Source organism: Thunnus albacares, chromosome 13 (genome assembly GCF_914725855.1).
Source record: "Thunnus albacares chromosome 13, fThuAlb1.1, whole genome shotgun sequence".
Classification (NCBI taxonomy): domain Eukaryota; kingdom Metazoa; phylum Chordata; class Actinopteri; order Scombriformes; family Scombridae; genus Thunnus; species Thunnus albacares.
This window is the reverse complement of record NC_058118.1, coordinates 15,852,988-16,139,828: the sequence shown is the minus strand read 5'-3', so window position 1 is coordinate 16,139,828 and position 286,841 is coordinate 15,852,988. Positions and strand designations below refer to the sequence as shown.

Genomic DNA, 286,841 nt, shown 5'->3' with positions numbered 1-286,841 from the left:
AGAAGATAAGGGTTCCACATGACTGTAAACTCTGCTGAGGAGGTTCATGGGTTTTCAGAGATGAGGGTGGGCTCCTGTTGAGCAGGGACAATAAAATCTTGATCACAGCTGGAACCCCTGAGGCATCTGCTAGTTAGACATCACCAGTATCTGTAGGGCAGCCAATCCAACAGACATGAATGCGCGCAGAAAGTCAAGGTCACGGCAAAAACTTTGAGAGGCAGCTGGTGAAATGAGCTGAGGAGACGTATAACGGTGAACCCAAAAAGGCATCACGGGGCTGGTTCTTACTGATTATTGCAGTGATAAGGTTGCTGCAGGTCCAGGGGCAAAAAGACACAGTGATGGAATTAAACTGAGGTCAACTTTGAGTGACAGAATATGGCAATATCACAGGTTACTCCAAGACTTTGTTTTACTGTACATACACATACTGTATGTGATCTAACAGTCAGTCAGTGACTGAAGTACAGTCTGTAGACACACTGACAATGAATTCTTAAATTCAAATGAACTTGATATACAGTAGTAATTCCACACCACCACTCAGATCCTTAGAAAATCATGAACCCATAAAATCTTGTCCTCTAATGAGCTACTGTATATCAAGAAAACGTCAGGGAAAGTCTTCCTACAGTGGGAGAGTCACTGATGCAGCTTAAAATCTGCATAGAGCCAGAGATAACATTGCTTGCACAGACATAAAGTCTTACAGCAAACAGTAGGAGATGTTCACTAATGCAGAATGTAATGTGATCTGAGAGATACAGTATTTGAACGTGAAAAACATTCCCCTCTAAACACCTTAATGAAAGACTGCTGATATGAAAAGGCCCACATTTCTCAAACTTTGAATTTTTACCACAAAGGTATATCATCAATCAGCTCAGGTTCCAAGTGTTTGTGTTTACACTCCACATGTCCCTGACAAAGTCTGCTCAGCTCGAGATCCAAAATAACACATGCTGTTCATTCTGTTTTCGGAGTTATTTCTGTTTGTTTGCTTGCTTGTTCTTCATTTTTGTAAACTAAGCTACTTCTATATCAGCCAGGAGTCCCTGTAGAAAATGTGAATGCAGATTCAAAAGGAGTAACAGTAAACTAAATATCGTGAAGAAGGGAGGGCTACAGTCAACAGGACAGAGAAATGAGAAACTGAGGGAAAAAAAGAAGCTGGAGATAAAGAGCACAGCCAAGATGAATGAGTCTGCAGACATCTCCCTGTTGCTCCAGTATCACATCACAGGTTTCTTTTTCCTTTTTTTTTAACTGTCCAGTGCCATTTGAGGCCATTTACAGAGGCTGTGATCATGGGCTTATCAGATGTCTTGCTATACATAATGCAATCAAAATTGGCCAGACCACAAACAAAAAGCTGTTGCGTTTGTCCTGCGTCAATATCTGTAACACAGACCGACAGAGTTACTAACAGCTGAGTCAGCCTGACTTAATTCGTCTCCTGTAAGCCGCTGGTCATCACCATTACAACCACCCCCACATGAATTATACACACAGCTGTAACCATAACAATGAACTCTGACCGTCAGTCAGAAGGTGTGGCTGGAACGGTAAAGATGAAAGAAAATACCAACTGGCACATTTTAAACACTTGCTAGCACCAGCAGTAATAATAGTAAAGTCACCAGCTGTCTCTATCACAATTTGGAAAACAGCAAGTAGCTAAACCTTGATCTATACAGAAATTGAGTAAATTATGTAAAATGCAACAAAATGTATGATAACAAACCAAGCTGCATTAACACCAATTTGAAACTATTAAAACTGTTAAAAACAGCTAAATATTTGAGAGTAAAGAAACTGGATTTACGTCACAGTTTAAAAGGTTATTTCAGTAATTTGCACAGTCATTAAGTTGGGTTTAAAAAGAGAAAAGTCAAAATTGATGCAGCAGATATCCTGATTTTTAGTCTCCAACATGGGTCGAGCTCCAAAAAGGACAGTTTCCACATTTTTCATGATAGTTCAATAGCTTTTTAGCCATGCTAGTGGAGTTTCTATGGATTGCAATGTCGGTCAGGTGGTCTATCCACCCCTTTGGTCCAGATATACCTAAACAACTATTAGATTAATTGTCATGAAATTTGGATGAATTATAATAACCTTTGCGAGCTCTTAACTTTTAATCTAGTGCCATCATCAGGTCAAATTTTTAATTTGTCTATGATTATATACCAATGACATTCCTGCAGCCTCAGCTGTACTTTGTGTTTACTGCTGAATACCAAATGTTAGCTGACTTTCTTTGAGTTTTTCTCTTTTTTTTTTTTGCTTTGGAGTTTAGTTTTACAGGCATAAATGTCAATTTGTCTGACCAATATGAACAAATTCCCAATACTTAAAAACACTGCCCCTTGATCATTTGTCCAAGAAACACAAAGGTCAAGCTCAAAAACAACCAATAAGACAGCCCAAAACTAAAAGGCAAGCAATTCAGTCACGCTCGAACCTGTTCACCTTTATGCTTTCTCGTGTTTTTACAGCTTTAAAAGTTGTGAGTTGCTGTTCTAGTTTTTTGGTTTGTAATTTAATTTCTTTGCATTTGGGTACTTTCACCACTCTTCCATCAACCTGCACCTTGAATTCTCCCATGCTGACCCCTTTGGAGGGTCTCATCTTTTTTAGACAATATATCCCTCTTGCTGCCTACAGCACACGAACCCCTCACTCCTCACTCTGAGAGCTCGGACCCCCTCTAGCTCTCCGATGTCTGCATCTTGCCTTTAAGTGGATTTGTTCCTTCAGTCAGTTTCTTCCGATGCTCTATCTTTCAGCCCCTCTCCCCACAGCCGAGGACATCTGATACATGATGCAGACTATGGTAATGTGGCTGGTGCTCATGTAAAAATAAAATCCTCATCACTCTCTCACACTGGCAAGGTTATTACCAACTATTATGGAAATGGCTGACAGTAAATCATAGTCACTCAAGACTGAATGTGAAATGCAACGATGCATTTTAAAACAGACGACAATTTGTTCTAAATTTCAGAGCAAAAAATAGAAACATTCATTAGTTTTTACTCGCACTTGGAGAATATAGTTCCAACATCCAAATCATTATTGGAAAGAGAGAGAAAAGGCTTGTAAGAATGAGAATCACGATCTATGTGTTTGAGGGCTGGTGTAATTTCGGCTGCAGACAGTGAGGCTTACTAAATTTGGCACATGTGTATGAGAGGTGTGTACACCACTGGACAAGGTGAGGGTCAGCTGGGCTGGCAGACCCACTGGCAATCACTCTGCTAAAACAGTCTGTTCACCTTGCTGGAACACAGTCACACGCCTATGACTAAGCAGCTCAAACCATGCAAGGTTGGAGTTTGATTAATCCAGCTTTTTTTTTCCCCTTTGTTTTTGAGTTTGAGAAGTAAAGTTTGACCCGGTTTTTGTCATTTAAATCTTCGACGAGGCTTGTATTTACATGAGTGGAGTTTTTATTTAGCATAATTTTAGTGTCAGTCTTATCACATTATCTTCCACAATGAGAGGAGTTGCTGTTGACAAAATCTACAGAGGAATGCTTCATCCCGTCCCCTAAATAGTGTCTGCTTTCTTGTTATGATGTTCCCAGATATGAAAGCGGAATATTGCTGGCATTATTCATCCCACTCCAGGGAACAATAACCCAGGTGACATACTTCGAACCTCAAAAAGCAAATAAAAAATATTGAGGAAAAGTCGCTCTTGCTGAAATTTATCTATTTACTTAGTTTATATTCTGTGGTGTCAGCATAGCCTTCTGCTGCCTGCGGTTCTAAATATGTTAACTGAAGAATGAAAGGTCTGCAGTTATTTCTTTTTTCATAACTGCCATAGAAGTGTATTCATCTGACAAACTGGTAATATAAGAGGATGTTTTCTTCTCTTTTGTGTGCATTTTATGAAGCAGTAATTTAACAGAGTTCTAAAACAGGCTCACATAAAACTGTAGATCCATCTTGTCCACAAGCCATAGGGGTAAAAGCTAAGAATAGGTCTCTGTCACTCGCTCTCTACTTTCCAGATAAAAATAATGACCTCCCCTTTTTAATTTGCTCCACTATAATAAATGTAAGATAATCTCCTCCTCCTCTTTGTCCATCTATCCACGCCTCCTTTTCTTTGCAAATGTCCCCCCTCTGTTCTCAGCTGTAATGGTATTGGAGTATTTTCAGCACTACGCTGCAACGTGGATGGATGATGAGGACATTTACCCCTATGACTGCTCACACTTCTCATTCATCAGTTATCCCTCCCTGTAATGTAATGTGATCCTTATTACTCTCCTTAGGGAAATTTTCTTTTCACTTTCTCCCCTCTCAAGAAGAGCCAAGGATCAGCTGCAGAACAGGTAGAGATTCGGTGTCTTATTCAAGGACATTTCGGTAGGGATAATGCTTGCTGGTCTTGCTGTTGATAAGTGGTCCCCCTACCACCTCTCTTGTTATATAGCTCACATATCAACACCAGATTACACACACATGTGATGTGATTGCTTGAGGTTTTTTAAAGTCAAATGCGTCTGTCCTCGGTGTGACAATAATTTCTACAAAGATGGCATGAGTCCTAATGAGCTTTGTAAGTTGACTAACTTTTGTTAATGACCATCTTTCAACACACACAGTCCTGCAGTCCAGTCTCACATGGCACATCTCTCAGCAGCTACACAGACATTAATTATTGAATAAATGAGAGGCGAGAGCACTGGCCTCTGGTCGTTGGTCGTCCATCTCCACAGTGTCCTGCTGCCTGGGGTGCAGAGCAGAACAGCAGCAGTTTGCCCTGCAAAGTTCACCCTGTCTGTGGGTAGAAGTGATGAGTAGTCTAGCTACTGATGGATGGAGGGTGCTACGTCTCTGATTGCCTTGCCCTGCCAAACATAAATATCGTCTCTTATTTTGGCCTTCAGGACAACCTGACAGCACAGAGGTTTATTGGGAGATGCTGAGGGAGTGGTGTCAGGATGGCTAGACCACAATCAGCATGCACATGTACACATACAGTATGACCTTTCTTCAAAACTGTGGAAGATATCCACTTTATTCGAGTAACTCTGACAGCTGAAGCCTCATGTTAACTTCAGTTGACTTTAAAATACATTTTTGCTCAAAATGAGGACTGTAGATTTTGTCCCTCATCACCTACATTGTAAGCACAGTATGAATAGGAGGAATGATTACAGCAAGTAATCTAACCCTAACCTGACTGATATTTTAAGACAGACCTGAACCTAGCCTATAATCTAGATCAAATATCTGTTGAATGCTTATCGCAATAATGTATGACTTTAAAGAAGACAGACATACTACTGACACCTTGTGGTTGCAAGTTGAGCATCAGCGCTGTTCTGCTGTATCTAAATATCATGTGACAAAGAGTTAATTTTTGCTCTTGTATTATATGGGACCATATTATTGAGCTCAAACGAGGGACTGACCACATTTTGTAACAAAAAAAGTGAGGACAATACAGTATTTATAGCGCAATTATCTAATAGACAAATGGAAGTAAATGCCTTTTTTCCAAAACATCCGTATAGTGAAACGGAAACAGGATCATCTACCACTGGGGCTGATTAACCCCTTCTAACAGGACTGGCGGCAGACAGGCGGTGTTGCCCTGACTCGAGCAGCTGGTTGACTTTCCAAGGTGTCACTGATACACTTCACCCTTCAGTATGAATGCCTTAACTGCCATAAGGGCTTTGGTATCATCGGTCAATGACAGCCAGAAGGACAAATAGCGGTCACCCAAACATCAGATATCAACCGTTTTGTAATTCAATCTAAACAGACACATTGCGAGTCAAGTATCCATATCATTTGTTTGTTACATGACCGTTAGAAACGTAATGTTCTTTATGGACTGAGAGGAGACATAAACTAATCCAACAGACAACTGGAGCAGTCGTTATTGTGTAATACTAAATGTTTAAAGACTTTTGAGGGGTGAAAAACACACAGAAGAAGTCATTAGTATCTGTTTCTATGTACATCATCTCTTATCACCCCTGATTGGGTATAATTTGTGGTCAAGTAGACAGGATGAATAAACAAAGTGGTAGCAGAGGAACTACAAAAACCTTTTTGACCAAGGTTTTGTTATAATCTTTAAAGTCAATATAATACAAGGACTCCTGGATGGCTCTTATACACTTTGTAAATCAATCTAAATATCCTCTTGGCAGGTCAAGTATTTTACATGGTCATAACAAAATCAGTCTTCTTTAACTTACAGAGATCTCAAACATGAAAAAAAACACTTGTTGAGGGAGACAATGAACCAATGACCCTGTTGGAATTGAATCAATTAACTTGTCACTACTGATACTGAATTACCTATATACGTAATGAATGTGAAGAGCCTCATATCTATTTAAAGAGGAAACCGTGTGAATGTGATCTTCAGCACTTTAGTGAACTGGATCATATTACATTCAGACTCCAAATCAAGATGACGCTGGATTAGTTAATGCGATACATGACATTAAAGCACATAATCCCCAATCAAAACTGTAATGATGAATTTGTTCATCACTGATTTAAAGATTCAAAAACATCCTTCATCTGAAAAGTTGAGATGGAATATTGACTTTTCATTATATGCAGGATATTTGGTGGGAAAGTAAGATAGTTAATGGAATATTATATATGTCATTATATTCTTAAAATATTACACATAATATATATATATAAGATAATATATAATTAATTTACCTAGAAAAAAGTTATGACCTTATTTATCTTATATATCACGTTATCACCAGATTTACTTTATTTATAATAGTCTGTTTTATCCTGTTTTTTTGTTTGTTTTCATGTATACTGTGTCTAAATTATTGTCAATTACTGCTGATGTTTTATAGTATCTTATATTTTGTTTTTTGCTCCTTGCTTTGAAAATTCTATACACAAATTAATGTATTATTATTATTACTATTATTATCCTAAATATGATCCTTTGTGTGTTTCAGAATCCAATAGATTTTCCAGAAGAGAATATATGCATCTGAATCTGTGCCATCACGGTATGTGTTTATGATCTGTTACAACATCTATTGTTTTCTACACTGGGCACACAGAGCGATCAGCAGCCACAGCTATCTCCTCTGACTGAGTGACTTGGCTTTTGTTTGGCAGGTTGTGTCTGTCTGGCCGCGGCTCACTCCATTACAACTCTAAATGACTAATTAATGGTCCTGAGACAGGTGACACCAGCTCCTCAAGATCCATTTACACCCTCATCCCCATAGGGATCTAACTGGACTCCACTGAACCAACTGCTGCACTTCTTCACTTCTTCCTCTCACTTCATCCCTTATTCCGTACCTCACTGTTTCAATCTCTTATTTTCACAAAAGCCTTTTTAGGTACAGGTGTTGCAAATTAGCATCTGCTATAAACACTATGATACTTGATTTGGATAGCTGTTTTCAGTTTGTCTATGTACACTATTATCTGTCCCTATCAAATAAAAATAAATGAATGAATAATTAATCTGGTGGTGGAGTACTGTTTAAGGAGCAGGTCTGTGGATAGACAGATGGACAGATTGAGAGACAAGTGTACCAGACAGATAGAGGTGCAGACTGCTTTTGGGACGGGAGGGAAGGAGAGGGAGAGATAGAAAGAGTGAGGTGGGTGATGTGTTACTATCTTTACTGGTCTAGTTTGACTGGAGGGGAGATAGATGAACTATGATCTCCACCTTCCTACGAGCACATTGCACCCACACTCCTCTCTGAAGAGTTAGATAGTGTGTTTGTGTGTGTGTGTGTGTGTGTGTAAACCGCATTATTAGCAGTCGCTACAGAGTCCTTCAATTTCTCACCCCACTTCCTTTTTTTAAGTGGACACTATCAAACACACACACACACACATACACACAAAGTGAAAGGAGAAAGATGAAGGAAGATTTTAGGTGGAACTGTTGTTACCTATGAGCATGCTGGTGTACAGTATCTCCCCTGGCACCCATTTAACAGACAGCAGCAGTATAAGCTTATGTGTGTTTCTAGCCAATAATGATCCTGTACAGCAATGCATACAAAGATCCTAGAGTCACTTTCTTAGCTCACAGACTTTTTTTTACTAAGAAAATAATTTTCTAACTTTTATTAAGGCCACTCCTCATCTTTAAGTTCTTTTCATGCAAAACTTAAGTGAACACTGCTAATCCGCCAAAGGCAAGAAGAAGGGCAGAATCCAGTCAAGATGTAAAACAGCAAGTTATGGCAAGGAGAAAGAAGTTTGACACAGTAACAAGACCAGTCTGTTATTTTAAGGTTGTGATTTTGGGATGGCTTTCTGAGCACAGCATGGATTTGAGCAAATATCTATAGACAAGAGCGTATCTCACTTTCCCCTCACAGCTATGCTCATTTCAAACAGCTCCAGCTACTGTAGGAGAAAATGGCAATAATGTAAATGTGCACTCCAGCACCCTTTGCCAACATACGTAAATGTGAGCCCTATCAATAAAGGTTTAGCGTAATTTCTCTGCTGCAGAATTGTCAAGTGTTGCATCTTCTCATAGTTTTCTCTCTGTGTGAAATAGTGCCAGAGAGATCATCAGGGTGCAGGTAATGTGATTGCTGTACATAGACATTGTGTTGAGTCATGTTGGGAGATGTAAGCTTACACTGACCAAATATTTTGTGCACTGTAATTCCCTTAGGCTCTGCAGGATTTTTTTCCCTCCACTGTCTTTACATGGTGCTCGTGTCCTTTTCTTGGGTCGTGTTTAATTATGACTGCATGTGTCAGTGGTATGCCAGCTGCAGGGAGGATGATGGAAAAGACCAGGTTGGCTGGTAAAACAAGGTTAATGAATGACGAATGACGCAGAAAGGATGAAGGAGGGGATGAACCCAAAAATCTGAGAGCGGAACGCAGGAGCATTGCACCCAGGATTTGCAGTGAATATATAATTGTGCCCACAGTACAAATCAAATCATGCATACATACTGAACAGTACACACACACGCACACACACACACACACACAAACGCAATAAGCCTCTGCTAATTTAGCATGTGCACTAGAGCTGTTAGAAGTAACGACACACCTGAGGATAGGAGGAAAACTCGCCTGCCAAGGTTACAGGCAACTGGTCACTCAGCCACAAGTGTACACGCAAACACACACACAAACTGTAGTGAGGAGATAGGGATGGGCAGCCTTGGGTAAATCAATTACGAGGTTCAGTGTCAAGTTGAAGGCCACGAGGAGGGCACCATAACAATATCCCAGCAACAGCCCATGAATAGTAGCCGCCACTAAATCAGCTCTCTGCAGCGGTAGATAGAGCAGGCGCAGGGGTTCTGAGCGGAGAAGAGGAGGACTGAGCAGATGTCCTTGTGTGTTTGGAGGAAGAAATACTATCCCATATGCCTTAATAGGCAAAAACAACCTGATGTTAATATGGCCCTTTGTGCTTATCAGGAACACCAGCAGCGAGCCCATTTTCCATCACTCTTTATCTCTTCCTGTGTTGTTGTCTCTTGGCCTCAGCTTCTCTTTGTCTCCTCCTCCCAGTGTCCATATTTATATCCACACCACAGCACTTTCTGTCCAAACGCTCCTGATGGAGTGCTCTTGAGCATGACAGTGAACTGCAATCAGCTTCAGGTGCTCCAGTGCCTTAATCCGTGTAATAAATCATCAAAGCAGCAAAAATAAAATTAGACAACAATGTGCCTCCACCTTTGTGGCAACAGTTTGGTGAAGGATCTCTCCTGTCAAGAATTTCACTGCCCTGCACAAAGCCCTGACCTCTACAGCATCCAACACTTTTGGGATGAACTGAAACACTGCTGCGAGCCAGGTCTTATCACCCATCATCAGTAGCCGACCTCACTAATGCTCTTGTGGCTGGGTGTGAGCAAATCCCCGCAGCAGTTTCCAAAATCTTGTGGAAAGCCTTCTTAGAGGAGTGGAGACTGTTATTTGAGCACATTAATGCCTACGGTTTTGTGATGTTCAACTAACCCTGCAGTATGGGTGTAATGTTTGAATGTCTGAACACTTTGAACTAAGTAGTGTGGCTGGCTCTGTGAGACTAGCATGTAGGCTCAATATAGCAAGACTTGTTTCAGTATTGTGGGTCTAAATTGTTGAAATAAAGAATAGCAATGTAAAATTTCCATGAACACCGCAATTAGGTATTCGCCTGGATGATGTTAAAGAATAATTCAAAAACTTCCTTATGAACCTGAAGAAAACTGACAAGGTTGTCACTTCAATACATGGCGGACTGTAGGTAAACTTTTGCTTTTCATGTATGTTGTGTTCGCTTTATCAGGATAGATACCATGGTCTGGTCTCTTTGTCTGGATGTTTGCTTTCACCCACTCAGTAAACACACTCACACACATGCATAGAAAGAAAAAAAAGAGCAGCCCATTGTTGTGTTCATTGTAACTGTGATGCGGTGTCAGTAAGGACGGTCAGCACAGTTTACTGTTACTCTGCAGCTGCTTCAATTCAGTAAACCCTCAATGGTGATTTGAACTTGGTTTGTTAAGGACAGGTCATCCTGAAAGTTATTTTTGTATCCAATGCGTATTTATATATATATGTTTAAAAAGGGGCTGCATGTGACTACACATGAAAGTAAGGAATAGATACTGTCTGACTTTCTTTCTTTCTTTCTTTCTTTCATTCATTCTTTCTTTAATCAACTATTTCCTGTAGAGTAGTGTAGTGCAATGGTTCTGTGTTTCTCAATCTGTGTCTTTAACAAACTTTCTTCCATTAGAGGAATTGATTCTTTCTTTCTTTCTTTCTTTCTTTCTTTCTTTCTTTCTTTCTTTCTTTCTCACTAACTGCATTGCACCGCTATTTAGAGCTATCAATGGTGCTCAACCTTTTACTGCCTCTGACTTTCCTTGACCCCTTCTTTCATTTATTTTTCTTCCTCAGCTCATGTTGTGTTTGTTGTTGGACTCAAAAAACTGTTTACGTTCTTTCATCTCTACTTCTTTCCTTTCCTCCTTCATCTTTTTTTCAAGACTCAAAACTAAACAGGTTTCTTCAGGGGCTAACTACAGAAGAAACGCAGTTAGCTCTGAAGCTAACGGAGCTGTCCATGGTTCTGAACCTCGGATACCTCAGTCCTTTTGGCTAATTTAGTGTATGTGTTGTTCACAAGCCTAATTGTTTACATTCAAGAATTATGTGGGTTGGTGGAGGAGTAGGCCAAATAAAGTCACTTAAGACAAAAGATGCATTAAACTTTTACTGTGTACTGTGCCAGCTTAGTGCTTAATTGGAGTATTATTCACTTCACTCTCATTATTTCCAGCCCACATTTAAAACGCCTTTGTTACATCTCCTTGTTTCTGAGAAAGTAATGAACAGAGACAAAATGACAGACTAGTCCCACAGCGGAGCAGCACCGTACGCCAATGCAAATCTCCGAGTTAGAAGCGGCTTATTTATTCAAGCGTATTGATTTGTTTGCCAACTCCTTACTGTAGACGTGGAGAGCGTGACCAACTCTCCAAAAGCGAGTTTTCTTTCAGTAGAGAAGGGATCTATCGGAAAGCATTGACCCTGATTTCACAGGCTCCACTGCTTCACTGTAATTACAGCTGCTAATTTGCAGCAAACAAGACAAATCCAAGCTATAATAATGAAAACATGATTTGGAAAGGAAACGAGCAACTGAACAACAGGGCGTTAAATTATCCTACAACCATCTATTAAATGATGCTCCTTTGTTGTTCAAACTGGGAGGGACAGGGTTTCACAATTTACTTTTCACACAACAGTGAATACTTTTTACTGCATCGCTTATTAGTCATTGGTATTGAGGGTTTTCCAAAGGCAGAGTGAAGCCACAATAACTCAAGAGACGATTTCTTCAGGCAACCCTACAGCACGAGAACAGTAAAAACTATTTCACTCTCAATAACTTTCCTGTGTCAATGTATCCATAGTAAATGACTCCCTGCCGACTATAAATTTGGAGTTCTTGTACTGCAGCGCGCATCTCTCTCTCTCTCTCTCTCTCTCTCTCTCTCTCTCTCTCTCTCTCTCAGTGACAGGCGTCAAAAATACCACCAAGGGAGCGCGGATCAGCAGCTTTGCACGCAGCCACACTCGGCTTTTGTCCACCTTTCCGATGCGTAAATATCTCAAAGAAAACTCATCTATTCTCAAGACAGAGATACGGAGCACCGACATGATAGTGGATAGAGCATTTTTTCTATTCTGATGGTTCAAAGTAGTATCCGATGCCGAACTGATTTCGAATTTACATGCCTGAAAGGATTGCAGTAGGTCACCTTCTTTGCGAGACGCATCGGTACACACCTGCTTTGAGACTGAAATGAGGGAGAAGATGTGGATATTTTACAGTGCCGACAATTCAAAGTGTCTTTTTGCTATTTGGAATCAGTGGTGTTTGTATTACGCAGCGGTGGTGTGTTTGTTGTTTTCGCCTGTCAGGACGGATGATGCTTGTCCGTCGTCCTGCATTTGTGCCAGAGACTCGGGGACAGTAACCTGCAGTGATGGGGAGGACACCGAGGTACCGGGAGACATACCGGAGTGGACGTCCACCTTGATACTCAAGGGGAGAAACATTTCAACTTTACAGCGAGGTGCGTTCATGAGCAACGACACGGAATTGGAAATGACGACTCTCTCGCTGTCTTATAACGGGATACAGGTTATTGAACCTTACGCTTTCCTGGGACTCCCCCGTTTGCATTTGCTGGATCTGAGCCACAATCGATTGGAGTCTATCTCAGCCAGGGCTTTCCACGGGTTACTAGACCTGCGCTCTCTTTACCTAAATCACTCTATTTTGCCTGAGGCCACGGCGCAGCTTTCAAATGCGCTCGGCACACAAAGTTTACGCAACCTCCACAGACTGGAGTTGGCGGGAAACAATTTGAAGTCCATGCCTCTGATGAGATTAGATATATATAATCTCCACGCGTTAGTGCTGATAAATAACTCCATAGAGAGCATCACAGGGGAAAACGTAACCAGTTTGTACCAGCAAAGGCGGTTACGCGTCTACTTGTCTTTAAACCCGTTTCGGTGCAATTGTGAACTGGTGGCGTTTTACTACTGGTTGAAGAACTCATCCCAATGTCCGGATGCAGGGCGTCTCCTGTGCAGCGAGCCGGAGGCCAAGAGAGGGATTCCTGTGGAGAAACTCAGAGGAGAGGACATGGATTGTATGAATGAGAACCTTGAGGCTGTTTCGTACGTGTTCCTCGGTATAGTGCTGGCTCTGATCGGGGTGGTGTTCCTCATGGTGCTTTATCTGAACCGGGGAGGCATCAAACGGTGGCTCAACAACATCAGAGAGGCGTGCCGAGACCAGATGGAGGTCTACCATTACCGCTATGAGCAGGACTCAGACCCGAGACTGGCTAACGTGGCTGTTTAAGTTCCTGAAACATCAGGCCGGTGCTGTGTAGTGAGTGAGAGGACAGGGGAGGATGGTGAGCTGGAGAAGACTGAGTCAGTGCCCTCATATCAACATCAGTAAATAGTTTTTAAAACCAGTTTCATCATTTTCAGGAACTGAAGTGGTATTCCTCTCACACTGAGATATGCACACAGCCAAAGCCAGTTAAATGACTATAAAAGACTAATAAGTGTTCATCATGCCAGGTGAATATTGCAACTTCTAAGCAGTATTGTATATGTTGTAAATATATATCTCCTCAAGAGAGGAATGCTTTTCACGCATCATGTGGACACCGTCTACAGCAGCTTGTCAGACTAACCTAGTATTACTTTATTAGCCTATTAATCAAGTGACAAATATACTGTAAAGGTATATAATTTCTGATTTTAAAAAGAGCTGAAAGGAAACAATGAATCAATGTAACTACTGAAAACTGCAGCCTTTTCAAACTGTTTAATAGTCTACATTCAGTTTTCCCAGCAGGGAGTATTTCTGCTTATAATTTACCGAGGGACTCCATACTGAGAGAGAGCAGTGTTTGGGAGGGAGGCTGGGGGAGGTAAGACAAGGCAAAGAAGCTGACATGTTGGTTGGAGTGCCATGTTCGTGCGAGCAGGGGATGCTGAAGTAAACTGTCACATTTCATCATCAACCCCATGGGACACGTTATCAACCCTGTCTTTGTGAACAGCCTTTGATCTCTGAAAAAAAAAAAAAAGACACACACACTTGTATCATTTCACACCAGGTCAGTTTATCAGTAAAGGGCAGCAGAGGAAGAGACAGAATCTAACCATGCATGTGATTGTTGTAGGCATAGACAAACCAACCAAAACATTAATAAAAGGTCAAATAAAAATGGTGAGTAAGCAGTGTTCTTTACATCAGCACATTTTATCATCGCTGTCAAGAAATGTTGACTTCACGCAGCAGTGTGCGAGCCAGAAACAGTGAAAATGTTTCCTTGTTGTATATTTATTCTCAATTTTTGTTGTTATTGTAAATTTTAACACAATCACAAGAAGCAGATGTGAGTGAGTGCATCTGCTCCCTGTGAAAATTTTAGAAAGTGTAACTCATAACTCTGGACTACAGTAAAAGGTCATATTGTCACCACCCGCTGAATTCATCAGAAAAGGTCGAGACTGTCTCGTCTGCTTCTTTCTAAAGCACCAAAGGGTGAAGGCTGGCAGAGGTCTGCATGGGGAGATACGACAGAAAGGCATGGCAGTGTTAATCTCCTCAGCAGCGTGACTAATAAACCGCGGAGAATGACGAACGACCTGTGAAGTCAGTATCTATGGCCTGTAGCTCATCAACCGTCTTAACTAAAGGTCTGCATTACGATCACAGTAATTTTGGAACCAAGGTCGAACACAAAAAGCTGAGAAAAAAGCTAGAAACAGTAGTGTGTATGTGTTAATGTAAGTCATGTGTAAATTTGTAGTAGCAGAGCTCAACTGATGCAAGTTAGGCAAAAAAATTCAAAACAACACCATCAGGGCTTTTTGTTGACAATAATTCGTTTCATAAACAAGAAATTGTTCATTTGTTCATGACAAAATTATCCAGAATCAGTGTGATTCCCACCTGCTTTCACTCTCCTGTGGATCATAATAAACATGATTACAGTAATACACTAGACAGAGGCAAACAATTAATCATTTAGTGTTGATGTACAGTGGCTTGAAAAAGCCCATGAGGATGATTAGCACTGGACACTTTCAGCTGCAAAGACATATTAAATAAATAAATAACTAAAAATAAAGGAATACTTTTGAAAGAAAAACTAAAAATAAGCATTTCTGTTTCATGTAACAGTCTGCATTGTGAGTATTTCACTATGTCAGCAGTCTAGGAGCCACCTTCACATGACAATGACATGAAAATGTGACACACTGTCACTCGTTATGTCAGGCGACATGACAGTGTACCATGCACTGTCATGTTGTATATGGAGGCTGTAGAGATCAACCTAATCATTGGGACAGCAGTCTTCAAGGAAAAATGTATGTTGCATTAACTCATTTTGACATAATTTTTGTCGACAGCTCCATACATTTCCAGGAGTGTTTTTAGTTTGAGTTTTAAGATATACACACAAAGACATCCATGAAACTGAAAACAAGAACTGAAGCATTAATGTATATAATTGAATTGCAGGTTAAACTTAAAGTAACGTTGTAAGTTAAGGCAAGGTAAGGTAGGGTCTCCAGAAAATTAATGTAAGTCAATGTAATGTCCTCTGAAGTGATGGAAACATGACTGTGTGTGTGTGTGTGTGTGTGTGTGTGTATGTGTGTGCTGTATATGCATGTCCTAGTGGAAAAAAATAAGTCTATACGCTTTATTTAACAAGTCCAATGTTGATATGCGACTTCCTACAAAGTGTCTATAATGCGGCACATACTGTGCTAACCCTAACCCTAAATCTTAAGAGTTTGGGGTTAATCACAACTTTTTGTCATCAACCTTCTTCATGACATTTTAACATGTCATACCAGAGGAGCATAGGTGTAACTGATAACATGAATCATGGTTGCATTCAATTTACATGTGCAGGTTTCAAGGCCCTTAAATTGTGCATTGTATCTTACTGGAACACCTAAATGGAACAAAGCCATTGTTAATGTTATTAGTAACACCTGTGCTTTTATGGCAAGTCAAGATTTCGGCTGTAAAAAAAGATCTTTCAATGGAGAGGGAAAAACTCATGACATATGGCTGATAATGTTTATCTTGTACAGACAGAGAGAATGAAACAAAGGGATCTCAACTTATATGCTCTTGTTATGATTGATTTCAGCATGAGTCCTGGGACTCTTGCTTCTGTTCTGTACTTAAAACCTGGAAATACAAGCCTCAAAGACACTAAAAACACACAGATACTTGAAGCCATAACCTCTCCCCTGCACAGCTTGGGATCAAGTCTTTCCAGAATATTCTCTGGTGTCTCCCCCTCTGTCTAAAACAAGTTTATTGTCAAAAAAAAACATAATCCCTTAAGCAATTTTGCACCCTATGTTCAATTAAATGGACACTACTGTATATAATTGATATTTAATTATAGTTCCTTTGTTTCTTAATACTTCAACCTGTCTTTGCTGCCCTCTCCTCTCTCTTTCCCCTGCATGATATTTTTCTTTTTACATTTTTTTTTTTTTTTACAATTCTGGGACATAAATAAAAAGGTAGAACAACACAATGTTCTGTTTTTGGTCAGAAAGATAAGACTTCATTTGTCTATTCAGGCTTCAACTCTGCACTCTCCGTACACTTCACTTGTCATTGCTCCTTTTCTTTGTTCTTCTTCCGTTCTACTAAATTCTCCTCACAAATACTGTATTTGTCAAAGACTTCCTCTATGCCCTCACCCACTCGCCCTCCCTCTCTCTGTCTATTCCCCTCTCTCGCTCCTCTTCATCCAGGTAAATGACTTTATCCAGTTGAGTGACTTTGTAAGGACGCAGGGACAGGGTTTAAGCTGAGCCCAGCGAAAGGAAAGAACCGCAAAAGAAAGATAAAGAAAAGGGGTGTAGAGAAAAAGATTCATTAGTGTTCTTTAGTCCAGGCACCAAATGTCCTTGCCTTATGCAAAGCGATGACTCATCGTCTTGCTCTTTATATGAACGTCTGGGAGGCCAAAGCCCAACTACAAACTGGGGGAGATGTCTGGAATGAAGGTGAAAATATTATCTTTACTGTTGATCAGTTGCTCCTATCAGAGAATTCAATCATGTCTGAGCAGCTACACTTCAGGCCACTTTTCAAATGGCCTATATCTTTTCTCCATAGGAGCATGTTCAAAATGTTTTTATAAAGTGTCTGATGTCTCACAGCCCATCAACCACTGATTGAATAGTATGGTTATTTGGACACATGCAGTCTGTCAAATCTAAGTAAATGGTTGTTGCTTGCTCAGGTGAAATTGGTGTCCTGGGATGGCGAATGTGTGAAGTTTGTGACGTGACAAATGGAAATGAGATTGTAGATTTGTAGTCTGAAGATAACTGTTTATTGATCGGTGGATGTGCCACGGCTGCTGTCTGAAGATAAGAGAAGGGTTTTGGAGGTGTTGTCGTGGGACAAGAAGTGTAGGGTCATATCTGACTGGTCACTTTCTGTGATGCCCAAAAGTAGAAGCAGATTAATATTTCAAACTACGTTTTCATCAGTAAAACTTTACAGAATATGAGCTCAACAGCAGGAGGAATATTTAAAATTACCTCTCCACTGGAAGGGAACCGTGTGCTAATGTATGAGGTGAAGTGAACTGGAAGCAAATTTCTATTTCTGTTTCTGACTCGTGTTCTTCCCTTTATGTCCTTCACAAAAACAGCAAAACCAGAAAATAGAACTTTCTCTTGCATCTCAAAGTGACCTCTTTCTCTCTAAAACATAAATCTTTAGGACACTGTCACAGCGATCAGAAATGTATTACCAGAAATGTTCATGCACAGAGGGAGACAGCAGGTGTTAATTTGAAGGAAAAAATGGGTCACTGGAGGGACGTCATGGTGTAATAAGAATGAATCCTTTGCCATTGCCTTTTATTTCTCCTCTGCACCCAGTAGTACAGTAGACCATACACCGCAGGCCACACAAGTGGCCACTTACAGAATGAAGGAGCAGGGTCTGAGGGGCACAGTGGATTGAAAATTCAATGCACTTGCCCTTGAGGAGGGCAAGTTTTTTGAGAATGGTTAAAACCATTTCTAAAAGTAAGCAATACATTTTTGCAGATGGGTTCATTTCAATTATACAAGTCCTTATACATTGTCAGTTTTCTTACATTGAATGCAGGGAACTGAGCCTCAATACTTTTTGGGTACTGACCAAAATGTGTATCTAGCACCAAGCATTGAAAACAAATCTTAGTCTTGTTTACTTATTGTTTGGTTAGGTGTTTCCTGATTCACATATTAACTTTGCTCATTTTTGACCATATTTCATTTAGGCAAAGTTCTTGTATGGCTGCTTTGTGTTCAAATTAAACTCTGATGAATTTGAAAAGATTGGCTTATTTATTTTAATTAGAAAATAGGCTTTTGTTGAAAAATGTTTTTATATTCCTCAAGACGAGCTATTGCAGAACACATTGTTTTCGTATCTGCACTGAATTATAATATAGTATATCACTTGTTATTCCACCCTATAGAGGAAATAACAAGGCATTCTGGGTAAAAATGCTCCTTCAGTGTCCTGCATTGATCTCTCTCTCCCTCAGCCCCTGAAGGGGTTGATCTCACAGACGTTCACCAGAGATTTAACTTCAGATTTCTGAGGATTGGAACGTCATTTATGTTGGTGGTGGGGATTCCCCCGGAGATGAGGTGCTGAGGGGAAGTCAACAAAGGCTTGTTAAACCACCACTGAAACTCACTCAGCTCTGAATATGAGTCAGAGTGGGGTTGACGATTTGGCAATTACCATGTTTATTTTAAACTAAATGGCTTTCAAGTCCAATCTTAATTACTCATTATTAGCGTGCACCTCCACAAATTTCCTTCCCGTTTTAATTGTTATGAGTGCAGACTGGGGACTCCATAACAGGTTCTTATGAGATTAATTAAGCTTAAATTTGAACAGTAAAAGGTTTGTTTGTTACAGACAAGGTCATTATACCAGCATCCTGCGGTAATGACATCACAAATGAAGTTCATTAGGGAGACTCTCAATAGTCAAAGAGGAAGGAGTGAATCCTTTTGTCTGGGGTCACAATGTCCTGTTTGATGATAAATGCACCCTTGGGGAACACTATGTATTTGGCATGTTATCATATCATTTTATTGAGTACATATGGTATATTATATCATTTTATAAGGTATCAAACAAGACTGAATTAATGCAGTTTACATCTCTATGAAATAATGTATCAATTCCAGCCTCTTGCTCTACTCAATATTTCCATTACCAATGGTTCTGGTTATTCTGCAGTGTAATTACAAATCATGGGAACCAATATACAGAATCTGAACCTTTGTCTGGCCTCTTAAGCTCAAAGGTCTTGTGGGTTTTGATCAGGTTTGAAAGAAGATGACTGCAGTTCTGGTCTGGGTTTTGATTCATCCAGGATTGTGGATAAACACAGTTGGCTGGTCGATCGACCTTTGACCAGGAGAACAGATTCTGTCTTAACAAGCTGTACAGGTGTCTCAGATCTATACGCTAATTAAACCCATTGACTTGTATGTCAATTTCTAAGAAACAGTCAGCGCTGTATGGAGTGAGTTGATGAGAAAAAACACACAGAGGGAGCGCTCTGACCTTAATCTCCTGCTGTAGGACAAACATTAATTCCTGAGATTTCACACGTTCATTTCAATCATTTTCTTTCCAGCTGCTCATTTTGTATTTGGATAACAAGGTTATCATAAATATCCTTTCCATGCCAGGTTAATTGAATGATTGAAAAGGTGACGTTGATGCACAAAATATGATCCAGGCACCATGGCGGTTATCAAAATGTGACTCTCAGAGATCCTATAGACCTTACTAAAGGCCAGTCGTGGGAGCTTGCATCATCTGTGCATCACAGACAAACTTTCTGATGACCTTATGGCTCTGTCATTTCATAAAAGCCTTATCCACAGCAGTTTTTACAAGTTACTGTCTGTGACCCTGAATACCCCTCAGCAGCTGCCTCGCTGCTAAGAGGTATTTAATTAAGGTTTTACTGGCTGGTCCGTCCTCTCAAGGACAAGCAGGAAATATAACCAGAAATCACTCCATCAACATTCAAATGAATAATTAGATGTTTTAGAAGCACATTTTAATAACACAATCAGTTTGAAACATGCATGCTCTCTTGAAATCAGTTGATCAAAGTTAGAAGTGCCCAGAAAGAAATGGCCATACATGCAGGTGTTTGTTAATCTATTTAGGCCACATCACTGTGTTTTATTCAGTATGAAAAATAATTTAATATTCTGTGATTCTAAGACACTATTAAGATATCCAGTTTAAGAAACCATTGTTTCTCAGATCAAGAGAAATTTTTACTTAATTGGATAGCAAAAATATAGTTTATTGGTAGTTTTGTGTCTTTCACAGATCCCATTTTACACCCACATTTCAATGCATTCTACAATGACTACACAGCATTCATGCCATAGTTTTCCCTGAACAGAAAAATATATTACACAGCTCTACATTTCTTACTTACTTACTTACTGTAGACTGTAAATGATTTGCTCATTTTCTGGGGTTCATTGACAAAACCTTTGATTCTGGCTTTGATTTAATTACAGTCATACACAACTGTATTTTAGCAGTTTTTTTAAACAGTTTTAAATACCGATGCAATTCTTAAAGAAAAAGATAAATCGGTTAGATACCTTACAACAATTATTCATCCTAATTACTTTGAAATGTTTAGTGCTCATTAAATATTATTCCCATTAATCATATAGCCATCTACTGCAGCTCTGCTAATTAGCTGCCAGTGAGTGTGTTTTAGCAGCATGTGTGTGTGATGGGCTGCTTCTCATTCAAATGGCTATGAAAAAAAATAAATGCAGTCTCAGCAGTTTGAATATTTCATGCTGTCCTTCACTCAAGAGGAGCTGCAGATCCTCTGACCGGTCATAACACTGGCCCGTTACCTCAGCGAAAACAGCATCTGCTCTGACAACCTGTCTGTCACTTCTCGGGCATTTCGAAGAGCTCTTTCCTCTCAGTGCAGTCTCAAGCCAACTACTGCAACCTGAATTTCAGCCTGAAACCATACACTAACCCCTTTTCCATTTATATTTGTATTAGACATTTCATCAGAAACCGAGTCCTGTAAAACACCTACAAATGGTGCTATAACTATTATTGCATAACAACTCTGACAGCAAAATCCACCCACAACAAGACAAATTTTGTTACTAATAACAGAACATTGGATACATTTGGATCCTCTACATCCTATAATGCTAAACTGACGCAGACAAGACGAACATTATTTTCTTAATGTGAGCTGTAATTTACTTTGTTGAGAAGAGTACAACCGGATTATACAAGTCAGCCAGCATATGAATGCACACTAACTTTTTACACACTTTTAATGTCCTGTTTTGGCCAGACCCATAAAAATCTTGAAACTGTCAACTACTGCTCTCATGTGGTCATTTGGTTACAATGCAGCTGCATTATGGATACAAGCAGCAACATTAAAGGAACCCTGTTGAGTTTTTCTCAGATACACAGACCTATGGTGAACATGTTTGCATACATAATCAGATAGCATGTATTGCCTATCACAAAAATAAAATTCAAAATCTGTTTTACATTTTAAGGCAAAACAAACACCACTTATTGTATGGTATGTACAGTAGGCCTATAAATATATATTGCAATATAGCATGAACAGACGCTATAACCTAAAACATTCCGATAGAGATTAATGAACATCTGTCCGATAACATCTCAACAAGAACTAACTTTTATTTATTCAGAGAAGTTTCACTGAGAGCACTCACTCACAGCTACACACATTCACACCTTGTTACCATTTGTATATATTACTTAAGTTTCTGAGTCGGTTGCACACGGTCCAAGTGGATGTTGCATAAACTCTGCAGTTTAAATTACGCATCAACAGACTTCTGACCTGAAAGAGACCTACAGTATGAAGCTTAATGGAGGCTTAGCTGGTTGACAGGATGGGAGTTGGTGGGTCAAATATGTTTTGGCAGTAATTATAGATAGAGGCAGGAGAGGGTTGTTTTCTGAGGGCAACTGTCTAATGATAAAGGAAGCTTAAGGGGATGCTGCATAGAATTTCATCATATTATGTTGGTCAGTAGTCATATATGTAAACTTTACAAAAGGTCATAAAATGTTTACGTTACACAGTAAGAGTAATGAGAGTGCAGGGGATAATACGTTTAGTTGATACCTGTCACATTAATATTCAAGTAAATTAAATAATTGTATTGTGGACAGTCCAAGAGACCCTGCTGGTTTAAGTTTCCATCATGATGAATATGAACATTTACTGGTTAACAGACTTCTGAGGGCTGAACCTGAAAAACGTCTTCAGGTTTCCAGCTATAGTGAACATATGCCATAGTTAATTGTATGTAAATAGGGTACACTAGAGGTACCTCTCCCTTTAATGTCACTGGTTGTTGCAAATCACTGTGCAGGACTACTTTACAACAATACAGGTATTACAAATATTTCAGTAACATTGTGATGAAGAACACTGATTTTTCAGATATTTCATTCACTTGATTAGCAAGAAATATTCCCATTTTTTTATCCTATCTATAAGTGGTTATCGATTAAGTCTCTTGGAGATTAACCCCATGGCTATATTGGGGTTTTTTTTGTTGACATTGAGATGAAAGTCATCTCCTTTTATGTCTTAGATTTTAACACATCAGTCAGCAAAAGTTCTGGTCATAGATGTACTATTACTATACAATATATATATATATATATATATATATTATTGTTTGGAACATGAATGTTGTTATTTATATTATATATTGCATTATTATGTGTCATGTAATCCCATGTGGGATGGACCATTTTTAATGGTATGACACGAAAATAAACATTCATTCATTCATTCTTACTGTAAATCTATATACTGTATATCTCTCTATATATATTTTAGACCAAGAGCAGCAGCATTTTATCAGGCAGAGAATAGCTGTCACCACATATAAACACTATAAAGCCAGTATTGCAAGACTTCCTTTTAGAGACGTTAGTGTAGAACGGTAGGTAAGGAGTGTGGTGGAGCTCACATAGTTGAGGGACACCCGTGCTGACTGTCACGTTGCCAGAGAAACTTAATTATGTTTTAAGTTTCTGACATCAATTTCAAACTGGCTCTCTGTAGCGAGGACACAAGTGCTCATTTCTTATCCATTACCTTGGAGTGACAAGAATCATGAATCAGTGTCCGGATTAGAGAAAATGTAGTTCAGGCTGTTTATGCGCAGCCATAAATCATACAGTGTTAGTTAACAGCAGGAAAGGAAGTTTGTTAAAATGTTATTCTCCCATAAAACCTGGTGATAGTGTTTCATATTTTGACAATGATTCATGTCCTTCCCTCCTACTGTATCGGCCTGTAGCTCAACTGTTCCACTAAAATTGGACTACAAATCTGTGGTCCTGAAACTCTAAATCCACTGTTGGAGCTCTCTTCTCTACTCATACATGGGTTGTTCCTTTTCAGGAGCCTGCTGTCCAGTCATCTATTTTCACCTAGTGACTTACATAAATCAAATCCCAGCCCCGGCTCATAAGTTTGCTCCTGGTGCAAATCATCAAGAGAAGGTTCGTTTGGGTTTATTGCTCTACAAGTTAGTCAAGGTCAGTCAATTCTTCAAATATGGATTGACTTGAACAAACAGCACAGTTGCATAGCAGGGAACCCAGAGGACATAATCATATCCATTTTTAGTGCCTCATGTTAGATGTACTTAAATTTAGTCTTGTCTGGCAGTCTGACACTTTCATGAGATTCCCCTTGGAATTTACAACTTACATTCATTTTATTATCAAAAAGGACATAATGACCCAAGACAAAAGGATCGTTCCTCTTTCACTCCTCGGAGTACCTCTAATGAGTCCCAAATGTGATGGGATCACCGGGGAATGACGCTTAATGACCTCGCTTGAAAACAAACAAACCCTCTACTGTTGAACCATTAACCTTAATTAATCTCTTCCTTCCTTCATTCATTCATAAGAAGTGGAGGGGAAATATGGAAATATAGTCAAGCATTTCAAGAAACTTTTTTTTTTAAACTTATCAGATCATAGTTGTTATTGGCAGACACCTTAAACTGAGTTATCAAATTTGATACTGGGAGAGAAAATGTTGGATTGGTGTATTTCTAATCATTAGCCTTCACAAACCCAACTGTATTGTTCCTGCTTCTTATATGTTTACTCTCATGGCGATCACACTAACAACTTTACTGTGAGACCATAATAATATAATAATGTGGCCTTCATCAGAGAACACTTAAATAAGATGGGTGTGAAACAAAAAATCATCATAGAGGTTAAAAATATATAGAAGACTTTTCTTATTTAAATGGTCTTTGTAGTGTGTTGTATGCTGACCCCGATGAAGCGAGCTGAAATGTGTTAGTCTCATAATAAAGTTGCTCTTTATACTACAGGGCACAGATGGATAAAACTGTGTGGATTCAAGACTAAAACTGTGTGTACGCACAAATGATGATGAATGTAATCAATGATTAGTTTGTAGCGCTCATATCTAAACTGACTTTAAAAGCTATGTCACAATTAAGGATAAAACAAAAAGAATATAAACAGCAAAACAAAATATTGACTTCTGTAAAATAAATGAAAAGAATGATAAAATTAATCACACAAAAATTATTAATATTACGTTTGCACCTTTGTGCATTTCACAAATCTGTGTGAAAGCAAAATAAATCACACAATCAGTGCAGGTGATTGTCAACCTAAACAATGTTTTACTAAAAGGTTCCTCTCTCACCTCATATTTCATCTCCACCTCATCACATCACCCTTAGATTACTTTGGAAAAATGTGTACGCCTTGTCTAAAGTATGAGTGAAGTGTGCACATTCTCACTGCATAGACTGCATTTATAAATACCAGTTTATGTGCGGGAAATGGTGTATACATGGTTTTTGTGTGGACACACTAGGTGTTGCTGGAGTTTTGACCCCTTCGGACTTCTTTGTTTCTTTGCTGAAGTTGTGCCAGAAACTCTGCATGAGTTGGGTCCTGAAAGACACATTTAATAGTTGGTGTTACAGCAGTGCTTGTGCCTCCTTTTTTGCCATTTTTATACCATATAGCTGATTTATAGGAACATTTCTGAAAGTAAAGACTAAAAGCCTCACGTACACCTCACTTAAATATCCTAGATAAGCATCATTACCGGCATAAGTCTTCTTTTGTGTGAGGTAATTTAGTAAGTTTTAATTTTCTGCTGCTGCACAGAAGCAATGTCTAGATGTCTTGTGAACTGTTCTTTTCAATGAGTCATAGTTTGTGTCCAATGCCAACTCAGCAAATGACAGTGAACACAATCTAAAGTTTAATGTCACCTATTATTTGTCACACTTAGCCTACTGGTTATAGGAAGGTGATGTCAGAGAGGGAGTAAGTGGTGTGTAGGGCCTGAGACTACAGGTCTATCTCAGAGAAGGAGTGACTCTTGGACAATTAGGAAGTTTACTTGGAGTTAAATGGCAGCCTTTCATGAACACTAATGACTCATTAATATCAGTGTACACCCCTTCCCATTACCCTACAGTTTTAATTGCGACGGTGCAAAACCTCCTAATGGATGCAGACGAGATTAATTAGGCTTAAGTCTAAACAGTAAAAGGTTTGTTTGTTACAGGCAAGGTCATTAACCAGCATCCTTTGGTAATGACATCACAAATAGGGCTCATTAGCAGGGTTCCCGGGAGTCAAAGAGGCAGGAGGGAATCCTTTTGTCTGGGGTCGCTGTGTCCTGTTTGGTGATAAAAGCCCCCTCTGGGAATACTATTCATTGTTAATGTCATCATATTTTGTTGTTTATTTGCTTCAAGTTTATCAGAAGTTTATCTAAAGTATGAAAGTTTTCTGAAGAGACCCATTAAATTGTGATTTTTTGGTGTGTGATTATAGCATTGGGTAACTGTAAAATAGTAATAGTGTACCAATTATTGACCCATCTATGTTCCAAGTTTATATTAAAAAGTCAAGGTGTATTAGCATGTGAGCCTACATGTTACACAAATACACTCTAAATACCTAAAATCTGACTATAAAATTGCAGCTTAAATCATTTAAAACTATGATTTGAATTATTTAAGCACAAGCTATTATGTTTCGAGATGTAATTAAGCCTCTACAATATCAAATTAAGTGTTACTGTATAGTCTGAAGAAACATAACTTGTTATATCAGAAGAGGTACTCTTGGGGGAAAAGCTAGCAGTGCCCAGCAGCCCAATCCATTTCTCTCCAATTGTGCAAGATTGCAAGACCCACTAATAGATGCAGGTGAGATTAATTAGGCAAAGGTTTAAACAGTAAAAGGTTTGTTTGTTACCGGCAAGGTCATTAACCAGCATTCTTGCATGATGAAATCTTTTAGTCTGGGGTCATTATGTCCTGTTTGGTGACAAATACACCTCCGGAGGGGATGATGTATTAGGCATGTCACTATATTTGATGTATTAGATATTTCACTATATTTTGTTTTAAATAAAGTCTAGACCAGAACCACCTCTGGTCTCCATGGGACAATTATGTGACCTGACTAGTCAAGAGGCTTCTGACCTCAGGTGACTCAGGTGGACATTAAAGGGAAGGTTCACAATTTTTGAAGTCTTTCTTAAAACAACAATCAGGTGCCCAAAAGAACAGTGAAACAGGTTTCTCTTGCTGTAATCATTCCTCCTGTTCATACTGGCCATTGGAAGATCATTCATAATGCATTTACAATGAAAGTGATGGGGGACAAAATCCACAGTCCAAGCTTTGAGCAAAAATGTATTTAAAAGTTCATGTGAAGATAATATGAGGCTTCAGCCATCTGACTTAGTCAAATAAAATGCATATCTTCCACAGTTTTTTAGTAAAGAATTCCCTCTATGTGCCTTGATGGACGGTGTTTTCCTGTTAAGCTGTAGTGGAAGGATTGTAAAAAAAAAAAAGTATTTGACACTAAAAAGACTGTAACTTCGAAAGATATTGACTTGATTTAACTAATTTGGACAGCTACAGCTACATGTTAGCTTCAAATAAAGTTTGAAATACATTTTTTCACAGAAGGACGCTTTTGGATTTCATCCCCCATCACTTACATTGTAAGTGCATCATGAAGGGATCAGGACAGGAGGAACAGGAGGAATGATGATGGCAAGTAAAACATGCCAATGTACATTTGGGCACCTTACTATTGTTTTAAGACAGACTTGGAAAATTGTGAACCCATCCTTTAACAGTCAAGCTGTTTCATTTATCAATCCGTTTCTAAACTGGAGTGCACAGACTTACATAAAAAGAGGTCATACAGAGCAGAGCAGTCTGTGTGTATACATCTACTTTTCTGAACCTGATCAGTTACTTCAGAAGTTTTCTGGCTCTTTTGGAGTCACTGTCTACTAATGCTCGATTGCCTAGCCTAGCTTATAAGTCACTTTGGATAAAAGCATCTGCCAAATGACAAATTGTAAATGTAAAATATACTTTTCACTCTGTTTCACTGCCACTGACAGTAAAGTCAAGTCTCTGTCCGTGGTCCTGAAAGCATGTCAGCAACCAGCCAACAACTATATAAAATTCTATTTCTATTTGCTTATTAAATTCTTAGTGAAAGGCACTGCCCCTCTCTCAAAAATACAAAACACTAGATGGGAACCTGTCATCACTCCCAAATGAATTCATAGGTCTTTTCAGTAATTAGTGTTTTCTGATGCTATTGAAGGTTTGTTTAAATCACTAATATTTGTACAGACAAGAATAAAACTGGTCTTTATTTTGAGGAAACTTTATGTGAAACACTTTGATTATATATGTGAATGTAGTTTTAATTTCTATTCCAAACATTACTGATTGAGTGTGAACATTTGTTTTTTTTCTTTGCATGTTTTCCTGCTCTGGAGATGAGGAGTGATGAAGTGCTTAGAAACACAAAAACAATGACTGAATGTTCCTTTTGTCTGCAAGATGCACAATACACAACTCTCACTGCATGATACCTTCATTTCAGTAATAGGCTACTTCTCATTACTGTATTGTTTATATTATTCTTAATTAGAAGTCTGGATGTTATCTCTGGAGATCAATGAGGAGGGTTTATTTTCTACATAGGCCAGTCATGCAGACATTCAATGGCTGCAGTTGAGGTCAGCATTGTATGGAGTCACTTAAGAGTGAAAGACGATCATCAAAAGAACAGGGGAGCTAAAAGTACACTGTATTTTGGCACAGTGGTGTTTGTGACTAATGATAATAACACATTGTATTCACACAAAAATGGTTTCCATAACTTAATTGCCGAATGAGTATACATGTGTGTGTTGTCATGTCAATTTCTTTGGAAAGCTTAATTGTGATAAGTAATAGGATGTACTGTTTTCCTCTGTTTTCAGACTTGAGAGATTTCAAACACCGTGGACCAGAGGCCGTGCTCCAACACGCAGCCTGTGGAGTTCAACTATGTCTTTTCTCAGGACTGTTTTAAACAACTCTGTCATCATTCATCCTCCAGGCTTCTATATCATTGGATTTCAGTCATTTCCCTACATTAGTGTCTACATCATCTTTCTTGCATTTGTCTATGTGGTTACACTAGTGTTCAATAGTTTGTTGATCTACATAATTGCCTGCGACCGCTGCTTACACACTCCAAAATGTCTGGCTGTTGTCAACCTCGCAGTGACTGACATATTCTTAAATACAAGCACTATTCCCAGCATGATAAAGACATTTCTCTTTAAGGACAACTTCATCCCGTTCAACCTATGTTTGTTACAAATGTATGTCTACTATGCTTTTGCATCACTGGAGTCGTATGCGCTTGCTGTACTTGCCTACGACAGGTTAATCGCAATATGTCTCCCAATGCATCAGAACTTATTCAACACACTAAGGATCATGTCTTGCATTATTGGCCTGACTTGGGTTTATAATCTGGTGAGAGTCGCATATAGCACAGCCATCATGACTCGACTGTCTTTTTGTAACTCTGTCAGAGTGTTCAGCTATTTCTGTGACTATGCACCTGTGTTTAGACTGGCCTGTAATGATTACACAATGCAGTGGTCCATGGCCTCCACATCTAGTATGATAAACCTAATGGGGCCCTTTACTTTTATTCTTCTGTCATATGCCAGCATCCTGGTGACTGTGTTCAGGATGAAATCAGTAAGCAGTAGGATGAAAGCTCTGGCCACTTGTATTGAGCATATCATCCTTGTCGCTGTATTTTTCATTCCAATATTCAGCATTTTCTTGATGGGACTTTATGTGCGATCCATTGACCCGGACCAGCGTGTGCTGAGCTTGTCGCTGGCCTCTTGCATCCCACCCTGCATCAATCCTATTGTATATTCTTTGAAAACTAAAGAGATCAAAATCAGAGCCCTTGCACTTGTCCACAGAATGAAAACAAGCCCATGACAGCTTCTTTTTCTATCCAAAAGCAATCTAAGGATGTTTTTTACACTTGCAGGAAGATTATGTGTGTGTGTGTGTGTCACTGTGGAAGAGAGAAAGCAGGGATGGTTTTATCTGATCTGGGAACAGCCGGGTTTCCACACACTCGCAGTGTCATATTATTCCATAATTATTCCTCATTATTCAACCATCTGTTTTACTGACATTTCAACAGCACTGATGTTTTAATCTGTATTTGATATTCTGCTGTTATTTTAACATTCACCAATATCAAGTGTATGAATACATGTCCTGTCTCTTTTCTAACCATATGAGAAAAGACTTATTCAGGCATAAAATGTACTTGGTTGTCTTTGAATATAATTGTATGATATTTGTTCTGTTACCTGTCAAATGAAAACAAATGAAAACTGAAACACTTCTTGACTTCATTTTAATATGTCTCACATTTATTTTCCTCATAAATTGTCTGTCTCATTATAGTGTTTACCTGAGGTACTTCCAGAGCTTATGAGCCAGTGTGCTGGTTCAGGCATTTATTTTCAAGTCATACTAAACTAAGTTTAACTAGGCTGACTCCCAGACTTCATTACACCACAAACAAGGCACAGCCATCTATATACAAACACAGGTTGATTTAAATGTTTTTTAAGAAAGTTTTTTCTGTCTAATTCTGGCTATGTGAAATTATTAAAGACTTGTAGGAAGAAAAGGAGTTTGTAGAGGATTATTGGGCTCAGATAATTGAATAGTCAATATTTCATACCACTCACTGAATATTTAAATTTTTTGACATTTTAAAATGTGAAAATTACTACTTTACTATTTCTATAAACACAGGATGGATGAATATTAAATAACAGCACAAAATGTTCACATTTGTGCAAGGTTAGTGCATTTGGGAGGAGGGTGGGTAGAGGGCTGATGTTTCAAGGGCATCAGCAGTTTCAGGCTGAAAGAAAAGACTTTAATGATTAAAGATTTATCAGTGATACAATGAACATGTGTGGATTGTTAAACAACACGCAGTCATAATTTATGTGTTTCCAAAGAAATAACATTCTTGGGATGAACCGGCTATTATTATTTTTAATTGCCAAAAGTTTAATTGCCAAAGACCTCTTGACAGTGCTGAGGTGAAAGGTTTTACTCATTTACTGACTATCTATCACAGGCATGCATTGCTTGCAACTAGTGTTTGTAGTTTTTATGCTGTTTTTTATCATTTCTACTGATTATAACATATGATTAGGATTATACAGAGGCACAAAGACTGAAAAATACATAAGTGTAGCTAATTTTGTATCTCCCTTACTATAAAGTGACCCAGTGAGTGTAAACCAGGTTAAAATAATCAAAGCTTACTACTAACAACATATGCAAGTGGTTCAATGAGCTGATAGTACCCATATCACTGATAACTTTCTCTGTACATCTCTGATTCAACTGAGCATATGTTAGACAAAATAAGATAATTATAAATAAAATATTTACTGGAATCAGACATGTAATCTATAGCTTTAGATGAAGTGATTTGCCTAATATAAAAGACTAACAATGAATGTATAGTGACCAGGGGTAAATTGAGTTTAAAGTCTAAATGGAGGTTAGTGATAACAAGACCTTTAAGAAGAAAAAAATTAGGAACCTCTTAATAAACTTGCAGAACCAGAAGATTACAGTTTAGACATGTTGTTTGGTTAAGACAGAGGAGACTTGGGGGAGTGAAGAGGCACAAGAGACTACTGGCCTTGAAAGCAGATGTACTTTGAATGTTTTGCCTCACAAAAACAGTGAATGTACACTCCCACCCATTACCCCTCGATTCATAATTATTTTTATTCATAATAGGTGCAACTGAGATTAATTAGTCTGAACTTTAAACAGTAAACAGTTTGTTTGTTAAAGTCAAGATCATTAACCAAAATGCTCTGGTGATGGTTCACAAATTGGACCCAATTAGAATCATTTTGTTTTGGTTTACTGTGGTCTGTTTAATGATAAAAGTGCCCTCAGGGAACAAACTCTTGCCTATGCAATATGCAAGTGATTACTGTATATTGCACTGTTTAGTCACTTTATATAAACACAGTTCACAAAATGTATTTTAACTTCTTACAGTTCTGTAGTGCATCTCATGAAATCACAAAAAAATGTTAAATGTAATTTTTCATACAGCCTAGTCAGGAGCTTAATTATGCAGTATTAACTTCTGTACAAGTCTCCTCCTGCCTCCTCTACATTTCCTGCACCTGTTCAAATAATTCAGTGATTTCATTTAGGATGGCCCTCAACTCCTTGCAGTGTGAGGAATCCTGTAATCTAAAGGTTACTAAACTCTCTGTAGTCTGCTGCTAACTTGAGGTCATAGAGGTCATTGTGCTCTTTTACTGTTTTACTTCAGCCTCTCTCACTTCCTTCACACTCAGACACTAACTAAAGGCGACAAATAGGTGATAGTTAACCATCATCATTTATCAACATTCAGTGGAATAGTAATTATACTATAATATTACAATTTTACAAAATTCTGTTGTCCAAATATGTGATTTTGAGCAAATTTTAATTAAAGACCAACTAAATGAGTTTAAATTTGAAATTGTAATGTAATGCATACCAGTGGAATGTTTGGGGTTTTTTTTATATATGATCTTTGCATACATTTTTCATTTTCATTTTCCATTTTTCATTATATTGATATAGGAATATATCAAATTCAATTAAAATTAATAATATTTAAAATCATACTACTAAGGCTTGGGCACAGTCCGATTTATTTAAAGTGACAAGAATTGCAAATGCTAAACACTGCAGCATGCATAATGTAATTCTTTCATATTTATTTTCAAATTCAAACATTCAAACAGTCTTCACCTTCAACTTCATTTAGACTGAGTTCTTGTCAGATATTTGTCTATGACCTATAGATTTGATTTTATTCTGCCAAGCATCAATACATCATCATTCAAGCAATAACTGAATGGTTGCATTACCTATAGCACTACTCTCTAAGGATCAAATTAATTTCATTGATAGAGTATTGCACGATTACTTTGTCAGTCTCTGTTGAAAGTTGTTGCATCTGATTGATCTCCAGAGATCAATCGGGAGAGTATATCTGTTTCTGTCCACAAGGCAGATGTGCAGCCATCTGCATGCTGCTTTTGGAGTCAGCATCACAGAGTGAAACGATCCATAACAGAAAATCAGGTGAGCGTCACTGACCAACTTGCATCATGTTAACTTACTGAGAATTTTATATATACTGCTTGAATTTAAATGTGGTGATCAGAATGGAACGAAAATATGCATTTACGTTAATAATTTACAATTTGTCAATGGTCTGATGTACACAATGATATGATTTCCCTGTTTTTCAGACTCGAGAGCTTTTATGCGCTTGGGCCAGAGGCTGTCCTCCAACACACAGCCTGTGGAGTTCAACTATGTCTTTTCTCAGGACTGTTTTAAACAATTCTGTCATCATTCATCCTCCGGGCTTCTATATCATTGGATTTCAAACATTTCCTTACATCAGTGTTTACTTCATGTTTTTAGCATTTGTCTATGTGGTTACACTGCTGTTCAATAGTTTGGTGATCTATGTAATTGTCTTTAATCATTGTTTACACACTCCTAAGTTTTTGGCTGTTGTCAACCTCGCAGTAATTGATGTGATTCTAAACACATGTACTATTCCCAGCATGATAAAGATATTCCTTGTTAAGGACAATTTTATTCCTTTCAACTTATGCTTGTTACAGATGTTTGTATACTATACATTTGGGACTTTGGAGTCATATGCGCTGGCTGTACTTGCCTATGACAGGTTGATCGCAATATGTTTTCCTTTGCGGCAAAACTCAATCAACACTGTGCGGAGCATGTGTTGTATTGTCGGCCTGACTTGGTGTTTTTCTTTGGGAATAATTTCATTTTCAGTAGGTATAATGACTCGACTGTCTTTTTGCAATTCTGTCAAAGTGTTCAGCTATTTCTGTGACTATGCACCTGTGTTTAGACTGGCCTGTAATGATTACACAATGCAGTGGTCCGTGGCCTCTTTGCTAACTTTCTTGCTCCTTGTAGGACCCTTTACTTTCATTCTTCTGTCCTATGTCAGCATCCTGGTGACTGTGTTCAGGATGAAATCACTGGACAGTCGGGTGAAAGCTCTGGCCACTTGTGTTGAGCATCTCATCCTTGTGGCTGTATTTTACATTCCTCTTATTACCATTTTTACTATCGGGTTTTATCTGCGACTCATTGACCCAGACCAGCGTGTGCTGAGCCTGTCGCTGGCCTCTTGCATCCCACCCTGCATCAATCCTATTATATATTCCTTGAAAACTAAAGAGATCAAAATCAGAGCTGTTGCACTGGTAAGAAAACATAAAATTGGCACACAACAACAAGATCAACTTAAGAGCAAACCTTGGGGGATTAATAAAACGTTTCAGAAATTTAGGTCCTCAACGTGAGGCAAAGTGGTTCAAAGTTTGATTGTTTTTTTGTTTCTTATAAACTTGGCCTTTTTGACTTTTTATTTTCAAAAAAGGGCTTAAAAAAGCCTATTATAATAGACAAAAATATTAAGAACTTCTTCAAACAAATCATTCTGGGTCAGTTGATTTAACTAATTCTTCTTCTTTACATACACTATCATCATTTTAATCAAGGTTATTCACCACAATGAGACAATATCAGATGAGTTGGTGTATGTCAGTTGAGTGAAAATGGAAAATAATGTTGTGGGACGTGTTCTCTGTAACATGGCTGTTTACCATAGTTGAGAAATTGAAGAAAGAGGGTTTTGTCAAGTGTATAAGAGTTTTTGTGCATAACAAATGTTGCTGATGCGTTGTGTAAATTGAGAAGAACACTACATTAAGTTCCATAAAAAGCATGTCCTTGCGTTGTATTCTGTGCAGTTGTTTAACAACAGAGGAGTGAATATTAGAGCTAAGGAACATTATTTTTACCTGATGTGATACCGCAAAGTAGTCTGGTGTTACTGGTGGCAGCAGTGACAAACTGAAGCCTCAGTGTCTGCAGGCAGATTTGTGCCTAAATATGTGATTTGTCTTCAAATATTTTGTGCATCTGTAAGATGTCATCTACATTCAAAATTTTGGGCTGTTTGAAATACTGCTGATCATGAGTCATTGATGAAAACTACTGAATTATTACTCTACCAGGGCATCTAAAAACAAGGACATATGGGACACATTCAAAGCAGAGGATGATTGTTTCATCTGACTTTAGCAGAAAGACTCTTGACTTTCCCCAGAACCTATCTATATATCATCACAGAGTCAGAAGATGATTTCAAACAAGAGACTAGATGCGCTGACTTTTTAAATATTCAATCAAATCTTTTTAGTTTTAGTTAGGTTAATCTATCGTATACAGGACACCTTATAGGCTATGTTTTGAGTCACTGACATATTTGTTGAAATGTGGAAATGTGGAAATGTGGAAAATAAAAAAAAATAATAAAAAAATGCTACAACTGTACAACTATTGTTCTCTTTTTTCCTCTTGGAAGATTTCCCACATTAAATGTGTGCACTATCCATTTAACGTCTGTTCGAAGATAATCTAATCTAATTTCGTTTCAGTGGTTTAGTTCCCAACCCAGTCAACCCAATCAAACAAATGTTTGCCTGTGTTGGTTAAACTAAACAATTACTTGAAAGTAAAGCTATAAGCTATTTTCATTTAGCTCTATAAAAAGCCCACTTCTTAGCAAGATAGTCACATCATAGCATAGGATATAACAGGCCAGGTTATTGATCTTTATTATTATAGGCGTATTGATAGATTTATTATTAATATGTATTAAAAATTATAATTATCTGAGGTAACTACAGGTAACAATGTTTTTCTATATAGTTTTCTACAAGTTAACTCAATACTTTATAAAATGGGCTACATTACCATATGAACTTTAAACACATTATGCATTGCAGATCATCATACAATTAAGCTGCCACAAAGTGAGGGGATATGAGCATAGACTGAATATAAAGATGTTAGCTATAAAATAGTAAAGCGGCCTGCCCTCTGGTGGCTTTTAATGCATATGAACCAACTCAGTGGCATTTGCACTTAAAATATCAATTCCAGGATATCTACGGACATTATGTCCACACTGCTACTTTATCTTCACATGTAGGCTACAATTTATTATTTTCTACGACTTCATTATCAGTTGTCACACATTGTTGTTTTTACGTAGCGGAACTGATGTAAGTATCGACGGAGCTGTTTCACGGCTACACAGTCGTCTTCTGTTTAAATGTGTCCTCTACAGCGTGTTGTTGGTTATGAAAAGTCCAGAGTTATGCAGGTTATGGAAACTTAACCTCGGTTCTTCGACGGACAGAATCACCCAGAGAGAAAAACAGGTACGGTCAAGCCAGATAGCCTTATTCTGGACAGTGTTAGCTAACCTACAGTGTAGTGTGATAGCCTTATTCTGGACAGTGTTAGCTAACCTACAGTGTAGTGTGATAGCGTTACTCTGGACAGTGTTAGCTAACCTACAGTGTAGTGTGATAGTGTTATTCTGGACAGTGTTAGCTAACCTACAGTGTAGTGTAATAGCGTTACTCTGGATAGTGTTAGCTAACCTACAGTGTAGTGTGATAGCCTTATTCTGGACAGTGTTAGCTAACCTACAGTGTAGTGTGATAGCCTTATTCTGGACAGTGTTAGCTAACCTACAGTGTAGTGTGATAGCCTTATTCTGGACAGTGTTAGCTAACCTACAGTGTAGTGTGATAGCCTTATTCTGGACAGTGTTAGCTAACCTACAGTGTAGTGTGATAGCGTTACTCTGGACAGTGTTAGCTAACCTACAGTGTAGTGTGATAGCCTTATTCTGGACAGTGTTAGCTAACCTACAGTGTAGTGTGATAGCGTTACTCTGGACAGTGTTAGCTAACCTACAGCGTAGTGTGATAGCGTTACTCTGGACAGTGTTAGCTAACCTACTGTGTACAGTGTACAGCCAATATTTATTTCAGAATTATGCACTCTTTCACACCTTTGCACTATTTGCATCCTTTTTACAAAAATGGTTCTACCTGTCTAGACATTGTATGTTGTTGTTTCTATATGTATGTATCTATTTTTTCACCCACTTGCTTGTACATAATAGTGATATGTTTATGTTTAATTATCTTTGTTTGGCTTGTTGTCCATGTACATCTTTCTGAAGATTTTTGTGAGTAAGCTCATTGAGAGCCACTAGAAACTGGAATCAAATTCCTTGCATGCATATATACTTTCATGGACAATAAACCTGAATCTGATTCTAAATGTAGCAGCTGGTCGAGCTCACATTAATTGTACACAGTAGCTACAGTACAATCCTTGAGTAAATGTTCTTAGTTACATCCCACCACTACTGGTGTGTAGAGATGTGGGATAACTTTGTACTGCTGAAATAATATAATCATTAATAAAAATACATGCTATTTCAAGAATTTTGTGACATGTAGTTACTAAGTACCTTAGGAGACAGGATAGATTTACAACACACACTAAAAACCATAAACACTCATAAAAGATGAGAAAATAGGATTAAAACTAAAATATAATGCAAAGTTAAAGATAAGAGTTTTAGAAAGTGCGTTAAATTACACAGCTGGAGATTTAGAGAAAAATTGCATCGTCAAAAGGCCTGGACAGCCAGAAAGAACAACTAGGAGAAAAAAAGCAGCCAGGAAGTCCTGTATTATTAAAGCTGCATTATTACTTGTTTACTTAATAACATCTTGTGTTGTCTTCAGCAGACTTCCTGAGTCAATACCATACATTTACACAGGATGGCATCCCCTTCACCTCATGACCGCAGCCGTAAAGACGATGAGGATGACCCTGTTGAACGGATGATATCACGCACAGGCTGTGCCGAGCTACACTATGCTGTGCAGGAGTGCATGGCTGAACACCAGGACTGGCGTGTGTGCCAGAGCCAGGTCCAGACTTTCAAAGACTGTATGATGAATTTCCAGAACACGCGGAAAAAACAGCTGATGAAACAGCAGCCAACCTCCACTGAGTCCGCACCCAGCTGAACTCACAAAACCACACAAACAGACGCACACACAGAGTGGTTTGGAGTATTGAGGACATGTTTGATATGTTTGATGTGGAAAGACTGTATTTAATGTAATTATTTGTAATGAAAATCAGTAAGTAGGAGCAGCTAAAAATAAGCCTGACTTGGACTTTCACGTATGTGGTGTAGAGCCTGACCTGTAAATCAGATATATCATCTTAGCTGTATCTGTTTATATGTTGACTGATAAATAAAAATATTTTTGAGTACAGAAATTCCAAAGACATGTTTGAGGTCATTTAGAAACAAGCTCTTAATTACATGGTTTGTCAAGTCTGTCTTAAAACAATAGTCACATGCCCAAATGAACACGTTTTTCTTGCCATAACCATACCTCCTGTTCATACTGGCCATTAAAAGATCTCTTCATAGTGCACTTACAATTTAAGTGATGGGGGCACAGTCCTCCTGTGCAAAAATGTATTTAAAAATTTATCTGAAGATAATGTGAAGCTTCAGTCATCCAAATTAGTCAAATCAAGTAGATATCTTTCAACATTACAGTCTTTTTAATGGCAAAGTCCCTCTTTTTGTCACTACTTCCACTGCAGCTCAACTGGGACACATTGTCCGAGGAAACATAAAGGGAATTTGATGCTAAAAAGACTGTAAATGTGGGAGCATATAAGCTTCAGAAAAATATATTCAGAAATACATTTTTGCACAAAATGACTGTGTGGACACACTGTGGAGAAGCACATTTGAAGGGGATCTTTTAATAGCCAGTATGAACAAGAGGAATGATTACAGTGACGAAAACTTGTTTCAGTGTTCATATGGACAACTGTTGAAAAATTGTGGACCTATCCTTCAATTTTTCAACTGTGAAATGTCACACTCAGTACATATCTTAATGGTCACCACTGTATTATTTATGAAACAAATTGAAGCAAATTTAAGGTTTTTTAAATGTCAAATTTTTAAAAAAAAACTCCCGCATCAGTAAGGCTCTTGTGTGGGGTACATTTGTGGTATCACGCAGACACTTCTTTCATAAATGTATCACAGAACACTTAGGTGTTAACACGCACGTCCCCCAATACTTCTAAGGAGTAACATCAAGGACAAAAGAAAGAAACACTTGCACTGCTGGCTAGATAGCTTGTTCAGAAGATAACCTTGAGTCACTCAGGCTTGAAACTTCTTTTCTTTGTTCTACACATCAGTCCCCATCGAACTGGGTTTGAGTGAGTGCTTGGAAGTCAAGATTGTAAGATTTTAAAGATGCTCTATATTATCTAAATCTTAAATTTCTCACCTGATTAAACACAAGGTAGACAGGACAGTTGGCAGAGCAGGCAGTTGTGGGGAGTTAAAAGACAGCTCAAGTTCTAATTGTTAAAAGTGGTAATAGGTGCAACTGAGATTAATTAGTCTGAACAGTCAAAGGTTTGTTTGTTAAAGTCAAGGTCATTAACCAGAATTCTCTGGTGATGGCATCACAGGGGCCCATTAGTATCATTTTGTGTTGGTTCACTGTTGCATGTTTAATGACAAAACTACCTTTAGAGAACATTATGCAATAGGTGAGTCATATTGCGTGGTTTATTCACTTTGTACAAGCACAGTTCACAAAATGTTTTGTAAGTTCTCACAGTTTAATAGACTGTGTGATATATTCATATTCAATAATCATTACATACAAATGTCTGTGCCTCTTCTTAGTTTGCACTGTGGATGGTACAAATCTCTGCAACATGAGGAGTCTTGGGAGCTCACATTTACATCAGTTGTTAGACTCTGCTTGCTCTCACAAAAGGTCATGGAGGTCATTGTGATCAGGGTGGCACAACAGTGCTCTTTGGATTCTCATTTATGCAGTTTGGATGAAGAAAGTCATTGTGGAGGCGGGCAGGTTGTGTGTGTTTGTGTGTCTGTCCCTTGTGGGGGTGGAGAGGTTGGCCTTTTCTTGCTCTCTGACACATACTGACACTGACATTTTCTAAAAATACTAAGAGTGACTCCTCTATGTTGACAAGAATCATAAATATCTTTTCAATCCCATGATGACAGAACTGTATAGACCATCAGTGTAGGGAAGACTACAAATACTGGACACTAGAGTATTGGTTCCCAAAGTGGGTGCCATGAGGATGGGCCAAGGGTGCTGTGAGAATAAATGTATCATTGTTCATCTATTGTGGGTTTTTAATAACGTTTTACAGCAAAAATGTGCAACATTTACATTAACTACAATCTGCGGTCAGATAAGAAGTCAGCATTCAGAAAAAAGTGATTGTCAGAGCAGCGATGGAAAGGTTTGACACAAAAAACAGCTGAAAGAAATGTTGAAACATCTCAGCTCTCAACACAGAGACGACTGACAAAACTACTCTACTAACGACTTATCCGATAGGTTATGGCTACTTGTGAAAGACGGGTATCCATCATTGTCCATGCACATTCACTGTGGTGTTACATGTTCCCAGATTCATATTTGTCACGTGGTTCTCTGATTGCTGGTGTACATGAAAACAAGACAAGAGATGTCCTATCAGAAGAGTCAGACCTGCAGGTTGTTCTCTTACCAGCAGCAAGTCACATGTCCTATTGAAATGCCTACAACCTTTATTTGTTTTTCCTCAAACATCTGAAATATAAGCTCATTTTAATGGAAGAAAATGAAAGAAATGCATTTAACATGTTAACCTACTTTAATTGTATTCTACAGGAGCTGAGAACCACCATGCTTGGAGTTTTTTTTGTTTTTTGTTTTTTTAATGCCGTTATCTCGAGATCAAGCATCAATCAACCCAATATCACGAGAAAACAGGTCGGACAGGTCATATTTTCTTGGATGTCTAACACTATGTATTCTTTATTTTCAAGCCATAACCATACATGGATATGCTATGTCTACTTGACAACAGAAGTGAGAATGCCTGAATGAGTCATCCATTTCATGTGAGCAATTAATTCAAAACCCCAGGATATTAAATAAATAAACATAACCTTAACCATTCACTACATAGTGTACTCCATTGGCTATCATGATGATCCAGTTTACAACACTAACAATTTAGATGCTTTTATCATATCATTAATAATAAACCTAATGAACATGTAATAATGCATATTATTTTGTCATGGAGACACACATTAGTCTAAGTGTTCTGCTACGTAGTCTGACTTCTGGCTATAGGACAATGTAGTTAGTGAGATATGCCACCGCTGAGTGCATATCTCTTCAAACTTCCATATATCTTCCGATATGTTTTTGAAGAATGGTGTTCCTCAGCCTTGGCATTGATTCTACAAGTCTCTGAACTCTTCTAGAGGGATGAACACCATTCTTCAAAAAGATATTCCCTCATTTGGTGTTTTGATGATGGTGGTGGAGAGTGCTGTCTAACACGTCAGTCCAAAATCTCCCATAGGTGTTCAACTGGGTTGAGATCTGGTGACTGTGAAGGCCATAGTATATGATTCACATAATTTTCATACTCATCAACCATTCAGTGACACCTCGTGCCCTGCGAATTTGGGCATTGTCATCCTGGAAGAGACCACTCCCATCTGGATAGAAATGTTTCATCATAGGATAAAGGTGATCGCTCAGAACAACTTTGTCTTGATTTGCAGTGACCCTTCCCTCTAAGGGGACAAGTGGACCCAAAACCATGCCAGCAAAATGCTCCTCAAAGCATAACAGAGCCACCAGATCCCCTCACTGTAGGGGTCAACCATTCAGATCTTTACCAGTTTTTCCTTTAATTTGTTACCCGTCACACCTGTATATTGGGGGTTGGGTTGCTTAAGGTGCCATGACAAAAAAATTCCTTTCAAGGGGTGAACCACTGCACTGGAATATACCGTAATTTTAATTCCATAATATACCATAATGTAATAATGTAAAATTAAAATATTAGTGCTTTAAAAAAAAGTTTTTCTCAGAAAACTGACCTTTATTTTAGTTTCATAAGCTTGCATGCATGTTTGTGTGTGTGACACTCAAACTCACTAAATCATCATTAAGAGCAATAATTAGATGTTTATTTTGAGTGAAAGAGGAGTTTAATCAGAATAAGATGCAGCTCCACTCTCCATGGATCAAATTAATGTCTTAAATGCCCAATGACTTTCTCAGTATCAGCTGGAAGCTTTTATCTCAAGAGATCAATGAGGAAAGTATATCTGCCACTGCCAACACGTCAGACATGCTGCCATCCACATGCTGCTTTTGTAAGCAGCATCAAACAATCAGGTAAGACTTTTAGCACATTTAAACATGTTTGGATTAATTGAGAATATATATTTATATACTGTTAAGTTTGAATGCGCTTATTAAACTGGCATGAAATTTATGCATGTGGGTTTATAACCTCTATAGAGGTCTAATGTGCAATGTTGTATGATTTCTCTGTTCATCAGGCCGGAGAGCTTTTATGCAGAGGCTGTCGTGCAAGTGTTGCAAGAGTTCAACTATGTCTTTTCTCAGGACTGTTTTAAACAACTCTGTCATCATTCATCCTCCGGGCTTCTATATCATCGGATTTCAAACATTTCCTTACATCAGTGTCTACTTCATCTTTTTAGCATTTGTCTATGTGGTTACACTGCTGTTCAATAGTTTGGTGATCTACGTAATTGCCTTTAATCATTGTTTACACACCCCAAAGTTTTTGGCTGTTGTCAATCTCTCAGTAATTGATGTGATTCTAAACACATGTACTATTCCCAGCATGATAAAGATATTCCTTGTTAAGGACAATTTTATTCCTTTCAACTTATGCTTGTTACAGATGTTTGTATACTATACATTTGGGACTTTGGAGTCATATGCGCTGGCTGTACTTGCCTATGACAGGTTGATCGCAATATGTTTCCCTCTGCGGCAAAACTCCATCAACACTGTGCGGAGCATGTGTTGTATTGTTGGTCTGACTTGGTCTTTTGCTCTGGGTGTTACAGCATTTACAACAGGTATAATGACTCGACTGTCTTTTTGTAATTCTGTCAGAGTGTTCAGCTATTTCTGTGACTATGCACCTGTGTTTAGACTGGCCTGTAATGATTACACAATGCAGTGGTTTGCAGCTTCATTTCTCACTGTTTTGCTCCTTGTAGGACCCTTTACTTTCATTCTTCTGTCCTATGTCAGCATCCTGGTGACTGTGTTCAGGATGAAATCACTGGACAGTCGGGTGAAAGCTCTGGCCACTTGTGTTGAACATCTCATCCTTGTGGCTGTATTTTACATTCCTCTTATTACCATTTTTACTATCGGGTTTTATCTGCGAGCTATTAACCCAGACCAGCGTGTGCTGAGCCTGTCGCTGGCCTCTTGCATCCCACCCTGCATCAATCCTATTGTATATTCCTTGAAAACTAAAGAGATCAAAATCAGAGCTGTTGCACTGGTTAGAAAAATTAAAATTGGCACACAACAAACACACCAACATGAAAACTATACTTTCAATATAAATAAGACGTAGCAATAATCTAGATGTTTGTGCAGTATCTGTCAGGCGTTTGTCAGAAAGATGTCAAACTGGTCACCTGAGGTCACCAGCAGCAAGAGGGCTATGAACAGATAACTGTAGGCAAACCACACAATTTAATTTTTTTAATTAATGTTGCCATAATGTGTAATATAACACATACATATATGTTTAGCTGAAGTGAGTCAAGGCCTTAAACTAAAGAAAAGAATAATTTCATGTCATTTTTACCACTTTTATGTAACACATAGATGTATTCTATAGGTATTGAACAAACTGTTCAAAGTGTGTGTGATGTTTTTTCCTATATATCTGACTTTTTACAGACATTTAATTTATTATGAATATCCTGTTTAGTCTGGGCCAATTTGATGTGAGTGTATATAAAATCTTTTATCATTCTGTTCATCAGTAATAAACACATGTAGTGTTATCTCATATATACAATTGTACATTTTTATGTAAAGGTATCATTAAATAGTTTTGGAGAAGCCCACTGAGAAAATAACATGACCCTCTGAAGATAGTTTTGAGCACACAGAAATTGCTGGATCCTCTTGTTAGCGAGACTCAAAATGAATCCCATCTGATAATATTCTGTAGACTTTTTATTGTATCTGCAGGTTTGTGCTAACATTATATATTTTGTGAACTGTCTAAGATTTTGGGTGTGGAAAAAAAAGAGAGACAATCTGATGATATTTAATTTTAACAATTCATTTTCAAAGCTTAATTTCCAAATTTAGAGCTACTTTAACTGCTCAGTAATGTTATGTTTGAATGATGAGACATTTCACTGATGTAAGCCAGCCACTGAATGATCAGTCTAGCATGGAAAGTAGAGCTGTCCTGGTGTGTGTCCTGACCTCTAATAACATTGCAGCGTCACATGCAACATGTTTATTCATACCAACATTGTGGTATCATAGTACTAGTACTCTATGAGTTTAGTGATTTTCAATATTTTGGAATAAAAATAGCCTGACTGTCAAAATAGCTTTCACAGTAGGCTGAAATATTAAAAAAAAAAAAAAAAAACACTTTACAACTACCCTGCCCCTCATCTGGAGATCTCCTGCATTGAATGTGTGATCTTCTCCTCCCACTGTGCTTTATGTCCATTTGAAGAATAGTTGATTGACTTTTATCAAATTTTAGTGGATTCACCACACCAGCAGTAGCTCTACTGTTTTAGAAATCCAGTGAACCTACTATGTGCTTGTGTTGGATAAATAAAAAATATATATATTTCATGGATTTGGGGCTATTTGACTGTGCCAAGCTACATTATGTCGTGCAGAAGTAGATGACTGAACACCAGGACCTGGTGCACATGCCAGAGTCAGGCTCAGACTTTTAAAGGCTGCGTGGTGACTTTTCAGAAATAACTGACACATTTAAAACTGTACCTGCTGGCTAGTTGGCTCACTCAGAACATAACTCTGAGGCTTTAATCTTCTCCTTTGTCATTCTTTTCTTTGTTATACACATCAGTCTCTTTTTTGTCAACTGAGTGTACATGCATGCATAAGCATGTGCTTACTTGTAAAATTCAAGTCAGCTGTTGTGATTTTGACTGAATGTACACCACATACTGATTTCTTTATAGTGGCCAGTGCAGCATCTCAACCTCCAAATTTCCCTACAGATCAAAGTTACTGTTTTGAAACTTACTGTTTCAACTGCTTGAAAAGTAAAGTTTCAATACTTCTACAGTTTATGTTCCAAATTCAGAATATCCACACTAAGCTGAAGTGTGAAGTTCAAGACTACTGGCCTTTCTCTTGCGTTCCTTTGAAAGCAGGTATATTTTGAATGAAATGACAGCTTCGAGAAAATGGTGAATGTACAATCCCTTCCATTTCCCTCCAGTTGTAATTGTTTTGATACCTAATAGATACAACTGAGATTAATTAGCGTGAAGTTGAAAGAGTAAAAGGTTTGTTTGCTACAGTCAAGGTCATTAACCAAAATTCTCTGGTGATGGCATGACAAATTGGACCCATTAAAATGATTTTGTTTTGGCTCAACATGGCTTGTTTAATGATAAATGCATCCTCAGGGAACAAACACTATGCAGAAGACAAGTCATCATATTGCACTATTAATTCCCATTGTATGTACAAAGTTCACAAAATGTTTTGTTAGTTCTTACAGTTTTATATATTGTTAGAAAAGTACATTTAAATACAGTACATCTAAATAAGCAACATAATTATGCAATAATGGTACTTAACAATAATTACGCCTTTTTGTCTGTCATGCGACCAATCGGAAAAGTCCAAATCAGTCAGTGATTGCACTGTGAAAGGTCCTGGTTTCTTTGCAATGTGAGGAATCCCGGGAACTGAAAGTTCAATCTGTTATTAAACTCTGTCTGTCATCTAGTCACAAGAGGTCATTTTCATTAGGTTGGGACAACATAGTGCTCCTGGACTGGGCTCTGATTTATGCAGCACTTTGGATGAACAAAGTTGACTGGATCACAGGTGTTTGATTGGGCAAGAGTCTCTGACTTTGAAAAAGACCAAGACTGTACCAAAGTTAATTTAGGCAGAGGTCTTGCCAGTATTTGGAGGACTCAACTGTCACATCAACATTATGTCCTCATTATCACCTATTTTAATTCATTTTATTCGGATAAGATTACATGTATGCCTGCCTTTAAGAGAGAGTGGTGAGGTGATAATTAGATGTTTGTTTTGAGTGCAAAATAAGTGAAGGTGTTCTCCGCGGATCAAATTAATGTCGTTAATAGGCTTTGACTTTCTCAGTATCAGCTGGAAGCTTCATCTCTGGAGATCAATGAGGAAAGTTTATCTTCCCCTGTCCTCAGGTTAGACATGCAGCCATCCACATGCTGCTTTTGAAGTCAGTATCACATAGGTAGTATTAAACCAGGTAATCAGGTGAGCTTCATTCACTGACTTTTACGCATTTACATTTATGCATGTTTGAACACTGAGAATTGATTTTAAACACTCTTATATTTGAATGTGCTCATTATAGTGACATGATATGATGCATACACAGCCTTTAGAGGCCTGTGTGTATAATGTGATATGATCCTTTATACAGAGGCTGTCCTGCAACACACAGCCTGTGGAGTTCAACTATGTCTTTTCTCAGGACTGTTTTAAACAACTCTGTCATCATTCATCCTCCGGGCTTCTATATCATCGGATTTCAAACATTTCCTTACATCAGTGTCTACTTCATCTTTATAGCATTTGTTTATGTAGTTACACTGCTATTCAATAGTTTGGTGATCTACGTAATTGCTTTTAATCATTGTTTACACACCCCAAAATTTTTGGCTGTTGTCAATCTCGCAGTAATTGATTTAATCCTAAACACATGCACTATTCCCAGCATGATAAAGATATTTCTAATTGAGGACAACTTTATTCCATTCAACTTATGCTTGTTACAAATGTTTGTCTACTATACTTGTGCATCGTTGGAGTCATATGCGCTGGCAATACTTGCCTACGACAGGTTGATTGCAATATGTTTCCCTCTGCGGCAAAACTCCATCAACACTGTGCGGAGCATGTGTTGTATTGTCGGCCTGACTTGGTCTTCTGCTTTGGGAGTTACAGCATTTTCAGTGGGTATAATGACTCGACTGTCTTTTTGTAATTCTGTCAGAGTGTTCAGCTATTTCTGTGACTATGCACCTGTGTTTAGACTGGCCTGTAATGATTACACAATGCAGTGGTTTGCAGCTTCATTTCTCACTGTTTTGCTCCTTGTAGGACCCTTTACTTTCATTCTTCTGTCCTATGTCAGCATCCTGGTGACTGTGTTCAAGATGAAATCACTGGACAGTCGGGTGAAAGCTCTGGCCACTTGTGTTGAGCATCTCATCCTTGTGGCTGTATTTTACATTCCACTTATTACCATTTTTACTATCGGGTTTTATCTGCGACTCATTGATCCAGACCAGCGTGTGCTGAGCCTGTCGCTGGCCTCTTGCATCCCACCCTGCATCAATCCTGTTGTATATTCCTTGAAAACTAAAGAGATCAAAATCAGAGCTGTTGCACTGTTTAGAAAAATTAAAATTGGCACACAACAAACACACCAACATAAAAACTATACTTTCAATATTAATAAGACGTGGCAATAATCTAGATGTTTGTGCAGTATCTGTCAGGCGTTTGTCAGAAAGGTGTCAAACTGGTCACTTGAGGTCACCAGCAGCAAGAGGGCTATGAACAGAGAACTGTAGGCAAACCACACAATTTAATTTTATGTGATTTAATTAATGTTGCCATTATGTGTAATATAACACATACATATATGTTAAGCTGAAGAGAGTCAATGCCTTAAACTAAAGAAAAGAATAATTTCATGTCATTTTTACCACTTTTATGTAACACATAGATGTATTCTATAGGTATTGAACAAACTGTTCAAAGTGTGTGTGATGTTTTTTCCTATATATCTGACTTTTTACAGACATTTAATTTATTATGAATATCCTGTTTAGTCTGGGTCAATATGATGTAAGTGTATATAAAATCTATTATCATTCTGTTCATCAGTAATAAACACATGTAGAGTCAGAGTCATCTTGTATATACAATTGTACATTTTTATGTAAATGTATCAATAAAGAGTTTTTGAGAGGCCCACTGAGAAAATAACATGACCCATGACTGAAAGAATAACATGAGATGGTTTTGAGGACAGCAAAGTTGCTGGATCCACTTAGAGACTACAAATGAATCCCATCTGGTAATACTCTGTAGACTTTTGAGCATCTCATCCTTGTGGCTGTTTTTTTACATCCCTCTTATTACCATTTTTACTATCGCATTTTATCTGCGACTCATTGACCTGGACCAGCATGTGCTTAACCTGTTGCTGGCCTCTTGCATCCCACCCTGCATCAATCATATTGTATATTCTTTGAAAACCAAAGAGATCAAAATCAGAGCTGTTGCACTGGTTGGAAAAACTAAAATTGGTGCACAGCAAATACACCAATATAAAAGCAAAACTTGAAGTGTTGTTGCTTTAGTCATTTCCAATATTTCTGAATAAAGGGGCCTGACTGTAAAAGGGGCTTTCACAGCAAGCCAAATAGTTAAAAACATAAACTGATTACTACTGCGCAACAAACCTTAGTTTTGTGCTTCATTTCTATTAAAACAGTAAATTCCCTCATCATACTGAAAAGGCTGCACCAAATTACTTTCAACTCTACTGTTTGACGAACCTAATAAAACAAGTTTGCTTTTGTTATGTTGTGTTCACACCAAACACGAAGCGAATTTTCGCCTTGTGTTACTCGTGCGAGTTTGAACACAGGAACATTTGTGCTTATTCTCCCCAAACAGCCAGTGAGCAATGGCAGGCACCGGCTAGTCCCCACCTGGACAATGGGAGCCAGCCAGTGATGTTACTGAAGCTCAGCCTGCCTGCCAGCTCAGTCCTGCTGCTAACAACATTCATACCGACACTTATCACCTTCCTACGTGACCGCATGGCCTAAAGGACAAGGTGTCTGACTTCAGATCAGAAGATTGAGGGTTAGAATCCCTTCATGGTTGAATATCCCTGCGTCTGTAGGATTTGCATATGCGTCTGTTGAGGAACGAAAATCCCACTCAGAAGCTGTGGACATGTATATCGAACAATGCGACATTGCTGCCTATGGGTAAAAAACTACCAGAAGTCACAGAAATACAGCAGATTAAATGGGGTGTGTGGGAAAAGTTTTAGGAACTTAGAGGAAATATGGGTTTTCTATGATTAACACTTATATCATAGGTTGTACCTGTAAAAATTCTGCACCCTTGCTCCGCCTATTATGGGCACATTCAGCAGGAGGACTCCTGGTGTACGTCAGTTCCTTCGAATCAAGGCATTGTGTTTTTCCTGCCATGAACATCTGTATGCAAAGCATTGGCTTTGCAGTGTTTGGCACCATGACATTGCTGATTGTGATGAAAAAATACTCGTGAGTGGAGCAATGCTTTGGAGGAAGTGTGCTATAAACAGGTTTGGTGTGTACACCAGAATTATGCAGAGAAAACTTACTTCTGCCATGGAATAACTTTGAGATAGACAGCAGCAAATGACTAACCTCATTTTGCTCAATGGGAACAAAGCTTTCAGGAGAAACGGACTGAATCCCTTTGCATCTTGCATAGAAAGGGAGTGTTGTGCTGTGAGTGCCCCTTGACTGAAAAGGCATACCAATTAAACATTGTCTGTAACAAGTCTGCCTTTCTCTGCCCAAGCCATACCTACTTCCACTTGTTGGTAGAAGAGATCTGCCACAGCCCTCATGGTAACGTACAATGAAAGTATGATGACAAACACAATGTTCCAAGTCTTAAATAAAATGCAGTGATTGCAAGATGAAATTACTATAAATATAAAAATCTGCATTGCGAAAGGAAATCGTGTCCAGCAAGTGGTAGGTTTGAAGGCCAAGTAGGAACCGGCTGCAACATAGGTGGGGCATTGACTTTCAGGGAAAAGACCCCTTTTACAAGGAACAAATAAACAGGAATGAAGAATGCAGGTGTCGAGCCCGCTGCCTCTCACATGCAAAGCAAGCACTCTATCATTTGAGCTAATTCCCCTCCGGAGGTGCCACCTGGGGAAGTATTCACCAGCAGCTGAAGATTTCCACTGCAGTTAATGACTCGATTTCCCCATTTACATACTGTAAGTATCATGCAGTATTTTCCTGAGAAATTCTTAGCCACGTCCGTGGGCCCAGAGGATTAAAGCGTGGAGTTAAATTCACCAACTGTGAGCATTCAAAGTTTTCAACGAGATTTTTATGAAAAGGCAAGAGTTGCTTGAGAACAGAAGGTAAATGTCCTCCAAAAGGTCAGGCATAGTCAGTGGGTTATTTACGAATATTTATTTCACACAAATATTTTTAAAAATGATTTGTTGTCGTGAAGAAAAAAAAAACACGGTAAAAACCAGCACGCAGGTCTCTCTCCTCTGCTCCGCTATCAGCAGGTCTCAAGAAGGGGTGTCACATCCACCTGCTACGTGATGCACATTTCCTCATTTGGACATCAGCTAGGGGTTTTTCCCAGAAATAAAGCTGAGCTAATGATACAAGCCAAGACTCGCCTCTGAAGTTCATCTCTACACATTACATGCTGTGCTGCCTCTGTGTTATAGATGTATAAATAAGTAGAGGTTTGTCTGCACATTTGCAATGCACTTGTTTATAGCTAAGATCTGGGAGACTGGAGTTCAAGACCTGGTGCGGGGACCTCGTTTGTAAGATATTTCTTCATAAACACTCATTTGAACACTTAAATATCCTAAAATTAAAAGCATAATAAAAACAAAAATTGTATTTTTACACCTATTTCCACTTTTATTCGAATATAAATACAAATATAAATAATTTTGCTGCCTCAACAAATATAGATACAAATACAAATACTGGGCTCTCTGTACATCCCTACTGTACTGCAACCACCATAATGCACTTTCAATATGATCTAATTATTGTTGAAATTATGTATAAAATCCTAATGCAATTTGGCCTTACACTTGCTATAAATTTTGTTGAAAGGAGTGATCATCTAAGGCTTTAAAATAGTTAAAAATGTGATAAAGTAGTATTTTTAAACATAGTTCTGAGCAGGAGAAAAATTAATTCAAACTGACAGTTATCTACCTATCTGACTTTTACAAGCATAAAATGTATGATCAACATCCTGAAAGTCATCATTCTGCGGTCGTGTAATATAAGTGAAGAGCCTTACAAAAGCTTCAAATATTCATCTGTTCATCAGTCATGCTTTACACTTATACCACATACAGGCCAAGGTTATATCCCATGATGGGGTTATTGCAATGAGTTTATACACATAAATATTACATGTATTTTACTGTACTTCACTGAATACATACTTTAGGTACATTTAAACATTTGCATACATAATTTTGGAGGACCTTGTGGAAAAATATGCATAAAACAGCAGTTTGTTTATTTATATGTGTGTTCTGGTTTGTCCAACTTTGTGACATGTATCCATTTGTTTTTGTGTAATTGTGTACTCATGTATGGAAAAAATGTGACTAGAGATGCAACTAGTGATGACATGTAACTACAATTTGTTTTCCAAATGTATTTGAATATACACGAACTGTTTGATATTGTAAGGAAATTGTAATTTGCATTATTCTTTTCAGTATCAAAACATAGACAGGTCTAAATGTAAATAATAATTAAAAAACGCCTTTATGACACTTCACTGTTTCCTACATTAAATGTGACCACTCTTCTTGCATGTGTGCTTTAATAACTGCACCCAAAGCACATTGTGCACAACATCAGTTTGGCTCTAATGTGGAATAATGAAAAAATATGCATTTGCTTTCATCAGATAAATAAATATGTCTTATTTGAAAACAGGTCAACTTAGTCATTACTCATTCTTTGAAATCTTTTCCAGACTGCTGGATTCTTCTGGGTTAAGTAATATATCTACTTCTACCGGCATTAAACCAAGATTAATGACATAGTAGAGTGGTTATTGGAGCAATTCACCATTATTTTTAATACTGTGCTGTATATGTTAACCTGAAGCATTGGTATGTAATGTAAAAAATGTTCTATGTCTTATATGTACCTGAGTTCCTGAGGACATCATCATGTTATTAAGAAAGACAATAAAGGTTCACTTATATTCCAGAGTAAAGTGTGACATAGTGTACCACAGAAGAAAACTGTCCGATCTTGTAAAAACTGATGTGCTAAATAATATATTATTCATCCTGTATCATTGTGAAAATGAATAAATGCAGATACATAATAATTATACATTATACTGTCCATATTGAGGACATAAACTAGGGAATGGTAGTATGATAAGTGCCTGCCCTCTAGTGGGCTTATGTGTACAGTGCAAGCTGTACCATGACTAAATTACTACACATTAAATTATCAGCTACTGTATTTGAAAATTAGAATCACAATGGCCACTGAAAAATATATTGAAATAATATATTTTTTTGTATCAACAGACATTTTCTAGTTGTTTTTTCATTAATAGTTCTACTAACTACCTATGGAGATACTGTATGTCGCTATACTACAGATGGCAAATGTCTGCAATGATGTACTTATTTCACATGCTTTCGTCCACTCCCAAATGTGTCCTCCTTAAAACACCATGATACTGACCATGTAACCTGCACTGTGCCTTTGAAATGTCGTTTTTACCCATTGCCATCATACTTAATATGAGTAGTCTACTTAGAACAACATAAAACCCTGGTCTTGATTTTTAGGAGTGTGGGAGGAAGAACATTTGGAATATCAAAGTGACACTTCCTAGTTAGACTATTTTTCTGTTATATATAAGTATGTAGTGCTAAAATGGAAGTCTATTAATTGATTATCCAATCGACAGAGAATTAGCCAACAATTTCAGAAATCCTTAAGTCATTTATCAAGCTGAACAACAAGTAAATCAGCAGTAAATGGAATCTCTGATTTTAGGGTTTAGAGTGGATTCATTAGCTCCTGTCCTATATAAGTGGCAATATATAAGTGAAGACAAGTGAAAGTGCTCCATCAATGGATGTTGTATGTTTCACCTTCAGCTTGAGTCTTGAGTGGTTCTATTGGTCAAGACTGTTTACATCATATAAACTTATCAGTCATTTGTTCAACAACAAGCAGCTTGAACAAGCAGTAACTCTACAAATATGAATGTGCCACTTTATCCCACCCTGTGCATAGATTATAATTTAAGTGAATGGAATATAGAAGTGTAATGTAACTGCCCCCTTACACCATCCTGACAAAAACAGTTTTTCATCATTGCTTCCACAGGGTGATTTCCGCAATGACTTTAGACACAATGAAAAAAAAAGGTACTTCACTGCAGGGAAATTAAAGTGCCACAACAGCAGGGCAGTATACTATAAAACAAATCAGATTTGGTTAATGGATCAAATGGATCAAATTCTGATAGTGAGAGTAAGTCATTTCGCGGGGATTGTGACGCTCAAAAAATATCCACTGATTTACAGACGTCTCTTTCACAATGTAAGTCTATGGGAAAAAGTATTTTTGGGCCAGTGTGCATCACTTAATGTTGTAATTACACGGTTTGGCCGCTATGTCAAATATGCTTCAAAGCCCGGCGCTCTTCCTTTATCCAGTTGGCTTTATACATCCATGGACGCGCCTGATAACAACCATGGGTGATAAATCATAGGTCACGGCACTCTATATCATCCCATTCTGTATTCAAATTAAATTTCACAGGACAATACAATCAGCAAAATATTAAATGTCATTCTTACTCTCAGCTGCATGTAAATAGCTTGTCCAAGTTTCTGATCATTCAAAAATGAGTGGCTGAGAAGTTATGGAGACAAGACACACCTTTACACAGATGATTAGAAACCAGGTTACTGTTATAATCATGCACTATATAAAGGGATATTAATAACTAGGTTTCCGGGCCAATTATTTTCCCAATTAATTCATTGTTTTGTATATAAAATGCCAGAAAATAATGAAATACTTGTTATAATATTCAACAGCCCAAGGTGATGTATTCAAATTGCCCATGTACTAGTTTAGAGTTTATAAGGACTCCATGGGCAATCTAATAGTTATGACAAGATTAAATAGCACTCATATTCTGAGACACTTGGTAAAAGGCGTTCATGTTTATAGTTTGCTGTTGGGCTTCTAGCGTTCAGTGACAAGGACAGTGAGCCTACTGGGGTACAGCTAAGTCCAACAATAAGTCTCTTAAATGTTTTTCAGTGTGCTATATCAGTTCTCCTAAAATCAAATAAACCTCTTAGATTAGTTGCAGTATCACAAGTTTGGATGTTTTTCAATGCCAATCTTGGCCCAGCAACCAACCACAACTACATTGTGTCAACATTGTCAACATTTAAGCACACATGCTCTAAAAGCTGTGTTGAGATGGACTAGCAGCGTTATGTGCCTTGAGTAGCAGTCAGTGTTTTATATCACATACAATTCATATCAGAGGTCTAGTACTGTATGCCATCCAGACAGCTCCCTACATCACCGCCATCATCATGTTAATGTATATCTCAAAGTATGACCTCAAACCTATACACACATTGCAAATGTACAATTTCCTAGATTTGAAAACAGATATATGCAAAATGGTGTATTTGGGTCTAAATCTGCTAAATGTAATATTGAATATATATTTACACACACACACACATATGTGTACATATACATATATATTTATAATGAAGTATTGTAAAACAACAGTTGCTGGTGATGCTGTAGGTGAATTGTTTCTTCTTCCCAAATGACTTTATGTTCAGCGGTGTACATTCACAACATATTGAAATTCCTGAATTCATTTTGCAAGTGAGATCATACAGTCATATGGATAATGTAACAGAAAAATACATTCAATGACAGGATACCACATAATAGTCATTTTAATAGTAAAATTGTAGTACTTATTAGTGAGAGGTGTAAAGAGTTACAAATCACAAATATTCTATTGCACCCTACTGTGTCAATACAGCACTGATAAAGAGTTCACCTTTCAGGATGAGGTTGTGTTGCTAAGCCTATTTCTTTTGAAAACCTTCTTTACAGAGTTCAGCACCTCTTCTGTCTTTAAAGAGTACACAATAGGATTAAGCAAAGCTGGTATGGTGTGCGTCAACGATGAGTTTATTATCCTGGCGTTAGGATGGATGTTGGAGGCCACTGCAGCTATGTTGATGCCCACTATTGGTAGGAAGAAAATAGCCACAATGATCAGGTGAGAAGTACAAGTTTTCAAAGCTTTGAGTCGCTCCTCTCCTGATGCAATCCTGCTCAGTGCTATGGTGATGCAAACATATGTGATTCCTATTAGTATAAGAGGAATACAGAGGATTATAATGAAAGCAACATATGCCATTATGATATTTAAAGAAGTGTCATTACAGGCCAGACGATATACTGGTCCATGATCACAGTAAAAGCTTTTTATCACCAAAGATCTACAGAAAGACAGGCGATCAATAAGCCCAACAGTAAATGCTACAAGACTCAATAAAGAAACCCACACAAACAGCAGCATTGCAGTAATAGCTGGTTTAGTCACAATACTATGATACCTGAAAGGAAAGCAAATTGCTATAAATCTGTCATATGCCATAGTGACAAGTGTCCATGATTGTACACTTCCAAAGAATAAAACAAAGAACATATAACTCAAGCAAGCCTCATAGACAATGTACCTCTTATCAAACAAAAATGTGTCTAAGAGTTTTGGAATAAGAGCAGTGCTGCCACACAAATCTGTCACAGCCAGGTTGGACACAATCATGTATTTAGGAGTATGAAGAGTCTCGACCAGGTAGATAACTGAGAGGAGAAGAACATTACCAAGAACAGTCATTATATAAACAAAACACAGGAAGACATAGTAATACTTAACATGAGGGATGTTAGAAAATCCACTGATATAGAATTTTGCAGGGCGAACAAATGTGTCATTAAATGTGGTGGCAGCTTTCTCTTCAGGGCTCATTATGGATATCTGTTTCCGATGTGAAAAGAAAAAAATATAATAATAAAGGATGACACAATTTAATTGTTTGGTAAATGTTGCTGTAACCAAACTCACCTCTAGAGCGCAGTGCACTAAAGTGAGTTGCACTGTTAGAGACCTGTCATTTATACTTTGCTGCTTTCATAGTGGGGTGAGTGCAGGTGGCTGTGTCACATGGTCATGAATTGGATGTTCATACAGGCTACTTCAAAGTTTCATAGTTCATATCATCATTTTGCTGATGTAATCAGCTCTGTTAATTTCTGTCACCAGTGAATCATCAGTCAAGCAAACAGCAGAAAGTAGCAGTATTTAAAAAAAAAAAAAAAGCAGTGGTGCAGCTGTGCTTTAAGCTAAATGCTAACACCAGCAACATGCTCAAAATACATACTAATGCTAAGTAGATATAATAATAATAATAAACTTCATGTGGCACCTTTCATTAACAAAATGCAGCTCAAAGTGCATAATGTTTCTGTTTTAGTTTAGTTTAGCATGTTAGCATGCTAAACTAAATGTAGAAAATAGTAAAAATAAAGAAAAACCCTTGAATGAGTAGGTATGTCCAAACTTTTGACAGGTTCTGTACTCCAGTAATACCCTAAATTGAGTACAATAACAACCATAGGTGATAAATCATAGGTCACAGCACTCTATATCATCCCATTCTGTATTCAAATTAAATTTGACAGGACAATACAATCAGCAAAACATTAAATGTCATTCTTACTCTCAGCTGCATGTAAACAGCTTGTCCAAGTTTCTGATCATTCAAAAATGAGTGGCTGAGAAGTTGTGGAGACATGACACACCTTTACACAGATGATTAGAAACCAGGATACTGTTATAATCATGCACTACATACAGGGATATAAATAACCAGGTTTCCAGTCCAATTATTTTCTGAATCAATTCACTGTTTTGTCTATAAAATGTCAGAAAATAGTGGAACACTTGTTACAATATTCAACAGCCCAAGGTGATGTATTCAAATTGGTCATGTTCACATTAGTCCGAGTTCACAGTTTATAAGGACTCCACAGACAATCTAGTAGTTATGACAAGGTTAAACAGCACTCATATTGTGAGACACTTGGTAAAAGGTGTTCATGTTTATAGTTTGCTGCTGGGCTGCTAGCATTTAATGACAAAGATAGTGAGCCTACTGGGTTACAGCTGAGTCTGACAGTCACTAATTCTTAAATGCTTTTCATCGGGCCATATCAGTCCTCCTGAAATCAAATGAACCTCTTAGATTACTTTAAGTATCGACAGTTTGGGTGTTTTTCAATGCTAATCTTAGCCCAGCAACTAATCACAATATTGAAATCTGAGGTGTCAACATTTAAATACACATGCTCTCTAATTTTTCTCAAATTATTTATGTTTTTTAACAGATAGTGCAGCTGCATTGAGATGTACCAGCAGCAGTATGTGTCTTTTGTAGCAGTCAGTGTTTTATATTGCATACAATCAATATCAGAGGTCTAGTACTATATGCCATCCAAACAGCTCCCCAAATCACCACCATCATCATGTTATTGTATGAACTTTCAAAGTATGACCTCCAAGAAATTACATGTACAATGTACAATTTCCTACATTTAAAAACAGATGTAAACAAAATGGTGTATTTCGGGTGTAAAACTGTTGAGAAAAAAACAGTTGCTGGTGATGCTGTAGATGAAATGTTTCTTTTTCACATCATATAAGGCAACAGACAAATACATTAAATGACAGGATACCACATAATAGCCATTTTAATAGTAAAATTGTAGTACTTGTTACTGAGAAGTTATGAGTTAAGAGTTATGGATCACAAATATTCTATTGCTACCAACTGTGACAATACAGCAATGACAAAGAGTTCACCTTTCTGGATGAGGTTGTGTTGCTAAGCCTATTTTTTTTTAAAAGTTTCTTCAAAGAATTCAGCACCTCTTCTGTCTTTAAAGAGTACACAATAGGATTAAGCAAAGCTGGTATGGTGTGCGTCAACGATGAGTTTATGATCCTGGCGTTAGGATGGATGTTGGAGGCCACTGCAGCTATGTTGGTGCCCAGTATTGGTAGGAAGAGAATAGCTACAAGGATCAGGTGAGGAGTACAAGTTTTCAAAGCTTTGAGTCGCTCCTCTCCTGATGCAATCCTGCTCAGTGCTATGGTGATGCAAACATATGTGATTCCTATTAGTATAAGAGGAATACAGAGGACTATAATGAAAGCAAAATATGCCATTATGTTATTTAAAGAAGTGTCATTACAGGCCAGACGATATACTGGTCCATGATCACAGTAAAAGCTCTTTATCACCAAAGATCTACAGAAAGACAGGCGTTCAAAAAGCCCAACAATAAATGCCCAGAGACTCAATAAAAAAACCCACACAAACAGCAGCATTGCAGTAATAGCTGGTTTAGTCACAATACTATGATACCTTAAAGGAAAGCAAATTGCTATAAATCTGTCATATGCCATAGTGACAAGTGTCCATGATTGTACACTTCCAAAGAATAAAACAAAGAACATATGACTCAAGCAAGCCTCATAGACAATGTACCTCTTATCAAACAAAAATGTGTCTAAGAGTTTTGGAATAAGAGCAGTGCTGCCACACAAATCTGTCACAGCCAAGTTGGACACAATCATGTATTTAGGAGTATGAAGAGTCTCGACCAGGAAGATAACTGAGAGGAGAAGAACATTCCCAAGAACAGTCATTATATAAACAAAACACAGGAATACATAGTAATACTCAACATGAGGGATGTTAGAAAATCCACTGATATAGAATTTTGCAGGGCGAACAAATGTGGCATTAAATATGGTGGCAGCTTTCTCTTCAGGACTCATTATGGATATCTGTTTCCCTAAATGTAAAAAGAAAAATATATAATAATAAAGGATGACACATTTTAATTGTTTGGTAAATGTTGCTGTGACCAAACTCACCTCAGATGACAGGTCTAAAATGCAGTGCACTAAAGTGAGTTGTACTGTGAGAGTCATTTATATATGCAGCTTTCATTGTTGGATGAGTGCAGGTGGCTGTGTCACACGGTCATGAATTGGATATTCATACAGGCTATTTCAAAGTTTCATAGTTTATGTCATCAGTTTACTTATGTAATCAACTCTGTTAATTGCTGTCACCAGTGAATCATCAGTCATGCTGATGCTAAGATGATATAACAATAATAATAATAATAATAATAAACTCCGTGTGGCACCTTTCATAAACAAAATGCAGCTCAAAGTGCATAACGTTTCTGTTTTAGTTTAGTTTATCATGCTGTGGCTCAGGAGGTAGAGCGGGTCGTCCACTAATCAGAAGATTGGCGGCTCGATTCCCGGCTCCTCCAGTCTGCATGTCGATGTGTCCTTGGGCAAGATACTTGACCCCAAATTGCTCCTGATGGCTATGCCATCAGTGTGTGAATGTGTGTGAATGATTAGATTTCCTCTGATGGGCAGGTTGGGACCTTGCATGGTAGCCCCTGTACCCATTCAGTGTATGAATGTGTGTGAATAGGTGAATGTGGTTTGTAGTATAAAAAGCGCTTTGAGTGGTCAGAAGACTAGAAAGGCGCTATACAAGTGCAGTCCATTTACCATAAATTTACTGTTTAAAATGTGCTAATTAGCACTAACACCAAGTACAGCAGAAGCTAATGGGAATATCATGAGGTTTTTATTTGATCATAAACTAAAATATTTAACAAATTAACATTTTGACCTGATGGTGGGCTAGGGAGGAGGGAGGGCTGTTTTTTAACCATTTAGTGGCATGGCTTTATGGATGGCAATCTCCACCATCTTCAACAGGGCTGCAGATTGGACTCCACCCTGCCTGTTGATGTAAGCGACTGTGGTGTGGTTGTCTGTTATCACCAACATGTGTCTCCCCTGAACCAGAGTCAGGAGGTGTCACAGAACCAAGAGCACTGCCTGAAGTATGAGGAGGTTGATGTGTCAGTTTCCCCTGAAGGCCACACATCACCATCAAGGATGCATCTGTGAACATCGCTATGTAGGAGGTCACTTGACCCAGCAGTGTCTCCGTTGACAGTTACTGTGGGAACCCCCAGTAACGCAGGTCCTCCTGCACTGATGGGGGAACATTCACCAAGCGTTCCCAGTGCCTCTTGGGATCCAAGCGCAGGCTGGCAAACCACTGTTGCAGCTGGGATATGTGCAGGAGCCCCAGTGGAACAACTGGCCCACTGCCATGAGCCCCAACACCTGCATGACAATCAGAGCTGTCACTGCCGCTCTGCGCCACAGTCTGAGGACTGCCTGCTGCAGGGCTGGGTACTCATAGACTATCCCCTGAAAGGCAAAATGCAGGAACTTCCTGTGTTTCTTCACCACCGTGACATGATAATAAGCATCTTTCAGGTCGATGGTGGTGAGCAAGTCATCATATTGAACCAGTTCCAGCAATCTCCTGATGGTTAGCATGCGGAACGTTTTTCGGGTGATACATCGATTCAGAATGGGGAGATCCAAAATGGGTCTGAAGCCTCCCGTCTTCTTGGGAACCAGGAACTACGCTGAGTGAAACCCCCTCTGTCTGTCGTGAGTGGGAACGATTGAGACAGCCTGTTTCAGTAACAGGTCCTTGATCTTCTCAGAGAGAGAATCAATCTCTTCTTGGGAGGAGCAGCCAGGAAGCTGTGATATTCCGATTCAGCCCACTCCATCACCAACCTTCCATAAATGGAAGATTGGCCCATGGGGGACCGGTATCGAAAGAATCCATCACTGTCGGTTGCCTCAACACAGCCTTAGATATTGTGTCAGTGCATCCATCACCTTCCAGGGAGGGGAGCAGACTTGATGTCCTCTCTCCTCAGTCCATGAGCGGGCTCAGGCAGTTGAACATAGCCCTTGCTGATGTGATGCTCCCTCTCACTGACAGTCATTGCTGTTTTTTGCTCAGGCATGGGCCGCTCCACTGTCATGGGAGGGCCAGTGCTGCGGTGCTTCCATTGAGGTGGTCTGCGAGGTGGCTGAGGCAGCGGGGGATGGCAGTGCTCTGCCCTGTCTGCACACTCTCTTCCTCGCCATGGTGTTGTGGTGAAGCACCTCGTCTCCTCTCTAGCTAGAAGAAAGCACAAGTGGCAGATGACGGCTCAGCTGTGCCTTCTCCTTTCCAGGCGGCAGTAGCAAGACCCAGACTCAGGTTATTAATCTGGCCAATGGTGCAACCCAGAAAATCAGCCTGCTCTGTTGTGGGGGGTGTGCAGCGGTGTATTAGCTGCAGCAACGCCCAATGTTCCCAGATTGTTAGCTACCACAGCCAGCTGTGCGCCCAGGCGGAATATTTTTTTAAAAATATTCCAGTGTGTCCCTATCCTGCACCAGCAGAGGCTGTGGCTTCCTACTTGCCGTCCTGCCAGTCCAGTGAGGAATCAGGAGTGCTGTCAGGGCCTCTCCTGGGGGGGTCACACTGGGACAGCCTGACTCTGTGTGGCCCTGCAATCTCAGGAAGGAAACCAGTCCTGCCACTGGTGATTCTGTTTTCAGTGGCTCCTTCCAGAATGCTTTGACTTTCTGCCAAATGTCCCGGAGAGGAGGGGAAACAAAGGCAGGTTGAGCCGGATGGGCAAGGCCATAAAATCTTTCATGAAGCCGGCTGACCAGTTTAGGCAGGATAGGGGAGGGCAGAGAGATTCCTACATGCATTGCTGCCATAACCTTTCAGAAATCATGGTGAGTTGAAGGAAGTGCCCTGCAGTGCACCCAAGGCAGTGGCTACATCATCCCACTCTCTGCGTGGTCCCATCCAAGACACTTGAAGCAGAAGAGACACCCGGTGGTGGCAGGCGATGAGACTGGGGCAGGAGCAAGCTTGGAGCGGCGACTACATCCATGGAGAAGTAAGATCAGTGAGCTGATTTTGCCATTGCTGAAGTGAGAAGGATGTGAGCCGCAGTGAGATGCTGTCTTTTGTACTGCGTGGGACACACGTAATCAGTAGGCACGTCATGATTGCCTGGCTATGTACATGCAAATAGATAGATAGATGAAATTTTGTACAGACCTTCATGGATCCTGGACACTGAATCCTACTGACTTTGGTGAGTCAGTAAGTTGACATTTATGGATTTTAGTTAAATATTTCAACAACTATCGGCTGGATTATGGAAATTTGGTACAGTCCTCTTCCTGTCACCAGCATTAAATAAGTCAATAAGACAGTAGGATGTAAATTCACAAGTGCAAATATGTCATTGATAGCATACATCTCTTGGATGCTTCAGAACACATCATCAGTGATATACCCTGGGGACATCAGGTGTTTTGGGTCTTTCAATTATCAGACACCCTTGCCCAGGCGACCCAGCCAAGGTTGATCAGGCTTTGGCTTGTGTTCAGGTGGCGTTCACCACACCCCATGGTTCTCCCCTCCTAATCAAGAGCAATCTAGAGGCTCCTTCCACTGCCTCTGTGATGTTGCTGATGGCTCTCCTCCTCCCCATTCTGGTAATGCCCAGTGGACTCAAGACTTTGTAGAGTGACTGCCCTTCAAAACCTCTGCAGCCAACCTCAATAGGCATACACCTTGCCTTCCAGTCCTGCTTGCAGCAGTCGATGACCAGCTCTTCATACTTGGTCCTCTTCCTCTCATGGGCCTCATCCAGACGGTCCTCCCATGGCACTGTCAGCTCCAACAAGACGATGTTCTTGGTTGCCTCTGAGACCAGGAGGATGTCTGGCCTCAGGTTGTTATAGCGATATGCCGTGAGAACTTCGGCTGGTTCGCCAAGTCCACAGAAAGCTGCCAATCCTGCACAGTTGCCATGATTTCTGCTGGCTTCTTGGCTTCTGTGGTTCTTGGTGGCTGCTCTCCAGCCTTGGTGATCTTCTGGGTGGTGGGGTGTGCACATCTGCAGCTGCTGATTCCCATGCTGATGGCCTCTGCAATGGGTTTCAGAACCTGGTGGTGACACCAGATGTACTGGCCCTGCCCAAGAGCCTTTGGGCAGCAGCTCAAGATGTGCTCAAACATACCCCTGCCTGAGCAGTGCAGAGATGGATGGAGGATGCCATGTTGGTAGATCCAAGCTTTGAACTTGCCGGGAAGCCCTGATCAGTTCACTGTTCTCAACCAGTTCTTCGGCTGCTAACAAGTTGCCTGCACTGATTCTGTATCTTTCAGGTTGCTGTTGAACACTTTTCCAAGGCTCTTCACTGACTTTTTGGAGATAGTTGGGATGGGTGTTCCCAGGATGCTGAAGCGGAACCTGTCCATGACTTTGCCCTTCCTCAGCACCAGTGACCTTGATTTTCCAGGCCTGAACCGCATTCTTGCCAACCCAATCAGTTTCTCCAGCCCTTGCAGGATCCATCTGCTACCTGGCATTGACTCAGTGGTTGGTGGTGGTGGTTGGTGCATCCCTGATTTCGTCCGAGGGCCCCGGAATTCTGGTACTGTGGACTTCGCAATCATGTTCATCGCCAAGGCAAAGAGGATCACAGTGATGATACAGCCCATGATGATTCCAACCTCTGGCCTGTACCATTCTGATGTTACTGATCCTGCTGAGACTCTCATCCTGAATTAGTTGTAGCAATCCAGGATAAAATCTGCTACTTGGCCCGGCACATGATGCTTGGCCATGGTCATCTGGACCAGCTTGCGCAGGATGGAGCCGTAGGCCAGGTCAAGCCCGAGAACTGTCAGGTCTCCCTTGTTCTCCCGGGCTTCTCTGATGAGCTGGGTCACCACTCCTTTGGGCTCTAGACACCCCAGCACTCCAGATACACCCCCCTTCTGCACTGAGGTGTCTATGTAACCACTGTTGGAGAGGAAATCAGTCAGCCCCCTCACTACTATGCTGAAGAAAATCTTCCCTCCAACACTCAGCAAAGAGATTATCCTAAACTGGTCAAATGTGGTGGAATCCTCTTCCTTGGGGATCCAGACTCCCTCAGCAAATCTCCACTGCTGTGCCACTCTTCCTCTCCCCCAGATGACATTCAGGATTTTCCACAGCTGTTTCAGTAACAAGGGATAGTTCTTGTAGACCTTGTGAGGGACTCCACTCGGGCCAAGGGCTGAGCTAGATCTTGGCCTCCTCACAACATCCTGGACCTCTTTCAGGAGTGGCTCCCTGCTGTCAAACTCCTTGACAGGTGGTAGTTGGTCTATCAGGGTGTTGCAGCATCCCAGCTAGGGTTGGCTATGAAGGATGCTGGCTTCCTGGCTCTTTGCTTCCGGCGTCTTCGGTGCCAATCTACTCTATGGAGGGTCAGCAGGGGTCCTCCCTCAAGGTAGGTCACAGCGCAGCCAAGGGGGGGACATTGTTCCTCACTGGCCTCCTTGTACTGCTTTTTGAGGGTTTTTAGCTCTTTCCAAATGTTGTGGATCTTAGCTGCTCTTCAGTTCATGGTGAAGGGTGTTCTTCCTGGCCTATTCTCCACTGCTCCAAACCTTTCTGCAGCTAGGCTGACGATGATTGTCGTCATCATCTGCAGCCTCCAATCCACATGTCCCTTCGCTGTTGCTTCTAGCACCTTGTCGGCATCCTTGTCGAACTGTTGCCAGACTGCTGACTTATCGGCCTGTGGCCATTGGACTCTAACCTTCTAAGAATATCTGTTCTGAGGGATTTGTTGCACCACCTGGGGGCTCGGAGCTCTATGGGTTGCTTCCTGGCAAGGCTCCTCCTGCGTCTCACAAGGTACAATACCTGTGCGTTGTGACGCTCCCTCTCCCTCCAAACACTTCATCCAGGTCTTGTGAATCTTCAGGCCTTGGCTGTTCTTAAAGACCTTCCCACATGTGCATTTCATGTTCATAGTCGGTTGTCCATTGCTCTTGGTCGTTAGCCTTTGGTCCGTCAGTTTGGGGTGCTCATCCCTCCTCCCCTCTTGGGGTTTTGTTCCATGTGTTGATCCATAGCTTAGTGTGGGTTTCCTTATCTCAAAGGATACGGTTTGGGCTGCCAACCTGCCCTGCCCCGGTTTCCATCTTTCCGAGCTGTCCACTTTCATATATGTGTATATTGTAAATATATTTGATTTATTTTGGGTATGTCTGTCTAGGTGAGCCACACCTCCCAGCACCCTGGGTCTTAACAAGTTAAAGTAAGAACAACACATATAACAGGCAGTATGAAGACCCTATTTGCACTCCTAAAATATGGCTAATATATAATACAAGTCAAAAGTTTGGACACACCTACTTATTCAAAGGTTTTTATTTATTTTGCACTTGTTAGGGTTTGCAATGTGGACTCAAATGCAGACACAAACTAGAGCGACGGTGAATGAAATGAGGTTTTATTGCCAGGGAAGTGGAGGAATGGAGGTGGATAGAGTGGGGATGAAGCGGGCTGAGGCAGAGGACTGGAGGGCTGAGAGGAGTGAGGGAGAATGGCAAGGGCTGGCAGAAGGGAGCAGGTGGTAGTGGGCTTGGAGAATGGGCAAGCGAGCAATGGTCCAGAAACACTGGAGAGAGAGACAGCAGTTAGCAAAAAATCCGAACTTGGAGAAATCACTATATTTAAGCAAGAGGCCTAAAGTGTACGCTACCACTTGAGTAGAAACAACGATCTGGCGATGAGTGGATAAAGAGCCGGGGTATATATACACTGCAAGCTGATGAATTGATGAGAGGCAGGTGAGCAGACTGGGAGTGGTGATGAGGTGATGAGCTGATTGCAGACAGGAGTGTAGAGCTTGGAGCCAGGCCAACACACACACCCACACAAACATAAACACAGAGAGAGAGACAGACAGGGGAACACTAGGGAGTCTCCAGGTACCATAATAGTACTACTTCTATATTGTAGAAAATATTAAAGACATCACAATGGAACCATTTAGTGAACAAAAACTGTTAAACAAACAAAAATATGTTTCATATTTTGGATTCCTCAAAGTAGCCACTGATTGCCTTGATGACAGTTTTGAACACTATTGGCAATATCTTAACCCTCTTAATGCATTTGAGACCATCAGTTGTGTTGTGCTGATGTAGTGTTGCTATACAGAAAATAGCCTTATTTGACTATTGTAGTAATGCATATAAGGGCAAGAACTGCTCAACTAACTAAAGTGTAATGACAGTCTGTCATTACTTTACTGAAGGTCAGTCAATCCGGGTAGTTTCAAGAACTATCACAGTTTCTTCAAGTGCAGTTGTAAAAACCGTCAAATGCTGTGTTCATCCAATCCAATCCACTTTATTTATATAGCATGACTTTAACAAACACAAGGTTTCCAAAGTGCTGCACATCAAGATAAAAAAATAAAATAAAATAAGGACTGTCCCGGGAAATGAAGACAAAGAGTTAGTTCATTCAAGTTATCAGCCTCAGAAATCGCCACGTAATAGCACCTTAGAGCCCAAATCAATGCCTCCCAGAGTTCAAGTAGTAGACACATTTCAACATAGACTGTTCATGGAGAGTGGAGAGTGGAGAGTGGTTCCAACTGTGAAGCATGGAGGAGGTATGATGGTGTGGGGGTGCTTTTCTGGTGACACCGTTGGCAGTTTATTCAGGATTCAAGGCACACTTAACCCACATGGCTACCACAACATTCTGCAGCGACATGCCATCCTATCTGGTTTGTGCTTATTTGAACTATCATTTGTTTTTCAACAAGACAGGGACCCAAAACATACCTCCAGGCTATGTAAGGGCTATTAATCAAGCTGAGTCTGACAGTCAGTCACTAATGCTTTTCATTGTGCCATATCAGTCCTTGTAAAATCAAATAAACCTCTTAGATTAATTGCAGTATTGACAGATAGGATGTTTTTCAATGGCAATCTTGGCCCAACAACCAACCTCGACTATTTAAGTCTGAGGTGTCAACAACACTCAATTATTTAACAAGTTTAAGAGCTGCGTTGAGATGCACCAGCAGCAGTATGTGCCTTGAATAGCAGTCAGTTTTTATATTGCATACAATTCATAACAGAGGTCTAGTATTGTATGCCAGACAGCTCCCTACATCACCACCATCATCATGTTAACAACCTCTCAAAGTATGACCTCCAACCTATTAACACATTATGAATGTACAGTTTCCTAAATTTGAAAACAGATGTATGCAACATGGCATATTTTGGGTCTAAATTTGCTATATTATATTATATATTTAACATATATTCATACACATCTATCTATCTATCTATATCCATATATATATATGGATATAGATAGATAGATAGATATAGATATATATACATGTATACATACAGTGAAGCATTGTAAAACAACAGTTGCTGGTGATGCTATAGATGAATTGTTTCTTTTTCGCAAATAACTTTGTTCAGCGGTGTACATTCACAACATGTTAAAATCCCTGATATAATTTTGCAAGGGAGATCATACAGTCATATGGAAAATGCAACAGAAAAAAACATTCAATGACAAGATACCACATAATAGCCATTTTAATAGTAAAACCGTAGTACTTATTACTGAGAAGTTATGAGTACAGACTTACAAATCACAAATATTCTATTGCTCCCTACTGTGTCAATACAGCACTGATAAAGAGTTCACCTTTCTGGATGAGGTTGTGTTGTGAAGCTTGTTTCTTTTGAAAACCTTCTTTACAGAGTTCAGCACCTCTTCTGTCTTTAAAGAGTACACAATAGGATTAAGCAAAGCTGGTATTGTGTGTGTCAATGATGAGTTTATTATCCTGGCGTTAGGATGGATGTCGGAGGCCACTGCAGCTATGTTGATGCCCACTATTGGTAGGAAGAAAATAGCCACAATGATCAGGTGAGAAGTACAAGTTTTTAAAGCTTTGAGTCGCTCCTCTCCTGATGCAATCCTGCTCAGTGCTATGGCAATGCAAACATATGTGATTCCTATTAGTATAAGAGGAATACAGAGGATTATAATGAAAGCAACATATGCCATTATGTTATTTAAAGAAGTGTCATTACAGGCCAGATAATATACTGGCCCATGATCACAGAAAAAGCTCTTTATCACCAAAGATCTACAGAAAGACAGGCGATCAATAAGCCCAACAGTAAATGCTATAAGACTCAATAAAAAAACCCATACAAACAGCAGCATTGCAGTAATAGCTGGTTTAGTCACAATACTATGATACCTGAAAGGAAAGCAAATTGCTATAAATCTGTCATATGCCATAGTGACAAGTGTCCATGATTGTACACATCCAAAGAATAAAACAAAGAACATATAACTCAAGCAAGCCTCATAGACAATGTACCTCTTATCAAACAAAAATGTGTCTAAGAGTTTTGGAATAAGAGCAGTGCTGCCACACAAATCTGTCACAGCCAGGTTGGACACAATCATGTATTTAGGAGTATGAAGAGTCTCGACCAGGTAGATAACAGAGAGGAGAAGAACATTCCCAAGAACAGTCATTATATAAACAAAACACAGGAAGACATAGTAATACTTAACATGAGGAATGTTAGAAAATCCACTAATATAGAATTTTGCAGGGCGAACAAATGTGGCATTAAATATGGTGGCAGCTTTCTCTTCAGGACTCATTATGGATATCTGTTTCCCTAAATGTAAAAAGAAAAATATATAATAATAAAGGATGACACGTTTTAATTGTTTGGTAAATGTTGCTGTGACCAAACTCACCTCAGATGACAGGCCTAAAATGCAGTGCACTAAAGTGAGTTGTACTGTGAGAGTCATTTATATATGCAGCTTTCATTGTGGGATGAGCGCAGGTGCCTGTGTCACATGGTCATGAATTGGATATTCATACAGGCTATTTCAAAATTTCATAGTTTATGTCATCAGTTTACTTATGTAATCAACTCTGTTAATTGCTGTCACCAGTGAATCATCAGTCAAACAGCAGAAAGTAGCATAGTCAGTATTTTACTGTAAAACAAGTCTACAGCAATGCTCTATAAGACTGTGCATTGGCACAGCTGTGCTTTAAACTAAATTTGAACATTAACACCCTAAAATGCTGCAAAGTTGATATAACAATGATGATAATAATAATAATAACAATAATAAACTCCATATGGCACCTTTCATAAACAAAATACAGCTCAAAGTGCATAACATTTCTGTTTTAGTTTAGTTTATCATGCTGTGACTCAGGAGGTAGAGCGGGTCGTCCACTAATCTGTAGATTGGCGGTTCGATTCCCGGCTCCTCCAGTCCGCATGTCGATGTGTCCTTGGGCAAGATACCTGACCCCAAATTGCTCCTGATGGCTATGCCATCAGTGTGTGAATGTGTGTGAATGATTAGATTTCCTCTGATGGGCAGGTTGGGACCTTGCATGGTAGCCCCTGTACCCATTCAGTGTATGAATGTGTGTGAATAGGTGAATGTGGTTTGTAGTATAAAAAGCGTTTTGAGTGGTCGGAAGACTAGAGAGGCGCTATACAAGTGCAGTCCATTTACCATAAATTTACTGTTTAAAATGTGCTAATTAGCACTAACACCAAGTACAGCAGAAGCTAATGGGAATATCATGAGGTTTTTATTTGATCATAAACTAAAATATTTAACAAATTAACATTTTGACCTGATGGTGGGCTAGGGAGGAGGGAGGGCTGTTTTTTAACCATTTAGTGGCATGGCTTTATGGATGGCAATCTCCACCATCTTCAACAGGGCTGCAGATTGGACTCCACCCTGCCTGTTGATGTAAGCGACTGTGGTGTGGTTGTCTGTTATCACCAACATGTGTCTCCCCTGAACCAGAGTCAGGAGGTGTTGCAGAACCAAGAGCACTGCCTGAAGTATGAGGAGGTTGATGTGTCAGTTTCCCCTGAAGGCCACACATCACCATCAAGGATGCCTCTGTGAACATCGCTATGTAGGAGGTCACTTGACCCAGCAGTGTCTCCATTGACAGTTGCTGTGGGAACCCCCAGTAACGCAGGTCCTCCTGCACTGATGGGGGAACATTCACCAAGCGTTCCCAGTGCCTCTTGGGATCCAAGCGCAGGCTGGCAAACCACTGTTGCAGCTGGGATATGTGCAGGAGCCCCAGTGGAACAACTGGCCCACTGCCATGAGCCCCAACACCTGCATGACAATCAGAGCTGTCACTGCCGCTCTGCGCCACAGTCTGAGGACTGCCTGCTGCAGGGCTGGGTACTCATAGACTATCCCCTGAAAGGCAAAATGCAGGAACCTCCTGTGTTTCTTCACCACCGTGACATGGAAATAAGCATCTTTCAGGTCAATGGTGGTGAGCAAGTCATCATATTGAACCAGTTCCAGCAATCTCCTGATGGTTAGCATGCGGAACGTTTTTCGGGTGATACATCGATTCAGAATGGGGAGATCCAAAATGGGTCTGAAGCCTCCCGTCTTCTTGGGAACCAGGAACTACGCTGAGTGAAACCCCCTCTGTCTGTTGTGAGTGGGAACGATTGAGACAGCCTGTTTCAGTAACAGGTCCTTGATCTTCTCAGAGAGAGAATCAATCTCTTCTTGGGAGGAGCAGCCAGGAAGCTGTGATATTCCGATTCAGCCCACTCCATCACCAACCTTCCATAAATGGAAGATTGGCCCATGGGGGACCGGTATCGAAAGAATCCATCACTGTCGGTTGCCTCAACACAGCCTTAGATATTGTGTCAGTGCATCCATCACCTTCCAGGGAGGGGAGCAGACTTGATGTCCTCTCTCCTCAGTCCATGAGCGGGCTCAGGCAGTTGAACATAGCCCTTGCTGATGTGATGCTCCCTCTCACTGACAGTCATTGCTGTTTTTTGCTCAGGCATGGGCCGCTCCACTGTCATGGGAGGGCCAGTGCTGCGGTGCCTCCATTGAGGTGGTCTGCGAGGTGGCTGAGGCAGCGGGGGATAGCAGTGCTCTGCCCTGTCTGCACACTCTCTTCCTCGCCATGGTGTTGTGGTGAAGCACCTCGTCTCCTCTCTAGCTAGAAGAAAGCACAAGTGGCAGATGACGGCTCAGCTGTGCCTTCTCCTTTCCAGGCGGCAGTAGCAAGACCCAGACTCAGGTTATTAATCTGGCCAATGGTGCAACCCAGAAAATCAGCCTGCTCTGTTGTGGGGGGCGTGCAGCGGTGTATTAGCTGCAGCAACGCCCAATGTTCCCAGATTGTTAGCTACCACAGCCAGCTGTGCGCCCAGGCGGAATATTTTTTTAAAAATATTCCAGTGTGTCCCTATCCTGCACCAGCAGAGGCTGTGGCTTCCTACTTGCCGTCCTGCCAGTCCAGTGAGGAATCAGGAGTGCTTTCAGGGCCTCTCCTGGGGGGGTCACACTGGGACAGCCTGACTCTGTGTGGCCCTGCAATCTCAGGAAGGAAACCAGTCCTGCCACTGGTGATTTTGTTTTCAGTGGCTCCTTCCAGAATGCTTTGACTTTCTGCCAAATGTCCCGGAGAGGAGGGGAAACAAAGGCAGGTTGAGCCGGATGAGCAAGGCCATAAAATCTTTCATGAAGCCGGCTGACCAGTTTAGGCAGGATAGGGGAGGGCAGAGAGATTCCTACATGCATTGCTGCCATAACCCTTCAGAAATCATGGTGAGTTGAAGGAAGTGCCCTGCAGTGCACCCAAGGCAGTGGCTACATCATCCCACTCTCTGCGTGGTCCCATCCAAGACACTTGAAGCAGAAGAGACACCCGGTGGTGGCAGGCGATGAGACTGGGGCAGGAGCAAGCTTGGAGCGGCGACTACATCCATGGAGAAGTAAGATCAGTGAGCTGATTTTGCCATTGCTGAAGTGAGAAGGATGTGAGCCGCAGTGAGATGCTGTCTTTTGTACTGCGTGGGACACACGTAATCAGTAGGCACGTCATGATTGCCTGGCTATGTACATGCAAATAGATAGATAGATGAAATTTTGTACAGACCTTCATGGATCCTGGACACTGAATCCTACTGACTTTGGTGAGTCAGTAAGTTGACATTTATGGATTTTAGTTAAATATTTCAACAACTATCGGCTGGATTATGGAAATTTGGTACAGTCCTCTTCCTGTCACCAGCATTAAATAAGTCAATAAGACAGTAGGATGTAAATTCACAAGTGCAAATATGTCATTGATAGCATACATCTCTTGGATGCTTCAGAACACATCATCAGTGATATACCCTGGGGACATCAGGTGTTTTGGGTCTTTCAATTATCAGACACCCTTGCCCAGGCGACCCAGCCAAGGTTGATCAGGCTTTGGCTTGTGTTCAGGTGGCGTTCACCACACCCCATGGTTCTCCCCCCTAATCAAGAGCAATCTAGAGGCTCCTTCCACTGCCTCTGTGATGTTGCTGATGGCTCTCCTCCTCCCCATTCTGGTAATGCCCAGTGGACTCAAGACTTTGTAGAGTGACTGCCCTTCAAAACCTCTGCAGCCAACCTCAATAGGCATACACCTTGCCTTCCAGTCCTGCTTGCAGCAGTCGATGACCAGCTCTTCATACTTGGTCCTCTTCCTCTCATGGGCCTCATCCAGACGGTCCTCCCATGGCACTGTCAGGTCCAACAAGACGATGTTCTTGGTTGCCTCTGAGACCAGGAGGATGTCTGGCCTCAGGTTGTTATAGCGATATGCCGTGAGAACTTCGGCTGGTTCGCCAAGTCCACAGAAAGCTGCCAATCCTGCACAGTTGCCATGATTTCTGCTGGCTTCTTGGCTTCTGTGGTTCTTGGTGGCTGCTCTCCAGCCTTGGTGATCTTCTGGGTGGTGGGGTGTGCACGTCTGCAGCTGCTGATTCCCATGCTGATGGCCTCTGCAATGGGTTTCAGAACCTGGTGGTGACATGTGCTCAAACATACCCCTGCCTGAGCAGTGCAGAGATGGATGGAGGATGCCATGTTGGTAGATCCAAGCTTTGAACTTGCCGGGAAGCCCTGATCAGTTCACTGCTCTCAACCAGTTCTTCGGCTGCTAACAAGTTGCCTGCACTGATTCTGTATCTTTCAGGTTGCTGTTGAACACTTTTCCAAGGCTCTTCACTGACTTTTTGGAGATAGTTGGGATGGGTGTTCCCAGGATGCTGAAGCGGAACCTGTCCATGACTTTGCCCTTCCTCAGCACCAGTGACCTTGATTTTCCAGGCCTGAACCGCATTCTTGCCAACCCAATCAGTTTCTCCAGCCCTTGCAGGATCCATCTGCTACCTGGCATTGACTCAGTGGTTGGTGGTGGTGGTTGGTGCATCCCTGATTTCGTCCGAGGGCCCCGGAATTCTGGTACTGTGGACTTCGCAATCATGTTCATCGCCAAGGCAAAGAGGATTACAGTGATGGTACAGCCCATGATGATTCCAACCTCTGGCCTGTACCATTCTGATGTTACTGATCCGGCTGAGACTCTCATCCTGAATTAGTTGTAGCAATCCAGGATAAAATCTGCTACTTGGCCCGGCACATGATGCTTGGCCATGGTCATCTGGACCAGCTTGCGCAGGATGGAGCCGTAGGCCAGGTCAAGCCCGAGAACTGTCAGGTCTCCCTTGTTCTCCCGGGCTTCTCTGATGAGCTGGGTCACCACTCCTTTGGGCTCTAGACACCCCAGCACTCCAGATACACCCCCCTTCTGCACTGAGGTGTCTATGTAGCCACTGTTGGAGAGGAAATCAGTCAGCCCCCTCACTACTATGCTGAAGAAAATCTTCCCTCCAACACTCAGCAAAGAGATTATCCTAAACTGGTCAAATGTGGTGGAATCCTCTTCCTTGGGGATCCAGACTCCCTCAGCAAATCTCCACTGCTGTGCCACTCTTCCTCTCCCCCAGATGACATTCAGGATTTTCCACAGCTGTTTCAGTAACAAGGGATAGTTCTTTTAGACCTTGTGAGGGACTCCACTCGGGCCAAGGGCTGAGCTAGATCTTGGCCTCCTCACAACATCCTGGACCTCTTTCAGGACTGGCTCCCTGCTGTCAAACTCCTTGACAGGTGGTAGTTGGTCTATCAGGGTGTTGCAGCATCCCAGCTAGGGTTGGCTATGAAGGATGCTGGCTTCCTGGCTCTTTGCTTCCGGCGTCTTCGGTGCCAATCTACTCTATGGAGGGTCAGCAGGGGTCCTCCCTCAAGGTAGGTCACAGCGCAGCCAAGGGGGGGACATTGTTCCTCACTGGCCTCCTTGTACTGCTTTTTGAGGGTTTTTAGCTCCTTCCAAATGTTGTGGATCTTAGCTGCTCTTCAGTTCATGGTGAAGGGTGTTCTTCCTGGCCTATTCTCCACTGTGGCCATTGGACTCTAACCTTCTAAGAAGATCTGTTCTGAGGGATTTGTTGCACCACCTGGAGGCTCGGGGCTCTTTGGGTTGCTTCCTGGCAAGGCTCCTCCTGCGTCTCACAAGGTACAATACCTGTGCGTTGTGACGCTCCCTCTCCCTCCAAACACTTCATCCAGGTCTGGTGAATCTTCAGGCCTCGGCTGTTCTTACAGATCTTCCCACATATACATTTCATATTCATAGTCGGTTGTCCATTGCTCTTGGTCGTTAGCCTTTGGTCCGTCAGTTTGGGGTGCTCATCCCTCCTCCCCTCTTGGGGTTTTGTTCCATGTGTTGATCCATAGCTTAGTGTGGGTTTCCTTATCTCAAAGGATACGGTTTGGGCTGCCAACCTGCCCTGCCCCGGTTTCGATCTTTCCGAGCTGTCCACTGTCATATATGTGTATATTGTAAATATATTTGATTTATTTTGGGTATGTCTGTCTAGGTGAGCCACACTTGGAGAAATCACTATATATAAGCAAGAGGCCTAAAGTGTACGCTACCACTTGAGTAGAAACAACGATCTGGCGATGAGTGGATAAAGAGCCGGGGTATATATACACTGCAAGCTGATGAATTGATGAGAGGCAGGTGAGCAGACTGGGAGTGGTGATGAGGTGATGAGCTGATTGCAGACAGGAGTGTAGAGCTGGGAGCCAGGCCAACACACACACCCACACAAACATAAACACAGAGAGAGAGACAGACAGGGGAACACTAGGGAGTCTCCAGGTACCATAATAGTACTATTTCTATATTGTAGAAAATATTAAAGACATCAAAATGGAACCATTTAGTGAACAAAAACTGTTAAACAAACAAAAATATGTTTCATATTTTGGATTCCTCAAAGTAGCCACTGATTGCCTTGATGACAGTTTTGAACACTATTGGCAATATCTTAACCCTCTTAATGCATTTGAGACCATCAGTTGTGTTGTGCTGATGTAGTGTTGCTATACAGAAAATAGCCTTATTTGACTATTGTAGTAATGCATATAAGGGCAAGAACTGCTCAACTAACTAAAGCATAATGACAGTCTGTCATTACTTTACTGAAGGTCAGTCAATCCGGGTAGTTTCAAGAACTATCACAGTTTCTTCAAGTGCAGTCGTAAAAACCGTCAAATGCTGTGCTCATCCAATCCAATCCACTTTATTTATATAGCACGACTTTAACAAACACAAGGTTTCCAAAGTGCTGCACATAAAGATAATGCATCCTATGCATCCTAGACATGCCATCCTATCTGGTATGTGCTTATTTGAACTATCATTTGTTTTTCAACAAGACAGGGACCCAAAACATACCTCCAGGCTATGTAAGGGCTATTAATCAAGCTGAGTCTGACAGTCAGTCACTAATGCTTTTCATTGTGCCATATCAGTCCTTGTAAAATCAAATAAACCTCTTAGATTAGTTGCAGTATCGACAGATAGGATGTTTTTCAATGGCAATCTTGGCCCAACAACCAACCTCGACTATTTAAGTCTGAGGTGTCAACAACACTCAATTATTTAACAAGTTTAAGAGCTGCGTTGAGATGTACCAGCAGCAGTATGTGCCTTGAATAGCAGTCAGTTTTTATATTGCATACAATTCATAACAGACGTCTAGTATTGTATGCCAGACAGCTCCCTACATCACCACCATCATCATGTTAACAACCTCTCAAAGTATGACCTCCAACCTATTAACACATTATGAATGTAGTTTCCTAAATTTGAAAACAGATGTATGCAACATGGCATATTTTGGGTCTAAATTTGCTATATTATATTATATATTTAACATATATTCATACACATCTATCTATCTATCTATCTATATCCATATATATATATGGATATAGATAGATAGATAGATATAGATAGATATACATATATACATACAGTGAAGCATTGTAAAACAACAGTTGCTGGTGATGCTATAGATGAATTGTTTCTTTTTCGCAAATAACTTTATGTTCAGCGGTGTACATTCACAACATGTTAAAAATAATTTTGCAAGGGAGATCATACAGTCATATGGAAAATGCAACAGAAAAAAACATTTAATGACAAGATACCACATAATAGCCATTTTAATAGTAAAACTGTAGTACTTATTACTGAGAAGTTATGAGTACAGACTTACAAATCACAAATATTCTATTGCTCCCTACTGTGTCAATACAGCACTGATAAAGAGTTCACCTTTCTGGATGAGGTTGTGTTGTGAAGCTTGTTTCTTTTGAAAACCTTCTTTACAGAGTTCAGCACCTCTTCTGTCTTTAAAGAGTACACAATAGGATTAAGCAAAGCTGGTATTGTGTGTGTCAACGATGAGTTTATTATCCTGGCGTTAGGATGGATGTCGGAGGCCACTGCAGCTATGTTGATGCCCACAAGTGGTAGGAAGAAAATAGCCACAATGATCAGGTGAGAAGTACAAGTTTTTAAAGCTTTGAGTCGCTCCTCTCCTGATGCAATCCTGCTCAGTGCTATGGCAATGCAAACATATGTGATTCCTATTAGTATAAGAGGAATACAGAGGATTATAATGAAAGCAACATATGCCATTATGTTATTTAAAGAAGTGTCATTACAGGCCAGATAATATACTGGCCCATGATCACAGAAAAAGCTCTTTATCACCAAAGATCTACAGAAAGACAGGCGATCAATAAGCCCAACAATAAATGCTACAAGACTCAATAAAAAAACCCATACAAACAGCAGCATTGCAGTAATAGCTGGTTTAGTCACAATAATATGATACCTTAAAGGAAAACAAATTGCTATAAATCTGTCATATGCCATAGTGACAAGTGTCCATGATTGTACACTTCCAAAGAATAAAACAAAGAACATATAACTCAAGCAAGCCTCATAGACAATGTACCTCTTATCAAACAAAAATGTGTCTAAGAGTTTTGGAATAAGAGCAGTGCTGCCACACAAATCTGTCACAGCCAGGTTGGACACAATCATGTATTTAGGAGTATGAAGAGTCTCGACCAGGTAGATAACAGAGAGGAGAAGAACATTCCCAAGAACAGTCATTATATAAACAAAACACAGGAATACATAGTAATACTCAACATGAGGAATGTTAGAAAATCCACTAATATAGAATTTTGCAGGGCGAACAAATGTGGCATTAAATATGGTGGCAGCTTTCTCTTCAGGACTCATTATGGATATCTGTTTCCCTAAATGTAAAAAGAAAAATATATAATAATAAAGGATGACACATTTTAATTGTTTGGTAAATGTTGCTGTGACCAAACTCACCTCAGATGACAGGTCTAAAATGCAGTGCACTAAAGTGAGTTGTACTGTGAGAGACTTGTCATTTATATTTGCAGCTTTCGTTGTGGGATGAGTGCAGGTGGCTGTGTCACATGGTCATGAATTGGATATTCATACAGGCTATTTCAAAATTTCATAGTTTATGTCATCAGTTTACTTATGTAATCAACTCTGTTAATTGCTGTCACCAGTGAATCATCAGTCAAACAGCAGAAGTAGCATAGTCAGTATTTTACTGTAAAACAACCTTTCATAAACAAAATACAGCTCAAAGTGCATAACATTTCTGTTTTAGTTTAGTTTATCATGCTGTGACTCAGGAGGTAGAGCGGGTCGTCCACTAATCTGTAGATTGGCGGTTCGATTCCCGGCTCCTCCAGTCCGCATGTCGATGTGTCCTTGGGCAAGATACCTGACCCCAAATTGCTCCTGATGGCTATGCCATCAGTGTGTGAATGTGTGTGAATGATTAGATTTCCACTGATGGGCAGGTTGGGACCTTGCATGGTAGCCCCTGTACCCATTCAGTGTATGAATGTGTGTGAATAGGTGAATGTGGTTCGTAGTGTAAAAAGCGCTTTGAGTGGTAAGAGGACTAGAGAGGCGCTATACAATTACAGTTCATTTACCATTTACCATTTAAAATGTGCTAATTAGCACTAACACCAAGAAGAAGCTGATTGGAATATCATTAGGTTTTTATTTGATCCTAAACTAAAATATTTAACAAATTAACATTTTGACCTGATGGTGGACTAGGGAGGAGGGAGAGCTGTTTTTTAGCCATTTAGTGGCATGGCTTTATGAATGGCAATCTCCACCATCTTCAACAGGGCTGCGGCAAGGCCATAAAATCCTTCACGAAGCTGGCTGACCGGTGACAGGATAGGGGAGGGCAGAGAGATTCCTACATGCATCGCTGCCATGGCCATAACTTTTGGGATATCATGGTGAGTTGAAGGAAGTGCCCTGCAGTGCACCCAAGGCAGTGGCTACATCATCCCACTCTCTGCGTGGTCCCATCCAAGAAACTTGAAGCAGAAGAGACACCCGGTGGTGGCAGGTGATGAGACTGGGGCAGGAGCAAGCTTGGAGCAGCGACTACATCCATGGAGAAGTAAGATCAGTGAGCTGATTTTGCCATCGCTGAAATGAGAAGGATGTGAGCTGCAGTGAGATGCTGTCTTTTGTACTGTGTGGGACACACGTAATCAGTAGGCACGTCATGATTGCCTGGCTATGTACATGCAAATAGATAGATAGATGAAATTTTGCACAGACCTTCATGGATCCCAGACGCTGAATCCTACTGACTTTGGTGAGTCAGTAAATTGACATTTATGGATTTTAGTTAAATATTTCAACAACTATTGGCTGGATTTCCATGAAATTTGGTACAGTCCTCTTCCTGTCACCAGCATTAAATAAGTCAATAAGACGATGTAAAGTGCAAATATGTCATTGATAGCATACATCTCTTGGATGTTTCAGAGCACATCATCAGTGATATACCCTGGGGTCATCGGGTGTTTTGGGTCTTTCAATTATCAGACACCCTTGCCCAGGCGACCCAGCCAAGGTTGATCAGGCCTTGGCTTGTGTTCAAGTGGCATTCACCACACCCTGTGGTTCTCCCCTCCTAATCAAGAGCAATCTAGAGGCTCCTTCCACTGCCTCTGTGATGTTGCTGATGGCTCTCCTCCTCCCCCTTCCGGTAATGCCCAGTGCACTCAAGACTTTGTAGAGCTACTGCCCTTCAAAACCTCTGCAGCCAACCTCAATGGGCATACACCTTGCCTTCCAGTCTTGCTTCAGTCGATGACCAGCTCTTCATACTTGGTCCTCTTCTTCTTAATTCTTCCAGATGGTCCTCCCATGGCACTGTCAGCTCCAACATCGTCTGATGTTCTTGGTTGCCTCTGAGACCAGGAGGATGTCTGGCCTCAGGGTTGTTGTGATGCCGTGAGAACTTCAGCTGGTTCACCAAGTCCACAGAAAGCTGCCAATCCTGCACAGTTGCCATGATTTCCGCTGGCTTCTTGGCTACTGTGGTTCTTGGTGGCTGCTCTCCAGCCTTCACAATGGTGATCTTCTGGGTGGTGGGGCATACACGTCTGCAGCTGCTGATTCCCATGCTGATGGCCTCCGCAATGGGTTTCAGAACCTGGTTGTGACACCAGATGTACCGGCCCTGCCCAAGAGCCTTTGGGCAGCAGCTCAAGATGTGCTCAAACGTACCCCTGCCTGAGCAGTGTGGCAGTCCGAAGATGGATGGAGGATACCATGTTGGTAGATCCAAGCTTTGAACTTGCCAAGGGGGGACATTGCCCCTCACTGGCCTCCTTGTACTACTTTTTGAGGGGTTTTAGCTCCTTCCAAATGTTGTGGATCTTAGCTGCTCTTCAGTTCGTGGTGAAGGGTGTTCTTCCTGGCCCATTCTCCACTGCTCCAAACCTTTCTGCAGCTAGGCTGACGATGATTGTCGTCATCATCTGCAGCCTCCAATCCACATGTCCCTTCGCTGTTGCTTCTAGCACCGTGTCAGCATCCTTGTCGAACTGTTGCCAGACTGCTGTCTTGTCGGCCTGTGGCCATTGGACTCTAACCTTCCCCGAAGATCTGTTCTGAGGGATTTGTTGCACCACCTGGGGGCTCTGGGCTCTATGGGGTGCTTCCTGGCAAGGCTCCTCCTGCGTCTCACAAGGTACAATACCTGTGCGTTGTGACGCTCCCTCTCCCTCCAAACACTTCATCCAGGTCTGGTGAATCTTCAGGCCTCGGCTGTTCTTACAGATCTTCCCACATATACATTTCATATTCATAGTCGGTTGTCCATTGCTCTTGGTCGTTAGCCTTTGGTCCGTCAGTTTGGGGTGCTCATCCCTCCTCCCCTCTTGGGGTTTTGTTCCATGTGTTGATCCATAGCTTAGTGTGGGTTTCCTTATCTCAAAGGATACGGTTTGGGCTGCCAACCTGCCCTGCCCCGGTTTCCATCTTTCCGAGCTGTCCACTGTCATATATGTGTATATTGTAAATATATTTGATTTATTTTGGGTATGTCTGTCTAGGTGAGCCACACCTCCCAGCACCCTGGGTCTTAACAAGTTAAAGTAAGAACAACTCATATAACACGAAGACCCTATTTGCACTCCTAAAATATGGCTAATATATAATACAAGTCAAAAGTTAGGGGGTAAGGGTTTGCAATGTGGACGCAAATGCAGACACAGACTAGAGTGACGGTGAATGAAATAAGGTTTTATTGCCAGGGAAGTGGAGGAATGGAGGTGGATAGAGTGGGGATGAAGCGGGCTGAGGCAGAGGACTGGAGGGCTGAGAGGAGTGAGGGAGAATGGCAAGGGCTGGCAGAATGGAGAAGGGGGTAGTGGGCTGGAGAGCGGGCAAGCAGGCAGGCAGGCGAGCGATGGTCCAGGAACACTGGAGAGAGAGACAGCAGCTAGCAAAAAATCCGAACTTGGAGAAATCACTATATATAAGCAAGAGGCCTGAAGGCCGTTATATATATACACTGCAAGCTGATGAATTGATGGGAGGAAGGTGAGCAGACTGGGAGAGGTGATGAGCTGATTGCAGACAGGAGTGTAGAGCTGGGAGCCAGGAGAACCATGCCCAGGCCAACACACACACGCCCACACAAACATAAACAGAGAGAGAGAGACAGACGGGAACACAGGGAAGGGGAAAAACAGGGAAACACTAGGGAGTCTTCAGGTGCCATAACAGTACTATTTCTATATTGCACAACAATATTAAAGACATCAAAACTGTGAAATAACATATGGAACCATTAAGTGAACAAAAACTGTTAAACAAACAAAAATATGTTTCATATTTTGGATTCCTCAAAGTAGCCACTGATTGCCTTGATGACAGCTTTGAACACTATTGGCACTATCTTAACCCTCCTAATGCATTTGAGACCATCAGTTGTGTTGTGTTGATGTAGTGTTGGTATACAGAAAATAGCCTTATTTGACTATTGTAGTAATGAATATAATGGCAAGAACTGCTCAACTAACTAAAGCGTAATGACTGTCTGTCATTTTACTGAAGGTCAGTCAATCCGCGTAGTTTCGAGAACTTTAACAGTTTCTTCAAGTGCAGTCGTAAAAACCATCGAATGCTGTGCTCATCCAATCCAATCCAATCCACTTTATTTATATAGCACGATTTTAACAAACACAAGGTTTCCAAAGTGCTGCACAGCAAGATAAAAAAATAAAAATAAAAAATAAAAAATAATAAGGACTGTCCCGGGAAATGAAGACAAAGAGTTAGTTCAGCCTCAGAAATCGCCACTTAATAGCACCTTAGAACACAAATCAATGCCTCCCAGAGTTCAAGTAGCAGACACATCTCAACATAGACTGTTCATGGAGAGTGCAGGAGAACGCATGAATGAGGCCTTCACGTTTGAATTGCTGCAAAGAAACTACTTCTGAGGGAGACCAATAAGAAGAAGAGAACTGCTTGGGCCAAGAAACACAAGGAATGGACATTAAAGCAGTGTAAATCTGTACTTCGGTCTTATATGTCCAAATTTGAGATTTTTGGTTCCAATCGCTGTGTCTTTGTGAGATGCAGTGAAGGTGAATGGATGGTATCTGCATGTGTGGTTTCAACTGTGAAGCATGAAGGAGGTATGATGGTGTGGGGGTGCTTTTCTGGTGACACTGTTGGCAGTTTATTCAGGATTCAAGGCACACTTAACCTGCATGGCTACCACAACATTCTGCAGCGACACACCATCCTATCTGGTTTGTGCTTATTTGAACCATCAGTTGTTTTTCAACAAGACAGGGACCCAAAACACACCACCAGGCTATGTAAGGGCTATTAATCAAGCTGAGTCTGACAATCAGTCACTAATGCTTTTCATTGTGCCATATCAGTCCTCGTAAAATCAAATAAACTTCTTAGATTAGTTGCAGTATTGGCAAATAGGATGTTTTTCAATGGCAATCTTGGCCCAACAACCAACCTCGACTATTTAAGTCTGAGGTGTCAACAACACTCAATTATTTAACAAGTTTAAGAGCTGCGTTGAGATGCACCAGCAGAAGCATGTGCCTTGAATAGCAGTCAGTTTTTATATCACATACAATTCATAACAGAGGTCTAGTATTGTATGCCAGACAGCTCCCTACATCACCACCATCATCATGTTAACAAACTCAAAGTATGACCTCCAACCTATTAACACATTATGAATGTACAATTTCCTAGATTTGAAAACAGATGTATGCAAAATGGCATATTTTGGGTCTAAATCTGCTATATTATATTATATATTTATATATATTTATACACATCTATCTATCTATCTATCATATATATATGTATACATATAAACATACAGTGAAGCATTGTAAAACAACAGTTGCTGGTACAGTTGTAGATGAATTGTTTCTTTTCCCCAAATAACTTTGTTCAGCGGTGTACATTCACAACATGTTAAAATCCCTGATTTAATTTTGAAAGGGGGATCATACAGTCATATGGATAATGCAACAGAAAAAAAACATTTATTGACAAGATACCACATAATAGCCATTTTAATAGTAAACCTGTAGTACTTATTTGTGAGAAGTTGAGTACAGACTTACAAATCACAAATATTCTATTGCCCCCTACTATGTCAATACAGCACTGATAAAGAGTTCACCTTTCTGGATGAGGTTGTGTTGCTAAGCCTTCTTTTGAAAACCTTCTTTACAGAGTTCAACACCTCTTCTGTCTTTAAAGAGTACACAATAGGATTAAGCAAAGCTGGTATGGTGTGCGTCAACGATGAGTTTATTATCCTGGCATTAGGATGGATGTCGGAGGCCACTGCAGCTATGTTGATGCCCACTATTGGTAGGAAGAAAATAGCCACAATGATCAGGTGAGAAGTACAAGTTTTTAAAGCTTTGAATCGCTCCTCTCCTGATGCAATCCTGCTCAGTGCTATGGAAATGCAAACATATGTGATTCCTATTAGTATAAGAGGAATACATAGGAATATAATGAAAGCAACATATGCCATTATGTTATTTAAAGAAGTGTCATTACAGGCCAGATAATATACTGGTCCATGATCACAGAAAAAGCTCTTTATCACCAAAGATCTACAGAAAGACAGGCGATCAAAAAGCCCAACAGTAAATGCTACAAGAGTCAATAAAGAAACCCACACAAACAGCAGCATTGCAGTAATAGCTGGTTTAGTCACAATAATATGATACCTTAAAGGAAAACAAATTGCTATAAATCTGTCATATGCCATAGTGACAAGTGTCCATGATTGTATACCTGTAAAGAATAAAACAAAGAACATATAACTCAAGCAAGCCTCATAGACAATGTACCTCTTATCAAACAAAAATGTGTCTAAGAGTTTTGGAATAAGAGCAGTGCTGCCACACAAATCTGTCACAGCCAGGTTGGACACAATCATGTATTTAGGAGTATGAAGAGTCTCAACCAGGTAGATAACTGAGAGGAGAAGAACATTACCAAGAACAGTCATTACATAAACAAAACACAGGAATACATAGTAATACTTAACATGAGGAATGTTAATAAATCCACTGATATAGAATTTTGCAGGGCGAACAAATGTGGCATTAAATATGGTGGCAGCTTTCTCTTCAGGGCTCATTGTGGATATCTGTTTCCCTAAATGTAAAAAGAAAAATATATAATAATAAAGGATGACACGTTTTAATTGTTTGGTAAATGTTGCTGTGACCAAACTCACCTCAGATGACAGGCCTAAAATGCAGTGCACTAAAGTGAGTTGTACTGTGAGTCATTTATATATGCAGCTTTCATTGTGGGATGAGTGCAGGTGGCTGTGTCACATGGTCATGAATTGGATATTCATACAGGCTATTTCAAAGTTTCATAGTTTATGTCATCAGTTTACTTATGTAATCAACTCTGTTAATTGCTGTCACCAGTGAATCATCAGTCAAACAGCAGAAAGTAGCATAATCAGTATTTTACTGTAAAACAAGACTACAGCAATGCTCTATAAGACTGTGCATTGGCACAGCTGTGCTTTAAGCTAAATACTAACGTTAGCACGCTAACATGCTCACAAAGACATGCCGATGCTAATGTAGAAGGGTTGTTGTGCACCGGCATGCAGATAAGTATTACACGGCACCTAGAGGTGTTAGTTTGGTGTGTGTGTGCGTGTGTGTTTGCAGTGGTGGCAGTGCTGTGAAGGCACATGGCGATATAGTCGTGGAAAAAGCAGTTATCCTGTACCAGTCAGCCTGGCTTGTTAATCATATGTTTTTTTTTTGTTTTCCTTTAGAGTGAGTATTTTGAATATATTTTTTTTTATTATACGCACAGACACAGCATGATCGTGAGGGTGTGTGAGGCATTTTAACTCTTAAATACCTACTTGGCAGATATTAACTTTATTATATTAATAATTTGATCTCTGGTTGTATTACAATGCCACTGTCATTTTTATAAATTGATCTTTTTAAATAAATTTTGATACAATTGGACTCGAAGCCACGTCTCTGTTTAATTTCTTTACACTTATCTGTGTGTTGACCTGTATAGAGTAGGTGGTCTTGGGGGGAGCCCGGGTTAAGGTGGGATTAGCCTTACCCTCCAGTTAGGCAGGTCACACTAAGTTGATATAACAATGATGATAATAATAATAATAATAATAATAATAATAATAATAATAATAATAATAAACTTTGTATGGCACCTTTCATAAACAAAATGCAGCTCAAAGTGCATAACATTTCTGTTTTAGTTTAGTTTATCATGCTGTGGCTCAGGAGGTAGAGCGTGTCGTCCACTAATCGGAAGATAGGCGGTTCGATTCCCAGCTCCTCCAGTCCGCATGTCGATGTGTCCTTGGGCAAGAAACTTAATCCCAAATTGCTCGTGATGGCTATGCCATCAGTGTGTGAATGTGTGTGAATGATTAGATTTCCTCTGATGGGCAGGTTGGGACCTTGCATGGTAGCCCCTGTGCCCATTCAGTGTATGAATGTGTGTGAATGGGTGAAAATCTTCAGGATAGATTAAATTTTGTACAGACCTTCATGGATCCCGGACGCTGAATCCTACTGACTTTGGTGAGTCAGTAAGTTGACATTTATGGATTTTAGTTAAATATTTCAACAACTATTGGCTGGATTTCCATGAAATTTGGTACAGTCCTCTTCCTGTCACCAGCATTAAATAAGTCAATAAGACAGTAGGATGTAAATTCACAAGTACAAATATGTCATTGATAGCATACATCTCTTGGATGCTTCAGAACACATCAGCAGTGATATACCCTGGGGTCATTGGGTGTTTTGGGTCTTTCAATTGTCAGACACCCTCGCCCAGGCGACCCAGCCAAGGTTGATCAGGCCCTGGCTTGTGTTCAAGTGGGTTTACCACACTCTATGGTTCTCCCCTCCTAATCAAGAGCAATCTAGAGGCTCTTTCTTCTGCCTCTGTGATGTTGCTGATGGCTCTCCTGCTCTCCATTCTGGTAATGCCCAGTGCACTCAAGACTTTGTAGAGTGACTGCCCCTCAAAACCTCTGCAGCCATCCTCAATAGGCATACACCTTGCCTTCCAGTCCTGCTTGCGGCAGTCGATGACCAGCTCTTCATACTTAGTCCTCTTCCTCTCATGGGCCTCGTCCAGACGGTCCTCCCATGGCACTGTCAGCTCCAACAAGACGATGTTCTTGGTTGCCTCTGAAACCAGGAGGATGTCTGGCCTCAGGGTTGTTGTAGTTATATACCATGAGAACTTCAGCTGGATCACCAAGTCCACAGAAAGCTGCCAATCCTGCACAGTTGCCATGATTTCTGCTGGCTTCGTGGCTCCTGTGGTTCTTGGTGGCTACTCTCCAGCCTTGGTGATCTTCTGGGTGGTGGGGTGTGCACGTCTGCAGCTGCTGATTCCCATGCTGATGGCCTCCGCAATGGGTTTCAGAACCTGGTTGTGACACCAGATGTACCGGCCCTGCCCAAGAGCCTTTGGGCAGCAGCTCAAGATGTGCTCAAACGTACCCCTGCCTGAGCAGTGTGGCAGTCCGGAGATGGATGGAGGATACCATGTTGGTAGATCCAAACTTTGAACTTGCCGGGAAGCCCTGATCAGTCCACTGCTCTCAACCAGTTCTCCAGCTGCTGACAAGTTGACAAGCTGCCTTTCTGTATCCTTCAGGTTGCTGTTGAACACCTTGCCAAGGCTCTTCACTGGCTTTTTGGAGATAGTTGGGATGGGTGTTCCTAGGATGCTGAAGCAGAAACTGTCCATGACTTTGCCCTTCTTCAGCACCAGTAACCTTGAATTTCCAGGCTTGAACCGCATTCTTGCCAACCCAATCAGTTTCTCCAGCCCTTGCAGGATCCATCTGCTACCTGGCATTGACTCAGTGGTTGGTGGTGGTGGTTGGTGCATCCCTGATTTCGTCTGAGGGCCCCGGAATTCTGGTGCTGCGGACTTCGCAATCATGTTCATCGCCAAGGCAAAGAGGTGATGGTATAGCCCATGATGATTCCAACCTCTGGCCTGTGCCATTCTGATGTGACTGATCCTGCTGAGACTCTCATCCTGAACTGGTTGTAGTAATCCAGAATAAGGTCTGCCACTTGGCCCGGCACATGATGCTTGGCCATGGTCATCTGGACCAGCTTGTGCAGGATGGAACCGTAGGCCAGGTCAAGCCAGAGAACTGTCAGGCCTCCCTTGTTCTCCCAGGCTTCTCTGATGAGCTGGGTCACCTCTCCTGTGGGCTCTAGACACCCCAGCACTCCAGATACACCCCCCTTCTTCACTGAGGTGTCTATGTAGCCGCTGTTGGAGAGGAAGTCAGTCAGCCCCCTCACTACTATGCTAAAGAAAATCTTCCCTTCCACACTCAGCAAAGAGATGATCCTAAACTGGTCAAATGTGTCGGAATCCTCTTCCTTGGGGATCCAGACTCCCTCAGCAAATCTCCACTGCTGTGCCACTCTTCCTCTCCTCCAGATGACATTCAGGACTTTCCACAGCTGTTTCAGTAACAAGGGACAGTTCTTGTAGACCTTGTACGGAACTCCACTTGGGCCAGGGGCTGAGCTAGATCTTGGCCTCCTCACAACATCCTGGACCTCTTTCAGGAGTGGCTCCCTGCTGTCAAACTCCTTGACAGGTGGTAGTTATTCTATCAGGATGTTGCAACAACCCAGCTAGGGTTGGCCATGAAGGATGCTGGCTTCCTGGCTCTTTGCTTCTGGCGTCTTTGGTGCCAATCCACTCAGCAGGGGTCCTCCCTCAAGGTCCTTCCTCAAGGTAGGTCGCAGCGCAGCCAAGGGGGGACATTGCTCCTCACTGGCCTCCTTGTACTACTTTTTGAGGCGTTTTAGCTCCTTCAAAATGTTGTGGATCTTAGCTGCTCTTCAGTTCATGGTGAAGGGTGTTCTTCCTGGCCTATTCTCCACTGCTCCAATCCTTTCTGCAGCTAGACTGACAATGATTGTCGTCATCATCTGCAGCCTCCAATCCACATCTCCCTTTGTTGTTGCTTCTTGCACCGTGTCGGCATCCTTGTCGAACTGTTGCCAGACTGCTGTATTATCGGCCTGTGGCCATTGGACTCTAACCTTCTCCGAAGAGCTGTTCTGAGGGATTTGTTGCACCACCTGGAGGCTCCGGGCTCTATGGGGTGCTTCCTGGCAAGGCTCCTCCTGCGTCTCACAAGGTACAATACCTGTGCGTTGTGACGCTCCCTCTCCCTCCAAACACTTCATCCAGGTCTGGTGAATCTTCAGGCCTCGGCTGTTCTTACAGATCTTCCCACATATACATTTCATATTCATAGTCGGTTGTCCATTGCTCTTGGTCGTTAGCCAAGGTACAATACCTGTGCGTTGTGACGCTCCCTCTCCCTCCAAACACTTCAAAGACATCAAAACTATGAAATAACATATATGGAACCATTTAGTAAACAAAAACTGTTAAACAAACAAAAATATGTTTCATATTTTGGATTCCTCAAAGTAGCTAGTGATTGCCTTGATGACTATGTAAGGGCTATTAATCAAGCTGAGTCTGACAATCAGTCACTAATGCTTTTCATTGTGCCATATCAGTCCTCGTAAAATCAAATAAACTTCTTAGATTAGTTGCAGTATCGACAGATAGGATGTTTTCAATGTCAATCTTGGCCCAACAACCAACCTCGACTATTTAAGTCTGAGGTGTCAACAACACTCAACCATTTAATGAGTTTAAGAGCTGCGTTGAGATGTACCAGCAGCAGTATGTGCCTTGAATAGCAGTCAGTTTTTATATTGCATACAATTCATAACAGAGGTCTAGTATTGTATGCTAGACAGCTCCCTACATCACCACCATCATCATGTTAACAAACTCTCAAAGTATGACCTCCAACCTGTTAACACATTATGAATGTACAATTTCCTAGATTTGAAAACAGATGTATGCAAAATGGCATATTTTGGGTCCAAATCTGCTATATTATATTGTATATTTAACATTTAACATTATATTTATATTTAATGTATTTTCTCTAATAGTGGCTGGGGCCTATATTTATCTCAACTTTAGAGGATACCAGGCCTTTATTGGAAGCAGGCTTATATAAGAGAGAGGCCCATATTCCTAATTCCCTCTGTTTGATAAGTATATTTACTCATATTTTAGTACAAAGCCTCCCTGTTTTCTGATCTGCTTCCATTTGCTCTGTTAAATTTTTGTTACTGCATTATGCTATTAATAAAATTAAAAGCCCATGGACAAAATGCCTTCATTTCAAACAATTCAATTTAACTTGTGTTAAGTATGACCGGTCAAATACGGGAGGAGAAATATGGCCAGTGTCACATAAAAACCAAACAAATCTGAGGTAACGTTACATTGGATATAAACATTAATAGCCAGTTAACAGCACAGTCAAATATCAAATATCAATCAGCTGTCTCTCTAGCTCCAAGCTAACTTTCCTCCTCCCACCTGCAGCTAGCCGTGCTCTCCTCTTGTCAGCCAACAGCAGCTCACGCTTCTGTTTTTTCCAGAATCTGATTCTTTTCGGATCAGTGTCAAAATCTCTCTTTTTCCTCTGCATATTGCAAGACTCTTTGAATTTAATGTCAAACTTCCGTCTGGTGGGTGCCATGTTCGTGTCTCTGCAGTGTTGTCGCATTGGTGTTATGGAAAATTTAGTCACTGACACTTGCACAGATCCTACATGGTACTTCAAATATAGCTACAGCCATCTTGTGGCACATTTAGATTACTACAAACCACAGTCACATTATAATAGGCACCAAGAGGAGGGGGGCAGATTTTTCTTTTCATTTGATAACGTTAAAAGTAAAGTTAGGCTTTGCTGTCGGTTTCCCAACTCATTTTATAAAAAGACGAGAGAAAAAGAGGGAGAGGGAGCTAGAGAGTGAATGAAGAGATGGAGCTGGTAAGAAAGCAGTGAATCAGATCAATAAAAAAAATATCTAGTTGTTGCACAGCAGTTACTTTCTAGAGCACAAATAAAGACACACACACCCCCACACACCACCGTACAACCCTGCAGCGGTGTGCAGCAACACCTGATTTGGTCTGAATGCGGCCTTAATCCATCCTTGTTTTTTCCCTCCCCGGCCTGTATTTGGGGCCGGCCTTTATTTGTTTGTGCCGACCACACCCCCGGCCATTATTGGAGACCCGGCTTTTGTAAAACAACAGTTGCTGGTGATGCTGTAGATGAATTGTTTCTTTTTCCCAAATAACTTCATGTTCAGCGGTGTACATTCACAACATGTTAAAATCCCTGATTTAATTTTGCAAAGGAGATCATACAGTCATATGGATAATGCACCAGAAAAATACATTCAATGACAAGATAACACATAATAGCCATTTTAATAGTAAAACTGTAGTACTTATTAGTGAGAAGTTATGAGTACAGAGTTACAAATCACAAATATTCTATTGCACCCTACTGCGTCAATACAGCACTGATAAAGAGTTCACCTTTCTGGATGAGGTTGTGTTGCTAAGCCTATTTCTCTTGAAAACCTTCTTTACAGAGTTCAGCACCTCTTCTGTCTTTAAAGAGTACACAATAGGATTAAGCAAAGCTGGTATGGTGTGTGTCAACGATGAGTTTATGATCCTGGCATTAGGATGGATGTTGGAGGCCACTGCAGCTATGTTGATACCCACTATTGGTAGGAAGAAAATAGCCACAATGATCAGGTGAGAAGTACAAGTTTTTAAAGCTTTGTGTCGCTCCTCTCCTGATGCAATCCTATTCAGTGCTATGGCAATGCAAACATATGTGATTCCTATTAGTATAAGAGGAATACAGAGGACTATAATGAAAGCAACATATGCCATTATGTTATTTAAAGAAGTGTCATTACAGGCCAGATAATATACTGGTCCATGATCACAGAAAAAGCTCTTTATCACCAAAGATCTACAGAAAGACAGGCGATCAATAAGCCCTACACTAAACGCTACGAAACTCAATAAAAAACCCCATACAAACATCAGCATTGCAGTAATAGCTGGTTTAGTCACAATACTATGGTACTTTAAAGGAAAGCAAATTGCTATAAATCTGTCATATGCCATAGTGACAAGCGTCCATGATTGCACACATAAAAAGAATAAAACAAAGAACATATAACTCAAGCAAGCCTCATAGACAATGTACCTCTTATCAAACAAAAATGTGTCCAAAAGTTTTGGAATAAGAGCAGTGCTGCCACACAAATCTGTCACAGCCAGGTTGGACACAATCATGTATTTAGGAGTATGAAGAGCCTCAACCAGGTAGATAACTGAGAGGAGAAGAACATTACCAAGAACAGTCATTATATAAACAAAACACAGGAATACATAGTAATACTCAACATGAGGGATGTTAGAAAATCCACTGATATAGAATTTTGCAGGGCGAACAAATGTTGCATTAAATATGGTGGCAGCTTTCTCTTCAGGGCTCATTATGGATATCTGTTTCCTTGGATGTAAAAAGAAAAATATATAATAATAAAGGATGACACATTTTAATTGTTTGGTAAATGTTGCTGTGACCAAACTCACCTCAGATGATATCAAGTGTGCAGTGCACTAAAGTGAGCTGTACTATGAGAGACCTGTCATTTATACTTTGCTGCTTTCATTGTGGGCTGAGTGCAGGTGGCTGTGTCCCATGGTCATGAATTGGATATTCATACAGGCCACTTCAAAGTTTCTGTCATTATTTTGATGATGTAATCACCTCTGTGAATTGCTGTCACCAGTGAATCATCAGTCAAACAAACAGCGGAAAGTAGCATAATCAGTATTTTAAAACAAGTCTACAGCCATGCTAGCAGCTCCACAAGACTGTGCATTGGACAGCTGTGCTTTAAGTTAAATGTTAACATCAGCATGCTAACATGCTCAAAAAGACATGCTAATGCTAAGTAGATATACCAATAATATAATAATAATAAACTTCATATGGCACCTTTCACATAAACAAAATGCAGCTCAAAGTGCATAATGTTTCTGTTTTAGTTTAGTTTAACATGTTAGCATGCTAAAATTTGCTAATTAGCACTAACACAAAGTACAGCAGAGGCTGCTAGGAATGTCATTAGGTTTTTATTTGGTCATAAACTAAAATATAGAGTGGGGAGTATGGAGGGTTGTTTTCTAGTCATTTAGTGGCATGGCTTTATGGATGGCAACATTGGTCAGACAGTCTACTACTCTATACCAAACTGATCTTATCAACTATTAGATCGATTGCCAAGAAATTTAGTAAGGTTGTTTGACTTTGGTGATCATCCAGTGCCATCATCAGATCAAACTTTTCAATTATCCAGTGAAATATCTGAAAATCTTCAGGATGGATAAAATTTTGTACAAACATTCATGGTTCTGGGACAATGAATCCTACTGACTTTGGTGAGTCAGTAAGTTGACATTTGTGGATTTTAGTTAATATTTCAACAACTTTTGGCTGGATTTCCATGAAATTTGGTACAGTCCTCTTCTTGTCACCAGCATTAAATAAGTCAATAAGACAGCCTGACGCACCTGGTCCCAGCATGGAAGTATAAAGACAACTGGATACTGCATCGGAGGCAAGGCCCCATTCATTCCTATGAAAGTTACTCAGTGGCACATGAAGCTAAAAAGCCACTTCCTGCTGTAAAGAAATACCCAGATGAAAACATACTGCGCACGCTCTATGGGCCCAAAGTGTCCATGGATCATACTCAGTAGAGACTTCCACCGGCTGAACTTAGACCTCTGCCTAACTTGAATGGGAATAAAACGACTCAGTCACTCTTCTAGACTTTTGAAATGTGACCAGACTGAATGGATTAAATTCTGATAGTGAAACGAGTCACTTTGCAGGGGTTGTGACCTTCAAAAAAATGTATCCACTGATTTACAGACGTCTTTTTCAGAATGTAAGTCTATAAAAAAGTTTGACTTCTGGGTATAAAATTACCTAGAATTACATTGTTGGCAATTTATTCATAATTCAAGGCACACTTGACCAGCATGGCTACTATAACATTCTGCAGCAACACACCATCCCATCTGGTTTGCCCTTAGTTGAAACATAACGTGTTTTTCAACAGGACATGACCCAAAACACACCTCCAGGCTATGTAAGGGCAATGTGACCAAGAAGGAGAGTGCTGGAGTGCTGCATCAAATTATCTGGCCTCCACAATCACCCAACCAAAACCCAAACAAGTGCCAAAAACCTGCATTCTATCTAATGGCCATCAGGGGATGACTCCACTGGCTGCAAAAAGAAGTTGAATTATATGGAAGTCTATGAGAAAATGACCCTACTTCTCTCTTGATTTATTACCTCAGTAAACTGTTTCCTAATGAGTTTATGGTCTCAGTTGCTAATTTCAAGTCTTCTTCAATACAGCATGATGTTCATTTTGTAAATTATGGTCCCATTTAGAGTAAAATAGACAATAAAGCAGCATATGCTTTAGGGCATGGCTACGTTGTGATTGACAAGTCGCTACCACGGTGACAATGTTGCTTACGTAACATAACCATTGTGTATAGGCGTAGCTGCTGCTATTTCACAGTGTTTTCAGTTCACTTAAGTTAATTGTAACAACTTTTGGTCGCCTAAAAAATGTCTTGTCCAGCGTTGGTGACATTTGGTTTTAATAAAAGACCCACCAATGAGTTGGATGATCAGTTTTTCTGGTGAGAACATTTTGTTTTAACGGTTTTAGGATGTTTTTTGCTAGGGAAAATGAGCATTAGCCTTATCACTGTTAACCATAGATTGTAAATGCACCGTGCTAACCAAGCTAGCAGCTAGCGCTATTGTTAGCACCACCTTGTTGTCCAAATATGGTCACTTCTAGCTCCAAAAATCAAACATGGCGACGGCCAAATCCAAGATGGCGATGGTCAAATCGCTACACTCGAGGCTTCAAAATGGCAGTTTGCAAACCAATGTGTGAAGTCATGGTGACTACATCCATATTTTTTTTACAGTTTATGCTCTGGCTATGTTAAAATAATAACCCTGAGTTATAGAGTGAGGTATTGCTACTAATGATAACTACAAACAATGGTATTAGTATCATTTTCTATCTTCTGGAATTGATTTGGTATCTATTTGTCTATAGTATCTATGTATTGATTCATGTGACATCCCTGATTTTATCCATTTGGTAATGTGGTAAGGCAGTGGTTATCATGTTGTTTAAAAGAATGGTTTCCAAGCTTGGATCTTCAGACCACCAGGGGTGCTTGAGAGGGCTGCAGGAGGTTCCCAGCAAAAGGACGAATAGATTAATTTCACTTACATTACACTAACTTCCAGATAATGTATCTTCTTAGAGGAGATTTTTTCAGACAGAATCCTATCAAACATGGGTCTGTGGTCTATTGTGCATCTGTTTTGGAGGTCTTCGACATGAAAAAGTTTGAGATTGCCTGCTTTCTCAGAATCCCAACAGCGCTGGATTTTTCTAGCTTCGATTTATGTCCATTTTTCACTTTTTGCTCCTCTGTGAAGCGGGGCCAAAAGTTATATTATGTCATGTCGTGTCTTTCTATATGGAACACTCAGAATTTGTAAATCTGAACCCATGATTTGAAAGTTTTTGTTGTTTAATAAATTAAATTCTGAATGAATGTTTTACAAATTACAGCTTTGATTCTTTCATAAATTTAATAAATAAGTAAGTAACTAAATAGTTATAATAGTATGCATATTTCTAATATTTTTGTTCTTGTTCAACACAGGCCATTTCGGTAAAGGCATTACATATATGACAATTGAATAGAAAGAATTTTGTCTTACTTTTGTACAGCACTTTGTAGGTGGGATGTTTTACTGGCGTCATTAAGGTCTTTGATAATGATCAAACATGTTAATTAATAAACATGCAATGTTTATTAATTAACAGTTTTGGACAGGTTTAGATCTGTTGATTGAGATTGACCGGATGTACCCTGTGATAGAGGTATAATTTCAGTGTAGTATCTACAATGAGCGTATGATTGAAAGGTTTACTATATATATTGAATTGGAAAAAATGTTAGGGTCAGGGCATTGAAGCCGCCCTATAGAACCGGGGGAAGTGCCCTCAAACAACAGAGTGGGCCTCCTCCAGAGATAGCCTTTTAAACAGTCATCTTGGAGTACTTTCAAACCTCCAACACCTATTTGTACCCACACATTTTCGTTGTAATCCAGCTGGCAGGCATTCCTGACTAAATAGGCCCAAATTAGAGTGATTCAACAACAGCTGGTGATTATAGAAGCCAAACGTGTAGATTTTGGGAACCCGTTCGATACGTAGGTCTGAGGTAGAGGACAGCCATCTGCCGATGCCTTATCCAAATCAGCAGGGGAACACATCAGCAGAAACCATTACAATTGAAATCCATGATTTAATTTTGCAAGGGAGATCATACAGTCATATGGATACAGGAACAGGAAAATACATTCAATGACAGGATACCAGATAATAGCCATTTTAATAGTAAAATTGTAGTACTTATTACTGACATCTTATGAGTAAAGAGTTACAAATCACAAATATTCTATTGCCACCTACTGTGTCAGTACGGCACTGATAAAGAGTTCACCTTTCTGGATGAGGTTGTGTTGCTAAGCCTATTTCTCTTGAAAACTTTCTTTATAGAGTTCAGCACCTCTTCTGTCTTTAAAGAGTACACAATGGGATTGAGCAAAGCTGGTATGGTGTGCGTCAACGAGGAGTTTATGATCCTGGCGTTAGGATGGATGTTGGAGGCCACTGCAGCTATGTTGGTGCCCAGTATTGGTAGGAAGAAAATAGCTACAAGGATCAGGTGAGACGTACAAGTTTTCAAAGCTTTGAGTCGCTCCTCTCCTGATGCAATCCTGCTCAGTGCTATGGCAATGCAAACATATGTGACTCCTATTAGTATAAGAGGTATACAGAGGACTATAATGAAAGCAACATATGCCATTATGTTATTTAAAGAATTGTCATTACAGGCCAGACGATATACTGGTCCATGATCACAGTAAAAGCTCTTTATCACCAAAGATCTACAGAAAGACAGGCGATCAATAAGCCCAACAGTAAATGCTACAAGACTCAATAAAGAAACCCACACAAACAGCAGCATTGCAGTAATAGCTGGTTTAGACACAATACTATGGTACCTTAAAGGAAAGCAAATTGCTATAAATCTGTCATATGCCATAGTGACAAGTGTCCATGATTGCACACATAAAAAGAATAAAACAAAGAACATATAACTCAAGCAAGCCTCATAGACAATGTACCTCTTATCAAACAAAAATGTGTCCAAAAGTTTTGGAATAAGAGCAGTGCTGCCACACAAATCTGTCACAGCCAGGTTGGACACAATCATGTATTTAGGAGTATGAAGAGTCTCAACCAGGTAGATAACTGAGAGGAGAAGAACATTACCAAGAACAGTCATGACATAAACAAAACACAGAAAGACATAGTAATACTTAACATGAGGGATGTTAGAAAATCCACTGATATAGAATTTTGCAGGGCGAACAAACGTGTCATTAAATGTGGTGGCAGCTTTCTCCTCAGGGCTCATTATGGATATCTGTTTCCTTAGATGTAAAAAGAAAAAATACAATAATAAAGGATGACACATTTTACTTGTTTGATAAATACTGCTGTACTCACCTCAGACGATATGAAGAGTATGGTGCACTAAAGTGAGTTGTACTGTGAGAGACTTGTTATTTATACTTTGGCGGCTTTGTCACATGGACATGAATTGGATATCCATGCACTTCAGAGTTTCATAGTTATGTCATTGTTTTGCTGATGCAATTGACTCTGTTATCTATTGTCAACAGGACTTTAATTGATCATGTTTTGACAAGAATCAGTAAAGTGATGAGACAATGATAGTAAAGGAATAATACAATTAATACATAAAAAATATGGCTTTGTGAAAGTGTGTTCGGTCATACGCAGAGGACAATAATCCAGTATGTTTCAGAGCTTTAAGAAACTAGTATTTAGAAGGACCAAAATATCACTTTTAAGAAACAGAAGAGAAGGGGATCTTAATAGTTATGAATGAATGAGCGTTACCTTTTTAAATTTTAATTTTTAAACAAATGAAACACACTGGCGAGATGATAAAGCTACACATGTTCTACTGTCCACAGGTGATCTGAACTCACTGAGGCTGAAAGTCTGGTGCACTCGTACCATGGCTGTAGTTAAGGCTAGATATCGGCACTGATCCCCTGTTCAATTCACAAAGTCCAGAATCAATCAATTTTGTATCTTAATAGTTATGAGTGAATGAACGTTATCTTTTAAAATTTTACTCATACAAATTGAGCCAAACAGAGGTTTCACCAACTTTATCATCAATCTGGGTCAAAAATCCAGCTTGGCTTAGTGGTTCACTGGACCTGATCTTCATAATGCCATGCCACCTAAAAGAAGTTCCAACAACAGTCCAGAGGAGACTATCTTCATGGCTCAGGTGCATGAATTACTTGAGCAGCAAAGGACTTCTATAAAACTCTTCTTGAACAACAGGAGAAAAAATTCAAATCCTGTGTTGAACAAAAAAGACAACAAAAGAGCTGGGGAGCTGCTGGGAAGTCCATGACCTCAGGGTTAGTCTGGAATTCACTTAAAGGGAATTTCATGACTTAAAAAACTATTGCAAGACGTAGGGTGATACCTACAAAGAGACCAATGATGTGGAAACAGTCTGCAAAAGTCTTATCTCACTCAATGTTAAAACTGATTATATAGAAGGTCAGTCTAGATGAAACAATATTATCACTAATGGCATTAATTAATCAGTCAGTGAAAAACGGTCTGATTCTGAGGACAAAGTGAAGAAGCTGCTGTCAGAGAAGCTACAGATAGACCACCACAAAATTGAGTTGGAGCAGACTCACAGGACTGGAAAGCTTTTTCCATCCTCCACCAGGCTAAGGCCCATTGTTGTCAAGTTTCTGCATTATAAGGACAAACTGGAGGTCCTCAGCAAAGCCAAAGCCCTGAAAGCCACGGACATTTTCATAAATGAGGAACTTCTTCACGCCATGAGGGCTGCCAGGAAGAAGGATGAGACTGCCTACCTACAGTATGACAAAGTCATTGTGCACCCATCATCCCAGAAACCTGCACTGAGGCCTAGGCAGAACAATGCTATGCCTCTGACTTCTGAACATTAGACACGATACACACACAATCACATACACACATATTCACACATACAGTATCACCTAGTAATTCCAATATGCATCTCAGTATACTGGTCTACCAATGAACATTTCCATGCCCATATGGCCTACAGCTCTCTTTTCTTATCACTGTCACATCGTTGTCTCAAATCCAACTGTTTATTGTGCTTGCTGTAAAAAGTGTTACCACCTGAGATGCACACCTATCAGTGAATATGAAATGAATGAATGGAGCTCTTGGACTTGCTCTAAGTGTGTCTCCATATTTCCTTATCATGACATTGGCGATGATGGCTTAGTTGTTGATATAAATTGTGATTATAGGACGACAACTGCTTCAAATCATATGTTTTTCAATCCTTTTGATTCAAGCCAATATGGTGACACTAAATTTAAGGAGCCTTTTGGTGCTGATTCAAAAATGTTTAGCTCTTTAACTTCTGAGTCTTTATCCTGTGATTATCTCAGTATTAATAGTTTTAATAGTCTACTACTTGATATGCCAAAGCTCCAAAGCTCCAATTTAAGCAGTTCTCAACTTTTCATTTAAACATTTGTAGTCTTACCAAAAATCATGATCTAGCTACTTTGTCACTTTTTGTCTTCATTAAATTATGAATTCTCATTCATAGCATTTTCAGAAACTTGGTTGACTGATGAGTCAATATCTCTCTATGGCATCCCAAATTATCATGCTCTGTATCATTGTAGGATGGCAAGAAGTGGTGGAGGTGTATCTAAACTTAAGATGAGGAAAAGTAAGGAAATTTTTGTTTGGTAGATTATTTCTTTGTTGTAACAATGCTTCTTGGCAATAAATCTTATACCGTTGGAAAGCCTGTTTATTTCCCTTTTAAATGGTGCCACATTTGTAAGGAACATGCATTTGAGGGATGAGCAGCAGAGCTGAGTATGTGGGTTGCGCCCATGAAAAACATGCCAAATCTTCTCTGCTAATGCCAAACAGCTTATTCTGCCATTGACTCTTGTTTGGTGTTTGGTGGATTAGATGATTGAAGTTTGAAGAAACAAGACATATTGGCAATTTAACAAGTTATTCATTTAACAAACAGGAGCCTCCGTAGCATGTGGAATGAACCATAGACAGCCACAACAGCCTGGCACCTCCTAAGTACCCTAAATCTGACCCCAACAATGTAGATATCAACCTCACTCATCAACCACTCAACCTAATAAACACATCAAAACATTTCGGCAATTTAGCTTTTTTTATCTTACAAAATCTAAAAAAAAATCAAACATGGGGATAAAAACAGAGCAGATCAACTCACAGTTCTAGTAACTTCACAGTTAAATTCTTCCAGCGAAGAAATGTCAGTATGTCTCTGAATGACAGGAGGGATTTGATGTGAAGCAGTGTTGAGTTTGCAAAAACAGTATATTAATACAGACAAGAGAAGCACACAAGAAAACAAGGAGGCTCTCTTTCTGTTCTTTCCAAAATGCAACTATAAGACATTAAATTCATTCAAAATTATTTTAAGATGTAGCGAGTACACTCAACCATGGTACAGAAAAACATTAAACATTTCATCACAATAAATCCTTCCTGTCTAATCATTAATTTAGGAAATACAAACATCAGCTTCTTTGTATGTTTCAGATTTTGTACTAAACGATGATTATGAAAAGAAAAGCAATTTTCAGATATACAGTGGACTTCATTAAGACAACATATGCAGAGACATAATGAATTCTTTCTGAACACATTTGTGGGATGTTTGTTTGTGGAGTATCTTGTATTTACAATAGTCTTTAGTATTTTACTTTAACGTACATAATTCCCTAAACACAAGACCAAAAATATACACAAATGGTCATGGTATGATTACTTTCTACACAGTAATTTTGGATTGCCTTCTGATTTTCAATATTTTTTTTACAGATTCTTTGATTTGTTGTGTTTGCAGAACATAAACGACTGGATTCAACATGGGAGGAAAGACAGAGGACAATGACAGGTTTATGATCCTGGCATTTGTATTAATTTTTGAACTCATAGTAAATGTGATTAGTATTGGCAGAAAATAGATTGCCACTAATGAAAGATGAGCTGTGCAGGTTTTAAAGGCTTTCACTCTTTCATTGTTTGTGGCTACTTTAGACAGTGCATGGCCAATAAATGAATAACTTAACAAGATAAATGTCAGTGGAAGCCAAAGAAGAAGAAATGGAAACAAACCGGCAATGGCAGCGTTTGGAGTTACATCATTGCAGGCAAGTTTGTATATCTGGCCATGGTCACAGAAATAGCTGTTAACAACCACAGACCTACAATAGGAAAGTCTTGTAAGAAGGCCAACTGCAATAAGTACAGCAATAATGACAAAGACCCAAACAGAGGCAATTAAATTTAACATGAACCTCTTGGTTATCTTTGTTTGGTAGTGTAGTGGGTAAGTGATAGCCACCAGTCTGTCATAGCAAAGTATAACCAGATTAAGAGACTGCATTGAAAGGCAGGTGTAGCAGAAAAAAAGCATTACCAAGCAGCTGTAGTAAGGAACGTAGTGGTGGTTAAACAGAAAGATGTCAAGAACCTTCGGCACCAAAGCCGAGCTACCAAACAAGTCCACAAACGCCAGGTTAAAAACTGCAGCATATTTTGGAGTTCTCAGATTATGATCCAAGATTATTACAGCCATCACAATTGTGTTTCCCAGCACTGCAATGATATAAACAAAAAAGAGAAAGATATAATAATATTTTATATTAGGTATGCCGGTAAATCCACTTATTATGAAATATGCAGGTCGCACAAAAGTGATGTTTTTCCCAAGAGCTGAGTTGAAAAACTCCATTTATTTTTTTTTGTTGAGCTTATGCTGTCCAAAGCACAATACTTAATGTAGAGAACAGTACAGCACATCAGCACGGAGGTGAGCTCTTCACTCTCTCTGTCTGATGATGAGAGGCTTTAACTTTATAGCAGTCCTTTGTGTGCATGTCAAGTAATGTCAGGATCTGATCCCTTGAGTCTACTGTGTGTAAGCATCAGATAAAAAAAACATTTTTGATCCAATGAATTTATTTCATTTATGCAATCTACTCACAGGATTCTGAGAAAGCTTTCTAGTGGAAGTCTATGGAGCATCTATGTTTGTATAGTTTTTATTGCATTTGACAACATGACATGACATGTTGGCAAAAACATGACAACAATGGGGGTCTATAGCACAGAGGAATAAGCTTTATCCGGCTTTGGCTACACAAGCAATACTTGATACTCTGATAATTTTGACACCATTGACCAGCACATCCTATTACAGAGACTGGAACATTTAATTGGCATTAAAGGAACTGAATTAAGCTAGTTTAAATCCTATTTATCAGATTGACTTCAGTTTGTACATGTTAACGATGAATCCTCCATGCATGCAAAAGTTAGACATGGAGTTCCACAAGGTTCTGTGCTTGGACCAATACTGTTCACCTCATATATGCTTCCTTTAGGTAATATTATTCGGACACACTCCATAAATGTTCATTGCAATGCAGATGATAGCCAATTATATTTATCAATGAAGCCAGACGAAACCAATCAGTTAATGAAACTCCAAGCATGCCTTAAGGACATAAAGACCTGGATGACCTGCAATTTTCCTCAACTAAACTCAGACAAAACAGAAGTTATTGTGCTTTGCCCTAAACACCTAGAAACACATTATACTCTAGAGGGCACTGTGCTGGCTGCCAGCACCACCGTAAAGAATCTGGGAGTTATCTTTGATCAGGATATGTCCTTTAACTCTCACATAAAACAAATTTCAAGGACTGCCTTTTTTCACTTACATAATATTGCAAAAAGGCAGGCCCATCAACTAGGGAGGCCCATCCTGTCTCAAACAGATGCAGAGAAACTAGTCCACACATTTGTTACTTCTAGGCTGGATTATTGCAATTCCTTATTATCAGGCTGCCCTAACAAGTCTCTAAAGACTCTCCAGCTGGTCCAGAATGCAGCTGCACATGTACTGACAAAAACTAGAAAAATAGATGATATTTCTCCCATTTTAGCTTCTCTGCACTGGCTTTCTGTAAAATCCAGAATAGAATTTAAAATCCTTCTCCTCACCTACAAAGCCATTAAAGGTCAGGCACCATCATATCTTAAAGAGCTCATAGTACCCTATTACCCTATTATTACATCCCTACAGTCTCCAAAAGTAGAATGGGAGGCCGAGCCTTCAGCTATCAGACCCCTCTCCTGTGGAACCATCTTCCAGATTAAGTCCGGGGGGCAGACACCCTCTCTACGTTTAAGAGTAGGCTTAAAACTTTCCTTTTTGATAAAGTAGTTAGGGCTAGCCAGTTATGCTGCTATAGGCCTAGACTGCCGGAGGACTTCCCGTGATGCACTGAGCTCCTCTCTTCTCCTCCTCCTCTTCATCAGTGTGTATTCATATACCATTAATGCATGTTACTAACTCAGCTTCTTCCTCAGAGTTTTTGTGCTTTCTCGTCTCACAGGAAACTCCCAGGGATCCAAGGCATTGAGGCATCCTGTGGATGTCTGCCTTGACACCTTCTCCAGCTATTATTGCTATTATTATTACTAGTCATATCTCTATTATTATTATTGTTGTTATTGTTATTATTGTTGTTATTATGCATAAAGTAACAGTGGCAGAGCAGAAAGGGCAAAACTGTGTCGCAAGTGCACACTGCAGCTTTGTGCATGCTTATCTAGAGTCATCTAGAGCTCACCTTTAGATAACAAGCAAGCATTTAGGAGCATTTTGGGTTCATTTACTTAATAATTAGCTTTTCGAAGACAAAGTTGAAGTTTTTTGTGAATAATATGCACTCTGACCGATGTAAGCATAATAGAGGACAGAAATCCAGCATTGGTACACCAGCCGGCCAACCAACAAACACTGTTACTTTACTAAACTTCCAGCCAACTCTGCTTAGGCAAAGAGTTTACCATTTACTGTATATTGAAAGTTATCATGCACTAACTTAAACGGCAGTGAAAGAGAGTATCTTTTTGAGAACTCCAGGTTACCTTGAACATCTCTGCTCAAGACTCTATACCAAAGTGGAATAAGGCTGTAACAGAGAAGAAGCAATAGCTGTGCCAACCAGCCCACTAAAATCACAACATACAGCCCTGTCAGTTAGATCTATAATGACCACATCCTATTGCAGATGCAGGTGCTCTGAACCATCAGGACTATGTGTTTGAAAAAAGAGTTGTTGGCAGCGGTCAAGTGCATTTTCACTGGGCATGTGTCTCCACCTAGACTGTCCTTTGTCACTGATTATGTATGTGATTTTCATGGACGTAAACTCAAGGCACAACTGAGGAAATGAGGGTGTCCAGCATGGTGGCCTTAGGACTGCATCTCTTCTCTTTCCATATGATGAGTTTCTGTTGGTTTTGTCAGACTATTACCTCCAGCACACAAAGTGGCAATGTGCAGTCCAATGTAGGTCATGGTTACTTGGAAAAGTCCCCAAGTGACATTGTTCAAGTATCTTGTTTATGTATGAGATTATGATGTATCACGAGATTGATGGGTAATTTTGTGGTGTCTGGAGGATGTTTTACTGGACCATCATGGTACACTGGGAGCTAAGCCTAGAAGATTTAACACTTCAACCTTTAATTTATAATCATAGATTGTTCATGCATCTAATCATACATTTTATACATAAAATACTGCATGTCCATAAAATCAGAAGTAGTAAAACTCTTATTGCAGTTTCATACTGAAATTCAGGTTATTTTCTTCTTTCAGTTCTAATGAGTAACAAGTTCACATCTGAACTATTCTTTACTCCCTAGTTGAAAGCTGGAACAACTAATGAGGGTGTTAATGAGTTGTTTGTTGACACTGCTCTTGCAGGATGATGACACATCCTGAACAGTTAGGTAAACACCTTGTCCCAAACTACAAGGGACAGTCGGTAGAAAGAGGGGGTTATGTTAGAAGACAGAAAGAATTACATCACCTCATAAAGTCAAAAACTTTCCATGACTTTGATTTTTTCAATATGAAACTAGCAAGCAAGACATTTTAGCAGAAAGCTCACATTCAATGTTTTTACACACACAAGTAACCAGGTACTCTCTGTATTCTGCATACATTTAAGCAGATTTCTCAAATGTCATGAACAGCAAACTTGGTTACTATAATTGGGGTAGGGGATTAGAGAAACCTGGTCTCCCCAGCTAGATTTGTCCCGATGAAAGCAGCTTCCTTTGCCATGTATACGGTTAACTGGGTTTCTAATCAGCTTTTTACTGTACATGACAAAGACTTCAGACAAGAAAAGTAAAAGCGTCCATCAGCCTGGTCCAACACACACACACACACCTAAAAAGAAAGAAGCTTGATTTGCTGGCAGAGGGGAAAAAAGTCCTTGTGGGCTTGTCGTGTTGAGTAGAATTTTGGTAAACTTTGACTCATGAATTTGCACCATTGACTAAAAGCAAACTGTCTTGACAGTGCTGACCTTGGAGCCCATTAATGCAGACAGCTTTACTGTCCCTCTTCAATAACCTTTTATTGAACAAAGTCCTATGCACCGGTAAACAGAATGCTAGGGAGAAATTAACACGACAAGAGAGAGAGCAAGGTACTGTGACTGCCTAGCAGTTAGCTCTCCAGCTACAGCAGTTCACCTTTTTCACACCTTTTTCACATGGACAAGTGAATGTCACTTTGTGGTGTGACCGCAGCTTAACTTCTGCCTTGGAGAGAGCGCGTTCCAAATTCCTGTGATACATACATTCACAATTCATATTAATTTCATTTGTCTCTGTGAGCTCTGCTTAAAAAATATCAGCGCCTACTCTAGAGACTATTAATTCTGCAGGGACATGAGACCTCTAAACTCACACTAATGCAGTATTATCTGCAGGGATCTGTCATTAAGGTAGTGTCACCAAATTAATGAAATTAGCTCTCTGGGTATATTACAGGTGTTTAGATTCTCCCAAAGAGAGATTTCCTCTGAAAATAAATAACAAAGAGGACAAAATGATAGATCATGCATCCACTGACTCAGGCCTGCAAGGATCAATGCTATCCTACATTCCGCAAAAAAAAGCTCACAAATTGGCCTCTTGAGAGAATCAACCACCTTTCCATTTGACTTAACATTATGATGACCTTTTTATGTTTTATATTATGTATATAATCTCAAAGAGAACCACTGCAACCTGGTGTTCCTGCTATGTCCAGTAGGGCTGCAACTAATAATTATTCTCATTATAAATGTGTTATTTTTTGCAAGAAATCAATTGATTGTTTTTTCTACAAGATGTCAGAAAACAAGGACATTGACTGCCTTTATATTTATATGAGATAATATGAGATAAAGGATTTGTAAATCAACACTCTTCAAGCTGGTACCTACAAATGTAGGACATTTTTATTTTATAATTTACTCAAAACAGTTATTTAGTTATCAAAATTGCTGCAAATTACTTTTCTGCCAACCGCCCACTTAATCAACTAATTTTCGCTCTTGTGTACAACATACATTAGCATTACTTTTTGTAATAGACACAGTGTAAGTAGTATTACTAGCTGTAGATGCAGTATACATAGGAGGAGTAGTAATACATCTATTAGTAATTTAAGTTGTAACAGTACTATTGTTCCTTGTAGTTGCAGTAATAGTTTGGGTAATCAAATTATAGAAATAGTATTACTATTACTTGCAGTCACAGTAGTAGTAATAATACTAGTAGTAGAGGTTGTAGTCATATAGTCACAGTAATATAGTTGTAGTAGAAGTTATAGCAGCAGTAGAGGAAGCAGTAGTAGTTCCGGTAGTAGAAGTAGTAGTAGTGTAATAGTACTAGTAGTAGTAGTAATAGCAGTAGATGTGGTAGTGGTATTGGGTTACATTATAATCCCCATCTTTTGACCTAGGTTGCATGAACACCTTCACAAGTAAACTAAATTGACCATCACAGATTGTAGAGTTAACTTGATCTTACTTTTCCTCCATTACAAACAGGTCTGTCAACTCTCTTGCAGGCTGACCCAGGGGAATCCCACCACATTGCCACTGTACCTTCTCATTTGCGCTCAGGAGAGACCCGAGGCTGCTTCCCACAGGATAACAGTCTTCCTTAAACCTGTTATGACCAAACTGACTAATTGATCCTGAGAGGTTTAAGGCTCCCTCATCCCATACAGATACACACAAAGACACAAATATTTATCACACAGATGGTGCAGCTTATTATTGTTCAAATATACTTTTGTTTTTGTAAGTCTAACAATAGATATACAGGACTTTCCACCTGACTTCTTGGTGCGGGGCCCTTGTGTTGCAAAGGATCTCAATTAACATCTAAAAAGAAATTTAACTGTAAGAAGAAAGTTGGTATTTTGATGCAGGCTTGCACAAAAGTGTTTATTTACACAAACACTCCTTAATAAATCATTAAAAAAAAAGAAAAGCTTTTCAAAAACTGGAATTTAAGTTTTTCCCCACAGATGTAGTGGAATGGCAGTAGGTCAATAACTACATGAATGAGCTAAAATATTGCTTAGGAGAGACCAATGATGTCATACGTACCTGTTATCACACAGAGTGTTAAACAATGAGAAAAGAAGAAAAAACTAAATGGATTATGGGTTCTGTTGGCAAAAAACACCCTGATGAGCACCCTTGTTGAAACATGCATGCATAATGCAGCATAGATCAAGCCCTCAAGCGACACAAGATTTCATTTTGAATTTCTAAAATCACCTGCATGGTTAATTCCTTTATATCACAGTCTGGTGCGACTCATTTAAGGACAGTATCTGTTTGTTTAATAGTATTTTATTTTTTGACCTTCTCTAATCGTGTACCTGAAGCTGGTGGTATTTATGTAAAATGGTGGAGTTTAAGTTTTTATGAATCTTAATGAATCTTAACATTGCGTTAACTCACATTTCACATTTTAATCAGCCTTTCTGCACAGCCAATACAGTCCGTTTCTACACTCACACTGTGCAGATCGATCGACCAGTCACAATGGGTGCTCACACTGATTGAAAACATGGAACCCCCTGATGGGTTTTGTCCTTTCCAATTACATTAAAGTTTAATTTAAACAAAAGAAAGGTAGCATTTCTTTGTGCAATTCTACTTTGAATGAGATGTAGCAGATTTTTCCTCTAAATTGTCACAAAGCTTAGAGTATAGGTTTGAAATGACTGAAGCCTATTTTGACTTTACACTCACTGCTGATATTTGCTTCAGGAGGGCCCTCGGTCACAGTGATCGTTCCAGTTTCCCATTCTCGCCCTGCAGACTTTTGCCAAGCTGAGCCGCCCCCTGTAAGAAATGTGGAACAAAATCCATTCAAGTTAAGCAATAGACAATGTGATGCATCAGTGAGTCCGTTTAAGTGAATATTATCCAGAGTTGCAGTTTTTCAAGATGAAATTCCCTGTTTGTGTTTTATGATGACTGAGCACCACGCAATACTGAGATGTTGGAGGTCTCAGCTCACCCTGACTGAATGTTTGACAACACAGCTTGACCTTTAGTTACTTCAGCATGTTGGTCTGACTCTAAATTTATAGTAAAGCGTGGGCATTCAGTTTACGGTAAGTCAATACCCTGCTGTTAAATTCACCTGTTCAAGATGTAGTAAATTTTTTCTCCAACTGCTGACAGATACACAGTCACAGTTCAGTATATCACTAGCTTACTGTATAAAGTGTTAGTGCTGAAGTGCAAGCAAAAAGTTGTTGACTTTCACATCCAGCAGACACAGAGCAACATTAGCATCTCCCTTAGGTCTGGTTTGGTCTCACCAACTCTTGGAAAGAGACATCTTGTCTTAAGTTTTCTAGATTCTCCACATATTCACCAGCCACTTGATAATTTTGACTGTCTGTTGTTTGTTGCTGAGCAGGTAGCATGCCATTTACAAGCTTTTTTGCTGAAAATAGTTTCTACAGAAAACACGTGGCTCTCTTCTCTCATTATACAGAATAGTTACTTTCAATGTCGACATGAAAAATATTACTGTAATGAATGCAGATAAACTGATTAATAAATTTCCACCAGACCAGGAATGTGGCTAAACTACATGAGTGGATAGGAGGGGGGCTCTGTTGAGCAAATGGTCTCCTAATTCAGCACACTAAAAAAACATTAACACTACAAATACATAAAACAAGCATAAACCCATAGAATAAGTCAAGGGTACAATTAAGGTAAATGCATGCAAAGTAGGAGGAGGCACTTGCTAACACGGTCGTCCCCGTCGCCTCAGGCCCCTAAGTAGCCAGGCTGAGGGGAGGAAGGGTCTTCCTAGTGACACTGGCAGGTATTGGCACCACAGTGGTAGCCTGTGGCACCTCAGTGGCAGCCTGTGGCACCACAGTGACAACCTGTGATACCACAGCGGTGGCCTGTGGCACCTCAGTGACAACTTGTGGCACCTCAGTGGCAGCATGTGGCACCTCAGCCTGGCCACTGAGGTGCCACAGGCTGCCTCTGAGGTGTCACAAGCTGCCAGTACCACTAGGAGGATCACTGCCTTGCTGAAGTTTGTTGCGTTTTCAGACTAGTGTTCTGCAGTGTGGTAATGGCAGCCTGTGGCACCTCAGAGGCAGCCTGTGACACCTCAGTGGCCAGGCTGAGGTGCCATATGCTGCCACTGAGGTGCCACAAGTTGTCACTGAGGTGCCACAGGCCACCACTGTGGTATCACAGGTTGTCACTGTGGTGCCACAGGCTGCCACTGAGGTGCCAATACCTGCCAGTGTCACTAGGAGGACCCTTCTTCTCTCACAAACTTAGCAAAACAAACCAGCAGCGTCATAAAACATCCCCTACAACATAAGGTTACTTGGACCAGGGATTTAATAGGGACACCCAGCAGCAGCAGAACAGGAGGACCAGCACTTCCTGAGGCATTTATTCCCTGGTTGGGTTTATCGTGCCAGTTGAAAGAAATAGCACACTGCAGGGTATTTTTAACGTGCCGGTGACTATCATGGGTAGCTCAATCACCAAACACCTGGTTAAGAGCTCTCTGGTGATTGACAAAGCTAGCGAAATTTAGCCTCGTTATATTTCCCCAAACACTGGCATTTTCTCACCTTTGTGCCTCTGCTCTCTAGAGTTGCTGATAACAGGCATTCCTCCGCTATGTATAAAGTTATAAAGTTTCATATACCGTTTGCTCGTTTAGCTAATTGATCTCCTGCCCAACGGTCATAAAGATTTTCGTTACTACGGTAACCATGGAGACGGTAACCACCTGTCTTTTTGGCTTCCCCATCATGTCACTACTGAATTACACCTTATTTCTTCTCCAGTAAAGACACTGCGACAGAATTCCCTTAACCTTATTAAATGAAATTTCATACTGTGAATACTTGCCTTACTCACGTACCTTATACAGTAAATACACATGGGAGCAGGTGGCCATTTATCAGAGCTTTTTTGCTGGAAACAATTGCTACAGAAAACCACCTTAATCAGCTGATAAAACCAAAACAATCGGACAAGAGATGCTAGAAAGCTCTGTAGAGCTGCAGAATTGGGTGTTAATTCTCTATACGACTCAGATTGTCCAATACAATGGAAAATGCATAGACATTTCCTCCAATTTCATTGGTTGGTTCACCAACAATGAGTGTCAGTCAATTTATTACCAACAAGTGTACCAAGTGGCCACCTGTACTCAGAGGCGTCCTCAGATTTGCCTCACAGAACATCTCACATGGCCCCTTCCCAACATTAAATCCCATAAGTTTAACAACCAAACACAAAATTATACACATATATATACATATATACAATATATTCACAGAACTATATACAGATTATACAAGCAAACAGTTATTAATGTGGATCATAAAGGCAGTTCCAAAGAATGATTTCCAACCACTATAGAAAAAAAAAAAATCTACATAATGAAATAAACATCTGAGAATGATACAATGAAAATATCAAAGTAAACATCATGAGTCATTGTAATATTTTGAACTGATACTGGATTTTTGAGGCTGGTGCTGATATTTGTGAGTAAAAAAATGACATGAACAATCAATATAGATTTGGATCTCTTAGATTTGTTTTGTTTTTGTTTTTTAAAATTAAAAAAAAAAAAAAGAAAAATTGTGACCAAGACACATACTACATTTTACAGTTGAAAGTTCAACATGTCAGTGCTCTCTGGTGGACAGACTATGTAATGGTGACACTGTTTCTAAATTACCTCAAACCCAGTTTGGCATTTCTTTACTGCAACTTCTTGTTACCTAGCAGCCAACATTATACACTGATTTGTACAGAGACCGTACTGGCCTGGCAAATTTATCAGTCTAACTCAATTTGTAATTAATAACATGACTGATAACCCTGTTCTGTTCCAGGTCCTGCTATTGTGTGTTTTGGTTCACCAGTATGGCTTAGAAGCACTTTAGTGGAACAGGATCTTAATTAATGTAATTAGTTACACCTGTGTGTTCACTGCAGACATTTCGGCTTGCCATTTGTCAAGTCGAACAAACAACAGACATACCATATTTCACTTAAAAATATTATCACAATTACAGGTGCAACAAGCAGTTATTTTCATTATCAATTAATCTGCTGATTATTTTTCTTGATTAATTGTTTGGTCCATAAAATTTAAAAAAGAAAACTGCCCATTGCAAGTTCCCAGAGCTCAAGGTGATGTCATCAAATTTCTTGTTCTGTCCAACTAACAGACCAAAGATATTTAATTTAATCTCACATCAGATAAACAAGACGAATGCATCGTCACAACTGAGAATCTGGAACTAATGAATAACTGGCAATTTTGCTTGAAAACAATGATTAATTTATTATCAAAATAGTTGTTGATTATTTTTCTGTTGATCAATTGATTGTTTAATTGACTAATCATTTCAGCTTTAGTGACATTTAAATGAAAGTACACTAAATCAATCAAGACAAAATAATGAAGGATCTAGACTCTAATGTGGTCTGGATGGAGAAAAAGCAGTGAAATCATGTTTTTCTATTTTCACACAAAAAAAGAAGCTTTTAAACAGTGCAGTGTTTAGGCTGTTGGGGTCTTCTACCTGTTTCATAAGTTGTGTAAGAAATACTACCCTACCATTTAAGTTTCCCTTCTCCTTCATCTGATAGGTCCAAAGGCCTGTATAACATGAGGTAGAGTTCGGATGGGGTAGAGACAGTAGGAGAGAAAATCCTGGAGAGAAAGTCACAGCTAGAGGGGGCCTTTCTCACACCATAGCAGAGGTCTGTTATGCACAAGACTGCTTAGCTCATCAAATGATTCTTGCATTTTCCATTGTTCTGTTGGAAGGTCAGAAAAATGCTGATTTTGTGTCCTTCATATTTCAGCCCCTCTGGGATTCTCTTTCTTTACAGTTATGAGACAAATAATGTGCTGTCTGGCCTCCGAGAGGTTCAGTCTTACAAGCATGCACCGCTGCTGCAACAAGAGATGGTGGTTCAGTTCCTCTGGTCCAAGAAGCATTTAACATCTCATTTACAAAAGATTATGAGAATATTATTATTATTATTATTATTATTATTATTATTATTATTATTATTATTATTATTATTATTATTATTATTATTATTATAACACTTTTCAAAACAATTTACAAAGTGCTTTACATAAAATGAAAAAAACAAAACAATTAATACAATATTATAATATATATATATATATATATATATATATATATATATATAATACATCAAAAGATAATAAGACAAATAGTAAAATCTATTAAAAAGCAAGTCTAAAATAGTGAGTTTTTTAGAAGTGATTTAAGATCTGATCTCCTCTGGCAGGTTGTTCCAAACCTGAAGGGCCCGAACAGAAAAGGTCACCTTAAGTAAAAAAACATTAAGTAAAAAAAGTAAAAAAGATGTCCCTCTGCCTTTGCCCATTTCCTCTGCTAGCCCAAGTATCCTCAAACAGAACTATCTGCTGTGATGCTCAAGGGCTTCTGATTTGCGTTTCAACGTTGTTATTTCTTCCAGCAGTGTTTTATTTCCCTTCTCCAATATGGTCATCTGAGAGCTTCCACTTTGGTCACACACAACATTACTTTTAATTTAATCTTAGTTTAATTTTCCTTAATTGGCTTCATGCTGGATTCAAGCCCACTTGCTATTTCTTCTTGCAGTATATTGCAGGTCAGCCTCCACTGTGAATGCATCCGGTGTTAAACGGATTGTTAATTGGTGCTGAAAAAAGAAACAAAATCTGCAGCAAAATGAAACAGAAACTGTCATTACAAGATTTTACAAGAAGCAACATTGGATCTCTCGTTCCCCTTAGTCCTAAAAATTAAAGAAGTTCAATTTGAAGTTGTTTATGATATATACCCATGTAATGATTTTAAAGAATTAGGTTTAATCTGAAATGTAATGAATGTGCATTTTGTGACAAAGACACTGAATCTTAAGAACACATATTTATACACACATATCTTCTGGGAAAGATTATATAAATGGTATAAATGGTTGGCACAAAAAATGTAATTCCTGATTTTAAATATGTTTTTTATCATGCAAAACCAAGAATTGGAATATTTATGTAACAACGTTGTGATAATAGCTAATTTCTGTTTACATAAATGTAGATATTTGAAGGTTACCCCGCAAGCTGTTCAGCCTTTGAAAATGATTTCAGGCTTTGTATTAAATCTCCAAGAAAACCACAGTGTAAAAATGCCTTAAAATGATGTGAACAGATGGCAGTATATACATATATTATGTAACCAACCTATTTCAGTTTTATTTATGTTGGTGCGTGTTTGTTTTATGTATTTATTTGTTTATTTATTTTTGTTTGTTTGTCTTTTTACTGTGTTATATTTGTGTTAGGTGACTGCTGCCTGGATTATTTCTTGTTTGTGTTAGACAGATTCAGTTTTGCTGTATGTTGGTGTTGATCTTCTTTCTTTTTTTAATTGGTGAGTTTTGGTTGAATAACTTTTAGGTTTAGGGGAATTCCACTTGTGAATTCACAGCGCTCTCTCTAAAGGAAAACACATATCATTTTCCAGCAAAAACAAACAAACAAAAACGCATGTAAGAGAAGTAGTTAAGGTGTCAGCCCAGCAACATTAAGGCTACACAAACCATAATGCAACCCTCCTCTAAATATCAGGCTCCCTCAAACATAAATGTCGTCAGACATCACCTGAGTGTGCACATATTCTTTCAGTATACCTATGCATGTCTATACTATACTGTATTTTATATTGAACCCATTACGTCTATCCTGCATTAATATACTGAACAATACACAACAATAACTTTTATCATCTGCTTCTATGGATATTTTCACCACAGTTAATATATTCCTGTTGTTTCGACACTCTGTAATTAGATATTACATACTGTTAATTGTTATTCTGAAATCCTCTTGTGTGGCTGTTTGTATTTGTGTTGTAATGATTTATTATACCATCTTGGCTGGGTCAGTATGTTCTCAATGCTTTACCCTGTTAAATAAAGGAAATGAAATGAAATGTGTATTTGTACAGTAAAAAGCTGAAACAATTAGTCAATTTATTTATCAATTTATTAGTCTGAAAAATAATCAATTGGTCAATCGACAGAATTTATCGTCAACAAATTTGATAATTGTTTATGTCATTTTTAAGTAAAATGGCAAAACTTCATTGGTTTCAGCCCCTCAAATTGAATATTTGTATTTTGAATATTTTTTATATTAAGTTTTCTTGATCTTCTGTGAAAGTAAACTGAAGAGCTTTTGGACAAAGCAAGCAATTTAAATATGTCAACTGATGATTTTTCACTATTTTCACACATCAATTTATCAAAAAAGTAATCAGCAAATCATTCTATGATAAAAATCATCGTTATTGCAGCCCTACTAGAATGTGTTTGGACCACATGTCCAGTTTTTCTGTTTAAGATCTATCTAATTCCTTCCATATACCGTCTGCTGTACTTTACAAATGAAAGCAATTTCCATCTCTTATGTCACCACATCAAAGGAAACACAGACATAAAATGTTTTCATTTTTTAATTATTTTTTCCTACATCACACCATAATAACGTTACATGGGTTAGTGTTGAGGGTTATGGGTTATCTATTGAGATTGTGACTTATGATATCATTGTTATGGAAAGGTTACCAAAGAGTGCGTCACTTGTTCTGCCTCTACTGGGACAAAGTTTTATCAACACTTCCCGCCTGTCGCAAAATCTTTATAAAACTGAGATGCTGCTGATGTGTGTTTGTCGCACCGTCAAGGCCGTCCAATGAGGTAAGCACCGGCATGCATCTCAACCTCAGATTCCTCTCAGTGACATGCTGCACTGTGCTGGTTGGATTGTCTGCCTGACTCTGCCTTCAGTATGTTTCAGGTGGATGAGAATTACACACGTGTGTCAGAGTTTGTCATTGTGGGCTTCCCGAGTCTCCAGCCAGAGTTTTTTGACCTAGTGGCGTGGTTCTTCTTCTTCCTCTATGTGACCACAGTGGTGGGCAATCTTCTGCTGGTGGTGGTGTTTGCTTTGAAGCGCAGTCTCCAGAAGCCCATGTACATCATCATGGTCAGCCTGGCTCTCTCAGACATTGGTAAATATTGTTTTGCCTGTCACTCATCTTCTACTTTCAAGATCAGGTCTATTAGTTTTTACTCTGCATTCATTAAAAAAAAAAAGATTGCTCTTAAAAATAGTCACACGGCAATGGTTTTTCATTTGAAACACTTAAACAAATATTGATGGTCTCTGTGACTGTTCAAATCACAGTATTACTGTTGACCTTGAGCATAGTAGAGTAAACAATGGAGGCACCCAGCAACAACGGGTGCCCTGTTGACCTTCTGATGTACATCAGTGTCTAGACTTTACCAGGACATGTGAGAGAAACAATCAAAAAATCAATATTTGAACTGCAGTCCAAAAAAAGAAGCAGAAAGAGGCAGGCCAGGATGAACCAAATATTGATTTAAAAAAATATAACAGGCTGATCTTGTGGCAACACAGGCTTGATAATGTTTACTGTACGCTATTCATCTGTCTGCCATCAATGTATGTGATTTACTTCCATCATGAAATAGGGAAAAATCAGACATGTCACATATGATTTGCTTTGTCCTGCCTTTTCTCATGTTTCTTTTCACTTTCCCTCTTTTTCCTCTAGGCTTTACCACAGTCACCTTACCCAAAATAATTGCTCGTTACTGGTGGAATGATGGGAGTCTTGGCTTTCACACTTGCCTGTTCCAAGAGCACATGGTCCACTATTTTGGCTCCTTGAACTCCCTTATTTTATTAACCATGGCCCTGGATCGATATCTGGCTATTTGTTTTCCTCTCAGGTAAAAAAAAAAAGTTTTACAGCAATTTTCATCAGTCTCACGTCTGTTTTTTGAAAACAGAACATTTTATTTTTTTCTGTCCTCCTCACTCTCCTTCTCTGTCCGTCTTCCTTTCCCCTCAGATACCCAACAGTGATGACAAACCAAACCATGGCAGGCCTGACGCTCTTCTGCTGGGTAGTGGCGCACATCTTCCCTGGCATTAGCACCGTCAACTTTACCATGATGCCGTTTTGTGGGCCCAACCAAATCCTTCATGCCTTCTGTGACACCATGTCTCTCACACCTCTAGTGTGTGGGGACCCCAGCCAGCAATTCAGCGCCGCCTTTGCAGCAGCAATGTTTATCCTTTATGTTCCTTTAGCCTTCATCTTCCTCTCTTACATTTGCATCATCATCTCAGTACTGAGCATGGCCAGTGGACAGGTGAGGCTCTCCTCTTTTTATCCTAAGTTAACAGTGTTTTGTTTTTTTTTACATACATTGTCATGCTCCATCCTTCAATCCCTAAAATCACATACATCTGTCAAGATTATCAGCATTTTGTCTTTTTCTCAGCAACTATTTCTTTTTTTACAATTGACACATATTTTTGTCTTTTTATTGTACATAATTCATAACGTTTAATCTTAAAACACTCTTCTCCTCAGGGCAGAATGAAGACCTTCTCTACTTGTGCCACCCAGGGATGTATCATTTCTATCTACTACGTACCACGTTTCTTTGTTTACTCGACCCCTTTCTTTCCTAACCTGACCATGACGCCTGACAAGCGTATAGCCACCACCCTCTTCTACAGTCTTTTCCCTCCACTTATCAACCCGTTCATTTACTGTCTGAGAACCAAGGAGATCAAGCAGATCTTTAGACGCTGGGTCCAGAGACGGAGAAACATTACGCCTACCAAACATGGCCAAATTGTCACCGTCACCAAGCCACACTGACAAGGGATCCGGGACCTTGTCTTGTTGTTTTGATGAACGAGATAATACACATTTGCATAATAATTAAAGAATCTATATACATGGAAAGAAGTTAGATTTCTAGACTGATTGATTACACAGATTATTTACACTAAGTCTGTATGTGTACCAGTAGAAATGTATTCTCTATTTAGTGTCCAGTTTCTGTGTTTAAAATGTAAAAAAAAAAAAAAAAGCCAAAACAAAAACAGATTTCTCTATAAATCTATAGTTATATATATAATTGCAGACTGAACTATTAAGAAATGCAATACAGTAGCTGAAGGTGGAGTTCATAGGGCTCATAATCACAGGTAACATAGACATAGTTTGAAGCATCACATTGCCTGAGTCATAATTTGTGGTGGTGGGACATACTGTAAGAAACAGATCATATTTTCGTCCTCTTGTCAATTAAAACACACAGAGAAACTGCATACACACAGCCCGTCCAAACCAAACAACAGAAGTTAGATTTATAATTACCACATGACAGAAACAAAAGCAAAAGGCAAAGATTGTTATTCAGGGAGAAAGGGGACAGAAAATTATTTATACTGTAAGTGTGCCTTATTGTATGGGGATATTGTTTTTCTGCTATTAAAACAAAGCCTCCAAGCATTTAAACACAAAGTTTTATCTGTTTGACTTTGCACCCTTGAATAGTGATTGAATTTAAGTTAAGGAAATATAATGGATGTTATGATAACAGAACATCAGGAAAGCTGGGTTTATGAGAGGACCTAAAGGCTCAAATCCTGATGTCGGGGCCTGTTTTTTTAAACTTCTTTTAAACTGCGCCACCACATGGGGGCTCTGCTTCTTGAGTCACATGTAAAATAGTCCAAACCATAAAACTGTAGCCACCACTTCTGCCTTTATTCAGCTGATTTATTCTCACTTTAAACAAACAAAATGAAAAACATTTCTGAGTCTAACGTGAGGTCAAAGACTGTACTGATGCCCTGCTCTACACACGTTTCCTACATGTTTGCTGAAGAAGACAAGACTCAGTCCCAGCTCTTCCTCCATATCATTGCTGATCATCATCATCTGAATAACCTTAATAAATTCAAAAAATAACTGCTCAAAATATTAAGTTGACATCACTTCATAAGTCAAAATGTCCCTTTTTACATTATTTCAATAAATTGGTAAATTGTGAAAATATCATTTGCAACTAACACAAAAAATGGCTCTAACACCATACATCTCAGTAATCTACAGTCTAATCAGCATTATTATCACAGGAAATATGTGTTAATAAAGTTTTTACATACTTTCTACCTTGTTAAAATAGGAGAAGAAGAGAAGAGGAGGAGTTGTGTCTACCTGCTCAGGGACAACAGATGTAAATTAGCTGCTAGTTAACTCTGGTGCAGTTACTTTTAATTGTGCACTGTCTCTGGAAAAATAAACAATAAATGAAATATTCATTCACATTCTGATTATTCAGTTCATTCAACAGACATATATGGAATTTGGCACAGCGTAGACATAGCCCATCGTTTATTATTCTTTAAACTTAAAAAAAATAAGAAAACATTAAGATGACTTTTCTAGAGGTTGATTTCAAGGTTTTTGAATACTTCTAAGGGAACAAAGTAAAAGACAGTGAAAAACAAACACACTTGGAGTGCAGTAATTTGACTGACGACGTGTTCTGTCCTTGGCTGCAATTAAGGAGATTATACAAAACTCCATTTTATAAACTCTTGAATATGACAAACTGAGCAATCTACAATCAAATAGACTGCAAAAACATACTGTAGATAGATTAAAGGAAAGGTTCACAATTTTTCAAGTCTGTCCTAAAACAACAGTCAGGTGCCCAAATGAACATGTTTTTCTTGCTGTAATCATTCCTCCTGTTCATACTGGCCATTAGAAGATCCCTTCATAATGCACTTATAATGTAATTAATGTGGGACAAAATCCACAAGCCTTCTTCTTCCTTTGAAGCTAATATGAAGCTTCAGTCATCCAAATTAGTCAAATCAAGTCAAAGCTTTAGAGCCAAATTCCTTCTTTTTGTCACTATCTTTCCACTGCAGCTGGATAGGAAAACACTGTCCATCAAGTCGTAAAGAGGAAACTAAAAAAGACTGTAACTGTAGAAAATATCCATTTTATTTGACTTACTCAGACCACTGACGTCTCATATTATGTTTAGATAAGCTTTTAAATACATGTTACTCAGAAGGAGGACTGTGGATTTTGTCCCCATCATTGTAGGGGATCTTTTTAATGGTCAGTATGGACAGGAATGATTACTATCCTATATCCTATAGAACCTCTCTTTTACATATGATCAAGGCTTAATGAGATCATTTACAAAATACATAAAATATCAATACAGGAGAACTTTAAAACAAGCCTAAGAAGCATCACTGATTTCCTCCAAAGCTGTAATAAATGTGATGAACTTTACAAAGTTCTTCGGGAGGGCAAACTAAAAAAAACAGATGTGACAAGACATTGTAGTTTTAAATATAGATAATAAGGTATTTACTTTCACAATAACAGAAATGAAAGAAGACATATCCACTGAACATAACACATGCCAACTGGTGGAAGATGTAATCCAAAGGCCCTGCTATGTGTGGCTCTGGTATTCACCATGTTGCTATACAGGTGTTTTGCCAGAAGATGGCAACATCCTCAAACCTTACAGGCTTCACTGTCATGGTCACATACTGTGCAAAGTAATTCATGTAATGTTTGGTGTATGGTAACCCATAATTGGTTTTTGCCTATGTAATCCATCCAAACACGAGTAATGAACATGTAAGTGTTGCTCCATTAAAGGGGTTCCCCACACATGCCCCTACTCACAGTCCTGCAGCCTGTAGTTGGAGTTAAATCACATGAAATCATGTCAGTTTTATTAATGTTTACAGATAGTGTAGCCGTATACTTAAATGTCACTTTTGTAAATGTCACATATACTTAAATGATACTGCAAACTGTTGACTCATGCAGACTCGCACCACCTTTAAAACTGAAACAGTGATTTGTCTGTATTCAGAGACTGGTGTATTGTTCAGAGGCCGGGCAGCAGCAATACTACACAAACAGAATGTGCCGTCCTGAGTGGTACTACTGTAACTACAATCCAGACTCTCTCTCTCTCGCTCTCTCTCTCTCTCTGTGTGTGTGTGTGTGTGTGTGTGTGTGTGTAACAGAAGAATAGTTGTATTCAAGCTGAATATCTGGCCCACATTACAGTCACTGTGTGGACAAACACAGCATGACTGCAGGGAGGGATGAAAACAGGGAGGAGAAGAGGAAAAAACTACAGAGAAGTTCACTGAAGTACAGTCATCATCTTTTAATAAAATGACTTATTTAGCAAATCATACTCTCCTCATGCTCAAAGATTCATCTTTTATTTCTTTAATGTAAAACCGAACCCACAGTATAATGTGATGTTTCTTGTTCATTCAGCATTTCATTTGCCAAGTTACATGAGACATAACACATAACTCAGGATGTCAGGCTGGACTGTACTCTGTGTTCCACAGCGCTCTTCCTACTGCACTTTAGCCTACTGACTGTTGCGCAAACCGGACAAATGACTTAACAGCATCACATGTTTGTCACAGAAAGAGGATGCAATTTAATTTTATTCTTTCTTGCATTAAGACTTTATGTGATCACTTACAGCTTGAATGTTTGGTAGAAGGTCTTGTAAGCAGTCTCTTCTTCTTGAGACAAGCTTTGGTAAGTTTTTGATAGCTGCTGATTCTGTACATGTAAGCTGACTGTCAACAACATGTCTCACTTGCTTAAACTTTAACTATGAACTGAATCTGTTGACTGTCACTTCACAAGAAACACATTCCTACACACAGGAAATTTACTGTGGTGTGTATGTTTGAGGTGATTGAATTTGAGTATTTTTATTTCATGCTACTTCTACTTCTACCCCACTACATTTCAGATGGAAATATTATTTATTTTACTCCACAACATTTATTTGACAGCTGTAGTTACTAGTTACTAAACAGATTAATATTTTACACACAAAACATATAATCTAATGTAATATAGTGCATCATTATACCTACAGGTTAGATATTAGTTCTCTATTCCTTTTAGACAGACAACATAAATTATCTTATCACACAGTTGTGGTAGTTATCGCTACACAACACTAATAAAATGAGCTCCACTTCAAGCACCTGAAACATTAAAATGCTGCTTTCATGTTGAACACATGAAGAGTATTAATCCATTAAAATGTAATATATTGTATGTGATGATATAACACTCTAAAAAGAGTCATTCTGCACAGTGAGAACTTTTACTTCTGATACTTTAAGTACATATAATGGAATATTTTTACGTTTTCTTTTAGTTAAGAAAGGGATCTATGCACTTCATTTATAACTTCATATTGCAATTTCATGCTTCCACTGCATTAATGTACAATAACTCTTGCTGTAAGTGTTCTGTGTATGAGTAAATTTTAAGATAATCTTGATCTGTGGTCATTTTCAGCAGAAATACTTCAAAATCCACTTCCAAGCAGCTGAAAATTTGTCGAGTCATGTAAAAAATTACCCATCAGCTTCCCCAGTTTGTTGAAACTCTTGTTGTTGACAGGATGATGCTGAATAGCTGCTGCTGAAAGTTCATTGCTGCGTGTCAAAAGTGGACTGTCACAACAAAGATTTATGATTTAAGAGCAATGAGACATGACAAGAGGCCGTGCACTTCAATAACCTTTATTTAGTTTACAGATGTATTTCATTTTGAAGTTTTGGAGGAGGGGAGAAGGAGCATTAGTGCTATTTACAATTGGTTTTGAAAACGTTTATTTCTGTACAGATTTGAACCCTGATCAATATAAACAATATTTTTTTTTAAGACCTAGTGCTGTTACAAAGCGATTCTTAAAGCAAAAAACCACAAATAAAAATGATTACATTAAATTATAAACAAATGAAAGAAAAATAATAAAAGAGCACAGAAGAAAGAAAATAAAAATACAGTCTGTCGATGATTAGGGAGGTTTTTGCTGCTGTTAAGCACAAGACATTGTCAGCGAGTGACTGTGAACTGGCTAGAAGCTAACCGTATACACAATCATAGACTAAACACCAATATACTGTATATCAACAAGATCTAGAGTCATCATGTTCTATATAAGATTCATATTAAATATATTCTACACGTTACCTTAGTTTGGAACATTACTTCCCTTGGAAAAATATAAAATAAAACAATAAAACTTTTATACATTTTTATTAATCTGATGAAGGAGCACATGCTTCAGTTGTGCAAAATGGACTTATTAATGCAGAGAGAGAATTAAGGAGAGTAAGAAGCGAATTAAGACAAATAAGGAACATTTCCATTCCGAGTTAATTTCCCTGCTTGGACAGAAAATTGTCAGAGAGATCCTTCACAACACTGTTAAAAAAAGGAGCACGACAAGCTTTTCCCTTCCTCCTGTCAGGGAGGCGGAAACAAGAGAGGTGGAGAGAGGGATGGTGCGTCAGGGAGGGAAGAAAACTGACGTTTTTATTAATCACAACACTGGTCGGTCAGCAATATGCATGGACTGTCAAAACACAGTCACAAATGTCAATGGACAAACAAATAACCAAAACAACACTGCCAACACTGGTTGTTTGTCTATTTGTTTGTTTGTTAGGCTTTGTTTGGCTTAAATGATGTGATGACTGAAAGAGTAGGATGTGTTCGGTCTCTACTGTACAGCGCTCTGCAGACAAAAAAAAAGGAATAATTTCTCTATTGTGCACTTAAAGGGCACATGCAGAGCAGGGCAGTAAAAAGGACACAGGTATATGTGTGTGTGTGTGTGTCCTGGTTTGAGTTCTCTGGTCAGGCACGTCTAAGCTTCGTCTGCTGCACTGAGGGAGATCACACAAGCACATATGGCTGGATGTGTAGACGGGGTGTCATAGTGTGTGCTTGTATATGTATGTCTATGTATGTGTGGGTATAGTATATCGGTGAATTGTTAGTGGTTAAAATTCTCAGCGGTCTGTATGAGAAAACAAGGCCACACACACAAACCTGGGCACTGCATTACTATGACAACCAGCTAGAATGAGGAGCCGGTTAGACTTTTAACAGACCGGCTGAGGATGATTGAACAAGGTGTGTGTCTACTGTATATATATATGTGTGTGTGTGTGTGTGTATCTGTGTGTGTATGGCAGAAGGCTTAAAAAGGTGTGCATTAAGAAAGAAAGAAAAAAAACACATGCAAATCCAGTTCCTTCCTCTAATTTTTCAGTTATGACAACAAATCAAGTACAATAAAAGGAATCAACTCTATTGTTAATCAATTTCCTGCTCCCAACTCTTGTGTCCTGGATCAGCCTGAGCCTGCTGTCTTTTTGTGTATGCGTGTGAAAAGGGGGAAAGAAAGAAAAAAAAAAATATTGAAAAGAAATAAGAAAAAGAAGAGAGTGTGTGTTTGTCTGTATGCATATCCGCGTTATGGACAGGCTCCAGGACAGGGGACAAAGCTCATTAGGTCCTGGACGTTGAGGGCGAGAACAGATGAGAAGGATGGAGGGCCTGACAGCGTAGGTGTGTATTTACAGAATGACACAGCAGTTACTCTCCCCGGTCTTCTCTCTGTTCCTCTGACCTGAAAATACACACACACATAAACATCATCGTCAACACAAACACTGAGTCAATCAGCTCAATATATACTGTATGGTGTGATATCTTTTAAAAATATTTTACTTGTGAAAAGACTAAACTCAGCTCCATTAAATGTGAGCCAAGACCACCACTTATTATACTTCCTCCGCAGCTCAACAGTAAAACTGTCCCTCGAGACTTGTATTCTTTACTAAAAAGATTGTAACTGTGGAAGATATCTACTTTATTTGACTAAAGCGACTATTTTGACTGACGGCTGAAGCCTCATATAAGCTTCAGATACATTTTTAAATACATTTTTGCTGTGAGTTTTGTCCCCCATCATGTACATTGTGTTTATGAAGTGATCTTCTAACAGCCATCATGAACAGGAGGAATGACTACAGCAAGAAAAACCTGTTTCAACGTTCATTTGGGCACCTGACTGCTGTTTTAAGTCAGACTTGAAAAACTGTGAACCTATCCTTTAACAGCTGTGTTTCCGTTTTAACCAGCTATTCTACCAGCAAGCGACACTGGCTAACAAGGTCACTTGCTTACACCTGACAAGAGAGGGAAAACATGGCTCTATTTATGGTGTGTTAACAATGTTGTGGAGCGAGCAGTGTGAAAGGAGCAAGTTTTTCCAGACCACAGCAACCGTTTGAAAAACATGTATTTTTTTCCAACATTTCTTTACTTATAACTGAACTTTGGCTTGTAATTCTTCTCCCACAAGGCACAGATTTTCCTCTGGAGTAAACACAGGCAATCATTTATTATACTTTACCTTAACTTGGGCTTATTCTGCACAGAAAATACAGCAATTTAGTCCTACTGAAGATATCTAATAACTAGAGTGCTTTGAGTGGACAGTGAACCTGCTGACTATTTGTTAGGTAAACATACAATAACCTTCTACTAGAGTCACAAAAAGGGAAACCTGTCACATAATATGATTTATATTATTCTTACATTCTACACACTGTGCTGTATCTTGGGGATACACTTAAGGGAGCCAATTATTTGCACCAGTGGCTGTTCCTAAAACAGAAGCCATGTGTAGAGATAAATAATGGCTGGGAGCAGAACGTTTAAAGTTGTCCAGCATGTGAAAGGCCCCCTGAAAAGGAAAGAGGGGAGACGGAGAGCTGGTTACCTTGGGAATTTGGCTCAGGCAAAGTCTCTCTGGCAACTAAATGCATCACTGTGGTCTTCCCCAGGGGCAGTTTGAGAGCTTGAGGGGGAGAAAATGAGAGACAGACAGACAGACAGACAGACAGACAGACAGAGACAGAGAGGATGTAAAGGTTATTCAGTTATTCTGTCTTACAAAGTCATTCACCATCAGTATCATCTGACTCTTTAACTGCTCTCTGAAACTGGAGATAACTACATCAAAGTACAACGCAGTACTTCAGAGGATAATCCTTTTCAGTGTTACATATGAGATTCATGTCTATTATGCTACACTGAAGTACACTGAAGAGTTAAAGGATCAGTGTGTAGAATTTAGTGGCAGTGAGGTTGTAGACTGCAACCAACTGCGTACCCTTCCCCCTTCCAAGCGTGTAGGAGAACCTACGGCGGCCACGAAACTCAGCAGTGCAACATGGTGGCCTCTGTGGAAGAGGACTCGCTCCCTATGCAGATATAAAGGGCTCATTCTAAGGTAACAAAAACAAAATGATTCTTATTTTCAGGTTTTTATACACTAATCAAAACATACTGCTGCCAAGTCCATTCCACTAGATGCCACCAAATTCTACACACTGCACCTTTAAGCTATACATCATATGTAGATACAAAAAAGAGAAAAGCTACTGACTATATTTAAGCTCCCTCAGGAAATGTTAAACAATGGCTGAGAGTGTTGTATGATATGATTGTATGAATGCAAGGTAATTTTCTTGCAGAATAATAATCTTTTTCATGGCAAGAAAAGGGCCAGAAATAGCCAAGAATGTAAATCTTTCTACAACAATGCAAATATCAATTATTTCACATAGCGTGAAAGTGACAATGTTTTTTTTTCCAGACTTCCTCAAAAATAGCTTGAACAATTTCCCACAGCATGAAAAATGTGCGAACTGCTCAACTCACTCAGGACAGACAAGTTTCAAATGAATCCACCCTTCAATTAGACTGGGATATAAATCAATATTATCTGTTATTGACTTTCAGTGGAATTCTATTGCGATGACATGATCATACAGTATGTTATTTATGGGGGTTTTTTTCCACTTACAACTGAACTTTGCCTTGTAATTGTTCTTCCAATCAAGTTTTTTTCTTTTGGAGTAAAACGAGATCATCATATTTATCTTATGATGATCAAAATAAGCTACTGACACGCAGGTCATTGCTGTGAAGATCAATTATTTTCATATATATTTCATACATATATACTGTATAACATACATTGTGAAATATATTGATATCAGAATATCTCTTCATCAATATCATGATATTGATTTCCACCATGTTGCCCTGTCCTACTTTCAGCTGTGTTACCAAACAACTGTTAATAAAACTTAACAAAACTACGCATGGTGTGATGGATTATCAATCGAAACTAATCTAAAACTAGTCTAACTACTGTATAGTATACTTTGTAATGATAATAATAATAATAATAATAATAATAATAATAATAATAATAATAATAATAATAATACAGGGAACATCTTAAACATCACTAAATTGTAATTGATTTCTTGGCTGCAATACTTGTTACTCCCCAAAACTGTTTATCAATCATGTGATGTGTGCTTTAACATATGTGTGTTGTGTCTATGTTTGCATTTCAAAAACCCGCTGGGAGTGTTGGCTCGACTTAAAACAGAGGTTCTGTGTCAGCGTGCAAACATGTTAAACCAAAGATAAGGGAATTATCAGATAGATGGCAGTAATGGAATGAGAGTAAAAGGGTTAGACCTCGTTAACCACACGAAACACAAGTCAAATCAAAATTGGGTTAAGTGGACTAAAAAGCCTGACGAGCCAGGGAGAAGGGAAGTGGGCTGCATCAAAAGAAGACATCCTCTTTTTCTGTTCACTCACGGCATTCATTTTAACCCCTCCTCCCCGTCTCTCTCCCTCTCTTCTTTGTGCTGCTTGAGGTCTACTCTAACGCCAGTCTTGCCCCTTTCCTGACCAGTCTCTTTCCTCTCTTTTTCTGTATTTCCTCTCTCCTCCCTCTCTCCGTCAAAGCAGGCTTGTCCGGAGCACTGAGGTACCTCTGTTCTGCAGCTCAGGAAAAAGATGAGAACAGCAAAGAACTTTCCAGCAACACACTGCTGTGATTTTTACGTGCATGTCTATGAGCACATGAGCTCTTTTTTTGCTTTTTTGGGGAGGGGTACTTTCATGTGAAAGTGAGTGTGTTTCGGTGTGTTTTCTCACCTCCTAGTGTTACGTTGCCGTGTAGAAAACGTCCCTGGTAGATCAGCCTCAGGATGTTAGGACTGCTGACCTGCTCTTCCTCCCAGTCTGAAAGAGGAAAAAAAAGGGGCAAAGACAGATGGTAAGAGCGAGAGTCGAAAAGAAAAATGAAATGTTTCATTTATTGCCCCTCTCCTGCTTATCTCATCTTTGGTATTTGACACATTTGTTCTTGAAATCAATCGTTTTTATCTACCTCTCTCCGACACATTATCACCATAATTGTCATCATTATTGTATAATCCTCACACAGTAAAGATGCAGACTCAATAATGACCATTTTCACTGCTAAATTTGCATTAAACGCCAAAATAAACAAAGCCCATTTCTGATTGAGCGCTGCTAATGAAGGTTACCGGAGTCTAAATTAGCAATTCAGAAAAGGACACAAGGAATTTAATTGTTAAGGGGCTTTGATTAAAGTTCAGCAGAGCAAACATGATGAAAAGCTTTGAATTTTAAACTACTGCGTTAGCCTCGTTCTGCATCAGACATACAATGTAGAGGAAAGACATCAGTCACTGCATGATGATAGAAAAACGACCACCAACAACCACATTGAAGATATTTCAAGACATATATGGTCTTTTATTTAAGATCGTTATGTGGAATGTATATTATGTGGGCTTTGCGGGATGCACTGCAGAATGTGAGAAAGCAGAAGAGGAACACTAGGTGTGGCTTGGGAAGAGCCGAAGACAAAAGTGAAGGCATTAAATGAGAGAGAAAACAACGAACGAGTGGAGAGTTGCATGGCAGCAGCGTCTGGCCACCAGATGTTTGTCTCCAGCTAAGCGGAGGGTGTTGGTGCTGACTGAGTGCCTGCTCCGGGTCTCACAGGGTTCAGATCTGCAGTCTGAGAGGAACACAGGGGGGAAAGGAAAACTGACCCCATATACAAGAGGCTAATCTTGTCGCGGAGAATAAGAGTCCATCGGTGTAATTTATAGTTTTTTTTTCATGCACTTAACTCCTAAACTGCAGCATTCACAGCACCGTGAGAAAAGGTTACAGTCTGCACAGAATTGAAGGTGGTGTTAGGTCAGCGGTATCAAATGATTTCTAACAGTGTTGTAGCAGTAGTTAGGGAGTGGGTGTATTACAGACAGGAGGTGGCTGTACAGCGAGCACACATTCCTGTATGCAATGATAATCAGGCTGAAAGGAGGAGTGCGCTCTAATTACCCACACCAAAGATTTGCACATTCCCACACTGCCATATAGACCTACATGTAAGTAATTAGCAGTGGGTTTGAATGTGATCTCAGCTCTCTGGATACACAGTATACTGGAGGCCCTCAGCTGCTTTTATCTTTGCTATAGAAAATAGTGCCAGGGTAAGTCAGATCATCTGGTTTCTAAGTGAAGTTAGCGGCTAAATTGTATTTGTATCTTTTATTATCTACGAGCAGAATGTGTGGAAATAGCAGATGTACCAGATTGTATTGCACACGCTAAAAAGCTCTGTGGAACGGCAGAGTTGAGTGATAGTTGGATGATAGGTCTCTGTGGATTTGTCTCTGTGTTAAAATACAATATATTAAAAGGGGTATGCATGTAACTGGATGCCAGTAATGATCACTTAAGTATCTGAGCTGATCCACTCACCCATCGGCCAGTTGTCATAGACGTGTTTGGCGATGTCTGCCGCCGAGTCGTTGGGAGAAAAGAGGAATTCTTTCGTCTTCCCGCTGACTAAGATGAGCCGCAGGTTTATCTGCAACACATAAAAACATCACGTATATGTTTAGACTACATGTGAGAAACAGTAATGGACACATCCAACAAAACATCACACAAACAGTCAGATCAGAGGGTCAAGTTAAGTAATTTAATAGGAAACGGGAAGGATATGAGAACCCAGAGGGGCGTCCTTCCGCAGGATCAATTCCCATCTGTCTCTCAAACTTCCTCTTCATTTTTCTCTCATCATTCCAACTCTTTGTTTCTTTGTCTTTAGTCACACTTTTTTTTTTTTTTAAATCATCTTTGCCTTGTTATATGGTCTAGAGATTAAACCACATGTAGTTCTTTGAACATGATACTTTATTATACGTCATTCTTCATGAGACTAAAATAAAAGTTTTCTCAGCGCAAGATTTAACTACAACTTAGAGGCTTATTATGTGCAGCATTTTTAAGGTGAATTTCCTGAATGTGAGTTAAAAACAATCTGGCTTGCAGTGATTTGGTAAATTTAGATGTATTATCTATAAATTAGGCTATAAGTAGTATATTGTAAATTCAATACAACCAAACTTGGCTCTCACAATGTAAAACAGTCCACAAAACACCAACAATTAGTTTATTTGTTATACTACAGGCTGCCACCTGCCCTAAATACTTTCTTCCAGTGGTCAGCAGTGGCACCGACAATAAATCACAAACAGTGTGAGACTCTTCTCCCCAGTGGTCTAGTCCTCTTTTCTCTGGCCTCGCTACAGGGGGGTCAGAGATCAGGGTCAGCTACAGGACAGCACCTCTGGAGCTGGTCTTGCTGAAGGACAGTTCAGCATGTAATTATACAATCCAGTAGATGATTTTTAACGGACGGACTTTAAGATTATAAGCTTATTGAAACCTACAGACATGAGACACCCCACACATAATGAGTGTTTCCATCTACATACTAAGATTTCTTTTGTCTTGACAGTCAGACAGCATATAGAACAACAGAGGAAGTACAGAGACAGTTTGCACTATTGCACAGTAGACTGAGGAACAACACATATTTTAAACTGGTGCATGGAGGGTTGAGGGCAACAAGGGCTATAAACTCTTCCGTGAGAGCTGGAGGTGAGTGAACTTCATAAAAGTGAGGTGAACTTATGGCTTTGACCTGAAACTCCATGAAATGGATTATAAAATAATTCTCACTCACGGCACACTGCGCTGTTTGACAGCTTTTTCTATTATTATTTCTCCCTTTATATTGTCAAAGGTCCTGATTCCAGTTGTAAAAATCAAACATTTTTTAAATTGTTGAGTGAGAACGACGATGCAGCGACTTGATCAAAGGGAAAACAATTACAATCATTTAATACCACAAGCTGTATGATTCTCAAAACCACTTGACTGAGTAAAATTTATTCCAGTCACATAACTATAATCAGTGTGGGTGTGTCCCCGTCTCTACTCGCTGGTTACCAGTCTGAAAAAGCCACTGTTGACATTTTTAACATGCGAATGAATAATGAAGACAGACAGATAAATTTGTTGTTTACATTTGGTTATTGTGACTTTGCTGGGAATAATCACACTTAAGAGGAGAGGCAGAGATTTGTGTTGCTAGGCGCCACATCTCTTTATCTCTCACCTTAAATCACTCACATGCAGTCAGAAAACAGAAGTGAACTGAGCACAGTGTGTGTGATGTTTACCATTTGCATATCAATTAAATTCCCTGGCATTAGGATGCAGATCAGAGGTTATCTCTTGACTGGCATGATGTGTGTTAAACACCGGTACGGTATGCCTTTAAGAGCATAAGCAAAGGTCTGTGGTGTGTGTTTGCCTTTGCTTACTGTATATGTGTGTCTGGCCTGCATGGCATGAGCATGTGTGTGTCATTGTTCCTAGTGTGTTGTTGTCATGTGACGAGTGTCTGTTAGCCCTCTATGCCATACATCCCCCCCGCAACCAACGGACTCTACTAAGTGACACACATACATACACACACACACGTGTATACGTACACACACACACACACACACACGAACGCACAGAGCCGGCTGCAGTGATGTAACAGAGCTAACACCAACGGATTGAAACAGAGATCTCTGTAAGCACGTTATCAAATCAGCTTATAGGTTTAAGCATGGAAGACACACACACACACATATATATATACAAAACAACACACACGTACACATAAAGTGATAATCATATGAAAGTCGTATTTGACCTCATCATTGACCCCGCAAACATAGAGTACATATACACGGGTAAAGCTGCTCTTGAGAGATCAGATGAACTTGATAGTTTTGAGCTTCTGTTTTTGTTTTTATGTATATTCAAAATACTCTGAGCCATTTAGAACTGTATCAAACATGTGCAGCCAGGCAAACAGTGAGAAACACACAAATACACCTACGCACAGTATATGTGCACTAACCATATGATAAACAACACCAACAATCAACTGTTTCCTCCTGCTGCGTTTCACATGGGTGTGTTTCAACAATAGATACAGATCATAAAGCAGGAATTTGCAGAATGTAAGCGACTGACATTTACGCTAGTTACATTTGCTCTTTGTCTTTGCTGTTTTTGATATGCATACACCCCTATGTTAAAAAAAACAAACAAGAGTGACACTGACAGACACAGAAATAATGAGGACGAAACGTGCAGAGGAAACCCTTTTACACAAGGAAGGTCTTGCTCCTTCCTGCTTGAACACCTGGTCGTTACCATGGTGTCACCATGGCGACAGCCAGTGGTGGGTGGCTTAACCTGATAACACCTACAAGATAGCGCACCCCACCTCCCCCTCCTGCCCATTTTCCACATAGTGTCACATCATATTGTCTCTTCCTCTCTTTGCAGCAATGTCTGCATCCCCCTCTCCCTCCCTCCCTCCCTCCCTCCCTCGCTCTGTCTGTTTCAACCCCACCCTCCCCCCCATACACACACACACACACATGCACACACTCTGTCAATCTGCCGCTCTGCACAGTATACAGTGCAGGAATGTACAAGGCCAGAATAACAAGAGGCACTGAGCTTCTCTTCAATTAAACAAGGTAAACTCAGCCTTTCTCCTCTTATCATCACCCTGCATGACATTCAATCTTCTCTCCCCCCCCCTTTCCATCCTCCTTTGCGTTCTCCATCACTTTCTTCATACCGCTTCTCTCTCTCTCTCTCTATTTTCTTCCAACAGACGGATGATGAATGGAAGGAAAAACCTCAATAGAAAGAAACATTATGAATGCAAGAAGGTCACAGAATGATCTGATGAGCATAAACATAATGTGAGTCACTTCTCAACAAAATCAAACACCTACAGGATGATTTTGGACAGACATGCTCGACAGCATTCTCCAAATATGTTTTATCCCTCCAGTAAAGTTTCAGAGACTTGAAGAATTGATGCCAACGAGCACTAGAGCCGTCACTGTGGAGCAACATCTTACTGAGAAATATGTTTTTGTTGAAATGTTGTTTTTCAATTTGGGCTTTTTCTGTTCCCGTTCTACTTTTCTTCACTTCCTCTTTTCTGATTCTGATTTGAATTGAACCATGCTCTCTTACTAATTCTCCTCTCCATCCCCCCTCTCTCTGGGGGTCCTGCTGCCTTCTCCCTGGACTCTCTTTCACGGAGGGGGATGGTAATGAGGTTTCACAGCCAGCTCAGGGAAAGTATATTCAATTACAATCTATTGTCTGTAACAAATACAACAGCTCCAGGTATGGGAGAGCGCCGCTTCATGCATTCATGCATAAACATACATATACAGTACATACGCATATATCTGCAGGCGAACAGCCCACTTACTCATGCATATAAACTGCACGTCCTGGACTACAACCAGACGTACTCTGAGCTCATGATGTCGGAAATAAGTTCTATGAAGGCTTCGTGCAACATACTGAGCATGACTTAAGTATTTGTAAGCTGGATTGCCATTCCCGGCTACTCCTGAAAAATAAATAAAGAAATAAAGAAATAGGCTCCTTGTGCAGGAAACTGTAGTGACGCAGCTCCCCACTCATCGCTGCAGACCAGACATTCAAACACACTCTAAACTACAATAATGTAACCCTGCTGCCAAGTAATGCCATGGTGTAAACATGTGAAGTAAGCAAACCCTCTTGGCTAAACACTGTTTGTGCACGGTGGAAAGCAGGAAATTCAATGCCATCTATAATTATTCCTCCCCGAGTACCACTCTAAACTCTTTCTCAAGGCAATCGTGTGTGTGAATGTGCGTGTGTGTTTGTGTGTATGTTTATATGTGCATTAAAGAGTATTGCTGCTCTCTAGACCCTCTACAGCAGTCAACAAATTATAGAGTGGGAAGCCTTCCTGTGGGAATATATTAGAGCAGCTTTGTACGTAGTCTACACAGTAAGGTTAGCCGCTGCTGTCAATGTGGATTCCTAACTGTATGAATGAATTTAAGAGAGGAGGTGGGTGATTAGCCAGACTGTGTTCTGCTTAAAACAAGCCAGCTGGAACCAGCAGTCGGCCTGCTTTGACTTGCACAGTAAATCTAGAGAAAATCCTCACGGAGTAAACTCAAGAATGTGGCTACACAAATCCCACATGAATTATCAGTCGTCGATTCTTATTGATAATTACTTTTTCTTCCTGGCACCGACTAATTTAAATTAATATAAACAGCTCTAAATTGTGAGAGACGATAGGCCATGTTGTGGCTTGTTGGGCAACTTCTGTACAGACTGTGCCTACAGAAAAAGAGGAAAAAGAGCAGCCAGAGAGACGCTCATCTTGTTTTTTTTAATTAGTCAAAACTGAGTGAATAATAAGTGCTTTGCGAGCTCTCAGTGACTCACATAAAGAGTGACTGCAATTATTAGCTGCGATTAGCACACAAATTCTGTCAAGGAATCATTGTTTTCTTTAATTAAAAACAGAATGAATGCATGTATCTGAAGCTGCAGCCAGATGTTGTATTTGGAGCAAACTCACAGGAAAATCAACCGTCTTGATTTGACAAAAAGCCTCATTTTGAGTTATAGAATACAATATTATAAATAGTGTCTTTCTTCTTTGTGTGAGTTCCCTCCTTTGTGTGCGCACATCTACACAGACAGGGAGGTTACGTAACAGCGGCTGACTGATGACAGTGTGATACGAGAAACAAAGCCTAAGGCAAAGATTTGTAATCTCACTGCCTCTGTGAGTATGTGTGTCTAACTGTGTTGGGTTTAGTGCATTACTCTACATGTGCAGAGTACACAAAAGAGGATTTGGTGTTAATCACATTACTTATTCAATTTGCTGCATCCAATTACTTTTTAGGTCATTTCTCAAACTTGCAATTTTTGTTGCAAATTCAAAACTTCTCAAATGATTTTATTTTCCTTAGTCAAATTGTGGTCTCTTAATATTTATTTGATGACTTAACACATAACTAACTAGAGAAAAATGTACCAGCTGAGGCTACCAGCTGGCTATTTCCATCCTGGAAAGGAGCAGAAATACGTCATATTATATGTAGAGGACCCCATTAAAAAGAATTTGTCAGCAGCAAATGCAAACTGCAGGTTTCAAAACGTTTTTAGAAATCTGTGGGTGATTCTATGTCCATGCTTTTGTACAGTTAATGATTTCTGCATGTGCCGTCACGTCACGATACGCAGAAGAAAAGCTTCACTGCTGAAAGCTGCATGTTTGGCCTCATGCAATATGTGTTTTCAAGCATCCCTGTTTAGAGGAGTAAAATATGGGCGAAAGGAATGGAAATGGAAAATTTATACAAATAACAGATGCACCTGATAACAGGAAACATCACATCTGGGGAAAAAGCAGGTGTAAAAAATCTGCTGTTCTGTTTTATTGGACACACACAGAGGATGACAGACGGTAGCCAAAACAGTAAGTGAGAGAGACGGAGACAGAGAAACGCACATTAAAAGACACATTACAAAGTTCTCGCTTCAGCAACCTTTCTGTTTCCTGCAGGTCCCTCCAGCCTGTTTTTTCTGACTTTTCATGGCTCATGACAGGTCATTTACATCTATAGTCTCAGTAAATAACCTGCTAGATTAAAAAATTACAGTGACAAAAAAACATGTTCAGGTCAAAGTGACTATAATCTGTCTTCTGTAATTGACACACTCTTCACTCTTACTCTGTACTTTCTTACTCTTCACAGGCATTCTGACTGAAAACAGCTTTGCGTTAAAACAACGCAGAGGTGTGGGTTGCTTCAGGTACCAATAAGACAATGAAATAGCATCCAGGAGGTCCAGCTGGAATTACATATAAATTCAGATGCCAAAAACACTTCACAATGGTTTATAATATTAAGAGACAGGATTTTACAACTTTGGAATGTTATCACAGCGGCAACTATCTTATTTTTCGACACAATGATTTCACTGTTAACAATTAAAATACGCTGTTCACATTGCAAACTAATTTACAAGGAATCTTCACTTGCATATGAGTGTTTTCCTCAGGTTAAGACCCACTACCCTCCGCCTCCTTATGGAGACACTGAACAGATTGGTGACGGTCAGATGGACGGCAATTGTGGGTGACAATGAAATGCAAGCAAAATAACCAGGCATGGGAGTCCACTGGAGCTTTGACCGTCACTAGAGGCACATTCATGGCCGTTTCAAAAAAGTTTCTGTGTGGTACCCGTGTTGTGGCTCAGCTAGCTGCCCTACAAGAGGCTCTCTGGCGTGTGTGTGGGGGGGGGGGGGGGGGGAGTGTCAGTACGTAGCTGTAGCCCGCTGTTTATCATGTTAATGTTTAGCCAACTGTCGTCACTCGTCAGCCTTGAATATCTTGTTAAGCTCTAAATATAGCAGTTAGTTATCAGTGGCTGTATTGTGTTTCCTGCCATTGAAAAGGAATAAATCTTCGGGTTGTTAGCACAACGTCGCCTTTCTGTTGTCTCAAACTTAGGCTACAGTTATCAGTATTGTGATATTTATATTTATATGGCATGTCTGGGGCTCAAGGTCCGCTGAAATGATAATTTTGTGTGTTGATTGAAAAAAAAATTGGGATTTGGATTTTATCTACCTTGGCGAGCCTTAATCTACCTGGGCCGGCCGCCCGATTTGAGCCTGTGTTTGGGAAACACTGCATGTATGTGATTGGCCAAAGCAGTGCCTTGCCAGCTGACATCACATAGCTTTGCAGCAAAAGTTGAGACTAGTTGGACTTTTTTTCCAGATGACCCTGCAAATTTTTGCCAGAAGCTGGACTGCCTCTCCTCAAATAAAAGAGGGGGTTGCGTTTTTTTGTCACACAGGGCTAACATCTGTCGCGGGTACTGGTACTTGATAACATGGATCATGAACATCATATTAAACAGGCACAGTAACATTCATCAAAGGCATAACACAATAAAGGCACAGGACTTCCACTCAGGAGTCAAAGCAAAGTTAGGATGTGTTTGTAGGCTATCCAAATATAGCTTTGATGTCAAGACATATAACTGTTTGTGCACGGCACAAAAATCTGCTTCGCTATAGTCTGCTAAGGGATGTAACAGACCTCTGCAGTCAAGACCTAGAAATAAACAGTAGGACCTTGACCCAGCTGCAGTTTGTTTATTATTAACTTAACCATCTTTATAGGCTACTTATCTATAATAGCTTGTTTGTCATAGTTTGTTTTTGACCCACTTAATACCTGCTTTTAATACACTACAGGTATAACATGTAAAACATCAGGTATCTGTTGTTTGCATGAACTAGAGAGGCCAGGTGAGGTTTTCTTTATGATATACGGATATAATTTACAAAACTGACAAAAAGCGGCGGAGTGAGTATCTTTAGAACAGGTGTCAAATTAACTTCTGATACGGCAGAATTGACAGATTGTCTTTTTTTTTTGCTGTTACACAAATGAATTGACAGCTTCAGCCAAGTAATCTGACTGGTCAAGATTTCTTCCAACATCACTGATTATGCCTACAGTCATGCTCTGCTGGTTGCCATGCCAACACTTGGTGGTAACCAGGGAGCTAGTTAGTCATCTGTGCTGTTTTGTCCTGTTTTCTGATTTTATGCACGTACACTATGTGTAAGCCCTCTCCGACAGTGCACGAAATAATAATGCACCGTAATATTACAATAACACAGGCTGGTCGTATTTTGGTAACGCTAAAGGGGCTTACATTATCAGAGTCATGCAGTAATGTGTATATCTATTATCATATGCACGTTTGTGGTTGAGTAGATTTTCTTCTCATGCTTAGCGCAGTTGAGATTGAACCTTTATAATCCAATCAGCTGCAGTAATTACCACCAGCAGGCGATACATGAGGAGAGTGTTTTATTCTTCGTAAGATAGAAATATCCATCTTCTTCTGACGTCCTTGTAGACTCAAAGCTGGAGGTTAAATGTGACACATGCACTGAACTTAGTATGCAGAAACTGCTTTCCTTCTATCTCTTAAATCAGTCCTATCCTCTCCAATTCTTGCTCCATCAGGGATGATCTAACAATCATCTCGGCCAAAAGAAGGTTGCTCTTGCTCATATCTTTCTCCAAAACATGACAGATGATTCACATTTATATGGTTTTAGGGGCTCCCACTGCCAAAAACTGTTGAGTAACTGATCAAAAGTAAAAAAAAACCAACAAAAAAACCCAACTTTTTTTGAAAGCAGTGCGATGACTTGACATCACTTATTGTACTTTTGTACTTGTACACAATGTTCCAGAGGAAAGTTCACTAGCAGAAGTTTGTACATTCGCTCTCAAACCATGCGTGTAGTCTCAGTCGATTATTGCTCCTATTAGACTCAAAATGAACAATGTTTGGCCAAACCAGACTTAGCAAAGTTTCACTCAGCATGAACAGCATTTCAAAATATCTGAGTTAGTTTCATGTTCTATATCTTTATATTTGACCATTCATAGATATACATGTTTTATGATGCAGTTCATTTTGACTTCATATGTACAGCTTTAAAGATTTACATGTTTTGCTGTTCTTTTTAACAAGGGTTGATTTTCTGGCTACTGCTTTTGCCTCTACATGACTGAAAGGCAAAATTAAATTTGAGAGTGATTCAATTTCATCACATGACTAACATGCAATCAATTTGTCTTTTCTTAGACAGCAAAAACGGTGTTGTGCTCTTTTGTGTCGTACAATGCAAATGATTCTAGCCAATGTTACTTCTATGATCATTCAGCTGTAGCAGCCATGTCTGAATTATCACCACAAAAAATGGCCTCATCTCTGCACATCATACTGACAGCAATCATTAAACTCTACTATAGTAGAACCAGGATTGATAATTTTGTCCTCAGAGGTTGCCGGATCAGGGGCACGCATTTATCATCTCCTGGTTGGATTCAACAAATCCAGGCTGCAAAAACGCTGGCACAAAAGCCACAATAACATTAAAATAATACAGGATGTTCTTTTCTGTGATTACAGGTGCTCTGGTGGGTATTTTGCACTGAGGGGAACATCCTTTAAGTTGTTATTACAATAATTATTTCCATAATCAATTTCATTTACAGGGTTTTTTTCCTCTTTTGATAATTTTCTGTTGACAAATGCTTAACATGCAGAATCATCAAAAAACTTTATTGTCTGTACAGCTGAAACTTCATATTGAGCTTGTAAAAGTAGATTTCTAACTGTAAGAATAGTTGATTTCCTGTAGTTTCTTGTGTGTCCCTGTTTCTGCATGAAGCATGCAGGCTGTTCAGTGCACATAAAACACAGGCCTTCTTCCCGTTGGACTCTATTAGAGGCCATTAATCATTAAAAAGAGGAACTACTGTAAGAGAGCTTGTGAGAGCCAACACCACAGACCTTTATCAGATGCACTTTCTGGGGCTTCTTGTTCATTTCCTGTGGTGGCTAATGGCTGCTTTGCAGTTAGTGGTGTGAAATTTAAGGTTCTTTCCCTCACAGTAGCATCAAACACTCACTGTGGCAATTTAATTGCACAAAGTGAAGAGATCCTGCACCTACAGCTATAAAAATATATAATTAACGCTATAATTATAGGAGAAACTCATTATTTGACACTGACGCTTTTTGTATTTTAATGTCTCTTTCAGACTTTGACTCTTTTTCTTTTACAGTGTTGTGCTCGCTGCCATGAATGTCATTATTCTGCTGCAGTCAAAACTCTGGATTTTGGATACAGGACAGACTGAAAAACAAAACTCCTTCTTCCTTTCTGCAGCTCTCACTGCTGTCAATCATATGTTTCATTACTCAAATGCTCCAGCAAAGCTCATCTCTCTCTAAGCCCTTGTCAGTTGTACTGTCATTCAGAAAGACCCGTCCTTTGATATGCTGACGTCCTGACTTCGCTCCTCGTTCCACTCCCTCTCCCCTCCTGTCACGAGCGTGATCAGCTGTTTCCTGCGTTCCAGCCGGTGCTGTACCCGACAGCTCTCTGCTTTCTGTCCTCTCTCTTCATCACTTCCTTCTTCCCGTTTACACACAGATAACCCGTTAATCCATCAGCTGCCTCTCCCCTCTCCAGAAACAGGTAGAGCTCCCTTTCATGCTGTCATCTCTTCTCGCAGAACTCGCTTAACTCACACATACACACACAACGCTGCATTCCTCTCTCCTGACAGGCGCCAGGTAGGTAGATGCCTTTGATCAAACATTCTTCCTAACCCCTCCTCTCTGTGATCAGAGCTGTCACAAGAAGTTGACGCAGGTTTACTTTGCATGGATGCCTCCTCCCTCACGTTCTATCTCTCTTCTTCACACTTCTAAATGGCTCTTCCAACACCCCAGGGCCAAATTAATTGACATGCCAAATGTGAGCCAATGCCAAAACTGAAGTAAACTACTGTACATTACACGCTGGCAACCCTCACACTGATGGGACAGTGTGTGTGGAAACAGAGATCAAAGGGATCTTTATCCAACATTACTGTGTGACATTACAGAGTGTGAAAGGTCTGCAGGAGCTGATGGACCCTACAACACGCTGCAGTGCTATCTAGCCTGGTGGAGAGTAGTTGAGGTTCAATTTCAGCTAAATATTTAAACAAGACCATGCTTATCACCATGCCACTTCTTAAGCTGCTCTCATTTTGATGCTACTTCCCTTTTCATGGCATATCAGAGCAAGACAAGCAGTCAGACAGGATAACAATGCAGGCTACATACAGTATCGACTTCTTATGTTGACATAATAAAGTTCTGGACTACTTCACTTTTCTGAGAAACTTGAGAAAGTCTGAATAGCAGAGAGACATATTGTAATGGTGATGGTATCTGGAGATGACAGTGAATAATGGAACAAACTGTTGCAGCCACTGTGATTTTTGGATATGAGGCCATTTTTCTGATTCACAGCTGTAATAACAGCATTAAAGAACAGTTTGGGAAATACGTTTATTTGCTTTCTTGCCAAGTGTTAGATGAGAAGATTGATACCGCCCTCACATTAGAATGATATCAGTCTTCTCATCTAACTCACAGAAAGACAGCAATTATTAGTGTGTGTTTGCCAAAAAAAATTCCTTTAAGCTACATATGAAACATCATAAAATTAATTACTTTAATTAAAAATTGGGTTGAAATAAGCATGTTTCACTGTGATTGTGGATTTAGTATCTCAAACAAACGGTGTCAGTGGATCAACTTGACTAGACTTACCCCTTGATTATTGATTGATGGTGGGAGACTAATAGAGCCAGAAGTTAACTTAACAGGACTGACTCTTGTTTGAAAGCATGAACATCTGATTAACTTTAGTGCTCTGACATATGTGGTCACAGCAATCTTTCACACCACAAGATCATTATCTTTTTGTTACACCAGAAACATATCAGCGGATGCATGTGCATGCATTACTTGCAATTTAAACCACAGCATCAATTGTGCATGAGATAAACTCCGATACTTGGGTATTTTGTGGCGTCTCTTCCGATAAGAATGCTTTACGGACATTATGTATATTTATAGTATTCTTGTTTTAAAATATTTTCCCTCCCATAGATTTTATTTGTCATTGTTTTGTCATCTATTTTATCTCGTTTTTATTTTACTCTATTTTATTTTAAAGTGATTTTATTGTTTTTTATTGCATTTTCATAATTTTTATTTCTTGTGTGCATTAGTTTCAAATTGTTTTACTGTTTACATTTGTTCTGTCTTATTATTGGCTTGTCAGTCATCTTTGAAGCATTTTGAATTACACTAATGTGTATGATGATGCTATACAAATTAAGTTTGATTGATTGATTTAGCATTTATCAAGGTAGTAACACCCTGTATTACTGTTTTACATCTGACTTCACTGTAAAGTTTGTCATTTTTATTTGTACTGTGTGCTAGTCTTAATATTATTTCTTCAGCAGAAGCTTCATTTATTAACTGTGAGGTTTAAAAGCACATCATATTCACGACTTTGCAGTTTGATTGCACAATACACCTCTAAGGACTAAAAACTAGACCCGGGTGTGAGGCTGCCATTCACCATAAAACACACAAAAACACTGCCAGTTATTGCTACTGAAAAACTGCTGCGCTCTGCCTAAAATAAAATTAATTTCCCATGATTTATTAGCTTTTCTGATTAATGACACAACATCGCCCCAAGAATCATCACTCACACTCTCTTGCCGCTCCAATGGACCTGTTCTTGGAAACCTGTGTGAGGCTGTTTGACTGTCAGACAGATTAAGACCAGTGTCTGCCAGCACCTCGACTCTGTCCGGTGCTTTGTCTGCGGGACGAACGCATAAGCTTCTCCACATATTTACAGAGTCAACACAAAGAGTGATGATACTTAATAAATGACCAGAGAAAGCATGTGGGAAAGTGAGAAGAAATGCCACAAGATGACAGCTTCACTAGAATATTTCCACTGGTTTTACTAGTGACACTTCCCACTGTCTATAAGCATCTGTAACAGTTTAGGATCGAAGACCGCCCCATCTCCACATCAGGCCTCAGCTAGGCGAGGCTCTGTCGTCCTCATCTCCACTGGGAGAATAAAACTCAAATACATACTTTCAGAGAGAGAAATGAAAGCAGGAAAGCACAGAAGAAGTGAGACAACAAGAGAAAAGAAAAAGGAAATAAATTCAATTAACTAAGTGTTAAAGGTGTCGTGACCAGCAGAAAGAAATGTAATAGTTAGAGGAGAGAAAAAGACGAGATAGATTAGCAGACAACGCCGCCAAAGTGCTGATATTGTACAGACGCCATGATAGTGATGTCGAGGTGTGATGCTTCAGGGGAAATGCTGACAGTACTGGAGGCGAGCCCCAGGGATCGAGGGAGGAAATGAGAAAGCGCGAGAGGGAACGGAGAGAGATTCAAACAGGGATTCAAATGAGGAACAATGAAGGTCAGTGAGGCGACAAGAAGAGGAAGCGTGAAGGTGACCATGGTGGAGAAATCCAATCGGTTGTTTCGGCCATACACCAACCACACATGCACATACATGAACAAACAAACATTTGTGAGCACATTCAAAATGCCCACTGATGTGGCGGGGGGGGGGGGGGGAGTATTTGAAGCTGTGGGCCAAGACGTGAAATTGCTCTTGTATGCTTCAATCGATTCTCCTCTCATCCCTCTGTCAACGTCTAGACTGTGTCCCCCTTTCCCAGTGAAACCAAAGGCAAGAGATGAGTTGGAGAATGAAATGACAAGGTGCTTAACAGTGAAACAAAACTGTATCTGTAAGCGAAGAAAATAAAAAAACAATGTGATACAGATGGTGAAAGACAGAAATTAAGCTACAGAAATCACCTCTGGAGCAGATAAGATTTGAAGACAGATGTGTGCCAACATTTAAACTAATGTGCTCCAGTTTAGGTCTATTAGATAATAACATCACCCTTCTCCAGATATAGACAATGTGAAAGTGATGGAAAGCAACTAAATTTTTTGAAATATTATTTGTTGAAAGTTTAGGCTTTAGAATGGTGCCACGTTACCGTTTTACGGATGCTGAGTCTTCATAACTCACTTTCCTCTGACATCCAAGCCAACTTTGGCACTCACTCTCATTTAACAGCCAAATGCATTATTACGTCATGTTTCTTGTTTAATTGCCTTTGTCGTTTGGTCTATAAAATGCCAGAAAACTGTGAAAAATGTTAATCACCACATAAAATGTCTTGTTTTGTCCCGACCAACAGTCAATAACCCAAAGATATTCAGTTTACTATCATAAAGGACTAAAGAAAAGAAAATATCTTTATAATAAAAAATATTCACATTTAAGAAGTTGGAACCAGAGAATCTCAACGTTTTTTCTTAAATATTGACTCAAAACAATTCATCGATAATCGAAATAGTTGCTGATTAATTTTCTTTTGATCGACTAATCGATTAATCACTGCAGCTCTAGTGTTAGCACCATGGAGTTACATCAGATCTCCCGTATCATTGTTTTCCTACATGTGGAAAATAGAGGTAAAACTGACTTTTGGCTGTGAAGCAGGAAGAAATAATGAACCAAGAGGACACACTTGAGCCCTGTTCACCGGTCCAACAAAAAAGTTTGATAATATTTCAAGGTAAATGTTCAGAAACTGTTATGAATGTTATCATAAAGATAAGAAAAGATATGTTGTAAGAGCTTGATACAATTTTATAGCAGCAAGACCTTGCTAAAGAAAGCAAGGTCTTGACTTGACAAAACAACTTGGTCTAACTTTCAGTTTTGCTTTATAGTAGTATCCTGCTATAGTTGCAGTAGTAAAGTGTATTCAGCTTTGCAGGCCACCATAGCAACTTCTTCTTTTATGTTTCAAGTATAACACTAAAAATATGTATTAAAATGCTATTTAACAGGAAGCTGTGACTGAAAGAAAACCATTTCCGCTGTAGTCTGGCAGTTTTGAATCTGCATTAAGCTTTGTTAGTTTGAATTAGCAAATTACAGCTCTTGATTATGTTTCGTCTGATGTGACAAAATGGACATTATTTGCCAAGTTGTGCCTCATCCGCCATATTCTGTCTCTATCAGCTACTAGCAGACATACGAACCCAAAGGCCACCATGCCACATGCTGGTGTGAGGAGACCACACAGAGGGTTGATAATTCCTGATGATGGCTTAGATGAAAGGACCTCCTGTCCTTTACCTCCTTCGTCCTACCATTTGCTCTGCAGCAGCTCTGTCTGCCCCTTCCTCCTCCTCCTCCTCCTCCTCTCACTCTGCTTCACTTCCATCACAAGGTGTCTAACCAATATGACTTCCTCCCCCGTGTTTTCCTGACCCCTGCTATGTGAAAGCCCTGGAGTCAAGTAAAGCACCCCCCCGCCCCCCACCCCCTCCCAGGAGAGCAACATACTCTGCGGTGACCTCTGCCTTCCCATCTCCCCCTTTCCTCCACTCCACTCTGTCCCCACCCACCCACCCCCATCTTCTATCCTAGGTGGTCTCTCCAACTGTGTGTAGTCGATGCCCTGCAGGCAGGATTAGCTTGATTTATAACCTTTCACGTTGTCCTTTCTACACATAAGCTTTTGCCTGTTCTTCATCTGTGCATCTATAATTACTGTTTAGGATAATAAAATCCACTTTTTCTTAAAAAAAAAAAAAAGTATTATTATGTGATATAAGTAAAGAAAAAATGCATAACATCAATTAGATTTAGCACTAAACATAAAGTACAGCTGAGACTGATGGGAATTTCACTTGTTTTGCAGGTGTCATACACCAAAGTACTGGACAAATTAAAATGTTGACCTGATGATGGCACTGGACAGAGAGTCACTATTTGAATATATCCTCTAGGGACCTTGAATATCTGTAGCAAATTTCAAGGCAAACCATCTGACAGTTATGAAGATATTTTACTCTGAACCACAAATATCAACCTCATGGTGGCGCTAAAGGAAAAGTCAGGGGATCACCAAAGTCGGGATGATTCATAGTCTGGGGAACATGAATGCCTGTGCTAATTTTCATGGTTAACCATCTGATAGTTTGTGAGTTATTTCAGTCTAGACCAAAGCGGTGGACCGAACGACCAACTGACTTAGCCACTGGTTCCTTGCTGGTTTCAGCATCTCTAATGTGAGCAACTGTTGCTTTACTCTATTATGTAATTATATGCTGGTTTTGGACTTGTTTTATGGGAAAATGTGATGGGCATTTTTGCCTGTTTTCTGACATAAATTTAAAAAACTGACAGATTAATCAATAAGAGATTTATTGGCCTTTATCTTTGTCTATTGGACAGAGTTTTGCTGACAGATTAATGTCACTCGGCCCCAAATACCAGAAACATAGATAATTTATATCATTTATCATCTGTCATGTGGCTGTTGTCAGGTGAAAATTTAGCTCTCGTTTTGGTGAGAGTTTGACAGTATTATTAGGCTCAAAACACAGTATTAATCCTTTCAAAGTCCATTATATAAAAAGTCAATGTTAGCCAGGTAAATCCAACTCTGTTCTCAATTCCTGACAAGTTGTTGTTTTTATAGATTTTTCACCCAATTAAGGAAGAAAAGCACATCACTGCACATACTGAGGTTTCAAAACTCTTTCCTGTACTATGTTTTCCTTATGCTTTCCTCAGACACTACAGTGCTTTAACTTCAATCCAATTGTTTTCTCGATTAATCGGTTTATCGTTTTCTCTATAAAATGTCAGAAAACTGAAACACGTCTATCACATTTTCTTTGTCCTACATGGCTGTCCAATGTCTTGTTTGATCCAACCAACATTCTGAACCCCAAACATATTCCGTATGTGATTATATAAAACAAATTAAAGCAACAAATCCTCACACTGGAGAAGCTGGAACTAGAGAATTTTTGGCATTTTTGCTTAAAAAAAGGACTTAAAAGATCGATTAATCATTGCAGTTCTTAACTAATGTAACACGTGAGGGAGGAAGATGAGACAATAAACATCAGAGTAGAGAGGGGGGGCGGCTGGGAGACAGCAGTTACATCCACAATGCTGCATTTTCTGTTCTCCTTCAGAAAAGAGTACTGCCCTGCAGTCACAACTCACGTGATGCCGTGTGTGTGTAGAAAAGAGACTGTGTGTCTACATGTGAATGCATGTGTGGACCAGATATTCCTCATGTTGTGGGGACATAAATCTGTTTACACAGTCACGTTGTGGGGACTCGCCTCGCTTATGGGGACAAAAAGCAAGTACCCTTAACGTAAATCATTGATTTTAAGGTGAAGACTTGGTTTAAAGTTAAGATTAGTTCAGAGTTATTTTAGGTTACAGTAAGGGTTAGGTAAGTAAGTAGTGGTAACGGTTAAGGTTAGGATACGGAAATGAATGTAAGTCAATGTGATGTCCTCTGAAGTGATGGAAACACGACTCTGTCTGTGTGTGTGTGTGTCTCTCTCGCACACACACACACACACACACACACACACAGACAGAGACTGCTGGCAAGCTAAAATGCCCTCTGTGCTGGAATTTACCAGATGGCACTGGACAGAAACAACCAGGGGTATTACTACCACACACACACACACGTACGCATGCATGCATGTACGTACGCACACGCACACACACACACACACACACACACACACACACACACACACACACACACAGCATTTTCTAGGCCTATTCAGGAATTAAGCAGCGTGCAGTGACAGGAATAGATGCAACAAAAGCAATTTATTATCTTTACGTGAACACGTGCATTAAAAAAATAAACATTTTCTTAAATCAAGTTTCTACACTTACAAATACAAAAAGTCACATAAAGCACACAATAAGCACTAAGCCTTATAGAGACAGACAACAGACACTGAAGTGTGCAACTTTGCAAATTTTAAGAGCCAGTGCAAAGATAAGGTACATAAGAGATTATGGGTGTATGGACACAATACAATACAATCCTGTTCAACATGGTAATCTAATGCAACAGCCCTGCAATAATAATATAACAATGATATCTTTATGAAGCCCTGCAATGTTAAATTTTTGTTCAGACTTTGCTAGAAAGGTGTATATTCAGCTGTTTGTAGTGTTGTTATTGGGGATGAGTATCAAGAACTGGTACTAAATTGGTGCTGGTTCCGTATCAATAAAATCCTAACGATACCCACCCCTAGTTGTTATATTAGATGTCAGTGTACTAGTTTTGTCTACACTTTGCAATACATTGCAAAATATCACAACACAATCTATGGCCTCAAAAATGATCGTTGCTGAATCAACAGAGGACACACTTTAGACTACCAAGCCCACAGGATGCCCCAGTTCTAGTTATCTGTCTAGAAATCAGGCACCTTCTTCTATATTCACATTTAAAATCAATTAATAATTACAACGTCAAATCAAAAATTGTCAAAACAGACACAAACTAGGCACCCGACTGTGTTTGCAGTGTGTGATATATACCCCTCTACTGTAAAGGGGTTTCCTTTTTTCATTGTCTGGTTTGAGATCTGAGCCACTGGTTATGTTTCTGTTATGCACAACAGGAAAAAGGCAGCCTCAGTGGGGAGACAGTGGAGGCAACTGGTTACACAAACAACAACAGGAAGGAACAGGGCAGCGACGACGAGGGGGAGGGTTGGCGGCTGGGGACCCAATCAAGATCTTTCACAAACATTGTTCCATACCAGGGCAGAAAAAAAAAATCATATGCTGGCAGATGACATAATCAGCAAAAGGGCGCTGTTACGTGACCATCATTAAGATGTTTAAGGCAACGTTATATAAGGACGTGCTTCTTAAATATCCACCTGAGATTAAAAGTTCACAACAAGGTGGATGCAGAAGTAGCTTGAAGGCTAAGAGCATTTTGAGAATGAGGCACACGTTGGCGTCACACTTTGCCCTGTTGATTCAACACTGTGACTTGTACATTGCACATTAAAAATTAAACAGGATTACTCTACCTGCCATCTCTGGGCCTTAATGGTTTATGTGAGCCTTAAACCATGCTGCACTCTGAACTGTAACTGTACCGAGATCAGCTGACTGAGCTAAATGGAAGTCAGCTAAACTTAGCTTAAAATGTGCCAGCCTTACTCACCCATAAACATCCCAGCTTTAAAACCCACTAGCCTAGAATACTGATTTAGTAGTCAGTGAACGCTGCTGTTTTTGCTCCGTATGAATGTATATTTAGCCAAATGATATCTGGCGCGGAGAAGCCACTTCACAAAAATGTGCAATTAAAGTAAACTATAGGTCGGTCGATATCTGCTGATGCCCTCTGTGTAAGTCAGGCTTCTGCTGCTTCCCTCAAAATAAACCGATGCTTCCTCATTACAAGAAAACAGATGAAAAGCCCTCAATCGTTCTAGTCCAAGGTCCAATGCTTCATTACTGCTAGCTCATTCAGATAAGAACACACATACACACTCATAAAACACACACACACACAACCCCTGCCGGGATCATTAGAGATATTCATAGTCAGAGTGCTCCATAGCATCCAACATGCAATGACAAATTTGTGCAAGACAGCATGAAGGCCAAATATACCCTCTCTCCATGCTCCTTCTTTCTCTCTATCATTCACACACATACATTCAGACACACACACACACACACACACACACACACACACACACTCTTCCCTCCCTCCTGACTCTGGCTGTCTCCTCGTTGAGCTCTATCTTTAACTCTTCCGTGACCTCAGCCTCTTTATTCCTCACTGTCGATTTTCCACCATAATATATCTGTGTGTATGTGTGCGTGTGGACCAGAGAAGATGCAAAACAGGTGGACTGGCTTCTTTACATCCATCTCCCTATAAACCTGCAACCAATTCTCCTCCACTATTACCATTACAGTTCACAAACTGAAATACTAAATACATGATCAATATAATGTTTCATCCTGTTCAAGATCAGAATCACTATCTGATGTACAATGACAGAAGTTTGTCATTGTAAATGTGGTGCAAGGACACCAGAAGTAGTGTATTAACAATGAAGTTAAGGATCTGAAGTGGTTGAGATGAATGCAAAAAAGTTCAAGTAGCACGATAAGAAGGATTATTGATCTCTAGACTCACTGTTCACCTAAGTGGCAAACCCTGAAAGCCTCAGTACTGAGTCTGGCTCAGGTAATCAGCTGAGGATTAAGGCTGTGGCTTAGCCAGCGCAAGGTAAATATGACACATGAGCTTCAGTAGGATGGCCTCTGAGATAGCTACCTAGCAACTGTTGCTCTGCCACAGGAGCTGAAATGAGTAGTTGCTTAATTGATTAGTCAATCAACAAACAATTTTGGTAATAAATTAATTGTTTCCATCATTAATCAAGCAGAAATGTGTGTGAAGAAAAATTAGTCAGACCATTTACATTTTGAAAGCATTCAAAAGTATTTTGCTTATTGGCGACCGCAACACAGTAAAAATCCGGGTAAAAGACTCGTATGTGAGGACTGGAGGCCCGCTGATCCTATTGGAACATCCAGCCAGTGAAGCTTGACCTTTGGATGACTGCTCTGTGGCTCATGTCTGCCCTGCCTGAGACCCAGAGTGTCTCAACGCTGACCCTCTAATTCCCTCAGTACGTATTGTCTGTCTGACTGCGCTGGCACAGGACGTTCGAACATTAGGACAGATTTAAGCACTGATTTGGAAACGGCAGCCTGTCCCAAAATGTATCAGGAAGTTGATTCTTGCTAGCTAGCTGTGCTGACGCACACACTCACTGTCTCTCTCTCTCTCACACACACACACACACACAGATGTACAGTCCGTGCTGGCAAGGCAAAGCTTTAATATAAATGTCCCCTCAGCTGGAAATTGTTTCCAGTGCAGCTGAAAGGCTCCTTTTATTGAGCTAGTCAAACACCAACACCCCCCCTCCATCATCCCCCATCCCCTATTCCTCCTGCATACACGCACTCACTCTCTTTCTGCTCAACACTACCGGAAATGCGGTGGGGTTTTTTTATCACTTGAGTGCTTTTGTTTTACATCTATTTAAATTATATGTAGGAAAATTACAGCTCCACAGCTTTATGGAAAGTCCCTCTCCTGTAACATCACATGAATGCCAATCAGTTTATAACAAGAGGAAATATCAAGATCCCTGGTTTTGTCAGTGCTATTAATGTCTGGTGTAAATCTGAAATCAATACAGTAAATGCACTAAGAACACTGATTGAGCACAATATTTAATATCCATTAAAAACTGGAACACACAAGCTACTAACCGAGCATCTTCCTTTTTGCACTGATGATTCACATTAGTTCACATTACTGAAATGGCAGTGAGTAGAATAACTGATGAGACTCATATGTCCCTTCAAACGATCTGAGAAATGAATCAGCAAAAGTTATTGTTAAAGCTTTATTTTACAGGTCCCTTTTGTCCCACTTTATACTAAATTCCTGGAAAGTCTCGAAATAAATTGCAGGTATTTAACGATTCATTTTTGGGACATTTTATAGAAAAGGTGTTGCAATTTGGCACAAATGAAAAAGGAAAAACTGAAAAACATGTTATGTTGGTTTAGTTGATAAGTACCCAGTCATATTTGGTTTCATACATAGTTCTTTCTTAACAGACTGAAAAGACTTAGTTTTCAGACAAAACTATGTATTAGCATATTATTATTTCTTAAAAATGAGCACATTTCCCATAAATGAAAAAAATACATAACCCTTTCAAAGAAATGGGACCTTTCAAACACTTTTGTTTTTTCTTATAATTTGAACCAAATTGCACCACCCTTTCTGTAAAATCTTTTAAACACCTGCAAATTAATCACAAAATAGTATAAAGGACCTGTAAAATAAAGAATTACCAAATTATTCACTAGGTTTCCTTGTAGTAAACAGGATCTTTCTAAGTTAAGTGCAGTAAAATGAGCTGATAAGTCTGGCTGCTCGTCTTCCTCTCTATACATCACTCCCAAGTTTCTCTTCCTTCTTTCAGTTTCTAATGTGGCAAACTCACAGCTGTCTATGACTTTCATTTCTTTGTTACCTTCTCCTTTTTTCACCTTGTGAAGCTGATGTTTTGCCTAATGGGTCAACTTAAAGAGTCAGGTGTATTGTTAAGTATTTGGTGCTGCTTTAGACTTAACAGAGGAATATAAGGAGCCACATGGCACAGTGCCAAGAGTGGTGGCACAACACCATTACATGCAAACAATGGCCTTTAAACGTAGCTCTGGTTTGTTCTGTTTTCTGGAGTGAATGTGAACTTGAACAGGCGTTACTCCACTGGCAAAGCCAACAGCAAACACGTCACACTCAACAGGAAGAACAGGTTGTGCTTTAGCTGGTTTCTTTATGCAAATGTGTGCATGTATAAATGCGTGGATAAAACACACACACACACATACACACACACACACACACACACACACACACACACACATACATACTTCAAAAGTGGCTGCAGGCATGCAGGGTCTAGTCGGGATTACGCTGTTGTATTAGCACCATCTGAGTTGTTCTTGTTCACATATTACTCACACTCACACCCACTCATTTATGTCATGCTTTGTGATGTTCACACTTGGCATAAAAGCTGAAGAGTGTCCTCACTTTACTTCTGTCTTGAGGTGTTCAGTGCCCTGCATGTACTGTGGAGAGAATACAGCGAGAGCTCTATGCTCCAGGATCCAGTAATTAGGACGATAACTTTGGTCTACACATCCTCTACGTCACAATCACTGCTCCTACTAATATTCAAGGACATGCAGCACACAGGAAGTGCCTATTCACTGTCAAGAGAGATCAGGACCGGAATCGACAGTGTCGACTAGACGTTTCCTCTTAAACTGGGACCCTGGGAGCCCCCTCAAAAACGTTGAAGTAGTTCAACACATTCCTCAGCCTGTGCAAAGCCATACCTGCCAACACTGACGGAGGGATTTTCCAGCAGAATAAGCCCTTATCCCAACATGCACACACTGACTTTTTCTTCTTAGAAACCTTCTGGGTCATTCACAAGACTATTCAGTCTCCCAGCCGGGCCAATCAGAAATGCAAACCGGCAACAAAACAGATAGGGTCTCTTATTTTCAAGGCTGCTGGGTGAAGAAATCTAATAGCTGTCTTGAAGATTTTGTGTGTTGTGGTTATTAAGGTTTGCTTTCTGAAAATGTTTAATAGGTCAGCTGTAAAATGGTTTTGTCCCCCTCAACTGCTACTAATGCCACTCTTTCTTCACCCACCTTGTTTTACTTTGGTTCACCATGTTAGCTTGGTAGCTCATGGTTCAGAATATCAAAAATTCATAGCTGTCAAGACACAAAAAAAGGTTGTATTTACAGTATTTCCTGATTTTTTTAGATTTCGGACATCACCAAAGCAATATCCATTCATTAACCTACAATATGACTTCCATAGATGAGACATGCAGCTATAGAACTTAAATCATGTGTCAGCTGGTGCAGACATGAGAGAAAAATAAAGGGAAAGCTGGAGTGCTGACAGGTATGTACAACTAGATCTGTGCAGTTCTGCCTCGGCTGGAGAACTGCAGGGTGTCATTATTCATAGAGTACAATACGTAGAGTGCACACGGACCGACACATGTCACATTGGTGAACACATGAACACACAGACAAACATACGCAAACAAAAAGTTACATAAGAAATCAATGGTTGAAAGGTTCTCAATAGGACTTCCTGTCGGTGCTGGAGACGTGCGTCAATGCAATTGAATTAACGCTACACCAACACAATGGACCGCTGGATATATTCATTGACAGAAGCCCTGCTAATACCAGCAATTGTCAATACGAGCAGGAAATGACATGATCCTTCTTACAGAAACAAATAATAAATAAATACTAGTACACAGTCTGGAAGCTGATCAACACTGCAAACTTTCATACCTGTCTTCAATTCATTTTCAATCAAAATATGAGCTTAAAAAACATTCTCTTCTCTGTTATCAGTAGAACCTCCATGTATTGATTGTGTACTTCGGAGCTATCCCCCTTCACTTTTACAGCAGTTGGGAAAACAACAGACGTGACTTTTCTTGGTCTTGAGAAGCTATAGCACTTATTAACTGACACACTATAGTCTGTACTGTACATTTACTCTCAGATTGACAACTTACTGCTAACCTCTTCCTCTGCTCGCATTCACAGTCACTTTTGACACCTGCTCTTTCGCATAACCACTCACTCACTTACCCTCTGCCCTATTCCTTAAAAGGAGTTACGCTACCTGCAGTTTCCCAGGCAACAACACAGACGTTTCGAAACAGCGCTGCTCAGAGGCTCCCAAATGCTATTGATTTCTGAATGAATGGATATTTGGCGTTATTTGTGGCATTAAAAAAAAAATTTTTTTGGCCTGGCAGGGGTTCTCGTTGTCCTGGCAGCCCACCAGGCCTGTACTATTATAGGGGAAACACTGAATATGATTCAAGCTCGACTCCTGCTGCTTCAGAACTGCTGTCAGAACTTTCCGTGGCGCTTGAAGGTCTGCATGTGACAGTGTCACAGTCAATACATCAACTCCTGCACCCGGGCAGGATGATGTAATCCTGATCTGTGACTCTCACTCGCAACACATGGCACCGGTAACACACACATACTCACTGACATGCTTCATCCAACTGGCAGTGTCAGGATTCAATAGTGTTCTTTCTCTCCTTCTCTCCCCCTGAAACGTGTCAATCAAAGCCCTGTTAGCGGCTCATGCCGGAGGCTGAAGAACGCCTGCAGACCTCTCTCTGACGCCAGCTACTCAGTGTAAGAAGAGCTGAGCTAAGCTCGAGTGGGAAGAGGGACAGGGAGTGCTGTTTTCAGTAGCAAGGATTCCCCTCCCATTGTTCTTTCATCTGCGACCAACACACCGCTGACCTCTGAGCCCAACCTTTGACTCCTTTGAATGTGTTTGTGGGTGTGTGTTTGAATCTGCGTTTCTGTGCGCCTTAAGGGGACTCTAACAATGTGGGAATGGACTATAAACTGCTTTCAAAGCGTCAAAATTATAATTAGCCACACAGAGTGTAGCAGAGATATCTAACATTTAGCCACACAATGATCCAAGTAAAGCAAAAATCCACTATTCTGAATAAATGATGACACATTTATGAGATAAACGGATGTATTCAGACATTCACAGTCACAATTTTTGCTGTAACAAATGAAGGCACCACAGAAGCCCCCACACACACACTGTGAACCACTTGTAATTGCACTTCTATTCAAATGTAAAATTCTGATCAATACAAATCTACTGATCATGACAGATTTGAAGAGTTTAACACTTTGACGAAGGGTTAATACATTCTATCGTACCTCCTGGTCTGGTTAAATAAGGGCTGTGACTGCCACCTCCAACACAAATGAATGCGTACTCACCACTGCACAAATGACGGGGTGTTTGAATACTACCCACTGAGTGTGTACGTGTGGTATCAGTGTATATTTATATATCAGATGTGCGTGTGTGTGAACAACATAAATACCTGCTGTATCACTACTTGACCTAAAACAAATTTATTAACAACTTTTCAACACTTACAGCTGCAGCCGGTCTTAAAAACATTTAAATTACTTATCATTAATTGCAGATGATTTACTTTTGCTGAAGGTTTCTTAGCAAGTGATTAGGGCTGCTCATTTTGTCTATAAAATGTCAAAAAAGGTGACATCTTCAAATGTCTGGTTTTGTCCAAATCAACAGTTTAAAATCCAAAGATATTCAGTTTCTATCGTCTATAACACAGAAAAGCCTCAAATCCTCACATTTGAGAAGCTGCCGCCATTTGTGCTTAAAAAACTAGATTAAAACGATTATTAGACAATCAAAATAGCTGCCAATAATTTTCTGTCGATTGACTAATTGATTACTCTGCTAATTATCGCAGCTTTTATTAACATTTACAATGGCAAGTTCAAAGTGATTAATCTTTATCAATGACTTATTTACTAACAGTTATAAATCAAACTTTTGCCATTTTGATTAACCTTTCTATGTTTGATGGGGTTGCTTTTTTGCCCAAACCACTTTGTAGTAGTAACTGGCGTATCTGTCAACAGAGACATAGTGGCGGTTGCTGGGAGAAGTTAACTTAATGTTTGTCATGATGATCACAGAAATATGCAAATTTAAGAGCTGCTATTGTTAGTTGATATATAACGACCTTATATAACTAACAACAACAACTGATAAACACTCATTGGAAAGTATGTATATGTGTATGTGTGTGTATGTGTGTGTGTGTGTGTGTGTACCTGATCTCCCCGTCTTGTCTGCTGTGCTGGGACATATCGAAAGTGGTGATGTTTGAAATTCATTCTCTGCTCCGTGAGACTCACTGTTTTCTGGAGTGTATTCATTCAGCGGGGCTTATCTGAACTCTGAAGGTGCTTTATTCTCCTCCTGCTTCTGTATCACTCTTTCTGTCGTCCGCTTCTTGTTACAAACACACACACACACTCACACACCTGCACCCCCCGCCCTATCCCTCTGCATACTCACACACACTTAAATGGGCATCCAGACCTCCGATCCAAGCGTCCCACTGTTGCCATGGGGACCATTCGGACCCTGTCAGCACTTCTGAGGTCTGCCTGGAGCGAGGTAATTTGCCCTCTCTGAGCAACCCCCACCTCCCCATCCTTCACTCTTCCTCTCCCTCCACCCCTCTTCTTTTTTCCTCCCAAGAAGGAAGAAAAAAAAAATTAAAACATCCTCCATTCTCAAGAGGGATGACTATTCCTTCTCCTATTCTTTCTCTCAGATTCATTCACCCACAATGTTTGGCACCAACAATCTCCTCTCCTCCTACTCTCACTCCTACTCTATACAGCCTTTATAACTGTGTGTGCATACACACTCACCAGCTCCTTCCACAGACGGAGAGAGAGTAGGGGGGGAGATGGGGAAAAGACAAGAGAATGTGCATCTGCTGCTGATTTCAACCGCACAGTAAGAGTTAAATGCAGATAGCTGATACTTCCCCATATTTCCTTGGGGAACACAAAGAGCTGGTTTGATGTATAGATTGAGCGAAGCCACAAAGGGAAGTAATTGTTCTGATGATTTAAACTTGCAGAAGTCTCAAAACACCGGAATTTGACCTTTATATTTCTGCTGCAGGCATGTTAATAACATGAACCTGAAGACAGCAGCTCTGGCATGGATAAAACCCAATTTGAGATTTGGCAACGCTTTCTTCTGCTTTCTGAAAAAATATTATTACTTTACAGTTGTGGAAATGAACTTTATGCCCAGCACTGGTGATAAATGATGCAATAATTAAGTGATACTTCCCCCACTGGGAAATTCCCAGAGCACAAATCAGGCTGAGCTGTCAGGGATTCAGTGTGTTGCTTAAGGACACTCCAGCAGCGCGGATGGAGGCTTGAACCAAAGTGGCTGAACGAGCACCAACACAGCTGTAAACTGCAACCAAACATCCACATAGATGGTGACATAACTCGAGACCTTCTATGAAAGTTCTTTAGGATTGACTGAGGATTTAGCTAACGTTCACAACGGATCAGAAAATGGTTTCGGTTCATGATTTTGTCCATAATCCATAGAAATTCCTTTGCAATATGCTATATTTAGATGCTTTAGCTTTGACCGGACAACATATACATATAGAGGCCGGCTCACCTCTAACTTCCTCACAGCATTATCCCAACATCCTGACAACATAATGGACCTGCTGTCCAGGGGATCAGCTGAGCTTGGACATGCAGGAGCACAGGCACAGCTGGGATAGCTGATCTCCGCGTGGCGGGGCACATTACGAGGTTTATCCTTTCTATACATAGGTTTGGAAGTAGAGCCTCCATGCACTCACAGCAAAGATGACAGACATAACACTGCCAGACGGAAAGGAAATATTACGCTTAAGACCAGGTAAACCCAGCTAAACACATTTCATATGCCTTTTTATGTGTGCAAAATCTCACCCATGAGAGGCTGACATAAATATTTGTGATGACACACACACACCTCAGTAAGTAAGCTACAACAAATAAATAAGTCGCATGAGGATAGTGTTTTGAAAGCTGATAAAGTCACCTGATGATGATCACAGACTAGAAGTCATAGTTTAGGCTCCTTTTAATGTATCACTACATCAGTAGGTATGACATAATGGGGTTGTGGTAGCAATGCAATTACCGGTCATTGTGTATGCACATGTATGAACCCAGTAAAAGCACCTAGCCTCCTCTTAAACTCTTGTCTCTTTACAGCCTTGCTTCCTGCAGTGCCAGGGGTTCACAAGCTTTGACTCATGTTCCACTGAATTAAATCCAATTTTCTGAAATCAAACTAGCTTACGGCACTATCCACAGTCACAAACAACAAAAACATATGCCCCTGCATTCCAGCACCCAAGCCCAGAATAACTGCAAGTATATACAGTACACAAACAAACAACAACAAAGTCCACCTATAATCCTCTTCAAAATATACTTGAATTGTACATAAACTATACATGAACTGTTGTATGAACTTGAATAATGTTAGAACATATATAGTATGTGCTTACAACAGACACATATTGCCAAATACCAATATGTGCCTAAGGGAACTCCAGTATAAATCCAACATTAACAAATCTAACCGAAATAGCTCATTTATATTGCATATTTATATTACATATTCACACATACATGTACATTTATATTACATATTACCTATACCAATCATTACAGCCAATCATTCTGCAAACCATGTCGCTGTGTTTTAGAAATGTGGATGTGATTTGTTGACTTTTCCAGGATGCAACTGGCTTCCATTCATTTCCATATAACCTAATATGTAAATCAATTAGCAGACTCGTGAAACTTGCTTGTGTTGCGTAGTCCATCACAGTGAGCATTATGGCATTAACTAATGATTATTTTCATTATTGTCAGTCTGTCAAGTTCTCAGAGCCAATGTTGACATCCTCAATTTGTTTCTTTAGTCTGACCAACAACTCAAAGTCAAAATATATTCAATTTACAATAATTTAAAACAGAAAAAAGCAGCGTATCCTCACTATTCAATGTTTTTTTATTAATGCTTTTCATGTTTTTGCTAAATTACATCCACGACTATTTAATTATCAAAATTATTGATGATTCGTATTCTCAATCGACAAGTTGATTGAATATAAAGCATTATTTTTTCAACTTTTCAAACTTAAATTATCATGATGAGTTAATTCAGTGCAGACTTTTCAATTGAATCTGCACGCAACATACCACACAGAAATGAAATGAAACCAGTGGATGTCTGGAACTGTGTTAAAAATACTTCAAGAAATCTAAATAGTCAGCAAAAATGTGGGAGGCATGTGATTTATAGTTTAGAGGGTAGATCAAATACACAAATATGGATTACATCAGTTAAGATTAAAGGGTGGGTTCACAGTTTTTTCCTCTTACCTGAAAACACGCACACACACACATCATCGTTAAGACAAACACTGAGTCAGTCAGTTAAATATTTACTGTATGGTGTGATATAATTTAATAATATTTTACTTGTGACAAGACTAAACTCAGCTCCATTACATGTGATCTGAGACCAGCTTCACAAACATAGTGTATGGTAGACTCATTTATAGAGTTAAACTAGTCTTATTTTGCTTTTAATCTGGTTTAACTGACTAATCTAAATACTAAAAGGTTCACCACTTCATCCCCAGGTAATATGAAAATTAAAGGATAGGTTCAGAGTTTTTCAAGTCTGTCTTAAAACAACAGTCAGGTGCCTAAATTAACACTGAAAGAGGTTTTCCTCACTGTAAACATTCCTTCTGTTCATACTGGCTGTTAAAAGATCCCCTTAAATGCACTTTCTATGTAAGTGATGGGGGCCAAAATCCACAAAGTGTCCACACTGTCATTTTATACAAAAATGCATTTAAAAGTTGATCTGATGCTTATATGAGGCTTTAGCAGTCTGAGTTAGTCATATCAAGTGGATATCTGCCATATTTACAATCTTTTTAGCATCAAATTCCCTCTTTGTGTTTCCTCTAAAAGGCATGGACAAGTTTATCTGCATCTGACAGGGTTAGTGAGGGGCGGAGTTTAGAGATGTTTTTGAGATGGTAGAAAGAAGTTTTGCATAGATGTCTTACATGGTCATCAAAAGTCAGCTGAGGGTCAAAACTAACACCCAGATTAGTGACTGAGGAGGAAAGGGGGATGTCCTGGCCGTCAAAGGTGCGATGAGTTATGGAGGATGACTGAATCTGGTGTGGAGTACCATTAGGGAGAGTTTCAGTTTTGCTGCTGTTTAACTGGAGGAAATTTGTGCTCATCCGGGCCTTTATCTCCTCTAGTCAGGAACTGAGGCGTGACATGGCTGCAGAAGGGCTTGGGGGCAGTTTTGATGTACAGCTGGGTATCATCAGCATAGCAATGAAAAGACATCCCATATCTGCTGATGATACGTCGAAGGGGGACCATGTAGGGGGTAAAGAGGATGGGGCCGCGAACCGATCCTTGTGGAACCCCACAGGTGAGAGGGAGCGATCTAGACCTATGTCGTCCCAGTGAGACAGTGAGACCATTAAGTGCAGAGTCTGACAGTCAATCAGGAGAGAATGGGACCCTGCTTCAGCTGCCATCAGCAGGTCATTCACAACCCTGAGCAGAGCTGTTTCAGTGCTGTGTGCTGAATGACAACCTGACTAAAATTTTTCAAATAGGTTGTTGTGTTTAATGTGGTCCTGAAGCTCAGAAGTGACCACCTTCTCCAACACCTTGAACAGGAAAGGAAGGTTGGAGATAGGTCCGTAGCTGGCAAGAACTTCAGGGTCCAGGGTGGGCTTCTTGAGGAGGGGGCGGATGACTGCGACCTTGAGGGCAGATGGTTACTGGTTTGAAGGGACAGGTTGGTAATTTGGGTGATCAGGGGGGTGAGAATGGGGATGTATGATTTGAGCAGAGCTGTGGGAATGGGGTCCAGGGCACAAGTACAGGGTTTCATCTTCCTGAGGATTTCCTCAATGTGGCTCTGCCTGACGCCAGTAAAATGAAGTAGAGACGGCATACCTCCAGACAAAGCGTCAATGAAAGGGGGAGGCAGAGAGGAAAAAGCTTGACATCAGAAGAGCGGATGTTGTTGACCTTGGCTCTGAAAAAGTCAACGAAGCTGTTACATCGCTCTTCTGTAGCCTCAATTGGGGAAGATAACAGTGGCTTCAGGAGATGATTCATGGTGGAAAAAAGATGCTTAGGGTTGCCAGGATTGTTATTAATTAGGCTGGAGTAGAACTGTGACCAAGTATCTTTAAGGGACTTTGAGTAAGTCCTTTGATGTTCACTGAAGGCCAGTTTATGGACAGTGAGCCCAGAGCATCTGAAGCGTCGTTCCAGGACACGTCCAGCTGTTTTTATTTTCTGCAGGTCATGACTGAACCAGGGAGCAGAGCGTGAAAAATTGACCTTGCACGTCTTGACAGGGCTATGAAGATCAAAGACACTGCTCAGAGATGTATTGTAGAGTGCCACTAGTTCATCCACTGATGCAGAAGTTTGGCAGGTGATGGGCTGGAGGTCAGTAGCCATGATGGCTGGGTCACTGCTTTTCCAGTTCCGAAAAAGCATTTGACACTTAGGTTTAGCAGGGGGTGACAGGAATGTCAAATGAGACTCTGGCACTAAAAAGACTGTAACATTGATAGATATCTACTTGATTTGACTAATTTGGATGACTGAAGCTTCATATTAACTTCAGATAAACTTTTAAATACATTTTTGCACAGAAGGAGGACTGTGGATTTTGGCCTCCAACACTTACATTGTAAATGCTTTATGAAGGGATCTAATGGCCGGTATGAACAGGAGGAATGATTACTGCAATAAAAACCTGTTTCAGTGTTCATTTGGGCACCTGACTGTTGTTTTAAAACAGACTTGAAACATTGTGGACTTGTCCTTTAAGACACTTCCCTATCAGAGAGATCCACACGTCAAACTTTGAGCACCACCAGGAAGTAAAGTCTAGTTCATGTGATACTAGACTTGTACAGCTATGTGCTCAATACTGTGGACAAAATCCAATATCACAATATTTTTTTACCAAATATCTCGATATCCATAGCGTGACAATATTGTACGGATGACTATTGGTGCTTTTGTTAAATATTTACATAATCAGATAATCATTAGTAATGTTGATATAATGATTAAGTGAGTAAAGACAAATAATAGAACAGCAAGAACAGCCTGGTAAGTTCAGAAAATTACATCATTTCACTGTACTCTTTAAAACCACGAAAAGACAATACTTACGCCATACCACAATATTACATCTCATATCATCTTATATCAATATAATGTCGATAAAATATCAATATATTTCTTATCCCTAAATGAAATAAATGAAACCAGTGTTAGAGAACACTCTTCATTGCTGCTCTGTTTTTTTTAATGTCAAAAGCTTCCGGGAATAAATGGATGAAACTGTTAAGTGTAAAAATAAAAAAAAGAAAAGAAAAAGAAAAGTAACATTAAATTCTCTCACCATGTCTGCTGGGGTGCTGCTGCCCGTCATCGTGAAGGTTTTCCCGGTCCCGGTTCACACACACACACACTCTCTCTCACTCACACAACACAACACAAGGATACAAATATTCCCCCCTTTCTCGTCTCTCTCGTGAAAGCACTCACAAGGTGTGAAAAAGCGCGTCGTGTAAATAAAAAAAAAAAGCAGAGTTTATTCCCGGTGACTTGCTCTCTCTCTCCAGTCACAACACTGAGGTAGTCGAGACGTGTTACAACGCTTCTTCCTCTCTATTGCACAATCATGTCGTTGCTCATTTCGCTGACAAATCGGTTAATTAGGAAAGTGTAGATAATGTTAATGGGGATAAACTGTCGACCCAAGGGCCTCCTGCGACCCTCCAAACATTAAGAATATCCTGCTGTAGAAAAAAAGGTGCCTACGCCATGCGAAAAACCCAACACTGCTGGCACATCCGGACACCGACCTTTTTCTCTCTTGGTGAAAAAAGAAAGAAAAAATAATATCCGCAAGGTTAACGGTCGGTTACCGTCCTGTGATGAACTCAAACACTCCCGTCGGTTTGGTATAAAAGGCGTCGGACGGTGAAATGTGTCGGTCCGTCTCGTTAAAACGGGAGTTTGTAGGCTACTTATTGTTGTTAACGATACTGAGTGCGCTCGCGCTGCTGTACCTTTTCTCAGCTGTCATCCTGCCTCCAAATTGACGTCAAGCTCGAGCTCGTGACGCAAAATAGATGCGGGACGTCCGGTTACATTTTTCAACATTAAACCACTTTAAAATCTTCCCAGTGTACAGCATACTGCTTTTTCTTTTTCTTTTTTTTTTGACAATTTAAACCAATCCAGACATGTTTTAAGACCCACAGTTTAAAGTGTAAAATTGTATTTTTTTCCACTTATTTTTTATTTAGAATAGTACGTTTTTGTATATATACTGTAAATATTGTTGGTAATTCACTCATACACACCTCATTGTGTGTGTTTTTGTAAGCTATGTGTGTTTTTGTCATTTTTTATGTGATAGCTGCTGTAACATGGAAATTTCCCTTTGGGGATAAAGTTATCTATCTATCTATCTCTCTATCTATCTATCTATCTATAAAAAAAAAAAATACTATCTATACAAGTGCTTTGAGTAATAATTTGTGTCTGATATGGTTTTTCCACAAAAAAAGTCCAAAAATCTAATTATAAATTGTCAAAGATCACCTCCAGACATGTTTTCAGATGTATAAAAATACTCTGCTTGGAATAATAATTTGTTTCTGTTGTGGTTTTTTCAGCCAAAAAAAGTCAAATTACTTCATTAAAATACATAAAATCCAATTTCCTTCTTCTCTCTTATTGAAACAATCCAGAATCTATGAATATGCAAATATGTTGGTCTCAAAAGTTGAACTGCTGCACATAAGATGAAAAAAATGGGTTACACTCATCCAGTTCCTCATTCTCAAGTCACATTATGTGACATCAACAGTATCCTCATATGGCCTCCTGACAAAAATGTCCAAGTGCCACTGCACCTTTGTTCTGTCCCACTCAGTGATTAGCAACAGGTAAGTATTCCCTAAAAAAACTCCTGTAGTAGTAGTAGAAGTACTGCATTCAAAATTCTACTCAAGTACAGAGGTATTAATAACAAAATTGCAGTTTAAGTATGAAAAGAAGAAGTATTTATTATGCAGAATGACCACTGTCAGTGTTACCTTATTGTATTATTGGATCATCATTATGAGTGCATTAACATGTAAGTGGTATTTTAATGTAGTTTAATGTATTTAATGTAGATGGAGATCATTTTAACTGCTTCATTTACTGTTGGGTAGTTTTGTCAATAACATTGATTCATATTTTATAAACTGATTATATGTTTTGTACAATATGTAAAACCATCTAACAAAGTAGCTAGCAACCATAGCTGTTGCATAATGTAGTGAAATAAAAAAAGTGCAATATTTCTTTGAAATGTAATGGAGTAGAAGAGGCATATAATGGAAATACTCAAATGTAGTGTAAGTACCTCAAAGTTGTACTTAAGTACAGTACTCGAGTAAATGTGCTGCAGTGGAGGTCACCTTCCACTGCAGGTTTTATGTGGCTGAACCCTAATAAAGCAAAATTCTGTGTTACTAACAACATCCAGGTGTCTTAGTAAGTCGTAACAGTGTAACAGTGAGCCAGCATGCAGAATAACAGGACCGTGAAACTGAAGCAACTAAAAGGAATTCTTTTTTTTTTAATCATTTACACCTGTGCTTTCTCTGCTGACATTTCAAAATGTCCTCTGTGCAAAAGGTCTATACTTTTATTTACCAATCAGTGTTCAACCATTGCATGAAAGCCACATTTTCTATGTAGTGATAATTGGCACATCGTGCTTAGTCATATACTTATTTACTTAAAATATACTTAATTGCAGGAGTGCAAGAGTTATATATATGATATTATTCATATCTACATCGTTTCAACAACATTTATATATTTTATAGTGAAAAACACTAATAGTAAAGTAAAAAATATGAATAATAAATAAAATAATAATAATGGAAAAAGAAGAAGAACAAGAAAATAAATAAATAAAATTATAATAATAAATAATAGTAATAATGGATTTCTGACCTGAAGTTATCAAAATATTGAGGTAAAGCTAACTATAAAAATGAAAATACAATCTTTGCATTTTCCCCGAAAACATTTAATGTATTCCAAAAGACAAACAAACAAACAAACAAAAAAAAAGCATCACTGTTCAGGTTTATGGAGTTTTATTAAATTCATTTTAAGTGTATGCTTTATTTTGAAGTCAAAATCACTTCACATCCGGGTTGAATATTTCTCTCTGTGCTGCTTGATCAGTCCCTTTAAGAACATGGCGGCAGTCCACAGATTAAGGGGCTGTAACAGGAAAAGTGAGTGCTGAAAGTACAGTGGGAGCTTGAGTGGGAGATTGTGCAGCCTGGTGCAGGAATGACTGAACACACCTCCCGAGAAACTGGCAGGAAGGGAGGTTTCCTTTTTTATGAAGAGACACAGAGAGGAGGAAGAGTGTGGATAATCAATGGGACCTTTCAGGAAAAATGGGAAATTCATCACATTTAATTTTTGACAGACTATTAACATTTATGTTCTACACCTCACTCAAACACAAGTAGGCTATAACACATTAAGCTCCTCTTCTTCTGCTGAAGAAAAGTCTCCGTTAATTGAGCAGCTCTAAGCTTTTTGTTTTAACAGCAGAATAAGAAATTGATACCTTATTGACTGCTTTTTCTGTCTGTCACCTCTGAGAAGGTCAAAGGTCAGGGTCAGCTGCAGAATAGCATTGCTAGGGCTGGGTTTAATGTCTTTCAACCTTCCCAGGTTCACAATAGTAAGGCAAGGCAAGTTTATTTGTATATTTCAACAAGGCAATTCAAAGTGATTTACATAAAACTTTAAAAGCATCGAGACAAAGTGAAAAGAAAACACACCATAAATGGACATTTAAATATGACAAAAAACAGTCAATAAAGGGCTAAGAGAATAGAAAACAAAAATAAGCTAAAATAGAATAAGACAAAATACAAGAATAAAAGTTACAGTGCAGTGTAAGAGATGAATAATTATTTAATTTAACAAAAAAACAGAAAAGTCTTCAGCCTTGATTTACAAAAAATGAGAGTTGCAGCAGACCTGCAGTTTTCTGAAAGTTTGTTCCAGATATGTGGAGCGTAAAAGCTGAAAGCTGCCTCTCCATGTTTAGTTTTGACTCTGGAGACAGAAAGCAGACCTGTCCCAGACGACCTGAGAGGTCTGGATGGTTCATAGCATAGCAGAAGATCAAAAACTTATTTTGGCTTTAAACCATTCAGTGCTTTATAAACCAACAGCAGTATTTTAAAATCAATTCTTTGACAGACAGGAAGCCAGTGTAAAGATCTGAGAACTAGAGTGATGTGATCCACTTTCTTGGTCTTAGTGAGGACTTGAGGGGCAGTGTTCTGAATCAGCTGCAGCTGTCTGATCAACAAGTTTTTCCAAATCCTGCTGAGACTTTAATCCTTCTTAAGGTGATAGTAGACTGACTCTGTAATTGTCTTAATGTGGCTGTTAAAATTCAGGTCTGAGTCCATGAGTACACCAAGATTTCTGGCTTGGTTTGTGGTTTTTAACATTACCAATAGAAGCTGAATGCTGACTTTTAATCGTTCTTCCTTGGCTCCAAAAACAATTACTTCAGTTTTAACTTTGTTCAATTGAAGAAAATTCTGGCACATCAAATCATTGATTTGTTCAATGCACTTACTCAGTGGTTATAATGGACCATAGTCCCCTGATGATATAGTAATGTAAATGAGTGTGTCATCTGCATAACTATGGTAACATATTTTGTTGTTTTCCATAATCTAAGCCAGTGAGAGCATGTAGATGTTGAACAGAAGAGGCCCCAGAATGGAGCCTTGGGGAACTCTGCATGTCATTTTTGTCCGCTCAGGTGTGTAATTACCTATAGACACAAAGTAGTCCCTGTCCTTTAAGTAGGACTCAAACCAATTTAGTACTGTGTCAGAAAGTCCCTCCCAGTTTTCCAGTTCGTCTAGTAATATGTGTCGAATGCAACACTGAGATTCGGTAATACTAATACTAATTCTGCCACAGACGGTGGCAATAGTGCTCAAAACTGCATTGTTTACAGTTATATTTGCATTCATGCATAGTGACAGTCATTTAGACATGATTGGTGACTTAAAGGATAAAGCAAGGCAAAAAGGCTGCTTCTGTAATCACTTAATCAATAGTTTAGCCAATCAGTATCCAGGACTGTTCGACTCTTCAGCACATGCTGTCATTAAGAGTGAAGAATGCCTTACAGACATGAAACGACAAAATAATGGCTTTTCTTAAGCAGCAAAAAGAAATAATAAATGGTTTCATTATGAAAAGATGTGTACTGGAAAAAGACATGACAGGTTCATAATATTATAGTTCAATATGGTTGTCAGGTTATTTATAGCATACATCTAATACATATGTAATATAATATCCTGTCCTTGGTGAAGTGCTCTGGCTTGTGTGTGTGTGTGTGTGTGTGTGTGTGTGTGTGTGTGTGTGTGTGTGTGTGTGTGTGTGTGGGCCCTGTTTCCGTCAGAGGTCGAGATGTGTATCGGCAGCAGGTCTGTCCTCTCTGGTGGACTGAGTGAAATCCATTGTGGCATCAGGAGTGGCTTTTTCTCTGAGATCTACAGGATTAACTACCTAATCTCCCCACCATAAAGGGAGAGTGGAGAGGGGGTAGTGAGTCTGACACACACACACACACACACACACACACACAAAAGCGTAAGCATGCCTGCACAAACACAGTGAAGTGTGAATGTGTTTTTGCTGGCTATCATTTCAAAATGAAGGTCAGAGTATGATTTAGCCCATGAGCTAAATAGAAATGCAAATAATGATTATTTTCATTATCGATTAATCCCTTGATTATTTTCAAATTGACTGATAATTGTTTAATCTATAAAACGTCAGAAAATATTTAAAAATGGCCCAAAAAGATAGTCAGCTGGATGATATAAATGAATTATTTGAGTGAGTGTTTCACCAAAGGGTTAAGAACATAAGAGTACATGTGGTTTTTCTGCACATGACTATGTAAAACTGGATATAAAAGAAATGAAATATGCAGTGATTCTGCTGCTGGTGTCGAGCCTGATGGCACATTTAACCATAAATGCTTGTGTTTCATTATTTGACCTGCTGGCCATCTCATATCTTCCCAGCAAAACCAAACTGTATCTGGATCAGATCAATATAATTGCGTGTGAGTGTGTGTGTGTGTGTGTGTGTGTGTGTGTGTGTCTGTCTGTCTATCCGACCTGTGTTTCCCTCCTCAGCAGTTGCCTGTACTTGTACAACAGTGCAGGTCTGTGTAATATGAAGCGCCAGGTCACCTTTATAGTCCCTTAGTTCCTCTCTTTAAGGTCTGCTGATCAAATATAAATGCTACATTTTGTGTAAAGACAATACAACTCTGTAATCCTCTAAGCCTCTTGACTGTGTTCTCATTTAGGTTTTCATCTAAGCACCTGCTGCTTTGCTCAGACCACACACGCACACCAGAGGAAGACATGTTGTAAATGTGAAACCCACACATATAAAGTGTACCAGCACTGAAAAGGAAGCAGCATCAGCTACTTTTTTGTGTGATTCAAAGGTCAAAGTGCAAGTCTGGAGTTTAACCAGTATACAATATCCATTTGCGCACTGTCAGAACAGAAGATAAAGTTTGATCTATTTCTGTCTCCAGTGTCACTACTAAACAGTTGCTGCTTTTCAGCTTTGAAGGGCGGCATGCAAATACACTTGGTGCTTGCCACTGCTCCATATATAAACACTGACGCTCAGCATAGCAGTAATCAAACATCCCACTGCTTTGCCACCGCTGCCTCACCATGTTTCCCACAGATTATTAACATGCACTGTGTGTCATCAGCTATTCTGAGAACCCAAAGCGGACTTTGAGCTTGGACTGTGGCGGAAAGGTTGGTGCTGAGAGCCACCGACGCAACACAGCACCCAGCATGACGTTTCACACCCCCTGACTGAGAGGACAATTCAGTTCGGTGCTCACAGAGGAGGTGTGAGCAATTATTTCCCCAATGTAACCACATCATGCTGTTCTATGTCCCCTTCCTGCTAGTCTACAGTCTCCCTCAGGCCCATCAGTCCCTGATTGAGAGAGATCAATGAGAAGAACACTGAGTGTCTTATTCTTAAAGGGTCAGTTCACCTATTAATGTACAACTATGCAGGTAAATTAGATTTTATGTGTGCAGGTTTTGAGATATCATCTCTACCACCCCACTAATACAATGGAAGTCAATGGAGATGTCTGTGGCACTCAAAGCAGTGTCTTTCTAGAAACAAATTTCACAATTAATTACGATGACTCACAAAAAGTTTATTAGCTATACTATTGTATATTTGTCTGTATATATGGCCTTCTTCTTCTCTTTTGTACCTTTTTCATTTCTCATCTTATGCCATGGTGCCAAGAGGATGAATCCCAATGACTTAAATGGTCATCTGACTTTTCCTCTAGCGCATTCAGTGTATTCATATTCAGTAGGGCCACATACCCCCAGAAGTAAACCCGGAAGCTAGAAATTTTTTTGGCACATGTGCCAGGCGAGCAATTCTTACTGGACTGAATAGGCGCCATTTTCAGTCCGGTATCCAGCTCTTATAATACATCCATGAAATGTTCTGAAAGCTCCAAGTTCATGAGTTGTGACATGTTGCTCAAATTGTTGATATCACAACGGCCTCACCTTGTTCCTCTGTCTGCCTGTATTATGTGACCCACTCGCTACCTGGCTAAATTATTAGCCTTGGTGGCATCTAGAAGCCGACAGTAACATTAATATTAATGACAAGAGAACAAGGCATCTTTTGGCATCCATGTTGCCTAACAGCAGTGTTCTCATGACTTAACCACATGAATGCCGAGCATATCATGTACACAACTTCCGATGTCGTAACCACGAGCTCACGAGTTCCATTAGAAGGCAGCAATTGTCACTGTGAGCATATTAGCACACTGACGTTAGCATTTAGCTCAAAGCTTATACGCTCTACAGTATGGCCACACAGAGCTACTAGCATGGCTGTAGACTCCTAGTCTTGTTTTTACAAACTGTCTGCATTTGAAATACTTTCTGCAGAGACTCACATGAACAGTTCGCATGTACCCATTCTTCTCTTTGACTGACAGCTCTGGTACGATGAAATCAATCCTCAAAAAGCTACCTTCATTACTGTGGATCAGGTCTCTCTCAAAAGCGATAGTCTAAACCTGAGTTGGATTTGGCTCAGACTTACCAAGAGACAACCTAAACCTGGAGCTTATCTACAACGAGCTGTTGTTGTGGGGATCAGGAGGAGGTGGGAGCTTTCCTAATCTGCCCACCTGTCTAACATGCTGAGCAGTAAATATACACAGGGATTTGTCCTTAGATCCCCCTGATAGACCTTTTGCTGAAGGCTAAATCTGAGGTACTAAGTTGTCTGTGTCATTTCAAGTTATTGTGTTTGAGTGATTGTGTTTTGAATCAGTGTCAAGTGCAGTTGGTGGTTTGCAGGGGCGATATACGAGAAGAGAGGCAGTTTTCATGCACTCGTCATCATTAAAAGCCTCCTCTCCTTGGCTGTGAAAACAATGCGTCATCATTTCATGTTTTTTTACCATCTGTCTGCCACAGAAGGGGAATAGAGTACATGCTCTGTGCTTGTATTTTGTATCTGTGTACGCCTGCCTCTGGGAGTGTAGATGCTTATCTGTTCTCTTTCGGTTACCTGTGAGTGGGAGTTATTTAGCATTTTATGTGTTTGTATGAGTACAGCATGTCCCAGGGAGGTTCTGTTCAGTCTAAATAACTCCTTTTCTCTCGCCTGTTTAACCTTTTCAGTAGACGAGCTCACATATACACACTGGCCAAACTGTGCATAACATCTAACAAGACTGTTTCTCTGTATATGCACAAACAAGTCAGGTATTGTCTGAATAATGTTAAGGAATGCAGCAGTTTAGCAGGTTTCTCCATCCTAAATTCACCGGATATCTGTGTATATAAGGGCATAAAAGGTGTGGATGGTGCTAATGGATCCATGTGTGTTCACGTGTGTGTATCTAGCCCGTCCATCTCAAAACCATTAAAATAACATGAGCTCTTATCTCTTATGGGCTACTTATTGTACACCAGCCAATCTAGCTGTACATCTCTTCCTGTTGTGGTTGAGAAAGAGAGAGAGAGAGTGTGTGCAAACAAACCATGGAGTTTTTGTACTTTTGTAGCCATGCCAGTGATTCTATGAATTGCATTGCTAGTTGGTCCACCACTTTGGTTCAGAGTTAAATATCTTAACTTATCTATTGGATGGATTCTATACAGACATTTATGTTCCCCAGAGAATGAATCTTAAAGACATTGTTGATCCCTTGACTTTTCCTCTGGTGCCACCAGTATGTCAAAATGTATCCAGTATATCTTAATATCTACTAACTGGACTGGCACAACATTTTGTACAGACATTCATGTTATCTAATGTACCCTCTCTATATAGGACTCCTTTCCCCTCTCACTCCAGGAGCCTGGGGAGCAGTTGGGTCATCAGGGATATTCAGCTTACCTGGACTGACTGACTCTATATAAGCTTGTGGCAGTCAGCCACTTCTCTCTCCCCTGGCTTTACTTTGTCTTTAGATTAATATATCTTCTAGCGATGTGAAATAAACCTATTTTTAGTTACAACTCCTATATAGTCTCCCCTCCTTTGTCCAGCCTTGAGCCAGGTTGTGACAGCTGACAATCAGTCCTGATGACTTTGGTGATCCTCTGACATCGCATCTATCACCACCATGAGGTTGCCTTTTTGGTTCAGAGTTGTCAACAACTGTGAGGTTAACTGACAGAAACATGTAATACTGTCACACACATCTCTTAACACTTTCATGCTTACAACAATTACCCTTTTCATATAGGTTACCAAAGAGTTTTACTCTAACACCAAAGTGCAGAAAACAAAAACTCAACTTATTGAATTTTCTCTCAGTCTTTCTTTCATTCTTTTTCTTTCTTTCCTTCTCTTTCTTTCTTTCTTTCTTTCTTTCTTTCTCTTTCTATGTGTTTGAAATGACATGACACCAGGAAGATACTGAACTTGTAAAATGGTATCATAAAGGAATAAAAAACACTGTAAAAGAAAAAAATCTAGTTGTCACAGTGACACTGTATAGTCTGTACATAGCTGCAGAAACTATTATTGCACTACCTGCCTGCTGCACTTGACATAATCACAGTGTCTATTGTTGTGATTTCGTCTCGACACTTTCCACTGCAGTAGTTACAGTCACTTATTATTCACACACTTGCACACACACATAGGCACACGTTCGCAGTGGTGCTCTACCAGGGTGTGGACACACAGCTGTGTTGATAGAGCAAACCACAGGCAGCACCAACCTCCGCGTACCTGAGTCAGCCTCCACTTCCTTCTTCAACCTCCCCCTCTTTTGCTGTTTCTCTTTCCATTCCTCCCTCTCTCATGGTGACTCGGCAGGTATAAAGTAGAGGGCGAGGTGGGGTTATCAGCAGTGCACGACTGGTACTGTGGCTACCATGGGGATGCCAGGCAGTCATTTTCGCACAGAATCGCTGTGATTAGATGAGCTGCAGTCTTCCGTATAGAACTCAAAACAAAAAAAGAGGATTGTGAGACAGCACGGATTGTAGCTGTTTCTGCTCCATGGTATGGTCACACAACTTTGAGCTAGATTCAGTCACAGAAGGAAAAGATTGTGTCCTCTGCTTCATTTGGGTGTCATGAGTACGTGAGCACGTGTAAATCTACCAAGCAAATAATAGGATTACATAATGTTTTTGCTGGGCTCAGTCTTCAAGTAGCCATTGTTTTTTAGGTGGTCACTTGATTTGTGTTTGCACCAGGGTGCCTCCAGGATACATCCTTGAGTCATTTGAGGTGTTTTTCGCAGACAGAATATGGCAGATTCATCAACAGCAAATGTTTGCAGAGCTTAAAAGAAAAACACAGACAGAGAATGAAAGAAGGCTAAAGAACATAATCTGTAGCGCTGTACAAGGTAAATCCAATATATCATCAAACTCCTCTCACATTGCAAAACTTCCGGCAGACATGTACACACGCACAGCAACATGAATTTGTGATAGTGACAAATATTATATCCTGAATATCCTGACATACTTCTTTTACATTTCCTTTCAGTGTCCTAAAAATATGTTCAAATACACAGATACAAACATTATCTTTATGCTTTGTGTGTGTGTGTGTGTGTGTGTGTGTGTTGTCCCTGCTGTCGGCGCCTCACTTCCTGCTTTGGTTTCCATCAGCTGAAATTCACTGGCTTTAAGTCAAAGGAGGATGTGTCTGTGTGTGCACTCAAATTCACTTAAACACACACATACACACAAAGTTGATTAGGCACCGATGGCCTAAAATTATGTGAGTGATTCAGGGTTTTACCAGAGGAACTCGTTTTTTTAAGTCGACCTAATTAAATTACTGGTAGTGAAAGAGATCCGAAATTAAATGATCGCTTCCTCATGATACAAGAAATAAAAAGTGCAGAAAATGGGCCGAACAATCGAGCAGCTATAAGAAGGTTACAGAGACAACCCGGAAACTTATAAACCATTTGAAATTATGAATTCATGTCATCTCCAAATATGACAGTCCAACAACACTGCACACTACAGCCCTGAAAAAATTCCAGAGTACATTCAAGACCACTGTGACAAATAAAGAAAATCAACAAAATTGTAAATTATATTGTTTTACTAATTATATTAAATTATAAGGCTAACAAGGTTTGTGTGTACTGCAGTTGTGTTCGTGTGTTCATGTAATTGTATTTGGACCCTATAATGGAACTACATTGCTGGTGTGTCCTTGATATGTGTGCACTGTAATAATGTCTTTTTACTAACATTCAATCAGGTTTTAATTTTAATCGGTTTGATGATTTTAGCTGATAACCATTCCATTAATGAGTGTGCCAAATCTGTGTCCTAATCCTACATAGAAGAGTTTCATTTAGGAGAGTCCGATAATACAACCCAGTGGGACGAATTTACTCATAATACCCCGTTCAAAGTACACTCAGTCCAAATCCGCAATCTTCACTCCGGCTCGCCTTTGAGGTTTTAAGATTGAACTGTGAACTTTAAGCTTCAAGTCATCATCAGGGAGTTGGGAGGAAAGTTTGGTCTGTAGGGGTAGCTATTCAGTCCTACAACAAAATCGGGGACTAATCTTTAAATCTTTCAACTTTAGCAGCTGAAACTCTTAATGCTGCTGACCTCCATTAGTTTGCACCTTACTGTAGTGACATACAGGTGTACACCGGGGTGAATCAGCACCAAGCACCAACTACCAAGGCTTGAGGCCAGTGGCCACTAAATGCTGGCACCAATTGACTCCAATTCAAAAAGTGTCAACTTCTCTCTAAAGGTACTAAGTCAATAATTTTTTCAATGAGTCATTATGGTCTCTGTTGCTAAATTTGGGCCCTCTTATAAGTGTGCTGGTGGTCATTTTGGAAATTATTGCACTGTTAATAAGATTTGAAGACTTATAGTAGGCCTTGATGTCATTGACAGCTGTGCCTATGTAAGCTAGGGTTAGCCTCCGAGGTAGCGGGATGTGTTTCCGGAGCGTGAAAGGCATTCCTTATTTGGAAGGTCCTGGCTCCAAACAGAAAAGATGGCACTGACCATAAGCAGCGACTCTGGGCTTCAAACCGGTTCCAATGCAAACCAATGGGTGACATCACAAATCGCTATGTCCATCTTTATATACATTCTGTGATCAGTACACTGTGACGTCACTGTTGGGTGTGGTTACAGGTGCAACAGAACACACTTCTACCCATCAGTGATGCCTGTTGTGCTCAGAGGTACAACACACTTAAAACTTTCAGCAGAGAGGACAGTGAAACACTTTTCACCTGAAGTTACTCTTCAAAGCTGTATTAACTGATTTTTGGTCACCAGGGGGCAGAAAAATATCAAAACAAGCTGAAAGATGCAAAGTCATCACATAATACCAGTTTATAAAGTTAAGGCTAATGTGTTAGAAAATAATTTCCTTCCCACACATCCGGCAAACACTGAGCAACATCAGCATTCATTTGGAGTTGTGTTTCTGTCCACCTGAGTCCAATACTCACTCTCCTTATAGCTTTAGTTTGGTGTCCACCAACTTGTTTATGTTCAACTTTCCTCATCAGCTTGTCACCAATTTATCTGCCAGCTGTTTGGCGCTGGGTAGGTAGTGTGCAGTAGGTTTATCAGAGCTCTTTTGATTGATGAGACTTATAAGGCTGAACGTTGCAGTAAACATCTCTGTCTCTCAGAAATTATGTTTATGTCCTAATTTATTTTCCTAGTTACATTTTTATGGGAAACGTAATTGCAGCTTGACATATAACTGGAAACCCATACAAATAACACATACATTTGTTTACTACTTTGACAGATATATGGAGCTTGAGGCTGCACTTTACCCATTTGATCCAGGAAGCAATGCTTGTTTATAATTCAACATGTCTATCAAAACTACTCAGGATTATTTATTAAAGGTGTTTTATTAGATACTTTGCTTCCACTTTCTGAGAAGTCATCCTTTATAAAGGATTTATAAGAATCAATAAATGGCTTTATTAATGGTTAATGTCATTATTAGGAACTTTTAACCGGTTATGAAACATCTCATGATGCCTCTATATGACCTACATTAGCAAACGAGATCATCAGCAAGAAGATTGGCTATTTCTATGTAGTTATTCTATATGCCTTCCACCAAGTCAGACTCCCAGCAAAATCAGACAAAACAATTTACAGCATGCAGACCAGAAGAGCCTATGTTTACATTACATGTAGCGTTGTAGCAAGTATAAAGACATTACTAGGACTCGGGAGGACATTTCTCTTCATTTGATAATGTTAAAAGTAAAGTTAGACTTGTTGTCGGCTTCCTGACTCATTTTTAAAAAGACGAGAGAAACAAAAACAAAAAGACAAGAGAGCATGAGCTGAGTGCATGAGAGAGAGAGCAGCAGTGGTCAAGCAAGCTTAAGAGTGAATGAAGAGAGGGAGCAGCAGTAGCGAGAACAATGCAGTAATTTTCTGATTGTTTCACGGCGGTTATGTTCTACAGCACAAATACACACACACACACCTCTGCACAACCCTGCCGGAAGGTGCTACATGGCTTGATTTAATGTGAATGTAGCCTTATCTGTAACCTAGGTGTATGAACGGTACTAAAACAAAGTTTACTTTGCTTCACCATCATCATATTACAATTTTTAATCTTACATAGCCACAAATAGATTCATTACCTCATCGCTATGCATCCTGCAAACAGCTGTGTTTAAAAAAGAAAAATTGTATTACAAATAAGTAGCGTCTTTCTTTCACTCGCTTCCAAAACAAATGTCCGCACTACCCAAGATCTTTACGACACAAGGTGGTGGTGCTCATGGGAAATGAAATCTTCATTCTGGGAAAACAGTACCTCTTTTGTCCACGGGGGCCACTAAAATCAACACAAAATGAAAGTTCCTTGTAGTAACTTTAATAAATGATTTACTAGTGCTTTATAAATAATTTGTAAGCCATTAATAAGAATAAATTTTCCTCCTACAGCATCAAACTTTCTTGTCTTTTTAGTAGTTCCCTCCAGGAGAGTCCCAGAGACTCGAAGAATCTATGACAAGAAGCATTGAAGCTGTTTCTTCTGGCTCATGGTGGATAAACAACAAAGATCCTTTTGTTGTCTATTCTGTTTGGGCGTGGATTTTCTCCAGATTATATGCTCTGGATTTTATTTTATTCTATTTTGTTTTGTTGTGTGTTGTTCCGCATGGTGTTAGTCACTCTCTTTGTCTGTCTGCCTACATATTTCTTTCTTTCCAGGCATTCAGTCTCTTGACATTAATGTAAGGTGTACAAGTCAACATACAGTTTGTACACATAGCCCATACACCAATACTTTCTCATACAAAACACACAGAAGCAGATACACACACACGGAAAAGAGGAGCGAGATGACTCATGAGATGCAACCATGAGTGCCGGATGACAAATCTCATTTCACAAGATCTCAACATTTGTGTAGCCGCCTACTCGAGCATTTGAAATACTTGTCTGCTTAAAAAAAATACAAGAAACATGCAAACACACTTTCTGTTGCTGTCTCTCACATACACAGGCAAGTAGGCATGCTTGCACAAAAATGATTTATCTTCACAATGATTGGAGCCAGATCAGTTCTAACAGATCTGTTTCCCTCTTAAATAAATCTTCATTTGGTCACAAAGTTCTTAGTTTTATTGTCCCATGGGAACAAACGCCAGCACAGTTTCAACCAGAATCATGTTTGTCTGAGTTATAGAAGTAAATAAATGAACCATTATACAATGCAATTGCAATGGCTGATCTTTCCATGTTCTGAAAACAGTAAAATGTTTTTTTAATCTAATAAAAGATAATAAGCGTTGATTTTTAAAAAAAAAAAAATACAATTATTATTATTAGAAGTAGTCTTTGAATTCTGTCCCTGGCTCAAATGCATTTTAACTCATGTCCTTTCTCTACTTTTACCCTGGTGCAATTTGCTATCTTTATATCATCAGCATATTTCAGATAATTTTAGGCGAACTATGGGAAACAATCATGATTAAGAGCTTTGTTTAACTTCAGTTTTCTTTCTCTTTGTAGAGGCAATGAAGTGATTAGATAAGCTGATTTCTCTAACCTGCTGTAGAGTATAAATGTGAAACTTACAGTGCTGTACCTGACACTAATAAAGAGTTGAGACCCAAAACATCTGTGTATGTACTATTCTATTCCGCTGCTAGGGATGTTATGTTATGCTATGTTATGAGTCCAACCTCTATATTCTTCTAATGTGTTGATTGTAGAAATGAAAGGGACTATGTGACTAGTAAGTGTATTTGTCCTTTCCAACAGCATCACCCAGTGGAGGAAGAGGTTTATAGCAGGATCCATCTTATGTGAAATGACAGCAGTGAACCATCTTTATAAGACAACTTTGTTCAGAGCAACTCAGTGTGTATATCTTATAAAATAATTTCCTCATACATGACTGTATCAAATGAATACTGTTGTCTCTCAGCACAGGTAGTCAACTGTCCCCATGCTCCCTGCTGAGGGAACCAGCCCTCACATGATTGGTTCAGAGGTGGGCTGGTACTGAGAAGATGCACCTGATTGGTCCCTCACTTTGAATCATGTTAACTTCAGAGGCAGAAAGTAGTATGATTGAAATGGTACACACACACGTGCATGCTGCCACATCTTATGCCGTGCAACATGTTCACCTGTCAGGTCCATTTGTACTCAAATATACAACACTTTTAATAAGTTAACTACAAGTTTGGTAGACATGCATTTTTTTTACTGTGGCATGACTACCTTGCATATGATCAATATTATTAACTATCAATCTAAACCTGTACTTTGACACAGTACATGAAAAAACGTAAAAACTACTTAAGAATCCATTGCAAGGATTCTGTCACATGGGTTAAAATATAAACATTTCACACAATGACATAAATTGATTCTTTTGTATCTGAAGCCTCCTCTATCTCTTTATCAGATTGTGGGCCTTTTCTTAATATAAAATACTGGACACATTTTTAACACATTTCATGTAGTAAAAATATAATTTCAGTGGGGAGAATGTAGAACTTGTACATGTCCTTCACACATGCATGCAAATAAAACAAACATTACTATAACAAGGACATGTGATGAAGAAGAAAAAAAGATAAGAAAGTGAGAAAAGACAGAAAAAAGAACAACAAAACTCATTGAATCACAATCCTATGGCACGTAGCTCCCCTTATCCAGAAGAAAGCAATTAATCAAACCGTTCTGCCAGTCGTCTGCAGAGCCTTGATATGCTCACTTCAGTGAACACGAACTCGATAGGCACAGTGTTATGTTGTGCTTCTCATGCTGGCTGCAGGCGCCTGGCTATATGCAAAATGTCTTTTGAGAAAGGTTGTTGTTTTCCTCTGATTTGTTGTTGAGTTTAAATGACTTTTAACAGGTCTGGCTCTTCATTAAAGGGTGACTGATCATAAGGCTCTGGTCTCTGCTCAGATCTTTGGGGGGTTTTTGTGCATGTTTGTGACAAATTTTGCAGCTCGGGAATCAAAGTAAGTTCTGCCTGGTAGATGGATGTGTATGAAAATGAAATTGTGAAGAAAATAAAAAGGTTGAATTCCTGCACTGAGTTTAATAGAGGTACAACATTTAAATCATGGACCTTTGTCATTCATCAAATTCATAATATGAAAAACAACTTTTAGAGCCACAGGCTGCAACAACTAATCTCAAACACCCGAGACAATTACCACATTCTTGAAAATAGATAAACAATATATGTCATAATCCATAAAGTACAAATGAAAACAGAACATTTTAAATAAAAGATAAGCTTGGAAATGGAAGATAGAGAATTTCTATTAACAAGATAAGTTCAAATAGGGGAAAGGGGAGACAAATAAGTCAATAACTAGTTCAAGTCCTATATCCAAACTGCAAATATCTTCATAACCTTAAAGAAAAACATCTGGTTGTCCTTCTGATTTGTATAGTCTAGCCTGTGGCTCCAGCATAAAGATGGTATTGTTTCATATTGTGAATTTGATGCCTGACTGGCTGAAACTTTGTATCTCCAGTAAACCCAGCTTGGAAACCAAACAGCTCAAGCCGCTGCCTGAAGGGTAAGAGAGATATATTCAAAAAATATTAGGAAATATGATCTGCAGGAAAGTGAAATATGTCTGTAGAGACATGAGATAAAACATACATCTTCAGTGGTCATCAGCAGGTAAATAAAATCATTGTTTATCACTGACCTCAATTGCTTTATACAATATTGAATTTAAACACATTTGTCAGGAATAGGAATGTAGAGAACAACATGAAAATAATAATTTTACTTTATTATTAATCATAATTTGGATAACATTTTTTAAATAGATTATTAACCCCGCTGATGCTTCATCTAGCAGCCTCCTGAATGAAAAGTTGGCAGACTAAATCATTTAGCCAATAAAAGATGACAGGCAGGTGCACATAATATTTGTATGAAATGTCCAGCAAAGGCTGTTCAGTACATGCTGATAATTCTATATTTTCTAAACAGAATCAGAGTTGTTCAGGATCCAGAAACAGCAGCATCCAGATGAGTGTTTGATATGAAGAGGATGTAGAGGGTTTTTTCCCCTGGGGTGGTCACTTACTGATAACTGAATTGGTGTCTGAGATATGGCAGAGCTGCAGGACTGCTATTAAAAGTGTCAAGACACACAAAAAAATATATGTTTCATTTGATGGCATGTAGTGGACAAAAACAAGCCACCAATCTGTACAATAATGCACAATATGTACGATCTATTTTCACTATAGAGGAGGGAAAGCAGTGTGCAAAGTGCATCTGATGTAAAATCAGCACCCAAACGCATCTTCAATTAGATAAAGTAAGTGTTATTTTCAGTTGTATTTTCCATTAACTCATTATGTTACAAATGTCTCTTCATCAAGCTGAAGTTAGATATGTTGATATTAGATGATATCATGATGATGATTGTGATAATGATCATAACTATGACTATGATGATATATGATGATATTACATATGAACTGATCCAAAAATCATTTGCATTATTGCACATTCAAACATTCAGTTTTATCTTTTTCTTGTTTCTGGAAAAACATATATTGTTTGGTGGTAGAGATGACATGAAGATATGAGCAGATAGACTGAAAATTTGCATTTCTCTGGTGATGAAATTAAAGTTACACGGTCTTAAGCATGAACACAATGAAAAGACACCGCCTTTAATTATTCAGTATAAAGAAAAATTATGTTTGCATGGACTAGTTCACATTTACCTCCAGGTGGTGACAAAACACTAGTGATTCAATCAAGGATTCATGAAAAATACATGGATTTGGTATTTTCAATATATTAATATTCATGTAAAACAGTGATTCTGAAGTATCTACATTAACCTTGAACCAACAACACTTAACTGGACTTTGTCTAATCTTCATTGATAAAGTTTGTGGGGAAAAACTCATGTTTGTGGATCTGAACACCCTCATCAAATCACATGTAATGTTGTAGGGTATATGAATTCTGAACGTTCCACATCCTTTTGAGTCAAAGTTTCATAAATATACTATATAAACACAGTATTTGCATAACTGATCAGACCAGTACTCATATTAAATTGAGTCTTTATAATATCTGTGATAATCACAAAATAACTAAAGATAAAAACCACTGGTTAATTTCTGAACAAATGTTAATACATTTTACAATCATTTGCTTGATGTAATTAGTATTTTCACATTCGGGCACATTTATATATATTTGAAAAGATCACAGCTGTGGAAAGTAAGCACATTTACTCAAGTACTGTGCTTAAGTATAAGTTTGAGGTACTTGTTCTTTACTGGAGTACTTTTATTGTACATTTTACTTCTACTCCACTTCATTTTAGAGTCAAATGTTGTACTTTTTACCCCACTACATTTATTTGACAACAGCTTTAACTAGTTCTTAAAAAATATGATGCATTGTGTCATAACAAAAATGAAAAAAGACAACAAATGGCAATAAATACAAGTTATTTATTGCAAAAAAGAAAAAATAAACTGCAAGGTAACTTCGGACGTGAGGTGTATTAGTCATTGACATCAGTAGTGTTCATGTGGATGTGTGTGGATAGTGCAGGGCAATGTTTTCCAATCCTGGTCCCAGGGCCCCCCTGCCCTGCATGTTTTAGATGTTTCCCACTTCCAACACACTTGATTCAAATAATCAGCTCATCATGAAGCTCTGCAGAAGCCCGATAACGACCCATTCATTTGAATTAGGTGTGTTGAAGCAGGGAAACATTTAAAACATGCAGGGCAGGGGTAGGTGCCCCAGGACTAGGATTGAAAAACACTGGTGTAGGGCAATGTGTGGAATAAAAACAAAACAAAACAAAACAAAACAAAGCAAAACAAAGCAAAGCAAAGCAAAGCAAAGCAAAGCAAGAGGGTGCAGGCGCTGATAGGGAAGAGAGCGATCCACGCTTGAAGCTGTAGAGGACTGGACCTAGGTGCTCCAGATCTGGCTGGATACTGCAATCAGCTCCTCTGACACCTCAAAGACAACATGGGTGGATACAGTTACTGACACAGCAGCAGACAGCAGGAAACAGGGTCTGTCACAATTGTTATAGATTGAAGTACCCAACAGTATATAAGATACATAAATAACTTCCAGTTATATCAAATAACACTCCACGGGAGCCATTCTGCCGCCTAATGAGTACTTTTACTTTTGAAGTACACTTTGCTGCGACTACTTTTGTATTTTTACTTAAGTATAACTATGAATGACGAACTTTTACTTGTAAAGGAGAATCTTGTTTGTTTATAGTTAAGTAAAATATTTAAACCACTGACTGACTGTTTAAGTTAAATATTGATTGAAAACGGCCTTCCCGGATGTTTGGCTTTCTCTGCAGTTTTGATGCAGTTGCAGAAATATGACCACTAGGTGTCGCCCCGAGACCATTGATGGGGCTCAGTGTGCACAGTGGGCACCAGGTGGCTGGGATTAACAGGCTCTGGAGCCGTCAGTGGCGCTGTGTAGCTAAGCTTGCTATACTGTATGCGCACTCCTAGCCTGTACAGGCCCATACAGACACTGATCAACAGCTGAGTGCAGCCACGAGGCACTGCAACTGTTTCAGCATAGTTTCCCCTTCCTGCCTTTCACCATTATGATCCACTGCAGTATGAAAAAAGGACAATCTGTTGGCCAATCCAGTGGATGTGAGGGTAAACATGCCTCCCTCAGTCTGCTGCAACTGTAAACAGGCCATATAGCATATTGCACACAGATAAATAATGATCAGCAGTGACAGCAGCTTGCAGCTGTCACATGTTTGGTAATTGTTTGCCTCAAGTTAGCTTTCCATGGAGCTTTTCAGAGACAATAACAGACGTAGACGACACATCCATGATATGTCCCAAGGTTGAGGGTTTAGGAAATGTCATCGTTGCTATCATCATCCACTGGTTTCATATGTAATAGAAGAAAACAAGCATCATCAGTAGGTGTGTGTGTGATCAGGGATAGCAGGGGGCTACGTCACCTTCAGGGACTGGCTGGGTTTTATCATAGCAGTGCAGAGGTCAGCTGCTGGCTGCCCCGTGTGTGTGTGTGTGCGCGCCTGTCCTCTAGCCTACTTCACACCAAGGCTCATTCAGTAGGCCAAGGCCTGACATTAGTGCAGAGATTTGCAACACAAGAGAAGAAGACACACATCCTTGTAATTTACACCGCAGATCAGAGACACGTTTGTGCTGCTCAGCTCATTTCTATGAATACTTGTGTATGCCCAGGCTGACAGTTGGTAACCCCCCTGTCTACATAGGCTCTCTCCCATAGGGGTAAACTGTGTTGTCAAGACCACAATGTACAGAATGTGTGTGTGAGTGTGCCTTTTAAGGTTTGGACTGCGGTGGTTTATACACCAGCCATATTCTTATGTCACTGGGTTTTTCAAAGCACATAATCCTTCTTATATAAATGTGTGTGTTTTTTTTTTTTTTTTTTTATACCCTGGATGAGACCTAGGGAGTACGTGAGAGATGAAGCAGCTGTATCTAAATAAAACAGGAAGAGTCAGTGATGCATGTTGGCATGCAGAGCAGACAGTAATGCTACAACTTTTAGCGTACCTCCACCGGGGCAAAGAGCTTCTATGCACAGCTTGTTTGCATACAACCACAGTAAAAAGGACAGGACTCATACAGTAGTGGTGATGAGTCATTCTTCATAGGAACAGCTTATCGAGGCATGGTCGTTAGATGCTTTCCTGCTCTATTTAATCGTCTCCGGGCACTGACATGTCAACTCAAATTTACTGAGTAGGAAGCGATGCAAGTTAACACACAAATCTCACCTCCTGAGATCAAAATGAATGACTCTTAGGTCTTGGAACATTTACTGAGAAGGATAGTCTCAGTGATGACTATTTGTTTCAGAAGCAGTGGTACACTGTTGCATCATACTTTGATCATTTATTATGTTTTAATTGTTTTAAATTTAATTGTATTTCATTGATTGTGGCTGCAGTGATGACAGCTTTACAGAGCATTATATTCTGGTGAATACTTCTTTCCTTGTACTCTTCTGGACCAGCCATATTGTAGTTTTTACTTGTTTATTGTGTATTAATATTCACTTAAACTAGTCTGCTTCTACCAAAACATGTGGGCCCCATTTCATCTTGGGAGAAGGAACCTTGAAGGACAATGAGCAATACCTTCAATATTTTCACTTGGACACAAAAACAAAACAAATCAAATTTATTAAAAAAAAAAATGTTTATTGACATCAGAAGCAATTTAAATTTCAACAATAAACAAGGCGTTTTTTTCTTATTTTTGCTATTACAGTGGTACATAAAGATCAGTAAAACAACTGTGATACGTCAATTTTTGATAACATGTCATTTAAAATAAAAACACACAGAAAACAAAAAAGGAAAAAAAAAGAAGGAACACTCAGATCTAACTCAGAATGTTTTTTTATGTGCTGTGCACCTCTAGCTAGGGTAAATACTGTAAGCCCACCCCTTGACACTGTACCAGGCAGGATAGTGGTCTAGGAACTAACACTGGAAAAAATAAGACTGGCAGAAAGACACAGACACGATACTTGTGTAGTGTTAACTATACAAAAAGGAGAAAAAAACTGTACAGCATAAAAACAACTGATATACACAGCCTTTTTTGTTGTTTTTTTTTTACCCCTTGGATACTAATGTATTTCCTTTCAGTAAGTGAAGTGTGTACAAGGGGGTTAAATGCTTTATAAACAAGAAAATGACCACTATATATGTCAACCGCCATCTACTCATCATCATCCTCATCATCATCGTCCTCCTCCTCCTCGTCATCCTCGTCATCATCATCATCGTCATCATCCTTCTTCTCCACCGCCTTGGCAGGGGCTTTTCCTGGTGCTCCGCCGCCTGTTTTGCCCTTAGCGCGATATGCTGCAATGTCCTGTGATGAAGGAATGAAGGGTTTTTTTTTTTAAAAACTGTTGAGACCCCAACACTGTTCGTAATATTTGTATTTAAAGCTTGACAAGGATGAAGAGCACAACATAAGTATCCCCTGGCATCATCAATACAACTGATCACCGTTTCTTTACCTTCTCATACTTCTCCTTCAGCTTAGCGGCCTTTTTCTCATAGGGCTGCTTGTCCTCTGCAGCGGTGCCATTCCACATCTCGCCCAGCCGCTTGGCAACATCTCCAATGGACAGACCAGGGCTCTCCCCTTTGACCTTAGGGCGGAACTCTGAGCAGAAGATGAAGAAGGCAGATCTGGACAGAAAGCGGGAAAAAGAATGAGCTTGTCGTTTATCCAACATGACATGTTCGACATTGTGTCAACATGAGTCAGCCGCCTATGATTCAGATTTGTTTTGTTCTGCTACACTGTATTTCAATTGCAAAAGGTTATGAAATCATTAAGTGTAGACTTGTAATACTTACGGGGGTCTCTTGGGGGCATTGGGGTCCTTGAACTTCTTCTTCTTTCCTCCCCTGACTGGAACGTAGCTCATCATCTCCCTCTCATAACGCGCCTTGTCCTGTCTAGCCAGGTCCTCAAATTTGCCCTTCTCCTTAGCAGACATTGTCTGAAAACAGAGAGACAACTAGCTATTGGTACCAGCTGTGGCAACACCCAGGTTGTTTTCTTACTCATTTTACAACGTGAACATCTGTATTTAAGTACTATACATATAAAATCATCCAACACAATCATGCGTCTGAATTATCCTGATATACATCAGTTAAGAGTTGCATCAAGACTACAAGTTTATGACATCATCATACATACCTTCCATCGCTCGGAGCACTTCTTGGAGAACTCCGCAAAGTTAACCGAAGCATCAGGGTGTTTCTTCTTGTGCTCCTCCCGACAGGTCTGGACAAAATAGGCATAGGAGGACATCTTGCCCCTCGGCTTGGTTGGATCTTTCCCCATCCTGGCGGCAATTTCTAAAACAAATGTTTCAAATATAGATTAAATGTGCAATTATGTAATTGTATATTAATGTTTCTTTTGAGAAGTGGAATGGGTGGATATTTGGTTGGGGCACTCTGCTAAAAGCTGTTTTCTAAAAAAAATAAAAATTGTTAATTAATTATATTTTCAACTCAAATGTAAAATTATATTATGTTAATTGCATGTAAATGTTAGATGTGTTTGCTATTACTGCTCTTACCCACCTTCCAGGCTCATAGAATGAGCACTGGTATTGATGGCACTATTTAATTGACCCGCCCACTAAGTTAGGACCCGTTATTGCAGTCTGCTAAAACAAAACCGTCCAGCACAGACGGAGCTGATGCGATGAAAATGGCTTTATTTATTGATGCAATCTGTACTGTGGCCTTTATATAAAACTCCGTGGTTAACTCCCATTATGGTGGCTTAAAACTGACTAAACATGAATTCAAGAAGGAAATCTCGTCAAAATCCATAAATATACATATGTGTACAAAATATTTTTTTTCTTTCAGTAATAGTTCGCGGTCCGTATCACTTTCTCATCTAACTGCAAAAGTTCCCTAAGTTCAAGTACATAACATAAACCACAGACCACTGTGGGACTTAAACAGTGGACTTTTTTTTAAATGACTTGTCTTTGCAAAAAAAAAAAAAAAAAAAAAAAAAAAAAAATCCTAAAATCTCAACTGCATTAAAAAAGGCCCTCGGAAACCACCCATTTCATTCATGTTCATGTTTTCATCAAACAAATAACTTTGACACAAAAAAGACACAAATCACACATAAAAACGTATTTATTGAAAATATAACACTTAAACTGTTATTCGATGCGATTTAACACTCATCCTATATCAAGTCTTCCATGTCTGTGATCCTGTAAATAATTCGGCATGATTTGCTAAACCCATCAAAACTCGTATTTTTCCCCTTTACATTTCCCCATTAAATGCTATTGTAACTCCCAACTAAGCTGCGTCGACCGAAGTAGTAATGGCGCATAGGCTCTCGTTGAGGAAAAGGAGGTCAGCAACGACGGCAATATTTCTTCTTCCATTTTGTGAGAATGCCTTCTTCATGAAAGAAAGTCCCCCTCAAATGTCTCCTCCCGCCTCCCAGTTCGCTTTGCAACACGACAAATATGTCTAGAAAGCCGGTGATCTGTACAAAATATTTCCCCGATTGATTCCTATTGCACTAGCCGCCTTGTATAGTAATACATTGGGTCTGTACTGAGTCTATGAGCGGGCTGTGCTACTGCCTTGGTTTCTATGAGCTCCTAATGGCCGCTCGTCTTCATCCACTAACATGGAGAATATGGCTCCTTCTCTTTGTGTCAACGCACAGCCATTGCACTGCATGCAATAGAGGGCAGAGCGACCGCGGCGACCACTCCGTTTCAACCCCGGATTTAAACGTCTTCCGAGCATCGGAAAAATCTCACAAGGGCGTCGTTAGAACCACGAAGGATTGAACTTTCTTTTGCCGTCGTTACATCTTATAGTTACGGGATTGTTTTTCGAGAAAACACGGTTAGAAAAAGTTGAACCGAACTGCGCCTCTTGTCACTGGCTTCCCATTTGCCTCGCTGCCTTGTTTCCTATGCGAATACAGTCAGCCATTACAGTAAAGCGCAGATCGTGAGGTAATTTTTTCATCGTCTTGCAGGGCGAATTGTGGCAAACAAACATATGTCTATGTGTATTTTCAGACGGTCTTTCTTTTTCTCATGTTTTCATGAATTTTAAATGCCCCTTTCCACAGCCGCTCGCTGCCCACAGTCTTCACATGACAGGCGTTCAGCTTCGCAATGCACTGCAATGGCTAGCTTAACGGCGAGTCTTCTACCATTGTCGCTAACCGTGTTGTCCGCGAGACATTCCTGAATTTTTACGCGATAACCGACGAGTGATTAGACTCCATTTTGTGAACAACGACACGACAGTAATATACAAAATTATTCGTATTTAACAAAATCAACGGTTATCGTCGAATTTAGTCAAAGCTAATATTAATTTCTCCCCTTTTTTAAATGGAGCGTCTGGGTCCACACTCCCAGGCAGAGTAACGCTACCTGCTTAACGCCGGCTGTTTTTTTTCTTTTGTTGTTGTTGTTTTAACGGTTCCCCCCGCAATAAAAAATCTTCATAAACTGCTAAAGGTTTCACATTAGGTTGTGGCAGACACATAAGTAAGATATTTGTGAATGTTATCGTCATTTTCATCATTTAGAGACACTTCGGATTTTCGTATGTGTGTGTGTGTGTGTGTGTGTGTGTGTGGTACTTACCAAGGGACTATCGCTGGATCTCAATGCTCTCTGCAATGGCTGTGTGTGAGGCAGCACAGGCGATACGCAGTGTCTTCACTCCTCAGCTCTCTAACATTACTCTCGGCGGGGCTCGCACGCCATTGGCCAGCGCCCGGTCTGGCGCTTCTCTGATTGGGCGGCGGGTTTTCATTGTCCTAATAGAAGACGAGGTCCCATTGGCTGTCTTTTGCGAAACGTCACTGAAGTTTTCCGAGGCGCGTGGATACGAAAACATTTCTGTCTGAGCATGCTGGAGCTGGTAGTAGTGTAGTGTGTTTGCCATAGTATTGAATTCACTACGTTGAAGCGCAGTGTACAGTAGGCAAGTTAAATGAATGAGACATCGTGCAGCGCTTGTAGTCAGTGAACGAGGCAGCTGTGAAATGTTGTGCGATTGTGTTGGACGGGCTGCTCCTCACTCCATGAGCCTGCTCTATTGTACATTCGCCTCCAATACACGTGAGCTTATTTGCAATTTATGACTTTGAAAATGCGTGTGGAGAAGATCGCTTTCTCCACGCGTAAAAGACACAAGAAGCGCTCTGCTCGTCCAGTACGGGGTTGTTACGCGCTGGATATGAAATTTTAAATGATTTGGCTCAGAGTTAGGATGATAACACAATAGCAATTTAGTTAAGGGTCTGCCATTTAATCGCTGTGTATACCGTGATTTTCATTTTCAGCTTATTATTGGGAAAAAGTCACTTCACTGACTTTGCCACACAGTGTTTTCTTATTCTATCTGACAAGTATTCCTAATAATCATTTTAAGCAGGCACTCATTTTGTGTTATAGCTATGTTTACTTATGTCCCTGCAGCCCCTTATTAAGACATGAATGTAGCACCAGATATCAAATCATGATAAATACATTTAAGGCCACGAGGTTGCTTTTATATTTCTCTATCTTTTTTTTCTTGACTTTTGTTTTTACATGCTTCATATACAGTAGCTGACTGAAAGATGAGAGTGCTCATCCTCAATTAAATCACAGACTTAAGGAGATCAAAGAGCTACTGTTCAGCTTAAACCAAAGTAAGGGGATAAAGCAATTTATAGTTAAGGGAGGAATTTGGCAATAATCTAAGTCTACAAGATTTTTATTTATTTATTTATTTATTTATTTATTTACAAAGTGAGATGTGCAGGCCTGTTGTTTTGCAATTATGTATTCAAATTTAATTGCTAATTGCACGTCCCATAGATGAAACAGGTTCGTAGTATAGCATTAAGGCACTTTTCACACATTGTTCTGTGCAATTAAATGGTTAAAGCCCTAAATTATAATATGCTTAAATAGGAAAAAAGATAACAGTGAGGAATGCATTCATTTTAATGCAACCCACTATAGCCAGCCATATTATATTCGGGACTTTTTTGTGAGTTGCAAGTTGTGTTTGTCCAGATTAATAAATAATGTTATACTGAAACTAATGTTATCCACCAACTTTACAATATTGATTGATATAATACAGATTGCCTTAGAGAATATAATATATATATTACTGGATTCAGTTCCTCTCATTTGCATATCTGATACAAAGTCATCAGCACTCTAAAACCACATTTTGTTGTGTTGTTGTCATACAGTCGAACAATTAGTTTCATTAGCCCTATGTAGAGATTTCAAGAGGTCATATGATTGTATTTGTTTGTCTGATCAACAACAGATGTTGAAAACTAAGGTTACATTGATGTGAATCTTGCTGTGCACGTTCATGCTATCCATATAACCCTAATGAGTTGGATAACCCTGTGACCTTGCTGTAGCGCCACCATCAGACAGATGGTTTTCTACAATGCGTTCTCTCCCATGAACTGTGCTATTATGGTATCCTCTGACTTGTAACTCACACAGAAACAAAATCTGCTGTGCATCATGTATTATTATAGTATAATATAGCATAACTAAGGGTTATAGCATAGAGAAGAATTGTGCAAACAGCATCTGGGCTTTTCAGATTTACATTTCCAGGATGTAGAAACTGAATAATTTTTTGACCTCGTGACCCAAGCTCTAGCGCCACCATTGGGTCAAACTTATATATTTATATATATCTCCATATATATAAACTGTGCATAGATGTAAAATGGGTATCCAGTGAATAGGCCACTAATATGATGAGACTATGATTTCAGACTATGAAAAGGGCCTTTCTCAAAATTAATAGCTTACTTTGCTCAAAGTGGATGATGTTATTATCTGATTATAAATTCTTGTTTGTGGTAGTGGGGGGTGGGGTGCTAAAATAAAGAAAATGTCCATGGTTCACTATGATTTGCAAAATGCAGTCATATGCCCACTGAAGATAATCTTGTAGTCACATGTGCCTAATAAATGTATAATTATTTCTTTGTACATTTCATGAAGAAACATCTAATAAATATGCTTCTGCTTAGCAGCTAATATAGAAACAAAGAAAAATGGCTGACACAGAGTTTATTCTTATCCTTGAATTAAGAATGGGAAGGGTGAACTGATTCCAAATGCCAATCACAACCCAGACTCAAGCCACATGTCTGCCTGTGATGCTGCCTGTTTGTGTGTCTCATTTTGCATCAGGAGATGCCACGGCAGAAAGCTATAGCCTGCTCATGAGGCGAGGAGGCCGCCGGTTTATGCATTCTAATGAGCGCTCCCTGGGAAAAATATGCAAATTCATTTTGTCATCAAGAGGAAAAATAGAGGACAGGAGAGCAGCACATACAGGAGGGGCTTAAGGGAGGAGGGCACATGCAGGAGGCGGGATTGGGTGGTGTAAAAAAGGGAGACGTGCGTGTGCTGTGTGTTGTGTGTGTGTGTGTGTGTGAGTTGGTTGGGGGTTACAAGAGCAGGAGGTGTGAGAGCTGGGCTGTATTATAGAATCAGAGTGAGGGACATATCCCACCCCCATCCAACCAACTCCCCCCTTCTACTTATCCCAAAGCCATGCACAGTAGGTCCACATAAATAAATAAATAAATAAATAAATAAATAAATAAATAGTCAGCCTTGTGCACAAAACCAGATAAACTACAGACTAAATGAGGGAGAAATTTGAATATTTCACATCTGAAATAACAAAGCAGAAAATTTGGCTCACCACTTTCAATTTTGACAATTAATTAATCGTTTTAGTCTCAAGTAAACATTTTTTAATACAGTTTCAAAAAATGTGAAAGGTTGCTTGCTTTTCTGTATCAGTGTAAAATATATCAGTCCTGCTGTCTCTGGTTCTTCTGAATTTAGACTAAACCTATTTAAAACCACTGTAGGCCCTTGTAAGATGTGATGTTGTCATCATTAAAAAATAACTGATATTAAAATTAGAATTGCAGTTGAACCTCTAACCTATTTCAAAGTGTTTATTTGTTTCCCTTCTATATTGTAGAGATTATTCAGGTATCAATATTTAGTACACTCAGTTCTGACATCCATGGACAATCATGCACCTTACTGCTCTAGCTATATCCACCTGACCATCCTGTTTTTTTGTGCTATTTATTTTTGTTTATATTTGAGTTAGTTTATTTAGTTATTGTATATAAGTTGGTCTTTAATTGCATTTGTTTCTTTTACCTTTTTTACCTAAATGTTTTTTTTTATCTCATTGTTGGCTGCTGTAACATTTTAATTTCCCTTTTGGGATTAATAAAGTATCTATCTACCTATCTATCTATCTAACTACTACTACTACTACTACTACTACTGATAATAATAATTATAATAATAATAATAATAATAATAATAATAATAATAATAATAATAATAATAATAATAATAAATGTGACTCGTCTTTGAACACTTTCATGTTCATTGACTCGCACCGACTGGCAATGGTTTCATGGGCAGTGCCAAAGCAAACCTACCGCACCAACATGAACAATAACTCGAGTGCACAGTGTGGCTGCAGTTCACTTGAACTACCAAATGGGGGCAGTAACCTGCGGAACCATTGTCCCTCAGAGAGGGGGGGGAAGACAAAGCTCGCTGCACAGGCGCTGGCGAGCGGCGGAACAAGAACGTTTGTGACACGAACACATGGGATCACTCCGCTGGCGGGGATTAAGTTATTGAATACATCTCCGTTTGGATGGATTTCGCCGATCAGCGTCGTAATGTCAAATATAATTTAAGTTTGGTTTCGGTACGTATCATTTTTATTCAGTGAAACTGGAAAGACGGCTCGGTAGCGACTGAATTGATGTCTCCTGCTTCAAGGCTAATGTTAGCATGCTAGCCGCCAGGCACCGGAGCCGATAGTTTGTAGTTGGGAGCGCTTGTTAACGGAGTTTATCTCAACAGTAGCTTTCGTTGGTTTCATTACAAGTCAACCTAGCGTTAATGCATTAGCTAGCTGATGGGAAAATGACGCTTTGCATTATATTCGTAACGTTACACGATCTTGCTCTCAAGTGGAGTTCAAATTATAAAGTGTTTGAGATGTTTTGCTGTATGATTAAAATAACGTTAATGTAACGCTTGTCCTAACACTAAACCTGTCGTTATGTATCACAAACTTGTTTCGTGTGCTGTCGTTATATTTAAATGCATGGACTCCTTCGGTGTGTGTATATAGGTGGCTGGTGGTCCCACGTGTGCACCTGCAAACACCCGGCTAGTGCTGAGGGAGTTGCGTTGTTAAGAAACAGCTTGAGTTCTGGCTTATTTCTAGTTAAAAATGAATGTATGTGAATATATACATAAATAATGATAGATTAAATTTTACAGAAATTCAAACGAGAAGCCACAAATCTAACCTGATGTGAATGTCAGTTTTGCAGATAAAGTGAATTAAATACCTGAGAAACTGCATTGATGCAAAAATCTTATAAATCTCTAAAAAAATTTTACTAATAAATTCGCAGCATCATCTGTAATATAACCTGAGATATCAAAGGGAAAGTTACCACTACAAAAACAACATTGAAAAATCTCGGATGACAAATGTCTTTTGTCACACAGTACATATCATCTTATGGTCCAACCCTAATGTGGAGTGCATTTCCATGTACCTTCATCACATGTAGGCATTGAATAACATGCCCCGTGTGGTGCTGTATTTTTCTCCTCAGCTCCTTCAGAGGTGAGCCAGGTTGCGGTGACATGGTAATATTTGTTGAATGGCACCGGGAAGCTTTGGACCAGAGGAGAAGCAGCAGTTTGCCAATGACTGGTGAAGACACTGGTTTGGGGGCTTTGGCCTCACCACTGGCGGGGTATTTGGGAAAAGTCAGTAGAGCTTATGCTTTCCTCTCGCTGTTGTCACTTGCGCAAAGCTGAATTATATTTGAAATATACTGTGACTGGGCAGTACCAATCCAAATCAAACAAAAGAAAAAAAAACACAAACGGAAATCTTTAGTAAAAGGCGAAAGGTTTGGTTTGGCTTGAAGCCTGTAATGATGTTGGGACTCAAAGATTGTTCTATACATTATGAGAAACTGTGTACTGAATTATTACCATATTTATCTATTTGGAAGAAAAGAATGGTTTGCTATTACTATTTACTTTAAAGTTTCATGTACTTTTATATGTAATTGACACCTACTGATGAAATTCCACTTTACATTTGCTGTTTAGCTTCACTAATAAGAAGAAATCAAAGTTAAAACAAAAACCACAATCTTGCTCTCACTTGTATGCTCAAATTCTACAAGGTAACTGAAGTAAAACCTTCCTAATTGTTTTTTTTCTACCTCTTAATGCATGTGTACAGTCATGTATTAATGTGATTAGAAGAATATAATAATGAAAGCTCCTGAAGGGGGCTGGGAGGTGACAGTGATGCTGAAATATGGCAGTGTAGTTGGTAAAAAAAAAAAAAATCCTAATGAAAACATATGCAGGCTAAAATTTAATGTGCATGAATGTTGAAAATTAGATGCAAGTTTTGTCCAACTTGGCACGTTCCTTTTAAAGGACCAATGTGTAAGATTTATGGGGATGTATTGCTAGAAATGGAATATAATACTCATAACTATGTTTTCATTAGTGTATGATTACCTGAAACGTAAGAATTGTTGTTTTTGTTAGCTTAGAATGAGCCTTTTGTATCCACATAGGGAGCGGGTCCTCTTCCACAGAGCCCGTCATATTGCAGCACCATATTTCTATTGGCTCTAGAGAAGGACTGTCATGTTTTTTGCAGCCACCATAGGGTGTGAAAAGAATTAAATTATTCTCTTTTGTGCATTCTCCAGGCTTTATTAATGTCATCCTTCTTTAATCTTAATGTTTTTCTGAAGGTTCACGAAAGAGCTGCTTCACTGGAGTGTTGTCCCTGGTGCACGTCAAAGGGCCTGAACTATGCTCTGCGCTCGTACCGCATCAACCTCCAGGAGTCAATCACCCTCTGCACAAACCCACAGGTACGTCCCAGTGCAGCTGTCACTGATGCACTCAGCTGAACAGCCATGTTTCATGTGTTTCTTCTTAGTTGCATTTTTAACTTTTCCGTGTCATTCCAACATCACAGTGCCTCTTCCCTCTGGTCAGCCAGCCCTTGGAGGATGTTTTGGCTAGCTTGGATCCTGTGGAGCCCACTGTTGGAAACAAAAGAAAAAATGCCTTTGCAATGGAAAAGGAAGAGGTGATTAAACCCTCACCCAAACGTCTGCGTTCAAGTGAACCTGACAGTTTTGGGCCACAAAATGCCACTGACACACATCTCAGCCCAGCAGAGCATGGTGCTGTAAATGGTCAACATGCAGCAACCAAGACAGACAGTGGAAAGGTAAACGGATACTACAGCAACTGTCCAGTTGCAGAGGCAACAGGATGGGAAGATGTTCAGAAAGGGAAACCAGAGAATGCTGCCTGTACAGATGGTCTTGCTTCTTCTACAGCCTCAGCTGGACACCCGCAGAGCTCCTCAGAAGCCTTTTTCACCGCTGATGGGGAAGAGCCAGTGCTCTCTCCTCATTGTGGTACATCAGAGGCAGAGGAAGACTTCAGGCAGGTGAAGAGTACTCCCGAGGTGCTGAACAAATGCTGCAGTCTGGACTCAAATCAGTCCAGCTTCACAAATTTGGACATTTGTTCAACTGAAATCAAAACACCATCGCCTCAGCAGATTGAGCAGATAGCAAAGACAGAGCAGAAACCAATGACTGCCGACATCACCACACGTAAGGATATAGTAGGTGTTAAATCAGAAACTGAAGATTTGTCCTCTACCTCAATAACGGAGTCAGAGGTACTTGTATCTGTGCTCAGTCAGCCTTTCTGGAGGAACAGCGACAGCTTGTGTTGGCTGGATGCTCTGCTTGTTGCTTTGGTAAACTGTAAGAGCTTGAAAACATGTCAACCTAAAGATGAGCCTCAGCGCTCATCTGTGTGGCAGCTGATTAAAGGATATGAAGACGCTTGTGCTGCCATCCAAGTCCACCAGCAGACAGGCAGGGGTAAGTCAAACAGATTATACCTCTCAGTATAATTTTATTTCAAAAATATGTGGGGGTTTTTGGGGGGGAGTATTGCATTTGCTATAATATATAATATTTTAATTTCCTGATTGATCATGGTGAACGTATTGTCAATTAAAGGTTGAGTCTCAAATAGCCATGGTCGTTTGTAGTCAGCAGATTGTTTTGGTTTAAGGAGTTTAAGGTTTTAAGATATTCACCATTGAGATTTCTGATGCAACCCCAGAATAACAGACATGAATGGGTCTTTGTGCTGTTCGAAATATTGAAAAATGACATTTGAAAAGCATAACAGCAATGTGTCTCGCCTCCATTGTGCTGCAGTGGTGGCAGATGTTTCAGAGGTGGATACGTCAAACTGTGTAAGAATAACACTGAAACAGTACACATCTCTAGACACCTCGTAATTGAGAAGAGGGTCATTCCATACCAACTCACCTAGGACCTCCCAGTTCATGTCATGGATTTTCTTTAAAAAAAATGTGAAAACTTCTATTAAATTCATGGGACCCTGCAAAATCCTGTAGCTCCAAATACTTTTTTTAGTCATGAATTTTTGAAGTGTGGCCCTCAGAGCTAAATTTAATAATTGTATGTGTATTCTGAGCCTGATTGGGTTAAAATTTGTACTGAACATCCAAGAAACCCTAAGGATAACTTGCAACATGTATTCATGTTAATAGTCGTTGCTGAGTGTTTCACAGTAATCAAATTAATTAAAATAAATATTTTACCTGAACAAGTATCTTTAATTTTCAAAAATTACAATAATCACTAGTTCTCACTTTCTTGCAACCATATTTTGACTGTATATTTTCCCAAGAAGGATTATTTTAATTTCCTTGAAACTTTTTTATAGGAAAGTGTTAATATTCATTGCAGATATATAAAAACTTTAAAAATGTTATATTACTCCATCATAGAATAATTTTTGGAAAAATTCTGCTTTTCCGTACTTTGCTGAAACTGACTGTAATGTTACATTCAGTGATTTTATTTCATAAGTAGATATTCGTACCATGTTGACTTCAAGGTTTTCTATCTTCGTGTGGTACTTGGAGCCGATTTTTCATTGGCATCAGGAAATTTGCATGTGACAGCTTGTAATGGCTTGTTGGTTGCATACTAGATGTCATCTTGTTCCTGGTGTCTGAACAAAATGTTAATCTTAGTTCCTTAGCTCAATATACGTGTATTATTTCACCATTCAAACTTTTCTGAACTAAGTTCTGACATCATCAACTAGCAGCATTAGATAACAAGAAGGCAAGTCTGGACTAGTCCCACCTGAAACAGGTTTGGGTGGATTATTGCAAAATGGGTCGCAACATAACCAGAAGTGTGTATAAAAGTGTGCAATAATAATTCATGTCATCATTAAGCAGTTTAATGTGACAGTGAGATCATGGAGACCTGCTCTATTGGAAACAGCCTAGAAGAAGAAGAGGCCAACTGTCACAAGAAGACGGCCCACACTAATGGAAAAGTTGATCTTTAAAGTTTCAGTTTGATCACATCAAACTGCTCAATGATGAAATGAATTATGATTGCACTCTTTTGAAAAAGAAGCAATCGGTGAGGCTTTTAGGTGATTTACATGATTTTTTTTTCTTCAAGAAAATCCATGACATGAACTGGGAAAAATTCTGAATTCTGGGTGAGTTGGCATGAAATGACCCAAAACTAATAATTGAGAAAAATTGTATATATATTTTTGTTAATTATTTGGGTGTGTGTCACGTTTACATAAAAAGAAAATATTTGGGGTAGGGCTGGGCAATAAAATGATGACAATAATTATATTGATACAATTTTCCTCAATAGAAATATAACAAATGTTTGATATAATTAAACTGAGAGGCTGAGTCGGCTCACATTGGCTACTGGGGCTGGTTAACTGCTGCTATCCGCTACCTCAGATGTATGAAGTGTTCTGCTGTTTGACAAGTGTTTGTCACGTTGACCATGAAGAATAGTTTAAAACCACAATTAAACATCCTGTTTCTTCAACTTTCACTCTGGAGCAAAAATCAGCCTTTAAACTGGAAAGAGATAATGATTCGACATTTATCGTGATAATTATCGATATAAATTGATAAAATTTGGGGTTAGCACAAATGTTGTACTCCTGTCAATAGAAACATCCCATTGTGTGAAAAACATTTTAACTTCATTTACTGGTAAATATTAGGGATTCAGAAGCGATTCTCGATTGAATGAAAAGAAAAGGGGGAACAATTTCCAGTCTCTTGCTCCAGTATACTGTGCACCGAACCATTCGCTGGTGTCCTTGTTCCACTGAAATACAATATGAGACATAACTGGCAATTAAAATAAATGGTCTGCAGGCTTTTTATTTTCAAAAGTTAACTGCATTAATTAATTAATTTGAAAGCATCTTACATGCCTGTATGAGAATAACAAAATGAGGGGGAGGTGTAGCGCTCCACTGTGTTATTAACGTCATGTCTCAGTGTTTCCCCTATATTCATTCTGCAGCTGCTAAAATTTCACACATTCATATCAATATCATCTACTAATGATTTTCACTTGCACACTGTGCAAGTACGATAACACCCTACGTTATCATGGAATTGTTTTGAGTCATCAACTAGTGCCTAATAGGCAGCCTGTGGTCCGGGTCCAGACCCAGACACCGTCCTATCTGGACCTGGACATATAAACAATAAATTCTTGAGAATACGGCTGAGCGATTTTGAAAAAATATCTAATTGCGACTATTTTGACTGATATTGCAATATGATTTATGATATTAGAGGGAATGATTACTTTTGTCATTAATTTCATTTTCATTGAAAAACATTAAGACGAAGATGGTGTGATTTTTGTGGGGATCTTAAGTCTGTAGAATATGATGTGAAGGCCCAGACAATCTTAAACTCAAAATGGTATTTTGACACACATTTTGCCTTTAACAAATATTTTGCCTCCTGTGATTTGAAAATCGCAGTGGGCCATATTGTGATATTGATAAAATTGATTGAATTGTTCAGGCCAAATTGAGAACTATTCAATTTTGACGTAGCATTTCTATTTTTGAACGACACAACACTGGTTTAGCGGCCCAGGAAACTCACAGACCAATTGCATACGTTGTAAATCATGATGATCATGACGCAACTCAGCCAATCAAATCTGTGCATTCCGATAATCGTTGTAACTCAGGTCAGTGAGTGAAATACAAACACAGGGAAGAGACAAGAACTGAAATAAAAGAGACACACAGTTAATATGACAAAATAACAAAAACAACTAAAATAAAACCATAAATCTGTACGTGTGTTGTGTTGGTGATCTGTGATCACAGGCATCAGTGTCTTGAGGTAATTTAGCCGGCAACAGCTCGTTCTCTCATTGAGAAAGAGCCTCTACACCAAACTAAGTGATAATGTTTAATACATTAGCAACAAACATTCATTGCTCATCTAATATGAATTAAAACATCCATTCAGTTTGGTCATTACAGTCTATTCAGATTTCAGCTAATCTGCAGTTCAGCAAAATGGTTTCACTTCGACTTTAACAACGAATTAACCAGTGTTTTTGCTAAAATCATCTACCGAAACACCACAGAGAACTGCACAGGGGCGAAGCATCTCTGACAGCTGAAACTAAATGAAATGAATTGCAAATTACATCATTAATACGCTGACTTCAGCAGAGTCCTTTCCTGATTAATAACATATCTTACACTTAAGATATCGTCGTTTAAGTGACTTTAACCAGTAAGATGCACATACAGTAGCCTACATTATGAGCTGATTTCCTGGACAGTGATTAAGCCAGACCCTTTTCTACAGATGGTTAGTTGTGGTTACAGTCAGGCTAATGTCAACTGCGTGCTACACTGCAAGCTCTAAGCTCAAATGTTAAGTTAGGCATTAGCCAGACTGAGCATCTGAGCAACTAACTCCTGCCGCCCATTAACAAGCTAATGTAACATGATTCAAACAGTTTGTACTCAACAGTACAGTATCCATTTTAAATTCAAGGTTCATTTACACAAATATTTTAAAAAAGTGCTTACATGACCTGCAATAACGAGACAAAAATTGCTGATGTTAAATGCTTGGAGCCACTTGGCATTTTCAAATGTATTTTCTATATACATACACTTGCTGGATTCTTTGATATATTACAGTTTGATAGACAACATTGAATAAAAACTTTAAAAATTTTTAAAAGATCCTAATAGACTCTGTATCTTACCTACTGCCACAAGTGGAGTACGCACATGCACAATACAGATGTTCATGCAAAAACGATGCAAGAAGGCCAACTTTGGCTGCTAAGGTCAATTGATTTCCTGTCAACTGCGGAGGCGGAGGTCCAAGGTGTCTGCCTTCGTGTCCACCGTTATGTCTACATTCAGGTCCCTCTCGAGTGATGGCTTAGAAAGTTCACAATATACTTCACGTTCGTCTCGTAAAGGTAATTATTTAGTCATTAAATCAAAAAAAGCTTGCAACCGCTGCCTCTTTTTAAGATGAACTACACTGTGGATCGCTCTAGCATGTGCGCACTGTAGACTGTCCGGGTGCTGCGCTGCCCTCGCAGTTGAGTTCTGCCTTTTTCGTTCCATCAACATCACGTTATTAACTAATGTTTAAGCCCCATTTCCACCAAAAGTTCCAGGTACTTCTGAGCCAGAGGAACTCTAAACTTGGAACTTTAAAGTCCCTGTTGTGCAATCCTGTTTGCAAATTAGACCCATGAGGAATATAAAAATGATGGCAGTATTTGAGAGGCAGTATCAACACATGAGGAAACAACAACACAGATTTGTCCCGTTCTTTGTATTTGTATTTACTGCGGCATGAGTCGGATCAAATGAATGAATGAAAAAGAGAAATGCAGAGGAGGAAAATGAAACTGAAACTAAGAGTGTCTGTCTCCACAATAAATCATCTGAGTGTTTATTTCTGCTTTAGAACGTAACTGCTGTGAAACCATCAGAAAATGTTTTATTTCTTTCACTGCTTTGTTCTCTCTACCGCCACTCCCTCTCCTTGTTCGATCACCGCAGCTCTGTCTCGCTCTCTCGCTCTCGTTTAGCTTTGTTTGTTAACCTTAACAAAGTCCTAAACTGGTCCTACATCAATATTTCCTTGTTTTATGAATGAAGCGGCACACGCGCTGTGTGTGTTAGCCAATCAGCGACAGTCATCCCTGCAAACCCACAAAGTTCCTGTACTTTTAGAAAGTACTAACCCCCCTCCCATCCCCCTACCCCCTAGACCCTGGTACCTCCAGTGGAAATGCCGGTAGAGGGACTGAGTTCCTCAAAAGGTTCTTAGTACGAGATATGAATCGAGATTCTCATGTGAATCGATTTTTTTTCCACCTACCCCTAGTAAATATGTGTTTTTATAGATATAATGCGATTCTTGCTAACAAACTTGAATGTTTTTGTGCTTTTGTGTGCAGTTTACTTATCTGAAGTTGTTTCTGTCTAGATGGTGCTGTGAGGGTGCCAAATCGTGTGCGGGAAAAGGCAAATTCAGACCTACAGAGTCTCAGGATGTCACTTTTCAAACTACTGCAGCCCAGGCTACGCTGCAAACTGGGTAAGATCCGTCACTGAGGGCACACAGTCCCACATATCAGCCAAGTTAAAATGAATTCAGTATGGTGAATTAGAAATGATTTTTGACTTTCTGTTTTTTTTTTTTGTGGTTAAATTTTTAAATTTATATTATATACATTCTTTGTTGCTTACAATACATGTAACCTCAGTGGCATAAAAAACAAAAAATACAGTATAAATCAGTAGTATAAGAGATATACTAATAATAACATAACATAGGAAGAGTATCCATGCAACAGATCATTATCAGTCATTGTGATATGAGTCCAGAAAAGATCCAAACCGGTGCCTTACTCTTGTTTCTGTTATTCATCCTGTTAAGCATAAGCTCGTATGAAGCTGTTTTAATCATGGTGTTTGCCCATTCTTTTAGATTTTTCGACTTTCTTGATTAGTATCATCTGTTTCTGTGGACTTACTGTACCCAGAGGCAATTCAAGACTTTCAAACTGTAGATGCAGGTTTCACATTCATCAACATGTACTGAATCTGCAGTGAGCATGCATGTTTTCAATGATCATACCAATTCTAGCCAGTAGCAGCCAAAATGTGGTGTGACCAAATCTGAGTGTTGGTACCAGGAGATGATATCTCCACCATAATGTATTGTAAATCAATTTTAGAAATGCATCTTGAATGGATTTATGCAATACTTGACATTTATTCAGTGTACACTTTGTTTGATTTAAAATTAATTTTTATTGTATGTGACAAGAGTAGAAGAAGAGAAAAAGTTTGAGTTGCTAAGCAGCACTTCATCGCTCTTCTCTTACCCTTCTTTCTCTCAACTTGGTGTACAGTCGTTGCCAGTTCTCGGCACATTAGAATAAATTAGCTAATTAACAAAAAGGCTCATATAAAAATGAGGAATTGGTTAACTGGGGTAATTTTTTTTTTAGTCAGTTTCATGAATTTGTACTCTTTCTTTTAAGTGTGAGATTCAAAAAGAAGAAAAAAGTTGAAGATTTAATAAATAGAAAGATTTAAAGTATGAATATGTTTTATATTTCTGAAGCCATCAGCACTGATAGGATAGCAGTGTTAGATCTGGAACAACATGCAAATGTGCTAAGCTGCAGTGAGGAAGGGGGAGATGTCTGAGCTCATGCTTTTCAGACTCAAAAACAGAATGCTCCCAGGGCCCCTCAGGCCTTCTGTTCATGAATATTATATTTCAAATAGCTAAATTCCACAATGGATAATAGTGGGAAAAATAAGCAATATAAAGGAATAGTCTGTCTTGTTGTAGTTTCTGTATAATGTAGCTTTACCACAATGTGCAAGTCTCCTCTAAGGTCAAGAGTTACGCTTTCAAAGCAACTTTTATCATTTCATAGAAACAGAAGATTTGGATATGCAAAAACTGAATTTCTCCCAGCTTGTTGCAAACTTGCTTAGTGATTGTCACTCTTTGCATTCTATAAAAAGAAATGTAGGGGGGAAGGAAACAGTGCATATACAGTTTAGATGCAGCCAGAAGAGACATACTAGCCATATTCAGGTGTACAGACGCAAATTTAGTGTTTGTAAACCGCAGCCTCGCCCAGCGCTTGCACCTGTGATGATGCTAAAACCGCTGCATATTTGTGTCTTTCAGGTCAGAGGGAAACTCCCGTGTTTGCTATGCCGCTTGTGCTCGCCATGGACTCTTGGGCGGAGCCTCTCTTTCAGTCGACCTTTCATTGGGAGTTCAAGTGCAGCGAATGCAAAACTTCCACAAAAGAGAGGTAGGTGATTTAAAATATGACACATTTGACTCAATTCACTGAGGCATGTCGTCTAGAGCAATTTTGAAACTTGCTTTAGAGCTTCGAGTTATTCAACCAGAAGCTTGACAGTTGAGATTGAACGCACGCAGGAAGTAACTGTGTTGAAAGTTATACTTGGAACGAATACATTTCTTACTATAGCAACTGGATGAAGGCCTGGAGAAGGAAAAGTAAAGCTATAAATTAATGAGTCATTGAAGACAAAATGTATGAATTCCTTGTAATTAGTGATTTCTTTTTCTTCCCTTAATCTATCACCACACAAGTGACTGTGTGTAGTGGATTGTTGATTAATCTTTTGTAATCAGTTCATTAAGTTGAGGTAAATATTGCAATCTGCCCATTAAATCCACTTAGAATGTACAGAACTGCTTAGAAGTTTTAAACCTATTTTTATCTCCTGCTAGTACAAATATTCTCTCCAGGGTAACAGTACGTGGTTGTGCTTTGGTAATATGATCTAAAATGATGCTACTCTGAGTCATCTGTGATTTTATAATAGCTGTACAACCTGAGCAACCTTATGTGGAAGTTGTGTGACTGAAACTATTTTGGGAGAATCTGGTGGATGGCTGAGACAGATGGTTTTAGTCTTTTTAAACAACAGAAAAGCAGTCAGCTGTCTTATTAGCAACAGGTGACCACAACACATTCTTCAGCGCTAACTGACTGCTGCTTGCAAGCCCCACGTTAAGTGTTATATATTATATTTTACAGCTGCAGCGATTTGTCAATTAATCCTCTGACAGAAAATTAATCTGCAACTATTTTAATAATCAAATAACCAGTAATTTTTTTACGCCAATATGCCAAACAATTGCTGGTTTTAGCTTCTTAGATGTGATGATTCAATGTTTTTTTATCTTAAATGATAGTAAACTGAATATATTTGGACTGTTATTTGGACAAAACAGGATATTATGATATTGTTAATTGCAGCCCAATTATACTTATCTATAATACTACAACTAATATCTGTTGTTCACATGTGAACACCAAATTGTAAGGAAAAATATAATTGTTCTATCATATATTGTTTGTTTTTTGGACTTCCTTTGGAAAACGCTCATCTTTTGTAAAATAGTGTGAATCCTAAATGTATTCCATGCTGTACTTTTCAGGTCTACGAAAACTCTTCCCACTTTCACAAATATTGTGCCTGATTGGCGTCCACTTCACGCAGTTCACTTGGCTCCGTGCAACGTGTGCCGCAAGATGAATCAGAGCAGGACTTTGATGCTGGAGAGGTAAGAATTAAACAAAAGTATGAGTGTGTGCAGGCAGATCCAAGAGGGAACGTCTGCCTTGTGTTGTACATTTATTGCCTGTACATACCAAGCTGTACAACTGAATATTGAGACCACTGGATTTCAGTGATTTTTAGTCAGAATTTGCCTCAAATTAGCAAAACCACCGTTTTGGAAAGTAATTACACCTACTCTCAGGAAATGATTAAACTTGAGTTGCAGAAGCATAGGGGGTAAATTGATTCCTTGGTTAATTAATGATTTTTACAGCTTTTGCATAATTACTGATTATATAGAGACAAAGCTGCAGTCTCCATATTTATCCACAGTTGTATGATTTGAGAAATACACACATTGATTTCTAAGTCCAGCAGAAATCCACAGTTTAACAGAAAAACAAAAATGTACTCCACAGGACAGAGTAAGAAAACAGCTCCGCCACGCATGAACTAATTAACTTTAATTGTCTGCCTACAAGTGTTGAGCTCTGTCTTAAAGTGACAGTATCAGATTGTCAGGGTGAATTAAATTAATAACAGCTAATACATCATCAGGGTTCCTGCGGATCCATAAAAGTCTTTTAAATAAGACCTTAAGAATTTAAGGTCCTAGAATGTCTTTAAAAAGTCTTATTTTTAATTATGATAGGTCCTAAATTTTGAGATGATGCCTAGTTGCGTGATAAATATCTCCCCACAGGATTGGCTAATTTAAGTGTGGTTTGGTCTACGGTCGTGACTCACTCCAGTCCTGCTGTTTCTTTTCTTTTTCTGGTAATGTTTCGAACAGTTCTCCACAGGCCGCCTGCTCTCACGAAGGTAACAGGATTAAAGAAGTACACAAAACAGTACAGATGATGCTAAGCTAAAGACAGTTAGTCAGGGGTTTTCAGAGAAAACACAAAGTTCTCTGTTATTTTTGATAGTTGCTAGAATCTGGATAATAATGTTTTTAGTGCAGAGCCACATCATGATGGAGAGGAGCAGACTTTAATTTGCTGACCGCTCAGCTGGAGTTTACAGATTTAATGGACTTAAAGTGGACGAAAGGCAGATATACTGTGAATGTATGTGGAGAAGGAACTACAGCCGACTCTGTGAGTGCAAGAACGACCAGGACAGCCTTACTGTTTGACAGTGTTGTCAAAATTAACAATTCCAAGCAAATTGTAATTAAATTTTAAATTAAAATGCTTTTTTTAAAGAGTTTTATCAAATGTAAAGTGTAATAGTGGGACAGAGTTCATCACATTTTACAGTAATTTGATTACTTTATGATTTCTACATATGATTAGTACATGGAGATACAAAGTTATCCAGAAAAACATCCCTACTATATTGTCAAATTTATTTAAAACATGAAGCTCAGCCCTAATGCGCATTGTTTTGCTGTGGAAAGGGTATTACATTTTCTCTGTTGATGTCTTAAAAAGCATTAAATTTGATTTCAAAAAGTGTGCAGTAACCCTGATTGTTAGTAGAAACAGGGTTATGAACTTTAAACTTTAATTGTCTGCAAAATTACAGATTTATCCTGAAATTTCAGTGGTCACAACAAAAAAATTTGCAGTCTCAAGTTTGGCTCATACAGATGGTTTCTCTGCTAGTTTAGAGAAAGTCTGCCACGTCTGCACTCTCCCAGCCATTAAACCAGACCTCTTCTTTGTGTTATCTAGAGTGCCTCCAGTGTTCGCACTGCACTTTGTTGAGGGGCTTCCTGACAATGATGTCACCATCTACACCTTCAACTTCAAGGGGAAACGCTACTCGGTCACCACTGTCATACAATACAACCAACACCTGAAGCACTTTGTCACCTGGGTTTGTCAGTCTGATGGTAGGTCTTTAAAAAGTCATCACATCATGGGTTAATTAACTGTTTTCCATGATAAGACACTACAAAATCTTTCAGTTAATTGGCATGTTTCATTAATTCTTTGCCTTATTTAGTCCTATGAGGATTGTTACAGTGTTTTTACTCGGATAACCGAAGTCAAGAGTCAGATGTTTTTTGCTTCTATGTGTTAACCTGTAAGCTACATTTGCACTCACAAACACTTTTTCTCAGTGTTGAGTCATGTTGAGGTTTTATTCCTCTATATTGTAGTTTGCCAACAGCACATTCTGCTGGACGATTTATGTAATGTTAAATTAAGGAAGAGTCCAGCCATTTACAACTTGTTTTATTGTCATTTATACAAGATGTATATATGTGGCTTGTCAGATAAAATTTTGCCAATCCAAGTGATTATTCTTTCCATGTGTTTCCTATTTTATTATAAGTCTGCCTTTTGTTTTGCAGTATCGATGCTTTGTTCTATGTGCTGCTGCTGTCTTGACTAGGATGCACTTGTAAAAGAGATTATTAGCCCCAATGATGTTTTTTCTTGGTTAAATAAAGTTATATTATCATATACATTTTTTAAATAATGTCATGAGCTGATAATTATTGCTGAATTGATAATTGATCAACCCTGACTTTGTAGTTGGTCATCAGAATCCAAACATGAATCGGTATTAGCGTTCATTTTGCACATGCTGTTTTTCTTTGTGTCTTTGTTGTAACTGTGTATTGTCGTGTGTGTTTCTTGCAGGGTCGTGGCTCGAATTTGACGACTTGAAACATCCCGATTGTAAGAGCCATCGGAAGCTGCCGGTTCCCGCTCAGGAGATGCATATAGTCTTCTGGGAGGTGGAAGAGGATAAAGAGCCTTGTGCCTGTTCTCCATCCAGCACATTTGCTGAAGCCCCCCCATCCAAACATGGGATGAACGGGACTGAATCTGACTTAGTAGCAGATGAACAGTTGGCTTGCACTCCAGATCAGTCTCTTCTAATCTCGCAGAATGACACTGACATTGTCTGTGCACTCTCTGGTGACAGCAGCAACGTCATGGACACAACGGTTACAGCTGGTGTTGATACATCGATCGGTTCCACGACGCTGCTTGACACCTTTGAGGGCCTCACCCACAGTGACATTATTACTCTCACACTGGTAGAATTAAAAGCAGATTCAGAAATACAACCTCTAAATGACGACGAACAAACTCAGGATCCGAGTGTTCCCAGTAGGAATGAAACACCGGATAGTTCCTCTGTTGTATTAGATAGCGATATGTCTCAGGGCCGTGACAACGATTTCCGTGCCACCTCCAACTCGTCTGAACCTGAATCTGATGATGGCTCGTCCAGCGATCCCACATTCGTGCCCGATGCCAGAAGAGGACGAGGCCGGGCGATAGCCAAAAGCAAAACTGTCAGCAAACAACAAAAAGGGAAAAAGGCAGCCAGGACAAAAGCAGCTCCACCTGTTTCACCACCTGCGTCTTCAGAGCCTTCAAGTAACAGTAACAAACCTGTGGACGCTGCTGCTCAGGACAACACACCACCTGTTGAAACTACACAGCAAGTGTCGCCTGTGTCTTCTACAGATACCGCCAGTCCCACGACGCAGCCATCACTAGATCAGAACGCACGCTGGTCCTTCCTGCTCAGCAAACACCCACTAAACCATGTTCACAAGTCCATTGCTAAACCCCCCCCCACACCCTCTTCAGTCAGGCAAATAAAGCCCACTCCTCCTACTCACTCGACCCCCAACCCAGTGAGAAGACAGCAGTCTCCTGCCGTACTCTTCCCTAAACCACAGCTCAGGACAGAGGAAAGTGAGGGTCTCCCGCTGAAAGCTGCAGAAATGTACGGCGCATTCGGCGCAACGAGCTCAAACACCCCAAGTCCGCTCCCATCACCTGCACTTCTTAATGGCAAATCAAAGTTCTGTCAATCCATCACTTCTGACCGCCAGAAACCACTAATGAACACTACGGCGATGTCTGGTACATCACTTCCTGCACTCGGAGTGAAGAGGCTTCCTGAAATATCCTCCTCAAAGAAGCAAAGCCACCAAACCTCAAAGCTTCCTCCAGGTCTCAGCGACACTGAAGCCCTCAGGTACAAGCTGATGAAGAAACTGAAGGCAAAGAAGAAGAAGCTCGCTAAGTTGAATGAACTGTTGGGTCATCACGGGGGAGCGAGCCGACCGGACAGCACTGACCTGGGCTCTCCTAACACAGTCACCTCCAGCACCTATGACGGCTCCAACTGCGACGAGATTCTCTCGGACTTGCTCTCGCCTGCAACGACGGCCAGCAATCTGTCACCAGACAGCACTGGCTTCCTCGAGATGATTGCCAACGGGCAAGATGGAGTCGACCGCCTGGACTGTGGGGTTTACGCCACTCGTGATGCGTCACAGACGAACACCGTTGTGAACGGGCCCAACACTGAAAACTTCCTGGATGAGTTTCTTACGCAGGCTGTGGCTCAGCGGCCGACTGAGATGGAGACGGAGGCGCTCGGTGCACTTGAACTTTTCTTTTAAGCTGTGGGGATGGAGGTCGTCTGCAAGCTCCAAGCACAGGCGACATTAACTGTGACTTCCTTTTTTGGGGAAATTATGCAAAATTGAGTTTTTACTAATCAACACCTCATCTATAAGTCAGACATGTCAGTCCTAAGCTACCTGTTCCACTTAAAAATACAGTTTGCAAGTTAGAGTTTAGAGGGGTTAATGATGTTTGTATGCATGTCGGCCATATTGGAGACTGTATGTCGAACTATGGATGAAATGTGTAAACTGCATCTTGAATTTTTTTTCTGCAACTTTAGCACTTTGTAGTGTGTTTACTGTTTGTAACTGAGTTTGAATGAAGCCATGATATTGACAGTTAAAGCTGTTATTTTGTCAAATCTCTTGAAAATTCTCATGAAATATAATTTTTTTTGTAGTCATTTAATAAATACTTTAGATGACTAACATTTGTTGTACAAAATGTGAGAGTTATTGTCAACTGTAAGAAAACGTGTGTGTGTGTGTGTGTGTGTGTGCGCTGCTCACCTCAACAAGCCTCCCGGTAGGGGAATAAAATATTATTTTTAGTTTTGTTTTTAATATTAAAGTCACTGTATGTTTTTTAAGTCATACAAGTACCGAGTTATTTGTAAGTCACAATTTCATACATATTCCAAATTCTTGACTCTCCAAGTTAACATACTGATCATCCTGAGACTGTCGCTTCCTGTTCAGTTCATAAGAGCAGAGCTGGTATTGGTAGTGTGATGTGTACTGTAAATGAAAGATAAGATGATATAAGAAATAAAGACTAAGATGAAATGTAATCCGACAGATAATTCCAATCGAAAGAGGTATTTCATTTGTCCAGTGTAGTAATACAATTCACTATTGATTTGGAGTCACTGAGTTACATTACATAGAAACTATTGAAAAAAGTGAAAATATTCATATAAAATAGGAAAAACACTGAGAAGAAGAGTCTAAGAAATATTTCAAGAGATCTGTCCTGTGTTATACTACAGTATACAGTTACTACAGATCTTTCAAATACTTATTTTACCAATACTATAAAGTACTGTCACTTCATCTTTTAGGGTACATTCAGTCAGACATGTAACGTATTATTGACATCAGTCTTCACTTCTTCCCTAACCATAATGTGTTGACGTCAGTGATAACATGAGAAAGATCTACAAAAAAAAGTTGAAAATGTTTATTGAACCAATACGGTTTCATAGAAATGCAATGCTGTTTTCTCATCTTGAGTGTCAGACTTAAAGAAAAAACATAATTTGTGTGGTTAAAATAGAAATTCAAACTGTCCCCAGCAGCCGATATGAGTGGCAATTAAAACTGAAATACAGTCAGTCTGGGAATGTGGTGTGAAATCATGCAAAATTACAGATTACAGTTTGTGTGTTGATGGCAGGCATTTAGGACCCTCAAGTATTTTTAGAATATGTCACATAGACTTCTACAGTGTTACTGTAATTTTCAGGTGTTTGGTGCTTGTTTTCCACAGCCAGGTAAACAAACCATAGGACAAAAAGGTGTTGTCTTTTGACTGGGACAACAGATATTTGTCCAAATGATCTTTCATGTCTCTTAATAAAAATGAAGATGGTCACTTACAGCACAAGCACTGAAACCTTTCCCTTGATCTTTTTTTTTTTTTTTTAACATTAACCACAACTAATGTTAAAGCCCTCATATATCATACCTGCATACAGGCAAGCCACCTGTCAGCCTTTGTTATACAGTGTGCACCATTTTGTCACGTCAGGCTTCATAATTGTTAGTCACACATTCATAATTAAAAAGCTAAATATCAGTAAGAGACAACTTTGGCTATTCCCCCTCTGGTCTTGTTTCTGTATGAGTTTTTTTTAAAATTCATGTTCCCTGTTTATTTTGTTTTGCTTCCATATTATGAGTTGAAATAAAAGACTTTTTCTATGCACACAGAAGGCTTATTTCTCTCAAATTTCTCTCAATAAATCCGTGTTAGTGAGCACTTCTCCTTTGACAAGATAATCCATCCACCTGACAGGTGTGGCCTAACAAGATGCTGATTATACAGCATGATTATTGCAATGTGCAGTTTTATCACACAGTGCAATGCCACAGATGTCATATACATATGTATATATGTCTAGATGTATGTCTGGGCATGTATATTCATTTGCATTTACTATAGTGACTTTATATGTGTGCTTTTTGTTCGTCTGTCATATCACTGTTACACTTTACTGACCAGTCCTTATAAATATATAATGTCTTTTAATACTTTTATTCGCTGCTGTACTGCCGATGTCTACATTTTTTTGGGGTTCCAATAATAAAAACTACCACTACTACGACAAAAGAGATAATTTTGGCTCGACTATCACAAGAAAAGTAACTGTTCCCATACCGGGAGTCGAACCCGGGCCGCCTGGGTGAAAACCAGGAATCCTAACCGCTAGACCATATGGGACATGCTGCAAATGCGTTTCCTCGCTGCTTTTATGTGATATCACAGTGATGTTATGTCGCTGTAGTTAAGTCATCTGTTTGGTATGTTCATCTTGTACATTTTGTACTATCTGGATTAATGTAATGGTGCCATCTGGCCATAAAACGTGAACCTACAGCATCGCTAGTTATCTGAATGCTTACATAATGTAAACAGATTTTATCTAATTTACAGCTACTGGATACATTATCACTTATATGAAGTGTGCCAAAGGATTTTTTATGACCTTCACATTGTTTAATTATAATCAATTAATTGATTGACCAAATTATTATGAATAATCTAATTTTCTTTTCCTTATTTCTCTATTTCTTGTTTACATGGACAACATAACAAATTAACCAACATGACTGTAAATGTCCCTGTTAATCAAAATGCTCATTTTCAACTAGCCATTAAAACAATTTGAGTTTTATAAAATACATTACGTTGTATTTTATGAAAAAATAAGTGATAAAAATATTTATTTCATTAAATATGCAAATTAATTGTATTTCACTATTCTATGTATTTATGCCATCCATCTCATCTCTTTCCAAATGAATTAATCAATTTATAAGAAATTTTTCGAAATGTGTAATTTATTATAATCCAGTTCTGTAACAGTGAGGGAGTGGGAGTAGATAGCAGCTTTTAGGGGATTTAATCCATCAGTAGGAAAAGATCATTTTGTGCAGCTTTCACTGTGTTCACCATCTGTTGGAATGAACTGTGGAGAAATTAAAACTAGCAGCAGAGAGGAAGCTGCATTACCATTCAAAAGCACATGCAGGTGCTGTTTGACTGCAGGCAGGCATATCAGAAGAGGCCTGTCATTGAGGCATCCTTGTTAAACAGCAATATTTTACTGTGTTATCCACTCAAAACCTTTTTCACGGCAGACCAGTGGCAGAGTATAACACAGCATATTTACTCAACTACTGTGCTTGTGTGTAATTTTGAGGCATTGTCTTATAAATAATAATAGCTTCCCGTGCCTTAGTCTTGCTCCTCTACCAGAGACACCTGCTCAAAGATGAGCCACTAGAAGACTGATGAACACCAACTATGACGATAACAGCGATATAAATTGCTGCCAAATCTCACAAAACACACAGAGAGGAAGTATCAGGTGACTTGTTTACACCCCTCTGTATTATGCCACAGCATCATTTACATAAAGAGGAAGCCACAAACGAGGGATGGAGGTGGGATGGTGTAAACATGATGTCACAGACTTACGGATCAGGTTTATGTTCTGCAACTAACTGGATGAACACTCAGTTCTTTATGTGAAAGAGAACAACCTCAGACCCTCCATCCACCTGCTTGCACAGTAATCATGGACATAGTGGTGGAAAACATTTACCTGCTGGTCATCGTCACGCTCATCAGTGTGCTTCAGAATGGTGAGAGAAAACTATTACAAATCCATAAGTTTTTCATTTTACACTAAGCCAGTAGTTAGAAATGCTGTGATGACATGAATGATCCTACTGCTTTTTTTTAATTTGTATTTGTGTTTTAAGCATTCTTTGCCAACAAGGTCGAGAAGGAATGCAAGGCTCCTAATGCCCACAACACATCCGCTTTTGAGCGAGTGTCTTGTGCCAAGTAAGTTTGATGCTCAGTTCCTCTGTTTGTTTATACGTGTTATCATTCTTGTTATAATTCCCTCATGAAACATCAGTACCTGTGAAACAGCGGATGGCTTTGTTTTATTTTTGTTTCCTGCTGTAACATACACAAACTTTCCATTTGGTTTTACATCCTCCCATATATTAGTTCCAGTCAGAGGCAGTCCTCATTTGCCTGAACACTCCTAGATACTGGGGGGGAAGCGAAGCTGGTGGAGAGCTCATTTGAATGCTTGATGGGAAAGAGACAATGTCCATTAGGAAAGCATTTTTTTTCCAGTTAGGTGACTCATAGTCATTTGTAGGTCCTGTAAAAGTTGCAGTCTGTGTGTCTATGCAACTTAAAAGCAGGCTTGTTTCTCAAACCAAGTGTAAAATGGGATTTCTGTGCTTATTACATTACAAGTTGGCACTTAAACATACACAAACCCGAGAGTGGATTCACCCGCCTGCTTAGATTCCTCATTTCAACTGCTACACACACTTCACCAGTTAGATTTCACTAAATGCGTAGTCAAATCTAAAACATGAGATAGTTTAATTGCAATAACAGTTCAGTCTTTGCCCATGAAGGCATTAGTCCTCAAGCAACAGCACACTTCCTGTTTTTAAAAGGACATCTCAGACCCACATCCTGTCTTGTAGGTAATACAAGGATTTCCTAAAAGATTACAAACTTTAGCTTCAAAAATGTGATGCAAACTTCTGGTGAAAGTTTAACCCTTGAATTCTCAGCTTTATGCATTTATCTGACACTTCAAAGGGTCTCAATGGCCTCAAATAGGGATGTATTGTGCTTTTTTGAGGGTACCCAAAACTATTTCAAAATAAAGAGATGTTTTTTTTATTTTATTTTATGAGTTTATTTGTCAGGGACAATGCCAAAAACACATTGTAACAGGTTACAATAACATGATAGAGGGTTTCTAGCCAAGGCTGTCCCTGGTTAGGCTTTTCTATCTAAAGATTGTCATAACATATCATCATTACCAAAATTATATTAGTTATTTAATTGCATTAATTGCATTATAATTGCATTCAGGATTAATAATTAATATATTTATAATCAAAACTTCTGTTGAAAAATGCAAGGTGTCACATATGATAGCTCATTACAGAACAGTAATCCAAGTGATCAGTGAAATTTGTGCGGTTTTTGGTGTAACTGGCAGCAGTTATGGTCTTACAACACCTTCTTAACCAATAATTTGAGGGTTGTAGAGGCCTGAGGAGGTAAAAGTATCCAGTATTTCACAAGAAAAACCAAAAATTAGAGAAAAGTGAAATAAATAGAAATCATTTTGAGTAACAGACATTTTTTTCTTTCTTATTTCTTTATTCACCTCATGACCCTTGGTAGGTTCCCAACCCGCATAAGTATGGTGTTTTTTGAATAACTTTCCTTGACATGTGTGAGCTTGCAAAAGCTTTGGGGAACATGGTTCTGTGCAACACACTGCACTGATTATTGCAGCGTATTGCAACAGCCAGTACGTGCTGGGCTCCGAGAGTGGGCTCAGATTTTCCTGGCGTCCTGTTTCAACTTTACTCCTCCAACACTCAGAAAGCCAGACTGGATTTTGTAGCTCAATCACCACCATTTTATCTCCAGGATCTTTTGTATTTTTTCATAGCTACCTCTTCTCTGTACTATTTCCCAACAGTCGTAGAGACGGGGTTAAGTAACGGTGATTGCTTCATAGTTTCTCATTGCAGGTGACTTCCTTGAATGAGATAATTACAGTTCTTGTTTGCGTTTCTTTCAGTCGTAACTGCATGGATGTGTATCCCACTTTCCTGGCAGTGATGTGGTGTGCTGGTCTGTGTCTCAATCAAGGTAATCATTAATCAGTTGCCGTAAATGACTCTTCTGCACTGTAAACATTACACACCCGCACAAGAAATTCAACTGAAAACACTTAAGATTCATTTTTATTCAATAGATATCATGCTTAGTTAGAGTTTACTTCTTTAACTAAGACACCTGAGCACTACACCCATGTGTTTTTGTTGAGCATCTTATTCCAAAACCACAAACAGTCTACGCACTTTTGGGAGGGCTTTACACAACACTGTAGAGCCTGGCTGCGGGGATTTGCCCCAATTCATTCATTCACAAGAGCATTAGTGAGGTCAGCCACTAGTGATGTTGACTCGCAATAAGGGCTGACTCGCAGTAAGCATCCCACTTCAAATTGTTTTATGGGGTACAGGTCAGGGCCAGGCAACTACATTCTTCACAGACTTGGCTTGGTGCAAGGGGTAATTATTGACACAGGAAAGGGTTTTCCCCAAACTGTTGCCACAAGTTGGAAACACACAACTGCCTGAAATATCATTGTTTGCTGTAACATTAAGACCTCCTCTAATTGGACAAAAAGGGCCTTCTACAAACCCAGGAAAACAGCCCTTGATCAAAATCATGTGTCTACTTTATGGACATAAACAGGATTCTGATTGTTGTTCTTTTTCTGTCATTTGTTTGAAGCTCCTGCCGCCTTTGCTGGGATCATCTACATTGTAGTCAGACACAAATACTTTGTTGGATACATGGGACAAACCTCTCAAAGGTAAATGACGCAATCTACACCCACTGAGCAGTTTATTGGGGACACCTGTGCAAACTAATGCAAATCAATACAACAGCTCTGCCATAACTATGTTTATTATTGAGGTCGTAGTGGTGGTGGCGGTGCACTGGAGTGCATTATATTGAAAAGTATTCCTAATATTTTGTCCACCCCGTAACATACATGGGCAGCATATTGTTTATAAGCATGATCTTTATATTTTTTTAAAATGTCTTTGTAGCACTCCAGGCTTCCTGTTTGGAAAACGCATCCTCAGCTTCCTGTTCCTGATGTGCCTCGTGGGTATCTTCAACTACCTGCTGGGACGTTACTATGGCAGCAACTATAGAGAATATGTAGATATCATCACCAAAGCTTCATCTGCTCTCCTCCTCCTCCCTTAAGTCCAGTGTGTGACACATAGCAGCAACGACACTTCCTGTTTTGTTTTGTTTTTTGTCTTTTAACTGATGAGAATTGTTGAATTAAAACCCTGTTCTTTTTTTTGTACAAGAACTTTTATTGTATTTGAGTTTGGTAAAAAATAAAAACTTCTCATAATCAATTCTGATTCATTATGTGCAAAAGTCTTCAAACATATGATTTGTAACACAGATTTGACACAACTGTAGTAAATCATATGAAGTAAATGAATATTTAGTAACAAAAAAATAGCAGTTGAGACAGAATTTGCCTAAACAATCATCAGGTCATTCAGAATTTCCTTTTAAATGTTTCCACCCATTGAACAAAAGTCATATCTGAACCCAACAGCAATTATAAGGTAGGTCCTACAGTCCTGAGAGGTAGGCTCATCTGACCTAAGGTCATCCTTCACCTGGCAGGTTGATGTGTTACAACCGTTCGTCTGTTGATCAAGAAACTCCTTTTTCATGTTTTCTTGAGGAGGCAGACATCGAAAACTGAGCAAATACACTCTTTTTCCTTCCTCTTCATCTGCCACTCACTCATGTCAGTCTCAGCTTTCATGGTAAGAGATATGAGCAGAGAAAACAGGTTAGACAAGTGCCACAAACTGCGCAAGCTGACAAATACATTTAAATAAAATGTAAAGATTACTTTTGACGTGTTAAAGGAAGAATAAGAGACAGTTACCTGAAATTTTCTCTTGCTTAAGCCAAACCAATGCGGGAAGTCAAAGAGGGCATCAGAATAGTATTTCAAGGTGAAGGAGGTGTCTCTCCACACAGGTTCGACTTTTATCAGGTCGTCAGTCGCTATGTGGATGTTTTTTGCAGCCCAGCTCTCCAGTGCTTCAGTCAGGTCAATCTGACATAAGGAAAAGTCACTTTAAATACTAAAATTTTGGACAGCAGCCACAGAGCAACTCCTGGAATGTATTAAACATAAAAATGACGTATACAGCAGAAAGACTATAAAGTGCTGCTTACATCCACCCTGTAGCTCTCCCCAGCGACAGAGGAGATGGTCCAGTCCAGGCCTTTTTCCATCTGCCACTTAATGAAAGGATCGTTGCCATCGATGGACACCACATACTGCTTCAGCGCTGACACAGGGCAGAGGATAATTTATGAAGGATAAAGAGAGAGGGAGTGCAGAAAAACATGTTGTCATGCAGATGAATTACTGTGCTGCCATTATGAATCCTCCACTCCACCCATTGCAAATGTCCAGGAAGCCAACATGAGTCACCCATGTTGCCACCAAACTGCTTGACTCACTTAGCAGCTTCAAGTTCTCAACTGGTTTCAAAAATGCTATTTTGTGTTCACTAAAACATGCCAGTGGTGCCTTTGAGGGGCCACTTATTTTCCCACTGTGTAATTATTTCATTGTAATTACACACAAATCGCACTTTGAATGTGCTGATGACAGTTTAAGTCAGTGGTTGTCAAACTTTTTCATGTCAACTACCCTTAAGCTGACATAAATTAGACCACGGACCCCCATCTGATAAGATTTGTGCTTTCAGATGTTTTATTACATAAAGTGTATGAAACCCATGACCAAAACAGTCATACATTATGTCTTTGTGTTAATTATGGATGCAAATATAGTGAAAATAAATCATTCCCCCTTTTTGCTGGGGACCCCCTGGAACCCCCTCAAGGACACCTGGGGGGGTCCCCTAACCCCACTTTGAAAACTACTGGTTTAAGTTACCTCTGGTGTTTCTGGCTTCCTTTCTGTTGGCCAATGAAAAGTTTTCCTCGCAGGCAGACATCAGCAGATAGATCCTCCTGGACAGCAGACTCTTTCTGAAGCTGCTGTATTCCCATAAATTATGCATTTTAACTTTCCTGTTATTGGAAAGGAAATCAGAGAGTTTTGTGTCAATGTGTTATTTGTAAATGATGCAGCATCACATGTAGTCGTGTTTTCCTCACCTTCCCAGCGACTTGTGGAAAACTATGTTCCCTCTGCAGGAGTGGAGGTCATCGATGAGCACTAGGCTCTTCTCCGGATCGCTGTGGACTCGGTAACCCGAGCTGAGAGCCACCACGGAGAAACCGGCCGGAGGTTTTCTCAGAAACTCTCCGATTTCTGTCACCTTCATCCTGCTGTGGGACACTTCGTTTGTCATCATGATGTCAGGCATTTCTTCTGCTGCAGCTGCTTTTACTGCTTGACTGACGTCTGCAGCTTTAATAACGTCTAACAAGTGTCAAGTTAGACACGTTCAAACGACACATGTTCCGGTCTCCTGCCAAAATCAAACGCTTCACTGAAACTAGCTGCGTTATAAAGTTTAAAGGGAAACTTCGGGATTTTTCAACTTGGACCCCATTTTCCCATATTTTTCTATCTAAGTGACTAATGGGGGACAACAATTTTTGAAATCAGTCTAGTATGTTACTGAGCAAGAGTGAAACTGGCTGTAATGTAATCCTTTGGGGCAATCGTGCCCCGTCAATGTAAATCCACTAAAAGTTCTTGTTTTTATCGCTGACAGGCTCAGATTGTTCTTATAAGTGTCTGGCAACATTATGGAAAGGACCCATAAAGAGAAATAAAACTTTTTTTCTTTACCTTTCCCTTGATCCGGTCTGTTTGTTATTGTGTCTAACCAAGTCTCGCTCAAGGAGAAGTCTCGTCCCTAAGTCTTGCGACTTATTGGATGTTGCATGGTTGTTGAAGACAGCTAAATAATCAGCTAAATATTCACGACTTTGAAAATCTTTTAGATAACGGTGACCTAACTTTGTCCACTCCAACACAACAAACTCCTCTCTCCAATTCTCACTCACGTTTCCACCGTTGTCTTCCGGCAACCTCTCGCGATATTTCAGAACAAGACTTCTCCTTGAGTGAGAAGACACAACAACAAACAGACCGGATCAAGGGAAAGGTAAAGAAAAAAAGTTTTATTTCTCTGTATGGTCCTTTCCATAATGTTGTCAGACACTTAAAATAATAATTATCACTTATACTCAAAAAGATGGGAAAATAGGGTCCAGGTTGAAAAATACCGAAGTTTTCTTTTAAATTTCTAGTCGCTTAATCGATGAACAGAACACAAATCAGCAATGTTGATAATAAATTAAGTAATATATCAAACAAAAACATTATTCAACAATGAATATAACCATTAGGCTGTATATACGATATATAACCACCTGCTGTATGTATATAACGTAACGTCATTTTTTTTAACCAATTCAATATTTATTTCAGTTCTCCTTGTACTCTTACCTTTGCATCACCCGTTTCCTGTTTGCAATTCACAAAAACAGTTCTACTTGTATATAGACATTGTACTTTTTTGTCCATTTGTTGTTTCTATACAGATGTATCTATATACAGATGTATCTATAATCACACCTACTTGCTTGTACATAACAGTGATTTATTCATGTTTATGTCCATATCTTCCTGATAGACTGTTGTCTGTGAGTACATTGACAGCCACTAGTAACCAGTGCCAATAAAGCTGATTCTGATCCTGATTAGTTTCAGCAATACAATGTTTTAGCTACACAAAGTATAAAAAGTTAATACAAAGAGCATATTCTTAAAATGTAAATAAAATGATGTTTTCCAGACGTGTTGTTTTCCTTTTCTTAAAAAATTAAATGCATCCAATAAATGTTGTTCCCATTTAATTAATACATATTATGCTTTTTAATTTCATCTTCTTTAAAGTATTTTATAATTCAAGTTCAAAGAAATACAAATATACGCAATTCCAAATATTATGCTTTTAATTTGAAAAGCAAACGTCTTTACTTCCGTTTTTAATTAACATTTCATGACCGGGTATGACAGCTCTCCCAAACATACTTAATTGATTAACTCCCATCAAGGCTGATCGTCCCTTCCCTACATAAACATAACACACACATACGTAACTGAGCAAATAAGTAAATTATCTTTATAAATAAACAAAAGCATATATAGTATGTATTATAGGTTGCATAGTTTTAAAAAGTATTTGTAATAATTAAAGAGTCAAACAAATTTAAAAACTACTGTATATTGTTTGATTTTGTGTATATTAGACTGGTGATGCTGGGATGTACAACTTTGAGGGAAGCCACTTGAAGGCAGCGTTTGGCCCTGCGCTTGGAAACAAGCCTCAAACTGAGAAGGAAAAGTACAGAAACCACTTCAAGCACTCGTGAATTATGAGTCACCTGAGAGTCTTTGTGATGCAGCAACATTCACGTGCAGCATATTTGAATTTCATATCAACAAGCTATTTGGCGTAAAGCCTTTTCCACAAAGGTCACATTTCAGTGCTTCTATTCAAACGCTGTGTTTGTTCAGACCTCATTTTTTCTCGAGATGAATACATGGATTTACACTCGCTTTCTTCAGCAAATTATACACCACACAGAGTCCAAAACAGGTTAATGAATCACATACAGCTCTGCTTTTCCTGCCGCCCTCAACTGTTTGATAAAGTGACACTTTACCCAGTTGTGTAGAATGATTTACAACAGCCCTCTGCACATACAGTATTTACACTTTCCTGATTCCTTCATAAGAAGAATATTGTATTTCTGTGAGAAGTAATAATACAAATCACAAAATGTACTACAGTCAAGTCACTATAAACACACCAGAATGTACAGCAGACAAACTATCAGTTGCTTTCTCCTTTTTTCTTTCTGCACAGTTCATTTTATCCACACAAAAATGTGAACACTCACCACTGTGGTTTCACAGCAGAACCAGTCTGTTTAATTTTTGTGGTTTAAAAGTCCATGTTTAGCTTTTGTGGTCAGGAAGCTGTTGACTCATTTGTTCTGGATGTCTCCACGAGTCTGAATGGCCAACAACAGAAAAAGTGCGTCCTTTCTAGATACTTCTTCTTCATAAGAGACTGTAAACAATACCTGTCCTATTGAAAACAGGATATAATGCTGGTTTGACCCACAGCGCAATACAATATTCATCTCCACAACCGCCACCTTTGTAAAGCTCATGAAGTTCAGTTTATCTTTGTTTATTATCTGTTGTGTGGCTCACCTCTGACCCTCCTGCGCAGTGCAGAGAGACAGCTGTTCTCAGATAAGTAAAGGAGAGAGTCAGTGCAGCTTTCACTGATCTGCAGAATTGAGGAAGTTTGTGGAAAAGTACTTTATTTGTGCCACAACTTAGACCGTTGTCATGATGACAGAAGATATGACGTCCTAATGACGTGTGTGTGTAGAAAACAGACACTTTCTTACCAGGTTTTTAACCAGTTTTGCTATTTGAAATCAGTACCGTTGTTTGATGACTGATGATTATCAGTCATGTGCAAAGTTATGAACTCTGACATGGATGAGGGCTACTGGAAAAATGTCTGTACAATAATATCCATGCTGTAATAGGGAATTCACAGTTTTTTGAAATATTTATCCTGTTCGCTTCACAGCCTCGGCCACATCACACACATGTCACACAATGTGCATTTTCTGTTGTTTTTAATTGAATTTTCATTAATTTTACAGCAATACATATAAATGCTGTTCACAGAGCGCTTAAGTCCAGCATCAAACACAAGAAACAAATACACACTTACACAAGGAAAAAAAACATCATATAATCACTTTAAAAATAAATAAAATAACATTTAAAAAATAATATACAATATGCAGTTTACACAGACACAAAAAGCTGCATGTACACGTGTATAATGTGCATGTCTAAATTCATGTGTATATAAATAGATCATAGCCCTGTTTGTAGAGCATAACACTGAAGGAATGTAGTCTGATCTGAACTGTACATAAAGTAGTTGAAACTAGCTCCACCTCCAGCAGCTACAACAGTAACATGCTGCTCTAACACTGATGCTTCAGTATTAATAATCTAATAATGTCATATATGATAATATATCAGTCAGAGGGACCAAACCACTACTTTTACTGCAATACTTGAACTACATCTTGCTGATAATACTTATGTACTTTTACTTAAATAAGATTTTTCATGCAGGACTTTTACTTGTAATGGGGTATTTTTATATTGCTTAAGTAAAGTATCTGAATACTTCTTCCACCACTCAGGACACAGTAGTGGTAGTAAGCTAATTATTCACTGTCCACTAGAGGTCGCTAAAGCGCTTCACACAGTCACTACAGTACAGCTCAGACAGACCCCTGCCAGTACAGGAATGTAGCTAACCAGTTTCTTTAGTTTGTTCGCCGTGAAAAGACGGTGATTTCAAAGGAAAACCAGCAGCCACAGGAGCCATGTCGCCCCAGAGTGTGGTTAACGGATGCAAACTGGTCGCTGTGATGCTTCTCTGGCTCGGTAAGTGGGGTCCGCTGCTGTGTTAGCTAACCCGCTAGCATCAAGCTGGATACACGGAAAGAGACCGGATGTTGTAGTAGATGTTGAAGTAAATGTGTCAACATAGCGAAGTTGAACGTAACAACACGTGACAGTTTGAAAAACACGTTAATAGAAATTAATTTCGCTAAACATTACCCAAGTCTGTTATCGATTGGTTTCACTATGGCGCTAGCTTTGTTTTAAAAACAGCACAATATAGTGAGCAGTCTTATTTTGAAATTAATAAAAGGATATTGTGGTTTTATTGTGGGGAACTTCACGCACTACAAAAAATGCAGTTTAAACAGCAGGTGAACCACAAGGCAGTGTAAAATAATATAATATCTGATGTCAAAGCTAGTTTAAATCTGAAGCTACCATGGGAAGAATGAAGATAATTTGTCAACTACGCGTCGAAACTGCAACATATGCAGATTATTTGATAGTGAAATAGAATTTAATTGTGTCTGTAACACTACAGTCCAGTTGTCACAGTTTCTTAACTGTAGCTTTGCAAATGCCCACAATTGTTCAGTAAATAAAAAGCCCTGCACACCCACACAGGTGTTTTCACTGGCTCTGGGCAGAGTAATGCTGGGAAATACTTGAGATCTCTGTGTGTACTGGTGAGTGATTGAGGTGGAAATAGTCCTGCCCTGACTAGACAAACAAAACAAACAGGAGGGTGGGCAATGTCAGTCAAACATGCTCTATACAGGCCTGAGAGGAGGTCTAATCGAGCAAAAACAAGTCACTGGGTGTGCAGGGCCTTAAGAATAGACACTTAACTTGTTTTACACCTGCATTTGTAACAGTAATCATTCTTGCCATGGACCCTCCCCACTGTCTTTTCATGATATTTTTCCAGAAAATTGCAATAGACTTTTTTTTTTTTTTTTTTTACATTTGACATATCATAGCATAAAAAACTCAGGTGGTTGATATGGGTTTAAATACACTGGATGTTTATTGGCTTGAAATATCCAGCACTTAGTATGGCTGCTCTATCCACTCACAGCCGGTGCCTGTCGGTTTGTTGAAGGAGTTGTTATGCTGTGAAAAAGGGACACTTGTGCATACCATAATAATGTACTGTAATGGTCTTTACAAATACAGTACATTCTAAATTCTTAGTATAACTTCACCCAACTTCAACCTGAGAAGACGTAAAATCAGCCAAATTAATTGAAACCACATGTGTGAGCTGCAGGGCCGTGAACAACTAATGAAATGAGGCACCGTGGATACAAAACACATAATGATTCAGCAACTGCATTGCCTATTTCTCACCTCATATATACAGTATTCAGAGGCAGTGCTGATGATTAGATCAGGAGAAATTCAACATCTCCACATAACAGTAACTCAAGAATAAATCATGATGGAAATGTCATACTTACTACAATAGTACTGCAGTACAGTACTGTACTATTGAGGGATCTTACTGTATAGAATATATAGCCTGATTAGATTTTGGAGCATGTCAATGGAAAAAAGTGTATTATTAGCTTATAAACTCCTTTAAGGACATAGATTGATATTCTTATATATACACCATTACACTTGCTGACTCCCATAAGCAGCAAATCTCACACGCTCAGCAGAAACAACTACAGCTGTCTTGGTTTCAAAGTCAGTTTTGAGTTTTCCTGGATCCAAAGTCTCAGAGTTTTATCTCGTTTAGATGGTGATAAGAGGTGTGAAATGAGCAAATGTTGCTGCTGCTGCTGCAGGAAGCTGCTAGTGCTCGGGCTGTGGTCTCGTTATCATTATTATCATACTACGGCTGATAAAGTGGTTCGTTGACTGCTGTAATTTGCATAGTTTAGACTTGTTATAGTATATAAAGAAGTAAGTATGTAAGTATATTGACAACTGACAATTATTTTCTTCATTGATTGATGTTTCAATTATAATCAATTAAGAAATGAATAGGTTTAGTCTATGAGTGCCAGAAAATAGTGAAAGTGTCATCGCAATGTCTCAGAACCATGTCTTCAGTTTGCTTGTTCGGTCTGAAAAATAGTCTAAAACCAAAAGAAATTCTATATAAGATATTGTTTTTGCTTGAGCTTGCAGCTGATTGACTAATCAACTAAAAGATGAATTGGTTGCTCATATCAGCACCACTAATGAGTGCAGTTTGCTGATATATTGATAACGCTGATGCTTTTTTCTCGTCACCTCCAGGTCCCACTGATGGAGCCAAACACAGAGGTCACGCTCACGTAAGTGCTGTCCCCAGATTCTTGCTGTGATTATGCTTCATCATGTAGCTCACAGCAGTGTGTGTCAGACTTAACGAGAATCCCTCTGTGTCCCCGCAGGAAGCAGAGCACCAGCAGCACCTCACACACAGCGCTGTCGGTGAGTCAAGGATTTCACTGCAGATGGTCTGATGTTTTTTCTTACTCTTTTATTATTGAAAAAAGAGTTGACATGAATGGGAATTTAATTATTGCAATTACAAATAAATCATTCATCAACAGATTCTTTTGGTCTTTTTCTGGCTTTCGTCTTGTTTCTTCTCTCTTCCTAATGTGTTGTCCCTCTACCTTGTTTCTGCTAGTCACAGATTTGGAGGAGGTGGTGCTGGTGATCCAGAGTCAGAGGAACTCTTACCACGCCCGTCGAGGTGAACAGAGGAAATTGGAAGTTCTGCAGCAGGCAGCTGAACTTGGACAGGTAACACCTGGATAGTTTAGTGGTCAGCACTGCTGCCAGAGAGGAAAAATGTGCAATTTTTATATATTTAAAGTCCTCGGCCTCGTTTCCCAAAAGCATCTTAAGGCTAAGATGATCTTAAAATCCTTCTTACGAACCTCCTTAAGCTTAAGAGCTGTTTCCCAAAAGCATCATAACTGAAGATGCTCCTAGAAATGATCGTAGATTAATAAGTGACTCCTACCTGTTCGTAGGAGGCAAACAGCATCTTTAAAAGCTCCACAACTTGAGAAGAAGAATTTACATGTTTTCCATTGTTTTTGTTAATATACTTTTTTCATGAACACTGATATTCTTTGGTAAGTGATGTTTGATTTGAAATGAGTGCTATTTGTTTCAATTAGAAAGTAAAATTCAACCAAAAGTTAATTCAACAATGGATTTGCCAACTTGTGTTGTCATCGTCCTCCTCTCCTTTTTGCATAACATATTCTATATTTTTCTATCTTTTCTGGCTGAAAAGCCTCTACACCAGTGTTAAGTTATATTTTCAGGTTCTGTATCTTCTCTTTTCTTTCTATTTATGGTGTGTGTGTTGTTTGCCTCGAGCTTACATACAGCAAGTGTGATATGGAAATGATGACAGGATGACATGCATATTCATGAAACTTATAGGAACAGCTGCTGCGTGTTCGTTTTAAAATGATCTTCAGAGTAACGTCTGCCGAGCAGCAGATAAATCAATCAAAGTTTACTTTCTTAAACTGTTTTCCTTACAGTAACATGAATTCTGTGTTTACTGCACATTAAGCTTCATTTTCATACTGAATACTGAATTTCATTCCAATTCGTGTAGTTTAACCACCACGTATCGCTTTGGGAGACGTGTGTAGTAATTTAAGAGCATTTGTGAGGAAACATTCTTAACTTCTAAGATTGATTATTAAATGTTCTTTCTTGTGTGACATTTGTGTGTCCTCACATTGATTATATTAGGTAGGTGTCCTGTCTGTCCTCTGGACTAGTGTGAAAACTCTATGAAACTATGAAAATAAGAGAAAGAATTCATATTTTATTGTTGTATTTATACATTTAATTTTTTGTTTACCATATGCTGGTAATAAACAGGATAATGTAGCTGCAACTAGTTTCATATTTAATGTGTGTCAGTGACTTTGGGGGTTTTAGTTGGAGTCATGCATTGCTGTGGTGTACCAATAGGTGTCCTCCTTGCCATAGAGCTCCCCCACCTGCGCTCTCTGCTTTCACACAGTGGTTATTTGATCATTTGTACCTGCAGGGTGGCAGGGTGGTAATTTGTCATGGACCTCAGTGAGATGAAATGATGCATATGGACATGAGAGCTTGTTGCGGAGACAAAGAATTATTGATTTTCCTTTGATAGGAATGGTTACTGGGAAATAAAGAGACATCTGACGAGTAGTTAAGACAGCCACACACCAGTCTTCGATTATTCCTCCGATCTCATTGTCAATCCAGAAATTATTCCCTGAAAGAAGAAATGGCATAAAGCAGTCAGCAGGGGCTCTGTGGAAAGATTTCTACAGAAACATATAGATATAGATATAGATTTAGAAAAAAATATCTGACTGTTGTGTTATTTAAAATCTTAGTTTCCCTTGACAACTGAAAAAGTCTGATACGTTTCAGATGTGATTCATCAGGCTGTGGTCAACACAGGAAGTGCGCAGATGTTTTTATGGTCACAGTAAAACCAAAAACAGAATCGTCTCATTCACTCACAAAAAATGTCAGAGTAAGAAATCTGTTCTTGTAGGTTTGTCAGTCAACGACTTTAACATTTTGGAGGAGTTAACTGCAGATTATCTAGTTGGTTTTGGAGCTCACATGTTCAGCTAATTGATAATATTGTGTCATATGGCACTTGGGATTTGTGTTTCTGTATCGCATTTACAGTATTATAGTCTCTCAACCTCTCTCTGTGAGTCTGTGTCGCCTTTATTTAGTGAGGAGACCTCTGCAATCACACTGCAGCTTGTAAACAACAAATGTGGTGTCGCAGCTGGCAAAACTTCAATCACATATGCTTTGTTGGTGAAAACAGCAGTAAATGATCCGCCAGTGACATGGTGGGACCTGTGATTGAATTTGACACGTCTATGATTGTTTTGTTTTGCAGCCATGTGTCGGCCCCGCTGGTGGTTGATGGTGGAAGTAAAAAAAAAAGTAAAAAATAGATGACTGTTCTTGAAACTGAAGAGCAATTATGCGCTCAGGCGGAATATGTGAGATAAGGTTAAGACAGCAACAGAGATAACAGTATAACAGAGTAGAGGAGAACAAGAACATCATTTTCACGGGAAATGTGGGACATATGTTTCCCTCTCACACCTCAAAATTGTATTTTTGACCTCTCACTCTTACAGTTTCACTTTGATTTACTCACAAAAATCTTATCGCCCTGATGTCCAGATGAAGAGAGAATCTCTGAGTTGAAAAACACACTCATCTCTGTTGCCTTTAGTCATTACGTTTTATCAATATCAGCGTCCACTTTGCCCTGGATTTTGCTTCTCAGGCAACAAAACCCTCCGATTAGTGGAGGTTGTTGGGACAGTGTGCGCATTGACAGGAAATCTACAGACACTTCTCAGGTGTTTTCTGGGTAAAATCTATAAAATCTTTTTTTTTTTTTTCTCAAAACAACAGCACATATGAACATTGAAACAGGTTTTTCTTGCTGTAATCATTCCTCCTGTTCATACTGACCATTAGAAGATCTGCTTCAAATGCACTTACAGTGTAAGTGATGGAGGACAAAATCCACAGTCCTTGTTTTGAGCAAAAATGTATTTATCAGAAGTTTATCAGAAGATAATATGAGGCTTCAGCTGTCTGAGTTAGTCAGATAATAAACAACAAATAAATAAATAAATAACCTGAGTTATTTATATTTTTATTTGTATGTATGTTATGACAACACTGCGGTTTAACATCGTGATACAAAACACATCAATTTATATTAACTTTTATTATTCCATGGACACAATATTTGCAGCATTTGCTTCTGAGTTTATGGTTGCCAGGTTGCGGTGAACGATGGGTTGAAATCACATGTAGTGTGTGGGTTGTGTGTGTAGATTGTGTTTCATTGATGATCTGGCAACTTGGGTAACGTCAGACAAACATACGAAACTCATGGATCCGTGTGCGACGATTATTCATAATAAAGTTTGAGGGCCATGCAGGGAGAAACAACAGAACAGGAGGGCGCCGTGAGAGGGCCTTGAAATACGGGAGAAACCCGGGAAAAACAGGAGGTCTGCACTTTGACAGAAAAAGCTGTCTCTACTGAATAAAGGAATTTTTTTTTTTATAGAGAAACAGGCTGACAGGTTGTGTCAAATAATAAAATTGGTATAAAATCAGACTCCCGCCAGGAAAATAGCTACTGCATGTTTAGAAAGTGCTGATAGGAATAAGGCGAGTTTCATAAATAGCACATTTGGATGCGTGCAGGTGTATAATTATCTCTGCATGTGTGCTGACAGGCTATGATGTGTGTGTGTGTGTGTGTGTTGTCTAAGTGACATAGACAAGTGGAGCAAATGAAAGCTTTATCTACAGTAGATTTGATGTTTACTACATCTAGACAGACTTTGATTGTGGCATGCTGTTTTTAATGAGGGCAGGTTGTGCGTCATGCATTTTTAGCACTGACGTACAGCCAGGTGTTTATTTCGACTGAAGGCTGAATTTAAAGGTGCCAATTTGGCAAACACCCATAAACAGAGAGACTCTGACAGCTTGTTGTCTGGCTGACAAAAGCTTGTTTTCTCCTTTAGGTGGTGACATCCAGTAATTCATAATACACACCAAAATATGAGCAGCATTTGTTTACACAATTTATACCCATATTTTGGCTCCGTATTTTTAAGGGAAGGATAAATATTTTGTAACAGCCCATGTCACATCAATCTTCATTTGTTATTGGCTGTAAGTGCAGGCTTTTAATCCAAGACGTCACTGCCAGCGCTGCGTCTTTTCAGCCTCATCATCCAGCCTCATTACATGCTGTCTCATTTGGCCACCGCTCTCTCTCTCTCTGCTCTTCTCCCCCCACATCTCACAACAACACTTGCAACAGATGGTAAAAACCCCTTTAAACCCCTCAGAGTCTGATGGGGACCCGAGCACGTTTGTATACTTTGAGGCTGTGTGTGTGTGTGTGTGTGTGTGTGGAATAAAGTAAGCATATTTTTTGTGAATACTAGATGTCAAATGGCTGTAAGTACACTACAAAAACGTTGTGTTTGTCCTCCCTCAGTCTAATATAATCCAATGTTTTATCAGACACATGATGTAGTTTAGTGTTGTCATAGTGTTTTGTCTTAACTGAACCTTTATCATGTCATATGGGTCAATTGAGACACTCCAAAGAGCCAAAGAGTGAAAAAGTTCTTTGTTAAAATTGAGCATATGTCACATTTATCAAGTGACTCACTCCTTTAAAGCAACAGTGAGTAAGTAATAGAGACCGCCCTCCAGAGAAGAACAGCACAATAGGTCGTAATGTCAGACACCCAAAAAACGGAGCTATTGCGATGACGTCTATGTATGTCGATAGTTTTCCACATTCGGAGGCGGTGTGTGGATGAAGGATATAACCCAACAGTGGACGTAACTACGATCCTCCCCTTACCTTACCCTCCATGCTTAATACTGCAGCATTGAGATAAGTCTGTTGCTGAGGAGGACAAGGAGGGACATCACAGAAAACATATGATGGGAATCTAGTACAACATTGACAAGTGCAAATATAAGATGTGTGGAAGAGATTAGAAACAACCAATGCCAGCTTGTTGTCTGACGACACGAGGAATGCAAAGGAAGTTGTGTAAAATCCAATTGTATGACCTGCCTGGCTTTTATTAAGAATGATTTATGGACATTATTAACTTCATTTTATTCACTTATTTTATTGTATTCTTGTGGTAAAATTTTATTTTATTATTATTAATATTATTATTTCCCTCTTATCAGTTTTATTTGTATTTTTTAATTTATTGTATCTATTTTTTAATCTAATTTTTATTTCACTCCATTTTTTTATTATTATAGTTTTAAAATCTATTTTATTTTATTACATTTTCATATTTTTTATTTCTGGTGTACATTAGTCTCTTTGTTTTACTGTTTACTGTCTACATTTGTTCTGTCTTATTAGTGGCTTATCAGTCATCTGTGAAGCACCTTGAATTTTATTTTAATTTTTCTGAATTAAACTGTACATACAGTATAGTTCAGAAAACATATTGTTCACTTTGATCTACACTATAGTGAACAGTCATTTCAACACTGTTTGGGCTACTCTTAACCAACTTATGACCTCTCCTAAATTTAAGTATTTAAAATCTAAAAAATATAATAAATAACTTTTATTCTTAATATTACAAGAGGGAGTAAAAATGGCGGATTTGTACTTTGGTTGAAAATTTATAAATAAGGCCCTTGAACATCACAGTAAACGATCATGAGAAGTTTTATGTTGGTCATATGTCATGTTTTGTGGCAGCTGCACCACAAGAGACTACTGATTTTTGGTCAGTCTTTAGTACTGGAAGTGAACATGAGGGACTTGATCTCTGCCTACACAGGAAAGAAGACTTAATTTCAAACCCCAGAAGAGTATTTCCAGCTACACGTGCATTAATTCTCACATCTGTGTCTTGCAGTGCTATGAATAGCTGCACTGAGGGACTTTGGGTTTAATGAGTCACTTTGGTAAGGAGGGAGACCTAAAACAGTAACATTTATATTAGCAGTGGTGCTTTCTCTGTTTGATAATGTTAAAAGTAAAGTTTTACTTTGTTGTCAGCTTCCCGACTCTTCTAAAAAAGATGAGAGGAACAAGAGAGATAACACGAGTGAGGAAGAGATTTTCTGATTTGTTTCAAGGTGGTCACGTTCTAAAGCACAAATGAATAACCATCAAACATTCAGCTGATGATTTACTGTGGAGACAGACACTTGGTTTCATATTCCCCCTCTGCATTTCGCCTTCACGTTCCTTCATTACATCCAGTTCATGCAGCAGTAAATACAAAGAACAACAAGACAAATCTGTGTTGTTTTTTCCTTGTGTGAAGGCTGCGTTTCAAGCACGGCTGTAGTTTTTCCCTTATGGGTCTAATTTGCATGACCTGGTTTCTCAGATGTGGTGGTAACGCAAACAGGATTGCACAACGGGGACTTAAAGTTCCAAGTTTAGCTCCTGAGATCAGTTCCTCTGGGTGCAAAGTACCTGGAACTTTTGGTCAAAACGGGGCTTAAGAAAGTGTCATGAGATTCATTCATGGCAACAACAAAGGTGTGGAGTATTGCCAGCCTTGTGCTTTAAGGCAGAATGTGTTTATATTCGCTGTAATAGTCTGATTACTCAAAGCTACTATAATCAATATTTGTATCAATAACATAACATATAACAATCCTCCACTGAGCTTTTTTATTGCCTTTCAGCTCAATGTTTTGGATTTATGGACACAAATATGACTCCAAATGAATTTTAGTGGCCCTGTGTATCTGCTGGATACCTTAAAAGTGTAATCTGATAAAATGACTAATTATACCTGTTACAAAATGTAGTCAGTAACCTAAATATCATAACTTCATTACTTTCTGTTACTTTTGGATTACCTCAACAGCAAATATGCAAATAAAGAAAGAGAAAAGAAATATCAATAAGATGACTTTTACTTAAGTGTATTCTGTAAGACAACAGAACAATGTAACCTTAGAAAAGAAAATAGGGAAACCAAGGTTTTTACTATCAAAAATGTGTATTTTTACAGAAAAACTTGTTTTTCATTAAGCAAATTCAGGCAGTAGCCTATAGACCTACAATGAAATTGCACAACACAAGATGTGCATTACAGAGAACATTCTCAGGGACAAAGCAGCGTTTGGCCCGCTGGCTGTGTGAAGCTACCACACAGGCATACTGCATGTCGCAGCAGGGGAAGACCCCCCCCCGCCGGGTATTCATGCCCACTCTACGAGAGCTTTGTCCTCCTCCACAGTTCTTCTCAGAGGAATGGCAGTGGCAGATATACTGTATGTGCAGCGGCATCATGGCCTTCACCGTGTCCTTTTATTCTGTTCTATCTGCATGATACATCTGAGTTTTCTCTTACTCATTCAGTATTGAACGTGGTGGCTGACCAGTGACACACTGGCAGCTCTGGGCATGTTATACACACACACACAATCATCTCGGTTGAGAGCTGTTATGCGCGCTACAAGCTGTCAAATACTCCAGCTCTCTTTTAACTTATTTGTACGAGTCTCTGGGACTGCCACAGTGCGTAACAACCATCCCTGCCTACTCTCCCAACATAAGTTCACTGTGTGTGTGTACGTGTGTCCTGAGTGCCATACTGCATCATCTACTCACACCATCGTGGATCAGTGAGTTTTTCCTGTAACTTCAACGAAATACAGTTATCTTTTTTTTGTATCCGAATTACGCAACGCCGTTCTGTGTATTCTGTCACTCCTCGACTTGTGGAGAGCTTTGTCCTCCTCCACAGTTCTTCTCAGAGGAATGGCAGTGGCAGACATACTGTATGTGCAGCGGCATCATGGCCTTCACCGTGTCCTTTTATTCTGTTCTATCTGCATGATACATCTGAGTTTTCTCTTACTCATTCAGTATTGAACGTGGTGGCTGACCAGTGACACACTGGCAGCTCTGGGCATGTTATACACACACACACAATCATCTCGGTTGAGAGCTGTTATGCGCGCTACAAGCTGTCAAATACTCCAGCTCTCTTTTAACTTATTTGTACGAGTCTCTGGGACTGCCACAGTGCGTAACAACCATCCCTGCCTACTCTCCCAACATAAGTTCACTGTGTGTGTGTACGTGTGTCCTGAGTGCCATACTGCATCATCTACTCACACCATCGTGGATCAGTGAGTTTTTCCTGTAACTTCAACGAAATACAGTTATCTTTTTTTTGTATCCGAATTACGCAACGCCGTTCTGTGTATTCTGTCACTCCTCGACTTGTGGATGAGTAAACAGGCAACACTTTGATGACATATTCTCCATATCAACTTAAAATGTGATAATATGTCCGTGTTGTGTTTACAGCTTATTTCTACTGCCCCAAGTGGCTAAAGAATCTGTTAATGCAGGTTTAACATGTAGTTGGTATATGACAGGTTTTTCTCACCAGTACTTGAATGGTACTGGTGTGATAGTGGTGTTGATGGCAAAATAAGATGCAGCGTGTGCATGTTTCAAATGTATAATCATCCTGCTGTTGAGATGTGAAAATTAATGTGTTTCAACCTCTCTGTTTATAACAGGAAGATGAATACAGTTGTGTTCAGTTAAAGTCTGATGGTGGATCAGATTATTTTGGAGACCGTGTTGCTCAGCTACAGTAACGTCATTCTGCTCTACACTCCCTGTGCTGGGTATTTGTTATGCAAATGAACTGAGGATCTAAGAATAGAGGGTGTTGCATGCGGTACAGATTATAAAGCCTCTTGAGGCAAATCTTTGATTTGGGGCTATATACAGTAGGGTCTGTGACCACATTGAAAATCTTTAATATTGTCACATAAACTTGGAAATAATCAGAAAGTTTTATGATTCAGAAACACAAGAAGTTATGACATGTAAAATGAAGAAGAAATATGTAAGATTCTGCACTATTTCTAGGTCAGCAATCAAATTTTAGCAAATGTGTGGCATTGACCAACATTTGTACAAAAGGTCTCAACTCAAGGATTTCCTTGAGTTGTGACCCTTCCATTGAAGCGTTGAGATGACACTCAGGTGGATTTGATCATCAGAGGCTCGTTCAAGTAACACAACTTGCAGCAAGTGTTCACCTGTTATAAATATGGCTGTGCCTCAAGTTTCCAGCAGATTATTGCTTACTAAGTAGCGTTGTGATAGTGGGAAACATGGCATCAGAACTAAGTGAAAGTGTCAGAAGTCAAATCCCGGCTTCACTAAAGGTTTTTAAGAGGGCAGTGCTTGGAGCTCTAAAACGCTTTGCAGAAACTGGATCAGTTGTATCCAAAACTTGAGGCAGACCAAAAGTGACCACACCATCAGAATATCAATACATTAAGCTAATTTCTCTGAGAGATAGATAAGCAGGGCCATTACAGATACAGAATTTGCTAAATAAAAAACGGAAGACTACAAACAGCAAAAGTAGTGTCAAAAGAAGGCTGTCTTGTAGTGGTCTCAGAGGACGAGTAGCAGCTTTTAAACCACTTCTCAGGAGGGGAAACAAGGCCAAACACTTGGAGTGGGCTAAGAAATACCAGCATTTCACAGTCGATGACTGGGAAAAAGTCGTATTTACTAATGAATCTAAGCTTGAGATTTATGGCAGTAACAGATGGGTGGATCTAAGGAGATGAACAGGAGAGAAAATGAGGCTGCAGTATATCAAACCCACAGTGAAACATGGTGGTGGGGATGTTTTGCCTACTCTGGAGTGAGACACCTGCACCCAACTGACTACACCCTGACCAAAGATGTAGTCAAACTCTATTCTTCAAAGACATGCTGTACCCTCTGGTTTGCATCTTTGTGGAGAAGGATTCATACTACAGCAGGATAATGTCTCCAAACACACATCAAAGCTTTGCAAGAACTACTTCAAGACCAAAAAAGACCTCATTCAAACCCTATTCAACATGTATGGGGGCACTTGAAGCCAAGCATTCAGCAAGATCACAAAAAGCTCTTTGGAACATTGTCAAACCAGGCAGGGATAACATGGGTCATCAGATTTTACACAAACTCATGGAGACCATGCCAGCTCGAGTGCATGTTGACGTTAAAGCGAAAGGGGGACATACCAAATACTAAGATATTCTATAATTCATGTACCTTTTTCAAAGATTCACTTTCACTCAAATTGTTAAGATGATATTATCATTTGTGATGAAAAAATTAGTATTACATTTGAAACAAATGCAAAATAGAGGTATCTTGACTAGTGGTCTCAGACTTTTGAAACAATAACGTCTGAATCATCTCTTTCCCCTTGTTTTTTCCTCATTTTGAACCCGCCGTTGTCAGTCTCTCATCAAAACTGTACAAAACTCCAAACAGTACACGTGGTAGAGCGTACAGATGTTGTTACTCAACATGTTGCTGATCAAGGTCTCGCCACCCACCAGCATGTCCAAGTGTATTCGGCACATCGTTTGTCAGTGTCAGTGCTGCGTGTATCATTTCTTCCAAGCTGTCATTGAAGTTCACACATCCAGATGAAAGTGTTGCTCATCGTTGTCGTGTGTCATTTCACATCTAGTAGGAGTGATGAGATGGACAGTGACAGCACATATTTGGCTTGTGATTCAATAATATGTCAAACCGTCTTTAAAGGATTATTTGAGGTGACACATGGGCTCTGATATTGTACTTTTTGTCACAGCATGTTGAAACTATCGTGAATCTCAGGAGATTCAAATATTTTTGGTTATTCTCCTTAAAATACATCACAACTTTAAAAAACTGTTTGTGTTCCTCTGTTACTTTTTGTCCAATGACATCATCATACAGGACCTGTGTCATCTTCGATTGTCTTGGGGTTAACTGTGTTACACAAAGGGGACAATGCTTCAGTTTTAATGGATGCTAAGTGCAGTTAAGTAAAACAGGTCCAAATAGATGTTTTCGATGTTGTGATATAATGTGATTTTAGACTTAAATTCAATCACATGCAATGCTTGTTTTTTTTTTTTTGTTTCTTTTGTTGGACCTAAAGTGTTAGCTATGATTGCCAAATATGTTTTTGACTAAAATTATTTACCTAAAATGAATTTAACACATACATATTCCACAAAAGCCTGGTTTGATCCCCAGTAAAAGAAACAACTTTATTAGGGGATTCATATTAAATATGGGGAAGACATATTACCCACAAAAATTAATCTAATTAAATGTCATGATCGAGCGAATTTCCAGAGCATGCATATTGGTTGATAAAAAGATTAAAATACAACATTAAAATGCAATATGCAACAAGAAATAAGGAAAGTGTTTAATTTCCATTATTTAAAGTAACAAAAATACTTTACAAAAGACATTGATTACACATTAATAAACACTAACTCACCTCTTATAAACTGTGATAAAAGAACTAGAGAGCAGTTTCTTAGTGAGACTTTATGATGCCGAAACATATAAAAAACACTTTATATCTACTGCTTATTTCCTCTGCTACCTCTTGCCTATGCAGTAATACAGTATATATATATATGTGTATGTGTGTGTGTGTGTGTGTGTGTGTGTGTGTGTGTATATATATATATATATACATATATATATATATATATATATATATATATATATATATATATATATATATATATATATATATATATATATATATATATATATTTATAGTACATACAGCATGTGATACACATAATGTAACTCAACATTCATAAATGACTAAATGAACAGACAAAGACTCAGTGATGTTTAGCTTTTATCCCTCGGTTGGATACACACACACACACACACACACACACACACACACACACACACACACACAGACAAAGGCACAGTCTGTACTCATAAATTAAGTGCATTAAAATGAAATGAAGAGGATCTTTTGTACTGTGTTTTTCATGTGACTTCAGGACGTCGGCGAATTAATTTAAGGACATTTTGTAAAATTCAATTTGTTTTGATTCATGCAGGGAGTCCCAGTTGTTCTTCTTCTTCATGAGCTGTCAGTGCATGAAGGGGATTGGAGCATCCTCCCTATGCTTCCTCTGTGAGTAGCAAACACACGTATAGATGTGATAAACAAATTAATCAAATTTGTTTATTAATCATTAATGTTTTATTTGGTTTAGCTTTAATGAGTACTATGGCGCAAATCAATAACTTCTTGTGGATATTTCCAGCCTCTCTTCCTCTTACGGCCAATCAGCATCCTGGTTTATCTTCATCGAGGAAGAAACTAGAGTCGCACTTGCTGCTCTGCTGCAGGTCCTCCACAGATATCAAACCCATGAGGTGAGAATTGCACACACACACACACACAAACATCAATGCCAAGAAAATAACTGAACGACTTTCCTGTCATGTGATCCTGTGTTGTTTCCCCTTACGCAACTCCAACTCACAGGAATGGTTTTTGGGTAAGCGTCTCAATGACAACGAGGCCTCCATCATCCACCACTATGCCTTCTCTGAAGACCCCGGCTCTTTTGGTTATCCCGACCCTGCAGCTGGCTGGGCTCTCAGTACGCCACTGCTCCAGAGGTGTGTGCAGATGTGTGAAGCATGTGCACTTTGTGTATAATTAGCATGTGAATGTGTCACCATCAGTATGTTTCTCTCCTCTCAACATTTTTTTACCGTCATGTGTTTCAGACTCGCTGAGCGGATCCAGCACGAGCATCTGAAGTCAGATTTTACTATCGACTTGAAACATGAGGTACTTTGAAACAATTTTCTCGAGTTTCGTGAATCTGTGTGTTTTCAATGCTTATCCCCCAACTATCAATATAATAAAATAGTTATTTTTACAACTTGGTTCTGGTTCGGTCCTGCTCAGCGCCTCAACTGAGGCTGCCTACTGAGCTGAATGCTTAGACATATAATGATGATTGACAGTATTCCCGCAGTGACTGACAGACTGACAGGCCTTTTGTTGAAAAGCTCTGACTCAGACCCTGCAGCTTTCTATACCTGTAGCTCTTGATAGATCTATTATTATAGTATTGATGCAAAAGCTCAACTTCTGTGTGTGTGTGTGGGGGGGGATGGTGTGTGCATAATTGAGCATGTGACTATTTTATTATACAGATACCACATTTTTTGCTCTAATATTAGTGTAAAGTATTTCCTCGGAAAACCTTAAATTGTGTTTTACTTCACCGTCTAGACCCAGTAAACTCATGTAAACTCACTTCAACATCAAATGTGAAACTTAAAATGGGAAACGGAAATATTGAATTAAAAGCTTAAATAGCTTAATTTTATTTTTGCACTTGCAATTTACCATCTGGCATTTTAAATTTAATCTTTTCCATTTTCCATTATGCATTTTCCATTTTCTCTTTTAATTTTCTATTTGGACTTTTAATTTTAATTATGACCAAGAATATCCCCCATAGTTGGCCCGCTTACCTGTCAGATGTAGAATTGATTGTTATAGTTTTAATTTATATCCTGATCATTTTCCCAACTTCTTCACCAGTAACGGTCACTGTTCACTGTAACCTATTACTCCCATTACATTTGTCTTCATGTCTGTCTCCACTTTTCTAGATTGCTTTGTATATTTGGGAGGAAGGAAACGGTCCAAAGCTGACGGCAGTTCCAGAGTTTTGCACAGAGCCGAGAGACAACTGCGCCACCACATTTACAACCTACATGCCCAGCTGTGTATGTACAACTCTTATTTATTGACATTTAAATCACTATGATGAAGTTCTTAAAGGATGACCCAGTATGTCTGTATGAACGTTTGCGAGCAGTTATTACTCATCTGGACTGAATATGTACAACTCATGCAGGCATGACGAGGTTCAGCTGTTGGTAATTAAGGATGAAATCAAGAACATTTCTCACAGTTGTTACTTTGTTGCATAACATTGATAACTCAGCTGTCCATGTCCAACATTTGCTCAGCATATGATGGACTTCACACACCATTAAACAAAATGTGTACACGGCTTGCAAAGTTAAGCAGACCTTATATCTGTAGCACATACTCTTCCTTATGCCAGGTATAGACAGAAGGAGAAAAAAATACTTTTGTGAGGCCCTACGAAAATGCAAGACCCGTATATAGCGTTGGCTGGCCTTCTGTGGGAGCTGGACACTAAGAGATTGCACGTATCTCAATCATGTAATTTCCCCTCAGCACTGTTGTGAAGAGAGTTTGCTTGAAATAAATGTAGGTAAAACCAAAGAGCTTATTTCATCCAAGACCACACACCCTGGAAATGGTGTATAAGAATCCGGTGGTGTTTTACTATTTAACATGTTGTATGGAAATCTGAATGTTAAGGATTAAACTGAAATTGCAGAGAATTGTAAATATATCTAGGGGTAATTATAGGGAGGCAGCAGATGCAACCAAGTTGGAATTATTATTTCACAAACACTCTGCCCTGCTCCCTTTTTATTCTTTTCTGTATTCATGTTTTTTAAATAATGTTTGTTGATGCTGTGTTTCTGTTGTTTTGTCCTGTTTTCAATCCCGTGTGGTGAAGCTGAAGCTGATACTTTTACACAATGTCGACCCAGCAGAGTAGGCAGTAATCACAGTGTGGGTGGGCCCAGAGAAAATCAGATGGGCCCAGAGAAAATCAGGTGGGCCCAGCCTGTCTAAGACCAATTTTACTTCAGAGGTTCTGAAAACATATGTTGACCAAAATAGGCCATTGTAACTATACTTGACTGAATGCACCAGAGTTTAATCATACAAGCCTTATACGAGGTAATGTTACAGGCACTGAGACGAACATTAACAGCATCGCATAGGCTGGCACACCGGCCACATAATTACACACGCACACACAGCTGACACAGCTAGCGGACAGTAGGCTTCTGTTCCTCTGTGCAATGCGTGGGCTGCACAATGAGTGTAAGAGGAGGGGCTGCTCGCAATGTGGCATTTGTGAAATGCAGTTTGCAAGAAACAAGAATTGTGGTATTTTTATTGGTTGCGTAATCAGATAATTTAAAAAGTATTCATTGACTGCTATTCACTGGATGATCCAGCAAAAAAGGAAAGCCTTCTGATTGGGTTTGCCCGGGGCCACCTAGGCCCACCCACAGCTATGTGCCTGTGACGACCATAAACTTAATCATCCATCATCCTCAAGGACCAGCAGAAATCAAAAAGTCACAAAATCAAGAGAAACTGACAACAGAAAGTAAGGAGTTTAGGATGTAGTCGTAGTTATTAGGTTATACCCTGTACTATGCATTTGTTTTTCTGCTGTGATCCTTTAATTTCCCTGCATGTGATGAACAAAGCCTATCTTATCTTAAAAGGGAAATAACATGCTTTTTGTTATTTTCTGTCATTTATACTGTTTATGATGCTGGATGTCTATATTAAACATAATCGAAGTTCCAAACCTTGAGGTGAATGTATGTAAAAAGCTCAGGCTTTACCCTGCTCTGAACGCTTCATTTGTAAAGTTACCTCTACTTCCTCCTCATAATGACAGCAGATTGTTCACGCACACTCCCAAACAGCCATCTGCTCCATAACCTTTGTTGCTAAGGTTGTTGCTAAGGTGGTTCCATGTGTTGTTCATGTTGTCCAATTGCATATTTCGGATCGGATTTCAGCTCGGACATGTACGGATGTATTTAAGAAGTTGACATTTTCAGTAAAGAACGAGAAAGAGGTGACATCTGACTACTACTTTTTGTTTACATAGCCTCTAGAGCCAGCCAATCAGAACAGAGTGGGCTCATCGGGAGCGGGGCCTTAAAGAGACTGAACTGAAGGGCTGCATAAAGAGCCAGTATAAGATAAATAAGGAGTTTTTTTTAACTGTAAATCATGTAAAGATATTCCAGTATTATATTATTATTACATTCCATCCCCAGAATAAAAATGTATACCTGGAAACATGCATGATACATCTCCCTTAACAACAAAATATAAATATACACAATAATGTAAAAATACACATTTTTGTATACATGACTTTTGCCAAAAATTGCTCCACTGTCTTCAAATTATTGGGTAACGTGCTTGAAAGGGGCCAAAGTTTTAAAAACACAACAAATACATGAGTAATCTTGTACTTATAATGATCTTACAGGAATGACTGTGATCAAATATGAGGGAGTGTCAGATGTTTATATTGAAATTTCTCCAAGTACAGCAGATTAAAAACAACTGACAGCTTTAAATAAATGATGTAATTGTCTGGAATAAGAAGAGACACCTGAAATGGGACTTCAGTGCCAGTATTTACATGTCTGGCGCTAACACACACACACACACACACACACACACACAGTGCTGTGATTTGTTTATAATGCTGTTAGGACTTAGTGTACCTCATTTTGCCATCCTGACTCAATTTTAGGTCCATTATGTTCCATATTTGTGGCAGTTTGTGTGCACCTGCACACTTTTTACCATCTTATACCATGCATCATTTTTCTAAATGAAGATGGACCTTGATTCTCTTCCTCTCTTCTTAGGGTGATCCAGTGTTGAAGAAAGACATATTTGTTGCTGTGAAAACTTGCCAAAAATTCCACTCTGATCGAGGTGCCTGTTTGTTATTCCCTGTTATATTATGTATTATGTCCTATTACATAATTGTCATCTACTGCAGGATTGTAACGTACTAATCGGTCTTATTAAGTATAAAATTACAACATTTTGTTCATTGCAAAGATGCAGTGGCGAAAATGCTATTTTTTCAAATGTGGAGTCAGTTATTGCTGTCATTGGCTCTGGCCGCATAGATTAATTGTATAAACATCGAAACAGAGAAAATTTAATTTAAATGGAAATTACAGGACAAACATTGCTGCAAACATTTTTTCCCCCTTTATGCTGTTTTGTTTACTGCCACTTACTTAACAGTCTGGTGGTCATTCAGTCCCAGTTAACCTGCCAGGTGAAAGCTACCTGTTAAAATTCACAACCTCATCTAGACTGTCAGCTAAAATTGCAATAGTTTGTGTAATTATCCAAAACACTGAAGTGTTTTTAAACAGGGTCAGAATGAACCAGTAGTTATGGCTTTTTAAAAGCAATGAACAATATATGAAGCAGAAAGAACAGCGTATGATTGAAGGACATTTCTGGTTTATTTCAACCGGATGTATTCCCCATAAATGTGGCAATTGTTGCTCAATGGGTCATGTTTATTTTGCTCTCTTCAGCTCTGTTATAGAGATTACGTCAATTCACAAAAAGACTCGGCTCAGCCTCCTGCATCTGTCCACATAAACATGATTTTTACATGAATCGCTTCAAAAGTTTGTTTCTGAGTCTGATTGAAAGTAAACACAGAAACTAGCCACCTGTAGTAGCCGTTATGGATAACTGCATAGTGATCAGGTATATCGGGGGGGTTGCAGCTTGCCAGCAAACTGAACCAGCCTGCATATTCATCTGTGCACATCAGTTTGTTTATGTCTGAGGCTGTGGATACCTCAGCGCCAGTTCCTGCTATAGAAGTAGTAACTTAGCAGATAAATAAAATGGTTCGTGCCTGCAAGTTTCCAAGTTGCAAGGATAAAATGACAAGATACATACTGTGCAGTTTTCATGGAATATACCGCTGTACAATAGAGACTTATATACTCATACAGTTGCATGTTATAATCGCATTTTTCTTACCATGTGAAATTGAACGTTTGGCCTCGCCGTTCTTGCTCTTTTCATCCAGTTGATGAATATGAAGGGTAGTTCAGCCAGCCAGCGAGCTGCCCCGCATGTAGTTCCCTATGCAGTTAGCCATAATGGCTGCTACAGGCGGCTAGTTTCTGTGTTCACTTTTGTTCAGACTCAGAAATAAACTTTTGAAGTGATTCATGTAAAAAATTATGTTTAATTGGAAAGATGCAGGGGGCTCAGCTGCTTGCCCTGATGTTCATCGTTGTTTGTGTCTTTTTGTGAATCACATAACGGAGCTGGAGAGAGCAAAATAAGCATGACACATAGAGCCACAATAGCTATATTTATGGGAAATACATCAGGTTGAAATAAACCAGAATTTCCCTTTAACTTAGATCTGAATTGGCTATTACTTAAAATGCTGGTTATTAGAATTGGACGACGAGCTGTCATAGCAGTCTGCTATCTGCAGTCTCTCATCTGTACAATCAGTTGAATAGTAGGATTTGTTTGAGAATAATTAATGCGGGATCGGCTCCACTGGTTAGACTGATCAGAATTGATTATGTGTGATTATGATCAGTTATCATTTTGTAGTTTTTAAGTGATTTTAATGAGAGTTGCTGCTCTTATCTATATCAACACGCAGTGAGTGAGCATGAAGTGATTCAGTGTCTTGACAGCTCAATTGTTCCGCCCCGTCCCACCAGTTGAAGATAGCAGACATCTAATGTTATTTGATCACACGGTCCTTTGGGGTTTACAGTTTTGCATCAAGGACTTGGAGATAGTTTTAATTATGAGCTCTGACAGCCATCAAACAGTGATTCAGTGCATGTGTCTGTATAGTTTAGAGAGAGTATTGTTTGATGTTTCAATTTTCTCTCCCTTTTCTCCTCTCAGTACCAGTGGTCAAGGCAACCTGGGAGAAAGACGCTGGGTTTCTGGAGTATTACAGTGATGTCACTGATGCCTCCATACCAACCATCAGTCTGGGAGTGCCCAATACTGAGAGAGGTGAGTTGATGAGTCCCCAGGAGGAGCTGGAACAGAAAAATTAAAAGGATGTTAAGGCTGCCTGCTGCCAATCTCATCCTGACCAGAAGAGGTAGCTTAAAAATGGGTGGCTGGATGGTGATAGACAAGTTGCAGCTTGAGGACAAACTTGCACATTTATGGAGTAGAAACTGTGATGTATCCCATCTTTGTTTCCTGTTTGCAATCACCACATTGTGTTAGCAGTTTGTCAATCGTCAAGTTTAGGCTGAAGTTGTAGTTCAGTGACCAAACAAACTCTCCATGCCCCTTTTTGTCTCCTGTGTTTTGTTCCTCATGTGATACCATAGATAGAAAGTCCTTCAGCCTCTTCAGGACTAACTTTTAGTCCACACATATTCAAAAGGCCCCACAGATAAATCAATGTAAGTACAGACAAACCAACTAAATCATAGCAAGTAAGTAAGTAAAGTTTATTTAATAAAGCACCTTTCACAAAGCAAGGTAACAAATTGCTTCACAAGAGTAAAATTGTTAATTGTCATTCCTCTTCACGGTGAAGAGAAAAGATAACCCTTGAACTTCCTCACAATAAGCTCTAGAGTCAGAAGCAATAACGGCACTAATGACCAGCTGAGAAGTGAGAGAGGTACAGACGCCAATTCTATATTTGTATTTGATGTATTCCTGTCTGAAACACCTCTGATTGTATTACAGATCTGTCTGTGTCACTCTGTAATGTACTTCTAAGTCCTTTCACACAGCAGGCGGACAGATACAGTGTCAATGACACCTCTATCTCTTTGTTCTGTCCATTTGTATACTCTCTCTCTCACTCTGTTCTTGTTCACAGGCTGATGGAAGTATCACATTACAGTTACAGTATTACTGTCTGTCCTGCCCTCTGTCCCATATCTTTTTCATAAGCCCCCCTCCCCCACCTCTTTATTTAATGCTTTCCAAGCCTGTGCTTTTGTTGATTTTCTACTTTTTTCCTTTTAGTGCTTCTGTTCCTAGTTACTTTGTCTTTATTGTATTAAATTTTCTTTTACTGCTGTATGTTTGTGCTTTCATTTCTTTCATTATCGTGTAGGGATGTGTTAATGCTAAATAGGTAATTGATGGTCTGATTTACTTTCATGGGGTCTGAGGATTTTGCCCCTCCCTGGTAGTTTTGAGGCACAAACCTGGTGTACGGTGGCCCCTGCTTTGTCTTTTTCACACTTTTTGTCCATTTGTTATCTCCCTGCAGGACACTGTGGGAAGACGTTTGCCATCTTAAAGCGGTTCCTGAGTAAAGCTGTGCCAAAGGCTGACTGGCTACTCATTGTTGATGATGATACACTCATCAGGTAACTGGGAGAAGAGCTGCTGTGTTAAACTACCATTCCTAGAAAATGTATACATATTAGACAAGAAAACATGCTGTTCAAATGCACTTTTGATGGATGTTGCGGTGCTGAATTTCACTCAAACTAAAAAAGAAAGTGTATTACTGTGTTGCATCTCTTTCAACGATGTGATTTATTCAAAGACGCTGCGCACTCCCACGCATGTGTTTTCACTCATGCTGGCTAATTAGAATTCTGCTCCTGTTCATGAACTAGTAACAAAGGTTTAACTTCTCCCACCCAAACAGCTGCGACAAAACTAACAGGAGAGATTTTAATCTGTACACAACCACACTGTCTGGAGAAAAGCTCTAATCAAACAACATAAATTAATTGAAAATGGGTGTTTTTAGGCCTTTAAAGTACAATATTCTGGTGCAGCACAGAAAAAAAATGGAAACAATAAGATATTTGATTTTAGGTAGGATCTGGTTTTGTGTGTCTTCATACAGTCGCTGATTTGTACTTGTGTTTGGGACATTCATCCGTCTCACTTCCTGTCTGTTGGTCTGTCGATTATTGTCCGTCTCTAGTTTACCCAGGTTACGGCGACTGTTGCGTTGCTATGACCCAAAGGAAGCAGTGAGCCTGGGCGAGAGATACGGCTACGGTTTGGTTCACAGCGGATACAGCTACACCACAGGAGGAGGAGGGTGAGGCTGTAGGATGGTGCTGGTGGTGCTTTGGTAAAAAGGAGAACGTAGCTGCTGTGCCAGGTTTTAGAAATGTCGCAGTAAAACAAAACTCAGTGTAAGAACAACAAAATGTTAGCCAGTGAGCATCATGTTCAAAACTTTTTCAACACTGCAGTTAATTGCAGCTACTTTCTGGCTAATATTGAATGAAATATTATTAATTATAGAACAGTTTTTCACCAGTGAACCATAACATCAAACGGAAAACCTTGATCACACAGAATTTTGCATATTTGACATATTTGATATTGTTTGAAACATTAAGGTGATGAATAGAATTTAAAATAAAGTTTAGGGAGTTTGAACATTTCTTAGATACTTAACATGTTTAAACATCAAAAATAATAACAAATGGAATAAATTCCCCCCAAAAGTCAACAAACTTCTTTGAAACGCAAAAGAATATTATATAATTTGTGTGTGTGTGTGTGTGTGTGTGTGTGTGTGTGTGTGTGTATGTAGGATGGTGCTCAGTAGGGTGGCGGTGTCCAGGCTGGTTTCCAGTGGTTGTAGCTGCTACAGCGATGATGCTCCTGATGACATGGTGCTCGGCAGGTGCTTCACTTCCCTCGGTGTTCCCATCACACACAGCCCACTGTTCCACCAGGTAGGGAAGAATACACATACATGTGTTCAAATACATGTTTTTAATATGTTTGTTACAACCTCCCTTAACTACATTCGCTCCTAACCCTGAACTGGTGAGATATACTCAATAAGAGCAAGTTTATTTTACAGGTCTCATAGTTTCCTATAATTTCTTAGATTGAAAACTGATATATTAAATATAAATTCATAGAAAGGCTCCTGGAACCTAAGAACTACTTAACGTGATACTAATTATAGTGAAAATGGAGACTCTAATACTTACTTGTGTTTAAGTGAGGCGGTTCTTTCAAGCATTTCCTCTCTCTCCCTTTTTTAACACTCAACACACCTACCTAATCATCAATAGCTGTCTCAGAACTTTGTCTCTAATTTCTATGTAGATGAGTAGCAAATTACACAGTTCTAGGAGCTGATTAGGAAATTGCAAACCCATAAAAAAAGTGTCACTAAATTGGGAGATGCAGACTCTCCTTTCTTCTAATGTTAAAAAGAAGCTTTTCACAACATTCAGACGGTCGGAAAAACACTTCTTTCAGTACAGTATATATAAGCCTCAAAGGAAACATACAGCCTTGGATACAGTCAGTTTGTGATGTTGATTGTATTTTAAGGGCTCTATTGTAAGAAAGGCATTGGTGTATTAGGGCATTTGGGACCAGAAGGTCAGAGTGGTAGAGTCAGTAATGGCCAAAGAAAGTAGATTTATTACCATAATCCCTTTCAAAAATCAATACATATTGACATGCTGCACACAGGGACAGTAAAAAAATTATTGGGGTGCAGAATCTTATTTTTCATTTTATAAGCAAGACTCTCCCTGGCATTATTCATATTTTCATCAGACCCTCCCCTTTACTTAATATCCCCCCAGTATCTCAAAGTAATTATGGCACACATAATAAAATGGTTAAAAATGTCTTCTCTGTATTTTTGAATAGCTGCTAAATAAGCAGTTATTACAGCCACCAAATGAGTAAACTGGGAACAGACACCAGCTTTGTGACTGCTGATGGATTTGATCACTGCAATATTTTTGCCCCATCCAAGCAATAAAAATACATTTTATATGTTTGAGATCAGATGTCTGTCTGTCAGTCATAATCAAACCAATTACATGATGCTCATTTTGCATGGCCAAGTATGTTAGCGACATTTCATCCAGACAGCTGGTCCGAAGTGCACACCGTTAAACATCAAAACACACGTTTATTACCATCTGTAAATGTAAATTTAGTGATTGCTGACATGCGGAATAAAGAGATGAGGCTCAAGCTCTGCAATTTTGCCCCGATCCAGATTCAAAATACTAAGAACAAAGATGAATTAGCAGCTGGATAGCCATTATATGAGATCTATCTGACATCTGATTGGCTGTTAGTGTTAAGTTAGAGGTAGGTCTAAAGTTACATAAAAGGTTGTGGGACAGGAGGATGGATCTCATGCTGTAGTGTCATCCTTATGAATCTCTTTCTGTCCTAGTTTGTCTCTGCTGCCTTTCCAAAACCATCTCTCACCCTAGAAACCAGAAACCGCTAAGTAAGCCAAAAGCGCTCCAAGTGTTGATGGGAGCCAGATTTAAGACATTAACCTGTCAGATGATGATCTGCATGAAGCCTTCCTCATGCTTGCCCTCCCTAAATGTAGGTGGTAAAAGACTGAAAGACTGCCTTGTGGGTTAAGCATGCTATCACAACAGAATATTGAATGTGCTGCCCTGGAGCAAATTGGTCATTTGCTGCAGTGGGAATAAATGAAACATGAAACATTAAGAAGACACATACATAAGCACACACACACACACACACACACACACACAAACCATTTGTCCTTGATCTTTTAGGCCCGGCCGGATGACTACTCAGAGACATTGCTCTCCTTGCAGCAGGCCATCTCCTTCCACAAGCACTGGAACATAGATCCTGTGGCTGTCTACAAACACTGGCTGCAGGACACACACCCACGAGATGAACTGTAGTAACAGTGTGTGTGTGTGTGTGTGTGTGTGTGTGTATGTAGTATGTTTACCTTACATACTGTATTGTAGACAAAGACTGAATCCAAATTTGCACAACAGCGTTACGCTAAAGATGAGACAACAAGCAGCAACCAACTACAGTGACTGTAATAACTAGACAGACTTGTCAAATGTGGCCTGAAACATCATCCCTACAAGCCTTAATATTTCCTTTTTAAAAATGTTTGATATCAACATGAAATCAAATCACTGTATGTAAAGTTAATTATCTCCCAAATCTGTGGCTTTACAGAGGTTTTTAGCCTCGGTTAGCTCATTGTTTTGGTTTCATCGCCTGCACATTGACTGTATGGATGAGTCAGAAAAAAAAGCCCCAAACAGCAGACAGACAAACTTGACCGGTGGATGCTAATGTTTCTCTGCCTCTGCCAAATGTGTACTTTAAGTATTGTTTGCTTACATGTTCGCCATAGCAACTGCCATCAGTATGGGGATGTGTCTGTCATTTTATTTTGACATTTTTCTTCCTATTCATTTAAAATGAATAAATTCAACAAAATGGATCCATACATTTTCAAAATTGGCGATGTCAGCACCTGATGGTGATGCTAAATGAAAAGTCAGTAGTCTTCATTCTGTGGGGAAATAAAGAAGATTTAAAGAAGATTTTGGAACAGTTTAGCATTGTGCAGGTAGTCTTTTGTTCTTTTGTGTAGTCTTTTGTGACCTCACCTGCATTGATATTTGTTCATCCTCTGGAGACCATGAATATCTGTACATTCTGTAATAGAGTAGACAGGAAAAATAATACTAACAGTAATATCTTAGTCTGGACCAAGAGGAGCCACACTGCTAGCATGGCTAAAAGTTAAGCGACTTAACATTTCTTTTAGTTTCAGCTTTTTCCTACATCTAGAAATTTAGAGTGACCACATCAGTGTACACTGATTCAGTATTAGTTAAATCATGCTGGTTGCTGCTTGTTTTGTGAGTGTGAATGTGAATATTACTACTGTCACTTTAACCCCCCTCCCCCCCTCCAAAAAAAAATGAAATTTGAATATAACCATGAATCAAAATGTTTAATTTATTAAGAAGGATTTTGTCAATTTATTTGTGTTAATATATTTACTATTTAGGTGGTTAAGTGTTAAATGTCTCTGAGGTTGAAAACCTCTTTTGCACTTGGCCAAGATGCAACAATTCTGAGAGGGCTAAAATAAACTCAAGAGCAATTAATAAAAGGAGCCATTCATCATCACTGTTGGTTACAGATGCAACAAAGCAGCAGTGACACTCTGCTTTTCAGCCTTAAGTAACTTTCTTGAAGTTAGATTTTAAGTCATAACTGGTAACTTGCTCTATTTCTCTGTAATCTGTTTCATACTCTGTGTTCATTTCACTTGTAGACAAATACTTTTGTAAAGGAGTAGTTCAACATAATGAGAAATACGCTTTTTCTTTCATGCTGAGGATTAGATGTGAAGATTGATACCATTCTTGTGCCTGTACGTGAAATATGAAGCTATAGCCAGGATGAAGGGGGAAGCAGCTGGCCTTGCTCTGTCCCAAGTTTAAAAACCTGCCGACCAGCAGTTCACTAATTAACGTGTTATATCTTGTTTGTTTAATCTGTACAAAAAACTAAAAGCTAATGGCCTGCTGGGTCTTATTTCATATTGAATGGACAGATCTGACAGTGGTACCAAACTTATCATCTAACTCTCAGCAAGAAAGCGATTAAGTGTATTTACCAAAATGTCACATTATGTCACAAAATGTCACATTACTCAATATATTAATATTGTTTAAAATAATAACTCTAAAACAAAATGCTAAATTCTGCGTGAAAAGTTGTGTATAGTATTTTTATGAATTTGTTGTTTGTACTTTTACCACAGGAGATATGATTGTGTACACACGTCACAAATTAAGGAGTTTTCAATGTAGAATTTTATTTAGATGTTTGAACAGCAAAACCGTGTATGTGTGCGAGCTAGTGTTGATGATATGTGTGAATGAGTGTAAGAGTAATTACAACCCCAGCCAGAAAGCCTGCATTTAAATGGCATTTTGCAGATGTTTTTTTTTTTAATATATAAATGTTTGTGAGTGTTTGTGCATTGCTGAAACCTGTTATTTCTTTCAATTTCAATATACTTTTTTAATATTTTGAAAATAAAAGATTCATTGCTTTGAACAAAACCTTTTTTTGTGTGTTTTTTTGTCAAGTAACAGACTGACAAGACTGATTGAAGGTGGAGAGAATCACCTGCTGTTCTAGGATACAAACACAGAAACAAAATTATATCTTCCTCCCCTTTTTCACTCATCTAGATAATAATTACACACACAGTTTTTTGCACTTCAACGAATCATTGACAAATGTTAGACATTGTAGTAAACAAAATTCTCCAATTATTTTGACCAAGACTGCCTCAAAAAAAGATATCCCCAAGGACCATTGTGGTTAAAATAAAATAAATGTTGCACCGCTAGACATTTTGTAATGAGTCTCTTTCCAGTCAAATGAATCATTGTCACACTTGTTCACTCATATTACTTCTGTTCCCATTTCTTTTGTTCATCCCAGCATGACTTACTGGACTGAAATCATTTCCTTTTCAACTTTTGATGATTAAAATTGTAAAAAAAAAAAAAAAAAAGAGTCACTGATTGGTTACCACACAGGGATATCACTCCTTCATATCACAAGAGGCTCAGCCTTACTTTTGTTCACCTCAGCATGTGTGTCTTCAATTTTCCCAGACTTGTCACAAGTCGTGAAGTGCCTTAGTATCATGTCACTGTGACATTCGTTACCATAGCAACAGTGACATTGCCCATAGTGTCAGTTTCTCTTTGAAGACTTTGTATGATGCAAGGCAGATGACATGATAAATATTATATTCAGTGTGCATTCTTGCAGAAAGACTAAATATATCACTCACATTATTCATAACACCAAAGAATGATCGCTTGAATTGTTATTGATATCCGTTTAATTGGCGTTAACATGATATGTCACTAATTATTTCTTTGTGAGCATGACAGGAAGATAAAATTCTTCAAACTATACTTAAAGCAAATCGGGATTCATATGGTTCATGCTAATCAGTCTATTCTCCTTTGTTCTCCTGAAATCTCAGAAGTTATTTTGTGAATTTTCAATCTTAGTTCCCTTAAATTTCATATCAGGATGCAGCTGCAGGGATGTCGCACAGTTTCAGGCCTGTCATGTTGTCGTTGCTCTTTCATGTGTAAATGGAACATTACAAACTTCACAAAAAATGGATCGCTCTGTTCCTCTTGCACTTTTGTTCAACTCCACGTATACACACGCCACCATCATTAATGCAGTGAGACTTTATACTCCCGACTGCTTTCTCTTTCATTACTTTGACACACACAACACGCTTTCAGCTCCAGAGTTCACAAACTCTGGAGCTCCACAGCCTCTAAATCAGCTGCAATTTTCCCCTGTTTCTTCCAATTTCCATCAATAAACGGTAAATCAATCTGATTCAGTAAAGACACGCACGGTTATTATTAGTGCGCTTCAAGCATGGATTTAGATTTATTCTGTCAACTGTACTGCATGTCAAATGTTCTTTATACTGTCCTGTTACTCCTGGTGTTCTTCAGCTTTCAGCACATCTCAGATTAAATCTTTTTTTCCTTTAACCGTAAAGTTAGTAAAAGCTTTAGTCAACCTTTAATATATAGAGAGAATGAACAACATTAATCAAAGCTGCACCCAGGAGCACTGCCAATGCCTCAGTCTTTGGATGATTGTGTGAAATTTTCAGTGCTTTCAAAAGTCATAAATAATAAAGTCCCAGCATTTTTTTCTCCTCTATTATATTTTTCTCCTTTGCTGTCATTTGTTGAATTAAAGAGCACTTATCATTGATCGTTAAAGGCACAATCTGTGATCCAGAATAGGGTGTTCACTCACAAAATGATTGACAGGTCATTTGATACAAGAACTTTCCCATTGACCGATATTTTAATCAGTGACAACATATTTGGGATGCGCATAATGCACTGTAGATGTTCATGGTGGATGTTTGGCTACCATTGAAATGTGCAGATATCCATGAAATCTGAGTTCTGGTCTCTCTTTTCTGACAGTATCTCAATAACTGCTGTGTAGTTATATGACTGGATCAACTTTTCACCTGCAGCAGTTTCTCCCAGTGACTTTTCACGCTGTGAGTTTACAATTCAGTAAACAACTGTTTTTTCTTTGTGTCGCTGCAAGCAGTAAAAACCTCAGTTCCGCTCTGTAAAGGTGGAAATACACTCCCATATAACCACTCATGTAAAAGTTATAAGGGGACATGCTGTAAACAGGGGATCAAGCCATTCTCTATGTTTAGTATTGTATGTTTTCCCACTGAGAAGAGGAATTATTTACATACTATTGCCACATAATCTAAAAAACATGAACAAAAAATACACAAGAAATTTACAAAAAATATTTTATGATTATCTGCAGTTCTGTTATTAAAATCAACCTTAATTTATGGAGGAAAAAATCGCAGAAATCCCTAAAAAAGACAAAAATTATTCAAAATAACAGGAAAACCTTCAGCCCTACCCTGCATGGATACATCTCTCTGGGTCTGCAGGGATTATGCGTGCTGACTCTGACCCAAGATGTGCAAGGTGTGGACATTTTTAAAAAGTGGGAAAAAAACATCAGTTGATTTTAAGTGAACATTCCTCTCACCTCCAGCTGTCCTGTCACACAAGTTTCTGTCAAGCTCAAAAGGTGCCATCACTTCTTTTATTCTTCAGCTCTCTGTGGGGGATGTCACCTCTGCTGTCATCCCCCACAGCTTACTTCCTACAGCTGTATACAATTTCTGTAATTCACATGAATGTGTGAATCACAACAACAGAAGTCATGACCTTCTTCTTTGTCCGGTCCTTCTCAGGAATAAAATAACATCCCATTTCTGCAGATTCAGGTGTCAAGCTGTGATGGATGCAGGTATTGTTGTGTTTTGTTTTCCTGCTACTGTTTACATCTCGTTGTTTTCATTTTTGCAATTAAAGTTATATTTTTAGTCCAAAGGGTATTGAGTTTGAATCCTTCTGAACTGGTAAAACTCTCGTGGTTGGTCATGAAATTTAAAAAAGGCTGATCATAAATAAAAAAATATAACATTACTTTCTATCATTTACATATTTTTTGCAACAGAGGCCATGTTGCTGATAGACCGTTTACTAAGATTCACAACCCTTCATTACTGTTTAAATCGCTGTCAAGCTTTTTCTTCCTCTCCCATGACACAAAGACTGTTTGCAACAATAACAGTTGTAGATTTACAACAAAACCTTTGTAGTTGTTTTTGAAACAAATAGCTCCTTAATTTCTGGTCAACAACTGTCAAATTTGCCAGTTCAAATTAGGGATGCAGCATTACCAGTATTGGGTATTGGTCAGATACTGTGCTCATGTACTTGTAATCATAACACTACTCTGATACAACCGCAGCCAATAATGCTTTACGTGTAACGTGACTTTGAAGTCTTATCAGTTGAGCTGGTACATGGAGGAGAAGTAATAGATATTTTAGGATAAGTGATGATGATAAAAGTAGAGCAGTCTGCAAACTATGTTCTGCTAAACTGTCAAGAGGAGGAGTGAAAAGTAGCTCCTTTAAAGCAATTTGATAAAACATCTAAAGAACCAACACAACGCTGAGTTCAAAGAGTTTGCTAATGCCAGCAGCGGGAAACAGCAACAACTAACTTTGCAGTAGAGCAGTAGAAGATAGTAGAAAATATCCAGAGACAACCCACGGGTAGTAAGAAATAACAGAAGCTCTTACCCAGTACATTGCTTTTGATGACCAGTCATTGTCAGTTGTAGACAATACGGGATTTCGTCGTCTTCTCAGTGTACTGGAGCCGAAGTATGAGATTCCCAGCTGTCACCACATCACATAAACCGTATTATCAAAGCTGCAGGACTTTGTGAAAAAGCACATCAACCGCCTGTTGCAGGATATTTCAGCTTTCAGCTTTACCACTGATATTTGGACTAGCAGCGTCAGTCCAATTTCCCAAGTCAAGTCAAAAACATGATCAAGGCCATGAGTGATGTTGGACTTCCTAGCCTGCTGTGTGTCACTTACACCCTCCAGCTGGCTGTTAATGAATCTTTTGGCTCAGAAAATTGTAGCTGATATAGTGGCAGTTCCACCCTAGCCTACTCCTACCTGGAAGACATTCATGTGCAGCTCAACCAGATAAGAAGACTCCAGCAAGACATGCAGACCTGCTGGAACAGCATGTACTCCATGCTACAGTCTCTCATCGAGCAGAAGTGGGCTCTGGAAATATTTGGGTCCAAATATGACGTCCCTGTAGATATGTGACACATATTGTAGAGGATTAGTTACTACTCCTACTAACTACTTGTTATTACTACAGTAGTATGCTACTTAGCCAGACATGCTATGGCCATATTGTGCCTAGTTACGGTTGCTATGTTAAGGATAGTTCAGAGGTAGAAATGGGTGTATAAAGCCTAATGGGCCCATTCAAAGCACTGCGCCATGGCTGATGATCTCTTATAAACGTTTCATCCGCAGCTTTTGTTTGCTTTTTTTGTCCTAAAACCTGACATCAGCCTGCTTGTTTCTTAGGTGTATTAGTGTGTGATGCATTTAGTCTTATGGTGGAACCAGCCACTGACTAACCTGTTTGTTAATTACCAGATGTAGCAAAGTGGCAAGCTTGATTTTATTCTCTTCACTTGGAAAGATCGACTGACCTCTCCAATTCAAAAAGATTTTTTAGTTTATCTTCATGCACTTGCAGATGCAAAGGTATCGAAGTTTTGGCTTTTAGTGAACTGCTGAATATATAACCGTCCTTCACAGCTACACTTAAAATGCTTTGTCTGGTATTGTTACTTGTCACATCCTGCTAGGACTTTCTGTTGTGTTTGGACTCTTTTGTGTGTTGTTCTTTTGGCTTCCTGTGTTCACTCTATGTGTCTGTTAATTCCAGTTCTTCTTTATGGTTATTGAGCCTGTTACATTTTCTGTCAGTATGTGAAAGTTTGTGAAATTTTAACAAAGGGGGTGGTGGCCCCCCCTGTGAAGATGATTGAGACTGTGCCAAGAAATCATGGGTATCCATGGAAAATAGATATTACTGATATTACAAAGAAATAATAAGGGCAATCATATACTATACTAAATGATATTTAAAGTTTAGCTTGTAAAAACATCTCAATCATTATATTTACAAAAATCCACTAATTTAAAGCTTTACAATATAGTTTCTATATTATCATTGCATATTCAAAATTCCAAATCATATTGCAAAACCAGTCTGTCTGCATTTTAGAAACTTCTGCTTCTGCTCTGTCATTGTTCAGTTATATTAGCAGCAGTGTGTCTCTATGATCCTCCCACTCTTCTGTGACTACACGCTTCTACTTGTCACTTTGATCATGAAGATGACAGTACTCTAAAGAGTATATAGGCTACAGTATAGTATAGAATTGAGTATTTGTAGTATATAGTTTTGAGAAAATTATAGATCCAAGACAAAACTGACAGAAGGGCAGGACTGAGAGAAAAAGGCACAATTACAAATCTGTCGGCTACTTCAGCACCATGGACAGTGCCATGAATTTATCAATACACAGCACAGTCAGGCTACTGATATTTCAGAGCAATGGTCAGGGCCATTCTAAATTGCACAAACCTCAGTCAGATAAAGGATCAATGAGTCGTTCCCCCCCCACCCCCCCACCACCACCCACACTGATTACACTGCAGTCATCTTATTGCTTTTTCCCTTTAGTTTGATCTTGAGCAAGTGAAACACCTGCTCAGTTTGATTTGGGTCAGGTGACTGAGTTGGCCAGTTAAAACTCCTTGGTTTTCTGTCTTCGTCATTGTCCTGCTGTAAAATTGGGAGAGCATGCATAGATGTGAACAATGTCAAATAATCTCAAGGCTGAGAGTCAGCACTATAACCTCATTATTTCATTTTAAATCCATTATGCTGGCGTGCCGAACCATAACTATGACGAATGTATCACTGTCCTACTTCTCAGGGATTGTACCATTTGTCTGTGGCTGCAAGGCCTGTTGCATTTTTCTCAGTTAGAAAAAAATTCTATTTCTCTTGCCAACCACGTAAAAATCCACACCTGAAATGCTAAGGTATGTTCTCTGGAGGCTGTCAAAAGGCATTAAGGGAGAGGTAATAACTAACTAAGGCAGAAGCAGAGGAGGAGCTTCATCACAGAAGTCCATGAATGCACTGAACCCCACAGACTGATTTTATTCACCATCAGGATAGTTTCAAAGGGCGGACTTTTTCTTTTATGTGATGAAAACAATTACCTGCATTCACCTCCTCAGTCTATTTCATGAAAGGGACAGGTGGTCCTGTTGTGTATTCACTAAACACCCACAAAGTCTTTCAGATCGTCTGGCTCCATCTCAGCTAGCCACTATGGGGGCGTTCCTGTTGTTTCATTTGTATTCACTGATATGAGAGAAAACAGAAGGGAAAGCAGCACATCTCTAAGTTTTCTAAGTGAACACAGCACTCATCAGCCAGTGCCGGTGTCCAAAGTATTTCAATCTTGCTAATCGGTCTGCTCTCTTAGCTGGCCTGCATGAAAATGAGGTGCTGCAACTAGCTATTTCAGGGCCAAAGTGGGCTTCAGAGGCATATTACTCTGGGACAGCAGCATGTTAATGTCATACAGATGGAAAATGAGATAAACAAACAGACAGGCAAGAACAATAGCCAAGTGAGTGTGAAGACAGGAAGGCTTACACAGCCCTGAACATGCGGACACATTAGAACACAGGACAGACTGCACACTATCATGCCTTTTGGTCTGATAGAAGCAGTTATGAGCGACTGGTTTGTTATCACAGTTTTTCCATTGTAGTTAATTATACAGTGCATGGGAGTTTATTACAATACAAATGTCATTTATTGTTCTCTGGCCCGTTCCCAGATATTAAAAAATATTTTCCTTATTAGTTCTAATAAGATTTCCTTAGAAGAAATTAATTGCACAGATTTGATCCAAGACTTCATAAAATATGCTTAAATGGAAAAAGCCCGTAAATTTCTTCAGGCAGACTCACACATGACATGTTTCTGATGTCTCCTGCATAACAGGCAGAATGCTGAGTTTTAATTGACTAGTCTGAAGTGTATAGAGGCTGCAGATATGTGTCCTGCTGCAGGCTTTTAATGGCCTGAAGGAGAAGCTTTTCATAAATATAAAGCACCTATGGACAGAATCAGAACCAATCATATTAATTTATAAATCAATGCAGACTGCTTTAACCACATTAAACTTTTATATGTTTTATGCCAGTTTAAATGCATCTATTGTCTGGGGAGTGTTTGATTAAGTATACTTTATTTATATTTTAAGCATTCTGTGCATTTGCTGAAAGAATTTAATTTGCTCTTGTTAATAAAATCACTGAAGTGCCTGCGGAGTGACATTGCTTCAGAAACAGACATACTTGTGAGACATCTATTCTCAGCACAGCAACATCAACAACTTGCTTTGCACTGCTTCATCTGAATAAAACCCCCTCACCACCTGTTTGTTCCTCTCCTCCCACCTGTGCACCGTGCATGCTGCGCTTGCCACTAAAATACACAGACAGAAAAAACAAATCCAGGAAACAGAGGGGAAGCTATAATCATTAACTGGAGGCTTTTCTCTCCCACTTGATCTCTCAGCTGTCTCTCTCACTTGTTCGCTCTCTCTCAACAAAATAACCTGTTAGCTATTGCATCCAGATAACAGTCAGCCAAGTAATTCACAAAAAGCTTCAGCATAATTTCCATGATCATTTTGGGGAGGCTTAGCCTCCCCTAGCCTCTTATTAGCGCCACCCATGTGTTTCTCTGTTTGCTCCAACATATATTCAGTACAACCTTTGCAATATGGTTTACTTAAAGCATCAATCCCCTGCCCATGCTTTTCTGCTGCTGTACTGCTATAACAATGCTGCAAACACTTGTGCTACAGCTCAAGTTTGGTTGCCAAAAATTGCTTCGAACATTGTGGAGTCGGTGTGCTGTCGGACTCTTTTCAAAGGGTTTATTAGCTCTATGCAGGTGATCTTTGCTTCACCTCATCATGCAAGCATGTGCTGCTTGTGCTAACTTGTGTCTCAAATTCATGTCTTGGCTCAGGTCTGTCTGTGTTTGGCAATAAGGCTGCAGACACTGCTGACCATTTTATTTATTGCTGTACGCAGATCTGTGTGTAACACTGTCTGTGTGTGTTCATCTGTTTGGGCAATGCTATCATTGTGTTGTCTGATTAGATATTTAAACTCAAAACAATTGGTTTATGTGAAAGTTTGCTGTACTATTCTCTATATCTTCATTTTTAACTGAGTTTCTAATGATTTGCACTGCTGATACACTGAGCAGTAAGCTTATATCCATGACCTAATGGTCATCTGCTGCTTAACAAAGATGCATAACATTTTAAAGTGGAGGTGGCCTCTTTTAAGCTGAGAATTCTTTTTTGTTTTACAGCATTACTCATCACTCCCTTATGTGAGAGTAGAACATCTTATTCTAAAACCATGGGCATCTGCTGCTATTACAACCTCCACTCTTCTGGGAAGGCTTTGGAACCTGCTGCAGGAAGCATTTGAAAGATCAGGCTGACATTACACCAAAAGTCAGGCACTGATATTGGACTACAAGGCTCTCTGTAGCGTTCCAGTTCATCCAAAAGGTGTTGGATGGGGTTAAAGCTTTTGTCTAAAATATTGCTATATGCTGTAACATCACCATTTCCTTTTATTTGAACTCAATGGCACAGCCAAAAACCAGTCAAGACAAGTGCAGACCAAAAGTACAACTGTGTCATTTTGTTGTCTGCTTGATCTGTGCTGTGGCAATGTCAACAGTTGGTATGTTGAATTTGAGTCAGGCATCTTATCATGTCTGAAACTCCAGGTCAACTCCTCACTGCTGTAAAATCTGAATCAGTGGGCATGGTTACACTGCAGGTTCATGCTATAATGTCAAACATATTTGATGTTTGATGTGGCCCTGATGGCTGGATGAACAGACAGATGGATGAATGTCCAACATCCACATATGCTTCAGCTTGTCCTGGATTGATTAAGTAGAAAACAATCAAGCTTCAACTTTCGTCTTTCCTGGTCAACTTCTCTCTCTGTCTGCTTTGCAATCAAACAACTTCCCAAACTTTTTACCGTAATTTGTCCTTTTCTTTTACTTTCTCTCTCAGTCAGGAATGATTCACCAGCACTAAAATTCATGTTGACAAGTTGAACACACACTGTCCTCTGAAACTGTGATCAATCTTTGCAACAAAAAAAGTTGAGGAACAAATGCAACCTGCCCTGAGCCACTCATCTGCTACATATTATCTTTAGACTCTTAATTCAGTTAAAAATGGCACATTATACTCCTGTTATTCATTCAGAGGCAGTTTTCATGTCCAGGGTAATTATGCATACTTATTAGCCTCCTTTTTTGGATTACTGTGCAAAATCACATTATGTCTGCAAAACTACAACCGTGAAATGAAGCAAATCACTAAAGTCTTTGGGGGCTCTTTGTTCAGGACTGCTTTGATTAATTGGATTAAAGTCTATGTGGATTTCCATTGTAAATGTAGAAAGTTATTTGACTTGTGCACTCTGTGTGTGTATGTACATCTATTTATTTGTACGCATGACCATATGTTTCATATTGAATTTATGCCTATTAACTGATGACAACTGTCCTATTTATATATATATATATATATATATATATATATATATATATATATATATATATATATATATATATATATATACTACACAGATGGACTCAGTGCTGCATTTGTAAACAAACAAATCAACTGTATATAACAGCTAATGAAGCGGTAAATGAGGATGAGTGAATTATCACTTTTGCTGCTGAGTGTGATATTTGCCTTTTCAGAAATACAGTATGACACATCTTCTAACACAGTGCTCGCTGGATGCATTGTGAAAGTGGCAGCTACATTTTAAAGCAGATTTTTAGTGCGGGGGATTTTTGGGGGGGAATAAAACATGTCAGAGAATTCTCTTCCAGGCTGAATCGACAGCACGTTGTTACAATAATCCATTAGAAGCTTTGGGATGACGTGATTCACAAATCCTGCTCTACATTTTTCACACATTTGCATTACAGAGTGGCTCCTGTTTAACAGCTTTTGAATGTGAATTATCTAATTCTATGGCAATATTAAGCTCAGTTGTGCACAGGGATTACAAAGCATTTTACCACCATTCTTATACTTTTCTCTCAAAAACACATTTGAAACTCACAATACGGGAGTCATCCATTAATTTGCTATACACATTGTCTCTCCAGAACTGTCACTTCAGTTTCTTTGCCTTTGGATTGTCTGATTGAACAGTTGGTGCAGACTAACACTTCCATGATGGCCAATGTGCATACTGTAATTTTAATTAAAAGGTTTGTTGAATGCCAAAAGATTTTATGAATCTAAAAACTTTGAAGTGATCATTGAAATGAAGTGACAAATTCTGCATCAGGGGGATAAAACATCCAGCATTCAGTGAAATTTCACATTTCTGTGTAATTTCACTTAGGTCCCATTGAACTGTAAGTTTCATCAACAGTGCTGTTGATCTTAAGGCTAAAAGGCTAAGGCTAGAGGTTTACTTTTAACTAACAAACAAAATTAAATGAATTGGTTAAAAAAAATAGAGAAACACATTTTAAAGGAAAGGATGTCAAAGGGCTTAAAAGAAGCGGATGGTGAAGGAGAACTGTGAGGAGAAGGAAATGTGAGAAGCTGTGAGTGTTTGTGATGAATTGTATTAGAGAGAAAGTGAATAGAGGGAGTGAATGGCCAGAGAGGAGAGAAGGGATCAGGATGTTCTCATTTTTGAAGGTTTTGCTGCTTAAATAAAAAAATATCTCGAGCTCAGGTAATGTCCCATCTGATTTAATCACCCTCCACTGGCTTAGTACTTATTCTCACTGCTCAAAAATGCATTTTTGGGGGTCTTATATTTAACCACTTTCACTGCAGGAGAGCACATAATTATTTACTGATAATCTATCCCGTTATAGTGCCTGAGTCAATGACAAGCTCTATGCTTTGAGTTACATAAGGGCTGATAAATTATCTATGCTCACCTACTGCTGTGCCAACTTATATTTTTTAATTAAAAAATTAAAAATGAAAGAGACAAAATTTAGTACATTAATGACTCAAGGGGTCGTAAATTTTTGGCTGACAGTGGTGTTACTGTAGTTTGATTAGATTAATGAAATATCTGTGAGAGCGGGCTCTTCAAATAGTTAGTTACACGAGAGCAGGTATACTTCACTTCCCTGTCAGAACAACCATGCCCCCTTTTTGAAAAGAAGTGCTGTAAAAGTGTTGGTGCCAAATTGGAAAATCTAGTGGCACCATGCCTAAAAGCTGCTGCGTTGCATTCTGCAAAAAAACCCCAACAACCCAGTTTATGATTTTCTTTACTTCCCCACAGAGCAAAGGAGAGTAAAAGAAGAACTCTGTGGCTGCACGCAATCCGCAGAGAGGATGAATGGTAAACTGTGGAATACATCTGAGGCAAACACTTCATCACAGGTTAGTTAATGATGTTAAAGTCGACAGTTATTAAAGTAATAAATGTTGATGCTGCATTGAATGGGCAGTATATAGAATATACTGAAAAGCCAGGTAAATCCTAATTCACTGTTAGCCTGTAACAAAAGGGTTAAATTAGCTAACAGCTATCTTACTAACACTGGCTGCAGCAACCTGGATTTTCCCGTTACCATAGGTACCAAGTAAAACGGCTTCACCTGCCTGTTCCCTGAAGTGATATTATGTCATGATTATCATAATAATCCAAATTCAAAGCGTGTCTAAATGCTGCATTAATGCCATGGTAATAAAACTACAGGGAATCGAATCGTCATGGATTAAATTAAGCAATAAATGTAATTGTTTAGTACAAACTATTGCAGCAATACACATCATTCACTTGTGAGATATGATTAATTGTACAGTCCAGAATTAGAACTGGTGACTACTGAGTGAAGTATCAGCTGTTTGGGGGTCATAGTCTAAACATTCATTATGTATTAAGGTACGTCAAGTACTTTATGACTACATATTTGATGATAGCACTTAACCAAAGCTCTCTAAAGTTCATTTGAACCAGTATCTGTATTTGGCTTACACTTACCCTATTGGTTTCAGGATGCCATGTGAATGACTGCAAGCATCTGAATTATGTCACAGGCCAGTTTCACACAGGGAGCAGGTTGCCATTGCCACAGAGGTAGCCAATCTCAGGAGAGAGGGAGATGAAGCAAGAAGGGAGAGAGATGAGGCCAGAAGAGAACAAGATGCTGCACTGCAAAACTGGTCCAAGGAACGACTGTCTGTGAATGCTGTTTGAGATGCATGCAGGGCCATGACTGGGCTCAGCTGGGCAGTGTTTGATTGTCTTCATTGCAGGTGTACCTCCTGTGTGTTTAAGTTGTATTCGTGTGTGTTCTTGGACAAGTTTATTTATGTTGGTGCTTACAAAAAGGATTGTGTTTTCTGGTTTCTTTGTTTTCTGCTGCTCTGGGTTTTCCTTGTGTGTCTCTGCTCTGTTTTTCCCTCCACACCTGCCCTGACTCAGTCTTGTTAGCCCTGCCCTGATCCGTGTGTCTTCTCCAGCCAATTAGCTCCCAGCCTGTCCTTGTGTCTTGGTCCTTGTTGTTTCATTAGTACTGTTTGTATTTAAGCCCTGGTTTTCAGTCTGATCTTGTTGAATCCTTTGTTTTGATCTGTATTATTCAGTCTTTGTTAGTTTTGAGTTGTTCAGTACTGTTCAGTTCAGCTTTTCTTTGCTTGCACTCGAGCAAAGATAAAGAAGTTATTCTTCAGTTCATACTGCTTGCGTCCTGGATTTGGGTCCGTCTCCTGCTACTCCCTTGACAACTCATTTGATATGGCAATTGAAGATTATGCTTTGCATGTGGTCATTAGGCCTAGGGCATACTTACAAGTTTTGATGGCTTCCTTTTCATGATTCCTACCCCAGACAATGCCTAGAATTTTGCAGAGACCCTTTTCTGCACAATCTCTCTCAGCAGTGGTTTTGATGGCTTCTCAAGAGACATGTGTAGTACCCCCTGTGCGGATGTGCCCGCCACCTTCTGAACTCTTTGCTGGTGCCAGGATGAACATGCTGCTTGTATTAGGTCATCAGAAAACCCTAAGAGATTTTCAAACCATGGCTTTGGCCTGAAAGAATCTGCATATCCCTTTAAAGTGCTTAGACCAATGGGCAGCTCTACAGCGCCAGACAACATTTCAAAGAACTGTTGTTGTTGTTCTTTTGCCCTCAGAACAGCCCTCCACTTTTTTCCGACTCCCCTTTTTCTTTTTTCTTTATCTGTATAGAATTTAATGTCCTTCACCATGTCTGCCTCGACCTTTTTGGGACAGACTATTCCAGGCACACTTGATGCTGGTTGGTGCCGCACTTGTGGAGCCAAGGCTGACATATGTCTCTAACTTAAAAAGGAGTGCCCTGACATGGGAACAACTTTCTCCCAGTCTAGAATAAAATATAATACAGTTACTTACTCTGCCTATTTGGTGAAAAAGTATTTCTTCTCTTCTGAAAGAATTTGAGCTTTGAGCTTACCCTGCCATGCAATCACAGTGAGCCACTTCAGCCTCTCCAGTCCTCTTAGCAACAATCAAAGTGCTGGTTCCCAAATGGCATTTATCAGTGACCCTCCATGATGACTTTACCTGGGTCTTGAAAACTGTAATGTCAGTAGAGGGTTTGTGGTGCAGTACCACATCCACCTAACCACTGGTGAAGAATTTATGTGCCTCCAGGGATTTCTAGTTCCTCATTTGACTTGCCATGTAAATCCCTAGATGATTGCATTACATTTGTCTCATTAAGATAGGATAATGAGTAGATCTGTTCAGTGGGCATACATGAACTGTTAATCAGTATATAGCCTACATAGACCACGTAGGCTATATACTGTCATCTGATCAGGTTCAGGTATTTGGCCAACAATGGACCCTTCAGATGTGCTTGGACCCTTGAGTTGTGCGCACTGTATTTTTCTTATAGATTTTATCAAGAGAAAGAATCATTAATTTAAATTAAATGCCTCCAATCAGTAATAATATTGTATCATATTATGGCAAACAAAGGGAATGGTCTAAAAGTAAAAAAACAAAAGGGAAGGGGAACATCCACTACTTAAAGTAGAGAAGCATAATTATAATGTATTCAGACACTGAACTAAAATTGGGTCTTTTTAATGCACAGCAGGTTGTACAATCATTACTGTGTTTCACATAAAAGTATTCATGAGGTAAGACTAGCAACACATTCTGACTTTCTCTCTGAGCACTTACATCTGCCAACAAAATCAAGTTTGACTCACTGCTCCAATATGGTTGGATAGATTGGGTCATACTTTATAACACCTTACCTACGCACAACTGATTAGGTTTGAATTTCTCCCCAACAAGACAGCATCATTCAGAGTCATAGTTGCTGTTACTTAAGTATTTATTTATTCATTCATGCATTCAAATAAACAAAGCTTATTAATCTTCTATGGCCTCCTCCTTCACCAACGTGGCTTACACCTTAAGGATGGAAATGCTGGACCCACAAGTCAAATGTTTGACTTCCTTCTGGAATATTAAACAAACAAAAATGAGCTGACTGGCTTCATAGGTGATTTAGATTAGTCTAAGTGATTGGTTCTCAAAGTGAGGCTCGGGACCCCCAGGGGTCCTTGATTCTAGGGGGTCCCCATAAACATGGGGAGTACTTCAATTTTACTAATATTCTATTCACTAGAAGTTAGCACAATGTATAAGAATGACTATTCTAATCAGAGGTTTCACTCTTCCCACAGTTATTTCCCCACCTACAGTATAGACAGTTAAATCATATCTAACAACTATCTTCTCAGACAGGGATCCCTGGAACAAAAATCTTATCAAATGATTGCGATATTCAATAAAGAGCATCCAAATCTATATCATAAATATGAATAATAACCATATTAATTTAAATTGCCAAAATCAAAATGTATCCAGAGTGCTTATTCTGTTGTGTATAGCTATCATTAAATGTACAACATTATCCTTTTCCCTTAGCAAGTGTCCAAATGTCCCACTCAAGAGTTTTTTTTTGTTTTGTTTTGTTTTTTAAAAATCTTTATTGGTAAAACATCTCACTCATATGGGGTAAAGTGACACTGTTACCATGACTAATGTTACAGTAAACTAACATTAGCTATGCAGTCGACGTAACCTAGGTTGTAGTTGTTGGTTAGCCATGAACAATATGTTTTTCACTTGCTAGCTAGCAGACTAGCAGGCTAATGGCTCACGTCAGTATAGTTAATGGTAATGGCAGATTAGCAGAGTTTAAAATACATTTCTAACCAAAAGAGAGACATGACAGTAATGTTACATAACTTACTAACACACAACATATGTACCTTGTGTTTAGAGTGCATGGATAAATTAAAACTTTCCTCAAAGAAAACATGAATGCTTTTAGTCCTATTTAGAACATGGTAGTGCTGCAACAACAACCACAAACACTTTTTTTTTTCACCTGGCAAAACTTTTCCCCCACCTGTTTCACAGATGAAAAAAAAAAAAGGAACTTAGGAAGATTATCCTGGCAAAACCTTTTTTTTCATATTTCTGCTTGTTGACTCTGCGGGAAGTGAAGACTGCAGGAAGTTAAGACTGCAGAAGCAGCGATTCAAAGTTTATAACTAATTTCTCTGAAAACTTTATCCAAAATATGAGATATTCATGACTTTTTATGTTTGTGGTGAATGAAACTCGCAAGACTAAGTTTCAGCCGTCTGAGGCTCATTAAGAGCTATTTGCATTCATGCGACATGCAGACTATACAACCTCACTTTGCGTTGAGTGGGACATAAACACTGACAAAGACAAAGTGGCTGGTAGGTTTTCCACCTTGAAGGAGAGGAGGATGAAGGTTGAAAAAGGTACCATGATATGTACAAAGTTTGTTAACCTGTTCGGATTATTTTGTTCTATGGAGGATGGTAGAATACACAAATGGACTACATTAAACTACAGCAGGCTGAGCAGGGACAACAATTGGTGACTGATGAAACATCCATAATTAGTCTTTATTAACCTAAATTTTGGTTATAAAGAAATCAGTCAGAATATTAGATTGGTCTGTTGTTTAACTCCATGCTTACCTCATCTAGGCACCTGTCTGTGTCACTGCCTGTGGTGTTGTAGACTGTCTACTTTGTATTTGAATAGGCTTTGTAACGATGTAGCCCGCTGTGTCTATTCTTTGTTTGAATAGGCCTTGTGTAGTGTAGGGGTAGACTGCTGTGTCTATTTTATGGTTATGTTATTCCTGTGTAAGAAATACATGGTACTGAGACGGTGCACCTGGCCTGTCGCTGTCTATCTGCGGTGGTGCTGAATCGTTTGTGAATTGATGCATGTAGAGTGCTATGTGCTGTCCTCGGTGCTGGCACATTTGAATGCTGGCAATCCGTTTTCTTCTTTTGTTCTTCATGTCAGAACAAGCTTGTCTGACAATGTGGCTTCACTGTATGTTTTCGAAGACATAGGCTTGCTTGGCTCAGTAAGTGACAATTTGTGTTTATGGATGGGAATGGATAGGATATATCTGCTATTTTACAGTTGTAAAATTTAAAATGACTTTATCAGAAGGGCCCCTCGAGAGTGGTCCACCCCCTCTGTGCTGAGAGTCTAGCTCCGCCCCTGCTCTCAGGGCTTCCGTAGTTTTGACATCTCCACAACTGACTGTTGAAAGAAAGACAACATGAGCTAGACCCCCCCTTCTTTTTATAATGCGGGATAAACAAAACACTAGAAGAACCATTACTCAACTCATGTTGACATAACTCCCAATAGTACAGTACATACTGGGCTAGATGACAAAGGAAATAAAGTCTTGTATCAACATTTGTAGGCTGTATGGTAAAACAACTCCAAAAAGAGTTTTATCCTCTTTGAAAATTTGAAAAATATTCACAATGGCTACAGTATAATTATAGTCAACATTTTCTTACTCAAAATGAGAGAAGAATTTTAATTAAAGTTGTAATTACAAAGTAGCTTGAAGAATAAAAAGGAGATTTACAGACAAGTAAAGGATAAAGAGAAGAGTAAGAGAGTACAAACATCAAAATATGAAGATAAAGAAGAGTGTGAAGATAGATTTCTCTGGTCTTTGCTCTTCTATTTTAGCTTAGACTATATGTACTTACTGTTCCCAAGAGTAGTGCTGCATCATGTGTAACAATGGGACTGTGTGTAATTCTTTGTCAAAAAACTGGCTGGCTCTCATGTAACATTACTGTGGTGGCTCATTATCACAGTATCGGTGCAGCATGTCCCGCATACCTTGTTTACGATCTTCCTCCTCCCATTCTTCATCTTGTTATTTGTTGCCACCCCTGCACCACAGACAGAATTCTTTTCACAGTCGAGTTGATGATTAACAAAAGCTATTATCATGTTCCCGGATCACAGAGAAATAGATCTCATAAAAGCTCACACAAGATGTACAGATAGTATCGGACAGAGAGAGACTTTTCATGCCAAACGTTTGTGTTGTGAGTGCCGAAACCAGGAGGTCAAAAGTTTTGGGTCATGCAAACAGTCTTACTTTATGTAGCACAAAATATGTGCTGACTTGGTAATATCTTTTGATAAGCTGGTGTGATATGAACACTGTGTTGCAGCATCTTGCAGAGCAGACTTCACAGACATGATGCCGAATGATGAGATCTTTCGAGAGATCCGGTCAAATTAATCTCATGTTGGTGCCCCACCTGAGTCAGATTAACCTGTAGCCACTGCTGTCTTTGTACGAACTGGTGTGAGAACGGGATTCTGATAATTGTATTCATGTAATAACACACTTGTCACATACACATAGCCTGTGACACCCCTGTGTATATCCTGGCTCTCTGTTGTCGTCAGTATTCTTGTGTTTGATTGTCTGATCATTCCTAGATTGTAGAAACCTCTGCAGGCTCAATACTCAGTATTCTAGACACAACGTAGGGACCACAACACAACTCGGCAGAGGCAGAATGAAAAGACTGACAGCAACAGTGAAAGCACATTTTAAAACCATGAAGAATTTTCATATTATGGCATCCTGAATTATTCTGATGGCAAATGTTTTTGGTTGTAGAAAAGTGAAACAATCCCAGTGACAATTGGTGTTGCTTTAAGCCTATTTATGTCAGCGTGTGCATGTTGGACCCAGGGAGGAGGGGGGTTGGGGTTGGTCTGTCTTTGTTTTTTTTAAGATTGTTTTTTTTGGTGGGTTTTTTGCCTTTGTTTGAGAGTCAATGTGGTGAGACAGGAAACGGGGAGAGAGAGAGACATTTGACATGCAACAGGGGTCCTCTGGCTAGGAGCCCAGCCGTGGACGATGTGGTTATACGGTATGCGCCTTAACCATTAGGCCACCACAGCATCCCCTGGGGAGCACTAAAGAAGGACATTATCTACTACTATACAAACACTATCTTTGGTGCCAAACCACGAGATTGAGTATTTTAAAACAATCCACTCTAAAACAACAAATGCTTAAAACATCTGGTGGTGATGTTTCTTTTATTTTTATATTTCTGTGCTTAAATAACCAAACCCTCCAGTGTGACAACAAGATGGGATATTTACAGCTACAAAATAGTTTGAGAACAGCAATGGGCCCATCTGAAATAGGAAACAATAATACTTTCTGAGAGTGTAGGACTGAATGAATAAGAAGGGATTTGAGAGTGACTGAGTGAGGAACATCTGTCAGCCCTGCTGATTTTAATGATCTTTTTGTGTATTTATTCATTGTTTTTTGGTCCGTGCAGTGACAGGACAACATCTGAAAAGTTCACATTCATCAGGAGTTGTGTTTCTGGCCAACTGGTGATGTGATGTCTCCATCAACTCCTGAGGCTCTTTAGCTGTTAAATGCTCCAGTATGTTCTCCATCTACTTAATTAGGTGCCTCTTTGAACCTTGAATATTATAATGTAATTTAGTGCGGAGATCTATCTATGGTGGAACTGCTGACAACTCATAGACATCTGAAAGTGGCCCTAATGGTTTTTTGTTGGTGCTGTTTTTTGTAAAAGGCCACAAGCCAAAAAGACTTGGAACCATGGTTTAAACTTTAATGATGCATTGTATTTTGTAAACTTATCATATGTTTTTATGTAAAATCTTGATCTGAAAATTAACCAGTTACTCAGTGCTACAGCAGTAAAATGTGAGGTAAAACATACAATATTTCCCTCTGTATTGTAGAAGTATAAAATAGCATAAAATTGAAATAATCAAACTACAATTACCTCAAAATTGTACTTAAGTACAAAGCATAAGTAGTTTCTTTCTACCACTGGAAAATCTGCATCAAAGTAAATTGCCAATGTGCCATGTATTTGCCATCAATTGCAACACCTGCTCCACTGATACTGTTACGCTGATTTACAAAGTTTGGACATCTGGCGAGGATTAAATTAAGGCTGTAAAACAGCAGTGAAATACCTAACTGTGTTACCTCATTGAGTGAGAAATGAGAACACACGTTTAACCAGGAAAAGATCCACAGACTAAATCCCTGCACGATCTCATCTGTAGCGTTGTATTAACTCTGTGGAAAGTTTTCCGTCACATTCACTTTCACAGCCACTTTCTCCTCTGTTTATAAAACTCCTAAGCTCCATAATAGTCCTCTTATCTACATTTAACAGTTACTCACCGTACAGGTTTTCTTAAGGACTAAGATGCTTTGTGAATATTATCTTAATTTAATCCATGCTGGACTGGTAAATGATTTTTTAGAGAATATTATCCATCTAAAAATTTCCCCACGAGGACCAACTCTTAGAGTATGTCCCACATTTTGGTGTCAGTCCCTCAGACTTAAAGATCTTATCAGCATCTAGACTCAACAATAATACAGTGAGAGATCCATTAAAGATGAAACATAAGTTATCCACTGACAAAACTAGAATGTAAATCAGCCACAAGATATTCTGCATTCTCACTATAAGGTACATGACTCTCACTTGTCCTGATCTTTCTCTCCTCTATCACAATTGATCATTGATCATTCTACTTACACGAGTATGCAAAATAACACCTGGTCTGCATTTAGCCTGCTTCTCAGAATAGGAAATCGGTCCTAAGAGGCCCAAAATTCTCATAGAGTGGTACATTTGGTTCGAGTAGGAGTGACAGCAGCTTTGGAAAGTATTTCTATCTCAACCAGGATTTGGAAAAGCCCTGGAGCTTTCTCGACCTGTTAGGACAGCATTGCAGGAGTCAGGAAATAAAGAATACGTTTCTTTCAAAGACGCTGAAAGGAGGTTTGTTTGTTTTTTTTGTTTGTTTTTTTTGGGGGGGGGGGGGGATTAATTTCCTCCATACACAGATACTCACAGTGATTCACTCCCTTCTGGTTCAAAAGAAATAAAATAGAGCTGTCTTTAAGGTCCTTAAAAATTCTCTTGTGTTTATTGCATCTAAAAAAAATATGACCACAATTGAATTAGACATTAAAAAGACTTAGCGATTTGCAAGTGTCATAAATAGCTTGTATACTTTTGCTGCTCCAAGTGTACTGTAGATAAGGACATAATTGAAGTGATGTGGCAAAACATTCAGAATGAACAAGCAATGACTTTATATAAACAAAAAATAAAGATTCAGTACTGTGAGCCATTTAAAAGTGCAGGTGAAGTGTGAAGGTGTGGGTTTTTTTTGTTGTTTTTGTCATTTTAGCACTTTTTATATATTTATATATTTTTGTCTGCACCTCTAATGTAAGCATTTTTTTCTGAATTAATGTATCTACATGAGTTTAAAGTTCTGTGTCTTAATAAAATATTGATTTAATTCATTCTCAAAGAACTTCTACTCCTTCCAGAAAGTGTGACTAGGGAGCTTTATATTCATAACCACCTCCCCTACTTAGATTTTAATTTCCTCTTCTCTTATATGAAGTTGTTGAGATTTAAGTAAATTTGGAAATGCAGGAAATCCTTAACTGTAGTAGAACGAGGGCACATCAAAGGATTCAATTACACTTTTAATCTCAAATAACTCCTGATATGCACTGAACATTGTGTTGAGATCTTGCCATGAGACTACAAAGGCATTACTGCTGCTCCGTGTGGTTATTAATGTCGGAGTAAGAATGTCTGTGTAAATGTATCTCATGGGTGCTCCAGAGCTCTCTGCCAGACCTGCCTGTGACTTTTAAAATGGGACTGGAAATTTTAGCCCCTTTGTGTTAATAAACCATGATGTAATGTGAATGAAAAAGAACCAGGAGTTCCTGATAAAATAACTGTGAGCTGCACAGATGTAATAAGTCTACTCTCTCTTTTTCTCTCCCACCTCTCTCCTGCTGTTTCACATCTGTTTTGGTCTCATGGTCACCTTTTCCAACTTAGGTAGCATTTATGAACCACAGCCATTATGGTTTAACCCCAGTTTACACATACTATATGGCAGTAATTGTAGGTGGTGCATTTTGAGAAGGCCATTTATTTATTGTGCGGCTTAGTGCTGGCTGTTCTCTTGGCCACTTCAAATGTTATTGAATTATCTGTCTATGAGAACTGAGCCAAAATGTATCCCACGCTACAAAATCCTTCTGAGAAGTAGGAACAGCTGTGGTGTGTGCTCGGTAGGGTCAGCCAAGTAGTCGAAAATCCAAGTATAGAGTTATTTTGTCTAAATTCAGCTGACCAATATCTTGTAATATACATCATTACTTTCTACTTTAGCACCATCATTACAGTTTCAAAATCATCTGTTAAATACAGTATGTATTTTTAGCATAAAGTTTTACAGGGGATGTGTCATGGACATTTCCTGGTCTATATTTTTATTCTGGGGCTGCACTGGAATATCTTTGCATGTATAGCAGTTCAAAATTCAGTCCCTAAGTTGAACCTCTGTCTGGAGGCCAATGAAACAAACAATAATAGTAGGATTTCACTACATTTCTTGTTTTTTACTTGAAATGTAAACTTCTCAAATACATTTGTAGATTTTTGAGGCTGAATCTGATCCAAAATATGTAAGTGGACAACGCGAACAACCCATGGAACAACCTTACCAACAAAAGCTACAAAATAGATGGCCATTTGTGGGCATGTGGGAACAATCTCATGTCATCATAAGAAGGAAGTGGAGGTAACATTGCAAACAAAGCTTTCAAAACAGGCATGGTGGGCTTTTGACTTTCAGGGAGAAACAGAAAATCACAAAAAGCATTGACAATGCTTACATGCTGATGTTTCGCGGGTCAGCATGCTAACCTCTGGTTTCCATCTAATAGTTATTGAGATTTTTCAGTCTGGACCAAAGTGGTGGACTGACCAACAGACCACACTGCCATCCCTAGCCCCTAAAAGTGAATGCAACACATTTTTGAAATGAATAGTGCCATCATACCCAGGATTTTTGGAGCTATCTCTGTTGCATGTATATAATATGTGACCACATATAAACTTAACCTTCTTCAGAGCAGGTTAGGTTCAGAGGATGTGATCATAACATGTGAATGGCCTACCTGGAAACCAATAAGCTGGAAAAACAGACTCACCAGACTCCCACAGAATCTTGAAATGAGTAAAAATGCCATATCCCGTAATCCTGTAAATCATTTACAGTGCATTCAGAAAGTATTCAGACCCCTTCACCTTTTTCACTTTTTTTTTAAAATTGTTTAAATTATTCTTTTCCCTCATCAATCTAAACTCAATACCCCATAATGACAAAGCGAAAACAAAATTTTAGAGATTTTTGCAAATTAATTAAAAAAGAAAAACTGAAATATCACATTGACATAAACATTCAGACCCTTTGCTATGACACTTATAATTTAGCTCAGGTGCCTTCCATTTCTCTTGATCATTTTTGAGCTGTTTCTACACCTTGATTGGAGTCCACCTGTGGTAAATTCAATTGATTGGAATCAAACAGGTGTGTGCTTTTCCAAATCATGATAACATTGTTAGAACATTGTTAATGTTCTAACAAAGTAAGTGAGGTGCTAGGCTGAGAGAAAGTAATCGAGAAACCTGATCTGATGGATTGATGAGGACACACATCTGATCTGATCTGATCAATGCAATGTTTGTCTTTATCTAAGAACCTATGTTTTATGATAACTTCTGCTCAGTTCTGTTTGTAAGGCATCCACGAGCAATTGGATAAAACTAGTTTGATGGCCTGGCAAAATAGAATGGCTTTAGATACGCTATTAGCTAAAGAAGGAGGCTTGCGCAAAATCTTCTGAATCTCTGTTGCATCTTTATACTGGATAACACCACCCCTGACACATCATCACAAAGGCGTTGGAAGGACTAACATCACTGTCGAGCTGGCGGAGAATTCAGGTATCACAGATCCTGTCACTGGGTGGCTGGAGGACATGTTTGGGAAATTTAAAGCCATAATATTGTCTGTAGGTATCATGCTTGCTATTCTTGTCACTTGTGGTTATTGTTGCATTCCATGTCTGAGAGAATGAGTGCAAAAATTGATTACTGCTGCACTAACGCGACAACAGCTATTGTATCAGCCTGTCTCCACAGATAACAACTACGAGAGACATGTTATGTTCGAGGGACATTTCGAGGTTAGACACGGAGGTGAAGACATCTATGGAGAGTATGTTCAGCTTGAAGCAAGGAGGGAGTCCATCTACGAACACACTGGAGATGAGACACTTGCTGGAGATGAGACACCTGTTTAGTCTTTATTCCACAGCATAATGACGAACCTATAGAAAATCTGAAAGGAAGTTATAGTGTTCTGATGTAATGTATGCTTAAGAGAAAAAGACTGACAGTATGTTGTATACATGTTTTTTATTTCTTTCATGTATCAGGGAGAAGGTCCTTAGGCAGGGAGAGGTCCACACGTTGGGTCCAATAAGTCGATCAGCCTGACTGAGGACAAGTTTTTTTTATTTTTTAGAATGCATAAGAAATGTTCATATACAATGGCTATTGTCAGAATTGATGTCTCTAAAATTGTGACATGTGATTAAGCATACAAATGTGATTGAAACACTTATTGACACTGATTAATGGCCACCGGGGCAGCGGGCCATGAGGAGAATTTTTCCTGTCTGAAAGAAACAGAAGGAAATGACAAGAATGATAAAGAACTGCCAAACAGGTTTTTTCGCTCCCACATCTGTTGTCAAGAGAATCATGCAACTATGTAATCATTTATATGTTATTCATTTGAATCACTTATGTTTTACTTGTTTGATTATCATTATATTTGTAAAAAGGAAGATAGAGAAAATAAATTGTTGGAGACAGGGCGAGACATGTCATCTGGGGGGCTCCTCGAGGAGCCTTTTCTTTGTAACCTCATCTTGTGTGTTGCACTGTGAAACGCTCCTTCTTGTACAAGAACATAAATTCTGTTAAACTTTGATACTTCGGTTTCGGTCTCTATTGTTTTAAAGGTTATTACGAAGAAATTCTTTTGACAGTTCCCTGCTAACTGGATTGGTGTGAGAGGTGACCAAGATCCCCATGGTCACTCTGGCTGAGCTCCAGAGATCCTGCGTTGAGATGGGAGAAACTTACAGAAGGACAGCCATCACTGTAACACTCTACTGATCTGGGCTTTATGATCAGAAAGAAGCCTCTAAGTGAAAGACACAGGAAAGCCTGCTTGGAGTTTGCAAAAAGCACCTAAAGGACTCTCAGACTGTGGGAAACAAAATTTTCTGGTCTGATAACGCCAAGATTGAACTGTTTGGTCTCAATTCTAAGTGTCATGTCTGGAGGAAACCAGGCACTGCTCATCACCTGCCCAATACCATCCCAACGGGAAAGCCTGGTGGTGGCAGCATCATGCTGTTGGGGTGTTTTTAAGCGGCAGGGACTAGGGGACTGGTCAGGGTTGAGGGAAAGCTGAATGGAGCAAAGTACAGAGATATCCTGCATGAAAGCCTGGTCCAGAGTGCTCAGGACCTCAGACTGAGCCAATGGTTCACCTTCCAACAGGACAATGACCCACACAGCCAAGACAACACAGGAGTGGCTTAGGGACAACTCTGTGAATGTCTATGAGTGGCACAGCCGGAACCCTGACTTGAACCCGATCGAACATCTCTGGAGAGACCTGAAAATGGCTGTCCACCAACAGTCCCCATCCAACCTGACAGAATTTCAGAGGATCTGCAGAGAAATATGGCAGAAAATCCCCAAATCCAGGTATGCAAAGTTTGTCACATCATACCCAAGAAGACTTGAGGCTTTAATTGCCGCCAAAGGTGCTTCAAAGTACTGAGTAAAGGGTCTGAATACTTATGTCAATGTGATATTTCAGTTTTTCCTTTTTAATAAATTTGTAAAAAATTCTAAAATTCTGTCTTCACTTTGTCATTAAGGGGTATTGACTGTAGATTGATGGGGGGGAAATGAATTTAAACAATTTTAGCATAAGACTGCAACATAAAATGTGAAAAAAGTGAAGGAGCCTGAATACTATCTGGATGCACTGTATCAATCTCAACTATTTGAAGCATATTTGAGTAAGCCCTTTATCTGGCTGTAAAGCCCGGCCTCTAACAAATACCAGATACATTAGATGACCTCAGCCATCAATAATGAATGAAATTTGCTGCAGCTATCTATCACAGCAATTGCACTAACATTCTTTAGGTGTTTCTTTTAGTTTAGTTACTATCAGTAAAAGCTTTATGCGATTATAGCATCTTTCAGATTATTCTGATAAATTCCAGTGAAAATTGGTGCAGTCTGCAGCCCATTTCCAATGTCCCCCCTAAGCCCTGAGCACTGAACACTCACAGACGTTAAGTGAATGTATGATCACAGTCTCTGGCGGGTGAGTGCAGGTGGGTGTGAAGGTTCCAAAAGCTGTATGGGAAATGGGACAGCACTTTGAAATCATGCCACCTGGACAGAATAATTTCCGTGGACAGTAAAATGTGGCACTGACATTATATATGTAGTTTGAAAGTGTTTGTTGTTCAGTTGCTGCTAATACTGTACCTTTGAACTGCTTCAGCCATCCAAAATAGTCAAATCAAGTAGATATCTTTCAATGTTACAGTGTTTTTAGTGCCAAAGTCCCTCTTTTTGTCACTATACTTCCACCGCAGCTCAACAGGGAAACACAAAGCGGGAATTTGATGCTAAAAAGACTATAAATGTGGCAGATATCCACTTGATATGACTAACTCAGACTGTTGAAGCCTCATATAAGCTTCAGATAAACTGTTAAATGCATGTTTGCACAGAATGACTGTGTAGACACTCTGTGGATTTTAGCCCCCATCACTTACATTGAAAGTGCATTTGAAGGGGATCTTTTAATAGCCAGTATGAACAGGAGGAATGATTATAGCGATGAAAACCTCTTTCAGTGTTCATATGGGCACCTGACTGTTGTTTTAAGATAGACTTGAAAAATGTGAGCCTGTCCTTTAACTGAAAAAGGATGTCCCATAACACTGATGTGTCTCATCCTTCATTGTTACATTCTTGAATCTCTCCATCACCCCATAAGTTAGATAAGAAGCAAGGAAATGATGATATCCAGGGAATGAGGATGAATTAATGAGGAACTGGAAAGAGGCCAATATCTTCGTCTGGGGGAACTTTTACAGTCCTTTGATGTGCATGCCTCAACAACACAACACACAAAACAATCTGTAAATGTGTCATATATCTTGTCCATTGTAGTGTGAATAGAATTTAGAAAGAGACTTTGATCTCTACCATTTCATAGCAATCTCTTGGCAGATATCCATAAGAAACCGATTGAAGTTTATTTTGGTCAGTATGGTCTAAAAGTTAAGAGGACATTAATGTCACTGCAGGGAAGAGGACCTGGCTGACTTTCAGAGTAGGGCGACATTATTTCCAGGCAACAAACTTCCTCTACAGTTTAACTTGACCATCATTTTTAATGCAAAGCACCACATGGAATGAAATTACTTTAAAACAAGGCAATCAAGCTTGCTGGAGAATATGGAAATATCTCTAAATATGGAATTGTTAACTTTTTGAAGTTTTGTAAATTGATCTATTATATAGTTTCCTTTCTAAACTTCTATGAACCAGGCTTAACAATGCAGGTTCAATGTGTCAACTACATAACCTTAAAAACACACATTTTAAATGCCTCACTTGAATGTGCGAGTTACATTACAATTATACAGAATTCAAATATTTACAGAAGTTATTTCTTTGACTCTCATTGGTAAAGAAGGCATTACCTGCACCTCACGGCCAGGCTACTTGTTACAGCTGAGATAGAACAGAATTTTTCCAGCTGTTTAGCTCTTTATTTTAATAATCCTGGCAAACTCATTCACACACACTTAAGGGGCAGCTTTAGTCCAAAAACAAATATGGACACAGACACAGGACAGCAAACTGTTTACACTTCTCTGAGTGTCTGTATATATAGACATATAGATGTAGAAACTTAAAAATAAGCTTCACAGCAACCATTAGAAAGAAGACAAGTTTTACTGCTTGTTGCCTGCAGGTCGCACATATGTCAAAAGTGCAGGAGATGTTACTTTTCTTGCCTATAGATGTTGCCCACCTGCATGCCCACTGCACACTTCCTATATATATATATATATATATATATATATATATAGGTGCAATGTGTAAGAATTGGCCACTTGATCCAAACAAATAGGGGGCAGCATAACACCAGAAACTAATATTAAAACTTAATAAAGTGACATATTGACAGTCGTAGAGCGAAAATTACGGCAGCTTTCAGCTTTGCTCCACCATTGCTGCTGATGGTTCTGGCAAGTGCTACCTCTTCTTCCTCTCATGTTGGACTGAGGGCAGACTGGATGCTACAGTAACTCACTATCACCCCTGAGGTACAAAGTGGTATTAGGAGACAGGATGGGCCAGGGCTAGCTGGTTAGCATGCTAACTTCAGTAGATATCTCTACAAGTCAAAATTGTTATTTCTTGCATTATTTTGATAATTTTAGTTAATTTTTTAATGTTTTAAACTAAAATTCTGGCCAAATCTTACACATTGCACCTTTTAAAGCAATGGATGTTAGCCCCCCTTCAACTTTTACAACACAATACAGCATCATCTGGGAAGGTGCTGTGGTGGCCAATCAATTATAAGAAAGGCCACATTTCTGGTAGATCACTTTGAAATGTGAACTAAGTATTTCTAATATTTACTTTGTGATTGTCGCTATGAAAAATGATTGCCGCCATGACAACTTTCCAGAGCTCTGAAGTCCACTGTGCAGTGTTTTGGCTTTTGATAAGCCTTCAAACTCATGGATCATATTTTATGTCTCCCCCAGCGCAGCTCCTTGCATTGTATTAACACAGGGCTTTTTATGGTGTGGACTCTCACTAATTTTTCTTAAGAGCATGGTGGAATACTTGCTTTGGGAGTTTAGAGGGAGTGAAGGGAAAGGTTAATCTTGCAGCTGTAAGTCAGAAACATCAGGCTCCTACAGGAAGTCAGACAGCAGTTTCATGGATTTCTCAGAGGATCACTTTTGAAACCATGAAGTCTAAATATTTGTACAACTTAGAGCCTTGGGAAGACATCTCAGAGTACAGTCTATGATACAAGCCCAGAGGATAAGAAAAAAGATATTAATGTGTTGTGACTTGTGGGTCACATAACACAGAAGCCAACCAGCAGCAGAAAAAATGCTTTTTTGGATGCATGTACTGGGTTAGCAGGTTGCATTAAATTAAACAGGTGGTAATTTTGCTGTACCATATTCAGTTATGCTAATTACATCCCAGTTGCACATGCTTTTCATGCAGGGCTGTTCTTAAGTCTGTGTATGGAAGATCAGAAAGTCATTTGTAATTGCTGTCTCCACTCTTTGGATGGCACAAACAAGCCCTTTGTAGAAATACCCATTGGTGGAAAGCCATTTGGGGGTTTAAGTGGGTGTGAAGGGTACAATGACAAACTATTTTTCACTTGACCCATGAATAAAATCAGTAAAGTGTGTGTTGGGGTGGGTGTGGTCCCTTTTTTTTGTCCAGCAACTGTGGAAATTATGCTGATGACTAACATCCTTTGATCCCTGATCCCTGGAAGACTGTTTATTTTTACATTCTCATTTACACCCTATCTGGTGAGACAAACTCTTCTCCTATGAGATGAAGTCAGACTCAGATGAGCCACTGATAGAAAGGATGTATGAAAATTTAGTTTCCAAGCTCAAGTGGCAATTTGCATGAGGTGGAGCTAGTTTTTAATGATGTAATGTGATTAAAGGGTAATCTTATTTATGTCTTGGCTGGTGTAGTGCCACCACCCCTTATAAAGGGCAGAGGATGTTTGGCACCGGAAAATTTTAAAAAGGATGTTGAGGAAGAACAGTGGCAGGCAGGAGTATGGAGTATGGAGTCAGATCAGTCTCAATATTAATTAATGCACACAGTAGGATTCACAAATGTATTTCAGGATTTATATATGAATGACTGCCTCCACAGAATTTTTTCACTGTAAACAAAAATATTTATATAAATATAAAAAAATGTCTGGTAGTGGCACTCGAAGTGTAAGTGTATGTGTCTTAGCGTGCATTATTAAATATGCTTGAGTTGTGATGTGGCATCATGGATGTATTATGTGTGGCATTTAACACTAGCATTAGCTAACAAGTTAGCTATATAATACTAATACACAACATAGGATCATTAGCTAGTTAGCCATGATATGATCCTAGTAACTTTAGACAACATAACCTTACCGGTAATTCACTTGCAAATAGCTTACTTGTTTAAATATATGCAATAAAATAAGTTGTTAGCAAACCATAATTAGTAAATAGGTAACTAGCTTGCAAGAATTGACTGCATACATTGACCACTTGGTTACAACATTAGCTGACCTTAGCCAGCTGTTAGCTACAGTACTGACTATATGAGATGGCTAATGGATTTAGCTAGCTACTATAGTTAAAGCGTCAGTAAATAAACATAGCTACTTAGCTTGCTAATTTACCAACCTCACATTGGTAACATAATTATTCAGGAATTGCTGATAAGTTCAAACTTAACATTAGCTAGAGTGTGAATAAAATTGCCTTTTAAAATATTTTGAAGTTGTTGTGTTGTGTGCTGTCATCTTAGCCAGCAGCTAACAGTCATTGTCCAATCTGTGTTTGTTATGTTTTATTTATTTATTTATTTATTTATCCCCTAGGAATCACTGAAGCGTGATATCCTGCACGATCGACTGTTACACATCTTGGAGAGGCAACCTCTTGACATCGAAGGGTTACAGTTTGCGTGCCATCAGGATTTTGTTTTATGAAGTGCTCTAGGTGACATATTGGATGTAGGAGAAGATATCCTGTCTGCACTTGCAGATCCGGATACTTTTATCCTGCAGGAGAGAGAGAATGATGAGACATTTGTAACATTGGATTTGCAAAGATGTTCTTGTGGGTGTTCATGATTGACAGTGTCAGTAGAGACTCTCACACATCTTATTGAATTTGGGCTGCCATCAAATTTCATCACCAGACTCCTTGGTGTGTCTAGAGCAATGCTATTTAGGCGGATGGTTGAAAATCATCTATTTATATCAGCAACATACAGTGGCTGTAGTGACAATTAATTAGATTCATTGATCACAGCAATTAAGAGCACAATGCCAGATGCTGAGTATAGTGTAGTCCGAGGTGCTCTACTTGCACAGGGACACAGAGTGCAATGGGACCGAGTGTATGCATCCATGCATCGTGTGGACAGTGTTGGCATGCTCTCCAGGACAACCCGCCTGGGAAACACCACTGTGCATATTCATTGGGCTGCACAATACGGAAGCAAACCCAGAAGCTAGAAACCTTTTTTGACGTATGCACCAGCCAAGCAATTCTTATAGGACTGAATGGGTGCCACTTTTGGTCCGGTATCCAGCTCTTACAATACATCCATGATCACATCATTGTCTATCATTGACAGAACATAGCAACCAGAATAGTAGATCACATTGAACTTAATTTAATTAGAACACCATGAACTGATTTTTTTCTGCTTACATTCCCACAGATATTGTATCTTGAGACCTATGCTGTTAAAGATGTTATGTATTGTGTTTGGGAGTTTCTTATCTTTCGTAATTTGTTCTAACCTTAAGCTTTGTCTAAAGCTTTGTTATCTTTGGGGGAATAGATGACTATTCAGGGATGGTAAGATTTTTTACTGTTGAGGACCAGCAACTGCAAAATGGTACTGAATATCCCTTTAAGTAGGGAGAATGTTTTTCTCCTTATAAACTTCAGTTTATTTTCTGTACAAACAGGTGGTGTTTCTTAGATAAAAAATATAATTTGTACTTAATGACATTTTGCCCTGTTTGCTTTTCTCTCATCCAGCTGTATAACCTACCCTTTTACATTGCTGAGGAGATGCAGGCTTTGTAGAAATACACTTGACAAAGTCATATTCTACATTTCTTGTTGACAGGATGACAGCCATGCCTATCCCATCCTATGTTAACTTTGAGGCTGTGCTTTTAATCTTCAACAACTTTGACTCACAACTATTCCTCATTTGCAATGCGGTCTATCAGTGCTGAACTTCTGCTTTCATGATTTAATGAAACTTGTGTGAGCTGTCATCCTTTTATACAATGAATGATTCAGTAGTTTTCTTATTGTTGCACCTGTCATTTGGGCATTGATTGTTCTGGCCCCCACAGGACTTTGTCAGTTGACTTATGTTGCAAGGAAAACTAATTCATCAAAGTACTAATATGTTGTTCTATTTTTCCTTGTATGTGTAGATTATGTACCTGACAACAGCAGACAACAACCGGTCTGACACTAACTTGGCCTTCTTTAATGAAGCTGTGAACGAGCATGGGTTTCCTATGAAGTATTCACTGACTGCAGACTTATGCCTAGAATTTAGATGCTCCCCTCAAATAACTGCATCCATTAAAAATCTCTAGACTTAACTTTTTATTGAGACAGCTCTTTCGTTGCAAGTGTTGTAACGCTTTGAAGTTAGCTCAAACGAGCATAGTCTGAACATCTGCTTGAAGCTAGTTCGAACAGTCACCATCACATACACATCCAGGCCACTAAAGTGCGCTGTGAAACTTGTTTTAGCTCTACTGACACAGCTATATACGCTGTTAAAGATGACAACACAAAATTCTCTACAGTCTTTCTACTTTACATGACATAGCATGACACTACTATTAATTCACTTTTTGTCTCTGACATGATGAACTATAACCTCGCACATAGGCCTACATGAGCGCATGAGTTTACCGATTATGCCTCCAGTCCTACAAATTTACAAACAAATGAATACATAAGGTACTGAAAATGTTACACAAATATACACTTAAGGACAGCCAGAGAAAGCTGTGCAATCTGTCTTCACCTTAGTGTAGTTATTCAACTTCACAAGTCGCACCCAACTACAGCCCTTGACCACACTCACATTTTTAAAAGGACATGTACATTTCAAGTGATATCTTACTTTTAATTTCACCTCTCAGTGTTGCTAGACACATAGCAAACTGTGCTTCTAAAATCTGTGAAGTCTTTCTTGAAATTTCTTTTTTTAAGGGGAATAGAGGTTATACCCACAAAAATATCAGTCATATGGTGACTAATACCATTAATATTACAGAAAAAAATTGTTTTGCATAACTTTCCATTACAATTAACAATCAACGGCTTAACAGTGCCAAGAAAATCAAAGTGAATTACCTACATTTATGCATAATTCATCCATAAAATGTGGTCTGATCTTCATCACAGTCACTATAATAGACAAATACACTCTATGTAAACTAATAACACTCAAATAATTGTTTTCCAAATTCATGTATTTATTAAATAATCTCAATATCAAAAATCCCAATAGGAAATAGTAGGCTAAGTGAATCCCTTCACAAATGACCTCTAAAAACAGCTATTACAAGTTATATTTTCCCATCAATGAGTTAAAATTGTAGTTGGTGGTCAGTTGTGCCTTGTTCTGTACAACACACATGAAGAATATTGGTTACTGACACTCATCTCCTCACAAGCTGATGCGAACCATCCTTCATTCACATGTGCTTTCAGATGAAGCAAGATGGCAAAAAAAGGTTTAAAAAGGTGGAAGAGAACCCTTTGGGGTACAGTTAAGGACCTGTCTAAATATGTCATAAGTCACTGAAGTTGAGATTTATTTCCCAGCAATTTAAAAAAAGGGGGGCGAAAATGGTGCTCATGGAAGTGCACCATGGAGGAAACCATGGTTCTCCCTTAAGATAAGTTGATGACAATGTACATCTCAATTTGGCAACTGGAATATTATACTATGTTACTGAGAAAATGTTATGTGAAAACTTGAGACAAAAGACTATATTTTGTTGCAGAAACACATAACACTTTATGTGGAGTAATAAAGCAAAGCAAACTAATAGCCTACCATAACATCACCCTTAAAGTGAAGCATGGAGTAGGGATAATCAGATTTGTGGTCTTTTTTTATTGCCCCTTGGCCTGAGCAACCATTACTCATTGAGAAAACAATGCACTTAAACAAATAAAAATAAATTCTCAAGTTTAACTTTCAAGGTAGTTATCAGTCGTCTGATGCTCAATAGAAGTTTAGAGATGTATTACGAAAATGCTCCAAGAAAAATGAACTACAAAATGGCTTAGACATAAGAAAAGTAATGTTTCAGAATGGTTCAGGTCAATCTTGGCCTCAAATCAATTGAGATTCTGTGACATGAACTGAAGAGAGCCATTCATGAAAGACATTCCTGATTTATCACTATCATTAAATTGTTTTGTAAGTGGAAATGGTCTAAAATTCCTCCTGGTCAATGTGGAGATGTGATCAGCACATACAGGAAACATTTGGTTGAGGTCACTGCTGAAAAATAAGAATAACTAGTTACTAAAACCAAGAATACTTTCTTTTTCCAACCTGACTTTGAATATTCAAGCAAATAATTCAATAAATACACTTAAACATGCAATTGTTATTGTGTCACCATTTCAGGAAGATGTAGTTTGTCCATTCTTGTGATTCTGAAGAATATCAGACCATATTTTATGACTAAATTATGCCAAAATGCAGGTAAAGGGGTTCGCTTACTATTTCCTGGCACTGGACCTAAAACTGTTGCAAACGGTTGTAGATAATTTTGGAATTGAACACTCATGTGTTTGTGATGTTTGACCTACATAGATTTCAATTCTGCATGATTTTGTCCTTAATGAGGCATACACTTCATTTTTCATTTTCATAGTGAGAGGAGATCATGGAGGAGAAAATGTGGGATTAGCATTTTGGAAGCTTCAAGATGATATTTATTCTTAAGATTCCCTTTAACAAACCTCCATAAGCAATTATAAGAACTGACAATTGTTTTACAAAGAAGAAAATGAGAAGTTTCACAGAAATTTACCGGCCATGATCATGAATATTTTAAAGCAAAAATTTACTTTTAAAAATTACTTCATGGTGTTTGTGCTCACTCCCATGTCAGACAGTTGATTCTTTTTTAATGAACACAATATTCATTTAGGAACATCACCACTGATTCAATGACTGGGGCAAACAGTTCCTCAAACTATCTTAAAGTACATGTTATGAATAATGTCTCTTTTTTTTTCAAATACAGAGTTGAACACCTCTGGTGTGATGTATTCATGAGTGCTACAGGTGTGTATTACAACACCCTGCACTCTCTTGAGGACCAACACTTGCTTGACATCAGCAACATCCTGCACATACTCTGCTGCCACCATGTTTTCCTGCCATGTATCCAGGCAGGCGAGGCGTGGGCCAACCATCCTATCAAACCAGAGCAAAACCTGACAACAAATTGCACTCCCCTTCTTGGATTCAAAAAGCCTTGGCTTGGTGCAGGCGAGGATAGGGTTGTTTCCACCACAGTTTTACAGTACTTTGGGAAAGTGTTTTGAGTGCACCATTAGTAAAGTGGAGAAAATCGAGTCTTTTCTATAATTTTCAATGATTACCTTCATATTTTCCGCAGTCATTCCTTTTATTTACAGAAAATGGCATCTGCTTTTATTTCATCTTAAACTATTACCTATTTTGTAATAAGTAGTGGTAATGGCACAGTGCTTGTTCAAATTTGTTTATTTTTAGTAACATAATGTTTATACACACATTCTGTCTTTGTCAGGGTATACTCATACCAGAAGATTGAATGGGAGGAGAGTGGACACACGAACGAGCCTCATCCTGGGGTCAGTGTCCCTGCACTGGGCAGTCCTCCCTCTGTTGCTGAAATGATGCAATTGCAAGTCAACACTGATCCATCGCAACAGTACGAATGTTTTGAATCTGTCTCACACTGTCCAATACGTTGAGAACTTACTTGAGGCAAGATAATTATTACACGTTGCGCTGGGTGTGTCATATGATTTCAGTTCTTTGCCACTGACAGAGTCCAAACCCTGAGCCTTGTGTCCATTTAGTTCTTGGAAAGCCCTCTCCACTTCCCTTTATGGACTGTTAATCCACCAATTATGGATGTTCTCAACTGTTCAGCCTGCATGGGTTTCCACTGTTGTGTTCAAACTTACTTACTATTAGCTACTTTTGTTATATTTTTGGTAGTTGCTAGGATTAGGGCACACCTAGACATATTTCCTCATGGAGGAATGAACTAGGTGGAAATGTAGCCTAGTGTGCACACTGCACCCCTGAACTTCCCAGAAAGTTTGAATTATGTTTCGGTCTTCTGTACGTGTGTTGTGCAAGCAGCCCCCACTGCACATAAACGGAGAGAGAGTCTCTAGTTTCAGGTTCCTGGGCAACCACATTTCAGAAGATCTCACATCATCATCCAACATAAACTCTCTGGTTAAGAGGCCATAACAGCGTCTCTACTTCCTGAGAACACTCAGGAAAGTCAGCCTGTCACAACAGCTGCCGGTGTTCTTCTACCGCTGCTCCACTGAAAGTGTTCTGACACATGGGATCCTGGTGTGGTATGGCAACAGCTCTGTGGCTGACAAGAAAGCTCTGCAGAGAGTCGTCAAAACAGCCCAGAAAATTACCAACACGTCTGCCTGCCCTGGAAGACATCTATACGTTCCATTCCATTGCCTGCAGAAGGCGTCTTGCATCTTAAAGGACTCATCTCACCCTGCCCATCACCTGTTTGACCTTCTGCCCAAAGCGTGCACCACAAGACTAATAAACAGTTTTGACCCCAAAGCCATCACCACACTGAACTCTGCACTGAAGCCCAGCCCCCATAGAAAACTCTTATACTGTACAATACTGTGCAATATTGTCACTTGATTCTGTGCAATACTTTTTATTTATATTTAAATATTATATTCACACTGTGTATTACTGATGTTATGATGCATATGTAGGCAAATGTGTACGAGTGTTCGGATTTGGGTGCATGCCTGTTAGTGCATGTGAGATTCTTAATCTTGTATACTGAGCTTCGCTCAGGCAGTGCACCTAAATTTCATTGTATACACCAGTACAATGTATACAATTAATGAAAAATAATAAAAATAACTATGTTCAACGTATTGCTTTACTGCTGATCAAGGGACTGGTCATTGTAAAGGTGTAACAGGGATATTGGACAAATAGACTTTTCTCACAACTTCTTTATTTATGAAACATGTACTAGGTGTACAAACTGTTGGTATAATCAGAATTAACAGATTAACAGAAATATTGGACTGAAATTATTGATTTAACACACACAAAAAACACATGTAATGTTGGAAACCAGGACCTAGTGAGAAGGGAGAGAAGCAACCTTTTCACAGCTGGATAAAACTGACATACGATATTTTAATGCAGCTCTCTCCTTACACTAGTGTCATAGTCCAGCTGATCAGGGACAGGTTTCTATACTTTTAACACCTAGTTCAGACTGAAAAAAGCTAATTATAGATGGAGTATGACTGGGGATGAATGGTATTTTAAGACCGTGTTCAGACACTGTATTTGGGAACCCCAACGCAGAGGGCAACCTGAGCCTTGTGTCAACATAACGCAATGTCATCCTTTAACACCTTCGCTGAACATCCAAAAATGTACAAGCATCCTGATAAATTACTTTCTAATGTGAAAAAAGGAGAATTTTTATTCTTAACTTTGCAATTGCTGCTGCTGAGGATAAATTGTATGAGTTGTAAAATCCTTTCTCAGTATTATAAACTGCTGATCAGCGTTTTGGATATGAGTTTAACAATATATACATGAAATGCCCATGGGTAAATTAAATAAATCATTTTATTTATCAGTGTTTCCATGCAATTTATAAGGTAACTGAAACTAAGCACTTCATGTCTGTACAGCATATAATTTCTCATATTTTGTACAGTATAGCAGTTTCTAATATATTTCTTCAGACAACCAAAACACTCTTGAGGGTGAAAGTTAGTCCCATAAAATTGTTAATTAGAAATGCAACCAATAAACCAGACTGTGTGTGTGTGTGTGTGTGTGTGTGTGTGTGTGTGTGTGTGTGTGTGTGTGTGAACACTGTGTTAACACTCATTGAATGATTATGAATAATTGGCCTAAGTAATCTTATTTTCCATCTCCAATTAGTCCATGCTGCTTTTCAAATGAAGTGTAATTGTTAATTCAAAGAAGTGAATTAGGCATCTGAATTTTGATCCATGAGGATTATTTGAGGGGTAAATTATAGGTTTGTCTGAGAGTTGTTCTTTCACTTGTGGATTAATGTGTGTGTGTGTGTGTGTGTTTGTGTGTGTGTGTGTGTGTGTGTGTGTGTGTGTGTGCATGTATGTGTGTGTCCTCGTTCTTTTAATTTTTTTGAAGATCAATTTGAATTTCATACCTTGAGAATGAGGATATTTTAGAAACTGAGGACATTTTGGTCAGTCCACAGTCCAATCAGGTGAGGAGGGTTGAACATGCAGTTGTGAAGATTACAAGTATAGTGTAGTATAAATTTGTGTGTGAATACGTTGTATTGAGAATGAAGGCACTGTATCATAAATTAATGAGGGAAATAACAGTTTTAAACATCTTTAATTCAATTCAATTTTATTTATATATCACCAAATCATAACAAAAGTTATCTCAGGGCACTTTTCATAGAGCAGGTCTAGACCGTACTCTTTAATTTAGAGAGACCCAACAATTCCCCCATGAGCAAGCACTTGGCGACAGCGGCAAGGAAAACCTCCCCTTTAACGGGAGGAAACCTCAAGCAGAACTGGGCTCTAGGTGGGCGGCCATCTGCCTTGACCAGTTGGGTTGTGAGAGAAAGAGGGAGGGAAGGGGAGAGGTGGAAGAGAGACTCAGAGAAGCATAATAACAACAATAATAACAATAGCAATGATAATAATAATAGAGATATGACTAGTAATAATAATAGCAATAATAATAGCAGTAATAGTACTGAACACATTGTACATTCACAAACAGTATCTCAACTCATCGCAGTTGTCTTTCATCCTCATCGCAAAGTATGGACATTAAATTTACAATGATATATTTATGAAAATCTTCCTAGTAGCACCTTTAATGCAGAGAAATCATGGGAATTGTTTTCCTGGCTGAACTTATTAGATCATGGAGACTGAGGGCCCTATCTTACGCCCTGCGCAAAGCAGCGCCAAGCGTGACGCAAGTGTCTTTGTTAGTTTAAGACCGTTGTCATTTTCCCGTCCAGTGCCCACGTTGTTAACATAGCAAATGCACTTGTGCCCATCAGAGCGCCCATGGGCGTGTTGGTCTTAAAATGAGGTGTGGTCAGGCGCATTGTTGGCGCATTGCTAT

The 286,841-nt window shown here is 39.2% G+C and overlaps 21 protein-coding genes, 1 non-coding gene and 3 pseudogenes across 24 annotated transcripts; 10 read left to right on the top strand and 15 right to left on the bottom strand.

Annotated features, from left to right (window-relative positions):
- The first annotated feature begins 12,086 nt into the window (after positions 1-12,086).
- waif2 (Wnt-activated inhibitory factor 2) lies at positions 12,087-14,272 on the top strand. Its single transcript, XM_044370908.1, has one exon. The coding sequence runs from the start codon at positions 12,334-12,336 to the stop codon at positions 13,405-13,407; it is 1,074 nt and encodes a 357-aa protein (XP_044226843.1). The 5' UTR covers positions 12,087-12,333; the 3' UTR covers positions 13,408-14,272.
- Positions 14,273-28,601: 14,329 nt separating this feature from the next.
- LOC122995802 (olfactory receptor 1M1-like) lies at positions 28,602-29,564 on the top strand. The gene has a single exon (XM_044371168.1). The coding sequence runs from the start codon at positions 28,602-28,604 to the stop codon at positions 29,562-29,564; it is 963 nt and encodes a 320-aa protein (XP_044227103.1).
- A 3,428-nt stretch (positions 29,565-32,992) lies between these two features.
- On the top strand, positions 32,993-34,042 carry LOC122995801 (olfactory receptor 24-like). Its single transcript, XM_044371167.1, has one exon. The coding sequence runs from the start codon at positions 33,008-33,010 to the stop codon at positions 34,040-34,042; it is 1,035 nt and encodes a 344-aa protein (XP_044227102.1). The 5' UTR covers positions 32,993-33,007.
- Positions 34,043-35,816: 1,774 nt separating this feature from the next.
- Positions 35,817-37,907, top strand: LOC122996199 (cytochrome c oxidase assembly factor 4 homolog, mitochondrial). The gene is made up of 2 exons (XM_044371796.1): positions 35,817-35,971; positions 37,364-37,907. Exon 2 carries the CDS (start codon positions 37,397-37,399, stop codon positions 37,646-37,648), a length of 252 nt encoding a protein of 83 aa, XP_044227731.1. The 5' UTR covers positions 35,817-35,971; positions 37,364-37,396; the 3' UTR covers positions 37,649-37,907.
- Positions 37,908-42,089: 4,182 nt separating this feature from the next.
- LOC122995778 (olfactory receptor 2AT4-like) lies at positions 42,090-43,220 on the top strand. Its single transcript, XM_044371149.1, has one exon. The coding sequence runs from the start codon at positions 42,117-42,119 to the stop codon at positions 43,125-43,127; it is 1,011 nt and encodes a 336-aa protein (XP_044227084.1). The 5' UTR covers positions 42,090-42,116; the 3' UTR covers positions 43,128-43,220.
- Positions 43,221-46,248: 3,028 nt separating this feature from the next.
- LOC122995800 (olfactory receptor 2AT4-like) lies at positions 46,249-47,265 on the top strand. The gene has a single exon (XM_044371166.1). It carries the CDS (start codon positions 46,249-46,251, stop codon positions 47,263-47,265), a length of 1,017 nt encoding a protein of 338 aa, XP_044227101.1.
- Positions 47,266-54,691: 7,426 nt separating this feature from the next.
- On the bottom strand, positions 54,692-55,669 carry LOC122995798 (olfactory receptor 1-like). Its single transcript, XM_044371165.1, has one exon. The coding sequence runs from the start codon at positions 55,667-55,669 to the stop codon at positions 54,692-54,694; it is 978 nt and encodes a 325-aa protein (XP_044227100.1).
- Positions 55,670-57,523: 1,854 nt separating this feature from the next.
- Positions 57,524-58,611, bottom strand: LOC122995797 (olfactory receptor 1-like). The gene has a single exon (XM_044371164.1). The coding sequence runs from the start codon at positions 58,541-58,543 to the stop codon at positions 57,524-57,526; it is 1,020 nt and encodes a 339-aa protein (XP_044227099.1). The 5' UTR covers positions 58,544-58,611.
- Positions 58,612-61,430: 2,819 nt separating this feature from the next.
- LOC122995795 lies at positions 61,431-64,277 on the bottom strand (annotated as a pseudogene).
- A 2,876-nt stretch (positions 64,278-67,153) lies between these two features.
- On the bottom strand, positions 67,154-68,794 carry LOC122995545 (olfactory receptor 1-like). Its single transcript, XM_044370844.1, has one exon. It carries the CDS (start codon positions 68,353-68,355, stop codon positions 67,192-67,194), a length of 1,164 nt encoding a protein of 387 aa, XP_044226779.1. The 5' UTR covers positions 68,356-68,794; the 3' UTR covers positions 67,154-67,191.
- A 3,066-nt stretch (positions 68,795-71,860) lies between these two features.
- Positions 71,861-73,863, bottom strand: LOC122995794 (annotated as a pseudogene).
- A 2,159-nt stretch (positions 73,864-76,022) lies between these two features.
- On the bottom strand, positions 76,023-77,074 carry LOC122995383 (olfactory receptor 1-like). The gene has a single exon (XM_044370595.1). The coding sequence runs from the start codon at positions 77,066-77,068 to the stop codon at positions 76,061-76,063; it is 1,008 nt and encodes a 335-aa protein (XP_044226530.1). The 5' UTR covers positions 77,069-77,074; the 3' UTR covers positions 76,023-76,060.
- A 1,813-nt stretch (positions 77,075-78,887) lies between these two features.
- LOC122995793 lies at positions 78,888-88,038 on the bottom strand (annotated as a pseudogene).
- On the bottom strand, positions 80,699-84,110 carry LOC122995384 (olfactory receptor 1-like). The gene has a single exon (XM_044370596.1). It carries the CDS (start codon positions 83,847-83,849, stop codon positions 82,845-82,847), a length of 1,005 nt encoding a protein of 334 aa, XP_044226531.1. The 5' UTR covers positions 83,850-84,110; the 3' UTR covers positions 80,699-82,844.
- Positions 88,039-89,628: 1,590 nt separating the features above from the next.
- LOC122995382 (olfactory receptor 1-like) lies at positions 89,629-92,119 on the bottom strand. The gene has a single exon (XM_044370594.1). It carries the CDS (start codon positions 91,184-91,186, stop codon positions 90,179-90,181), a length of 1,008 nt encoding a protein of 335 aa, XP_044226529.1. The 5' UTR covers positions 91,187-92,119; the 3' UTR covers positions 89,629-90,178.
- Positions 92,120-94,370: 2,251 nt separating this feature from the next.
- Positions 94,371-98,748, bottom strand: LOC122995381 (olfactory receptor 1-like). Its single transcript, XM_044370592.1, has one exon. It carries the CDS (start codon positions 96,362-96,364, stop codon positions 95,297-95,299), a length of 1,068 nt encoding a protein of 355 aa, XP_044226527.1. The 5' UTR covers positions 96,365-98,748; the 3' UTR covers positions 94,371-95,296.
- A 196-nt stretch (positions 98,749-98,944) lies between these two features.
- LOC122995385 (olfactory receptor 1-like) lies at positions 98,945-101,232 on the bottom strand. The gene has a single exon (XM_044370597.1). It carries the CDS (start codon positions 100,751-100,753, stop codon positions 99,788-99,790), a length of 966 nt encoding a protein of 321 aa, XP_044226532.1. The 5' UTR covers positions 100,754-101,232; the 3' UTR covers positions 98,945-99,787.
- Positions 101,233-114,294: 13,062 nt separating this feature from the next.
- Positions 114,295-116,216, top strand: or30bu1 (odorant receptor, family 30, subfamily BU, member 1). Its single transcript, XM_044371065.1, has 4 exons — positions 114,295-114,517; positions 115,088-115,265; positions 115,388-115,691; positions 115,916-116,216. The coding sequence occupies exons 1-4, from the start codon at positions 114,295-114,297 to the stop codon at positions 116,207-116,209; spliced, it is 999 nt and encodes a 332-aa protein (XP_044227000.1). The 3' UTR covers positions 116,210-116,216.
- A 4,725-nt stretch (positions 116,217-120,941) lies between these two features.
- Positions 120,942-161,040, bottom strand: ubl3a (ubiquitin-like 3a). Its single transcript, XM_044370115.1, has 5 exons — positions 160,344-161,040; positions 127,910-128,018; positions 126,263-126,349; positions 124,017-124,094; positions 120,942-122,858 (listed from the first exon to the last, which is right to left on the bottom strand). Exons 1-5 carry the CDS (start codon positions 160,371-160,373, stop codon positions 122,806-122,808), a joined length of 357 nt encoding a protein of 118 aa, XP_044226050.1. The 5' UTR covers positions 160,374-161,040; the 3' UTR covers positions 120,942-122,805.
- Positions 161,041-182,346: 21,306 nt separating this feature from the next.
- Positions 182,347-186,467, bottom strand: hmgb1a (high mobility group box 1a). The gene is made up of 5 exons (XM_044371088.1): positions 186,350-186,467; positions 183,889-184,049; positions 183,540-183,685; positions 183,194-183,368; positions 182,347-183,042 (listed from the first exon to the last, which is right to left on the bottom strand). Exons 2-5 carry the CDS (start codon positions 184,033-184,035, stop codon positions 182,887-182,889), a joined length of 624 nt encoding a protein of 207 aa, XP_044227023.1. The 5' UTR covers positions 184,036-184,049; positions 186,350-186,467; the 3' UTR covers positions 182,347-182,886.
- Positions 186,468-190,335: 3,868 nt separating this feature from the next.
- uspl1 (ubiquitin specific peptidase like 1) lies at positions 190,336-207,220 on the top strand. Of its 2 annotated transcripts, none has more exons than XM_044369851.1 (9): positions 190,336-190,496; positions 191,425-191,581; positions 192,598-192,720; positions 192,828-193,755; positions 199,254-199,364; positions 200,982-201,111; positions 202,275-202,400; positions 204,076-204,236; positions 204,994-207,220. In XM_044369851.1, the coding sequence occupies exons 2-9, from the start codon at positions 191,456-191,458 to the stop codon at positions 206,781-206,783; spliced, it is 3,495 nt and encodes a 1,164-aa protein (XP_044225786.1). In that variant the 5' UTR covers positions 190,336-190,496; positions 191,425-191,455; the 3' UTR covers positions 206,784-207,220. The 2 variants fall into 2 exon arrangements, with proteins under 2 accessions (XP_044225786.1, XP_044225787.1); XM_044369852.1 differs by having other exon boundaries at positions 191,425-192,009.
- A 1,940-nt stretch (positions 207,221-209,160) lies between these two features.
- On the bottom strand, positions 209,161-209,232 carry trnae-uuc. The gene has a single exon. It is a non-coding gene; the product is annotated as a tRNA-Glu (tRNA).
- Positions 209,233-209,811: 579 nt separating this feature from the next.
- LOC122994832 (arachidonate 5-lipoxygenase-activating protein) lies at positions 209,812-213,876 on the top strand. Its single transcript, XM_044369577.1, has 5 exons — positions 209,812-210,659; positions 210,780-210,864; positions 212,654-212,724; positions 213,376-213,457; positions 213,699-213,876. The coding sequence occupies exons 1-5, from the start codon at positions 210,593-210,595 to the stop codon at positions 213,859-213,861; spliced, it is 468 nt and encodes a 155-aa protein (XP_044225512.1). The 5' UTR covers positions 209,812-210,592; the 3' UTR covers positions 213,862-213,876.
- A 78-nt stretch (positions 213,877-213,954) lies between these two features.
- On the bottom strand, positions 213,955-216,144 carry LOC122994831 (mesenteric estrogen-dependent adipogenesis protein-like). Its single transcript, XM_044369576.1, has 5 exons — positions 215,827-216,144; positions 215,603-215,739; positions 214,870-214,985; positions 214,574-214,747; positions 213,955-214,440 (listed from the first exon to the last, which is right to left on the bottom strand). Exons 1-5 carry the CDS (start codon positions 216,036-216,038, stop codon positions 214,426-214,428), a joined length of 654 nt encoding a protein of 217 aa, XP_044225511.1. The 5' UTR covers positions 216,039-216,144; the 3' UTR covers positions 213,955-214,425.
- A 3,750-nt stretch (positions 216,145-219,894) lies between these two features.
- b3glctb (beta 3-glucosyltransferase b) lies at positions 219,895-248,038 on the top strand. Of its 2 annotated transcripts, none has more exons than XM_044371434.1 (15): positions 219,895-220,183; positions 222,395-222,432; positions 222,532-222,571; positions 222,780-222,889; positions 234,599-234,675; positions 234,809-234,920; positions 235,033-235,169; positions 235,281-235,344; positions 236,181-236,297; positions 239,091-239,160; positions 241,144-241,257; positions 242,489-242,588; positions 243,161-243,280; positions 243,785-243,929; positions 245,772-248,038. In XM_044371434.1, exons 1-15 carry the CDS (start codon positions 220,123-220,125, stop codon positions 245,904-245,906), a joined length of 1,440 nt encoding a protein of 479 aa, XP_044227369.1. In that variant the 5' UTR covers positions 219,895-220,122; the 3' UTR covers positions 245,907-248,038. The 2 variants fall into 2 exon arrangements, with proteins under 2 accessions (XP_044227369.1, XP_044227368.1); XM_044371433.1 differs by having other exon boundaries at positions 219,896-220,183; positions 222,774-222,889.
- The last annotated feature ends 38,803 nt before the right edge of the window (positions 248,039-286,841 follow it).

Bases quoted from the DNA above. Each gene is read 5' to 3' on its own strand.
- waif2 (XM_044370908.1), top strand. From the start codon at position 12,334: ATGAGGGAGAAGATGTGGATATTTTACAGTGCCGACAATTCAAAGTGT.
- LOC122995802 (XM_044371168.1), top strand. From the start codon at position 28,602: ATGTCTTTTCTCAGGACTGTTTTAAACAACTCTGTCATCATTCATCCT.
- LOC122995801 (XM_044371167.1), top strand. From the start codon at position 33,008: ATGTCTTTTCTCAGGACTGTTTTAAACAATTCTGTCATCATTCATCCT.
- LOC122996199 (XM_044371796.1), top strand. From the start codon at position 37,397: ATGGCATCCCCTTCACCTCATGACCGCAGCCGTAAAGACGATGAGGAT.
- LOC122995778 (XM_044371149.1), top strand. From the start codon at position 42,117: ATGTCTTTTCTCAGGACTGTTTTAAACAACTCTGTCATCATTCATCCT.
- LOC122995800 (XM_044371166.1), top strand. From the start codon at position 46,249: ATGTCTTTTCTCAGGACTGTTTTAAACAACTCTGTCATCATTCATCCT.
- LOC122995798 (XM_044371165.1), bottom strand. From the start codon at position 55,669: ATGAGCCCTGAAGAGAAAGCTGCCACCACATTTAATGACACATTTGTT.
- LOC122995797 (XM_044371164.1), bottom strand. From the start codon at position 58,543: ATGAGTCCTGAAGAGAAAGCTGCCACCATATTTAATGCCACATTTGTT.
- LOC122995545 (XM_044370844.1), bottom strand. From the start codon at position 68,355: ATGACTCTCACAGTACAACTCACTTTAGTGCACTGCATTTTAGGCCTG.
- LOC122995383 (XM_044370595.1), bottom strand. From the start codon at position 77,068: ATGAGTCCTGAAGAGAAAGCTGCCACCATATTTAATGCCACATTTGTT.
- LOC122995384 (XM_044370596.1), bottom strand. From the start codon at position 83,849: ATGAGCCCTGAAGAGAAAGCTGCCACCATATTTAATGCCACATTTGTT.
- LOC122995382 (XM_044370594.1), bottom strand. From the start codon at position 91,186: ATGAGCCCTGAAGAGAAAGCTGCCACCATATTTAATGCAACATTTGTT.
- LOC122995381 (XM_044370592.1), bottom strand. From the start codon at position 96,364: ATGTGTCATCCTTTATTATTGTATTTTTTCTTTTTACATCTAAGGAAA.
- LOC122995385 (XM_044370597.1), bottom strand. From the start codon at position 100,753: ATGGAGTTTTTCAACTCAGCTCTTGGGAAAAACATCACTTTTGTGCGA.
- or30bu1 (XM_044371065.1), top strand. From the start codon at position 114,295: ATGTTTCAGGTGGATGAGAATTACACACGTGTGTCAGAGTTTGTCATT. The intron at 115,266-115,387 runs GTAAAAAAAAAA...CTTTCCCCTCAG, and splicing joins GCTATTTGTTTTCCTCTCAG to ATACCCAACAGTGATGACAA. The intron at 115,692-115,915 runs GTGAGGCTCTCC...TCTTCTCCTCAG, and splicing joins TGAGCATGGCCAGTGGACAG to GGCAGAATGAAGACCTTCTC.
- ubl3a (XM_044370115.1), bottom strand. From the start codon at position 160,373: ATGACGGGCAGCAGCACCCCAGCAGACATG. The intron at 128,019-160,343 runs GTGAGAGAATTT...TATGTGTTGCAG, and splicing joins GCAGCACCCCAGCAGACATG to ATAAACCTGCGGCTCATCTT. The intron at 124,095-126,262 runs GTGAGAAAACAC...CTCCCCCTCAAG, and splicing joins CGGCAACGTAACACTAGGAG to CTCTCAAACTGCCCCTGGGG.
- hmgb1a (XM_044371088.1), bottom strand. From the start codon at position 184,035: ATGGGGAAAGATCCAACCAAGCCGAGGGGCAAGATGTCCTCCTATGCC. The intron at 183,369-183,539 runs GTAAGTATTACA...CTTTCTGTCCAG, and splicing joins AATGCCCCCAAGAGACCCCC to ATCTGCCTTCTTCATCTTCT. The intron at 183,043-183,193 runs GTAAAGAAACGG...CCTTCATCACAG, and splicing joins TGAAGGAGAAGTATGAGAAG to GACATTGCAGCATATCGCGC.
- uspl1 (XM_044369851.1), top strand. From the start codon at position 191,456: ATGGTAATATTTGTTGAATGGCACCGGGAAGCTTTGGACCAGAGGAGA. The intron at 191,582-192,597 runs GTCAGTAGAGCT...GTTTTTCTGAAG, and splicing joins TGGCGGGGTATTTGGGAAAA to GTTCACGAAAGAGCTGCTTC. The intron at 192,721-192,827 runs GTACGTCCCAGT...CCAACATCACAG, and splicing joins CCCTCTGCACAAACCCACAG to TGCCTCTTCCCTCTGGTCAG.
- LOC122994832 (XM_044369577.1), top strand. From the start codon at position 210,593: ATGGACATAGTGGTGGAAAACATTTACCTGCTGGTCATCGTCACGCTC. The intron at 210,660-210,779 runs GTGAGAGAAAAC...TTGTGTTTTAAG, and splicing joins CATCAGTGTGCTTCAGAATG to CATTCTTTGCCAACAAGGTC. The intron at 213,458-213,698 runs GTAAATGACGCA...ATGTCTTTGTAG, and splicing joins ATGGGACAAACCTCTCAAAG to CACTCCAGGCTTCCTGTTTG.
- LOC122994831 (XM_044369576.1), bottom strand. From the start codon at position 216,038: ATGCCTGACATCATGATGACAAACGAAGTGTCCCACAGCAGGATGAAG. The intron at 214,986-215,602 runs GTAACTTAAACC...GCCCTGTGTCAG, and splicing joins GGAAGCCAGAAACACCAGAG to CGCTGAAGCAGTATGTGGTG. The intron at 214,748-214,869 runs GTAAGCAGCACT...TCCTTATGTCAG, and splicing joins GGGAGAGCTACAGGGTGGAT to ATTGACCTGACTGAAGCACT.
- b3glctb (XM_044371433.1), top strand. From the start codon at position 220,123: ATGTCGCCCCAGAGTGTGGTTAACGGATGCAAACTGGTCGCTGTGATG. The intron at 234,921-235,032 runs GTGAGAATTGCA...TCCAACTCACAG, and splicing joins ACAGATATCAAACCCATGAG to GAATGGTTTTTGGGTAAGCG. The intron at 241,258-242,488 runs GTGAGTTGATGA...ATCTCCCTGCAG, and splicing joins AGTGCCCAATACTGAGAGAG to GACACTGTGGGAAGACGTTT.